We start from the raw sequence: 288358 nt of genomic DNA on the forward strand, positions 1-288358 counted from the left end.
GAGAAACAATCATGTCATGATTTTAATATAATACATCCTGTGTTAAGCACAATTTGCTGGACGGATTTTTAAAAAGGGATCCCCAAATGAAAATACATCAAACAAAAGTGTAATGTCTAAATTAAGCATAATATATTTATAATTTTCAAGTCTTTGTGCTTCACTGGGTAGCTACAGAAGTGATGATTTTTGGCCATAATTGTGCTATGATAGCACATTAACAAGTATGCCAGCTGGCTGTTCACTTAAATGTATGGTATGAACATAATGGGGGGATGGCCAGGATAGATAGATCAAGAATAAAAGGGTAAAGACAGCCCTTTGAGTTCTACAGTTTTTTTCATGTCTTAGCATGATACCGATTAAAAGAATTTGACATATCTTTAGATATTCTTTCAACTTGTTTTTTTTCAACGTGTTTTTAATTGCTTAAACTGTCAAAGCCCATACTTTTTTCCCCCTTTACCTCAAAACAGATTTATCCCCTCCCTAGGGTTGAATGCTACTACTAAAAACAAAATTCAAAAAAAAAAAAAAACCCAAACCGAACCACAAAATTCAGCTGAGTAAATCTGAAGATCTACCAGGCTTTATTCAATGATTCATAAATTAGGCAGCATCTCATCTATCAAATAGAAAGGAGCTCTAAGATGCCGTAAAAACGGAAAGCTTTAAAAGGCAGAGAGGAGGGGTGCCTGGGTGGCTCAATGGGTTGAGCATCTGCTTCCAGCTCTGGTCTCGATCCTGGGGTCTTTGGATCGAACCCCCAGCCCCACGTAGAGCTCTCTCCTCAGTGGGGAATCTGCTTCTCCAGCTCCCTATGTGATCTTCTCTCTCTCTCTTAGATAAATAAATAAGATCTTTAAAAATATATAAGTAAAAGACAGAGAGGGGGTGGGACAAGGGTCATAAACAAATGAAAGGATTATTTAATACAATGTCACCTATCTTTGGGGAAGAAAGAAGTCTATCAACCAGATTCCTTCACTAGTTTTCACCCAGAAATTCCCAGCTGAACTATTAAGATTATATTCCCGAGAAAGGCTGAAACTAAATTAGGTTAGGTATTAAGTATTTTGGACCTGTTGTTTCTTGGGGTTTGTTTTGTTTTTTAACACTGCTAAGATCAGTAAATTATGAGATCTTCTACTTGAAAAGGCCCATATGGGAGGTCCTCTATACTGGGTCCAACCTGTGGATCTTAGCCACCTGGGAACCTTATTAAATTCTCCTTCCAAAGAAACTTTTCTCAAAAGAGCGTGATTGTGAGCCCTCAAGGATTAGCTATTGTATTTGTATCCTAAGACTGCTGTAACAAATGACCACAAATTTGAAAGAACAGAATTTTATTTTCTCACAGTTCTGGAAAACCAGAAAATCTGCCAGGGTCATGTTCCTACTAGAAGCACTATAAAGGAGAATTGTTTTTCTTCCTCTTCCACCTTCTGGTGGCTCCAGGTGTCTTCTTGGCTTCTTTGACTTATGACCATATCACTTCACTCTCTGCCCATATCTTCACATTGCTGTCTACTCTGTCTCTGATGATGAGATTTAGTCCACACCTGGATAATCCAGGACACGCTCATCTCAAGGTCATTTTTAAAATGTATTTATTTATTCACAAATAAAGAGACACAAAGAGGCAGAGACATAGGCAGAGGGAGAAACAGGCTCCCTGTGGAGAGCCTGATGTGGGCCTGGATCCCAGGACCCCCAGATCCTGACCACTGACACTCAACCGCTGAGCCACCCAGGGGTCCCTTATCTCAAGGTCCTTAACTAAATTGTATCCGCAAAGAGTGAGTTTTCCAAATAAGGTCACATTCACAAGTTCTAGGGATTTGACCTAGATATTTTGGGGGAAAGACCATTTTTTGCCTATCACAATGACAATACTTAAAACAGCCTGGAGAAAGCCTGATATTTCATTAAAGTCTCAGGTATTTTGTTAAAATTCTGTGAATTTTGTGTTATCTCATTTTCTGTTTTTGTTTTACAATATTATTACTTCAATCATCCTATACTATGTCAGTCACTGGTCAGGTACAGGATACAGACAAGGTCCTACTTATAATAGATAAAACTCTATCTTTTCTCCAATTTTTTGAACATGGTATAAAATTCATGGTCCATAAAGATCTATAATATTTTTACTTTACATCACTCTTAAATACTCCCCTTCTGAGGGGCACCTGAGTGGCTCAGCCATTCAAGCATCTGCCTTCAGCTCAGGTCATGATCCCAGGAGCCGGGAATCCAGCCCCGAGTTGGACTCCTGATACTCGTTCCTCTCCCTCTATACTCATGCTCTCTCTCATTCTTTCTCTTTCTCTCTCTCAAATAAATAAATAAATCCTTTAAAAAAAAAAAAAAAAGCCCAATCTGAAAAGGTAAAAACAAATTTCTGTGTGCCCATGCATTTTAGACCAAACTTATGTCTGCTTCCCAAATACACTGCAGTTATAATTAAAATCACATTAATTTAAAAACCATTACTGAAGGGGCACCTGGGTGATTCAACTGATTGGTTTCAGCTCAGATCAATCTATGATCTCATGGATTGTGGTATCAACCCCCAACCTGCATTGTGCTCCCTGCTTAGCGGGGAGTCTGCTTGTGATTCTCTCCCTCACCCCTTCCCCCAAATTAAATTAATAAATCTTTCAAGAAACCATTACTGAAATTTATTAGAAGCCTTTTAGCATTATAGTTTCTCATTCTACAAGTACAAAAATGACAATGTATTATCATTTCCCAGGAAGGCTTAAGAAGGACTGTTTGCTTTTCCAAACAACCACCAATTTTCCAATGCTCTCATATCAGCTGGGTGTTCTATAATTCAATTCAATTCTAACACAAACTATCTGGAGTTAGTACAGACCCCACAGGTTAAGGGCTCAGTCCTGTAAGACTCCCTCCACTTCAGACACCAGCTACAAATAGGGTGTCCAGACTATCTGTACTTCTTCCTGGCCAACTACAAATTGTGGTGTTATCATGGCCTTCCCTCATTGCTAGAAAAACTCACTTAACTCAGGAAACTACTAAATAATTACAGCACTGTTACAAAGGATACAACTCAGATATAGGCAAATAGAAGAGATGTATGGGGCGAGGTTGGGACAAGGTTTGGGGCAGAGCTTCCATACTCTCTTCAGGTGTACCACTAGCCCCGTGCAAATCAATGTGTTTACCACTCAGAAGATCCCCCAAAACCCTGTCATTCAAGAGTTTTCATTAAAGTGTCCTTGTTGGCAGGATTGATTAAATCATTTGCCATTGGTGCTTGAAGTCAATTGCCAGTGCCTTCCCCTCCCCTGATGAGTGGAGGGTAGGGGATGGGGGGAGAACTGAAAGTTCCTTAAGCATAGCCAGCTCCTCCCTGAAACTAAGGGCCACCAAGAATCACTTCATTAACATAAATGGGGGTAGAGGGACAGAGACTTGTTATGAATAACAAAAGACTCTCCAATCCCTAAGAAAATTCCAAAGGTTGTGGGGAGGAGGAGCCAAAGATAGTGGTACCTGGCTGGCTCAGTTGGTGGAGCCTGCAGGTCTTGATCTCAGGGTTGGGAGTTTTAAGGTCCACACTAGGTGTAGAGATTACTTAAAAATTAAACCTAAAAACAAAACAAAACAAAAACCATTTAAAAAAATTTTAATTCAAATATATATATTATACCATAAGAACTTATCTGGTCTCTTTATAGAAACCAAGGGATAAAAAAAATGGAGGTGTCAGATATTATTTGAAGTTCTTCTACTCTGAAGGTATATAGTTCAGGTTCCTAATTCAAGAATGAAATGAATAAAAAGTACCTTTGTTGGGTAGAATATCCATCAGAATAGTAAGAATGAAAAGGATTATTTAAGGATTTATTCAGAACTTCTAAGTGTCCGACTGAAAGATATTTAAATTCTCTAAGCCCAGTGAACAGGGGAAGGAAAATCTGATACTGAGTATTACACACTCGTATGGAAGAATTGGGAGCAGGATATTCCTGAACTAAATATGTCCTGGATGTATTTTTGAAGGAAATGAAAGGTACATCATAGAACTTCTGTTTAAAAATGTGGTAAGTTTACCACCTCAGTTTGCTGAAGAATTAGCATTCAGTATGTTTTAATGAAAATTATTTCTCTAAAAAGCTTATTTTTTGCCAAGCACTATTTCCTTCCTTCTATATCATTTCTATATCCATAAAATGTGTGTTCTTAAGTCTCTGGGTCAGAAGACTTGGAATAAGAACAGAAAATACGTTTTCTTTTGAAGTGTGAGCAAATTACTCTTTTAAAGATCCGGTGGTTGTTAAAGATCTCGGGTGGTCAGTCTGTAAGCCTTGCACTAGATGAATTTATAACTAACTCAGAGTGCCATCTGGTGTTCAACAAATAGCATTTTGTGATAGATGTTTCCTAACCTTTGCATTCTGAAGTTTTGTGTTTTCTCTCCCAACAGAGAAGTCAATGTTGCCTTGCCCATTCTTATTTTCTTTTTGTCTAGGGAAGGCTAAACTTGTATTTTTATTCTTATTTTTCTTATAAATTGAAAGAGAATGAATGAGGGAACTATGCTTTCAACTTTACTAGTGAATATAATCATATTTGAGACTAAAAATTTACCTAATGGATGGAAAGTTTTAACTATTGATACAGATGAATAAAAAATGGGTCTTGCAAAATTTCATAGAGGCATATAGCGAGTAGGTAAATTCATGTTCATAATTTAGTAACATTATTTGGTTCAGACTACAGACTTAGAAATTTCAGGGGTGTTTAAAAAAAAAAGCTGTAGTGGTAGTTGTGTCCCACCTAATATCTAAGTCTTTATGATATAATGATTGATAATACAAAAGCATGAGGGAAAATACAATAGGATTGCATCTAATCAAATTCTCTTAAACCTAATCAAATCCCCCTTTCATCTTAGAGGCCTTTTTCTGATCAATTTACCTAAAATAATACTTTTATTCTGCTTTATTTTTCTCCAAGACATTTATCACCAACTGATTTTGTACATAGGTATATATATATTTATTGTCTCCTTCTCTGTGGAAATGAAAGAAGCAAAGGGCAGAAAATGTTTTGTTCGGGCACTTGGGCGGCTCAGTGGTTAAGCATCTGCCTTTGGCTCAGGGCATGATCCCAGAGTCCTGGGATCAAGTCCTGCGTCAGGCTCCCCTCAGGGATTCTGCTTATGCCTGTGTTTCTACCTCTCTCCTGTGTCTCTCATGAATAAATAAATAAATTTAAAAAAAAAAGAAAATTTGCTTTGTTCAATGCTATATCCTACAAAAATTTACTTAGGAAACTGTAGAGGGACCCCTGGGTGGCTCAGCAGTTGAGCGTCTGCCTTTGGCCCAGGGCGTCATCCTGGAGTCCTGGGATGGAGTCCCACATCAGACTCCCTTCAGGGAGTCTGTTTCTCCCACTGCCTGTGTCTCTACCTCTTCTCTTTTTGTGTCTCTCACGAAAAAATAAAATAAAATAAATAATAAAATAAAATAAAATAAAATAAAATAAAATAAAATAAAATAAAATACTGTAGAGGTTTCAGAGCTCCTGGCTGGTTCAGCCTGAAAAGTATGCAACTCTTGATCCCGAGGTCATGAGTTTGAGCTCCGTGATGGATACAGAGACTACAAAAAAAAAAAAAAAAAAAAAAAAGAAAAGCTTAAAAAGAAACTGTAGAGTTTTACTATAGTTGCAGAATGAACAAAAAATGTGTACATTTTAAAACTAATAAATGCCATAAAACATAGTATAAATATATTTAATTGGAAATGTAATAACATTTGGTTAGAACAGTAGACTGATAATTTTCAGAGGAAAAAATACTATGATGATCTTATTACTCATACCGAAGTAGCTAACTTAAAATTTAGTGGTTTTAACAATATAAATATGGGAAAGAAGAGGACAATCATTTAGGAAGACATCTAATCAAACTCCTTTCAATCCATTCTAGCTCTTTTATTATATAATGAAGCAGCTTATCAGAGAGGTCTTTTCTGATATTATTTGAAATAGCTAACACATCCTGTACGCCCTATAGCTCTTACTGCTTTATTTTCCTTCAGAGCATTTATCATCTTCTGACATTTTATGTGTTTGTATTTATTATTTGTGTTCCCTCAAAGAATATCAGCTCCATGAAGGCAGGGGCCTCAATTATTTGGATCACACCAGATTCCCAGGTTTTAGAACTGGGTCTAGCATGCTGTATATATTCAATAAATAATTAATAAATGCATGAATTATTTCATTATATTTGAGTACAGAATATATTTTAATTTAGCAGTCATTAAAACAAATTCATAGCAGTCTTTTGAAAAATAATATAATTTTTATTATAATACCTCATATAGTATAATTATCTCATTACAATTAACCTAATATTTCTACTCTAATTTACAAGTCATAGAAAAGAAGGTATTTGACTCTACCATTTTAGAAAAGAAAATACTTTTATCATTTGCTTATTTATTTATTTACTTATTTATTTTTTAAAGATTTTATTTATTCATGAGAGACACAGAGAGAGAGAGAGAGGCAGAGAGACAGGCAGAGGGAGAAGCAGGCTCCATGCAGGGAGCCCGACGTGGGACTCGAACCTGGGTCTCCAGGATCAGGCCCTGGGCCGAAGGCAGTGCTAAACCACTGAGCCACCCGAGCTGCCCTCATTTGCTCCTTTAAAATAGATCCTCTAGTAATTCCTATTTCAGAATGTGCAAAGTGTTTTATTTTTTAAACTTTTAAAAAAGATTTTATTTATTCATGAGAGAAACAGAGAGAGAGGCAGAGACACAGGCAGAGGGAGAAGCAGGCTCCACGCAGGGAGCCCGATGTGGGACTCAATCCCGGGTCTCCAGGATCACGCCCTGGGCTGAAGGCAGCGCTAAACCTGACACACCCAGGGATCCCATGCAAAGTGTTTTAGCCATTAGTATTTTGTCTGATCTCTTTTTGAATTGCAAAAAAATAATGTTAAGAATACACATTGTTGCGATATATACATATATCAAATTACTACATTGTACAACTTAAAACAGTTATATGTCAATTATATCTCAAATAGATGTACACACACTGCTTATTACATTTCACCATTCTTATCATTTAGTGTCGGAATTAAAATGTGGTGTTTTAGAGATTATGATTTTGTTATGAACCTAAAGTTATCTATACTCAAGTGGAAAGGTATTAAGCATATGTGAGGTGGGTGCCAGAAGTAAGGAACTGCATAATCAAGCTAAAAATCTGCTATTATGAATAAAACTTCAAGATGCAAATTCTTTAGTGATATAGCAAAAACATTTCATTGTGATGTTCTCCTTTCCTTTTATAATTCTTGTCATCATGTATATTTTATGCCTTTGTACTTACTTGCCTTAATACAAATTCATTTTAGTATGGACTCTTCATGTATTTCATTGCATTTTCTATGTTTCCCCGAGCCATTTTTTTCCCCCAAATAATTTAATTTTTAAAAAGTAACCCTGAGATGCCAGGCTGGCTCAGTCAGAAAAGCATGTGACTCTTAATCTTGGGTCATGAGTCTGAGCCCCAAATTGGGTGTAGAGATTACTAAAAACTGAATAAACTTTAAAAGTAACCCCAGGGGCACCTGGGTGGCTCAGTGGTTGAGCATCTGCCTTTGACTCAGGACCCCTGGGGTCCTGGGATGGAGTCCTGTATCGTCGGGCTCCCTCTGAGGAGCCTGCTTCTCCCTCTGCCTATGTCTCTGCCTCTCTCTCTATGTCTCTCATGAATAAATAAATACATAAATCTTTAAAAATAAAATAAAATAAAAGTAACCCCAGAAATAGAATAAAATGAAAATACTATTTTAAAAAAAAAGAGTATAATTATACTGAAAAACAGTCTGTGCTCAGAAAATAATTTCCCACTGTAAAAATAAATGAAAACTATCCAAATGAGAACAAAGAGGTATTTTTAAAAAATTGTTTTAAGAGATTTTTTATTTATTTGAGAGAGAGAGTGAGAGAGAGAGAGAGAGAGAGGGAGGGAGAAAGATCATGAATAGGGGGGAAGGGCAGAGGGAGAAACAGACTCCCCGGTGAGTAGGGAGCCTGATGCAGGACTTGATCCCATGTCCTAGGATCATGACCTAAACTGACCTGATGCCCAACCGACTGAACCACCCAGCCACCCTCAAACAGGGGCTATTTATTAACAGTTTGCTATAGTAAGGAAGTCAGCACTTACCACTGTAGCAGAAACTCAGAGGCAAATGGGAGTGGAAGACCTTTGTCATGGGGAAAAAAAAGAAAAGAAACATCAGGTGTGCTCTGATGGGAGGCTGTTGCCATGGGGAAGCTGGAGGCAGGCTAAATGGAAGCAGGACATCTTATGTGATGGGGTTGGGGAGCATATTTGGCTTTCTCTGGTTAATCCGAAATCATACGTGGGGGCAAAAATAGGGAAGCTGGCAGTCATTAACCAAATCCCCATTGTTTTGAGCTGTTTGTTTGCTAAATTGTAGTTTGGCTTTCTGGATTTGGTGCAGCAGAAGGCGTGGAATCAGAGTTCTGTTGTCATATACAGTCTGGCCATTGTCCACTTGTCTGTTCAGTCTCTCATCACTAAATGATGAGAGCTAAACTCTTCTTCTGGCACTCAATACATTTTATGTGCCTATCATATGCCAGCACCACAGTGATTAACACAGAAATGGTATTAGCATTCATGAAATCTAGGAGAACACGTAAGAGAGCAACCTAGATTGAATTTGAGGATTAGGGAAGGTATACCAGAGGAAGTAAATTCCAACTCAAGGTTTTAACAAGAATAGGAATTAGCTAGATGAGGTGGATGTGGGAGGAGGATGAGGAAGAAAGGGGAAGAGGTTTCTAAGTGGTAGGGAAGAAGACAAAAGATATTACATACTTCCTATTAAAATACTTCTGGGGGATCCCTGGGTGGCGCAGCGGTTTGGCACCTGCCTTTGGCCCAGGGCGCGGTCCTGGAGACCCGGGATCGAATCCCACATCGGGCTCCCGGTGCATGGAGCCTGCTTCTCCCTCTGCCTGTGTCTCTGCGCCTCTCTCTCTCTGTGACTATCATAAATAAATACAAATTTTTAAAAAAAATTAAAATACTTCTGATATAATTTGATTTGGAATTTAGCTACGTTCTTTATTTTAATGTGCTGGTTAATAAACAAGCCAGAGTAGTTTCTCTGTTTCTATATTGCAAACTCTGCATTGAAGGAGCAATCAAACCAACAAATCCTCTTTTGTCATGTGCCTTGTTCTAACCCCCCATCCTTAATTTTCTTTGCTTGGCAAAGGCTATAAGGCTATTCATTAGATATTCTTGCTGTTGTGAAAGTTTTGATTGAATTGGCTTTGCTGCTTCTTCCTGTTGGAAATGCAGTATTTCTTTTTTTTTAATTCATTAAAAAAATTCATTCACCAGTAACCAACCAAATAGAGATCAGACCATCTTCTTTCACCCTTATTTCCATCAGATCTCTGATATTTCTTAGAGAATCTTGAAACAATAATCAGTAGAGGTACAATTTGTGCTAGGAGACACATATTGTGTGCATTTCATAGCTTAAGTCAATTCTGAAAAAAGTTGTGATGGTTTATTTTATGTGTCACCTTGGGCTAGAGCATGAGATGCCCAGATATTCATTCAAACATCATTCTGAGTGTTTCTGTGAGGGTGTTTCTGGATGAGAGCAACAATTATATTGGTAGGGATGCCTGGGTAGCTCAGCTGGCTAAGCATCTGCCTTCAGCTCAGGTCATGATCCCAGGGTCCTGGGATTGAGGCCCACATTGGACTCTCTGCACAGTAGCAAGCCTGCTTCTTCCTTTCGCTCTACTTGCTGCTCCACCTGCTTATTCTCTCTCTCTTTCTCTCAATGTCTGTCAAATAAATAAATAAATAAATAAAGTCTTTTAAAAATTTTATATTGGTAGATTGAGTAAAGCAGATTGCCCTCCATAATGTGGGTGGGCCTCATCCAATTAGTTGAAGGCCTGAATAGAGCAAAAGGCTGACTGTAAGAGAATTCCCCTGCTTGATGGCTTTCATACTGGAACACTGGATCTTCCTGCATGACAGCATTTGATCTGGGACATCAGCTGTATATATTTTGGACTTGTCAGCCTCCATAATCCCATCAGCAGATTCCTTATAAGATAACATATATTTCCTATTTCTTTGGAGAATGCTAATACAATATCCAACTGTTTTTATCAAAGATAAGAACATTGTTCAACTTTTCACTAGCTCTTTGTTCAAAATTACTCATGTCTTTATGGTTCCTCCAAAATAAAGGTTTACATTCAAGAGCATTCAATTACTTTTCTCTAGAAAATTTCTGAACATTGCCAATCACCAATTATAGAAATCAATGAATCAACTCAGAATCCATTTTACAGCATTCAGTCCTTTCATTTTAAATTTTTAAAAATATTTATGTATTATTTTAAAGAGAGAGAGAGCATGAGCAGGAGGGACAGAGGGAGAGACAATCTGAAGCAGACTCCATGCTGAACACAGAGCCCAATGCAGGGCTCAATCCCAGGACCCTGAGATCTCAATCTGAGCCAAAGCCAAGAGTCAGACACTTAACCAACTGTGCCACCCAGGCACCCCATTCTTTCATTTTTTAAAAATTTTATTTATTTATTTATTTATTTATTTATTTATTTATTCATTCATTCATTCATGAGAGACACACAGAGAGAGGCAGAGACATAAGCAGAGGGAGAAGCAGGCTCCCCAAAGGGAGCCCTATGTGGGACTCCTATCCCAGGATCACTACCTGAGCTGAAGGCAGATGAGCCACCCAGATGCCCCAGCCTTTCATTTTAAAAGATGAGAACAGTATGGCTTGGAGAAGTTGTCTGACCTCCTAAATATCACACTATCTGGAAGCACAAAGCAGATTAAAACATCCATGTTCTAATTTCCAGTACAATTTCAAGTGAAACACTTTTCTTTCCTTTGAAATATATTTTTTTTCCTTTCTGGGAATCATCATAAGAGAATATTGATAGATTTATGGAAGGCAGAAGTTTTCTAAAGAAAGGGCAGAGTCAGGGCACCTGGCTGGCTCTGTTGGTTGAGTGTCTGACTCATGGTTTCAGCTCAGGTCATGATCTCCTTTATTATTATTATTATTAGGGCTTCTTACGTATGTATTTATTTATTTATTAAAAACTTTTTGATTGATTGATTGATTCATGAGAGACACAGAGAGAGAGGCAGAGACACAGGCAGAGGGAGAAGCAGGCTCCATGCAGGGAGCCCCATATGGGCTCGATCCCCGGTCTCTAGGATCACACCCTGGGCTGAAGGCGGCGCTAAACCCCTGAGCCACCTGGGCTGCCCAGGTGAATCTCCTGATTGTAGGATGGAGCCTCACAGCCTCTGAGCTCAGTGGGGAGTCTGTTTGAGATTCTCTCTCTCTGCCTCCCTCTCTGCCCCTCCCTGCTCCTTTCTCTCTCTCTCTCTCAAATGAATAATTTTTTTAAACTCTTTTTTAAAAGAGTTAATAGAGAGTGAATAATATCGAGAGGACATATGTGAGCAAATGGGAACTCATACAGATTTTTAGATTCACAAGAAGAAAGATATTGCTAACTTTTAAGGGACCAAGTTGCTATGAATGGTCATGGTGATAGTAGAAGTAGGATTATAAACGCCTGACAAAGGGATTAATTGTGAAGTTGTGATGTAGCAGGCCCAATTAACATGGTCAACTGTGGCGAAAGGAAGGAAAAATGAAAAAAAGATAAAGGAGAAAGTCCCAAGGATCATTGAGAATTTCTCAGCAGTGCTGTAGGTCTGACTCAGAATGAAGGCAACTGGAGCCTAAAAAAGATACCATTTTCTTCCTTTCTCTCCATTAAAGGAAAATGAAGTCAATATACTTCACACTTTGCCAGGTACCAAGGAGGTCATCAAAAAGCACTTTGAAAAAGGGAAAGAATTCATATTTATTAATTTGTCAGATACTGCATTTGAATAATTCATATATAAAAACTCATTTAGCAAACAACAGCTTACTTGGGAACTACTTTAGATATTTTTTCATTTAACTTCCTTAGCAACCCTATGAAGCAGGTGCATTCTTACCTCCATTTTACATATGAAAAATCCAGAGCAAAAGATTAAGTAACTTGTCTAAAGTGATACAGTTGATAGATGGGGCTTTTAATCCAAGTAGTCTGATTCCAAAACCCAGGCTCTCGATAACCACGCTACACTGCCTAGCACCACAAAATACTTCTATCTGTAATTAGTGATGAAAATAGAAAGGCAAAATAAAATAAAATAAAATAAAATAAAATTAGAGGTAAATAACACAAACAAGGCTACACCTATAGTGATAGAATGGGGATTTGACCACGACTCTAATTCCAACTTTTCACTGTGCAATGAAGGCTAAACATAGAATGAAGACTTGTACTGTTTGCTGTAAAGCATGTATCTAAGAGGGCATCTGAGGAGGGCAGTCAGAACAATAACAGTGAGGGAAGTCAGTTCAGCCCTCTACCCATTCACAGACAAAGAGAAAAGCTCTTTTTTTTTTTTTTTAGAAATTTTTTAAAAATTTTATTTATTTATTCATAAGAGACACACAGAGAGAGAGGCAGAGACATAGATAGACAGAGAAGCAGGCTCCATACAGGGAGCCTGATAAGGGACTCGATCCCAGGACTCCAGGATCACGTCCTGAGCCAAAGGCAGGCACTTAACCACTGAGCCACCCAGATGTCTCTCTCTTTTTTTCTTTCTTTCTTTTTTTTTTTAAAGATTATTTATTTGAGAGAGAGCGGTAGAGCATGTGCACATGAGCAGGGGGAAGGAGCAGAGGAAGAGGGAGAAGCAGACTCCCCGCTGAGCTGCGAGCCCAATGTGGGGCTCAGTCTCAGGACCCTAAGAACATGACCTGAGTCAATGGCAGAAGCTTAACCAACTGAGCCACCCAGGCACCCTGGGAAAAGCTGCCTTTGGTATCCAAGACCTGGACTGACACCAGCAGCTGGGCCGGTATGTTCTTCTGTCCAATATAAATAATTTGACAGAGCATCAACATTAAATGCATCTGACTGTGATGAGTTAAGACAGAATAAGACCACTCAGTAATCACATTTGAACACATACACCATATGACCACTATAAGTGACTGCTGCTCTTTTGCAATTACAGCTTTAACTTCACTTCCTTCTTCCCACCTTCAAGATAAGGCAAACTACAGACCTGCAGTCAAATCTGGGCCTTGGCTGTTCTTTTACATACTTATACTAAGAATGGTTTTAACATTGTTAAAAGGTTTTTTTTTTTTTTTTTTTTTTTAAAGGAAAACAAAGAAGAATATGTGAGAGAAACCATATGTAGACTGCAAAGCCTAAAATATTTTCCATCTGGCCATTTACAGAAAAAGTTTGTCCATCTCTATTCTAGAGAAAATTAGGATACCCAATCATAAAATTATCTTTGCTTCTTGATAGGCTCCAATACAGGGCAAAGCTCCACATCCTTAAATGCTTCCCCAAATTACCTAACACGAACTCCAAATCCTAAAATAAGTCCTATTTAACACCCTGTTACAGAGAAACTGCACAGATAAAAATAATGTAGGATCTTTCTTATAGCAAACAGTCAAGATGTCCAACTTTGACTAATAAATATGTCAAGAACAATGGACAGCAAACCCAGAGTCAGCCAAATCCCATCTATCACCTGCTTTCCTATGACAGTAAGAATAGTTTTTGCAAATTAAAGGGTTGTTTCAAAACAAACAAATGAAGAAGAATATGTGACAGAGACCATATGTGGACCATAAACCCTAAGATATTTACTATTCAGTCCTTTACAGAAAAATTTGCCCAGTCCTAGTCAAGAATTGTGAAGGGTCATACACTTTTTAAAGATTTTATTTAAAAAAATAAAATAAAGATTTTATTTATTTGACAGAGAGAACAAGCAGGGGAAGCAGCAGGCAGAGGGAGAGGGACAAGCAGACTCCCTGCTCGATCCCCACTCTGAGAATATGACCTGAGCTGAAGGCAGATGCTTAACCGACTGAGACACCCAGGCACCCAGAAGAGTCATATTTTATTGTACTTGCAAACTGATGAGTTAATTTGTAAGTTTCACGGAAAATGACAACATTATACATGAAATTTATGGATCAGAGATGAAGGGCTATATTACTGAAAGCAGTAGCCAGAATATCAGCATATTCGCACTGGTTTCCTGAGCCTCAGTTCCCAAATGGAGATGTGGAGGGCCAATGACACCAGCATGCATCTTCCGTGGGTGGCTTTACAGGAGAAGAACCCACGGCTAAGGTCCGGCACTCTGCGAGCAAGCAGCAAACATTATAGCATGATACAATTAAACTGGTTCCCCTCACCTACTGCAACGTGAGCAGTAGTCATGTTGCAGTTACCTTGACATATTTAGTCGCCTATATGACTTTCTACTGCAACTGTTCAGGATCAAGAGATGGATAGATAAACCTTATAGTCTGCCATACTTAGGAGAAACACCCAGGGCTGCTCAGGACCCATAGTGGACTGCCTCTTCCTATACTGTGCTCCTGGTAGTCTCTGTTTGAAGGTCACGATGGAGGTCAAATTTCCACCAAGATTCAGCTGAGACTTTCACTGCCGCAGTTTGGCACTCTTGCCTCTCTAGTTTGGACATCCAAAATCTCTTATGTCTCCTACTGATTAAGGCTCTCATGCCTGGAGCGGGTAGGTAAGCTTATGCTTAATTGAATTCTGTTGAAGTCCTTCACATTGGGGTTTCTTTTCTTTTTGTTTCATTTTGTTTCTTTCCTTAGGAATAAAGACTCCTGGAATCCTTCTGTTATCTGACAGATTGGTGTTGCTCCTTAGTGAAACTGTTTGCTAGTCTTCTAACATTTTCTCCTGTGGTCTGTTTGTCTAGTTGTCTATTAGGGGACAAATCTATAGAAAAGGACAGGCAAAGATCTGTCTATTCTTGAGCCAGTCTCAAGGGCAGAGAAGTTCAGGTCCTTAAACCAATTTTGCCATGAGTCTCCGTTTTTTAAATTATATATGAAGACTTCTTTCTTAGTCTTGTCTTTGTGCCCCTGCTTTGTTTAATTTCATCTGCTTGGAAGCAGAAGGTTTGTTGAACCTGTGTTTAGTGAAAGTTAGCGTTTGGCCAACTTCCAGAGATATGAGGTTGCACGAGTACCATCTTTAGGGAACACTGCAGTTCTCACAGGGTCTTCTCAATTGAAAATTGCCACTTCCGTGCCAAAACACTGCTTCCTTAATGTTTTCACACTATAACAATAAACTCGTATGCTTCTCTAACTGGCACAACTGTACCAGAAAAATTTGGAATTATACTAGCCACTTTAGCTACTTTTGACAAGAACAAGATTGTTCATTTAGGAGGTGCTTTGGAAAAAAAAGAAAAGGAAGAAAACCTGATGAGGAAATTGTCTTGTTTGTGTACCAAAAAAAAAAAAAAAAAAAAAAAAGAATATTTTATTTAAGGTTGGAAACACCACCCTCCTTCATATCCATACTTGGAAGATTAATAAAGTCTGGCTTTTTAAAAAATATTTTATTTATTTATTCATGAGAGACACACACAGAGAGAGAGGGAGAGACACAAGCAGAGGGAGAAGGAGTCTCACTGTGCAGAGCCTGATGTGGGACTGGATCTCAGGACCCCCGGAGCATGACTTGAACCAAAGGCAGACACTCAACCATTGAGCCATCCAGGTGCCCAAGGCTGGCTTTTCAACTGTATGGCTAAATAAAACTGTCAAGGGCCCAAGTTATCCTTAAATTAACTATAATAAACTTCTTTTGTGTGTGTACATGTTAAAATGGGTATTTCTGTATCAAATTCTCTCCTCCCTCTTTGCATAGAAAATATAAATTGGCTTATATTTTACAGTAGCAACTTAATATTTGTCTGAAGCTGGCTCCTTAACATTTTGTTCTGTTTTCCTGTCTCTTGGAAAATGTAAAGATTAACTGATGGATCAAACAAATAAACAAACAGAAACATTTAGTTATAATGTGCTCATTCTAGAAATAGCTAGTCCAGATAAAGTAAAACATCTAAAAGAAAAAAGTTGTCAAATTCTTAGTGCTTATTTTGTGAACCCTGAAAAGCATATTTACTGAATAGCCCTTGTTACATAGTTACAATATAAAATGACAAAGCTTTAGTTAGTTTCAAAATAAGAGCTTTTGATATAATTCAGAGTTTTTACATTTAATTACTGTATAAAAATAATGTCAGGGCAGCCCCGGTGGCTTAGCTGTTTAGCGCCGCCGTCAGCCTGGGGTGTGATCCTGGAGACCTGGGATCGAGTTCCACGTCGGGCTCCCTGGATGGAGCCTGCTTCTCCCTCTGCCTATGTCTTTGCCTCTAACTCTCTGTGTCTCTCATGAATAAATAAATAAAATCTTAAAACAATAATAATGTCAACACAATATTTTATACAGGAAGATGGTTAAATTTTTTATGATTTAAACTTCCTAAATTTCTTATGTTGGTTTTATAAGTTAAATAAATTATCATTATTTCTATAGCATGACTAAAATTACATATATAGTTGTGTACATATATGTAAATATATAAAATAAATGAATATATATATTTAAATAAAATATATATTACCTGGAAGCCCCGGTGGCTTAGCAGTTTAGCACCGTCTTCGGCCCAGGGTGCGATCCTGGGGACCCGGGATCGAGTCCCGCGTCAGGCTCCCTGCGTGGAGCCTGCTTCTCCCTCTGCCTGTCTCTCTCTCTCTCTCTCTCTCTCTCTCTCTGTCTCTCATGAATAAATAAAATCTTTAAAAAAATATATATGTATATATATATATATCCTAAATGAAATGACAATAACCGATACCTTTTTAAAGGTAAAATTTTATGAAATTTTTATAATACTACAAATAATAAGGATTTAATGTGTTAGCTAAAATTGTAAATTCCAGATCCTTAACTAATTTTAAGAATTTAGACAAATTGTTAACTAATCTTTTGATGCCTGGGCAATTTCTAAGTAAAAATTAGATTTAAAAAATTGGCTACTAAACATAATCTTTTATTCTTATTTCTTAGAATGGCAATAGATTAACAAAATACACAAATGTTTCTGGGTTATATTACATATGTCTCTGTGCTTATTTTTACTACCTTAAAATTGTGATATAAAATGCACACTTATGGAGAAAAAAATAGCTAAGCCATTATTGATTTTCTTTTTGGTCTTCTGAAAAACATCAGAAGACCAAAAAAAGATGGTTACTTTCCTGAAACTAATGTAGCCTTGTGCATCAACTGTACTCAAATTTAGGAAAAATTTTTATAATTTATATAATCATATAAAGATTATTTCTATGTATGTACTGTATGTGTATATGTGTGCACAAGCTGGGGGTAAGATCAGAAGCAGAGAGAGAATCTTAAGCAGGCTCCATGCTCAGTACAAAGCCCAATGTAGGGCTCAATCATTGGGCTTAATCTCATGATCCTGAGATCATGACCTGAGCCAAAATCAAGAGTTGGATGCTTAACCAACTGAGCCATTCATGCACCCCATCCCCATATAATCATATAAAAGTTTTTAAAATGCCATAAATCCTTGTGCATTTTTTTAAGTGCCTGTTGTTTTCTCTCTCAGGTTACTATGGACTTAATTTAGAACTACAAAATTATTAGAAGACTGGCTTTAAAAATAAAAAGAAGATGGTTACTCTGGTTAAGAATGATAATATGATTGGTTGACTACACTGGATGACAATAATTACACAGAAATACAAGAACGTATGGCAAACAATAGATAATTTTCTGTTTACTAAAAGAGGTATTATTAGGGGCACCTGGGTGGCTCACTCAGTTAAGCTGCCAATTCTTGATTTTGGCTCAGGTTATCATCTTAGGGTCCTGGGATAAAGCCCTGCATTGCATCGGGGCTCTGCAGGGAGTCTGCTTCAGGATTCTCTCTCCCTCTACCCCTCCCTCCATTTGCTCAAACTCTTGCTCTCTCTAAAAAATAAATAAATCTTTTAAAAAAGAGGTATTACTGCTTATCAAGATGTTAAATTTAATATTATGTATACATCTTGATCTCTGTCAGGGTAGTGTTCTCATGTGGTAAAGATGGAAACTCAAGGTCTCTTGAGGTCTGAACTTCAAAACTTGCACGGCACCACTTCTGTCACAATCTACTGGTCAGACAACCTAGGGGAGAAGAGGTTCTGCTGGAATAAGCTGGTGCAGATGCAAGTGAAAGTGTTGAAGATGTAGGCCACTGCTTTGATGCCAGAGAAATGCCCAAGCCGTACTGTATTGGTGATGTGCATCCAAATGACCTCAAACCTGAAAGTGGTAGCAAGGACCCTTCCAAAGATGCCACATACAAATGTTGCTGGTCACACTGGATTTTGCTCATCACAGGTGTCTTAGGCTTCCTGTATTGTTACTACACATCTGAAAGTGAATCCTCCTGGGACTGTGTGGATTTGGAAAGCATATCCATTGGGAGGGCAAGCTAGAGATTTGTTTGGAGTCCTAGGGAGGCCCTCTTCTCAAATCCTGCCTCCCCTCGGACACCAGATGGTTGGCCAGACATCCACCCCAGAATTGAGACCTTCATCTCCTACAGCCTTACTCCCAAAGCACCTGCTCATTGTTCTGTGCCCCTGCCAGTGGCCCTTCTCTCTCTCTCTTCTGGCTTCCACCAGCCCCTCTGTTTCCTAATTTTGTTTTACAATTACAATCAGTATGTCCTAGTGAAATAAAAAGCCGGTAAAAATGCCGGCTTTCCAATACTTTAAATATACATTAGACATTTTCAACAGGGCAACACAGTCTGGTTTTGAAGCTTTTCTTTTTCCATTTTTCTTTGAAGTAAATATCTATATATATCTTAGAATATATATACATATACATATTACTATACACAATAACATACATATTTTAAGGCTACTGTTAAAAATTTCAAATATTGGGGCACCTGGGTGGCTCAGTCAGTTAAGGGTCCAACTCTTGATTTTGGCTCAGGTCATGGTCTCAGGGTCGTTGGATCGAGCCTCACATCAGGCTGTCCCTCTTCCTCTGCTCCTCCCCTCTTTAGCTCTCTCTTAAATAAATAAATAAAATCTTTTAAAAATCCTTCAAATATGTTAATTATTTGTATATTTATATATTCATTTGTGCCTAAATACACACATACATAAAGATATATTTATTTATTTGTTATTATTTTTTAAGATTTTATTTATTTATTTGAGAGAGAATGAGAGAGACAGAGATAGGAGAGAGAGCATGAGAGGAGAGGAGAGAGAGAAGCAGGCTCCCTGCTGAGCAGTGAGCCCGATTTGGGGCTCAATCTCAGGACCTCAGGATCACAACCTGAGCTGAAGGCAGACACTTAACTGACTAAACCACCCAGGCACCCCTAAAGGTATATTTATAAATCTTATATTGATAAGTTATGTGAATAATGTACAAAAAGAGTAAAGTTAGAATATAAATTTGAATATAATCTGTTAGAATATAATCTGTAAGAAGATTCAGTTAATCTGTGCTCAAATTACAAGATGTTCCTTTTTATCACCAAAATATTGTTAATTCTTAGTGCTTTATCATCTATTCTTAAACCATTCTGCAAAGACTCCTCTTTACTTTTGAAAAAATTCAGCTCCTAACACCATAGTTGTCTATTGGTGTGTTTTTACAATGTTGCCTATAGATATTTCCTGTCTTTAATTACTTAGAAAATTCTTGGATACCTGGGTGGCTCAGTCCATTAAGTGTCTGCCTTCCACTCAGGTCATGATCCCAGGGTCCTGGGATCTAGTACAGCAATGGGTTCCCTGCTCAGAGGGAGTCAGCTTCTCCCTCTTCCTCTCCTTCTCCCGCTCCTGCCCCTGTTTGTGCTCTCTCTCTCTCTCTCTCAAATAAGTAAATCAAAACTTAAAAAAAAGGTACATTAAAAAAATACTTAGAGAATTCTTGTTTGCTTTAATAACTATTTTTAATTTTTCTTTTTCTCAATTTAGGCCCCAGATTCAGAATAATGCCTAAACTCTTATCAAGGCTCCCCAAATGGCCATTAGGAAACAAAAAGAATTGCTCCTTTACACATGAAAGGACAATAAACATAATTAGGTTTTTCCAGAATTCTTCAAGTTTTAAAAAATTATTATGAGAAATTATTGTTTGTAAAGGTTAGGGAAAAGGGATCCCTGGGTGGCGCAGCAGTTTAGCGCCTGCCTTTGGCCCAGGGCGCGATCCTGGAGACACGGGATCGAATCCCACGTCGGGCTCCTGGTGCATGGAGCCTGCTTCTCCCTCTGCCTGTGTCTCTGCCTCTCTCTCTGTGTGTGACTATCATAAAAAAAAAAAAAAAAAGGGAAAGATTGACAATGCAAAATGAGGTTCATCTACTTAGGTTAATTATATATAAACAAAATGTGTTAACAAAAATATTTTTCTGGGGCGCCTGGGTAGCTCAGTTGGTTGTGTCCAGGTCATGATCCCAGGGTCCTGGGATGGAGCCCCACATCAATCTCCCTGCTCAGCAGGCAGCCTGCTTCTCCCTCTCCTGCTTCTCTTGCCTGTGCTATCTTTCTGGTAAATAAATAAATAAAATCTTTAAAAAAATAAAAATATTTTTCTATGATTGTATACTTTTCAAGTAGAAAGAAGTCTCTCAGAATATTTGTACCCAGGATCCTAGATTCAAAATTTCTTTCTCTTTTTGTTCATGAAAAGTCTGAATAAGCACTAAAAGTACAGACTCTTTGGAAATTTATTACTTATTTCAGTCTTTTATTAGGTGCAGTTGCCAAAGTGTACCTGTCCTAAGAGCTGTAACAAACCACAGCAAAACATGGGAAAGCTTCCGTTACCTGCTCTAGGGTCTCCACTAAACCAAACTGTTCCCTAATCTACTCAGACTGCTTCATTGACAAAAATCACCCATCACTTCTCAGGCAGTTGCCTAATCTCCAATAAAATACTCTCATTTCCCTGACACAGTGCTACCCATGACTATAACAATAAATCCAGTGATGTCTTTCCTTTACCAAAAGAAGGAAAATCTAATCATTGCTTATCTCAGTTAGGAAATGAACCATAACACACACCCCTGAAACTCTCCTGGATGTGTCTGATTTAATTCTGTTTGTTGATGGTTCCTGAATAAAAATAATTAAAAACTGTCAAGAGGGCTATGCTATCAAATATTCAAATTTACCCTTAAAATATAAGGCTCTCCCAGAGTTAAATTAGTTCAGATACCTAATTTCTGTTACCTAAATCTACCAGCTGATAAAAGGTATACATACATGCATATATGTATAACAGAAATTTGTATATATGTATATGCATATATATAGTGTTTTCTGTATTTCAAAAATGATAAGCTTAAATAATATGTGCTCTTCATCATAAAATCCTAATCTTCAAGCATTAATGTGTATGTGTATGTGTGTGTGTGTGTGTGTATAAGGTGTGATAATATGTAAATTATCCCATGACCTTGGAATCTTTTGAAAACAGAATCCCTAAACCTCTACAGTAACCTCTAAAATGGACAAATTAAAAAAAACACCTAAAAAGGTGTTTGGTTTTATTTAAGGAAAAGGGAATTTTAAAGGTGGATTATCAGAATGCCTCATGATATTAAACAAAATAGCAGAGATAAATTGATGATGATATGGAACCAACATTAGTGGGGTAATTACACAGGTATCGCTGAGAATATTTCCAGTGTGCATCTTATCAGCCCAAGACATAATCCAGCAAGACTGTAAACATGGGAAATGGTACAGAAGCCAAAGCCTTGATGCCCCTCTGAACACTGCCAAATTCCTTTAGTAATAAGCTATGAATATGTTCAGGTTGCATGTTTATTCTCAGGATTGAGCAGAAGTGTTTCATGGCTCCGCATCCTTATCTTCCACAAACTTTAGGGAAAAAATAGAATTAATGGAATCCTAAATTCAAAATTAGCAAAGCTCTCAGAAAATTTTGAACTTTCATGGCTTATTACTCTTGCCATTGGACTTGGTGGCAATAAGAGTGATACTCTGAAGCCCATAGATTACCTGTTCGTGAGTTAACAATTAGCCCCCATCCTTTGCATTTGTAACATTTACTTCTAATCCTAGATTCTACCCATTACAAACTAAGATGGATAAATACTGTAAGTGATTTATGGTACCTCCAAAATTATCATTAAAAAGTTCAAGCTGCATTTCCAAAATACCTATTTAAACATGCCCTTCTTAGTTTAAAACCTGGAGATTTACTCATCTGGAAAAGGTATCAGAATATAACTGTACTTGGACATTAATGGAAAGGATCTTATCAGGCAGGTATAGTTAACAGTGGGCATAGTGGCAAAACTCTAAGGTAATGATCTCTCATCCATGGTTTTCAACCAAAAAGATATACCATTAGGGAGCCTGAGTGGCTCAGTTGGTTAAGTGTCTGCCTTTGGCTCAGGTCATGATCCTGGGGTCCTGGGATCGAGCCCATGTCCGGCTCCCTGCTCAACAGGGAGCCTGCTTCTCCCTCTCCCTCTGTCCCTCCTTCCTGCTGTGCTTTCTCTCTCAAATAAACAAAATCTTTAAAAAAGATAAAAAGATGTACCACTTTCTCCTGATTGCTAGACATTTACTCTATCAGGAGAGTTCAAACTAAGAATTGTTATGAATTCTTCAGGCACTGATGACTGGCAACGTGGTCAGCTTTCACCCAAGACAAAGAAGACTGATCTTCCAATTTTTTTCTAGTTAAGTTTCTAGATTTTCAGCTCTAGTACTAATCTCACCTTTTATTGTGTTTTGGCACCAACATTACTGAATTAATACTAAGGTAAGGTAATTGCATAAGATTTAAATAAAAAATAAATGATCTACACATTTCTTTGTTATAACAAAGCAACAAATTACTAATGTCATATCTCATTACACTGAGTTTAAGAATCACTACCTTCAAATCACTACCTTCAAATTTATCCTAAGAGACTATCTGGTCATTGTAATAGACTGAATATTTTGTGGTCACCCTACCTCCCCTTCATATGTTGAAATCCTGACCCCAACATGATGGTATTCGGAACAAGGCCTCTAGAAGGTGATAGAACCTTATAAAAAAAAGGACTCCAGAGAGCTCCCTTTTTCTTCCATTATGTGAGTATGCAATATGAAGACAGGTCTATGAACCAGAAAGCAGCCTCTTACCAGACAACGAATCTGCTGGCATCCTGACCTTGGATTTCCTTGCCTCTGCAACTACGAGAAAGAAGTTTCTGTTATTTATAAGCCCCCCACCCCTCAGTCTATGGTATTCTCTTATAGCAGCCTGATTGGACTAAAACAATCATTGTTTGTGTGTGAAATGAAATTAAGTATCACGTGAGGGAACTATTATTGACTCTCTCATCCATCAAATCTTGAGTTTGCTGAACTCATCTATCCATTTATTAATTTAACATTTCCTAGGAGCCAATAATGTGCCTAACAACATGGTAGACACTAGGATATGACAACACTGGTCTACTGCCTTTTAGTTTTGCAGAAAGAGGCTGGCAAGTAAATAAGGGCTGTCAAGTGGTACTGGGTGCTCTGACAGAATTATGAATAGACAGTGTGGGAGATTAGAGAGTAGTAACTTCTTTATAGTATTTGTTTATGCAGTGAGATCCAGGAAAATACCACAGAGATAGGATCACTTGCAGAATAGACACAATTTTTCAGATTCATTTGCAAAATGGTTATAGATAGTGTAAGAAGTGAACCACACCCTTCTATATTCCTCTATAGTGCACATAATAAAAATGGATCCCTTTGAAAGCATGTCAAGATTTTGGTTATGACAATAAAGAAGTTGCCTTCTCCCTCCCCCCCCCTTCTGCTCTAGTAAAGGGAATAAAAAAAAAAAAAAATACAGGCCCCGTATGTTTAGTGTTTAAGGTTTTAAGGTGTAAAGGGCTCTATATGTTGAATTTATTTCATTGATTCCAGCATGGCCATTTGAGTGCCAATAAAAAAAAAAAAAATCAAGTAATTCGAAAGTGTTCAAATTCTGACAGGTTGGAGTCTGTTTTCTAAGTTTTTCCTTAGGCTCTCTGAACAGAGCCATTTAAACATACCGCTTTGAGGCTGGCAGGGAGAATGGGCCAGGTCGGAAAAAAGTCATCATCTAAGGAAATGAAGTGGAAGATCCAACATTTATGTTATTTTGATGATTTGCTAGACGCTTCCTTTCATCTTACTCGCGTGCTAACCCCTTTTCTCCAGTAGCCAATTAATGCTGTGACAACGTTATCTTGGCCAAGGTCAAACAGCAGGTAAGAGATACAGGTGACTGGGGCTGGTCTCCCGGGGGCTCGGTCTTCCCCACTCTGCGAAGGGACACCCTGAGGCCCAACCAACGCTCCCCCCAGCATCCTCACCCTGCTAAAGGGGCTCGTCTGATCACTGAGACCTGGAGGCCACTTAATGGGTCTCACTTGGTCGGTAAGGTGACCCTAGGGCTCTGCAAGTCCGCGAAGCTCCATCGCTTCCAAGGAAGCGAGCCGAGAGCCCAGGTGCGTCGGCGGCCGCCCAGCGCGCGCCCAGGCACAGCAGCCGCACGCGGCTTCCTTGCAGGTGCGCGCGCACCTGTCGCGAGGCGGGGGGAGGGGCGCGTTCGTGCGCGTGCGCGTGCGCGTGCGCGTGCGCGGGCAGCCTTCGCCGTACGTGCGCCGTACGTGGGCGCGGTGTCCCCGCGCTCGGAGTTTCGGGCCGGGATTCGGCCCGGTGCCGAGTGGGAGTCTGGGAGGGAGGGGCGTGTGCCTGGCGGTGGCGGCTCCCCCTGGCGGCGGCCGTGCGGCGCTGGCGGCGCTGGCGGCGCGCAGTCAGGCGTTCTCCGCGGGCAGCCGGCGGCGGGGCCTTGCCTTCCAGCGCGGGGTCCTCGGCGGCCTGGGTGTCTGCTGCCCCAGCCGCTGTCGTAGGCGAGGACGGCTGCTTCTGCGGCTGCTGTTGGTGCGCGGCGGCGGCGGCGGCGGCGGCGGCGGCGGAGGAGGAGGGCGAGGCGACTGAGGAAGAAGGCGGCAGGCGCGGCGGCGGCGGCGGCGGCTTGGCCCGGGGCCGGCGGCGGCGAGGGGGGGGAAGATGGCGGACGTGCTCAGCGTCCTGCGACAGTACAACATCCAGAAGAAGGAGATTGTGGTCAAGGGAGACGAAGTGATCTTCGGCGAGTTCTCGTGGCCCAAGAACGTGAAGACCAACTATGTGGTTTGGGGGTAGGTCCGGCACGGCTGTGGCCTGAGGAGGGCCGGCAGAGGGGGGCGCCCCCAGGCGACCTCTTTCCTAACCCCTCCCCCCGGTTCCCTTTGGGGGATGGAGGGGAAAACAAAAAACAAAAAACAAAAAAACCCAAAAGAACCGGGGCTCTGAGTAAAAGTTTCTCACTGGAAAAGAAGTTGTACTTTTAGGTGAGGAGGGAACAGGAGGAGGTGCGCCTGGACGGGGCCGTTTGTGTCAGTGTTTGGGGCGCCACAGGGAGAGGGAGCTGGGGAGTTCCTGACTTTTCTGGTTCATTTTTGCCGGTAAGTGGTCGAGTGTCAGCAACGTGTGTAGGTGCAGAAAGGGGCACACCGTCCGGTCCTGGGGACGCCTTGCTGTGTTGTGTTCTTCAGTTTGGGTGTTTTTTTTGTTGTTGTTTTTTCCTCTCTCTTGGAGGCTGCCCTGTGTGGTTGTAAGTATCCCTGCTGCCCCTTGCAGCTCCTGGTCTGTTGCTTTCCCTTCCGTAATTCCTTCCCTCAGGAAGAGCAAAGAGAAGTCAGAACGGGAAAAAGATGGGGTCACTCGGGAAGAGTCCTCACAGCCCCTCTTGGCGGGGGGCGGAAGGCAGGAGTTTCCTCAGGGAGAAAGTTGCCGGGCGAAATGGGGACGGGGGGGGGGGGGGCGGGGAGAGCCCGAGGGTGGTGTGGGGTTTTAGGAAACGTGCTCTGAAGAGCGAGGTTTTAAGAATGTTGATCCCGTGCCGGGTTTCCTGAATATCAAGTCGTGAGGCAACATTATCCAGAAATAGGTCCGATGATCGTGCGGGACCTTTGTAGTGATGTTTCTGTGTCGTTGGTACTTCCCTCGAATGCTTAGAACCTTGGGCCAGAACCTCCATACCCGTTTGGCTCGATTGAATGGGGGGAACCTTGGGCTTTTATGAAGGAAGAGTGGATGAAAAGCTAGGGAAGATGTAGTTTGTTGGTTGCTACTTTTTTTTTTTTTTTGGCCTCGAGGGCTTATGGTTTGATTAGCTTTATGACATGTTGATGCAGTGACATCATTCTGAGTTCCCTGCGTTTTGTCCTTTGAATTTACGCAGACAATCGCATTTGATTGGAATTTTAACTTTTTTTTTTTTTTTTTTTTTTCCTCCCTTGTGGTTAAGAAGTAGTAATGGTGTAGGGCAGGCAGTTCGATCTGAGAAATAGAGAAAATTCTTAGCACCTTGATTCCCGACTCAAAGGAGGTTAACTTAATCAAGAGGAGATGAGAGAAAACAGAGAAGTTGGTGAGAAATGCGCTCTGGTCCTTAAGAGAGGAACCACTTCTAGCTTGGGGTGTTAGGAAAGGTTTCATGGAAGTGTGTTTGGGATGTAGACGTGCTACACATTTTTCATGCACAGATGAGTAAGCTTTAAAGAATGGGTGAAGAACTTGAGGATGACATGATGGGGTAGGTCTTGAAGAACTGTGCGCTCAACAGCCTGTGAGCTGGGAGGGAAATGTTTCTTGATAGTCCAACGAAGCCAGTAGTGAAAAAGAACTACTTAGAGCGACTTCAAGCTTTGACAACAGTGAATCACCCCAATAAATATATTTTCGTTTCATTTAAGTTCATCTCTGTATGCGTGTGTACATACATCCAACCTCATAACTGTAAACAATAGTTAGTCCCTTCTTGCAAGCAGTACATTGTGACTTTGCTCTTGTATATCATTAAGATAAACTGGTTACCTGTATGTTATATTTCATCGTACAGTAATTGGTAGTGATAATATGGTTTGAAAGATGTCAGTTTAAAGAAGTGGCAATGCAGGCTAGAATTGTAGTTTGGGGCTGATTATTTTGGGCTGCATTCAGATGACTTTAAATGATGATGTTTTTAGGTGAGGAGAATTTAAGTAGGAAGGGTGAGATTGGACATGAATACTGTTGAACAGATAGCATTATGTGATTTCATTAAAAAAGCTTGCCCCTATAAACTGCATTGTTTTATCACAATTCATTGTGATTTTACACTATTGGTTAAATTTTTGAGGGATGTCATAAGAATCACACCTCTGAAATTCATAGTTGTGTTTACTGTAAGAGTGTTGTTAAGGATGTTGTTTATAGCAGTACTTACTTAGGAGACATAGGATAAATTTCTTGTAAGTTTAGCACTGGTAATAGTTGTCCTTCTCCTCATCAGTTTGTTTTCTCTTGTGGCTCCTTTCCAGTCTATAACTGATAAGGTTTCTCTCTCTGTTGACAAAGGCCAGATAGAACCAAATTTGGGCCAAATTCTAAAAAGTATATAGTACCTTAGAATGTGAATACGGTATGCTTTCCTTCTTGCTTCTTGTTCTGTCTTCTTTGCGTTCTTTTGCTTTAATGACATTTCCACTTATTAAATTTCATACTTTTATGGGTATTTTTGTTAGCCATGTTAAATCCTTTCTTGGGTAACAAAGCAAATATAGATAAATTCATGTGTATAATGAAGTCCAAAGAGTTGAATTAAAATTGAGGGAAAATTTTGTTTTAATTACTTCAGGACTGGAAAAGAAGGCCAACCCAGAGAGTACTACACATTGGATTCTATCTTGTTTCTACTTAATAATGTGCACCTTTCTCATCCTGTTTATGTCCGACGTGCAGCCGTAAGTAAAAATGTATTTTAAAACTTTTTTTGGTTTTTGTTTTTTTGGTGGTAGGTATTATTTGGCATGGATCACTTCCCTCATGGGTTTCAAATCAAAAGAAAAAAGGTTTGTATGAAAGGCTACTGGAGGGTCAAAATTAGATGACTGTGATTTATGCAGATTTTTAAATCTGTGACTTTCATGTAAAAAGTGGACACTGTTTACAAGAACAAATTTTGAAGGCATTTGTAGGAATGTTTTTAGAAATTCATAAGCCTGTGGAAGGACACTTGATATTTAGAACTCTAGTTTAATCTCAAGAAAACTTTTTTGGGGGCATCAAAAATAAGATTAATAGACAACTTTAAAATTAAATTTTTAATTAGTTTAATAAACCCTTTATACGTTATTGATAAACTCATTTGTTTTCAGTTTTGCTTGCTTTCAGCATCTTAGTATTTGACCACTGTTTTTCTGAGTAGGAAGTATTCAGCATCTAATACGTATAGAAAAAATACAGTTTGAAACTACTTGGGATTTGGGAAATAGTGGGATAAAAATAACCGCATCTCTATAAACTTATGTTACCTCATCCTAAATCTTTTAAAAACTGAATTAGGCAGTAGTTAGAATATTTTGTTGGCTATGTTCATTCATTTTGTGGTAATAAAGATGATCCAGATACTTGGTTTAGATTTAGAGATTATATTGGGAGATGATAGTAGCATGCAACTGATGGCTGTAATTGTTACTGTGAAACTTAGGAACCTTCTTCACATGCTACTTAAGTCTTTTGTTTTTCTTAAATACGTCACAGAGTGAAAGGGCAGAATTCTGTAATTCTAGAGTTCTATAAATGTAGTTTTTTTCTCTTTTGTGTTATTTGCTCTTTCTTGTGAGCAGGCCATTTCTGAAATAAGTTTTCCTGACCCATAGCTCCTATTTTAGCGTGCGTAGGACTTCTCTCTTTCTCAATTGGCTTTATTATATAGACATGATTCATTAGTAACCAAATGGTGGAGTATGTTATCAGACTTAGAAACAGTAATTTATTTATTTATTTTTTGAGTTTTTTAATTTATTTATGTTAGAGAGAGAGAGAGAGAGAGAGAGAGAGGCAGAGACATAGGCAGAGGGAGAAGCAGGCTCCATACACTGGGAGCCCGACGTGGGATTCGATCTCAGGTCTCCAGGATCACGCCCTGGGCCGAAGGCAGGCGCTAAACCGCTGCTCCACCCAGGGTTCCCAGAAACAGTAATTTAAAGGAAATTAATTCAAATCTTTTAACTATTTATGATATACTCCAAGTAGACTAGTTTTTAAAAACAAGCACACACAAATCTGTTGGCTCTTAAATTTTATACTCCTAGCAGAAATTAAAAATTAGCCTGCCCTTTAAAAAAAAAAAAAAGGTTAATTTTAAGTGACTAAATATAAATATAGTTTATTTCTAACATCAGGGAGAGTGTGTACAATGTTTGGTGTGGTGAAATCTAATCAGTAGTCAGTATGAGATAATTAGCCAAAGAATACTTGTTGCTTCATTGTTGTTATATAAAATGACAGAGGGATTTTAATTATATAATCTTGGCAGCCACCAGTCATTCCTGTACTCAGTTATTTGTTTACATTATAAAAATGATATGAGAGATTGTGATAATTAGTGGATTCGTTGAATTCATGGCCCCAAGATGACTTGGTGACTAAAGTATACAGTTTTATTTGTGTTGCATACCTCTTTACAAAACTGCTAGTGTAGGAGATTAAAGGAAAATTATCCATTTTACCAAAATAGATATATTTTCCAGATTTAATTTTTTTAATCTTTTCCCCTTCCTTACAGAATTTGTATACATTCAAGGATAAAAAAGAAATGTGTAGTGTGGAAAGTAAAAAACCACCATTAATGTTGTCCTATATTATGTCCTAAGTTTTTTCATGCTTAAATAACACATATCTATTGTTAATTATGAAAACTTAATTTAATGGCTAAGTTAGTATATTTCAGAGTTCAAGTAGAATATTTTGAGGAAGTCTCTTTTGTGTTTGAGGCTAGAAGGTACTTGGAAATCTATAAAATGAGCAGGCAATAGGACTAAAAAGATAATTGCTTAAAATGTGAAAAGTATCATGAGTAAAATTAAAAAATACTTAAGCCAAGGAAACAAAAAAGACTGGAATTGATTTTTTGAAGAAGGATGAGTCATTGTTTCATTTTTGATGGTTATCTTTTATATATCTTATTTGAATTTCAAAATGAAGTTATTAAAAATTAATATTCTTAAAAATTTTTAAGACTTTTGCTAGGTTTTTTTAGCCTAGTTCCCTAAAGATGAAGTCCTAAATAAATGTTACTGAGATATGTTGGAATAAAATTCAGGCAGTATACAATGTTTGTCTTTATTATGTTTCTTATACTTGTTGTTGATTTGATAACTAATTTAAAATTTTGACCTCAGACTGAAAATATTCCTGTGGTTAGAAGACCTGACCGAAAAGATCTACTTGGATATCTCAATGGTGAAGCATGTGAGTAATTTCTAAGTTGCTCTCACTCTTAAATAGCCATTGTTTCTTTCCCTCCTCTGTGAAATAAGAAGCAACCGGAAGAGAATTTGTATTTCCACTAAAAAATTAACCTATTAGAAGCATAGGTGTGCATATGCTCTCCATTCTTTTCTGTTACGGTCAATGCACTATTTTCCCTCCCACGGTCAATTACCACTTCTCTGTCTATATAGATTCCATTTCCTCTCACACTTTCAAAGATTTTGCCTTTGTAAATTGTTGCTTTTCTCTTGCATCATCATCTTTCTCCTTTTCTCTGCATCATTCCCTTTGAAATGCGTACTGTAAGATCTCTCATTTAAAAACAGTTTTTGACCCCACATTCCTAGTATCTACTGTTGAATTTGTCTTCTCCTTTTTATTGCGAAATTCTTTGTTAACAGTTGCTTAATACCACTGCTTCCCTCCTGAATTCACGCCAATCTGGCTTTCCTACTCACCGTCTCACTGAAATTACTGTTGTAAGGTCGACACGGACTTTAGGGTTACCATTTCCTTTGGTGTTTCTTATCCATATCTTGCTTGACCTTTTAACTGCATTTGATACTGTTGACTACTACGCTTTTCTTCACTTGGCATTTGGGGCACCAGACTCTTTTAATTCTATTTGTGTTCACTGTCCATTTCTCATTTTATTTTGCATAACTCCCTTATCTTCAACACTGACCTATTCCTAAGCTCCAAATTATAAATTCACTGTCCACATCTTCCTTTGGATATTTAATAGGTATATGAAATTCAACATATCTGAAATGGAATGTTGATTCCCTCCTTCCATTCTCCCTCAGGCAAAACTAAAATAGCAGATCTGGTCTCCCAGTGTTCCCATCTCAGTAAATGCTATCCCATTCATGTAGTTGTTTAAGCCAAAAACCGTGGAGAAATCTTTGATTATTTTGATTTCATGAACAAATCCTTTTCTTTAGCTTTAAAAGTATGACAATTTCTTAACCACTCTGTTGCCACCCTGTCCCATCCTTTCCCTTTAGACTTGCATAGGTCTTATAGGTCCCTACTTTGTATTTTCTAGTATAATTTTTGCTGACCTATTAGAGTGACCTGTTTTTGAAAACATATATAAACTTGATTGTGTTACTTACCTGCTCCAGCCCATTCTATGGCTTCCCATCACACTTAGAATAAAGCTCACATTCCTTATCCTATTCTGACCTACGTGATCTTGCTTCTGCCTCATCTTCTTCCAACCTTCCTTTGCTCATGGCAGCTCAGTCTTACTGATTCTTTTAATTATCCTAACTTTTTTTTTTTTTTTAAGATTTTATTTATTCATGAGAGAGAGAGAGAGGCGCAGAGACACAGGCAGAGGGAGAAGCAGGCTCCATGTAGGGAGCCTGATGTGGGACTCTATCCCGGGTCTCCAGGATCAGGCCCAGGGCTGAAGCCTTCACTAAACCGCTGAGCATTCTGGGCTACCCTATCCTAACTTTTTGAACCCTCGTACTCGCTGTTTTCTCTGTGTTCAGTTCTATTTCTCTACATTGTCTCATGTCTTATTTCTTAGAATCTCATTCATATTTGTGCTTAAAACTTCTGTCAAAAAGAACTTAGCCCTCTAAAATATAAAATAGCATTGTTTTCCCACATATGCCCATCTGAGTACAGTATCTTCCTGATTTATTTTTTATCAAATCCCTTTTATTGACTTGAAATTACAGATTTGTTTACTTCTATATAGTCTGCCCCGTTAGAGGGTAAACTCTAAGGAAGCAGACAGTTGTTAAATACCCAGCATTTAGAACAGTAATCAATAGTAGGTGCTTACCTGTATAAATGAGTAATTATTAATTTGCTGTCTAAAAAAATATGAATCAATATAATAAATTGATATAAATGATATATAATAGAATTTGATAGATATGAATAAGTTAATGTAATATAAATAAATCAATATAATCTAAGACTGTTTGGTTTTAAACTTCCTTGGGGTAGAATTTACTACCTTTAAGTCATGAATAGCTGTCTTATCACATACTGTGTGCTACGGGTTTAACAGTAAGATTGATTTGCCCAGAGTATCTTGCATAATGGAAAGACCATCATCAAGAGTTGTGTTTCTGGGGGCACTTGGGTGGCTCAGTTTGAGTGGCTGCCTTCAGCTTGAGTCATGCTCTCAGGGTCCTGGTCCCACATGGGGCTCCCTGCTCATTGGAGAGCCTGCTTCTCCCTCTCCTCCCCATTTGTGCTTTCTCTCTTGCTATCTCTCTCAAATAAAAATCGTAATTCAAAAAGAGTTGTCTTTCTGTACTGTCCTCACTAAACATTCAGCAAACAGTTACTGAGTGGTTATTCTTTTTTTAGATTGATTTATTTATTTGAAAGAAAGTGCGTGTGAGTACGAGCGCGCGGAGGGGCAGAGAGAGAATCTTCAGCAAATTCCCTGCTGATTGCGGAGCCCAACATGGGACTCCATTTCATGACCCTGTGATCATGACATGAGCTGAAACTAAGAGTCGGATGCCCAACTGACGGGTTATTCTTAAAGGCATTGTACTTGGTGCTATACAGAATGCAAAATTCCTCTGAACATTTTAACCATTGTGTAAGATAGACTAATACAAGAAGGTTGGAGGAATGAGGAGGCATTCTAATTCTATGAGGAGGATGGAATTGAGGATAGGCAAAGGCTTTTTTTTTTAAATCATGGTGTACTTGGTAGAAATAGATTTTTTTTTTTTTTAAGATTTTATTTATTTATGAGAGAGAGAGAGAGAGAGAGAGAGGCAGAGACACAGGCAGAGGGAGAAGCAGGCTCCATTGCAGGGAGCCTGATTGGGATTCCATCCTGGGACTCCAGGATCATGCCCTGAGGCAAAGGCAGACACTTAACCACAGAGCCACCCAGGTGTCCCAAGGATCCTTTATTTTTAAGCATCTCAAGTAAGCATGACAAATAGGCTGGGTAGTGGGAGAGAGGCAAAAAAATTGTTTTTCTTTTCAGAATCCATAAAAAAAAAGTTGCCATTTATTCATCCACATCATTTCTTGTAGTTTCTATAGGACAAATAAGTTTAGTCATCAAGTATATTACTTTGCTACTTTTATTTTATTTTATTTATTTTTTTAAAAGATTTTATTTATTTATTCACGAGAGACACAGAGAGAGGCAGAGACACAAGCAGAGGGAGAAGCAGGCTCCATGCAGGGAGTCTGATGTGGGGCTCAATCCCAGGTCTCCAGGATCACGCCCTGGGCTGAGGGCAGCCCTAAACCGCTGAGCCACCTGGGCTACCCTACTTTGCTACTTTTAAAACAAATTGTTGATTTCATGGTTTAATGAAAAAGTTGAGCAAATCTTAAGACATTCCGTGCTCTTATACAAGATGTAATAGCTTAAAGATATCAGTTCATAACATAGATTTTATTTTTTTATTTTTATTTTTTTTCATAACATAGATTTTATATTTAACATTATCCCAATTAAAGTCTCTATACAATTTTTCTTGAGGGAGGAGTTGGAACCAAGACATGATGATTCTAAAATCCATTTGGTAGAAGTAAGTGTCATAGAAGTTTAGAGAAGAGCAATGAGAAAATACTAAGTATTCTAGAGTTTAGAACTTAAAGCCACAGTAATTTTTAAAATGTGAATAAACTGATAGAATGATTTTTTTATCTTAAATATTAAATTATGTAAATTTGACACAGGTCAAATCAGTGGGGGAAAAATAGGATTATTCAAGTGATAGGTTGATAAAAATGAAAACGTTCTGTATAAAAAAACCTAACAAGCTGGGGGAAAAATACTTCAACTCATATCACAGTGAAAGGACCAGTCTCACTGATAATATGAAGTGGTCCTAGAAATACATGCATAAAAGACCAACAACCCAATGTATTATAGTCATACAATTCAAAGAAAAGGTGATGAAATCATACGAAAAATGCTTATTTCACTTGTAAGATAATTACAAATTGGAACTATATAGATAGCACTTATTTTGCCTTGATAAAAATTTAGCAGTTTAATAATATACTCTAGTGAGTCTCTGAGGAAATAGATACCTGAATATATTTTTAGGTATAATGTCAACTGATAAAAAACCCACTGAAGACATTTGGCAGTATTTCTTGTTACAAAAATCAACCCAGAAATACTGGATCTGGGACTTTATACCAGAGGTATATTTGAAAATCCATGAAGCATTTTATATATATATATATATATATGTAAATGCATGCACACACACAAAACTATTCATTGTGTCATTGTAGTGGCAAAAACCAATAGAATTGAACTGCCTGTGAGTAGATAGGGAAAACTAGTTAAATACGGTATAATCCAGACAGTAAATACTATATATATTTTATTTTATTTTATTTTATTTTTTTTTTAAATTTTTATTTATTTATGATAGTTACACACACAGAGAGAGAGAGAGGCGCAGAGACACAGGCAGAGGGAGAAGCAGGCTCCATGCACCGGGAGCCTGACGTGGGATTCGATCCCGGGTCTCCAGGATCGCGCCCTGGGCCAAAGGCAGGCGCTAAACCGCTGCGCCACCCAGGGATCCCCTATATATATTTTAAAAAGAAAGTTGAAGAATTCTGTACATACTGATGTGTTAGAGCTCTCTTGTGAGGTTAAAAAAAGATTCAGGATAGTGTGTATAATATGCCATCTTTTATGTTAAAAAGGGAAAAATAAAAGTATAATGTATATCTTGTATCTACAAAAAGAAACTCTAGAAAGATACACAAGAGATCGTTAATCGTTAAATAGTTATGCAGGGTGGTGAGAACTACCTAGATGGGGACTAGTACACCCTTTTGTTAATTTCATTATTTTGAAACATTCAGAAATTAAATGATTTAATTAAAATCAATTTTTTAAACAATTGTAATTAAAAATTGTGATTTTTAAGGTGAACGCTAACTTAAAGCCTTTTCCTTTATAAATATATATTTATGTATTTATGTTTAGATACATTTCATGTGCATGTGTGGTAGGTAAGTAATATTGGAGTTCTTTGAAGTTCTTTGAAGTGACCAGTTGATTTCAATTTATCACAATAATTTGGAAGCTAGATTATTAAAAATATTTTGTTCTTTTACAACTTTTAAATACAGATTGATCTTTATAATAAAATGTTTTTACAAGACTACTTAACAACTTTTTTCCTGGCAAATCACTGTATATAAAGTAAGAAATAACAGATACTGAGTATTTCACTTCTAATAATGTCAAGTATATGTGTTCAAATATTGGTCTTCTCACATAAATCTTTTTAAATCTTCAGCAACATCAGCAAGCATAGATAGAAGTGCCCCTCTAGAAATAGGTCTTCAGCGATCTACCCAAGGTACGTTTTGTCACATATTTATATTGAACTTTTCAAAAACTTATTCCAGTACTATATATTTATTTACTTTTTTTTCTTAAAGTGAAACGAGCTGCAGATGAAGTTTTAGCAGAAGCAAAGAAACCACGCATTGAGGTAATGGGACTTTATTTTAAATGTGATTTGTAGTATTACAAAATTGGGTTTGTGTATAGATAAGAATTCTTTTTCATAGCAATCCTAGGAGCTTTTTTCCTGGAAAACTTGTAGTACAGTGAATGTTTGATTAATAGTAACTTGAACTATAAGATCGCTTACATACAATCTATGTGATAGACAAATCACTTTATTTTCTTTTATACTATTGATGAAAGTGTTAGGCTAGGCCATGAGTTGGAAAACTAGTATAAAAGGTAAGATAGTAAATATTTTAGGCTTTTTGGGCCATTTAGTGTCTGTCCAACTCTTCCACTCTGTTATTGTAGTGCAAAAACAAGCATAGGCAGTACAAAAGTGAACTGGCTGTATTCCAGTAAAATTTTAAAAAACAAACTGATCCCATCTTTGGGTTGTAGTTTGCCTACCCCTGGAATAAGATGGTGTGAGAATTTGCTTCATTCTTTTTTTTTTTTTTTTTTTTTAAGATTTTATTTATTTATTCACGAGAGGCAGAGACATAGGCAGAGACATAGGCAGAGAGAAAGGCAGGCTCCATGGGGGGAGCCTGATAACGGGACTCAATCCTGGGACCCCAGGACCACAACCTGAGCCAAAGGCAAGCGCTCAACCGCTGAGCCACCCAGGGTCCCAATTTGCTTCAGTCTTAAGACGGTGAACATGAAGTGCTTATTATAGTTATTTCTTAAAATACTTAAGTATATTGGGGGGTACCTGGGTGGCTCAGTCAGTTGAGCATCCTCCTCTTGGTTTCATCTCAGGTCATGATCTCAGGGTCCTGCACTCAGCTGGAGTCTGCTTGAGATTTTCTCCTGCCCCTCCCCCTGCTTGCACACATGCCTTCTCTCAGATAAATAAATACAATCTTTAAAAAAAAAAATACTGATGTATTAGGTTGCGTGTTTTTTGTAATGTTTTATAGCCAGCAAGTGGAATGCTAATGTTGGCAAATAAGGATAGTGCACATGAAATAGAAGCTGTATAAGAAATGCAGTTACCTTTAGAAGGAAAAGGCATTGAACAGCTAGGGTGTTGCATAAGAAAGTTGAGCCTTAGAAATTTTAATTATATGATTATGAGACTGTTTATTTAAAAATTTTAATAAGCCCCAGATCAGTTACATATAAAATTCCCTGAAAATGGAAGATTATCTACTAGAGGTACACTTAAAATCTGAGAAATGATTGAATTGGTCCAGGTATCAATTAACAATATAAAAATAACACTTGTAGTCATCACTAATGTTAACATTACTAGAAAACATAAGTCTTTTCCTTTCACACTTCTATAAAAATTAAATAGTTTTACCTTTTGCTTGCTTACATAAATAGTAGAGCATTCTTAAAGATAAAAAGTTAACTGTTAAATGGCAGGGTTGTTAGTATGTTCTGTAGAATCACTGATAGAATTTGATGCTAAAACCATACAATTTTAATTTTAAAACAATGTGATTTTATAAGCATACTCTGAGACATGGACTTGATGTTTTTTAGTTAATGATAATAATGATAGTTAACTCATGCTTTTCCTCTGTTCTGGGTGATGTTTTTGCATACTTTATATTAACTCACGTAATTCTCAACCACAACCTCCTGAAGTTGGCAGTACTATACATGTCCTCAATAAGCAAACCCCTCAGAGAGGCTAAATTACTTGTTGAGGTTCATGGAGCCAGGATTAGAACCTAGACAATCTGGCTTTCAGCCATTCTACTACATATACTGACTACAAATTTTGCAGCAGTAAAGTGGAAGTTTTCACCAGCTCTTTGTATGAAAGAAGGTTGTGACCCACTGTGAACAGAATGTGTGAATTTAGAGATACTATTTGAGAGGAAAAACCAGAATTTATAGTTTAATTATTTGAAATAAATTGAACATGTCAAAAAATACTAATTTGCTAAGATACCATTTACTTGAAAAATCAGCAAGAAATAGTATAATAAAATTCTTTCTGGAGTATTTATAGAGTTAAAATGAGTTACACAGCTGTGTTACATAAACAGTTTTTAGTTCAGCAGATATATATTGGGAACCTGCAAGGCATTATGCTAGGAGAGAGAAATCTTGAGGGCAAAGATTCTGATCTGATTAAAATCTAGGCTGCATTTGTCTTTAAAATCAGTAGTTTCCTAAGGAATTTGAATGATTTGTATTATACCTTCACTACACATGGCTAAAATTTAATGCAATTTGCTAAAATACTGTCTTTGCATTTATGTCAGCAAAATGTCTTTTTAAATGATAGGTTAATATTAGAGCCTGAATTGGATGGAGCACAACATTGAATATACTGATTCTTTTTATACAATATCATATTTTGTTAGTCATAGATACTCTGATTCTTAGTTTTTCTCATTTGTTGAATGTGGCCATTGAACTAGATCAAGTTTTGTTTTTAACCGCTTTTCAGACTGAATTTTATCTGAAATTCTAACATATAGGTTAGAGAAAAGCTGAGCTACCAAAGTTGAATTCAGAGAAGTGGCCCATGGGGCACTTTGTAGGAAATGCCTGATGTTCTAAGGAACATGCTTTGAAAACCATTCAAGTTTCACTTTGGTCATCAAAAATCTGGTAGATTCAGGACCTGGGGCAACAGATGCACAAAACTATCTCCAAAATGAAATTTTTGACTGATGAAAGCTTTTCATAAAATTTAGTAATAAACCTTCCTGAAGAAAAGGAATTTATTTGTGGCGTAATACTTTATGAATGAAAGTAGCTATGATACATTAGGAGAAGAATATTTAATTGTAGAAAAAAGTTGCTGAAGTTCTTTGGTAAGCTTTTTAATCAGTTCTTCTCTTATGTAATCCAACAGGTATGTATTACTGTTGTCTTTAACTAAAAGTAATCTTAAAGGCCAGTGTTGCTTGGAATGTCATAGGAAGGAACTTATGTAAGGAACATGTAATTTGTTCTAAAAGTTAAATAAAAATTTAAAATATTAACTAGTGGTTATTTTCAGGATGAAGAGTGTGTGCGCCTTGATAAAGAGAGATTGGCTGCTCGTTTGGAGGGTCACAAAGAAGGGATTGTACAGACTGAACAGATTAGGTAAGATTTTCTTTAGTAGAAAGTGTTAAGTGTATATGGGAAAGGAGATTTTAATATGTTAACTCCATTTATCTTTATCTTTTACATTCATTATATGCTTCTGTGCCCAAAGTTCAAAAGATGTGTGGGCATGTTTTATGGTAAGAGAGATTCGACGTTAATTATGCTTTCATGAAAGCCTTCTTGGTTCTATTACCATATTGATCTTTGCATTTTATAATTACTCTATTACCAAGCCACTCATTTATTTTGTGATCTCTTGTTGATTTATAGCAGAGGTCAGCAAACTTTTTTTGTACAGTGACACATACTAAATACTTTTTGCTTTAAGGTCATGTGGGGTCTTTTTGTAACTAATGCTTGTGGTAGGGAAAGTAGTCTATGATTTCTTAATTCCTAAAAGAAATGGCATGGCTGGATTTGGCCTGTGGTCTTATTTTGTTGATCTCTGATTTTTACTATAATTAGAATCATTTCTTAATTTTTCCTTGGCACAATATAGTGCTTTGGAAGTTTTATCCAAACTTAAAAATTCAATGCTGATTTTTAAAAGCTTTATCGAAGACGACTGACATAATAATAAGCTGTACATATTTAACATATGTTGATAAGCTTTTACATATGTATACATCTGTGAAACCATTATAATAAGATAATGAATATAACATCCCTCTATAAATTTCTTGTGTACCTTTTAGGTAGAAAGGTAGAAGATTCCACACTTCTTATCCCCACATCCTTCCCTCTCCAAGCAACCAGTGATCTGCCGTTACTATTAATTAGTGTTTTGTAGAGTTAAATATAAATGGAATTATGTAGTATGTACTTTTGTGGGAGTCTGGCCTCTTAGCATAATTATTTTGAGATTCATCCATATTGTTGGATGTGTCAATAGTTCTTTATTGCTGATTAGTCCATTTGTGTATCATATGGATGTAACACAGCTTGTTTTCCAGGCACCTATTTGTGGACATTTTACTTGTTGCTGTTTTTTGGCTCTTACAGCTAAAACTATGGGCATTTGTGTACAAGTTTTTTATGGACTTAGTTTTCATTTCCACTGAGTAAATACCTAGGAGAGGGGTGAGTGAATTGTGTAGTGGTATAGTCTTTCTTCTTAAGAAATCAAGCTGTTCAAAGTGTACTATTTCATATTTGTAACATGAATACATACGAGTTCTAGTTTCTTCACAGCCTTGCCAACACTTGGTGTGGTCAGGCTTTTTAATTTTAGCCATGCTAATAGGTATGAGATGGTATCTCATTGTGAGTTTACCTTGCACTTACCTCATGATTAGTGATGTCATGAGCATTTTTTTGTGCTTATTTGCCATTTTACCATGTTTGATGAAGTGTGTTCAGATTTTTGTACATTTTTTAAATTGGATTGTTACTATTGAGTTTTGAAGGTTTGTTGAAGTCCTTTTTCATACAGAGGCTTTGCAGATACTTCTCCCATTCTGATTTGTCTTTACATTCTCCTGGCTACCTTTTGAAGAGCAGCTTGTTTAAATTTTTATGACATAGCCTGAGCAAAGCCAACAAAGATTATTTCATATTCTCTTGTAGGAATTTTTTAGTTTTAGGTTCTACATTTAAGGTGACCTACTTTCAGTTAGTTTTTCATGTAGGATATACAGTATGGATCAAAATCATATATTTTTTTATGATCTAGATACTGAAGTTCAGTTTTGTGCATTTCAGCACTATTGGTACCCAATGAATTGTTTTTGCACTTGTGTGAAAAATCAGTTCATGTGTAGGTCTGTTTCCGGACCCATTCTGTACTGTTGATCTGTTGGTCTTTTTGACTGTATCAAACTGTAATTATTGTTTCTTTATAAGTTTTAAAAACAGGGCAGCTAGGGTAGCTCAGCGGTTTAGTGCTGCCTTCAGCCCAGGGCTTGATCCTGGAATCCAGGAATTGAGTCCCATGCCAGGCTCCCTGCATGGAGCCTGCTTCTCCCTCTGCCTGTGTCTCTGCCTCTCTCTCTCTCTCTCTCTCTCTCACTGTCTCTCTCTCTCTGTCTCATGAATAAATAAATAAAATCTTTAAAAAAAACAGTGTTAGCTTTCCAACTTTTGCTCTTCACTTTGAAGGATGTTTTTGCCGTTTCAGGGTCTTTGCATTTCCACAAGAGTTTTGGAATTAACATGTCAGTTCTTCCAAAATGCTTACTGGGATTTTGATTGGGATTGCACTGAATCTGTAGACAGACCAATTTGGGGAGAATTGACATCTTAGAAATATTGAGTCTTCTGATTTATATATTTATTTCTTTGTTTATTAATGGAGGTATTTAGATCTTTAGTTTCTTTTAACATTTCATAATTTTCAGTGTATAGGTCTTACACATCCTTTTTTTTGTATTTCATACTTTTTGATGTTATTTTAAGTGATTGTTTAAAAAATATTTCAATTCTTCATTTATTGTTAGGATAGAAATACAGTCGATCTTTGGGGATGGATCTTGTATCCTAGAATCATGTTTAAAATCATCGATCAGTTCTTGTAATTTTTTTGGTAGCCCTTATTAGCTTTTCTACATAGATAATCATGTGGTCTACACATAAAATACATGTTTCTTTTTTATCTCTTTTCTTTCTAAACTGGATACCTTTCATTTCTTGCCTAATTGCACTGGCTAGACTTGCTGATTCCTCACTAATCCAATGTTGAAGAAGCAGTGAGATTAGACATTCTTGTTTTTTTTGTGTGTGTTTTTTTTTTACATTCTTGTTTTGTTCCTCATCTTAGGAGAAAGCACTCTTTCACCAGTAAGCATGTTAGCTTAGGTTTCTTTGTTTCAACAAGTTGAGGAAATAATCTTTTTGTTCCTTGTTTGCTGAGAATTTATAAGAAAGGAATGTTGGCTACTGTCACAGTGAGCTTTTCTGATTCTGCTGAAATGATCATATGGTTTTTTGTTAATATAGTTATTTAAATTAATTTTTGATGTTTGCATTTCATGGATAAACTATATTTCATTATTTTATTAGTTATTTTGCTGAATATAAATTAACCTGAAACATAGTGGCTTAACCAACATATATTTATTATCTCATGGTTTCTGTGGGCCAAGAGTCATGGGATGATTTAGTTAGCTTCTCTGCTTTCGTGCCTCTCATGGCATTGCAGGATGGCCAGGACTGTGTTCTCATGTGTAGACTTGATAGGAGAAGGATCTGCATCTAAGCTCACTCATGTGGTTGTTGGTAGAATTTAGTTCCTGATGGATTGGTTGTTAGACTAAAACTTCAGTTCCTCAGGTGTTACTTAGAGGAGTTCCTTGGTTCTTTGCCCAGTTGATCTCTCCATAGAATATTTCACAGTATTACAGCATGCTTCATCAGAGTGAGCAAGCAGGAGGACAAGAGAGCTATCAATCAAGATAGAAGTAATTTTTTTATAGCCAAATCTTCAGAGTGACATCCTCACACTTGTACAGCATTCTATTTGTTAGAAGCAAGTTTGAAGCAAGGTTAAGCACCCCCTGCCACAAGAAGGGGATTACACATCGGTGTGAATGCCAAGAGGTGGATATTATTAATCATTTCAGTAGTTGCCTACCACGATCTTGATAGTATTCTTTTATGTATTGTTGAATTAGATGTTTACAAATTTATATAGAATTTTTGTACCTTATGTTTATGAGGTCTATAGTTTTCTTGAAATGTTTTTGTCTTGTTTCCTTTCAAGATAATTTTGGTCTCAGAATGAGTTGGAAAATATTTCCTTTTCTTCTATTTTCTGGAAAAGTTTGTTTAGAATTGGTATTATTTCCTCCTGCATTTGGGAAAATTTATTGATGAAGCCGTCTGTACTATATGTACTATAACTAAATAAATAGTTTTATTTATTTTCATATATTTCAGGCAAAGTTTTCAACTACGTATTTAATTTGTTTAATAATTATAGGTCTATTCTGGTTCTCATTCTCTCTCTTAAAGAAAATTTTTTTTTTAATTTAAATTCAGCTTGCCAACATATAGTATAACACCCAGTACTCATCCCATCTCATTCTTTCTTTGAAAGAATTTGTCCATTTCATCTACATTGTCGAATTTATTTGCATAATGTTCATAAGGCCCTTTTATGATGTCTAGAAATTGTAGCAGTGTCCCTTCTTTCCTTCTTTGATATTAGCAATTGTGTGTTTTCTGTTAGTTTCCTTAATGCCTGGCCAAAATGGGCAGATTTTATTGATCGTCTCAGAGAATCAGATTGGGATTTTCCTTTATTTTTTCCCTCTTTTTTGATTCTTCAATTTCTGTTCTGATCTTTATGATTTACTCCTTCTGCCTACCCTGGATTTACTTATTTCTTTGTTTGTTTATCCTTTCATTTATTCATGAGAGACACAGAGAGGCAGACACAGGCAGAGGGGGAGAGGCAGGTTCCCTGTGGGGAGCCTAATGTGGGACTAGATGCTAGGACCCTGGGATCATTACCTGAGCCAAAGGCAGATGCTCAACCACTGAGCCACTCAGGTGCCCTGCTTACTTTGGATTTAATATGCTGTGTTTTGTTATGATTTCTTAGAGGGAAATCAATATTCAGCTTACACTCTACTGCTTTAATGGCATCTCATATTTTAGTGTGTTGTGTTTTCATTTTCATTCAGTTGAAAATTACTAATTTCCCTTTTAATGTTTTCTTTTACTCATGGATTGTTTGCAAGTGAGTTATTTAGTTTCCAAATATTTGGAATTTTCTAAAGATCTTTGCTACTGATTTCCAATCTATTCCAAAGTATGATTATATTTTATAGAATATAAATATTCTATATCAATAGATATATCAATATATCTATATATTCTTTGAATCCTTGATAAGTATTGAAACTTGGTTTAGGGTCTTATTGTCTTGATGAATATAACTTTTTATCATTATGGAGTGACCTTTATCTCTGGCAATATTTTTTGTTAAAAAAAAATCTACTTTTATTTATATTCACCTAGGCCTCCCTCCGGCTTTCTTTTTGGCTTTTTAACCTTTCACTTTTTAAAAAAGTTGTGGTAAGGGATCCCTGGGTGGCGCAGTGGTTTAGTGCCTGCCTTTGGCCCAGGGTGCGATCCTGGAGACCCGGGATCGAATCCCACGTCGGGCTCCCGGTGCATGGAGCCTGCTTCTCCCTCTGCCTATGTCTCTGCCTCTCTCTCTCTCTCTGTGTGACTATCATAAATAAATAAAAATTAAAAAAAAAAAACTTTTAAAAAAGTTGTAAAAAAACATTACATAAAGTTTCTCATCTCGTAGTATTTTAAAGTGTGTGGTTCATAGTCTTTTTGTACTGTTGTGCAACCATGTCCAGAATACTTTTCATTTGAAAACTGGAATCCTTTTGCTTTTAATCTATGTGTCTTTTTAAAAATTATTTTTAAAGATTCTATTCATTTATTCATGAGAAACAGAGAGAGGGAGAGGCAGAGACACAGGCAGAGGGAGAAGCAGGCCCCATGCAGGGAGCCCAAGGTGGGACTCCATCCTGGGTTCTTCAGGATCAGGCCCTGGACTGAAGGTGGCGCTAAACCGCTGAGCCACCCAGGCTGCTGATCTATGTGTCTTTATAGTTTGCTCTTCTTGTGTGTCTAGATCTTTTATACTTAATATAATTATTGATGTGGTTAGTTTTAGTCCATTTTGCTTATTTATTGTTTGTCCTGTTTTTGGACTTCTTATTTAGAATAAATGGATATTGGCTGTAATTCTGTTTTTTCTTATTGTTGTTGACTTACTAGTTATAACTGTTTTGTTATTAGTATTTGCTTTAGGACTTTTAGTATGCATGGTTTATGCTATCATAGTCTACTTGCAAGTGTTACACTACTTCGTGCGTAGTATGGGAACCTTAAAATGGTATATGTATGTATGTGTTGTAAGCTCCAGTATTTATTGTTGTTCTTTAGTTATCTTTTAAAGAGTTTTAAATAATATTTAAAAAACTTACGTATTTAGATACCATTTCTTTTTTATTTATTTATTTTAAGATTTTATTTATTTCTTCATAAGAGACACACAGAGAGAGAGAGAGAGGCAGAGACGCAGGCAGAGGGAGAAGCAGGCTCCTTGCAGGAATCCCGATATGGGACTTGATCCCGGGACTCCGGGATCACACCCTGAGCCAAAGGCTCAACCACTGAGCCCTGAGGAATCCCTAGATACCATTTCCATTGTTCTTCATTTCTTTGTTCAAATCTATTTACGTGTTTCTTTCCTCCTTGCTGAAAGATTTCTTTTAACATTTCTTTTTGTGCTGTGATTGATTCTAAATAAACCTGTTGGTGATGAATTCTTTCAACTTTTTTATTAAAAAGTCTTTATTTTGACTTTAAAAAATTTTTATTTTATTTTTATTATTACTTTTTTTTTAAAGATTTATTTATTCATGAGAGACACAGAGAGAGAGGGGCAGAGACATAGGCAGAGAGAGAAGTAGGCTCCCTCCAGGAAGCCCAATATGGGATTTGATCCTGGGATTCTGGGATCACACCCCGAGCCAAAGGCAGACACTCAGCCACTGAGCCCCCCAGGTGCCCCATAACATCATTTTTGTTTGTTTTAGATTGTATGTATTTATTAGAGAGAGAGAGAGCAGGAGAGAGAGAGAGCGAGCATGAGTGTGGGCTGGGCAGAGAAAACGGGAGAACCAGGTTCCCTGCTGAGCTGGGAGTCTGATATGGGACTCGATCTCAGGACCCTGGGATCATGATCTGAACCAAAGGCAGATGCCTAACCAAGTGAGCCACCCAAGTGCCCCTTAAGTTATATCTTTTTAAGTGCAGGTCTTCCTTAACTTAAGATGAGTTACATCCTGATAAACCCATCCTAAGGTTAAAATACTGTAAGCTGAAAATGTAATGAATATACCTAACCTACCAAACATCATAACTTAGCCTCAGGTACTCTACATATGCTTAGAAGAACACTTTCATTAGCCTATGGTTGTACAAAATTATCTAATATAAAGCCTATTTTATAATAAAAGTGTTATGAATATTCTATGTAATTTATTGAATACTGTACTGAAGTATATATAAAATAGGATGGTTGGGTACAGAATAATTTTAAATGTATCAATTTATCATCCTGGTGATTACACAGCTGACTGATTGCTGTGGCTTACTACCCCTGTCATGCATCATGAGAGAGCATCGTACCACATACTTACCACTAGCCTGAGAAAAGATCATAATTTGAAGTACAAAGTATTCTACAGAATGCATTATCACTTTCATACCATTGTGAAGTTGAAAAATTCTGAGACTGTTACAAGTTAGGACCATCTGTACTTTAAAGATGTTAATTATATCACTGTCTTCTCAGTTGCATTGTTGCTGTCATCCTTATTTTCTTAATTTTTAAAATTTTGTAATGATATGTGTCCTTTTTTTCCTCTGAGTACTTTAAAAGTTTTCTCTATTATAGTTTTTGAGCTGTTTAATTGTCACATAATGTGGCCTTTTCTTCTTGGTTCTTGTGCTTGAAGTCCATTGAGCTTTTTGAGGGAATTTTTGTGTTCATAATTTTTATTGAACTTAGAAGGTTTTTAGCTTTGTTTCTTAAAATCTTTTTTCTTTCCTTTTGGGGGGGGGGGGTGGTTTCCCCTATTCATTTGGATACTTTCCAAAATAGCCCGTTTGCTATTTTGCCTAGTGTCATTCACTAATATTCTCTAATTATGTTTGTGATGTATTTATAGTCACCAGCATTATATATTTTTTTAATCTGTGCAAGTTGGTTAAATATATAATCCATGTCACTATTTAATTTGTTGAGCATGTGGAATAGAGTTATAATTATTTTAATTTCTTTGTTTGCTAATCCTGCATCTTTATCCGTTTATAATTGGTTTTGATTTAGATTTCTCCTCTTTCCCACTCATTTTCCTGTGTCTTTACATACATACCTATGATCTTGAGGTACTAGATATTTTGCATTTTACCATACTGAGTGCTAGGTATTTTTATAGTTTTCTAAATTTTCTTTAGTTTTGTTTCTGGAATGTAGTAACATCACTTGGAAATAGTTTATTCCTTTTGTGTCTCGACTTAAGGTTTGTTATTTGAGCAGCACTAAGTTTGGATAATTATTCTTTGTCCATTGCCTACACAAAACCATTCGGAGTACTCTACTTACTGCCCCATGGATGTGAGGTTTTCAGTTTGGCTGGTGGGAACAAGAACTTTTCTTCATCCTCTGTGAGCCCTAGGCATTGTTCCCTCTAATCCTGTTGGATAGTTTCTATCCCCAGCTCTTGTTTCCTCATACTCCTGTGCTAATCTGTATTCTCCTTGAATACTCAATGGGCACCTTCATTGCAGCTCTTGTCAGGTACTTGGGCCTATCAATTTCAGCCACCTTGGTTTGCTGGACTCTCAGCTCCATTTCTCAAATTAGGTAGTTTTGCCTGGATTCTCCTCCCTATACCATTTTGAAAACTTAAAAAGTAGCAAACTGCAGCATTCATAGGGCTCACTTTATCTGGTTTTCCATTGTCAGTGATTATGGTCTTTCATTGCTTGATACCAGGTATTTAGTAAGCTGCTGTTTTATGTATTTTAACTGGTTGGTTTAAAGCAGGAGGGTTAATCCAGTCCTGGCTACTTCATTTAAGCTGGAAGTAAAACTCCCATGATTGAAAGTCCAATTCATGTTTGATTATAATTTAGAAAAGTATTTGAGTTTAAGTTATGCTGGTATGCTTTAGATCTTAAGGAAAAATTGCATAGCCTTATATAAAATGAGTCAAATACTAGATGCATATTGAGCATCTGCTATAAAGTACTTTCATACCTTATTAATAAATTAGTATACTAATACTACCATATTTAAATCTGCAGGAATTCCTGTCCTTTTTCCAGGTGTTGTTTAAACGTATTTCAAGATTATCCTCTTGTGATTAGAGTAATAGTTTTGTCAACTGTTAAGGTACCCAGACCCTGTCTCTTATTCTCATTTTGTGAAAAATGACACTAAACTAACCATCTTAATGGAATGTATACTTTGCGTTGTCTTTTTTTTATAGTTCTCAAAGCATAGCCCCTGTTTGCTATTTTGCCTGGTATTTGAAAATCAAGAAAAGAAAAAGAAAACTGCAAAATATAGCTTAATCTTTCAGATAGTAAATAGAATATATGTTGATGTGGCATATAAAACTCTCTGTCACCTATAGAATGGGTATTATATATAATGACATACGGGTTTGAAACCTTGAAATAAATTTCAAGGCAAAGCTAAATTTTAAATTCTTACAGAATGAGTTTTTCACATACACAGGTGGTGTGTGCTTTTGTATTTACAATTTGTATGTATAGAGAGGCATTGGCAAATTAAAGTCTGAGAAAATGTTAAGGAAAACAGCTATATTAATAGGTTCTGCCTTTTGCGGGGGAAGTGATGAACACAAGTGAGGATTTTTGTTGTATTGATCCTTCTAAGAAGTTACTGATTTGCTCATGGAGTAATATTTCTACATGGACTCTTGATAGATCTTAGATGATTATTAAATGCCAAGTATGTAAGTTTTAGATAAGAAGAAATCTTAATTATTGCCATGTAAAGCATATTTACCAAGAACTTATAAACGTAACAAAATATGATGTGCTCAAGAGATCCTTGCTATAAAAATTTTAAAAAAAGAATTTGCTTTCAGGTCTTTGTCTGAAGCTATGTCAGTGGAAAAAATTGCTGCAATCAAAGCCAAAATTATGGCTAAGAAAAGATCCACCATCAAGACTGACTTAGATGATGATATAACTGCCCTTAAACAGAGAAGTTTTGTGGATGCTGAGGTAGATGTGACACGGGATATTGTCAGCAGAGAGAGAGTGTGGAGGACACGAACAACTATCTTACAGAGCACAGGAAAGGTAATTGAAGTATTTCATTCATCAGAGTGATCATGTGTATCTAATCTGTGGTTGGTTATAGAATTGGCTAAAATTTACTATTAGTAGCAATTTTCAAGTTTTATCTCGGAAAGATCAATAATAACGTAGATTTTTAAGTGGCCATATTTACCATTCTATTCTAGTATTTAGGGCTCTTGGTCACCAAAAAAGCTGATGAAAATGACTGAATTACAGTGCAAGCCCCTTGATTGATATCTCATTTGTAAATCCAACAAATAGCCCAGTTTTCTTGTTGATTAGATTTCTGCTTTAACCTAATGAGCAGGGACTATTGATGGCCAGCTGTGTGGTAATTAATACTGTTATTAGTTTTTTCCCCACAAAGTAGAAACTTATGAAAATTAGCAGTCATTTATTTCTGTATTTTTATACATTATATCCTGTTGTGTGGATATAACAGTATTCATTTATTTTTTATTAATGGCATTTGGTAGTTTTTTTTTTATTTTGTAGGAGTGTGGGATTTTTTTTTCTCTACCTTTTTTCCTCCTTTCCTCCCTCTGTGTGTCCTTCCCTTTCTATTTACAGTTAGAAATAATGCATTAAAAAACATCTTTGTACATGTACCTTTGTGCATTTATGTGTATACAAGAAAAGAAGATTAACTCCTAGAAGCAAATTTCTGGTTAAAGGAGATGTATACTTTAAATTTTTAAGGACAGAAAATTGAAAGATACTGGATGTTTGGTATCTTAATGCATCTCCAAAAAGATTGCTTTGATTGTTTGATTGACATATTTTCATCTTTCTCTCCCTCACCTCCCAATTTTCTCTTAAATGTTAATTCTCCATTGATGCACATTTGTCAATATGTTTTCGTAAAAGAGTTTGTAGAAGTGTGTGAGGTTACCAATGAAAGCAAAATTTGATGTTGGTCATTTGGCAAGTCAAGGTAAATTTACTATGCTGCATTAGTAGGAATTAGGTTACTCTAAAAGAGTGTATGAAGGAAAGAATTTTCGTCCTTTTGTACTTTGACATATTTTATAAAGTCGAGATTAGGAATCATTCCCCAGAGCTTAGAATAATAGGGAAATCTGAGAATATAAATAAATTTCAGGTTTCTTATTTACAGTAATATGTTGATATTCATTTTCACTGTATAATATGGGTAATAGTTGAATATTGCAACCTGCCTATGTTCTACTAATGTTCATGATAATAGCCAAAAAAATTGAATGTTATAGTGAAGGAATAATAAAACATAGGTGCTGTGCTCCATCTTACTTTTAGACCAAACATTAAATTTTCCAAAAACTGCAATGAACAATTTTCTTTGAGCTCTAGGTGGCAGGGTTTTACCATCATTTCAAAACTTAGTGCTCTAATTTAATTTAGTGTTGTTGCCATCACGTTACAATTTAAGGAATAAACTAATAGTTTAAAAATTGTTTGGTAGCTAGGTTTGCTTCTTTGAGCATTAACATTTTTAAAAATCAGAAGCAACTATTTTGATAGTCTTTCTGTATACCATTTTCACCCTCTGAACACTAAAAAACCTCTTGGTGGGCACCTGGGTGGCTCAGTGGTTGAGCTTCTGCCTTTGGCTCAGGTTGGGATCCCAGAGTCCCAGGATTGAGTCCTGCATCAGGCTCCCTTCATGAGCCTGCTTCTCCCTCTGCCTATGTCTCTGCCTCTCTCTCTGTGTCTCTCATGAATAAAGAAATAAAGTCTTTATTAAAAAAAAGAAAAGTGACTTTGCATTTGTCACTGTGTTGATGTTTATTTAAAAAGAATTATTTTTTACTGTGTTGACTTTTGCACTGCTGGTGCAGAAGCAGTGTTTGGTTAACTGCTGGTATCTTGGCATGAATCAAGTTTTTAAAAATACTTCACAATTTCAAAATCTTTTAAAAGTGTACATTGACTCCTAACAAGAAGTATTTCAAAGCTTTGCACATCTCTCATAAATTTTAGCAGTCTGAGATTAGCACTGGAGTTTATTATACCTAGAAGATATAGTAATTGATTTCTTTAAGAATTAAGCCTCTCTTGACAACAAATCTATTTAATTTTTATATCAGACTTAATTCCCATTCTGCATTTGAATAGATCAGAATATGAATATATTTATAGCCAATTAAACAGTTTAAGTAAAATGAATAATAGTGTGTTTATAATATTTACTTTAGAGATCAAGTTTTTAGTAGTAGTTCGATTTTTATTTTGGTGTATAGTAAAAAAAAAAAACACCTCAATGATGTAGTAGGGAAGAAGTTATAGGAAGAAAACAGTCTGAAATGGTTTAGTAAGTAAACCTAATTGCCTTGAATATTTAATTTTAAGTGGGCTAATTAAAATCCGTTTATATTTTAGAATTTTTCCAAGAATATTTTTGCAATTCTTCAGTCTGTAAAAGCTAGAGAAGAAGGGCGTGCACCTGAACAGCGACCAGCACCAAATGCAGCACCTGTGGTAAGAATGTTTCACTGCTTGTATATTAATTTTAATGAAAATGACTCTTATTTTTCAGTATTGTAATTTTGAAAACATCTTAAAGTTTTCAGATTGGTAGCTTTTAAACCTTTTGCTGCTGCTTCAGTATTCTTGAACTATGTGAGAATTTTCCACACCATTAAAATTGATTCCATGAGATCTCACCGCACACAAGTTAGAATGGCTGTTATCAAAGACAGAAAGTAAGTGTTGGCAGGAATGTGGAACAAAAGGAACCCTTGTGCACTCTTGGTGGGAATGTAAATTGGCATAGCCACTAGGAAAAACACCCTGTAAGTTCCTCAAAAAATTAAAAATAGAACTGCTGCATGAACCAGCAATTCTGCTTCTGGGTATTTATTTGAAGAAAATGCAAACACTAACTTGAAAAGATATATGCACCTTCATGTTCATTGCAGCATTATTTACAGTAGCCAAGATATGGAAACAAGTTTCCATTGAGCAATGAATGGATAAAGAAACTGTGGTATATACACACAAATGTTCAGCCATAAAAATAGAATGTAATCATGACTTTTGTGACAACATAGATGGACCTTGAGGGCATTATGCTAAGTGAGGTAAGTTAGAGAAAGACATACCTTGTGATGCCATTTATATGTGGAATCTAAAAACAAAATAATCTTACAGTTACAGAGGACTGATTGATTGGTGGTTGCTAGGGGTGGGAGTGGGTAGGAAGTGTGAGAAATAGATGAAGCGGGTCAAAAGACAAACCAACATCAATAATTTTAAAAACCTCAAGCAGCCAAAACAAAAAGTTACTTCAGCAATAATTCTTACTGGAGACATACTTGGGTTAGAATCTGAAAGGAGTAAATTAGGAAAAGCCCTCTGGATAGTTGTAAAGTAACAGGCCTATTTATTGTTGCTTGGGAGAATCATTACCATTGTTAGAGATATAAATCCCTATTACAGTCCACTTTGGGGCTTTTTTTGAAGTCATTGGTATCTGTGACTTCCTGGTGTATGTATTGTGTTTCTCCTGGTCACAGATCATTTGGTTCTTTTGTCGTTCCTTAGATTAAGCCATTTGGAGAGTTGACTGCCTCACTCATTGATTTGCCACTTAGGACCCCTTCAAAGTAAATTTCATGTATGGCATATGCCCTATGTTTAAATTCAAGCATGTCCTCCAGTTTTGTTGAAAATCCTAGCTAGTTTCATGATTCTACAAAGGAAAAAAATGCAAATAAAATTTTTTTTATGTTACATAAAATTTTCTGTAAGTATATTAAAATTTGAAAGAGCACTAATTCAGTCTTTGTAAGATCTAGTAGTATTTAATTTTTTAGAGGTAATGGACTTTTATTGGTATTCAGATTAATACTTGAGTTGACTTTCCAGCAAGTACTTAAGTGCCTATGATTTTCAGGCAGTGTGCTGACAAAAATGCAAGCGATACCTGCCCTCTGTAAGCTTAAGGTCTAGTAGGACATAGAGATGAGTAAAAAACAAAAAATGTAGTGAAACAAATGCTGTGATGGTAAAACACAGAGTGCTTATAATGATGAATTGGTTGATGTTTTGAATAGCAATTGGTAGGAAACTTACGTATGACCTTAAACAGTTAAACCACTGTCCTTGTGATTGAGTTTTCTCTGTATTTTCATAATCATTAATATACATAAAAATTTTAATTTTGGCATTTAACTATAGAAGTGTATACCTAGTGACAGTCTTGAATTAACTGTCTTTTATCTGGGTTAATACTTAACGGTAGCATGCTGTTATAACACAATGAAAAGTATTTTAATCTTTTTTAATACTGTGAATTTCCCAAGCAATTTTGGGAATATTCTTTAAATATGCTGTTTTAGATTACTATAGACTGAATTTTAGATAAAGCATTTGTGAATTAAGTTTATATCTATGGATTGACAACTTACTCTAAGTATTTTAACAAATAACACCTTTATTAACTTTAGTCTTATCTCGTACATTTATAGTGAGTTTGTTATATTTATTTAAGGATTAATAACAATTTGGAGAATAATTTAGTTAAAAGGCTCTAAAATGTCAATTCAGTAAGCCTTGAATTAGGGTTTTTTTTGTTAAAAACAGTTCATAATTGGGGTTTACTATTTCATGAAGACATTTAAATAATAATAAAATTATTAAGCACACCTATTTTATTTCTGCAGTTTGTAAGAGCCTTGCATTTTGCCATGATACAAGTTTACCTTGGAGTCCTTTGCCTTTTTCCTTGATAGCAATGGTAATTTTCTACCAGTAAACAATGTCTTGAAAATAAGTATCAAATGACTCCCCACTATGTCTTACTGGCTATTGTAAGAAAAAAGCTTAGAAAATATTACACTTATATTGATTTTTATTCTGAGTTTTATATAACAATTTAAAATATTAACATTTAGCTCATAATTAATTTTTCTACAGGATCCCACGTTGCGTACCAAACAGCCTATCCCAGCTGCCTACAACAGATATGACCAGGAGAGATTCAAAGGAAAAGAAGGCAGGTTACTTAATTTTTATATTCCCCTTACTATAGTGCTGCTGAATGTGAGAGGTAATGGGACCTAATATTTATGAGCAGGTGTTGGCAAACATCTGCAGGCCAAATCTGGCCCATTACATATTATAAATAAACTTTTGCTAGAACACAGTGGCATTCATTTGTGTATTATCTATGGTTCTTGGTGCTGTGACAGCAGTGTTGAATTGTGACAGAGATCGTGCAGCCTGTAGAGCCTTAAAATATTATCTGGACTTTCACAGGATAAGTTTGCCATCCCCTGTGGATGCCTGGGAAGGCTCATTCAGTTCAGTGTCTGATTCTTGATTTCGGCTTAGGGCACACATGATCTCAGAGTTGTGAGATTGAGCCCCACGTTGGGCTCTCAGTGGGTGCGGATCTACTTGGAATTCTCTCTTCCTCTTCCTCTCTTCCCCACCATGTGCGAATATGAGAGCACACTCCCTCCCCGCCCCTGTCGCCTTATTGCCAGCCCCTGGTTAACTGCATGGGTTCTGTATCCAGATTGCCTATGTCACAGTTACTTGTGTGAATTTTAGTAAATTACTTCTACTGCATTCTGTTTGAATTTCCTCTTGTGTTATATTGCAATACTAGTAATAGTAATAGTATCTATCTTTTAGCTTCCTTGTGAGGATTAAGCCAGTAAGTGTCTAGGGATACCTAGATGGCTCAGGGCATGATCCTGGAGTTCAGAGATGGAGTCCCACATCGGGCTCCCTGAGGGGAGCCTGCTTCTCCCTCTGCCTATGTCTCTGCCTCACTCTCTCTGTCTCTCATGAATAAATAAATAAAATCTTTAAAAAACAAAACTAGTATGTGTCTAGAATAGTGACTGGTATATAATAAGCTATCTATAAATATTTTGTTATTGATATTCTGCTCAGAAGTTTAGACTGGAGATTCTGTATATCAAATCATGTTTCTGTAATTGTTAATGTATACATTGAGAACTTGGGAAGCATAGATTTTAGTTAACTATGAGGGCTTATTTTGCAATAGCCTACTTGGTGTATTGCCTAATGCAATAGTGAACCATTTCCATGGTAGTGTGGTAGTTAGTGAAGTGGCACTAATTGTAATTTCTCTTGGGATCTTCATTTATCTTGATTTGTGAGAAAAATGAGGTAGAAGCAACTGGAACTTTACCTTTTCTGTTTTTTTCCTGCATAATCTGAAATCTCCATTTAAATATTATTAAAGGATATATTGCTTCTATACAGTGAATTTTGTGTGCTGACTTCATTTACTGCTTAACGGCATGTACTGTGAATACATGCTGTAGAAATATAGTGGTTCATTCTTTTATTCACTGCAGTGTTTTTCCTGTGGAATGAATTTTGTTAAGTAGGGTTGGTATATTACAGCCCATGGACCAAATCTGATCCTCTGTGGGCCAAATCAGGCCATGCCCAGTTGTTTACATATTTTGTTTATCTTTTGCAATGTACCTGCAAAATTCAGTAGTTGTGATAGAGACATAGAGCTTGCAATGTGAAAACTACTTAATGTAAGTCCCTTTACAGAAAGGCATTTTGAGACTGTTCTGGAACCTTTATCATTATTTACAGCATTGCTTTTCTACAAATTATGTAACTTATGCCTATGATTGTAATTTTGAAACATATTTTAAGGCCTTCTCATAACACTGGAAGCTTTTAGTGCTACTGTAATTGAGCATTAAAAGTAAATAATTGAGAGAGGTTATAAAGTGTTTATTCCCAAAATATTAAAACTTTTGAACACAATTGTAGAATTAGTATTTTTTTAAAAGATTTTATTTATTTATTCATGAGAGACACAGAGAAGACAGACAGAGAGAGAGAGAGAGAGAGAGGTAGAGACATAGGCAGAGGGAGAAGCAGGCTCCGTGCAGGGAGCCCGATGTGGGACTCAATCCCGGGACTCTGGGGTCACACCCTGAGCCGAAGGCAGACACTCAACCCCTGAGTCACCCAGGCATCCCTGTAGAACTAGTATTAATCAACTTCTACACAAAGGCCTTCCTGGCATATACTGAATATATTTTGGGACTAGTATCCCTTTTAAAATTTTTATCTTCATAGGTATGTCATTTAACGTTATATGTATAGCATATTTGATTGTTTTTTTATACTACTAAACTGTCAGATTATAACACAGATTATTACTTTAGGTTTACCATTGATTGCAAAATACATAAAATCTAATATCAGATCCCCTTTCTTTGTAGAAACGGAAGGTTTCAAAATCGACACTATGGGCACCTACCATGGTATGACACTGAAATCTGTAACGGTAAGTCACTTCGACTACAGAGATTCTTTTGTTCCAGACATTTTATGTGAGTAGCAGATGTTGAAGAAAATTTTTATTCTCCATTATTTTCTCTTTCAAATGTTTATCTTTAAGGACTAATTGTGCTGATAGATCTGTACGGTGATTATTTGATTTGTGGATATCCTTTTTTTTTTTTTTTTGGCTTACCTGTGTTGAGTGTGTGTAAATAAAAGCTGTTTTGATTAACTTCCAAGTAGGATGGTTGTTACCTGGGTAGGGTATTTAATGCCAGTGAGGAGTTACAGAGGTCCAAATGGGGAGAATTGTTTTCCACAGTATTTTATGTTCTTTAAAATGTAATGCCTTATGCTCTTTAAAAAACAAACAGGTTGTAATGGTTGATGTGATACTTAACAAAGTGCATGCTTGCCAGAATCAACTACTTAGATGTCCACAATTTTAAACCTTTATCTCACTTTTAGCAGACTTACTTTGTATTTTTTTTTAACGCCCTAAAAGTGGTAATTTCTGGATGTTCTGACGAGGCTGTATTTAACACTTAATTTTTGTTTTGTCAGTAATAGATAGGACTTGGTGATGTAGGGAAGGAATTCTGTTAACCTTGTTTTGAGTATTTATATTACAGATTATTAGTGTACTTTAAAATACTACGTATATGTATTAGAGTACCTATATTAAAGCTAATACCAAACTTACTTTGTCTTTGTTTATAAATCATCAGATCTTTGAGGACTCAGTATGACATGGAATCATCATATATTTGCTGTGATTTCTCAGAATTAAGATATATCTTGTCATGCTTTCCAGAGCAGATAGCAAATAAATATGGAGAATCTGATATTAAAAGTTGATCTTTTTTTTCTTTTCCTGGACTTCAAATTGGAATTATTAGATATTTTGCTAATGCACTTGTTTTTAAGTTGTCATCAGATTTGTTTTTGTATGATTGAATTGTATCATCAATTCACATAACAAGTACTTATTGAGCATTTGTGTCAGCCCCTGTTCTAGTCACTGGGACTATAGCTATGAATAAGACAAACAGGGCTTTTTGTAGAGAGAGTAGTCAGAGAGGCATCTCTGAGCAGGTGACTGTTGAGCACAGACCTTGTAGAAAAGCATTCTATGAAAGACTGCTCAAGGGGCAAGATTGAGTCCCAGTGGAGTAACAGTATGAAGGCATATGTCTCCATAGCATAGTGAATGAGGGGAGGGTGGTAAAAGAGTAGATACACTCATCTTATGAGATCTGCCCAGTTCTTCCTGACTTCAAAATGTAGCTCATGGCTATAAGATTTAACTTTAATTTTTAAAAGATTCATTTACTGACATTTTCTTGGGAATAGAACTTGCCTCCTGGCCATTCCCTAAGTGAATTATTTTGAAACTGCTATCTTTGTTGTTATCTTTATCTTTATCTTATTGTTGTTATCTTTAGGTGTAACCATCAGGGTAAGTTTTTTTTTTGTCTTTGTGGTCATTGTTCTTTTAACTTTTGTCTCATCTGAAATGCAGTGAAATGGGTTTCATTACTGAGCTTCTATGCAAATAGTAAAATCAGTGATAGTTTTTATAGTGATGCTTTTTTAAAATCCAAGGACAGCTTCTTAGTTAAACTGTAAGAGAATGATACGGCTCTGCTTCCTCCTTAGATTTTGCTTCTAAATATACTTAAAGGCGAATTTAAACAAATTTATGGTGTTTGTTTTTACAGAAATAATCACATAAAGACATTGTGTAGAAATGGAGCAGAAAGACTAAAAATGGGTTAATTGTTGGTTCTTTCCATATTTTAATATCTTTTTTGAATATCTGTACTGTTTGTGACCTGATTCATTTTAGCAGTTGTTAGAGAATACATGCAGAGTTTTGAACTTGAAAGCTTTGAAGTTGCTCTGATAATTGTTTATTTTTACTTGAATCTCAAGCTTATGCTTCCAGTGCAGTGTTTTTCTTTGCCTTTTTTTCGTTTAGAATTATTACCTAATATTTATGAGTCTATGAGTTTCACCAACTTTCTTTCTGTCTTACTCTCCAATGAAGAAAATTTCTCTTGTGATATCCACTCAGACGCACACTAGGCTTTTATATGTTAAAGGCTTTGTTGCACAGATCTGACTTCCTTTCTAGTTTACATATGAGCTCATTTTAGCTACCACTGTTTTTCAGGGGTTTGACATGTTTGGTTGATCTACATAATTACTAAAATTAGTACCAGCCTGTAATAGGATTGGTTTATATATCTTTTAAGTTCAAGACACCAGAGTCTTGTTAGATATCAGACTAAATCAATATGTGCAGATGGCTAGAAAATTTTTATGTAATTGATTTTTTTGTCTTCATTTGTTAGAAAGGAGTATGTGTTTTGATGGTATTTCATAAGAATCACAAGTTATTGAAATTTATAAAAAAGGCTCTGGCAAGGTATTAAATAATATTTGTCGATATTTTATGAAGACAATAATTTATAGAAATTCATGATAAGAATAGAAGCCCAGGTATCTTTAAAGTTACAAGTTTGTATACTTGAGTCTGGTTAACTTTTGAATTAGGCCAAGAAATATAGTGGCATAAGACATGGATGTTGGAGTTACTAAAGGGCTTTTCTGAGTTCGTAACTTTCACCAAAATGTGTTAGTTGGGTTGTATAATGTTTAAGAAATTTTGTGGTATAGGAATTTATTTTTAATATCTGAATGTCTAAATTGGAAGACAAGAGTATGCACTTCCCAGGCTTGTTTGCCCCCTAGTGTTTACTCCTTTCTTTCCTCCTTTTGAGAACATGGGAAAGAACTATAATTGTGTAGAATCAGTTTAAGTGAAACTATCCTAGCAGTTACGGGTTGGGAGTAGAAACCATTTCGTTTGGGGATACTAGAATGTATTTGCATGGATTCCTTCTGTGAAAGGTGCCATCGTAAACTAAGAAAGTGCCACTTGACAGTGCTTTTCATTATATAGAAAATAAGAGGAGATGATGAAGACTATTCTTTGTTGGCAAAAAACTTATCTGTGGTTCCACTGGAGAAGGAATAAAAAGATATGATCACAGTTCACTCTTCTTGTTTGTGAAGATTCGGTAATTGAATTGAGAACTAATTCATTTTAACCTCCCAGTCTAGCTTATTAATGTTCAGGTAGGAGGGTCATATACTTTAACCCCTATTTATTCTTTTCTTTGTTCTTACTAATATCACTGATTCTCAATTACCTTGCTGTCTTCATTTTTGAGGAAACATTTTACACTCTGTGCAGATCAAAAGCTTATTTGAGTTGACTCCAGAAGACATTGTAATTTTCATAATAAGCCTTTTTTTTTTGGAACTGTTTTCCTGATAGTAAGTGCACTTGGGTGGGCATTCAGTATATACATTCAAGGTGTAATCACATCAACTTCCACTATTTACAAAAATCCAGAATCTTAGTCTCTCAGTATAAAGTTGTATTCTTAAGTCAGGAATGCATATATTAGTAACCTTTCAGATCCCCTGTTTTATAAAGTTCCTTCATTCTCATTTGATTGTTAATTAACTGTTCATCTTTGCTTGGAGTGTTACGGGAGTGCTGTGGTAGCAGTAATGCTCTAGAGTTGTGTCTAGAGTCTAGGCCACCGGATGACAGAGACTGTTGATGAAGACTTTCTTACTGAATGCTCTTCTTTCCTTCCTTCTTTTCCTTCAGCAAATATTTTTTTAAGTGCTTATGTAAATGTTGTTGTGTAGATTTTAAGGGTGCGTATGGGAAAATTTCTTCCCAGGGTTAAATGCATCCTGTTTATAGTGCCTGCTGGTACACTGACATCATATGCCTCTCTTAGCATACTTCTGGGATCATTCATTGTGCCAATCTAAATGTGGTTCTACTTATGTTTTATGAGGCATTCAGTGTCATTTAAAATTTTATTTTATGCACTAAGATTAAAAAATAAAAGTATGTCACAAAAGCAGTTTGGATTTTCAGCTTCTTTTGAAAAGCTATCTGGCATAACTATGTACTGGGTCTATAGTCTATGTAATAAGAGCCACACTGATCCAAATAATGACTACCTTTAGATGGGGTATTTTCTTTAGGTTGCCCAAAGGCCTCATTGCTGTGTTATCTTTAATCTAGTCTTCTTCACTTATTTATACAGTTGGCCCCTAAACAACACTGAGGGTACGGGTACTGACACCCTCCACCCACTGCATTCAGTTGAAAATCTGCGTATAACTTTTGACTTGCCCAAACTTAACTACTAAAAGCCTACAGTTGACTGGAAGCCTTAGATAACTCTAACACATATTTTGTATGTTAGATGTATTATATACTGTATCTTACAATAAAGTAAGCTAAAGAAAAGAAAATGTTTAAAAATAAGGAACAGAAATACATTATGATACTGTACCATTAAAAAAATCCACACAGAAGTGCATTTGTGCAGCTCAGACCTGTGTTCAAGGGTCAACAGTACTACCTTCTTAGACCCTACTGGCCTTTCAGTTTGAAATTCTTGATCTAAATAAAGGCAGTGTTATCTTGTTAAAGAGAAAGGGTAATCAGTTGAAAGCACTATATATTTAAGGATTTGAAGTCAGTCCTGGCTTTGAATCACAATTCTTCCACATTATGCCACTAATGATGGTGAGATTATTTAACCTTTCTTTTAAGTGGTGTTGTTTTTATTTTGTAATAAAGATAGTAGAACTTATGTCATAATCTTTTTGAGGACTAAAAGAGACACTATGTAAAAATGCTTAGCACAGAGGACTCAGTAAATAAATGATGGTTACTTTTATTATGAGTTTATAATTTTGAATATAATCTTACTTTGATTTAGGCATCAATGTAGACAACTTTCACTGATGTATTTAATATTACATTTAATGATAACATGTTTATTCAAAGTTACAAAGACTAGCTTATTTAAATATGATGATAACTCTTTTCCTCTCTAGTAATTGGTACATTTTTACTGTGGCTGTGTATATTTATCTTTGTGTTCTTTGTTCTGTGAGAGAAAATTCCTACAAACAAGTTATATAGTGAGGGATAACTTAGGTAGGTTAGGCATTTCTAATCTACCTGTTAGGGCTCATATATGAAAAGAAATGAGGGACGCCTCTTTATTCATGTGATGGAGCATGCAACTCTTGATATCAGGGTCATGAGTTCAAGCTCCACATTTTTGGTGTAGAGTTTACTTAAATTTTTTTTTTTAAAGAAATGACGTTTATTTAGATTTAAATTGTTTAATTCAATCAAAAAAGTATGTGGGGGGATGGGTAAAATGGGTGAAGTGGATTAAGAGATACAAACTTCCAGTTATAAAATAAGTCACAGGGATGAAAAGTACAGCATAGGGAATATAGTCAGTATTGTAATACTTTTTTCATGATGAACATTTCATAATATATATAATTATTGAATCACTGTTTTTTCTATTGAAACTACTTCAGTATATGTGAACTATACTTTAGTTAAAAATCTTAAAAAATTAAAGAGCATTGGGATTTTATTTTATTTTTTTTAAAGATTTTATTTGTTTATTCATGGAAGACACAGAGAGAGAGAGGCAGAGACACAGGCAGAGGGAGAAGCAGGCTCCCCACAAGGAGCCTGACGTGGGACTCGATCCTGGGTCTCCAGGATCACATCTGGGCCGAAGGCGGCGCTAAACTGCTGACTGCCCAGCATTGGGATTTTAATATGTGGTCATAGAATTATAAATAAGACTGTTACTTTTATAATTCTATAATTGTCTGCATCTATATTTAGATTGGCATATTCTGCTTGAATATTATATTGCACTTGAAATAATTTTCAAAACTTGTTGACTATCTTGATATTTCAGGGAACAGGGTGTTTCCTCTGTCAGCCTGAGCAATATAAAGTTCTAGCCCCTAAACAAAACAAAACATCATTTGGTTTCTGTCAGTAACTTGTTCTGTGTCTTGAAAGTTAATTTTATATGTTAACTACCTGTTAAATGAAGTAATACTTAAGTGTTAACATATTAATATTTTGTATAGTTTATTTCTAATATTTGCATTTTTATAGACTGTTCTTTTTTTTTTTAATTTATTTTTTATTGGTGTTCAATTTACTAACATACAGAATAACCCCCAGTGCCCGTCACCCATTCACTCCCACCCCCCGCCCTCCTTCCCTTCTACCACCCCTAGTTCGTTTCCCAGAGTTAGCAGTCTTTACGTTCTGTCTCCCTTTCTGATATTTCCCACACATTTCTTCTCCCTTCCCTTATATTACCTTTCACTATTATTTATATTCCCCAAAAGAATGAGAACATCTAATGTTTGTCCTTCTCCGACTGACTTACTTCACTCAGCATAATACCCTCCAGTTCCATCCACGTTGAAGCAAATGGTGGGTATTTGTCATTTCTAATAGCTGAGTAATATTCCATTGTATACATAAACCACATCTTCTTTATCCATTCATCTTTCGTTGGACACCGAGGCTCCTTCCACAGTTTGGCTATCGTGGCCATTGCTGCTATAAACATCGGGGTGCAGGTGTCCCGGCGTTTCATTGCATTTGTATCTTTGGGGTAAATCCCCAACAGTGCAATTGCTGGGTCGTAGGGCAGGTATATTTTTAACTGTTTGAGGAACCTCCACCCATTTTTCCAGAGTGGCTGCACCAGTTCACATTCCCACCAACAGTGTATGAGGGTTCCCTTTTCTCCGCATCCTCTCCAACATTTGTTGTTTCCTGCCTTGTTAATTTTCCCCATTCTCACTGGTGTGAGGTGGTATCTCATTGTGGTTTTGATTTGTATTTCCCTGATGGCAAGTGATGCAGAGCATTTTCTCATATGCATGTTGGCCATGTCTGTGTCTTCCTCTGTGAGATTTCTGTTCATGTCTTTTGCCCATTTCATGATTGGATTGTTTGTTTCTTTGGTGTTGAGTTTAAGAAGTTCTTTATAGATCTTGGAAACTAGCCCTTTATCTGATATGTCATTTGCAAATATCTTCTCCCATTCTGTAGGTTGTCTTTGAGTTTTGTTGACTGTATCCTTTGCTGTGCAAAAGCTTCTTATCTTGATGAAGTCCCAATAGTTCATTTTTGCTTTTGTGTCTTTTGCCTTCGTGGATGTATCTTGCAAGAAGTTACTATGGCCGAGTTCAAAAAGGGTGTTGCCTGTGTTCTTCTCTAGGATTTTGATGGAATCTTGTCTCACATTTAGATCTTTCATCCATTTTGAGTTTATCTTTGTGTATGGTGAAAGAGAGTGGTCTAGTTTCATTCTTCTGCATGTGGATGTCCAATTTTCCCAGCACCATTTATTGAAGACACTGTCTTTCTTCCAATGGATAGTCTTTCCTCCTTTATCGAATATTAGTTGCCCATAAAGTTCAGGGTCCACTTCTGGATTCTCTATTCTGTTCCACTGATCTATGTGTCTGTTTTTGTGCCAGTACCACACTGTCTTGATGACCACAGCTTTGTAGTACAACCTGAAATCTGGCATTGTGATACCCCCAGATATGGTTTTCTTTTTTAAAATTCCCCTGGCTATTTGGGGTCTTTTCTGATTCCACACAAATCTTAAAATAATTTGTTCCAACTCTCTGAAGAAAGTCCATGGTATTTTGATAGGGATTGCATTAAACGTGTATATTGCCCTGGGTAACATTGACATTTTCACAATATTAATTCTGCCAATCCATGAGCATGGAATATTTTTCCATCTCTTTGTGTCTTCCTCAATTTCTTTTAGAAGTGTTCTATAGTTTTGAGGGTATAGATCCTTTACATCTTTGGTTAGGTTTATTCCTAGGTATCTTATGCTTTTGGGTGCAATTGTAAATGGGATTGACTCCTTAATTTCTCTTTCTTCAGTCTCATTGTTAGTGTATAGAAATGCCACTGACTTCTGGGCATTGATTTTGTATCCTGCCACGCTACCGAATTGCTGTATGAGTTCTAGCAGTCTTGGGGTGGAGACTTTTGGGTTTTCTATGTAGAGTATCATGTCATCAGCGAAGAGGGAGAGTTTGACTTCTTCTTTGCCAATTTGAATGCCTTTAATGTCTTTTTGTTGTCTGATTGCTGAGGCTAGGACTTCCAGTACTATGTTGAACAGCAGTGGTGAGAGTGGACATCCCTGTCTTGTTCCTGATCTTAGGGGAAAGGCTCCCAGTGCTTCCCCATTGAGAATGATATTTGCTGTGGGCTTTTCATAGATGGCATTTAAGATGTTGAGGAATGTTCCCTCTATCCCTACACTCTGAAGAGCTTTGATCAGGAATGGATGCTGTATTTTGTCAAATGCTTTCTCTGCATCCAATGAGAGGATCATATGGTTCTTGGTTTTTCTCTTGCTGATATGATGAATCACATTGATTGTTTTACGGGTGTTGAACCAGCCTTGTGTCCAGAGATAAATCCTACTTGGTCATGGTGAATAATTTTCTTAATGTACTGTTGGATCCTATTGGCCAGTATCTTGTTGAGAATTTTTGCATCCATGTTCATCAGGGATATTGGTCTGTAATTCTCCTTTTTGGTGGGGTCTTTGTCTGGTTTTGGAATTAAGGTTATGCTGGCCTCATAGAACGAATTTGGAAGTACTCCATCTCTTTCTATCTTTCCAAACAGCTTTAGGAGAATAGGTATGGTTTCTTCTTTAAACGTTTGATAAAATTCCCCTGGGAAGCCATCTGGCCCTGGACTCTTGTGTCTTGGGAGGTTTTTGATGACTGCTTCAATTTCCTCCCTGGTTATTGGCCTGTTCAGGTTTTCTATTTCTTCCTGTTCCAGTTTTGGTAGTTTGTGGCTTTCCAGGAATGCGTCCATTTCTTCTAGATTGCCTAATTTATTGGCGTATAGCTGTTCATAATATGTTTTTAAAATCGTTTTTATTTCCTTGGTGTTGGTAGTGATCTCTCCTTTCTCATTCATGATTTTATTAATTTGAGTCTTCTCTCTCTTCTTTTTAATAAGGCTGGCTAATGGTTTATCTATCTTATTAATTCTTTCAAAGAACCAACTCCTGGTTCTGTTGATCTGTTCCACAGTTCTTCTGGTCTCGATTTCATTGAGTTCTGCTCGAATCTTTATTAACTCCCTTCTTCTCTTGGGTGTAGGATCTATTTGCTGTTTTTTCTCTAGCTCCTTTATGTGTAAGGTTAGCTTTTGTATTTGAGTTCTTTCCAGTTTTTGAATGGATGCTTGTATTGCGATGTATTTCCCCCTTAGGACTGCTTTTGCTGCATCCCAAAGATTTTGAACGGTTGTATCTTCATTCTCATTAGTTTCCATGAATCTTTTTAATTCTTCCTTAATTTCCTGGTTGACCCTTTTATCTTTTAGCAGGATGGTCCTTAACCTCCCCGTGTTTGAGGTCCTTCCAAACTTCTTGTTGTGATTTAGTTCTAATTTCAAGGCATTATAGTCTGAGAATATGCAGGGGACAATCCCAATCTTTTGGTATCGGTTCAGACCCGATTTGTGACCCAATATGTGGTCTATTCTGGAGAAAGTTCTATGTGCGCTTGAGAAGAATGTGTATTCAGTTGAGTTTGGATGTAAAGTTCTGTAGATATCTGTGAAATCCATCTGGTCCAGTGTATCATTTAAAGCTCTTGTTTCTTTGGAGATGTGCTTAGAAGACCTATCGAGTATAGAAAGAGCTAGATTGAAGTCACCAAGTATAAGTGTATTATTATCTAAGTATTTCTTCACTTTGGTTAATAATTGATTTATATATTTGGCAGCTCCCACATTCGGGGCATATATATTGAGGATTGTTAAGTTCTCTTGTTGAATAGATCCTTTAAGTATCATATAGTGTCCCTCTTCATCTCTCACTACAGTCTTTGGGGTAAATTTTAGTTTATCTGATATAAGGATGGCTACCCCTGCTTTCTTTTGAGGACCATTCGAATGGTAAATGGTTCTCCAACCTTTTATTTTCAGGCTGTAGGTGTCCTTCTGTCTAAAATGAGTCTCTTGTAGACAGCAAATAGATGGGTCCTGCTTTTTTATCCAGTCTGAAACCCTGCGCCTTTTGATGGGGTCATTAAGCCCGTTCACATTCAGAGTTACTATTGAGAGATACGAGTTTAGTGTCATCATGATATCTATTCAGTCCTTGTTTTTGTGGACTGTTCCACTGAACTTCTTCTTATAGGGGAATTTTAAGAGTCCCCCTTAAAATTTCTTGCAAAGCTGGTTTGGAGGTCACATATTCTTTTAGTTGCTGCCTGTCTTGGAAGCTCTTTATCTCTTCTTCCATTTTGAGTGAGAGCCTTGCTGGATAAAGTATTCTTGGTTGCATGTTCTTCTCACTTAGGACCCTGAATATATCCTGCCAGCCCTTTCTGGCCTGCCAGGTCTCTGTGGAGAGGTCTGCTGTTACCCTAATACTCCTCCCCATAAAAGTCAGGGATTTCTTGTCTCTTGCTGCTTTAAGGATCTTCTCTTTATCTTTGGAATTTGCAAGCTTCACTATTAAATGTCGAGGTGTTGAACGGTTTTTATTGATTTTAGGGGGGGATCTCTCTATTTCCTGGATCTGAATGCCTGTTTCCCTTCCCAGATTAGGAAAGTTTTCAGCTAGAATTTGTTCAAATACATATTCTGGCCCTCTGTCCCTTTCGGCGCCCTCGGGAACCCCAATTAAACGTAGGTTTTTCTTCCTCAGGCTGTCGTTTATTTCCCTTAATCTATCCTCATGCTCTTTTAATTGTTTGTCTCTTTTTTCCTCAGTTTCCCTCTTTGCTATCAACTTGTCTTCTATGTCACTCACTCGTTCTTCCACCTCGTTAACCCTCGTCGTTAGGACTTCTAGTTTGGATTGCATCTCATTCAATTGATTTTTAATTTCTGCCTGATTAGCTCTAAATTCTGCAGTCATGAAGTCTCTTGAGTCCTTTATACTTTTTTCTAGAGCCACCAGTAGCTTCTGAATTGGCTATATTCAATAGTGCTTCTGAATTGGCTTTCTGACATTGAATTGTAATCCAGATTTTGTAACTCTGTGGGAGAGAGGACTGTTTCTGATTCTTTCTTTTGAGGTGAGGTTTTCCTTCTAGTCATTTTGCTCAGTGCAGAGTGGCCAAAAGCAAGTTGTATTGGGAAAAAGAGAAAAAGAGAGGAGAGAAAGAAGGAAAGAAAAGAGAAAGAGAAAAAAAAGGGAAGAAAAAAAGGGAAGAAAAAGAAAGAGAAAAAAAAAAAGAAAAAGAGAAAGAAAAAGAAAGGAGAAAAAAAAGGGGGTGGGGGAAGGAAACAAATCAAAAAGCAAAACAAAACAAAAGAAAAAAAAAAAAAAGGACCACCGGGGAGTATCTTCTGATTCTGTATACTTTAAGTCCCTTGGCTTCTCCTGGAAGTTGTCAGTCTAGCTGGTGTTCTGGGGGTGGGGCCTGTTGTGCTGATTTTCAGGTGTCAGCAGTTGGGGGAGCTGCTGTGCCCCTGCCTGGTGCAGGGCTCAGTGGGGGTCGTTTACCCCGTGAGGCCGCAGGAGGAACAGCCCCAGTGGCGGGGCCAGCTCTGGAAACCTGGATTCACCTCCGGCAGGAACTCCGGAGCTCTCCGTCTGCAGGGCCTGGAGGCTCCGGGGCGGGGCCGCTGATCTGCTCAGCTCGGGGCAGGAGCTTCCTTGCTGTCCTGGGCCCTCCGGGCCTCTGCCTGTCCCGGGGGGAGGCGGGATCCTGGGCTGTGTCCCGGCGCCCTGTGCTCCGGAGCCTGCGCTGGTGGATTCGCGCTCCCGGGCCGCGCAGCCCCCTCCGCGGAGCTGCCGCCCGAGCCCCCCCGAAGCTGCTCCTGGAACCGCGCAGCCCCCTCCGCACGGAGCCTCTTCCTCTGCCCGAGCCCCTCCGAGCTGCTCCCAGGGCCGCGCAGCCCCCTCCGCGGAGCTGCCGCCCGAGCCCCCCCGAGCTGCTCCGGGTCCCATCGGGTCCCGCGGTGCGCGCTGCAGCCCTTAGGGAGCTCGGCGCACTCTCCTGGGCGCGCAGTTGCTCTGTTACTGTCCCGGGGAGCCGGAAGGCACCCCCCGCCCTCCTGGGTCCTGCTCCAACTCCCCGCGAGCCCCTTTCCGCCCGGGAAGGTCGGTGCAGCTCCTGCTCCTCCTGGACGGGGCTCTCCTGTCCTGGGGACACTCGCCCCGGCCTCAGCCCGGCTCCTCGCAGGGCCCCTCCCCCTTGGAGGCTTTTGTTTCTTTATTTCTTTTTCCCCCGTCTTCCTACCTTGATAGAAGCGCGAACTCTTCTCACTGTAGCGTTCCAGCTGGTCTCTCTTTAAATCTCAGGCCGAATTGATAGATTTTCAGGATAATTTGAAGGTTTTCTAGGTAATTTGGTGGAGACAGGTGATTTGGGGACCCTACTCTTCCGCCATCTTGCTCCTCCCCTCCCCCGCATTTTTATAGACTGTTCTAAGAGTTCATCACTTAGACAATATTTTTTTTTTCTATACTCAAAACATCTCTCAAATCCTTTTTATATAGTAGTTTTGCCCAAGTGATTTTTTTTTTTTTTTTAATGAGCTCATTATAGATCTGGACTGTGTCTAAAAAGAGAGAGCTTTCTGTTGTGATTTGTTGGCTGTTGCAGCAAATTAGGCATCTGTTTTGTCATGTGAAAAATGGTATTATAATAACTTCCTCTGACATTCATTTCAAGGTTTGCAACTGTATAGGTATACCTTGTTCACATTGTTCTTTTCAGTGCTGTTTGCTTGTAGCACTGAATTAATTAGTTATTGAGGAATATTTTTATATTAAACATATGTAACATTTTGTGAACTTTTATACTGAATAATACAGAAAATACCCTCCTCTCCTTTTTTTAGTTGGGTAGTACTTAGATTGAACACTTATTTAGAGGAGTGTGTATTAATCTCCTTACACTAATGCTCCTTTTGTGGTGGAGAGATACTAAAATCTGATTTTACCTTATTATTTGTTAGCATAATCAACATTTGATGCTGATCTGATTCAAGAAAAAATAATTTCAAAAACATGGTAACAGGTGGCAGGAAATTTTAATGCATATAAAGTACGTTATTTTTATAATAATGCCTTTTGTTTCTTTTAGTTTATGTATTTTATTGAGCTTTACTGAAAAATCCATTGCACAGTAGATGCTACTTTTGGTGTTTATACAATTAAATTCCATTAATTTACCTTTGCATTTCTTTAAAGAATAATTATTCATTTATCCAAGGTGTCTTAGAGATTTTTTTTTTGAGATTTTTAATAATATATAAGATGTCTTTAAAATACTCATGACCATGTAGTTAATAATAACATGGTCCCAAAACTTCTGAGACTTATTTTTGAAAGAAACATAGACACTGTTGGCAGTAATCTAGAAACTTTTGTATAATTTTTAATAACAATGTTAATGTCACATTTTTCAGTGTTTTAATATTGATCACTGTAAGAACAGAAGAAAATAGAAACTAGCTTGGAAATATAATATTTTGTTAACAGCATGATGAAAGTTAATACTGTCAGATTTCAGTTGGATTATAATTCCATTGTGTAATGCTATAGCTATTTATGACCCAGATGTGCACAAAAGCAAAGTTTTTAAAAAAACCTCTCTTGGACATAGTACAGTATAGTGTTTTATTCCCATTTCTGTTTACCTTCATCAGTACAATTTCAATTCATTGAACATATTTCATCATTTTTAAATTCTAACTCCTTCTCAAGTATGTTTTTAGACTAGCCACCATTGTTAGTTAACACAGACATGACTTTATTTTGTTATATATTTCTCTTCATTATTTTGAGGAAAAAAGTTAATATTACCTTAATTCATGACTAAATGATTTTGAATCAGTTTGTTCATATGAAAAAGACCTAGTATATTTAATAATATTCTATGGTTGGATGTTTAAATATTTCCTTGATAGGTATTTTTCTGTTGGTTGTTGGCTGAGCTTTAGTTTGCTGTATCAATTTCCGGGTCTTCATAAACTGATTCAAATCCTTGAGGAATTTCAATCTTTTATATAAACCCTACATTCAAATTTTATTTTCTATGTTGTCTTAATTATATTTGTCTTAATACTCATTGCATTTCTAGTTAGTTCATCCCCTTCCCTTCCTTCTCCCCAACCTGCCAAACCTCATTTGATCTTTAATTCTAAGTTTTGGTTTCTTTTCCAGGTCTTTTTCTTGATGGATGTTTCTTTTAGTGTTGTTCTTCTTGTCTTTCCTGCTTCTCATGTTCCTCTGTGAGTGACTGTTCTGCGTTTATTTTAAGTATCTGTTTTTAAACTCTTCTGGTCTGGACAAGCCTTAGTATTTAGAAACTAAGTTCTTATTTGAAATTTCAGAATGTTGCTTTGCTGTGAATAAATTGAAGAAATTCATTTGAAATGCTAAGGAATTAAAGCTTTATTAAGATTTTTATTTTTTACTTCATTGGAGATAAAAGGCATACCATAGGCATCAGATAATTATCTCACTATTGAAGTTGTCATATTTTATGTTGTCACTGAAAAAGTTTGTTCTTTACATTTAGATTTTTACATAAAAGAACAAACAGTTGTTTTGAAATCAAGTCAATTTAATATTTTACAAATTTTTAAGTCAGAAATAATCTGATATGATTTAGAAACAGTGAATTCTGGACACTATCCATTTAATGATTGACCATCTTAAATTTGGTAGCTGCTTCAGTCTTTCAGTGTCTTGTTGTCATTTCTGTCTTATATACATTGCTATAAACATTCTGAATTGAATTCCTTATATATTTTAATATATCAAATTTGAGAACTAAAACAGTTCTTTGACCTTTCAGAAGAATTTGAACTTCTGTTATATGGAAGGCTTTTAGTTGTCTTAGTAAAGAAAATTCAGCTTCTGATATGTTTAAAATATAATTTTATCTTAAATATTTAAGTGTCCTTAGGAATCATTGAGTTTTAAAAAGAACTACATTGTGATAACCAACCATTCTGATAGTAAATTTGTGGCTACACCATAATTTGTCAAGAACTTTCGTACATTGTCACATTTTTTTCCCCTACAAAAGTTACTTTAATAGGAAAAATAAACAGTAAAAGCTTAACTTAGTTAATTAAATTTATTTTGGTAACATTTTTTTCTTTATCTCTATTATATGTAATGGATGTAATTACTATTTTCCAATAAATTGGTAGATAACCAAATTTTGGGAGACCTGTGTTTACACATTTATTTCTAAACATTCGGAGTCATTATTAGTATTTTTGAAAGTTTGTATGATATATTTTTTAAAACTTTATAAATATCAACATAAAGGTCAGAGTATAGTAGATTTTGCCAAAATATGCATCATTATGGGATACTGGTGGGATTACATTTGTATTTTACACTGGAACCCTCCTTGGATTACTGAAGGACCAGTCCATAATCATATAGTCTGGTTCTAATTCACTTAAGAATTTTCACCAACATTTTTGTTATATAACAGATCTGCGGATGATGAACAGTGATACAGAACGTTATATACCCTGGGGATGATTAGTTGCATGGGTCCCAGGTTGCCTAATAGGTTGGCATTTCCTTATTAATTTGCTAGGGAAAGGCTAAAAAAACCTAGGTAGTAATACCATGAGAGATTTATTATTCAAGCTTATAAGAGGAGCATTCGAAATGCTAAATGCTGATTTATTAATTTACACTGTAATTGCCAAGAACACTGGATATTCAACTCCCTATATCTGGCATATCCATGTTCTTTCTGTAAAGAAGCTCATGGGAGATCATATGCCCAGTGACATATTAACTTATATCCTTCAAACATTTAATGGTATTAGAGTAAGAGAGGTTGATATTTGCATCTCTTCAATAAAGACAGACAGACCTCTTGCAAGGCCAGGAAACATTTTTCCTTGGTCACTGCTTAGAGGGGCTTTGTCATCATTTGCCATTGTAACTTACCTTCTTAAAGAAGTGTCTATTTCCAAGTCCATATGATGTATTTCTTTAGATGTATAGATTACGGATTCAGGTTTTAGGACTAACATCTCATTCGGTTCTATTTGATTTATTAAAAAATGTTGATTAGGGGCTAGGTCTTTTGAATTGAAAGTTCATGATGTCGATATCCAAAGGTTCTGATTTGTCAATAGAGAAAGTAGGCAACAGTAGATGGCCTGGCTAGAAGTCTGAACTGTAGATCTAAGATTAGTCCTATTTAGTTTTGTTGATTTGGAAGGGGACACAGGAGCAAGGATTTCCTACAGGATTCTGAAAATCATTTATTTTTATCTTTCACTTAAGCTCAGAGGCATAAATTAATGAAGTTACTTAAATCCCACTCTACTGATTAATTCCATAATTTCAGTGCTACAAAGACATTATAATTTAAGGGGTTTCTTGGCATTGTATAAAAGTATTTAGGATTTAGAATACAGTCAGAACAAAAACAAATATAATTTAAGTACAAATGGAGAAGTACTAATATGAGTACTGTTGTAGAAGACTGTATAAAAAGATACGTAATCATGCTGTCTTAGGATAAATCTTTTATCCAGCTTAATGCTTCTTTGGCATATTTATTTGAAAGATGTGCATATATACATAATATAATGCTAAGTAGTAAGGATTTTTAAAATAAGGATAACTGATCCTATAGAAAATTTTCCTGAGTTTAGTTCACAATTTACTTAGTTGATTATACTACTTATATAAAATTCAGTTAGACAAATTACTAGAACTATTTTCAGAAATAGAAGGGGAAGGTATTTTTCTCTTACATAAATGAGTACTCCCCCGTATGGCCCAACCCCCAATAAATGTATAAATAATTCTGATATTCTGATAAAACTGTGCTTGACATCTTCATTGATACATGTAAATTAAGTGTGGTAACATTTGTATTTGGTCTGCAATGAAAGACTGCTATTTTTATTGAGACTTTTATTTCTCTATGCTGACTTGATTTTTGGTGCTTACATATAAAAAAAATAAGCCATCTTTTACTACAGTATGAGTTTTACATTTAAGCTCTGTTTTGCCTTGTAATTTTAGGTTGACTTCACTAAACAATTATCAAGTCTGTAGGGAAAGCTAATTTCCAAAACCACAGTGTTTGTTATCTATCTATCTTAGAAACTTGACTGTGAAATTGTTTTTAATGAGTGCAAAGAAATGTAGAGTTGGGTATGAACAAAAGTAATTAATGTAAAGGAATTTGTATGGTTTAAGAGCGTTTTCATTATTGCCTTATTTTCTAGTTTGTAATGATTTAAAAAGTTTAAATTTAATGATTGAAATCGGGAGCTGACAGACTTTTTTTATAAAGGACTAGATAGTGTATATTTTAGACTTAATGTAAAGGAATTTGTATGGTTTAAGAGCGTTTTCATTATTGCCTTATTTTCTAGTTTGCAATGATTTAAAAGGTTTAAATTTAATTGAAATCGGGAGCTGACAGACTTTTTTTTATAAAGGACTAGATAGTGTATATTTTAGACTTGTAGGCTAATAGGCAAAATCATGGATTTTCGGTAGGTACTTACAGAACAGGAGTAAAATCTGCACAAATTTTCAATGACAATTATAATAATAAATGAATAAAATTTTGGGTAATAATGACCTGCTAGAGAGAAGTATTAGAATTTCTTTTGGTGGCAAGATAACGTTTTGTGGTTCAAAGTTAGTTTCTGTATCACCAAAATTGATTGTAAATGTTCTGTAAATCTATTAAAGTTGGTCTGTAATGAAATTTTACGTATTTTGTCTCTGAAAAAGTATCTTTTCTCACAGACAGTGGCAGATGCTTATATCAGTCCATGAGTACATGTGATATCGACTGGGCATATTTGTCACTTGGAAGGTGTTTCTAGAATTTTGTTTCTAGAATTTTCTAGATTTTTAAAAATATTTGCCTTTTTATCACATTATTACATTTCGGATTTATTACTGTCAAGTGAAGATTAGGTGGAAGTTCCAAACCTGCAGTTAAATGTTGCTGTTATGGACAAATGTGGGACACACAGTGGTGTCTTTTGCATTCATTCGACCAGTATTTATTCCATGCCTCCCATATGCTAGGTTGTGGTATAGGTTCTGGGGATGCAGTGCAGTGGTAAATAGAGGAGGGACAAACAAAATATCAGTGATCTATGCTTTTTAGAAAATTAAAATGGATGAAATGATATAACTGCATTCTTGCTGTGTGCCAGTCAGCATTGCTAAATCATGAGAGGTATTTGGCTCAAGTACATAACTACTGTTGTGGCGTAAAGGCAGTCATAGACTTATTTAACAAGTGGTTTGTTCCAATAAATGTAAAACTTCCTTTGTGGATACTGAAATTGGAATTTCATGATTTTTACATGTTAAGAAATAGTAATTACTATCATTTTGATTTTTTTTCTCCACCTTAAAAATGTAAAATCCAGTTATGGTTCACGGGACACACAAAAATAGGCAGGGATCTGGATTTGGTCTGTAGCTGTAGGTTGCTCGATTTAGGCTTAATTTTGTTTTTCTTTTGCTCATAACAACTAATTGATTGTCTCGCTCTGGAGGCCAGAAGTCTGAAATCAAGGTGTCAGCAGGGCCATGTTTCCTCTGAACCTTGTAGGAGAATCCTTCCTTAAGTTAAATTTTTATGAACTGATGTAGAAGGTAGTAATTTTTTATAATGAATCAAGCAGTCAATACTTGAGTTGAATTTTATGACCTTAAAAATTGATATTTAAGTGAATTTTAGGAAGTATGCTACTTACACATCTAGCATAGTCATTAAGTAGGCACATTAACTTTTAACATTAAATGTATAAGAGTGGAGGCATTTACGTAATGGCTATTTCCGGTGTACTGTAGTTTAAAACTATTATTTCTATTTGTCTTAGGAAATGCAAGAATATTAAATGAAAATTGCTAATGATGGACTCGGGTTTTAGACTAACAGCATTGAGAAACGTGTAAGATATATTTCCTTGTACTGAAGAATTAAAATTTTATCAATCTTTATAATGAGGATTATAAATCCTTCATAATGAGGATTTTTTTATTGCTTAAAGCCAAATAAAAATGAATTTTTGTGTTTTTTTTTTAAACATCTCATAATGGAAAAAAATGTGTCAAGTTTTGTTAAGACGTTCTCCTGATGTATGAGAATGTGATATTTGGGGAACAAAGCTATAAGTATAAGGCCTTTTGATCTGTCAGCTAGACTGCGAAAACACTTCTGTAGAAACAGAGGAGCAATTGAGGAGTCTGTTGAGGAGTGGGAAAAGCACGACAAAATATTAGGCATGGACAAAAAGAGGGTATTAGCAAGTCTACCTTCCTGCAGATTTCCAGAGCCTCCTTAAGTGTTCCTAACTTAAATAGACTAAGCTGGAGAGATGTATGCAGCCTGTTCCAGTTACACAAGTGGAAAGAGTTCCTTTTCAGTTAGTCATTAATTAACATCCTGGGAACCGTCTAATTGGTCCAGTTGTCTAACTCCAACATTCCCTTGTCCATACAGATTTTTTGCTTTCCAGCGGTCATAAAGATTCCAGTGATCTGGCACTGCATTGTTTGGTACATTACATTAGTAAAGAAGCACAGATTACCTAGCTACTCTCCTCCTCCTCCTCCCCTGTCCTTTCAGATGTCAGGTTTTTCTAAGTATGAAGCCTAAACTTAATCAATACTTGTTAGTTTAAGGCTGTAACGTATTTTTTCTTAAACCATCACTATTTCTAATGCTAGTTTCTAATATGCTAGTTAGATCAAAGACTAATTTTCTAGGCCCAGGCAGCTGATAATAATGGGAAATTGTTTTTTTTTTTCTTTGAAATGATAGCTATTAGACAAAGGAGTAAATACTTATAAATATGAATAATGCCAAAGCAGTTTTTAATAATGCTGCTGTCTTCCCTGAATATCATGGGGGAAAATCCTAGTTAGCTTGTAGTACCCTCATCATATCAGATGACCTAGTCCAGGATATCATCAGGCTGGAGAAAGGGGCATCTTTCTTAATTTGTCCTTCCAAAGACAGTGCTTCTTTGTAAATTTTTTTTTTCCTTCTGGGGACTTCTTTTTGCAAAGCAATTGGTGAAACCTTCCCCCCCCTTAATTATGAAAAATTATAAACATAAATATAATTAGAGAAAATAGCCTATGGTTTTCTCTCTGTCCATCACACAGATTTCTATAATTATTTTTAAACCATTCTTCATCTGTTCCGTATCTCCTTTTTTCCCTTAAGTATTATAAAGCAAAATCTAGACATTGTTCCTACATACTTTGCACTTCTAAAAAAATACTGTTTACTTTGCTGTAGAGACATTATTGTGCATTGCCAAAAAATAATTTATCCTCTTATAACCATTTCATTTTCCATTTTCTTTGATTTTCTTGAAAAATGATTTTTGTAGTTCATTCGTTGGAAATAGGATCCAAACAAGCACCAAAAGTTCCATTTAGTTGTTAGGAATTGTGAGTTGTTGGGGTTCCCCCTACCCCCGGACATTAGAGGTCATTGTCTTTTATGCATGGACTCATTTGGTAGACTAGTGAATAGTAGGAGTTCTCTCTGTGAATAATATTTTTAACGTATAAAATAAAATACATAAGATAAAGAAGACTGGTTGTACTGAAAGAAGATAATCAAGAGACTTTAAAAATACAAATTTATGGCATGGTAATTTGTGCTTCTCTAATGGATTATATAATAAAATCTAGTGATAAAATCTAATAAATGCCAGAGTTTTAAAGTGTGAGCATACATAATATTTCAAGATATCTGTAACAGGTGTAATGTGATAGCAAAGCATGAGATTTCTTTTGGTGATAAAGTCATGCCCGTGTTAATAGTACTGTGGTTTAAGGAAATGTTAATTTCTTTTAGACGTTGGTAAAAATAAAATTGCAATTTTATTTTTTCCCCCATCCAGATAAGGATCCACACTCCCCTACTCTATAAAAGGTTTTAAGGTCCTGGCTACAATTCTGTTTTACTGTTTATTTTCTGTTTTTCTGCAAACTTGGCGAATTTTTCTCAACCTCCTGGCTTTTGTGTTTGCAGTTCTTTTTTCCTTAATCATTCTTTTGCTCTTAATAAGATTGGCTACTCATAATTCACATCTTAGTTCACTGGTCACGTTCTCAGGAAGGCTTCCAGGTTTTTTCCTAATAATCTTGTTTTGTTTATTTTGATGACTTTCTTTGAATATGAGGATCTGAAGGTAGGAACCATATCTTTCTTGCTTTCTAGTAGTTCTTGCTCTTTCTGGCTCTATCCCTAATTCTGAGAACAGAGTACCTGACACAGAGATGTTGTTTGAAAAGTCTTTATTAAATTAATGAATGTTTTCTAAGCTCATACTATACACTGTATTTTTAGTAACTTTCCATTCTTATGCAGAGTAGTAGTTAAAAATTATTATTGTCATTGATGCTTTAGAAATATATTGACCCTCAGTTCTACTTCACAGTTCTCTTATATATTTCTTTTTTTTTCTTATAGATTTCTTGATTACCCTTTACTATGTCTTCCTATGTTAATCAGGATCTCATACAGTGTTTTTTCTCTCTATAAACATGGCATCATTATCTCCTCAGTGCTCAGACCAGGATTTTAGGCAGCATCCTTGCCACCTTTTTCCCTCTTCCTCACTCCCAATTTCTAGACATCATGAAGGCCTGTTGACTTACTTCCCAGCATCTCTGAAATTTTTTATCTCATGTCACTATCATACTTCTGCTCCAAACTATTTTTATATCTTTCCAGGACTATGCAGTAGTCTCATAATGGCTCTTCTCTTATCACTCATATGTCTCTTCAATATGTTCTTCATATGTGGACACACATTCAAGGTAGCATTACTATGTCAGGGCAAAAGAACGTTTTGGAATATCCAAAGTCTCAGAGAGTACACGTACTTACTCAGGTATCCTGAGGATAATTTATGACAGAAGAATGCAAACCAGTGCAAATCAGGTGAGATCCAAGAGCTGCAGAGAACTTCACGTTGTAGCCAAAACAGTGAACAGTATGTTAACGTTCGAAAACAGATAACATACAGGTCATTAGACATGAACTAGCCTCAGCTTTTCTTTTTTCCCAAATATTGCTGTGTTTGCAATGGATTTCCTTTATTGTAAGGATGCAACCATAATTTTTAATATGTGCTACAAGTCTTCTTGTGGTTTTACCTGTCCCCCCCTTGCACCGCCCCCTTTTTAAGCATCAGCTCTAATCAATCTTTGTCTTTATTTTTGTGTCTTTGTTTTTTCCCTCCTTAGGGATTGATTTGGTATTCAAAAGATTTCCTTTCAAATAAGATAGAAATGCTTTAAGCCAAAAAAGGGGGGTTTTATTGAGTCAGATTTCAACTCACTTTCTAGTCTAGGATTTTTTGTTGTTGTTTATTGCCTTTAAAATTAATCTTGAGGAAGAAGGAGGTAATTTCAGAATAAAGTGGAAGGCACAATGGAAGGCACAAATGGAATCAGAAGATTAGGCAGAAAGATTATTAGCAAGGAAGAGACCCATTTATGGATCTTGTAGCTGGCCAAGGATTTGGGGGATTTTGGTCTTACCTTAAGAACATTGGGAAGCCTTTGAAGCACTGGAATGATGTGAATAACTTCTAGGGTTTGTTTTGTTTTTAAAGATTTTATTTATTCATGAGAGAGACAGAGAGGCAGAGACATAGGCAGAGGGAAAAGTAGGCTCCCTGAGGAGCTTGATATGGGACTCAATCCCAGGACCCTGGGATCATGACCTGAGCCAAAGGCAGACACTCAACCACTCAGCCACCCAGGTGCCCCTACTGTTTTGTTTTTAAAGTTCCATTCTGGCTGTAGTATGGGAAACATAGCATGAATACAAGGAAACCAATTGTGAAGGTATTGCAGGGCCAAGTGAGAGATACTCATTTTAAGTACCAGAGGAGTAAGATGAAGAAAAGTAGATGGATTCCATTAGGAATCTAGGTTTTGAGGTTAGATAGATATGGTGATAACAGAAGGAAGTGGCAAGAATGACACGGTATGCTTCATGTGGCCACTGACTGGGGATAGCCTTTCACTGAGACATGAAATGATGAAAAGGTATTAAGTTACATTTAGAGAGGAGAGAAGATAACTTCAGTTTAAACATACTGTTAAATGTGGGTGTACTTATAGACACTTAGATATATAAATAGTTTAAATTTGGAATTACTACTTACGAAGTTTGATTTAAAAATTCATTTTATTTTTGTAAAAATTAGTTTTGCTCAGATACCAGTTTTTTTTCTCTTCAGTGTAGAGGAGTCATTTATTCTCTTCTCTCTCTTAAATAAACCTACCAGGATGTAGCTGTTTTTTGTTTTTGTTTGTTTTTTACCTTGTCAAGAGACAGATCTTTGATAAAGGAATGCAATTTTAATTTTTTTTTTTTTTTTTTTTTATGATAGTCACAGAGAGAGAGAGAGAGAGAGAGGCAGAGACACAGGCAGAGGGAGAAGCAGGCTCCATGCACCGGGAGCCTGACGTGGGATTCGATCCCGGGTCTCCAGGATCGCGCCCTGGGCCAAAGACAGGCGCTAAACCGCTGCGCCACCCAGGGATCCCAGGAATGCAATTTTAAATAGCATCTGTGAAATGGGATAGTCCTATCCTCCCTCGTCATTAGTTTGTGAACTCAGACAGCATTTTACAGTGTATCAGGTTCAGGCAGTCAGTTTTTGTTATTTTCCAGATGTATTGGCTCGCTCTCATCGTGCTATAATTTTAGGAAACCATGTCCTAAAAGCCCTTAGTAATAAGGTATTTATAGCAACATAGTCTCAGTTATATTGTTATATGCAGAAAACTACTTTGTTGCTCTTTTGAGGCTTGATCATGGATATGGATGATGAACAGGTATAAACAATTCACTTGTTTTCTTTTTTAAAAGATTTATTAATTTTAGGGAGGCAGCGGGAGAGAGAATACTAAAGCAGAGTCCCTGCTGAGTGCAATGCAGGGCTCAGTCCCAGGACCCTGATATCATAACCTGAGCTGAAATCAAGAGTCACACATTTAACTGACAGCCATCCAGCCACCCCTTAGCCTGTTTTCTTTAACAGAGAAGTTGTTCTGGGATCCCTTTGCATTCCTGATTTGTTCAGGTGGCAGAACCCACAGAGGGCATGGTCTTACAGAGAGCATTATGGAATCATCATAGGAGCTAGGAGCTACTTCAGAATTTGTTAGTGGTAGGATTGCTGTCAGGATTCTTTGTTACAAGCAAAAATTGAGTCATACTGAAGCAAAGAAAAAAGTATTGGAAAATTATGGGCAAGCTTATAAAATCAGAGAACCAAGTGATAGAAGGGATAGGAACCATAGCAGCTCTGTGTATCTGAGTAGCAAGAGTTAATGAATAATTCCTTCAGGGTACTGAAGTTCCAGTGAGTTAGCTCCAGTCATTTTTTCTGTGTGCATATGCATGCCTGAGTGTGTGTCTGTATGTTTGTTTCCCTTAGGACTCAAATTACTAGAAGAGAGGGTCTTTGATAGCTTGACCAGTGCAAGGCAGGCTACCTTGATTGAAAGTCTTCCTAAACTTTCTAAATTGAGGGTCGAAGTAGGTTTCCAGAGGAAATTTACCGCAGAATTTTTTAAAGATCATGATTTTTTTTTTTTTTTAAAGGAGTATACCATCTTCGGTGGATGGAACTCCAGTTTTCTAAAGGAGTAGAGTTTAAGAATAACTATATATGGTAGCACTCAAATTTGATAATTCTGTTATAACCTTTTTCTTTTTAATGCTTAATAAGCAGCTCCTCTTTAGTCTATGTTCTGTGTTTTTACATCCATCCTAAGCCAGAGCTTTTGCAGGCTTGATTTTTAAAGATGGTTTTCTACTTTCCCCTTGTAGAGGCATAATGGTTATCCAGATCTGAATCTCTTGTTTTTCTTTTCTAATGTTCAGGATTACCCATAATTCTCGCTCATCCTTTTATCTACCCTCCTCCTACCAAATGTGTATGCATGCGCTTGTGTGTCTGTGTGGAAAACCAATCAACCCTTTTTATGGTGATATCCTTGAGAATAAATAATAATTGATAGGCGAGTAAGGGATTCTTACTGGTTTTTGTATGCATTCCCAATAAGGTTGATGATGATTAAGGATCATATCATTTCTTTCTCTGTAAACTAATATTTTTTCCCATTTTTCTATCAGAATGTTGGTCTCTCTTTTTTGATCTCTGTATCTTTTCAATATATTGGGGTTATTAAACTTTTAAAGGTTACAGCTATCTTTTCTCAGATTGTTGTCTTCTGTATTTGCTAATGTTTTTATTGCCATGAAAGGATTTCTTTCAAAATCTTTTGTAATCACACTTATAAATCTCTTACCACTTCAAGATTTTGTTATATTTAGAAACGTTGAATGTTGAACTTTTTTCCCAAGTTACAAAGGAATTCACTTTTTCCCCCTATAGAACTAATTTGTTTCATTATTTACATTTAGATCTTTGATCTGATTGGAAATTATTTTAATATATGTTTGAAGAACAGATTAATTTTTTTCTTATGACTGTCTAGTACCCAGGTATCATTTATTAAAGATGGACCATATCTTACAGGTTATCGTCATAGTGTCTATACCTTGCAGATTGTAGGCTCTCAAAAAATGTTTAAATAATTGAGAAAAGTATCCCAGAGGTCTTCTAGTCTGGTTATTTTATTTAAAATTTTTATTTTCATGTATAATTCTAGAATGTTCTTTAAAAATGTTTAAAATTTATTAGAGTAGCTTTAGTGAACATGTGCTAATGCAAGATATAGTATAAACTTTGATATGATGCTCATTAGCATGTTAATGACTTCATTTTTCATTAATTTTAAACCTGGAAAAGATGAAAAAATACAGAAAAAATAGGAAGAAGAAAATACCCATTTTGCCGTTTTCCAGGAATCACATTTATTTTTTAACAGTCATTTTCTGGGGGTTTTTTTGGGGGGTAGTGGTGGAATGTGTATTGTTTCGGAATATGAACCATACTACATTGTGTTTTGTTTTGTTTTTGTCTTTGCTTAATAGAGTATGAGTGTTTTCCTATTAAATAGTCTTTCAATCCTAATTTTGAATGACAGTAATATTCCATTATATAACTAGCAGTTTGTTTAATCTCTTTTGGAAATTCAAAACTTTTTTTCATGATCGATTATGTCCTTATAATAGATTTTTAATTGTGGACTGATGGCTCAAAAGGTCTTGTTACCCTTTTGTTGTTAAAAATTTTTAAGTTGCTTTTCAGAAACTGTACCAATTTACATACTGCTTTTGGTGACGGACTTTCTCATTTTCATTACCTGCATAGACTATTATTTTAAAAAATATCTTCCATTTTAATAAAGATGGGACCTAGTTTCTAAGTGTGTTTATATGACTACTGGTGAGGCTGAATATATTTTACCTTAATGGATGATTTCTTTGTGATTTACTTCTGGCTTATGGTCAGAAATCTTTTGAAATAAATTGGTATTTTCTTACTTGTAAGAGTTCCTTATATATCAAGCCTATTTTCTTACTTGTAAGAATTCTTTTTGTATAAGGACTCTTACCCTACTATCAGTTGTTATACATATTTTCTCAATTTATAGTTTACCTTTTGTCTTAATTTTGTTTATGGCAAATGCTGGTTTTATGTAGAGTGAATATCGTTTACCTTTTTCTGCCTTGATTTTGTTCCCTCTATTTGATTTCTTTTTTATTCTTTGATCAATAAAGCTGTCCCCATAGTCCCTCATTAAAATGCTTGACAATATTTGGCATGTAGTAGGTTTGATAAGTATTAGTACAGTGTGTATTGTACTTATTTTGCTCCACCTGGAGTTTATTTCTGTAATGGTATAGGATGTGACTTGAATCTTAAACATTAAATTCTAGACATCAGCCAGTTTCTCTATTTAGTAATGGAATATTCTAATGTGCTTGTAAGGTTACTATAAATGTTAGGCCCTCTTTCAAGTCTTTTTTTTTCTTTCTTGATTTAACTACCTAACCATTATGCTAATATAAACTAAAATCATTGTTGCTTTATTTTATTTTTTTATTGTTGCTTTATAGTAAATTCTTTAAGATCATTTTCAATATTTTCTTAGGTACTGATACCTTTTTTCCATACTAACTTTATATTATGAATACCACTCACACACACTAAAAACTTTTAAAAATATTTTTTAAGATTTGATTGGGATTACACTGACTCTGTATATTACAACAGTTTTTTCCCTAGAATATTTAGAAAGTACAGCTGAAGAAAACATGTTAATTGGGGAAGAATGGCCATTTTTAAAAGTAGGTATTCTTGTTAATTAAAAAAAATGATCTATTCTTACACTGTCAGAATTTTTATACCTCCCAGTAAGTTTAGTTTTCTCCATAGAATTCCTTACTTGTGATATTCCGTATTTTTAAATTGTTAACCTTTGTGAATATACTACCATGTGTATTGTATACTAGTTTGTGTATTATATATATATATAATATATATATGTTTATATGTATTGTGTGTAAAACTCTTGTTTTACTATTTTAATCTTGGTTTTGACTGCTTATATGAATTCCTTTTATTCTTTGCGTTGATCTGTTGGGTGCTGTATAATGAGCAAATATATATATTTTTCTTTTTTCTGTAGTTACATTTCAGTTCAAGAATCATTGAGGTAGTTCTCAATGAAAAAAAAAAAAACATTAGCCACTCTTTTCAAATGAATTGACATGGAATCTTTTCGTATTAAACATGAGAGTGTAGTTGTATTAAAGTGAGGGCAGGACTCTAGAACACCAGTCTCCTGGTGTTACTAATTATTACTGAGACACCTGAGCAAATTAGTTTGAAAACTATTGTTAAACCATAAAACATGTCTAGTTATGGGCTTACTGAGCATTTTTATTTCTATTCTTAATTTTGTCTGATAATTAGATTTTGGCTATGGCTTCTGGTAATTTCTTCTAGTATAAATTTTAAGTTAGTATTTATTTTTTAAATCATAAGTGGAAACGGTTTTATCAAATGCCTTTAAATAATTTTTTGTTGTAATATGTTTTTATTAACTTGTTTCAAACTTTCAGTATGTTTGAAAATTCTCATTGCTAAAAAAATATTCTCATTGCTATCAAAATCTCATGTTCTCTGTTATCTAATATGTTGTTAATACATTTTAATTATGAAAAACACCTTTAAGTAGTTTTATTCTGCTTATAAATTTGTGTGTTTTATTTACTTAAAAACTCCTAAAAGCATGAGTTCAGGCTGTTACATATGATGTTAACGGTTTTCTGTTATTTAATATTTTTTTATGATGCCCTTGACCTATTGTTTTTCAGTATTTAGGATACTGATGAAAGTGAGATACATTTTAGAATTTGTAGAATCCATTTAGAAGTTGGAATAATTAGATTAATAAACAAACTGAAGCGATTAATTCAGCTCCAGTTGTCCTTTAGCTCCGACATTTGCTTTGGTAAAGGGAGAGAAAACAATTCCTCCTAAAGATACAGAAATATTTTCTTTCTCTTCTGACACATTGTATTTGAAAGTAGTAAGATTTAGAGCTACATCATGCTTAGAGGAGGGTGTGTTTGTGTGTTTTGTGACAAATGCAGGACAGGTTTCTTCCTAAAACTCAAACGGTCACTTTTTGGTGTCTGTGTGCATTACTTGTCTTCTGGGAGTAATGTTTAAGTGATAAACTGATACTCTTGTGTGAGGTATATATTAGAAATGTATGCATAGTAGCGATATTCTTTTGTCTTCTTAAACCTATGTTAATTTAATAGTCAAAATTTATAGTTGAACAGTAAAAACCAGAGGGAGGGGGGGGAAGCAAAACCCCAAACCTAAAATCAACTTGGTAAAAGGATTTTACCACCTCATTCCAAAACAGTAGGTGACTAACAGTAGACTGAATAAATACAGTGCTACTTTTGTCTATTAGAAATGACCCAGTTGTGCTTCAGATAGGCATCTTTTAGAATTTCTCACTGAACATGCCTGTTGTTTACAGATGTATGAGTGCCCAAAGAAGCAAGAGATAAGCTGTAATGCTTAAGATTTCCTAAGGTTTTAGGAAAATTGTGGGCAATTGAAATGGAAAAGAAAAATAACGGAGGGATCAGATTTCTTCTCTTTTCCCTTCTCTTTATTTGTACCTAATATCAGGTAGCCCCCCAGTGTAAGAAAATGGTTATGAAGCTTTACTTGGCAAAAGATGAAGAATAATCAGAGAATAGTAGAATAGAGGACAGGCCATAGCTCTTTAGACCTTATAGCAGGTGTCATATGTAAAATATATAGTAGATAACATAGTGGTTGAGAACATGGTCTTAAAGATGGAACCCTGCTGCATTTTTATTAGCTGTGTGATCTTAGTTATTTAACTTCTTACATGAATCTTCCTTTCCTGTCTCTTAGTGTTATTTGTCAGGATTCTATGAGGTCATGTATGTAAAGTGGTTTAACATAGTACCAGGCATATAGTGTATGCTCTATCAGTAAATAGTTCCTGCTGCTGTTGTTTGTATTATTTTCATAGGGCTTTTGGTTAATAGATATCAGTAAGATTCCAGTTGAAGTTATATGATTCTGCTGTATACAAAGAGATGAAAAATTTAAATTGCTCAAATTAGAATTTAATCACCTGTAATCTTGATGAAAATGAACTAGTGTAACTATTGAAAGTTTTGATATTTTTATCCCCTAAAATATTTTTATCCCCTAACATAACACTTTGAGCATAAAGATTATATAGTTCCTGAATTTTTTCTTTGATCAAATGCAGTACATATATTTAAAATTATATTTTCATGTGTAATTATAAAATCACATAGTACTGGGCATTAATAAGGCACAGTTAATACTTGAGTGAGATGTTGAGATACCATAATAACAATTCATATTTTCTGAAGAATTAATCTTGCACATTGAGAGTGAAGGGTCAAAAATAAATTAATGGAATGTTTATTTTAAAATAAAGATTTTTAGCAGTAGTAGGAAACTTTATTATTTGATCTAGTGTTCTTTGAGAACTCAATGTTAGCAGCTTACTATCAGTTCTCAAGATAGTATTCTCAGGGATATTGAAATGATTTGAAATTGATGTCTAAGCTGGGTGGAATTTAGTTGTGTTGTTTTTCATAAGTCAACTTTTTAAACTTGAATTTTTCCAGAAGGAAAAAATCTATATTTAAAGATCCTGCACTGTAATCATAATTTAGGTAAATAGTGAGAGAACAAATAAATAAATAAATAATAATTAAATAAATGAGAATTATTTTACATTGAAGAAAGGATTATATTTGTCTTTCATCAGACTTATCTAATTTGGTATTATCCTTTTACGTGTGACCTTTATTTAGTAAGTTTCCCATTTAGTAATTTTAGTCTTTTTATAATTCTATTGAATAAGTTAAGTGAAAAATGGACTTAACCAAGAGTTGGGGATGTTACATAGCTTGGCTTTCAAAATTACTTGATGTAAAATAGAATACTTCGATTACTGAATAGAAAATGGGAGATAAATTCCATGTAAATAGAATTCCAACATATTAAGTAATAAGTACATAAACAGTTTCTGTGATTCTGAATGTTAATAAGAATCATAACAGTTCTGTTTTGATGTAATATCTCTTCAGAATAGAATCAAGGATAAAAATGTCATTAGAAATAAGATAAGTAAAATCTTCATTAGATTAAGTTTTACATACTTTTATGAAATAAAAAAACTTTTATACTTAGTGGGTTACTATTTCTTGATATTTAAAATTTGTAATGGAGCCAAACAAAATTACTGTGAAAATATTTGTACTGTAACACTCAGTAAAGTTTTTTTTTTACTTTTTTTTTATTAAAAACTTGGTAAAAGTGCATTGTATACATTGTCATCCTAGAATCAAGTGTTTGTCAAACATTTGTAGTTTTCCCCCACCCCTCCCAAAAAAGGTTTGAAGTTGGTGACACAGAATAGTTGTCATCTACCGAATTAAAAACTGCCGGTTTGTAAACTTGGCACTCCGAGAAAGAAGTAGACGCCATAAAATGATTAAGTATTGGCATGTGTACACCTGCTGTCAGGAAATAAACTTCCCATATGTTGCAGTTTGGCAGACATGCATCTTAAAAATGTATTGAATGAAACTGCTGCTGCACTCTTTGTCCTGTATCTTTTTTCAACAGTACATTCTCTATTTGCCTTTAAGTAATTACTTCTGCTTCTGTTAGAGGAACATGATATATTTTTACGATACCCTTGAAGTTAAGTGGTAGTACTCCTTAAGAGTGCATAACTGATCTAATAGAATAACTCATTGAAATACTAGCGTGGCCCTTAACACCAACTAGGAAACAGACTGTCTATTTTGAAACATTTACTTTTTGTTTTCTTATAAAAACTTGAGCCTGAGACACATTGATTTTTCACATTTTATCACATGTCAAAATAATTTCCCTCGATATATGTACTAATAAAAGAAACTGAATATCTCAGTTTTTAAAAGGTGTGAATACTTAGATGAGAATTGCATTGATGAAACATCTGAACTTTATAAATTGTAGAGTAATTTAACTAAATCTTATTGCATGGAATATAGTTTTAGAACCCTAGAATAGTCAGGTCAGAAAGTTTGTCCTTTGCACAATTACAAAGTTTCCTTAAGATTGACAGTAATGTTTTATTTACATTTAATTATATGTTAAAATGAAAAACTGAATCTAAAATGGTCTTTTGACTGTCTCCATTTCTTAAATTAAAATTTATGAGGAAAATATATGCAGAATACATCTTATTGGCCCCTAACAAAAGCCTTGAACCATTGATGTTTGCATGCTTGTTATTGCATGTTAATACACAGAATCCCCTTACACAGTTTTTTTTTTTTAATAGATTCTTTTGGGATACGTTTTGTTATATAATGTTGTATTTTTAAGAATTACCTTCAGAAATTAAAAAAATAATTTTTGAATTCCTTTATGTGATGAGTTTTAACTAAAGCTTGTCCTATGGATGTAATCAGTTTTAACTATACATGCTTTTAGCAATATTTTACAGATTGCACATTTGAAAAAAAATTGTCTTCTCTAGTGTAATTTACGGTGGCGATACCTGCCTGCCTTTTCTTTTGCTGCATTGGCACAAGCATTGTGCTTATTTTGTTGTAAATGGTTCCAGTATTTTATCAGTTCACTAGGCTGGAACTGATGAGAGGTAATTAGGTGGCTGTATTTACAGCTTGAATAAGAAACTCGCCAGTGATTGAACACAAACTCATTGGGAGGGGGCACAGGATCAATTCTCAACTTGGCAAGACAGATCCCTACATATACATCTTCCAAGTGCAAACGACGGATACTTAAAGAAACTTTAAATATCTTCTCTGCCAGATCTCCAGAAAAAACATAACCAGTCCCAGAACAAAAGACAGGGTAGCGTTCACTTGGGTAGAGGTCTGGTGGCATGTACCATTTGCTATCTTTGTTCCGATTAGGTGCATATCCTCTCATTAGGTAACCAGTAAAGTAGTTATGTCTGGGAGGCAGATCTGGCTTCAATAACTTATGTATTAAATATTCAGTGTTGACAAACATGTCACTGTCAGTTTTCATAACATATGGAATATGTGGACAATATGTTGCTACCCAGTTCATGCCCATGAGTGTTTTAATTGTCAAGTTGTAGTATGTATCTAAATATTCCTGTTGAATTATATCATGATATTGCCTGCTTTCTTCCAGTATTGCACGTTGAAGGTAGCCATTTAACTTAATACTTACGCCCAACAAAAAAATTCGTGTGATTTGGATACCAGGTGCTAGACTTTCATTGCCCCATGTTTGCCGAATAGCTCTTCTGGCTTCCGTTTGTCCAGGTTCTGCAGCTATTAGCAGTATTAAAAAAGGACTTTTCTCCTGGCATTTTTCAGGTTCATTGATAATATATTTGAAATGGTAAGAATTTGGATGTCCAGTGCCTTTTTCATTGTAAATACTTCCATTGGCACTAAGTGTATTCTCCAGCCCTGTAACTCCTTGTGGCGATAGGTCTGTGTTATTGGAGTTAGTTGCTGTTTGAGGCCTCAGAGTTTGAGGGACTGTTTCTTTCCAAATGTTCCGGAGAGAGCTGTGGTTTGTCTCACTTTTTGTAGAACGAAATCCTCGGAAAGTATATGTCACAGGGTTTTCTTTAAATCCAGCTCTGCCTGGCAGCCAGTCATGATGGTTGAAAAACAGAAACATAGCAAAAAGAAACACTAGAGAAAGTACACCAATAAGATGTGTACGGAACAGAGACCTCTTGGCATTCCAGCTCATCTTTGCAAAGCAGCAATGTCTTCTCCTCCACTGAAGCATGTTGTAAATATCCAGAAATGGGATATGAGATACTACTGGTGGCTGAAAATGTTTCCTTTTTAATCAATACTATTCTTTGGTAATCATATTTTAATTCGGCCAGGTTGTCTCCCATGCAGTCATTCTATAAAGATGAAACATAAAAATTTACAAAATGCTAAATATTACATAACTGCCTGAAAAGAGAGTTTGGATGTTAATTATTAGGACAAATACGAATTTTTTAAGTTGTGAAAATATGATAACCCAGGAATGAAGTTTAAAATTTGTATATCCTTGGTAACAAAGCATCACTGAGAACCGGATAAGCACTGTAAGGAGAGAAGTGATGGATTAATTTTCTTCCAGTTATTTCATTGTCTAAGTAGCTAGCTCTAGTCGTTTGCACTTTTGACCTGAGTTAAAGATTTAAAAGTTGTATGCATGTGGAAGAGAAGAATGTTACTAGATTCCTGAGAAAGGCCATGTAAGAAGGCCTGAGAGCAGATGGAAAATTTATTGACATTAATTAAAATTGATTTGACATACCATTGGTGGTATGGTGCACAGTCAGCGGCCTTTTTTGTAAAATGGTCATGTATCAGTTGTGGGACAGACGGTGCAAGGTTGATTATGGCAGAGTTCTGTTAGTCACAGTACACTGCTTGGCATGTTTCCATTGGCCCCTACTGTGTTGAGAAAGTCAATGAGAAGATGCACCTGTCAAAATTAATTTTCAGGGTCCAGTAACTTCAGTGCAGGATTTTAAGACAGTAATAAATGATGAACATTTTCAAATACTCTTTCTAATTTTAAGATGTATTCAGAAGATCAGTGGCCTGAGTTAGGCTTAAGGTTGATTTTTAAAGTATAGCAACTAATTATCCTTAATTATCTTTGGCCTTGACGGAAAACTATCACATATCTCCATGTTAGAATTAAACAAAGAACTACTTTGAATAGTCCTTTCAGGTTTCTTACAAAGTATAGGCACTAGGTATTTAAAATTAAAAGTTTACAAAATGCATTTTAAAAGATTCTTGAGTTTTGCTGTGTTCTACATTTGTTTGTAGAGACAATTTGTTACATTTTTAGGACTTCTGGTAGCATGACACTTAGAAACTTAGATTTTTAAGAGATTATGAAATGTAAGTATGGGAGGTTCATGATGCTACATATTAAAAACTGGTGGTGTTATCCTTGAACAAGGTTTTTCAGTGCATAGCACAAATTGTTCATGTTTTCATGTTTTTCAGTTCTTAGTTTTTCTGGATCAGGATGTAAGGGTTGAGGTGGGTGATAAGAGCTGTAACTTGTTCTATTAATAGAAAAAAAACTTGTTAAGAAGGGGACTCATAAATTTTAATTTTTTCAAATTTGTTTTGTGGAAATTATTTCTTTAAGCAAAATAAAACTAGTCAATTAAAATATTTAATGTAGGAGTGTTTATTAAAAATTCTGTGCATGTATACCTATACCTGTGTGTTTGTGTAGCCTCTGATTTAAGATATTCATGCTTAATGCCAAATTTGCTTAACTTTGACATGAAACTTAATGTTTTGGAAAAATAATTGTATTTACATGGAGGCTGTCATGTAATTGAATAATTATAGAACTTATATATAGTATGAAGAACTTTGAAAATTGATTGAAAGGGTTAGACATATATGAAGAATTTTGAAAATTGAAAGGGTTAGACATATATGAATGAAAGTACTATTCTAGCAGGAGCCACTAGGAGGAGCAAGTAGGTGGGAATTTGAACAAATGTCCACTGTATGATAGTAAAGGCGCCAGCTTTTGATAATTTCTAGTATCTGAAATTATGTAGTACTTTTAGAAGTTATGGTTCTCAAATATAAAAAATTGTTCAATCATTGTGTGAGATACAAACTGTGATTTTTTTTTTAAATAGGGGTTTTAAAAACATAGAACCTAGTTTGCTATTTATTAGGCTCTATTTACATGAATTTTAATTTCACATTACTATAATAAAGACCAAGGCTGTTCACTGTACCAGCAAAACAGTTCTGCTGTGAGCTGAACTGCAAGTAAGCTGAGCATTCTGATTTAGAAACTCAATCTTTCCCTTCCTGTACTTACAAATAGTTGTCCATTCTGTTTAGACCTGGAAACTCTTTCTAAGCTTATATTTTCAAATGAAATATTGGATAAATAGTAACAATTCTTTTTCCTCTCCATGGAGAGGCCATAGATATAAGGGTTATGTGTATAAATTTAAAAGAAACAGAAGTTACTTTTTACATTTATTTGGTAATCTATTTGAAACATTCAAAGCTAAGTTAAATTTGTTACCTTTTTTTGTAGATATATGTTTGGTATCTGGTTGGAATCCAATCAGTTACATCTTTTAAAAGTACACATTCAATAGTTTAAGAAGCAATAAATATAAGGTCATATTTTTGAGTGAAATGACTGAAGAATGAAGGTAAATATCGTACTAATAAATTGTGATATTTTTATGAAAGCAGTATACCTGAAATATCTCTGAAATATTTCCATGTTACAGAAAACAGCATATTATTATATATTGTAATCTAGCATAGATACATAGCTTATGGTCCTGTATGATTTGTAGCAATAGGTGATGGAAAAGCATCTTAATTTAAATTTTATTTGTATATTTGTAAGTATTAAGCTTCCCAGACTTTAAATTCATGTATACTCATTTGGTAATCTCCCATTGATAAATGAAGTGCATGTGTCTAGCTTTAAAATTTTCTTTATTAAAAAGGTTCTCAGGTATTCATCATAGTTTTTCTGTTAAAAAGAAAGTAAAATTAAAGTTACTGTTTTTCCTTTTATTAAATGTTAAAATTATTCTCTAGTCACTGCCTGTTGTGTTTTAATTCTTAAAAAGTAGGAACATGACAAAGTTAAAATATTGTAGCAGTCTAAACAATTTGCACTTCTACATTTTCAGCATAGAAATACCTTTGATTTAGCTCTTAGGGTTTTTTGTGATAATTTTTTCAAGTTACTAATGTGTATTTACATCTTACGAATTGAAGTTCATGAAGAGACTGTTATTGTGAAATGTTTAGTTACTTCTCACATACTCATTCTCTATCTCTGACACAAACTGTTTTTATAATTTGGCTTTTAAAAGTGTTGATATCTTAAGTCTGTTGGAACAGTCCTAGATTTTAGTGGTGCTTGAATAAAACAAAATTCTGTGCTTTTGAGATACTTAGCTTATAAAAATGCTTAATTGGTGCTATTAACATTAAGAGAAAGGGCTCTAAGAGAGACTTGAGATTTTTCACAACTGTATTTTTAATGGTATTTTTTAATTTAATACCATCTGACTTCATTCTATAGTGGAATAAAAATTCATGGTATGGTAGTGAGACTTGATGTTGAGATGTAATAATAATAAGGCCTGATAAACTTGTTTAATCTTAATTTCAGAATGGAATACTTACGTATGCCTTTAAAATGTTTGCCTTTTGTGATTATTAAATAATAGGTTATTGAGTTGTGTTGTGAGATTGAGCAAATATCAGGATCTGTGATAGATCTGTAAAAAAATTTTGAATATATTTGAGTTCCTGAGCCATGAGTTGCTATTCTGTGATTGCTGTTTAAATAGTTTATTCGATTTATTTCTGCCCTGCACACACATACCATGATGGTAGTTTGTTAGTACATATTAATATAGCCTAGAAGCGCAGTAGCTACATTTATATTTAATTTTTTGTCCTTGTTTTTCTGTTCATGAATATTTTTATATCTTTTTTTATTCTATTTTGAATTTCACTTTAAAAATTATCACTAAGAATAATCTTATGTTTGATCATTTAGAATCAGTCAGTTGCTTAAAATGAAAGCTCACTTTTTCAAGTGGGGAATTTTTACCAAGTATTGATATTTCTTTGTTTAAAGTTGTATTCACGGACACTGTAATAACATACAAATCTACTGTGTGGTGTGCTGTGTACAAAACTCATACCACCTTATATGATCCTATGCAAATGCTTTCCTTTTTATAGCTCAATAATAATATTTGTTGAAACTCTTAGATTGTGTTTGTTATATTTATTTGGGGAGATGGGTCTTGGAAGGAAGATTTGTTAGTGAAAGCTGTTATGTATTAGTAATTTGTTTTAAAAGGACTTTTAAAAAACCTCTTAATATTAAGATAATCTTTGATACTATTTAATGTAATTTCACTGCATTGTCTCTTTTGATAGCCATTTTTAAGAGATCACTTTAATTTACTAGATAAGAATTCATTTTGACCTAATTTGATAAGAGCCTTGCTGTGTTTTCTTTAGAGGGCTACAGTTTTTTTAAGTTTAATTTCTCAGAGAATCCTTTAAGCAAATCTTATTGCTATTTGCCTTTTCTCTCCTTTATACATCCACAACCCATATTTACTCCAACCTACATACTTACTTGAATAAAGCAATGACAGCTTTAACAATGACAGATTTTAAAATCATTTATCTAGAAACCCTTTCATAGTTTCAAGGACAGTGAACTAGATGAACTTGTTTATCAGATATTAGTGCCTCCGGGGGCTATGAAAAGGTAACAGACATTTAAATGAATATTACACACAAAATATTGACATACCTTCCTTGGTCAGGCCATTTATGTGGAGAGGATTATACCCACTGAAAATACTTTTGGCACGCCATCACTTCAGCAAAAAAGATGCTATCGAACATGCGCACATCCCCCAATAGTCTGCCTCCTGCGATTGCTTTTCACAGTATCCAAAGTGTCCATCTGTCTGCTTGTCTTCGAGTTACCCTTCTTGTTCATATGGGTCCTGGTCGTCTGAGATTTTTCCTTTCTTTTATTTTCTTTCTTGTTCTTTAAACAAAAGAGCTGTAGTTGTCCGCTCTATTCGGAGCACTGTTGACTCTTGCCGACAGTTGATGCATTGAAGCTTTTTACATCTGCTGTTTTCCTGGCCGGACAATGCAGTGCTGTATTCTCTTCTCAGTATCCATATTTCTAGTAATAACACTGAGCTGCAATGTAAAGCAGCCAGAGCTAGAATGTAGTGCTGCGATTGTATTGGAATAGAATAGGATTTGATTCTTTTTCGTTGTTGCCTGTCAGCTGCAGGAAGGATTTTGAGCAGTTTTACTGGGGTTTTAGTTTATAATATGAAATCCACGGTTCCTCAGCTGCTGCACAGGCAGGCAGCAGTTTAAATGTGGGCTTGACAGATGCTCTCTCTGACAGAGCAGAATTTAACGTCACTGCTTGGCTGAATCCCACGTGATTGTTTGCATTCATTTTGACTAAAAACCTAAGGTAGGGAGAACCTTAAGAGATTTTGCTTCGTGTGATAAATTATATCTATTCAATGTAAGTGTAAGTGCATAATATAAAAATGGGATGATTATGAAATAGTTATAATTTTATTTTATCCTTATTTTCCTTTTTCCTTTTGTTTTTTTTGTTTTGTTTTTTTGTTTTTTTGGTTTTTTTTTTTGGTTTTTTTGCTTAAGAACAGGCTTTCTAAATGTTTCAGGGTTAGATGTTGATTTCATGTTTCTAACATGATTTTATAGGACCTAAGCAATACAAGCTTTTGTATGTAATTTGGTGCAATTTAACCCCTTCAGTGCATGCCTTCCTTTGAAGTTCATTTTCTCAAATTGCTCCAATTTACTAGTATCAAGATAAGACTCAGACCTTTTTTTTAATATATATATACCCCCACCCCTAATTTTCTGGAGTTTATAAATCAGCTGGAGTGGATCATTTAATGGCACATGGTGAGATACAGCCCACTTATTTTTTGCTTTTATGTGTTTTCTAGTCTTCTTGAAGACAGCAAAACTATTTTTAATCACTTTTTAATGTCAGCTTTTATTTTTTATTTTCCTTTTCTTTAAGATTACATGTATGATAGAAGTCAACAAAATGAGATAGTGGATATAGCACACTTGTACAGAATCTTCTTGGTGAATAGTAAGGTTTTACTAATCATATTTACTTGTCCTAATATTTCAGGATTGTTTACTAACTTGCCTCCAAGCACATTTTTCGGTAAGCAACTAGATACTCTGAATAATTTCATTGTATGGTTAGTCTCCTGGGCACCTTGCTTTTTTCCTGCAGAATACTGGGACGTTGTCTTTTTTTTTTTTTTTTTTTTAATTGCCTGAATTATCCGTTTTTCCTGTGAGACTTCAGGGATATTAATGCCTAAAAATTTATGGTTTTAGAACTTGAGCTATATATTTGTAGTCAGATATACAATTCATACATCCTATCTTTTCCAGTTAAATATGTTACATCAAATATGGGTTTACACTTTCCCTAATACATCAAAACTTTTTGTCCTCATGTATTTTAGTGTAGCTGATACAATATTTTTTGTACTTTAAGGAATCCTGTGATTTTTTTTCTTTTTTTAAGGAATGAATGTAATTTTCCCAGAAATGTTAGAAGGAATATTAAGAGTTTTATAAATGGGAAACTTAAGATGTAGAACTTTGGCTTTTCCTAGTTCAGTGTGAAGGACAAAATTGAAAGCCAGTTTTTAATTTAGTACCTATATCTACTCATACTTCATGCTCACTACTTTTTTTTTATATTAAAGGTAGGTAGAAATCAGTGCTAAAGTGCTAACTTAAAACAATGTATGTTACAAAAGTAGAAGTGGATTTTCGGAGATCATATTTATCAGTAATTATCAGTAATTCCTTACATAGGATTTGTCTACACAGCTAGCAGCAGTGATTGTTATTTACCCAAAATCAGATTGCATGCTAAACCTACCTAAGCTAGTTAAGTGGCTTTTTTTCCTCCTAGTAGTTTCATTATCATAATACCCATTTTATTTTATTTTTTTAATTTTTATTTATTTATGGTAGTCACACAGAGAGAGAGAGAGAGGCAGAGACATAGGCAGAGGGAGAAGCAGGCTCCATGCACCGGGAGTCCAACGTGGGATTTGATCCCAGGTCTCTAGGATCGCGCCCTGGGCCAAAGGCAGGCGCTAAACCACTGCGCCACCCAGGGATCCCCATAATACCCATTTTAAAGATGAGGAACCAGTGCTTAGAGTTGTAAATAATTATCCCAGATACCAGCTAATTATAGTAAGAGTCTATCTGGGAATTAAAGCAAGATTATCTAATTCTTTATGCTCTGTTCTTAACCAGTTTACTAGGTAACACTGTTGGAGAAATTGTGGGAATTTTTTTATAGGACTGACACAGTGTACCAAGAAATCATTCATAGAATTATGAATGGATATTTATATTTTCATTATATTCACTTGTCAAACATGCATATTGATCCACTACTGTGTGCTGATATTTGTAGTTCGGCACCGTTTATTATGTGTTAGACAAAGATAATTTAGACACATTCCATACCTTTTCTCTAGGAAGGGTAAAACTATTATTTTTGCTGTTCTTTTGATTTGACTCTTTTTTAGTGTCTCACTGGATTTTATCATAGATCTTGGTTATTAAGAGAGCTCCATCACATAACCTGCTAGTTAATGGTTCCCTCGGTATTGGTTTGAGCCCCTGAATTCCCAGTGACTATTGTCTCAACTATGCTTGCTATGGGGCAAGGGTTAATATAGCAAAAGAAACTCCTAGAAGCTAAAAAAGTGCCTATCTACTTAATCAGAATTTACTTTAAATTCTTAGGTACACCTTCCATTGCTTTCTTAAATTTAAGTTAAACTGGCTAAGAACTTTACATAAAGTACAGAAAAACAGAGCAGACACAAGATAAAAGTTTCTTTAGTGACTTTTTCTAGCAACCTACATGTTTCTAGCCAAGAGAAACTGTAAAAATCTTATGACAGGCAAGCTTGTAGAAAGTTCTTCCTTTAGTCTAGTTTCTTTTAACATCTGAATTCTATGGTTAAACTTTCTCAGTAAATGTGACAGGTTTCTTTATCAAACTCAGGAAACTGGCAGCTATTTTGTTAAGTTTTATAGTTAAAAATGTCTTACAATTTTTAGTTGCATAGGTCTGCTTTTTAATCTTATAACACGCCCCTGATGGGAAAAACAGGGTATTACAGTATTCTGTGTGTTTTGGCCAGAACTGTCCAGGTTGGCTTTAGGGTTTTCCTGGGCATGTCTACAATAGTCCTCAGGAGGCAGAATTTAAAGACAAAATTTGTAGTGCCTCCTAATTCAGTTTCTATTGAGTATAGAAGTAATTACTACTTTATTCTTATGGCTTGTAGTTTTTGAGTCATTATGACATGATGAATCATGTATAGATTTGCTCACTAATAATAAAGATAATTCATTTTATGGAATTATACTACTTATATAAATTCAACTAAATATCCTTGGTGAGAAGAATAAGGAGAAAAAGAGTCTGGGGGATAACACTTCAGCCATGGCAGGTGATTCACTGAGAATGAGCAAATATCCTTGAATAATTTGAGAAGAGGAGATATGAATCTGGTTTTCCCTGCATTGGTCTTCATTCCTGTTTGTGCTTTAGTATGAGTAATTGGCCCCTAAATGCAAGCAATTTTTTTTCCAGCCAGCGCTCACCTGAAGAACTAGTTATTTTTTCCAGTGCTGGAGAAAAATCTTAATGTTTTGAATCAGGTATTGTTTCCAACATAGTGCTCTGAAAAATGCCATTTGGCATAGTTATTTAGAGACGAGCTTTAGTTTTAATTTAATCAGTCAAGAATTTTGCATAGAGTGATGTTTGCTTAGAGTTTAAATCTTATGACTTAAGATCAGATGAAATCTTTTTCATTTGTATAAAAGATGTGGACAAATGGCATATTTTTGGCTGTTTAATATTAGTTTTCTTTTTTTGAAGAAAAATTACTGTGTTCATTAAGAATTTACAGTTTTTCTTTGAAGTCAATAGATGATTTATGAACCAGTTTCACTTTTCCTTGAACTTACAAAGCAGAATTAGCCTGATTTCAAATTAGCAATCTCAGAATGACCACAAGTGTCAGTGTTTGCCTGCCTTATTTTTCTTCTTCAGTTTTCACCAACTTAAGCAGCAGATACTCAAATTGTTTAAGAGTTTCTTTTGACTGGAAAGCAGAGCTAAATTTAAGTGTCTCTTTCAGAACTAATTTTTAACACCCTTATTAGTTTTAGTTCATATAAACTATTAATGATCCTAAGGTAAAATATAAGCATTAAAATCAGCAGTAGTTTGTGTTATGCTTGTATATTCTTTTTTTTAAAGGATTTTATTTATTTATTCATGAGAGACACAGAGAGAGAAGCAGAGACCTAGACAGAGGGAGAAGCAGGCTGCATGCAGGGAGCCCAATGTAGGACTTGATTCTGGGACCTCAGGATCACACCCTGAACTGAATGCAGACGCTCAACCACTGAGCCACCCAAGTGTCCAATGCTTTTTTTTTTCGTGAGTTTCTTACATTGTAGCTAGCTGTTCAGTGTAACATAAATCAGCTAGACTCTTTCATTTATTATTTGGCACAGGGTGTGTGTGAGTACCAATATTATTTGGTACTCTTGTTGAGAGCTTTGGTTCTCATTAGGGTAAATGCTGTTTTCTAGGAAGTGTTCTAGAAGTTTATGAGGGTATGTTTGGTTGACAAAATAATTGAAGGGCATTTAGTGAGTGAGGCCAGGAAAAGAGGTTTGTAGCCGGTGGGACAATTTTAAATGAAACATAATTAGAATACAAAGTGTATTTTGTAAAATTTTAACATATACTGACTTTTCTAGGTATATAACCCCAGTGTATATATATTGAAGAAGGTTGTGCTCAGCTTTGTTCTGAACTTGGCCAGTACTTCACCATTTTGAAAAATCCTGTTGCCTGTGGCAGTCAGGTTTGTAGTAGTTGGCTTACCAGTAGAGTATACAAGTCTGTGAACAAGTGTAATTGTTACATTCACTGTGATTTTATGACTAGGTAGTAGCATTTGATTACTTCATTATGTCCTCTGGTGTAATTTCTGAGACTTAAAATATTTGTGCTTAGCATAAATTTCTTTTAAAATTTCATTTTTGTATTTATTAGGATACTAATTTTCATTTAAAAAATTGCATACATAGGAGACTATTAAAAGAGGTCAACGTAAAATACTTTTTTTTAAAATACTTCTTAACACACAGGAGACATACTGAGTTTGATAAGTGTGAAGCTCACTAAGTCAGTATCTTTGAATAAGTTCTTAAGTACCATACTCCCTACTCCTCAAAATATTGTTAGTATTTAAAAATTTAAACACTATTAATTCATTACAGAGCACAACAAACATTTTGTTAATTCAAGTAGATGTAATGTGTTGAAACTTAAAATTCTGCTAAGTCAGTTAATTGGACATTAACTTCACAAAGAAGCATTATTACTCAAATATAAATTATTAGTATCAGAGAAAATGCTTTTTATTTAATAGCTTTACTAGATAAAGAAAACGTTGAAAATAAATAGAATGTTTTCCCCAAAGGGCTTTTTTGAAAAGAGTTGGGAGCATAAATATACTTGATTTTAAAATTCCTGGGACCTTTCTTCAGAATGATTATTTATGCTCTGATTGGAAATAGAAACTTTAGTATAAAGAAACTTTGCAAGGCAGAAAAGAGATAGATAAAGGTTATAGGATTAGGAAGGAGAAATTTGTGACTTTGAGGTTTGATTTTCTTCCCTTTCCACAACTTAGAGGATGCCTAAGGGATTTACTTATATTGTACAATGTACAACAAATACATTGAACATTTTTTATATGCAAGCTACAGAAAGATAGATTTGCCATTTGGTTCCTTTTATTCAAGGTATTGATAGGGTTTGGATACCTAGATCATTATATAGATAGCAAAATAACTGGAAGGAAATGTTACAGACTTATTTAAGCTTTTTCCCTTCAGTTTCAAATTGTTTTCTGTAGTTCATTATGGTGTCACTCAGTTTCACTCTTTTGATTTCTGTTGTACTCTCCATTATTTTTTTCATCTCCCTGATTGTTTACTAACATATTGAGTCTGTTTCTTTTCCATGTCCTCAGAGTTGACCTTTATTTTTTTCTGTATTTCCTCTGTTAACTTTTCATAGATTTTATATTTATTAATATCTCTGGTAGGCACCTGGGTGGCTCATTTGGTTAAGCATCTACCTTAGGCTCAGGTCATGATTCTGGGGTCCTGGGATCCAGTCCATTGTCAGGCTCCCTACTCAGCCAGGAGCCTGCCTCTCCCTCTCCCATTCTTACTTGTACACGTGTGCACTCTTTCTCTCTCTCTCTTACATTCTCTCTCTCCCTCTGTGTGTGTGTGTGTGTGTGTGTGTGTGTGTGTGTGTGTGTATGTTACGGGTAAGGGTCGATAGTTAAATATATACAGGTCTGTGTTTATTTTAGCTTCCTCAATTAGTTTATTGAATTATATTAAATACCAAAATATTGAATGTTTTCTTTTAAAGTTTACGATATTATTTTTCCTTTCTGCCACTATTACCAGCAGCTATAATTATGTGATTCTCAAAACAATCAAATTTAGCTAATTCCAAACATGTACCCTTTGATAGAGGGAGATGGGCAGAAGAATATTGTTTATATTCACATGGAACAGAAGAAGAGCAATTTTTTTTATAATTTATTTTTTATTGGTGTTCAATTTACCAACATACAGAATAACACCCAGTGCTCATCCCGTCAAATGCCCCCCTCCGTGCCCGTCACCCATTCACCTCCACCCCCCGCCCTCTTCCCCTTCCACCACCCCTAGTTCGTTTCCCAGAGTTAGGAGTCTTTATGTTCTGTCTCCCTTTCTGATGTTTCCCACACATTTCAAGAAGAGCAATTTTATATGGCTATACCATCTTTGATGAAACCCATATTGAATTATGTCTTCAGTCAGTTAATTGGACATTGAAGGTTATACTGCAATGGCATTGTTCCAAGTGACAAGGTATTACTTACATTAGAATAATAGAATTTTAGAACAGAATTAGATCTTTCTAATCATCTAAAAATCTAATTGTCTCATTGTGGAGTCAAGATAATCAAGACCTGAGAGGTGGTTTTCTCACAGCTCTACTCTTTAATATGTCAGAGCTGAAGCTAGAACCTGGGGTTCAAGATTTCTAAATCAACTGTTTTTTTCCCCACTGATTTACACTGCCTCTGGTTACATGAGTGTATTTGTTTTTAGTCCATAGACCCATAAGGTACACAAATGATCCCTTACCCCTGGCCCTCTCCACTATAAGGAAAATCCTGCCAGTTTTAAGTGAGAAAGATTGTGCTTTTATTAAACCTCAGTGGCACATATAAAAGAATTGCTCATTTGTGCCAGAAAAGGTATGTGGCCATTATAGACTTTGGTATTAAAGGAGATCAGTTTCTATGTTTTGGTTTGTTTCTAATTGCAGTTTTGTAATTACACATTTCATCTACATTTATGTGGATGTAATTTTTAAATCTGTAGATAAATAAATGAAAAAAATTTCCCCCATTTTCTCATTATGCAAGAATACCCCTTTAAAGGTTTTGTATTCTTTCTCACTCTCTTTTCCTCTCTTTTGATCCAAATTTCATTTGCTGTATTTGTATTACTTGGTACCTCCAGAGAAGCAGCCGGATGGATGGATGGATGGATGGATGGATGGATGGATGGATGGATGGATGGATGGATAAATGGATGGATGTGTGGGTGGATGGGGAGGAATTGGCACATGTGATTGTGGAAATTAAAAAGTCCCAGGATTTGCAGTCAACAAGCTGGAGACCCAGGAGAGTTGAGGTTACAGCTCCAGTCTAAGGGTTGGTTCACAGGCAAAAGAACACTGATGTCTCAACTTGACAACAGCCAGGCAGAGAGCGAATTCTTTTTTACTTTGCCTTTTTGTTCTGTTCATTTTTTTAGTGGATTCAGTGAGGTCCACCCACATTGGGGAGGGCAATCTGCTTTACTCAGTATGTTGATTCAAATGTTAATCTTACCCAGAAACATTCTCACAGACACATCCAGAAGGATTTTTTTTAAAAGATATTATTTATTTATTAAGAGAGACATAGGTAGAGGAGAAGCAGGCTCCCCAGGGAGCCTGATATGGGACTGGATCCCACAACTCCAGGATCATGCCCTGAGCCAAGGGCAGATGCTCAACGACTGAGCCACCCGGGTGTCTCCAGAATGATGTTTTAACCAAATTATCTGGGTACCCCATTGCTCACTTGACACAAAATTAAACCTTCACAGTTACCTTCTGAAAAGCATTCTAGAGAATGATAAATGGAAAACTGGTATTTAGATTTTTAATCAGTGAATATCTTCTTATGTTATTCATAAGCACTTGTATTCTAGTTTGGTCTGTGACTGTGAAGAAAGTGAATATTTATTCTCAGGTCAGAGTTTTAATTCTCTGAGTAGATTTGGGTAGGAATAGAATTTTTGTTTTATCTTGAGATTAAAATACTTACTTTAGTCTATGCTCCTTAGATATCAAGTAGCAGAAACTTGCTCAGCTTAAGGAAGAAAAGGAAATATATTATAACGGTATAGGAATATTCTGCAGAACTCAAGACTGGGAAATATAAATTGGCCTTTAAAAGAACATAGACATTGAAAAACTGTCAGGAATCAAGGAAGCTTTTCCGTTTCTGTCTGGTGCCATATGAATACTTGTCACTTTTTTTGGTACCAGCTGTACGTACACCAGCTCTCTGGTCTTTTGTATACATAGTCCTCCTTAAAACCAGCCTGGTACAGATAACTGTAGCTCATATTGCTGAGCGTATCTCTCACTGTTGATTTCCACCTCCAAAGGAGAGAGATGGAGGAGATATGATTGAGTCAGCTTGTTCATGAGTTTATCCCTTGTGGGTATAGTCCAGAGCTAAAAAGGGAGAAATAGAGTTTTCTCTTGAAAAGTCTGCCATCATTTGTAATTAGACTGTGTTTATTCTTTTAGCATACCTTGTGCTTTTTAAAAATTTTTTATTTATATTTATGATTTACCATTTTAAGTGTATAATTCAGTGCCATTAAGTATATCTATAATGTTATACAGCCATCACCACTCTGTAGCTTCATTCCAAATTAAAACTCTGTACACATTAAACAATTTCCTGTTGCCTTCTCCCCAGCCTCTGGTAACCACTGTTCTATTTCTATGAATTTGGCTCTTCCAGGTACTTCATAGAAGTGCAATTATTCTTTTTTTTTTTTTTTTTAAGTTGAATGATACTCCATTGGATGCATAAACTGTAATTTGTTTATCCATCTGTTTGTCAGTGGACATTTGGGTTGTTTTCATCTTTTGGCTATTGTGAATAATAATATGCACATCAACATACATTTAAATACATGGTCAGTGGGACGCCTGGGTGGCTCAGTGGTTGAGTGTCTGCGTCAGTGTTTGACTCAGGACGTGATCCCAGAGTTCCCAGACCGAGTCCTGCATCGGGTTCCTACATGGAGCTTGCTTCTCCTCCCTCTGCCTGTGTCTCTGCTTCTCTGTGTGTCTCTCATGAGTAAATAAATAAAATCTTTAAAAATACATACATACATACATACCTGGTCAAGTCCCTACTTTCTGTTCTGTTGGTTATATACCAAGAGTTGGAATTGCTGGATTATATGGTAATTCTATATTTCATTTTTTGAGATACCACCATACTGTTTTTCATAGCAGCTACACATTTTACATTCCCACCAGCCATCACAGGGATTCTAATTTTTCAACATCGTTGTCAGTACTTGTTAATTTCAGTTGTGTGTTTGCTAATAGCTATCCTAATGGGTATGAAGTGATATTTCATTGTGGTTTGATGTGCATTTCCCAAATGATTAGTGATGGTTGAGTGTATTTTCATGTGCTTATTAACTATCTGGAGAATGGTCAGTTTCTTGGGAGAAATGTTTATTCAATGTTTTTTGCCCATTTTTGGATTGGGTTGTTTTTTGGTTTTCACTTGTAGGAGTTTTTTTGTTTTTGTTTTTGTTTTAAAGCTTATTTATGAGAGAGGGAGAGAGAGAGCTGTATTCGTGAGCAGAGAGAGGGACAAGCAGACTCAGTGTTAAGTGAGGAACCATAGGTGGCACTGGATCTCAAGACTGAGATCACGACCTGAGCTAAAACCAAGAGTTGGACACTTAGGTGTGCTTTTTTATCCCCTTTCCTTTCCCTTTCCTTTTCTTTCCCTTTTCCTTTCCCTTTCTTTTCCCTTTCCTCTCCCTTCTTCTCCCTTCCTTTCCCTTCCTTTCCATTCTTTTGTTCTTTCTTTTCTTTCTTTCATTCTCCTAATTGTCCTGGCTAGAATTTCAGATGATATGTTGAATCAAGGTGGTGAAACTGGACATATTGTTCCAGATCTTAAGGGAAAGGCTTTCAGTCTTTCACCAATGAGGATGTTAGCTGTTGTGAGTTTTTCATATTTAATTTTTATCATATTGAAGAAGTTTCCTTTCATTCCTAGTTTGATAAAGTGTATGTGATACTGTTTTTAAATCATGAAAGGATGTTAAATTGTCAGGTACTTTTTCTGTATCAGTTGACATATCATGTATTTTCCCTTCAATCTGTTAATATATATCCATATCTATTGATTTTCATATGTCGAACCATCTTTGCATTCCAGTAATAAATGCCACTGGGTCATGGTGTGTAATCTTTTTAGTATACTGCTGAATTTGATTTGCCAGTTCTTTTCCTAAGAGAATGTTCCCTTATGGAAAGAAGTTGGTTTAATAATTAAGTCTTCTTTATTTTGGACACTGAAATGAACATACACATACACATTTTAGAAAATACACATATGCACGTTACAAATAAGAATACATATGTAATTATAATTTTAAAACCTGCATTCTCTGATCATTAAATTGCAAAACTTGGTGAAGGCAGGGACCACCTTGCTTTTGCCAGTTTATTTAGCATGCAGTGCTTTGGTGAATGTGTGTAGAATAAATAAATGTTGTTTAATTCTCTCAGTAATCATATATATTTTCACCATTTTTATTTGACAGATTAAAACAGCTTAACAGTAGTGAATTAGTAATATTAAGGCAAATGGATTTGTTTTCATTAACGTGTATTTTTTAAGGACCTACCATGCATCAGGCACACCATGGTAGTAATAGGCATTGGAGGCGTAATAGACAGTACCTGTCCTAAGTTAGCTTACAGTCTGAGAAAAACAGACAAGTAAATAGAGAATTCTATAGCAAAATGGGGGATTTGATAGAGGTTTCAAATCTATATAGTTTATAGAGATTCTCCAGTATATTTTAGAAACATGTTAGCTGTTTTCTGTGTTGGCAGATACTGTATGCATAATTATTCTGGTTATGGCAAATGTAAAAAAAAATATGCTTATAACTTGTGTTTTGCTCTTGAAATCTCTTGTTTTCAGCCTCATTGTCATTTGTCTACAGAGTTGCAATTGTCTTTTTCTACATCGTTTTTCCAAAATACCTTTTTTTTTTTTTTTTTTAAGATTCACTCTGTACTTAAAATTCAGATGTTTTTTTAAAAGAGCATTCTAATATTTGGGAGTTCTAAATATCAAATCCAAATTTCAGGGATGTGTGTTACTTTAGAAAGACAAAAACATACAAGGGTATAATGAGTATTTCATTTTTAAAACATGTTACTTTTGATGTCATAAATATAGTAGTCAAAAAGGTAGATTATAAACATGTAGAGTCTGCATATATATTCTGTGTGTTTTATTCATTTAGAATTTTCAGTATTTTGTGAAGTTTCATATAAATAGCATTTTTCCAAATTAAGTACATATAATGCATTCCTTTTCATACTGATACTTGTCACAGATATTTTTCCTTATGGTATTACATATCAGGGTATTATTTTCTGCTTGTTTAAAGCAGCAAATACCAATATTGTCTTTCCTAGTACTGGAAGATTTTTAGATTTTCTCATTTGCTAAAATAAGGCAAGTAAGGATTATAAACAGCATACTTTGTTTTGCCTTGTTATGTTTTACAAAAGGATTCTATCACTTCTCCCATTCTTATCTGTTATTCTTTTTCAGAGTGCCTCAAGTCTCAGTGGAAATTATAATTGTTCTGACTTTTCAAGAGAAAGCAGGTTTTCCTCTCCAGTTAGCACAACTTGTCAGCTCCTTTAGTTTTTTTTTTTTTTTTTTTTTTTTTGGTGGTGGTGGTTGTTTTTTGCTGATACTTTATTTTCCCAGATGGGTATTATTTTTCCCTCAATCCAGGTATCTTTAAAAATGTAGGACTGTCAGTCTCTTCCCCATATTACTGCCAAATTATTATTCCTGATTTTTAACATATGCCACTTTGTAGCCTTTGAAAAACTTCACCTCTGTTTCTTCATCTTTAAAAAGTGGTGTGGTTGGATTATATAGTGTCCGAGGTTCTTTATGCAATGACTTTTTATAATTTTATTTCAAAATAGTATGGATCGGAGTCGAATGAACTTTTAGCTCTTAGGGTTGGCTAGGTAGTCCTAAAATGGCTACGGCTGTAAACTAATGACATGATTAGCAAAGATCTTCCCAGTTTTCTTTCAAGCAACCCACAGTCTCCAATTTAGTATCTGTATAGCTGTGTATGTGTGTGTGTGTGTGTGTGAGAGAGAGAGAGAGAGAGAGAGAGAATGTGTGAATATGTGCTTGCAATTAAACTTATTTGTGTTTACTAATTCCAAAATTAAGCAAAGTTATACTACAATGACTTTGGCAACCCAGAATTTTCAGTACATCTGAGAAGACAAAATTAAATAAAACTCGGTTACAACTAACAGTAACTCTGCTCAACTAAGTGAGATGAAAATGTGTATGGGAGTATATAGGTTGGTGAGATGAGGGCTTTTAAAGGTTCATATAATCAAGAATAAATTGGAGGGAGAATAGTCTTTCAGGGTATTATAACTAGATAGGTGTTATAAGGGATGTTGTATTTCACCTCTTTTTTGTGCATACTAGTATTCTGTCCTGCAGATGGGCTTTCCCCGTGAGTCAAGAGATATATGATCATCTGTAATGTTTGGTTTGCCACCTTTGCAGCCTTGTAGCTAGAGGTGTAACTTACTAGTTCCAATATATACTATTGGAGAGGGGAGAACTCTTAACTGACCTAGGCTAGGACACATGCCTCCTCCAGTAACCAAGGGCCAAGGCTTATTCCCAAAAAGAAATAATTTGGAGTAGAAGGTCATCAAGCAATGACAGCTTACTTTGCAAACAGAAAATACCCATTTTTTGATATTTAAAGAGGTCCCAGTATTGAGTTTACTCAAAAGTAGATAAAAACACTTGAGTTGTGATTTGTTATGGAAAAGACTTTTTTCATATTACTTCTGTGTGCTTGTACCTTTTGCTGACCTGTGTTATAAGAGCTGTCGTCTGTTCATTTAGTATAGGTTTATTTTAACAGTAAGCTGAATCAGTTTGGTTCGGATAGTTCTCAATATGCACAGAGTGCTGTTGTGTTCTTGTGATTTTGAACTTCGTCTACTCTTTTCAAAAGAAGGCTTTGATTTGGATCCAACCAGCCTTCTAGTCCAATGTAGACAGAAAGATGTGTGCATATGTGTGTACTCACTGTTCTTCCTGTCTCATTTCTTTTATTTTTTCTGTTTCTGTGTATACTTAAGCCACACTCCATGACTTAGTATTTACATATAAGGATTTCTAAGTAATAAAGATAATGTTTATTTTATTTTCATGTTTATTATATAATATTGAGTAGATTCCTCTTTATGCAGGAACATGAGATGGAAAGCTGATATCTTTTTAATTGGTGTAGTTATTTAAAAACAACCATGGTATAGCCTACCATCTCAAATTATTTTACTATGCAAAATCTCAAGCTTTGAATGGTTAAAATTAAAGTTATTTAACAGTTATTTCTTTAGAAATGTTTCTGTGGTTCTTTTTTTTTTTAATTTATTTATTTATGATAGAGAGAGAGAGAGAGAGAGAGAGAGAGAGAGGCAGAGACATAGGCAGAGGGAGAAGCAGGCTCCATGCACCGGGAGCCCGACGTGGGATTCGATCGTGGGTCTCCAGGATCGCGCCCTGGGCCTAAAAGCAGGCGCCAAACCGCTGCGCCACCCAGGGATCCCTGTTTCTGTGGTTCTAATACTGATTTTTATTATTATGGATTTATGGAACTTCCCTGGTAGTTACCAAATTTCATTTCAGTTTGAGTACAACTAGAGTAAGATCTCCATGAATTACTAGTTGTTTTGAAAAGTACATTTGTAGCTTCCTATTAAGTGTGAACATGATTGAAACTGTTATACTAAAGACAACTTTTAAGTATCTTAAGCATTTCAGAGGCATCTAGTCCTGAGTGAATAATTGATACATTTCAATACTTAGCATAGTTTTTCTGTATATTACATACTTAGTAATTAGTTGAGATTAGTTATTTAGTTAAAATTTTCAACCACTCTTAAATGTAACAAATCTCATCTTTATAAATGTGATTAATTTCCCTGAATATTTTAAAGGAATTTAATTTGATATGTTCTTGGGGTTTTTAAATGCACTCCAGAAGTAACATCATTTACATCTTTCTAATGTGAGATTATGTATCATTTATTCATTTTGAGATTGTTTAATGGAATAAAGATTGACTTGATTTTAAAATGAGTAATAACATTGCTGCAAATATTGTCAACAATTAAGCAAATCATTGAATATTTGAATATTGTCAACAGTTGTCAACAATTAAGCAAATCATTGAATATTTGAAAAATATTACATGCTTACTATAACTACTGTATGGTAACAGTTTAAATTTATTTTCTACTAAAGACTCCTGTTATTACTTCATGATCAATAGAATAAAAGATAAGAGAGGGGTTTTTTGTTTGTTTTTAATGCTTAGGATCATAACATGTTCAGGGGAAGGACTGATTGAGAAATATGGAGATGCGGAATTTCGTTGCAGTAATTAAATATAAGTGTTTATTATGTAAAGGAACTCTTACATCATGTGTCAATATTTATTCTTTTAAAGGAGGGTGCATCGGCTCGTAAGACTCAGACTCCTGCAGCACAGCCAGTACCAAGACCAGGTAAAAATACTAAACTTGGTGGTGGGGGTAGGGTGGGAGGTGTCTTGTTTTTTAATGGTCACAATGAAATTTTTTTGATACATACAATGATTTAAAGGAGTTGAAATATTACTTAAAGTACTTCTAAAGTAATATAAGAACATTTGCTTGAAAAAATAGAGTTGAAGAGTTAAAGATTTTTTAGAAAATGATTTTAAGGTCTTAGAAAAATGTTTTTAGAAAACTATTTATATGTACATATTCCCTCACCAATTCCTTATTCGAGAGTTTATATGGATGTAATCTCCTCCTCCCCTCCGCCCCCCATTGGAAGCACACCACCATAATTTTAGTAGACTGATAAGCATTTTGATGCCTAGAATTTCAGAGGTCTGTGTTCTTGAGCATGTAAGATTTCTGCAATCAGTTTTGTAAAAGGTATGGTAAGCAAAGACGTTATTGAAGTTATTTTGGAAATATTTTTCTTCCCTCTTCCTATTTCCTAAAAAGATCTTTATAAATGCATGTAGATATACCAACAATATTATACTCATTTTAGGTGTCCTGGGTTTGATTTTGGTGTTTTATTTTTACATTTAGTGTAATTACAGTGTTAGCTATACCACATGTCTTTTTTACCTCATTAGTGCTATTGAAAATAACTGTCAAGAAAATGGAAAAGTCTTGGACAGGCAGAGGCAAGAATAATAAATTGAGTGGTCTTCCTCTTAAATTTGGCAGTATCAGTAGTATAGATCTAAAGGTATTTTTATTCATAGTATGTTTATAGGCTAACTCTAAAATTATGTAGATTATAGATACTAAATATTTCTGGAAGCACTTTACAAGTACAATATTAAGGTTATATGTGGCTTACATTGGAATGCTTTTTATCTCACTGTGTCCTGGATTCATACATCTGAATTTTGACATGACTAGTATTTACTTTTTTTTTTTTTTTTTTTTTTGAATGACAGTGGATTTGTTTGGAATTTCTGTGATTCCTGTTTCTGGGGATCAGTGGAGGAGTGCTTCATTAGCCATGTATTAAATTTGAAGCACATTGGATACATTTGTTTCAGATGACAGGACTGTGGGACTATTTTTAAGTAGAGAGGATCTTACCAAAAGCCATTATAACAGTATAAGGAAGAGCAATTAAATTCAATAAATATGAGTTGAATGCTTTCTATATATGTACTCAGTGCCAAAAACTAGGAAAAGCTAAGAAGGAGTTCTTTCAGAAAGTAAGAAAAAGTAAAGACAGTAAGAATTGGGCCCTAAAAATACAACCCGTGTAGTAGAGGGATACTATAGAAGCAGTTGAATGATCGATACAGAATTGTTTTTCTTTGGAAGGAAGAGATGGGAGGCTATTGTTGGTCAAGTCTAAAGATGATGACATTAGAAATCCAGAAATGGTATAAAAGGGGAGAAATCACCATCTGACATATCTAACCCAGTTTTCGGTCATTTGGCCGACAAAGGTAAGGGGTAGGGAGAAGCACTAATATCTGAATAAACGAGGTTGTTCAAATGTATCATGTGATAAAAGAAGTTAAGGGAGCTGAATTTTAACAGCCAGTTTTGTGACCTTGGCAAAGATCATATGTAAACTAAGGAGCACTCCCATCTTTTCAACTCTTAATATTCTGTCATTCTTCTTCAGTTGTTCTTGAGAGGGGTACTGGTGATTAAACTGATTGAGATTAATGTGGACTAATATCTCATGTGAGATCTCTTCTTTTTCCACAATTTTTTAGCATTTATTTATCAATAAAACCTGATTTGAGTGGATGTGTTAGGCAGTTTGTCATCTTTGTCTGATTAGTGAAATTTTCTTTTGCCGTAGAAATGTTTATTTGTTTATGGAATGCTGCCCAATTTTGAATGAATATTGGATAGTGTATGACATACTCACTTATGTTATCTTTTCAAAATTGAAAAATATATGTATGATTGCTCAAAATCTATCTGGCAGTGTAATATAGATGACAGATTATACATTTATAACTGTTATTTGTACATACAATTTAAATCATTTGGAAATGGGGTTTTGAACCACCATTTTGTTTTCCTCTTCTGTGGGACAACTCAGATATAGAGTTCCATTATTGATTGTTTTTTCCTTTTTGTTATTCTTTCACCACATGTTTATTTATCATCAATTGTGCCAGGCAAGTCCCCAGGTAAATTTGATATTTGAAAGTGTCTGCAGTTACTCCCAACTTCTTAACACTTATTTAGAGAATGTAACTAACAAAAAGCACATGTTTTTCAGTGGATTAGGAAGGATAAGCCTTTGATAAACTGTAGGCTTATACCTTACTGTCACTTTCTTTTTAGAGTGTAAGTCTCTTGTACGGAACCCTGCTTCCTGCCTCTTTTTCTTGCATATACAATGCATACTTCACTTCTCCAGCTTTAATTTTTTATTTTTATTTCACAGATTCCCTGAAATGAGTATAAATGAGCCTATAGCTCTAATTTATCTGCTTAAATATGAGATTGAGAGAATTAGCCCCTTGTGTATTTTAAACAGATAGTTCTGGTTCTAGTATCTTATTCCATAGGTTTATATCTGTGTGCTGATGATTTTCAGATTTGTATGTCCAAATCAGACAGCTTTTCTTACATCTGGTATCTTATATAAACTATTTAACATTTGGATATGCCATAGGCATCTTAAAACTGATGTATAACCTCTGTTCCCTGATGTTTTCTCCCAGGTGTCTTCTTCATGAATAAATAGCACCACTGTCAACTCTGCTTCTTAAGCAAAAAATTCAGCAGTTATTCTTCATTATTCACTTTTTGCATTTACGTCAGTGAGTTCTGTCAAATTTACCTTTTCTGTGTTCAGATTTGTCTTTTCATCTCTACTACCACAACTTAAATCCAAACCATTATCATTCTCTAGACCAGTGCTGCTTGAAGTGTTAGTCCATGACCTATTTCTGGCTTCCAATAAGCTACATATGGAAATTGAGAGTACAATACTGTCACGACATCCAAGTGTGTGATCATTTTCTAGTAATTCATTGTTACTGAATTTTACTCACTTGACCTTGGATTGGAAATTTTTAAAATTTAAAAAAATACTCTTAAAAAAATACTCTTATCTTTACACCTCATTTGAGTAGTACCACTGTGGACTGTTAATAGTTCTGAGCTTTCTGCTTTCATGCTTGTCCCCTTTTGATCACTTATCTAAATCTTTTTTTTTTTTTTTTTTTACTTATCTAAATCTATTGTTTTTCCTTTACAGAAGATGTGACATGAAAATCAAGTTATGTCATTTTCTGGCTTAAAAGTTACAGGGTTTTCAGTGGCACTTAAATACAAACCTAACATCACCTAGAAAGCTTTTTATATATATTGATTTCTGCATATATTTTAAACCTCTTCTCCTGCCACTCTTTCTTTTGTCCCTATAGTCTATACATTTGCAGTTCCCAAAGCACAGCAGTTTCTTCCTGTCTTTAGCATTTGCTCACATTCCTCCCTCTAATCTGGGCTATTCGTCCACTTATTCTTTGCAAGTTGGCTCCTTGTCATCCTTGAACTCTCAGTTTAAATGCTACTTTTTTCGAGGGGTTCTCTAAAGCCAAAGCACACTTTTCTGTCAGTGTACACACCTTTTGTTCCTTAATATTGCATGTTCACATATGTTTATATGTTTTTGTGTGCTTACTTATTTATGGTCTGGCTCCCCTACTTTGACTGAAGGGTCTTTGAGGACAGGGACTGTTTCTGTTTTATTTATAATAATAAGAGGGCCTTGAATATTTAAATGAAGGCTCTGAATATTTAAGCGAAGACTGTTGTTATATTAGAAATCAAACATAGCAATCAATAATAATTATTCTCAGCTTGTAAATTTTCAGTCATGGCATTTGCTGAAGGCAGTGTTAGTGGCACTAGAAGCAGTAGCATTTAAGATCAGCTATAGCCACAGAGTTCGCTAAATATTAAATATTTAGTCCTGATTAAGGACTTAACATGCATTGTTGTTTTTAAGATTCTCACAGCAGTTTTAAAATGTAGAAACTATTATTACTGTTTTATATTTGAGGACAACTGATAGAGAGCAGTCTATCAGTTCGACTTCCTAGGGTAATTTGCCTAGGAAGTGGCAAAATGGGGATAGGAATTGAGATCACTAATATATAGATTCTTGCTCTTAATCATTTTGCCATGTGGACTGGTGTTACTCTGCCCTTTCTTCTCCCCTCCCACTCTAAATCAAGCTTAACATAGTGCGTTTGTCATAGTGTCTATACCTTGGTCTTTACTTAACCAGGGAACCTGTTCATATATTCTTTTGTAGCTATTTCTTACTAAGTCTCTAAACTTTATTTTTAATATGGTTTTATATTTTGTCTTTTTCTATTATGGGGTCTTCTCACTCTTGCATTTTTAGTAAGTGTTTTCCTAAATTCCTGAGTCCATTGTCTACTTCTTCACCAAACCATGGTGTTTCAGTCAAATCTTTTTTGTTGCTCCTCTTAGTCTTTTTTTTTTTTTTTAAGATTTTATTTATTTATTCATGAGAGACAGAGAGAGAGAGAGAGAGAGAGGCAGAGACACAGGCAGAGGGAAAAGCAAGCTTCATATAGAGAGTCTAACATGGAACTTGATTCCGAGTCTCCAGGATCACACCCTGGGCTGCAGACGGCGCTAAACCGCTGTGCCACCAGGGCTGCCCTTCTTAGTCATTTTCATAGCAAGTCCCATCTCCTGTTATTCATGTATCTCTCCGACCTGTCATTATCTTATCCCTCCAACAACTACCAGATATTTACTGAGACTATATTGTGTTTAAGATGATGCTATCTCGCTAATCAGGTGTTTCTATGAGTCCTGTTTCTAAAAATGATTTAAGAAAGCTTTACTGTTTTTTTCTCAGCAAGAAGAAAGGTATGAGAACACTATAATAAATATACATATATGTGAACTTTTATTTACATGTATCTTTCACTACCTAATGTGGCTAGAAAAATCATACTACTGGACTGATAAAATTTTATCACAATAAGTAACTATACAAAAGAATAAAAAGTATTAAGTGAAAATGTAGCATTTTACTGCTTTTAAAATAGAACACATTCCAAAAATGCATGTATCCCTTTAAAAGTGGTAATCTCTTTTTAACTGATGTTGAGTTAGAATTTTAAGTCTCCTAAATTTTTATTTATTTTCGTGATTTAAGAAAATGGAAATTCTGGGCCACCTGGGTGGCTCACTGATTGAGCATCTGCCTTTGCCTCAGGTCATGATCCCCAGATCCTGGGATTGAGTCCCACATCAGGCTCCCTGCAGGGAATCTGCGTCTCCCTCTGTCTATGTCTCTGCCTCTCTCTGCATCTCTCATGAGTAAATAAATAAAATCCTTAAAAAGGGCGGGGGGGGATAAAAATTCTAACACAGTACACACATTTCACATAGAAAGCAGTCAGTAAATTTTTATTGTAAATTCTGAAACTTGAATGTACAGCATTTTTAAGTTCTAAAATACATTAATCTTCAACCAGGCTGATATTGCTGTTATTATACCAACAAATGTTTCTGTGTGTTATAAAGTCTATTATATAGACAGATAGTGAGAAGATGAATATTTGTGTTTTTATAACATACATTCACAATTTTAATAATATGGGCAACTTGGGGTGCCTGGGTGGCTTAGTTGATTGAGTGTCTGACTCTCGATTTTAGCTCAGGTCATGGTCTTGTGGCCTGGGATTGAGCCCCACATCAGGCTCTGCACTCAGCTTGGAGTCTGTTTCAGATTCTCTCTCCTTCGCCTTCTGCTCATTCATATTCTGTCTCTCTCTCTCAAATAAAATCCTTAAAAATAATAATAATATGGGCAATTCAAGATAATATAGACCTTTACATGACTCATTGCCTGTAATGTTGTCTTCTAAAGAACAAAAAGCAAATAGGAAGAGAGAAAAATGGTAAAAAATATTTTAGGTCTTAGTTCCCAATAATGCCTTTCTTTTCCCTCCTAAATAGTTCAGCACATTTCTTTCTCCCAGCCCTTCCCCTAGTGTTACATGTTTTTGCATTTACTACATTGGTTATCAGTTAATTAAGAAACTATTTGATTCCTTTGCTAGGCTTTAACATCCATTGATATAGATACACAGTGTCTACCAATGTAGTATATCTGCTTTGTTATAACAGATTGTTAAATAATGGTAAGGCATATTCATGTTTTGTGAAATAGAAAAATAAATTATTTGAAAAGATTGATGTTATTTTAGAAGATTGCAACATATTTTAAAATGTTATAGCTAGTCATGTAATTTAAATTTTTAGGCCTTAGTTGCTTTGTAAATTTGAAAATAAGAATGTGATTTTTGTGACACTCATTTTTTTTTCACTCTCTTATTAACAGTTTCTCAAGCAAGACCTCCTCCAAATCAGAAGAAAGGTGAGGTGTTGTGCATATGAATCTAAACTTATTTTAAAAAGTAAAAGTAGGGGCGTGTGGCTGGTTTAGGCTGAAGAACATGTGACTCTTGATCCTGGCATCAGGAATTCGAGCCCCATATTGGGTGTAGAGATCACTTAAATAAAAAACAAAAATTTAAAAAAAAAAGAAAGTAAAAGTAAATAATATTACAAAATTAAGGCTGATTCTATGCTTGTGCAGTTATATAAAACGTGTGTGGTATCCGTTCTGACTAGTCAGTGTTCAGGTCATACTGATTATTAAATATTTTGAATTTTGAATATCACTGTTGATGTAAAATATTTTTTTAGCTCAAAGGGGTTAAGATTACAAATTTACCAACTTTTAAGTTTTAATTGGGAGTGTAACTATATTTCATTTAATAATAATAACATATTTGTTATCTTTATAATTTTATCTTTATAGGATCTCGAACACCCATCATCATAATTCCTGCAGCTACCACCTCTTTAATAACCATGCTTAATGCAAAAGACCTCCTACAGGACCTAAAGTAAGTAATTTGTTAAACTGTTGTTTTCATTGAATATGGAGGTATCTTTGAGAATTAGTTACAGATTTGGTATTCCTTATTTAGAGAAAATAATTTCAGTTTCTGTGCTGTAGGCTTTACAGATAGTCTGAAATATAATTTTCAAAACAGTACAGAGTACTTGAACAATGCAGGGGTTTGAGGTGCCCATCCCCTGATTAATAAAAAAAATTTACGTACAACTTTTGACTCCTGCAAAAACTCAATACCTAATAGCCTAATACTGACTGGATACCCTACTGATAACATAATTAATATATAACGTAACAGTCAATTAACACATATTTTGTATCTCATATGTATTATATATTGTATCTGTACAATAAAGTAAACTAGGGAAAAAATGTAAAAAAACCCCACAAGATAGAGAGTATATACGTTTACATTATTGTACTTTTTATTTATTTATTTATTTTTAAAGATTTTATTTATTTGTTCATGAGAGATACAGAGAGAGGCAGAGACACAGGCGGAGGGAGAAGCAGGCTCCATGCAGGGAGCCCGACGCCGGACTCGATCCTGGGTCTCGAAGATCACACCCTGGGCTTAAGGAGGCGGCACTAAACTGCTGAGCCACCCAGGCTGCCCTACATTATTGTACTTTTTAAAAGAGATTTTATTTATTTATTTGAGAGAGAACATGAGTGGGGTGAGCAGTGAGGGCAGAGAAAGAGGGAGAAGCAGACTCCCCACTGAGCAGGGAGCCAGACTCGGGGTTCAGTCCCAGGACCCCAGAACCATAACTTTAGCTGAAGGCAGATGCTTAACTGACTGAGTCACCCAGGTGACTATATTACATTTGTAGGGAAAAAGCCCACAAAAAACCCAGGTATAAGTGGACCCATGCAGTTTAAACCAATGTTGTTCAGGGATCCTCCATATATTCTTTTCTCTCTGGATCCCTTAGGGATAATTACAGAAATTTTTAGCTAAAATTCTAATGAAAAGAATACTATTATATTAATTTCTAATATGAATTTTTTAAACTTTTTCCTGAAGAGCTTGAGGAAGTTCAAAAACAAATTCCTGTTCTCTTCCTCTCCCCTTCTCCAATTTCTAGTTGAAGAATGGAAAAAATAGTAACTTCTCCATAAATTAGATACATATACTGTGTGTAGGGGGTGGTGGAGGTTGGGAATATAGTTTTTTAACCTAGATATTAGTAAAATTTAGTTGAAGTTAAAACCTACATCCTATGTTAAAATTTCCAGGTACTTAGCGTCTGAAAATTTTTTATTGAGGTATAATTGACATAACATTATTAAGTTCCAGGTATCTAGTGTAAGGACTTAATATTTTTATATATATTGCAGAATGATCACTACAGAAGTCCAATTAACATCCATTATCATACATAGTTACAAAGATTTTTTTTCTTGTGGTAACTTTAAATCTCCATTCTCCTTTCAGATATGCAATACGATGTTAACTATAGTCAGTATGTTTACTTTATATCCCTCTGACGTATTTATTTGATAACTAGAAATGTGTACCATTTTCCTTTGTCACTCAAATTTTGTACATGAAAGTTTTTTTCTCCTTCCTCATTTCCTGTTTAGAATCAGTATAGTCACAGTTATAACTCAAATTGCTCCTATAAACACACATCATGAGAATGTGTACAAAATTAATTTCTCCCCAGCCCAACTGGCTTCAGACTTAAAATTTAAGTATTTTTCAGAAGTATTTATCTTTATGTTATTAATATGAGTAGGTGTGCCACTTTTAGAGATCATGATTATTATTTTTTTAATCTTTATACTTCTTGTATTGGCTGTCATTTCCAGAAGAAAAATGGCAATGTTAAAATTGTTTTAAATAACTTTCAATGCTGTGTACATTAGTAAGGCTTAAAATGAACCATGGGTAAGTGATTTTTTCAGAATGCTGTCAAGTTTATGAACACTATTAATTAGCATGGCAAATAATGAGTGGTTTTGCTAGTGATTTCTGGATGTCTGCCTTTGCTCATGACAGAAGGATATCCACCATGCTTTCCTCTCATTTTAAATTTCATATGCCAGATTCTCGTGATTTATTTGTACTGCTGATATTGTGTTGTTTGCATCTGTGAATTGTGAGTGGACTTTGTTCTCAGGGTCATCACACTTTTATGTAGTATACATTATCTTAAATTAACTATCCTTCATTAAAAATGCGCTGTGTGCATTTATGTCTGTATGGAGGTGCAATTGTTCTCAGCCCCCTTGCTCTGGTAGGCTCTGCTTGTGTCCTTTTTAACAAGTTCCTTTTCTCTTTTCCTGTGCAGTACTAGACTTAAATATAGTCATTTTAATAACATATTTTCAAGGGGAAAATTTGTTTTCTCTCTTCCTCATACAGGGTCATGAGTTAAGACAGAATATCTAAAAACATTTATTGCAGAATTCACATAGTTTAAAAACATGTAGTAAAATGTTGTTTTGAAGAAACAGTGGTCACCCTATCCTATAGTGATTCTCAGGTTTTTTTCAGTCATGCTGGTTATTAAAATGGGTAAATTGTTTACAGACTCACTTAAACACTGCTGGGTATTTTAGCATTTTAAAGATCGTTCATTCTGCTTTTCATCAAGTAGGTGAAAGCAAATGGAAGGACCCAACATTATATACACTGTATAATGTTTTAGAGGCTGAGTGGTATCATGGTCATTAGTTGGAGAGAAGGGGGTTAAATGTATTCTATGATACCTTTCTCTAGTGTTTGATACTCTGTCATGGTACTTGTTAAATAGAGGTTGTCAGATTGTCCAGTTACCTTATGTAATTAGTGACTAAATCTTGGCATTTGTTATGAATTTAGACTTTTGCTCACTATGCTTTCATTTTAATTATTTGAAGAAATTCTGGATTGAAGATATTATAAATTTGCTTTTGTCAGGTGCTATAGTAATATAACAAGTCTAAAGTTGATTTTTACTTTTTTATTATTACTTTTTTTTAAAAGATTTTATTTATTAAAGACAGCAGGAGTGGGGATGTGAGGGTCAGAGGGAGAGGGAGAAGTAGGCTCCCTACTGAGCAGGGATCCCAAAGCATGGCTCCACCCCAGGATCCCAGGGATCCTGACGTGAGTGGAAGGCATTTAACCCACTGAACTACCCAGACAACCTGGGTGATTTTTACGTTAAATTCTCAGTTCAAGGATTTCTGGTCCACAAGCATAGCATAAATTCAAATTCAGAACAGACCAGAGTGACATTGGGGTAGGCCCTGGGCTGACCGATTATCTAGAACTCCTTTTTCCTCCCCTCCTCTAGAGCCAGATCAAGATGGGTACACTTCCTTAAAGCTTATTTGGAATGTTTTCCTCCTAGTTCATCCTTCTGTTGATTGTTTATCTCTTGTAAAGTTCTAGTTCTGGTTCCTTTTTGTCCTTCCTTTGTGTGGGTGGTAAAAACCAAGTCTCAAGAAAGTGTTTCTATCTTCCATTTTCATTCACTGCAGTACCAGTAATTTCTGGCCCATGACTATTTCCTTTCCAGCTCAACTGTGCACTTCAGGTGCATGTTACATTTTATCTGACATTTCTTGGAAGGGTTTTTATAATTACTGGAACTAGAATTTTATAAGGTATTTAATCTGTCTATACTGAGTTTGTTCATTCAACACTATAGAGCAATAACTAAAAATCAAAGTGCTATGTAGATAAACTACAAGCTCAACCTTCTCAGAGCTCACATGATAGTGGTGTTAGTATGTTAGGAGTCATTTATTGCAACTGATGGGATATAAAATATGTTCTAGCATTTAGTATAAAACATCTCAGGAGCACCTGAGTGGCTCAGTGGTTGAGCCTCTGCCTTTGACTCAGGTTGTGATCGCAGGGTCCTAGGGTTGAGGCGCACATCATCTCACATCAGACTCCCACAGGAAGCCTGCTTCTCCCTCTGCCTATGTCCCTGCCTCTTTATCTGTATCTCTCATGAATAAATAAATAAATTCTTAAAAAAAAAGTCTTAATGCTTTATTATTTGAAAGTACAGTGAAAAGTATAATTTTTCTTTGATACTAATTTACAAACTTAAATCACATCTTGAAGATAAGTTCAAAATCAAATTAGACCTCAGCAATAATTAAATCCACCATTAAAAACTTCGCCTAGCTCCTCTCACAAAGTATGTGGTGTTAGTGAGAACATACATAACTGTAGTGATGTGTTTTTTTGTTTTTTTTTGTTTTTTTTTTTACTAATCTAAAGAAATACTTGAAATTTATTATTTTCTAGGTTTTGAGACCTAAAAAGGATTGTCAGAATACATTCTTACCCTAAATGAAAATGCCAAGAGATAGCCTTAAAGCCCACTGTGGTAGTTAGTTGCAGAGCAGGAAATGCAACGAGGTTTCTCAAACACCAGTCTAGTTACTTTAACCTTTAGTAAGGGAGATTCTTAACAAACATTCAGATTAAGAAATTGGGTTTTAGGGGCGCCTGGGTGGCTTATTCAGTTAAGTGACTCTTGATTTTGGTTCAGATCATGATCAGGGATCATGATCTCACATTTGTGAGATGGATCCCCACATGAGATGAAGCCTCGCTTCACTTGAGGCTCTGGGCTCCGTGGTGACTCAGCTTTGAGGATTTTCTCTCTCCCTTTACCCTTCTCCCTGCTCATGTGTGTGCACACTCGCTATGCTCTCTCTCTCTCTCTCTAAAATTTTTTTTTTTTTAAATGGGGTTTTATTCTGGAACAGAATACTTTCCCGCAACATATTTAGGGCCTTATATTCACTGTTAATTGCAATAACAATATTTTGTAATTTGGCCTAACATTGAAAATTCTTGTTAAATATTTTTAGTGGTAACTAGGAAAATATTTTCAGTCAGTAACCTAATTAGTATCCAAAAAAAGAATGTGAATGCTCTGCCTTCTTTCTCAGTAAAATAACAGTGACAATTCTTAGTGAAAGAAAACAAAAGCAACCTGACCTCCAAAAAAGAAAATTCATACTGATTCTAAATAACTTATGACTAATTAAAAATGAGATACAAAATAAGTTGTGAAACTAGCTGATTCCAGGTTTTACCAAATGTGGAATTGAATTTAAGTACCTTATGACTTAAATAGCTGTATAAAAAAAAAATCTATGTAATGTGGCACAAATATATCTCTACAGTATTTTTTCTTCAGTACTTTTGAATGAAATTTTCACTGAGTTTTTTTCCATTAACAGTAGGGAAAGAAGGAGTTTTTTATGTTTTATATTTCGTTAGACTTTTATTGTTTATAGTGTTCTTACAGTGGTATAGATTACTCAAGTAATTCCTCAAGTCATCTACAGTTGAGTGAAATAGAAATATAGTTATTTTGATCCTCTTTGAAATCAATTTGATTATGCAACAAACTGTCAGACTCATGCAGAAGTGGGTTTCATTAACCACTTTCAATTTTTTCTTAGTTTTTGTTTGAGCATTCATGTGTCTTTCCATCTTCTAGTGAGTGTACAAGAATAGTGTTTTCATTGTTTATATTCTCTGAAATATGATAGACATCTATGTTTTTGTTTTGTGATGGCTTCTGTGTTTTATAATCTGGCACCCAGTTGGAATTTACAATTCCAAGTAAATTGTGAATTCTTTAGAGAAGAGGGCCTGTTCCTCCGTTGTTATTTCTACATCCATTCTTGAAAATGGATTTGCCCAATAATGGATATTAAATAAATGTCTAGGAAACAGAATAGGTGGGAGGAACACATTGAGAAAATTGGAGAATGTACTTGTATTACCTGAAATTCAGAGTTTGGTTTTTGTATGTGTTTGTACAAGCTGTAAATTCATTTAGTGTATTTATGTCTAATTTTAAGTTCCTTCTTTGATATATGATAGTTATATCTGTATCTGGGATTTGATTTTAGTTCCTATGAAGTGTCATTGTACTTGGTCTTGGATTTTTGGCACTTGCTGTTACTATCAGGTGATTTTTTTTTAAGGCCCTTTCTAGCTAGTTCTTTGATTCTATGATTTGTGAATTTGGTATTTCCAACTCACAATTTTTAGTAATTGACAGCTATTTATGTTTTTTATAAATATACCTTAATGGTTACAGAAAATTCATGGTAAGTTTTCGGAATGTTAAACAAGAAATTCTGCCTTCAGCTTTTCACTGTCCAGAACCTTTGCGATGCTCATCTGAATGTATTACAAATCTAAATGTTAATTGTTTATAACAGAAGATGGTAAACAGTGCAAAGAAATCACAAAGTAAACTTTAGTGTTTTTCTCCCTAGATTTATAACAGAGAAACCAAACAATTAAATAGACCACATTCTTAGGATAGACTGAGCCTAATTTTTCTTCTAAGTATAAAACACTCCCTTCATTGTTTAACACCTCATTGCAACTGACATCTCCCCTACAGTTTGAGTCAGCTGGAGGCTTTGCTATGTAATTAATGCATAATTGAAACCTCCTCCACACAATTATGGTACTGGCTGTACCCCATAGCTCATTTTGGCATAGATTCTATTTGGTTTCATTTAAAATTAAGGATTTTTCAGTTTTTTAGCTCTTCAATAAGTAAATGAAACAAGACAAAACCCAACTTCACTTTTGACATCCCTAAATAACAAAATTAAGGTTATATTATGAAGTATTAAAAAGTACATTTTATATAGAATTATAAATGTGATCTTGAGTGAAGTTTTAGTAAGACTCTTAAGTTTATTTAAAATAAAATGATTGGATGGCACTTGTGAAACTGGCCATGATAGCATCCTCACAGGACAGAGTTCTAAAGGGAGAGATTGCACATCGAGGGTGCTTCAGAGATATGTAGAGGGTTCTTCCTTGTATCAGTCAAATACTCTTGAGCACATTCATAGGAGAAAACTACTTGAGGCCTGGGGAGGAAACAGGCAGAACAATTACTGGAGTTCATGCAGGACCATGAATAGTTTATTCTCAGCAGTCACAGGTAATGCAAAAAGATTCAACCACTTTGGAAAACAAACATAGGAGTTTCTTTCTTTCTTTCTTTCTTTCTTTTTTTTTTTTTTCTCATTATGTTGAAGATACCATTGCACTATATTCTATCTTCTTGTCTTGGTTCATAGGTCACCTGTTAGTGTGATAATCAGTCCTTTGAAGGAAATCTGCTTTACCTGGTCATTTTAAAGACTAATTTAAACTTGCTTATCTGTTCTACCTAGATGTAGTTTTCTTATATATTCCATTTTGGGATTCATTTAGAATTAAGTGTATGGATTTGTGTTTTGTGTCAGTTCTGAGTCCTGGCCCCTTAGCTCTGTGTAATCCCCATCCCCTTTCCTCTCCTCTTTCTAGGACTTTTTCAGTTTTAGTGGCTCTGATTCGTTATTTTTCAAATCTTTGGTCTTCTTTAAAATATTTTTTTCTCCTATCTATTTTGCAGGCTTGTTTTATGAGCTTTGATCTTTGCTAATTCCATTATTAGTTACCTTTTTCTTTTGACAGTTGTTTGTTTCATGAAACCTGTTTGCTTCATGAAATCTCTTGTTTGTGTGTTTAGTTTTTTAGTACATTTCATGTTTTTCATTGTCTTCATTTACTGTTCATTTTCCTTGGAATTGTTTTCTGTGGAAATTCTTTGAGTTCCAAAATGAAGGTGGGGCTCGGCTCACATGGGGGTGGAAGGGTACTCCAGGAAAGGTTTGCATTTGTATTCGCTAAGTACCTGGGAACATTGCCAGTTTTACATCACTTTGAATTAAATTTTCAGTTTGAGGTTTTTTTCTAACATCCAGACATTGTCTTGTCTTGTCTTTTTCTTTTCTTTTCTTTTCTTTTCTTTTCTTTTCTTTTCTTTTCTTTCCTTTTTCTCTACTTTACAAATTTCAATTTCTTTAATTTAGGAAAAAGGAAATATTTTTAACCGGAAAATATTCATAAACTTGCTCTGTTTTTAAAATAACATAAATTCTGGAACTTATTTAGCTATATCATTTATTTGAATTGTATTCTTGGACAGTACTAGTACAGTTATTTAAGTAGAACTGTATTTGTTTAAATAGTAATAACTTTAGTCATATCAAAATATGCCTTTACTCATGTAATATAAAGTGGAATAAATAAATTGCAATTATTGGATGTCAATGAACATCATAATCTTTCTCCAAATCACATATATTCACCCATCACATTAGTTGTGTAATTCTGGTTATGTTTGTTAGAACACTTTTAGTTATAAATGATAAATACCAACTCAAAGTAGCTTTATCAAAAAATAACTTACTGATTCAACATAACGGAACAGTCCTGGCTTCTGACATAGCTAGACTCAGTGCTGAAATGATGTAATAAGGAGCTGGTCTCTCCATCTCTCATCTCCCCACTCAGGGTCAAGGCTACTAATCACAGTAGAAAGAGAGTGTCTGTTTCCCAATAATTCCAGCAAAAATTCCAGGATTAAGACTCTTTGGCTTACCTTGGATAATGTGTTGATTTCTCAGTCAGTCATTGTGATCAGGGTGGTTAATTCTTCCTTCAAATTTGCAATTCTGAATTTGATCTTCTTTGCTGTTGCCAGGGTATTGATAAGGCCTGGGGTGGGGGTATAAGAAAAAGAGTGGGCAGTGGATTTATTTCTAGTTTACCGTTACACTGTGCTTAATCCCTGAGAATCCAACCTTTATGAAAGAAGGAACTTCTGTTAGGTTCCCTCCCTTGAGCAGAATTTGAGCTTTATTTCTTACTCTAGGAGTAAGTGAAATCTAGTAAAAAAAGCTTAAGTTAAATTAGTTTGCTAGTGTCTTCCGTGGGTAGAGAAGTCTACATTGTTATTCTAACTTTAAGTTTGTGAGAGTAGGATAAAAGATCTGTCCTTATGTTACCACATGAGATCAGGGCTGAAAAACATTTTGAAATACAGCTGTATTTACTATAGTGAAGGCTACTATTCTAAAGACCAAGGTGTATTCAGAAATTAAAATACTAGAGCATGTAAAAATTATAGGATGGTAGTTAAATAAAGAACCATGTTAATGACTCTGAACTTCAGTAAAACTTATATCAACAAACACTTGAACATGCAAATGGTATGTAACTCATTTTTTCCTAATGCATTAGAAGTTGCATTAGATATTTAATAGATTTTTTAAAGATATTATAGATCACTCATTTGTACATGTATATCATGTACATTTGTATTTGTACATCATTAAAGATTATAAGTAATTTTGCATAAGTAATTTTATACTTTTACATTAAAATTTCAAAAGATAGAGAAGAGTGAGATACATTATTATATTTCAGAATGTAAACATTTTAATCCCATCTAGATAATAGAATGGTTGAGATAAATTAAAGCATCTTTCTCTTGTGAGACCACTTTGTATCTTGAACATATACTTCAAGAGGGCAGGAACTATGTTTTGAACAACTATGTATATTGTGTAACAGCATGATGTATTACTGTTTACTTAATACATTTTTGTTGTAATTTTATATTAAAACTTTTTAACAATGCGTGTATGTTAATTTTAAAGTGTTTAATTATTCAGTGTTAGTATTATATTTGGCATTTTCTAAGTGGGCTTGATTAATAAATCACCAAAATCCAAAATAGGGAGTAAAGTGATTATCTGAAGGACATTTTTAAATGATATGGAAATCTTAACTTTTCCACCAGATTCTGACGTGGATATGTAAAACAGCTCAGAAATGAAGTTCCAATAATCACAATCACCATCTACTAAAAACTTGGATAAATACAAGACTAGTATTACTAATGATGAATCCAGCATGTGATACTGAAATTTTTCAAAAGACTACCAAGTGCAAGCTCTCGTGTATATCCTATTTATCTGTCTTAAACTTTTTTTTTTTTTAATTTTTATTTATTTATGATAGAGAGAGAGAGAGATGCAGAGACATAGGCAGAGGGAGAAGCAGGCTCCATGCACCAGGAGCCCAACGTGGGATTTGATCCCGGGTCTCTAGGATCGCACCCTGGGCCAAAGGCAGGCGCTAAACCGCTGAGCCACCCAGGGATCCCCTGTCTTAAACTTCAGAAGCCGAATTACTCTCAATGTAAAATATGCTAATAGAGTGTATTAGGAGTATGCTTTAAAAAAAAAAAAAAAAAAAAAGACTGTTTTGAAATGCTTTGTGAACACCAACATTCTAGAACTGGCAACAGCTCTGCAGATTCTTAAATTATTTTTGAGAATATGTTGATGATAGAGAATTGAATCACATGGTAGAGTTGATAATTTACTAAATTACTACCAGTATTTATACTAAGACAATTGGCATACATTTATTTAATTTCCTCCTTTAAAATTTGCGAAGCAACCGTGAAATGAGATAGCATTTCTTAATTATGCTAAGTCATAATCCATGAAATAGGAGAGTTTTGTGAAACTCTTGGACAGACTAAGTCACCTCTCTGGGAGGAAGCCACATCATCTTCATTTCAGGTGATTTTTGGTTTATCATAGAATTTCCTTTTCCTAGCATTTGAAAAATCAAGGAATAGTTTGGTCTTTTATGTAACTTTGGAAAATGCTAAGTGATAAATGAATGAATATAAATTGTGTCTGTGTGTGAGAGATACACATACAGACATACACACCAATTTACGGCCTATGTGAGCTGAATACTGTTGGTTATTAGAGGTATTATACTCTCCACTCATTGTGATCTATACATGCAGAGGAGTTTATTTTTTATTTTTTTTTTAATTTTTATTTATTTATGATAGAGAGAGAGAGAGAGAGAGGCAGAGACATAGGCAGAGGGAGAAGCAGGCTCCATGCACCAGGAGCCCGACGTGGGATTCGATCCCGGGTCTCCAGGATCGTGCCCTGGGCCAAAGGCAGGTGCCAAACCGCTGCGCCACCCAGGGATCCCTGCAGAGGAGTTTATTAAAAAAAAAAGTTTGATCTAACTATCAATATAATTTTTTTTTACCATTTGTATCACTAAAACATTTGACCTTTTCTCATCTTTTTTCAAAGATTTGTCCCATCAGATGAAAAGAAGAAACAAGGCTGCCAACGAGAAAATGAAACTTTAATACAGAGAAGAAAAGATCAGATGCAACCAGGGGGCACGGCAATCAGTGTCACAGTTCCTTATAGAGTAGTAGACCAGCCTCTTAAACTTATGCCTCAAGACTGGTAAGATGATCTATTCTTTTATGTAGTCACTAATTTTTTTTGTATAATTAAAAAGTATCACATTTTGTCATGAGTTCTTTGTGTGTGTGTGTCATGAGTTCTAAATAGAAACTATCACTGAAAACCATGTTAATGTCTAAGTTGGTCATTAATAATGTCCACAGTTTAGTAAAGCCGAAATAAATTTGTATTTTGGGTAGCTAAGCTTTATTTTACTTATAAGAAACACTAATTTCAGGGGTGCCTGCGTGGCTCAGTCGGTTAAGCGTCTGACTTGGGCTTAGGTCATGATCTCAGGGTCCTGGGATTGGGTCTTCTACTGTCTCCCCCCACTCAGTGGGGAGTCTGCTTGTCCCTCTGCCCCTCCCCCAACTCATGTACGCACTTGTTCTCTCTCTTTCAAATAAATAAAATCTTAAAAAAAAAGAAACACTAGCTTCTGGAAAACTTAGTAAAAAATTATTTACACTGTTTATTTGTTCTGGATCAGCCTTTAGAGCAAAACTTCAAATAGACTAATGTTTTGAAAGACTATAGTTCTGGATTTTTTATTTGGAGAATTCACATTTTTGACTAAGAAATGATAAATGAGAGGATTGTTACTTTTATTGTAGAGAATAATTTAATAAAAAGAATAAGCACTCTGGTTAAGCCCTTTGATTGCATTAAAATGTCCTTTAATAAAATATAAAGCCTTTTATAACATAGTGCCTATAAACTCAGATACATGAATTATTTTATTAATCTAAGCTGGAATAAAAATACAGAGTCTGAGAGTGCATCTCTGTCACATAACACAACACATTGATGCATTAGCTGAAATTTACCTTTGAAGTACTCATTAGTCTTCACACATTAAAAAGTCAAGGCATTGAGAATATAAGTATGTTAAAAATTTATTATATGAAGGAAGATGAGAATTTCAGATATCAAGTTTAAAAATTGTAGGAAGTAGGAAAATTACAACATTTGTATCATATTTTTGCAGTTATTTGCAGAAAAAATTACAAACACCATACAGGTGCTGTCACCTTTCTACAAAATATTGCTTGTATATATTAGCTAGATAACCTAGTCATTGGTGTCCTAACCTAGGAATAATATTTTTCTTATCTTCTTTCCTTTCCTTTCCCTTTCCTTTTCTCTTTTCTTTCTCTGTTAATTGTCCCTTCAAGAATTCACTGAGTAGTATTTATATTATCCTGCTTACCTGTTAATAACCCTGTGAGACCAAGTAGGATCTAGGTGATGTCTCTCCAACAAATTTCCTTTAGTTTGGCAGGTACCTTGGGCTTTTAACTATTGTATGGCACAAGTTACATCATGAAATTAAGAGGCCATTTAATAATGTGCTCCATTACCAAAGATAGTTTTGGCACTATAGGGCACATATCCTATGCAGGGAGGAAATTTTTTATTTAAGATTTAATTTTAGCCTTAGAGATTTTGAGCAGATTAAGATTTTTAAGCTGTGGTTTTTCACAATAACTTGAATTCTTGCAGTAGGTCTTTTACTTGAATAGAAGATAACCTGGTTTAATGCTTTGTTGGCTGTATAGAGTTTTCATCTAATGCAGTGGTTATCAAAGTGTGTGATCTGTGGACCTCTGGGCATTCCTAAAACCATTTCAAGGAGTTGTAAGGTTAAAACTATTTCCGTAATAGTACTGAGATGGCTGTTGTCATGATCTATCAGTCCTCACACAGGAACAGTAGCATAACCAGTGCACAAGAGTAATCATTCCCTCCATTTCTCCTCCTCATTCTTTTCTCTCCATCTCTCTTCTGACTCATGGATTGTCCGTGTGCTTCTGTTTCCTCATCTGTAAAATGGGGGCAATAATAGTACCCACTTCATTAGATTGTTTGGAAGATTCAATGTGTTAACATATGTACAAGATAAGGTGCTTAGAACAATACTGGCCCATAGTGAATGCTCATAGTATGTCTTAATGTTAACTATTACTGTTTATATTATGGTTTTGTTCCCACTTCTTTAGTTCTATGCTTAAACTGCTTATGGCCTTTGTATTTATAATGATTTCTCAATATAATTAAATAATTTGTGAACTAATGAAATATGAAGGCCTAGAGAAAGATTTGTTCTTTTTATGAAAACAAAATTGAACGGTTAGAAAGACAAATTGCTTTAAAAACCCCAGATAGGGGTGCCTCGGTGGCTCAGTTAGTTTAAGCATCTGACTCTTGATCTCAGCTCAGGTCTTGATCTGAGTCATGAGTTCAAGCCCCATGTTGGGCTTAAAAAATAAAGAGAATGCTAGTAGAATTTAGGGTGAGTGAAACAATTGTAAACAATTGGAAAAATTGAAGTCTAATGACTTTTATACTCAGATTACTTTCTAAATAATAGAAGAACTCAAAAATAAGACTTTGAGGTTCCAGAAAATGGTTGGTGAGTTACTATAATTTATAATGTTTTTAGTTAAAGTAAAGCGTTTAAGATGTATTTGAATTTTAGATGATTTCCTTTTAAAACCAACTTTTTCAATTAATAGATCAAGTCATGTTCCCTAAAAAATGGGCCCTTATTCTAGAAGAAGGGCAGATTAAAAGGTTAAAAAAGATTGCATATAAGGATTGTGTTGTGTAATTATGTTTAAAAGACTTAGGTGCAAAAACAGATGCATAAGAAGTATAACAATCATTAATACACCCTAATGATAACATTGTAACAAAGAGTTACTCTAATGTACTCTGTCTCACAGATTTGTTGACAGGAGACTATGCCACATGAATAATTGAAACCTTTCCTTAAGGATTTACAGTAATCAGAGTTCATGTTTGAGATATTGTCTCAACCCTTGAGCTCTAACTCTGTCCCTTTTCTATTTATAGGGATCGGGTTGTAGCAGTTTTTGTGCAAGGTCCTGCATGGCAGTTCAAAGGTTGGCCATGGCTTTTGCCTGATGGATCACCAGTTGACATATTTGCTAAAAGTAAGATTCTCTTTATTTTTACTGCCTATCCAATATAGAAATGCTTTTGCATTATGTACAAGAAAGCCACATATGGCTCTGCATATATGATATATACATTAAGACATGCTCATTTTTAAGCACCTGAGAAATATTTTTAAAGTATTTTTTCAGACATTAATATTTGTTTAATGTACTTATGTCTAAAAGTAAATTACCGTATCCTATTCCCACATTGGGTCACTTAAAAAAGGATTCATTTGTTGCACATCCATACATTTTTATTAAAATTGATGGCTAGTTTTTAAAGGGGTTGACTTTTGCTGAATAGTAATGTATAGCTAGAACTTAAAGAGCCATATGACTTTTTACTGGCTATTTCCATTGTCCGGAATGATTATAGTATGCATGATGTTTTTTGTTTTTTGTTTTTTGTTTTTGTTTTTTTTTTTCATTCAAGCCTAAATTCAAGTATTGTCTCCTTTAGAGAATCCTTCTCTGGCCAACCAGTAAATAACCATTACTTTCTCCCAGTTACTCTTTAAGCTCCTTTTTATGATAGTACTTACTGTTGTTTGATATTATCTTATTTATATCTTTATTTTAAGTCTTCCTTGGCTATAAGGCTAAGTTCTTGGTGGGAAGAGCCCTTTTCTGCCTTGTTTACCCTTGAATTATCACAGAAGAGTGCGTGTCATAGAGGAAGCATTCAGTAGATAATCTGTTAAATGAATATTTCATTTGCTTATATAAATGAATATTTCAGTGGCTTATATCTTTTGGTATATTGGAGATTAATTTATTAATTTAGTCTGGTTTTTGCAGTAGAGATATTCCAATTATTATTTAATTCGAGTACCCAATTAAGTTAGTAACCATAGTAAATTTTTTTTTTCAAAAGCATTCTCATGAAACAAGTATGTTTATTAGAAATGACAACTTCGATTATTATGAATGTGAAGTGTGCTACTGTAAAATCCAGCCATTTTAAAAGCAACTTCAGATTTTGTTGGCAGTTACTAAACCATTCTCCAAGATAGAAACTACTGCCCAAGCTTGAAAGTTTTAATCATTTGTTCTGCTCTACTTTCACTCATTTTAGACAATGATTCTAATATTACTAATATTATGATAGATTTTTATGTTATTTCTGAAACTTGAATAATACACAGTTGATAAATAGAAAGTTAAAGGTGGAGCGAGAACGGGAATTTAAATAAAATGTGAACACAAATGTTTTACCTACTTGCTTGCCTTTTTGAATAGTGTTGTAACAATAACAAAAAAATGATTAAAAGGTCTTCAAGATGTAAATGCTGTCTAAATTTCATTCAGAATGTGACGATGTTAGTAATTGTTTTTTTCAGATTGTTAGTCTTCTGAAACTTAGATAAGAACTTGAGACTTTTTTAATAGTTAGCAATTAGCGATTTTATTCCATGAATTATTCTTTCTTTTCAATCTTCCTTCCTTAATGAACATTTAAAATGAAAGTCCCTTCCATCTTAAAACCCTTTCTCTTGACCTTAACTCTAGCTCCTCTTTTTTCTTTTACTTGAATTATCTCTACTAACTTATTTTCTCTTTGGTTCTCAATTCACTGTTTGGCTCCTTTGCTCTCTACTAAACTATTCTCACCAAACTTATCAGTGATTCAAATACTATATACTTTTGAGCTCCTTAAGGGAATTTGATTCTCTTGACTTGGTTCTTTCTTTTTAAAACGTTCTTTTCCAAAGACTCGTATACTCTTTCTCAGATTCTCTAGCTTCCTTTGGCTTTCAGCTAGCTACCTGTTTATGTTTTGTTTCTCTTCTCCTTTATTATTGATACTCTCTCAAGGAGATCTGATAGCTTTCAATTACCATGTTTAATCTTCCCTTTATTCTAAGTTTGGTCTCTAGTTTTATATTCTGGGCCTATGTATCTCACTTAATTAGCAGATAACGCCTATGTGAGACCCTATTGGTACATCAGACTCAACCTGTTCTAAATGGAGTTGATTATCTTATATTCTCCCTCATTCCCATACTGTTTCTTTTCCGCAATTAGTTGGTTTCCTTGCTTTTTACTTGCCTTTTCTAGGTTTTTACCCTTTCCCCCATCACACACATAGAAAATGATAACATCTATATAGCATGGGGAAAAACTGAGGGTATTTAGGACCATCTATATGGGCCCTGGTAGAAAACTTATATTTTCTTCATATTGCATAATATAGTAGACTACAAAATTTTAGAGAAGATATTAAGTATAAATTTTATAAATTGTATAAAATTGATAGTTACCATTGAGAAAATTTTTTCATTAGTAATCTATATTGTGTTACTTCTTTGTCATCTGACATGCCATTATTGTACCTACAAAATACTATTCAAGACCATTGTCTTTTTTTTTTTTGCTTCTTTGTTCCTGTAAAATAATGTTGACAAGTGTCTTGCAGTTTGCACAAAATGAACAATTCTGAATTATGTGAAGTATTTTGCTTTAGTACTGATTGTGCTACCAGAGAGATGACTGACTTTCTTATAAAAGAACTTCATTTGTTCTATTTTTTGCTGAGGATTAAAAAGCTAAAAGTCTTTTTCTGAATAAGAAAGAGGTTTTATAGTAATGTCTTGATGTAAATTTGCCACCATTCCTTTAATGCTAGTAAAATATTCTGTATGGTGAGAGAAACTTTGTGCTTCTCATTTGTGATTTAAACTTTTTGGACTGTCATGTTTCACCTTAAATTATAAAAGTTGTCTATTCTGGTGGAAAAATAAATACTGTATAAACTAAATCTATTGAAATTAAGGAGTGGGGGACTGTAGGCCTTTATAGCTTTAGAGAAATCTTTTTTTTTAATCTTTTTTTTTTAAGATTTTATTTATTTATTCATGAGAGACACACGAAAGAGGTGGAGACACAGGTAGGGGGAGAAGCAGGCTCGCCGCAGGGAGCCCGATGTGGGACTCAATCCCAGGACTCTAGGATCACGCTCTGAGCCAAAGGCAGACGCTCAACCACTGAGCCACCCAGGGATCCCTAGATAAATCATTTTTTAATTTAATTTTTTCCTCATTTTATCTGTTTCATTTTTTCCCCCAGATATACCTAATATATTTTTAAGAGTGAGGGGTACCTGGGGAGCTTGGTCGGTTAAACATCTTGTCTTTGACTCATGTCATCCTCCCCAAGTTTCAGGATCAAGCCCTGCATTGAGTTCCTTGCTCAGTGAGGAGTCTGCTTGTCGCTCTCCCTCTGCCTCGTTCCCAGCTCCTGCTCTTACTCTCTGTCAAATAAATAAACAAAATCTTCCACAAAAAAAAAAAAAAAAAGATTTAGGGGTGCCTGGCTGGCTGGCTCACTTGGTTGGTCACCTCAGTCTTGATTTTGGCTCAGGTCATGATCTTAGGGTCATGAGATTGAGCCCTGTGTTGGGCTCCATGCTCAGCAGTGTCTGCTTGAGATTCTCTCTCTCTCTCTCTCTCTCTCTCCCTTTGACCTTCTACCTCCCCCCTCTTTCTCTAAATAGATAAATAGATATTTTTTAAAAGGATGATTTAAAGGAAATATTGAGAGAATTAGAAAAGTGAAATGTAGTAAGGAAAATAGGAAGTATTGAAATGTTGGCCTTAATTTCAAACTTTTAAAAATTAAAATTTTTTATGCATATAAATATTTTGAAAATGGGTTTTCTGAAGCTATGATATATAGCCCTTTTAATGATTCTGTGTATTAAATTTAAATTTAATTAAATTTAAATTTATTGAATTGAATTAAATTCAATTTATTGAATTGAATTAAATTCAAAATGAGTAATGTGCTGATGATGGGATCTTTAATTATATAAAAGCATAATAATTTAGAAGTAATGTTTATGTTTCTTTTTGTGGGCACTAATGATTCATTTTGGATTTCCATCAAGAATTACACCTTGATTCATTGTTAACATTGAAAGTGCATAGGCTATCAGCAGTGTGGAACAAGCAATCCATAAAGTAGTTTTCAGAAAAAATTAACAAAGTCAATCATTTTTCTCCTTAAAGACCTCAAATACTGGATGAGAATGATGATAGTAATAATTATATGTTAGGAGAAAAGTAAATTGAAAGAAAAGCTAAACATCTTGCATGTGTAATGTAAAATAAACTTCACTGGTGGTAAACTGTTTACAAAATAAACTAGCCAGGATGAGGATGATTCAACTGGATAATCAGGGACAGTGAAAGATTGAAAATAATACTTAATGGTACATTTGTTAACCTTTTGCAATATATGCCACTTGGGAGGTTTTGCCTTTTGAGTCTTTTATTTGCCCAACACCCAAAACCAACTGTTAAAAATGGAAACCAGATAATTTCACCTTCTTACTCTAAACTTTCTAGTGACTTACTATCACATTTGGAATAAATTCAGATTTTTTACCATAGCTGAATTCTATATATAGGACATTGCCTATAAAAGAAGTTATACTTGTTTATAGAATGTGCCACGGTGGCTTTCATTTCAGAGCCTTTTTACCAGCTATTCCCTCTGCCTGAAATCTTCTAGATCTTTTTGCTCGACTCAGCTTTTTTTTTTTTTTTTAAAGATTTTATTTATTTATTCATGAGAGACATGGAGACAGAGAGAGAGGCAGAGACACAGGCAGAGGGAGAAGCAGGCCCCATGCAGGGAGCCTGATGTGGGACTCGATACGGGGTCCCCAGGATCACACCCTGGGCTGCAGGCGGCACTAAACCACTGAGCCACTGGGGCTGCCCTAGACTCAACTTTTTATATCAATTATCTACTTCTAGGTAACCTCTCAAGAGGCCTTCCAAATTTTTCTCTTTTCATCATTTACCAAGTTCTGTTAGTTCTTACTCCCTGATTATTTCTTGAATCTTTTTCTTGCCAGGCGTCTATCTTCTCCCAAGTTTAGCAAATGTCTCTTCTGGATTACTAAATTGTATCAGTAGTCACAGCTGAACGCTTTACAGTGGTTCTCCAAACCCCTTAATATATAAGGGGCCTACAAGGCTATAACATTATTCTCAATCTGTGGTCTTACCTTTTAAACATTCTTTACGTTACTTTGTATGATGCAATTCCATTAAATTTCTTTAGTTTCTAAGTGAAACCATTTCTCTTTGAGCATGTTCTTGGCTAACTGGGTCACTTTTGTTCTGTGTTTGCCTAATTCTTACTCAAACTTTTAGGTCTTAGCATTTTCTGAATTTCATGGTCTGGGTAAGGTACTTTTATGTTACTGTGATATACTGCACCTTTATCATACTTTATTTGAATAGATTTTTTTTATCCTTCACCAGACCATATGTGTTTTATCTCCCTTATTCCGCATTTCACTCCCAGTAGCTGGTATGTATAAACCTTCAGTAGATATTTGTTGAATTGAATGTTTTTGAGGATGCCACAGTGCTTATTAGCGTCTATTTCAAAGATCACTTTGGTTATAATGTTTCATTTGGTTGAAGAAAGATTCATCTTTTAAAGTTTTTTGTTTTGTTTAGTTTTTTGGTTAATGTCTGTATTGGATATTTTTATTCTTTCAGAAAATATTTCTATAATTCTGATTGCAGTTTGAATTAAAAATATTATTTCCCCCCATATAGTTAAAGCCTTCCATCTCAAATATGATGAAGTTCGTCTAGATCCAAACGTTCAGAAATGGGATGTAACAGTATTAGAACTCAGCTATCACAAACGTCATTTGGATAGACCAGTTTTCTTACGATTCTGGGAAACATTGGATAGGTAATTCTGATCCTAAAATGCACTTACTTCTGCTTTATTATAGTAATTTTCCTTTCTCCTCAGTTAGACATTAAGTTCATTAAAGTTGTGAACATATCCCCTTTTTCGAACACTGTCTGATTTGTTGCTGATCTCCAGTAGATAATTAACAAATATCTTTGTTGTATTGATTTTAGAAACAGATGGAGAAAGGGTGCATAGCTGGATAGAAAGAACAGTAAATTCTGAGTCAGAAGACCTAGATTTTCATTCTGATTTTGTGATCTGACTCTAATGAACTGTGTGACCTTTCTGAACCTTGTTTTCTGTCTATCCAAGGGGCTTGGATTAAGTGATCCCTACAGGGTTTTTTTGTGGGTTTTTTTGCCAGTATTAAAAGGTCACTGATTGGATGTGAGTTAAGGGTAGCTTGTGAAAGGAATAGAGTTTTTGAATTTAATTACTATTATAAATAGTATTCTTAAAGCCCCTTTACATTAACATCAGTTTTATAATTGGAAAATTTAAGAACAGCATATGATCACAATACCACTAAATTTATTTTTGTTTGGGTGTTCTTTAAAATGTATCACTTTCTTGGTGTAAATCTCTTGCTGAAAATTAAGGGTTTTCCAAAGTCAGAGGTAACCCAGTGATTATAACTGATGATAATATTAAAGAGAAACATTTATTATTCTAGCCAGAAGCTCTGAGATTATAGAATTTAATAGGAGGAATGTTTCTTCTGGCTTCAAAAGTTTTTATTCTGTATTTCCAAAGTACAATATCATGTTTTCACTTTTCTAGAAAACAAAAAATCCTGTTCACTTTTGAATTTTACGTTTAAAAAAATGTTAACCTATTTTTACATATAATATTCTAAAAATTCTACAATTCATGTAATCATTATAACATATTATTATTTTTCAGGTACATGGTAAAGCATAAATCCCACTTGAGATTCTGAATTTACTTGGTTTCCCCTTTTTCTGGAGATCTGGATTAAGAAGCATGGATGTACTTTGATCTAAAGACTGAAACTCAAGCTTTATGAATTTATCAAGAACTTACAAATGAAGAAGGTCACAGATCGATCTTTTATAAGACCTTATTTGATGCTTTATGCTTCAAAGGGATGATGCTTGTCATCCATATAAGCAAACTTTTTGGCTTACAACTATTTTTTTAATATTAGCCTTCTAGTCTGTAATGGAAATTGTATATTTTGATAGAAGTTTTTTCTCCATTGGTTAAATTAGCATTACTTAAAATTTGTTTCTTTAGAAAATAAATACAGGTTATAAATGTGTGTATATTTAGAGGTTATAAGGCTCTCTAAGCCACCTTGCTTCAGATTTTTCATTGCTCTATAATTCCTTTTATTGAAAATACTATGTTATGAATGGTATTAAATTTTAGTCTCTGGAACTTCCAAAACTAGCAAAGGGATATGACTATTTTGAATGAATCAGAATGTCAACCTGTATGTATACTATACCTATACTTATTCTTTATTTAAAAAAGAATGATGAAAAATCAAGAACAATTCTTCAGCTTTGGTTGACCTGTTCAGCCTTTTCAAGACTTCTTTACTTATAATGAATACATTTAATGAATGTACATTCTTCTCACTGACTTTGGTGATTTTAAAACTTAAGAATGATATATTTCTATCTGTGCTATCTTTCCACTTGAAAAATCTCAAAACACAGATTAAAAACCTGATAGGCTATAGTGCTTTTTATTTTGGGAGCCAGAATATGTTTGGGGGAAGGAAATGTATTAGTCCTACTGCAATGTAACTTTAACTTTCCTACCTTTTCTCATAAGTTTACCTTTGATTCTTACTTTATATGTATGGCATAGGATTTTGAGTCTTCTATTTCTAGGCATGTTGCTCTTGGAGTTCTTATCCCTAAATATTGATAAACTCCCCCAGACACCAAAGAACACATTTGCTTAAGTGTCTGAACAGAAACAAGATAAAAACACTGGTATTTTTATGTGCGTATTCAATATCGTATAAAATATAAAACCTATATTTTAACTTAGTAAAATATTTTACTACTTCTCTACTTCAGAGTGTTGCATCCAAGGTACAAATGAATGAGCATTTTCCTTCAGTCTTTATTTCACCTTTTATTACTTAAAAACAACTTGGAACCTCTACTCCCCTAAAGAGATTTTTGCCATGAGAACGTTGCTGATCATTGATCTTGTGTCATTTTTTTTTTCCTCCATTCCCTCCCCCCCCCCCCCCGCCATGATCTCTGAGGTTAACATTTTTGGGGGGTAAACATTTAGCTGCTTCTTACGTTATGCTGACATTAGCTAGCCCCATTTTGAAATTTAATGCTAAATGAGAAGCACTTATTATTTATTTTTAAAGTAATCAGAAAAGTCCATACCAATAGTGAATAGAAAAAGTATTTATTCATATGAAATTCACTAGGTTCTTACAAAAAGCAGTCAGCATTTAAATTATTAGATTGTAGGTTATTTATAAGGTTTGAGCAGATTCTACCCCCTTCTTTTTCTGCATCCTCTCTTCTTGAAAACAAAAAAGAACTCAAATTTGTTCACTTTAGGATTTCTCAGCATATAAACTGTTTTCAAAATAAATTATGTATTGTATAAACTTTCTCCATGATGAAATCGTCGAGGACTAGAATCTGTGATATTTTAATGTAAGATTACTTGTTAAGACTACTACAAGTGGACAAGAACTACCTTTCTATAAAGATTTTTAGTATTTATACTTATGTCATATATGAAATTTACTTGATTACAGAGTATGGTTAAAATTGGGAACATCTACTTTAAACAGGGTTTATTTTTCTATCTTGAATTTGCCTTATGTATATTCAGAGGCTTCTGGAAATACTGTAAAGGAACATTAGGAAAAGTACAAATATGCTATGCTATGTATTTTAAAATCAGACCCTTAGTATGTGCTTATTTTTTTTTTCTTTTTTCAGCAGTTCAGTCCCTTATTTAGGCCCATAGAATTAATTTAATAGCCATTAATTCCAAAAACCATTTTTTTCAGGAATCGTATTATCTCATGACTCCCACGCCCTACAGCAGCACCTATCACTGTGCCTTGCATATATAGGCATTCAGTAAATCATTTATATTCACGAATTACTAATCTTTTCATTGTGACTGGTTTATTACAAAAAGTACTTTGACTAGATTTTGGAGTTTGAGAATACAGAATTACAAGGAATGAAGAGGTATACACAGATATTTTAGTGGAAATGAGGTGTACATTAATAAACTTGACTTATCCATAAGTTACTGTTAATTGGAGATACCCTTGTCTTGTCCCACTGGTAAAAGAAAACTCCATTTCTTATTCATAGGACACTTTCTGAGTTGGGTAACATTAAGAAGCTTGTAGGTTTCAGTCAGTAACTCTTAACCCTGACTGCACATTAGAGTCATTTGGGGGACCATTTAAATATACTATTGCCTGATTCCTGATTCTGATTTAATTTGGGCTGAGACCTGATCAGTATTTTTAAAAAGTTCTCTAGGTAATTTAATATTCAGAAAGGATTGAGAATCCCTGATTTAATTTGTTATTGAAAACAATGCCAGTATTAAATGTTGTTTCCTCATCTCCTTTCCTTCCTTCCTTCTCTCCCCTCTTCCTCTTAATGTCTCTCTCTCTCTTTCTTCTCTTCTCCGATTTTTTTTTTCTTTTGGTGGCCACCCTTTGCACTAGACCGTCCCCCTTACTGATGGTATTGGCCTATAGTTCCACATGACAAATTCAAGTCTTATTTATTTAATATAGGAGTATTTTGCTGTTTAATATTTAAACAATGTTTAATATATTTCATTATAAACTAGTATTATAGTTTATGATTTGTTTCCCATGTGTCCATATCTTTAACTAACTTTTTTTTTTAACAGCCGCATCACAACAATCCATACAGAAATAACTAGTTCATAATGAGGAAAATTTCATAATTAATTTTTAAGGTAGAAGAAAGTAAAGTATTAATTTCTTATCTGCCATGCAGAATTAGACAGTGTGCTTATGAAAGGAAAGAGGCATACTTTTTAATTGGTCTGCACAGAAAAGTAAAAGTAAATTATTCATTTAAATAAAATTCATTATCAAACACTGAAGGAAATATTTTTCCTAAATAAAAATTTTTGTGACTCCTAACAAAGTTAAAGCGATACATTGTTCTTTTTTGGAGGGTGGGAAGGGGGTATTTAGTTGCCATATTTCTTACTATATAACAGTTCCATTTTATTGGTATTAACAATAGAAATGACGATAGGATATACATATGTGGCCAGAAATGAAGTGCCACTCTGTCAGATAACAGTTACCTGAGTCTTAGTTGTTGAACTAATTAGTTTATAAAACTTTCTGAGACCAACAGTGCATTTTATAAATATTACAAAAGCTAATCAAAATTAAAACATGAAAAATAAATTTAATTACATGAGCCTTAATATTACTTGACTATATTTTTATTCACTTGGATTTGATATTCAGCTGGTTACCCTCACCATAGTAAATTAACTTCAGAAAGAAAAAAGGACAAATGACTGAATTTGACTTAAATTAAGAATTGGATTAGGAATTTTGAAATGCCGTGTCCTATATATTCTGGCCTATCCATTGCTGCATTTGGCTGCGTAGTGGTGCCAGCATGTTTTCTATATTAATATGTTGGAATAATAACTAAGAAAAAATTGAAAATGTATAATAAGTGTATAAAGAATTATATTTAGTAAATGCATAATAGGCAATACTTTCAGGTCATTGATCTGTTTGGGTTTCTATGTTTTATCTTAGGTAGTGTTTATTGAGTATCTTGGGAGTTATATGTATGCCATTTAAATGAGTAAAGCTAATGAAATTTTACTGCCAAAATTTAAAAAGTGGGGTGATACTATGTCAAATTTAAGTAAATGATGTATCTGAGAATTTTCTTTGCTACTGAATTCCCTTTCTATCTAGTTAAAGCTTACTAAAAGCTACTTACCCTTCAAGTTTGATTATAGTGCTTTATATATAATATAGTTTTTTACATGGTGTAGGCACTATAAATGATTGTTTAGCCACCAATTTGTATTATTTCTCAAGCAAAGTGGTTCTTGAATGGAGCTTAAATTTGGGCCATGTGATCTGATAAAATGTTCCAGTCATTCTTCATTTCAGTGGATTTTTAAATTTCAAGTTTAATTGTAAATAAAACATTTTTTACTACTTTAACAGTCTTGGGGACATTCCTATCCCCACTTCTAACATATGCTTCATCATCCCTCCAACCGAAAAAATCACTTTCAACCAAGAATATAGAAACTATATTAACGAGTAGGATATGGAAGATGACAGTCTTTCCATAAATGGATTTATGAGATTTTTCAGGCTTAATATTTCTCTTTTGAAAATAAATACAATGTGAGTTTTCACTTTGAAAACTAATGAATTAAAGTACATTTACAGTCTGCTCTTGATAAGTTAAATAATGTAAAGAATCATAGTTCTTCCTAAAAGTAATAAGCCACATGCTCTACTGAGCTTAGTTTGTTTATGGTCCAATATATTGTGTCCTTATTGTTGGAATAGAATTAAGAAGGTATCTGGTAAATTACATTATCTTTAAAGTTTGTGCACCTTGATTTTAACATTTTATAGTTTGAAAACAAACTGTACTCTGCATATAATCAAATCATTAACAGCATCATCATATTGGTTGTGCCAGTGATAATGTGTGACTCTTTTGCAACAAAATTTATTTAATGAAGAGTTTAATGGGCCCTACTCAAACTTAATTTCCATTTATAGTTCATAAGTGCCCACTAAATATGTGTTTTATCACGCTCTTCTGTTCATTTGATCATCTGTGCTTAGATGAGCGTTCACATAACTAAAGTAGATATAGCATAAGCTATAAATGCTGTTGGATTTTTTTAAGGCTCAAAGGTGCTAGTAATAGCATACTGCCAAATAAGCTTTTTCTCCTCCCATTTTCTAAAAACATTTTCCATTTCTATTTAATCGTGTAATTATCAAGTGTTTATGGCGGGTTGGAAGACTTCCTCTTAATGTTCTTCAGTGGCCATAAAAAAAAGAAACCTAAAAAGTAGTTCTAGAGAAGGCTACATTGTGTCTCTCATAATTATTTTGTAGATACTTTGTCACAGAATTAGAGATTCATCATCTTTCAGAGAATGTTGATTTATATTACATAACTAATGTAAATAGGACTCAGGCCATGTAAGAAAGAAAAAATCAGAAATTTTGTTAATCACACATGAATATTTTTTTGCACTGTGCTTCATTTACCAAAAATTTCCAAAAGGAAACACATTGGGTTACACAGCATTCACTGTGATAAAATATGGTAATTTACACTCACAGAACAGCTACATTCATGGAGTTTACCATGTTAAAAATGTAAATATGATAATGGCATCAATTTCTCTTTTAAAATTATTAAATAATATAATTTTTTAATGGAATACTTTGAAATTTTATCAAGTTGGTGTATGTAATGATTGGGAAAGATCAAATGAGCTTACTCATGGCTTTTTCTATTATTTTAGCCTACTTGGGCATCACTAATATTTATGGTCATTTTGACTGTAAAACAATTTTAAAGTATTTATATTCTTAATTATGTTTTTATTTCATAGTACACCGTTGAGTACAAAAAGGAAGTGTAAGGGTTACTGATGATGAAATAAACTGGGAGACGTTAATGTAGTTGAGGTAGGAATTTGAGGAGAAAGAAGAAATTATATGGGAACTCCAACTCAGTGGGAAAAAAAATGTAGTAGATTTTGGGCAGTGATGTATCTTTTGGGGGTTTAGACATAAATTTAAGTGAAACTAGGCAAACCTGTGGTATGGTTTTTCTCCAGCCGCATTTAGTGGCTTGATTTGCAGGTGTAGAGGAAGCAAATAGGTTTTAAATTTTTGATGGAAGTAGAAGCAGGCCAGGGAGGTGAACATATTCACAGAAGTGATGACTATAGTACCAGGATGCAGAATCTAAGCTTTTCAAGGAATAATATAAAGGAGGTGGCAGATTATATGAAGTTGGGGCTGACCCATGAACTGAAAACTTCAGTGAAATGAAACTAAAAAAAGAAGGTGAGAGGATGGGATACGTGAAATCAAGATTTCAGAGGCGATAAGATACTGATGAGGAAAAGTCAAGACCTTGGAAGTTCCAGAAGAGCTCTTCGGACTCAAAGATCTGAGGCCATGGTACTCATATGAGTGTTGAAATAACAGAACAATAAGAATAGGGGTTGCAGGGAAGATAGCAATGACAAGAAAACCCTAAATGGGGTAGCATAAGCTTTAAAGGATCCATACTCAAAAATCTTTGGCTTTGGATCAAGAGACCAGTGAACATACATTTAGATATTTTAAGATTATTTTAAAGGTATAGATCATTTCAATGCCCCCCCCCCAACGTGTGTCTTAATTATGTGCTTGTTTTATTAGCACAGATTAAGAAGACTTTTATTATACTAAGTGTAAATCCTCTCTGACAGCCTTTTTTACCTTCTCTGAGTCTTGTTTTCCCCAGTTTGCTCACACATCAGGCTAGTTCTTGTATTCTTCACCTCTTCTGCAGCCCAATGATAACTGGAAATGGGTAAAAGTCTTTGGTAGAAGACCTGAACACCACTCTGTTCTGAGGTTTCACAACTTGCCCAAACTGAGGTCACTATATATACATCTCATTACTAAGGGAGAACACCATGAGTGGTTCCCAAAGTGGGTACAGAGTGATAGAAAAAAGGAAAACCTGGAAGTACTAGGGGTTAGAAGGGGTTTTTCATTGACTTTTCTATGGGCATCTTCCTCAGTTTGCTTTGTTCTAGATTTTTGCATGTGAATTTTTGGAATGTTGTCAGCTTTCTTTTCCTATGGTGAGGTGGGTTAGATGTTATTTTGAACCTAATCTAAATCTCCAACCTGAATCTGGTTTCTTTGATTTCCTTGTTAACATGAGATGGTGTGTATCTTTTCTTCTTTGGTGGCTGGTGGTTTTACAGTTTTCCTTTTTTCTCACTCCCCTACCAATTTCTTTATTGTGAAGTGTGATCGAGCTGTGATCTCACTTTACTTCATTGTCTTCACCAGGAAGTGACCTTACCTATTCTTGATGGGAGAAAGAGAAACCATGGACTTCTCAGTACTATATCTCAAAAACATGTGCATATAAGCCTCCTTTCACTTTTTCCTGTTTTAAATGTCCTGTCACCCATCAAGGACTTGTCTATTCGTATGTTGTTCTCCTACAACCTCCCCTACTGTCATGAATTTGCCCTGCTCTCTTTCCTCTCTAGCTTGTGTCTTCATTTTGTCACCCTGTACTCTTATCCCTTCCACCCACATTTAAACTGGGTTGCACCTTTCATCTTAAACAGAGTTCTAGGGAAATGGCTTGAATATGTGAGCACCTCACTGTCAAAGATCCATGGACTTAGAGGAAAAGAGTGCAGTCTACAGTTGTGGTACTAAATAAGACTAGCTTTAGAGTACCTGCTGGGCTGCTGCATGGTGGGATCTCGGTTCATGTTTGTATGGATACTGGCAGCTTGCTGCTTCATATATCCTCATCCCACAGAAACAGAGGGAACTGCTTGCTTGTTTTGTTCCCGGGTTTATTGCCACTCGGACTGACCCAAAGTTTGCCAAAGGGTGAATGAGTAGACAAAGGAAAATAGTCTAAAGAAGCCTAATGAAAAACAGACCATTCAGAAGTGGGTGGTGGTGAAAAAGAATTGCTGGTGGAGATGAATGACAACTTTAATTTTGAAAAAGCACATGAAGAAATTCACAGTGTGAAATAAACTTTCTATAATTTAAAAACCCAACACATTAAAATGTAGAAAAAGAGGGAAATAGCCACTCTTGAGAACCAAATTAGTGGCCTAGAATATGTGCAGTAGTAGTTCTCTCTAGAAAAGCAAAATCCAAAGGCATGGAGATTGTAGTAAAAATGAAAACACCTTGAAGAAAAGTTTAGGATATTTAATGTGAATAAATGAAGAACCATAAGGAAGAAAAAAGGAAACAGACTTATGAAAACGACTCATAAATACTAGAAGAAAGTTTCCCTGGTTTGAAAGGCCTCTTGATATATAGGTTCCATGTAATATGGTTGGGGGAAGACACCTAGGCAGACATTTCATTCAAATACTGTCTATTTTGGGGCAGTGATAAGCACTGTTGTAGTCCCTGGAATTCAAGGTGAACAAAGCATTGAACCATGCCTTCATTGAGTAGAAGAGGTAGATAATAAAATGAATAAATGTGTCAGATGTGAATAAGTGATACAGAAAAAGAGTGACTAAAAATGTCAGGATAAGGAGAGGCAAGATTTAACTATAATTGTGGTCAGAGACTGTTCAGCTGACATTTGAGCAGGAGGTGAGGGAACCAACCTCATGCATATCTGGAGAGGAAAATACTCCAGAAGGTGAACAGGAGGTTTAAAAATAGTCCTAAAATGGTATCATATCAGCAACTTAAAGACTGGCAAGGAGGCCACTTGGGTAGAGCTGAGGGAGCAAGGACAGAAGATGTGAGTGCAAAGTGGCAGCAGGAAACAAGATTATGTGGGACTTTCTAGACCATTGTAAAGCCCTTGGCTTTGGTACATAGGGGAAGCCATTGGAGAGGTTTTGAGCAGAGGAGAGACCTCATGTGACTTTAGGAGTCATAAGGCTGTTGAAAAATAACTGGGTAGTAAAGGCAGGTGCTGGGAGACCAGCTCATTAGATATTTCAGTAATTTAAATCATTAGGGCTGAGGCCAATATGGTTATTGGTGGAGTGACTAATGATCAGATTCTGGAAATATTTTGAAAATAGATGGAGTGGGTGTGGTGTGATAATAGAATCAACGGGTTTTATTGTTTTTGGCTTTTGCCTAAATAACTGGAAGGATGGGGTTTTTGCTTACTATGCTAGGAAAGAATTGTGTAAGGGCCAGATTTTGGGATGGTAACAGCTGAAGGAATCAGTTTGGGGGGAATGTTGAGTTTAAGACGCTTATTAGACATGCAGGAGAAGATTCTCAAATTTTTAATTTCAGGGTAAAGAGAGGAATTCATAAAGGAAAACAAAAATCACACCTCTAAGCTTTCTAGAATGACAACTAAATCTGTTTCCCGGGTGAGATCATTTATCTTGAGGCTATGCAAGGATCCAAAGAGTGTGTCTCCCAAGTGACCTCAGTTGAAGAAAATGCACATTAGAATTTTCAAGAACTTCAAACAAATAAACACCTGTGTTCTGTGATAGAGTGGAAATTTGTAATGTTAAGTGATAAGTGTTCTTCAGGTAGGAAAGACACACTACCTGGAAAATCTCCCATCATTAACTTTAAGTACTAAGCTATCTCAGCAAAACCCAGAAGTGAGGCCTGAGCAGGGAGTGAAGAAGGAAAACATCTAAATTTCTTCTCCCTGGTGAGAAAAATGATTTCATGGAAGATGAACAACACTTGTTCTTGCAACTAAGCAGAAGTTCTATATTTTTGACAGATAGCTTTCTAAAACCCACTGAAGCACTTTGGAATATTTAAAAAACAAAACAAACATTGTATTAAGGTTTTGGAGATTTTTAAATAGGTCAGGAAATTATTTCCAAGTTGTTAAATTGTGAAGATACAGACATTTTGATAGATACTATATGTAACATTTTCAGCTGCAAAAGCACAAAATAAAAAAATATTCCCAATAACCATTTAAAAAAATTTTTTTCCATAGCACAATTTTTTCCCAACAGTAATTACCTTCTTGTTCATTCACAGACTTCTGATCGTCTGACTTCGTAGTAATTTCTAACCTTGTTATTTGGCAAAGAGCTAATTTAGGTTTAAGAGAAAGGTCAACTCTCTCATTTTCTTGTTCCCACTTGCTTCCATTATTACTGTTATCTTTAAGGGTTGTTTTTTTTTTAATCTTTTTCTCAGAGATCTCTCTATGCCACTTTTCCATTTTGTAAAGTATAAAGTGTTGTCTGTCACAGTACGCTGGATGACGGAATGAAAACTTTGCTGTCAGGTTTTTTCCTTAGTTCACCTTGTACTGTATACAGATCAAGTGAAGGCATCTGTGTCAATTCATATATTAACTATTAATAAAGCTTAATTTAAATGCAAATATATATTTTAGTGTCTTCTTCCCGCACCTGACTAAATCATCTGAGATGCTCCCTGGAGTGTATGCCCTACTTTGGAGACCAATAGCATTAAGTAAAAATGTTTTTATACAGTATTTATCAAATACTGGTGTGTGGACCAGGAGTGTTAGCATTCCACAGTGGTGGTGAATTGTGTGATTGTTCAAGTACAGATTCCTTGACCTTTGTTTCTAATTTACTGAGCAGGTTTTTGTGGGATAAAGCCGAAGAATCCACATATTTAACAAGATTCTCAAGTGATTGATGGATGCACTATTTTAAGAGTCAATGGCTTTGAAAAACCTGAAGCCAGATTGCATTTTCAATCTCATCAAAGGCTTCCCTCCCAAAAATTTAGGTCCAGATAATACTGCTTTGCAGTCTTTCAATATGCCATCCATTTTTGCAGCTCCATGCCTTAGTAAATGTTCCTTTTCCTGACTAGAAGATGTGTTCTTAACTTTTAAGACAGTTCAAATTCACCCCTGTGAGGTTCACATCTGTACTTATCAAATAACACATTTGTGTTTTTGTGATTTCTTCTGCCCATTATGAGCAACCTAAGGTATTTGCCAATATTAGTATTACCCCATGTGAGAAAAAAAAAATCAGACCATGCTTAATGCTCTTAAAACTAATTGAATAGAGATGTGTTTGCATTAATATCATCCATGTTCGTGGAATTAAGAACGGACAACTAAATCTTCATTTCCCACATATATGATACTACAACTCACTTTAAAACCTTAAAGAAATCTACCTATGTGAGGATTATCACAGAGATTGTCTCAGAAAAAATGAAAACAATAACACGAAATATATGTGAAAGACTAAGTAAAGGTATACCAGTATCTAGTTAGGAGTAAGTGTTCTCATTTTTCTTTTATATGTTTATAGCACCAGTGCCCTGTAATTAATCATATTTCAAGATGGTAAGGTGGAGCAGTTATCAAGGTACTGTCTCCCAGCTCCAAATCCACCCTTCTTCCCCCTATTTTGTAATGTTGAAACTGGACTTCGTACAGGTTTCTCCTGTACAAGCTCGATGTTAGGCTGTCACTGGAGGAACCGTATAAGGCCACAACAGAGGAGTTTCTTTTTCTGGTCCTGGTGTGCTGTGTTTGACTTGGCTGCCAGAGCAGTAGATTATAATGCAGAAGGTCTGAGAACACCCATTCAACAGCCTTCATAGATCTTCTGCAGCCTCCGCCTTCCTGAAAGTCTGCTCACAGGAACAGTTCCCAAAGACCAACTGTGGCCCACCCGCAACCCCCAGGGACTCCACCACCTGATGAGGTGCTCCGACTAGGCCATCCACTTTCCCACAACAGATAGTCTTGTGTTCCTTTTTTATTTTTTTTATTTTTTAAAGATTTTATTTATTTATTCATGAGAGACACAGAGAGAGATAGGCAGAGACACAGGCAGAGAGAGAAGCAGGCTCCATGCAGGGAGCCCGATGTGGGACTCGATCCTGGGACTCCAGGATCATTCCCTGAGCCAAAGGCAGGCGCTAAACCGCTGAGCCACCCAGGTGTCCCCTAGTCTTGTGTTCCTGTGTGAGACATGCCCTCTCCAATGAGTTCTTACTCTCTCACCGGGGTAAGAGTGGGAAGTGGGGTGGCTCTTACATGTTCTTTCTTTTTTATTCTCCCACCACTAGAGAAGGAATAGCTTCTTTCTAATTTCTATACCCATTAGAATCTCCTTTATTAACCATTCTATATATTTAATTTTTTCTCTATCAAAATTTCTGATGTGGTTCCTGTCTCCTGAGGTTTCTTTGAGTGTAAACTAAACTATACACTATACTAAACTATAAACTAGTTCCTAGAAGCTGGTTGCATCAGGAAGGACCATATGTTAGAATTAATGGTTTACATAAATATTTGAAGTCTCAGAAGGAGAAAATAAGAAAAACAATACTGTGGTGAATGTGTGGAAATCAGAGAACGATTTGATATAGTTCTGGTGGCTGACCTGACTGAAACCATGGTGGTGGTCATGGGAATCTTTGGATCAATAAATATTCACATGCTACAAAAAAAAGAAAAAAAAAAAACAAAGAAAAGAAAAGAAACGGTGGTGATTACTGTATCCAGATTCCTGGGAACCTTTCAGGGCTATATTGAAGATAAATGGTCCAATATAAAAACACGCCTCTCTCTTTCTCTCAACCTCTCTTTCTCTCTCTTTTTTACATATTTAGCATTCTTCTGCATTTTGCTTTGTTCACCTAATAGTATATCTTGGAAATTGTATGTTGTTTTTTTTTTTCTGTCTTGTTCTTAAGTTGTTTTTTTTTTAATTGAAGTAAACATCACATAGTAAATATCTTTTTCCTTTGAACTGACTACATACTATTTTACACTATGGCTGTGCCGGCACTGTGGAGGGATATCTGGGTTGAATACAATTCTGTACCATTATAAACAGTGTTGCGGTAAACATCTATGTACATATGTATTTGTACATGTATATTAGTGTATCTTAGATAAATTCCTGAAAGTGGCATCACTAATTCAGAGATTATGTATTTTTTGTTTTACTTTTTATTTTGAAATAATTAGATTCATAGAAATATACAAAACTACTAGACAGGTCCCAGGTGTCCCTCATCCAATTTCTCCCAACGATGTTATTTTATATAACCATAGTGCAATATTAAAACTAGGATATTGATAACAATCTACACAATCTTATTTAGATTTCAGCAAACTGCCCTCATTTGACTGTGTGTGTATGGTTCTATGCAATTTTATCACATGTAGATTTGTGTAACCAGCCCCGAAGACAAGATGCAAAACTGTTCCATCAGTGTGAAGATCCTTTGTGCTACACCTTTATAGCCACACCCACACTCCCCCCTTCTCCATCTCTTTATTCCTATTCCTGGCAAGCAACTAATCTGCTCTCCAGCTCTGTAATTTTGTCATTTTGAGAGTACAGTAGACCCTTCTTACCTGTGGTTTCCCTTTCTGCAGGTTTGTTACCCATGGTCAAACCCATGCCTGGAGGGAGGTGATCCCCTTTCTGACTGTGTCGTCAAAGGGGCAGTAGTAGCCTAACACTACGTTTTAGTGCCTGTGTCATTCCCCTCACTTCATCTCATTACGTAGGCATTTTATCATCTCACCTCATCACAAGAAAAAGAAAGGTGAGTACATTGCAGTAAGATAATTTGAGAGAGACTACATTCATTTAACTTTTATTACAGTATTTTGTTATAATGGTTCTATTTTATTAAATGAAATAATAGTTATCTATTTTTAGTTGTTAATCTTTAACTGTGCCTAATTTACAAATTAGATTTGACCATAGATATGTGTGTATAGGAAAAAATATATATGAGGTTGAGTACTATCCCTGGTTTCCAGCATCCACTGGGGGTGTCGGAACTATCCTTCTCAGATAAGGGGCAGCTACTGTCTTATGTAAAAGAAATCATACAACGGGATCCCTGGGTGGCGCAGCGGTTTGGCGCCTGCCATTGGCCTAGGGCACGATCCTGGAGACCCGGGATCGAATCCCACATCGGGCTCCCGGTGCATGGAGCCTGCTTCTCCCTCTGACTATGTCTCTGCCTCTCTCTGTCTGTGACTATCATTAAAAAAAAAAAAAAAAAAAAAAAGCTTAAAAAAAATTTAGAAATCATACAACAGGTGACCTTTGGATTTTGGCTTTCTTCATGCAGCATAATTCCCTTGAGATCCATCCAACAGTTGGATGTGTCAATAGTTTTTCTTTTCTTTTCTTTTTTTTCTGAGTAGTATTTAATGATGTGGCTGTACTACCATTTGGTTAACCACTTGCCAGTTGAAGAGTGTTAGGTTGTTTCCATTATTTGGCTATTATTAATAAATCTGTGAACATTGTTGTACACATTTTTGTGTGTTTCTTTTCTGGGATAAATGTCCAAGAATATGGTCGCTGGGTTGTATGGTAAGTATATGTTAGCTTTTTAAAGAAATTGTCAAACTATTTTCCAGAACGATGGTATTTTCCAGAATGATCCAGTTTCTCCACATCCTTGCCTGTATTTTATATTGTCATGATTTTTTAGGAGTTTAGCTGTTTTAATAGATATATAGTAATGTATCTTAATGGTTTTAATTAGAATGTTCCCAGTGGCTAATGGTATTGAACATATCTTCAGGTTCTAGTTTGCTATCTGTATATTCTCTTTGGTGAAATGTGTGCTCATATCTTGCCTGTTTTCTAATTTGTTTTTTTTTTTAAGATTTTATTTATTTAATCATGGGAGAGACAGAGAGAGAGGGGCAGAGACATAGGCAGAGGGAGAAGCAGGCTCTATGCAGGAAGCCCGATGTGGGACTTGATCCAGGCATTCCGGGATCACGTCCTGAGCTGAAGGCAGATGCCCAACCACTGAGCCACCTGGGCATCCCTGATTTTGTTTCTTTTTACTGTTGAGTTCTTTATACAGAAGTTCTCAAGTTCCATGGTTCTAATATGCATGACTTATTTTTTCTTTTTTGTTTGGAACAGTTCCTTTTATTTCCCCATTTGCTTTATTGATATATAACTGACATATAACATTGGGTAAGGCTAAAGTGTACAATATAATTTGATACATGTGTATATTGTGAAATGTTTACTACAATAAGATTAGTTAACGCATCCTTTACCTCACATAATCACCCTTTTTGTTATTGTTATGGTAACAACGTTTAAGATCCAAGCAACTTTCAAGTATACAATACAGTATCCTTAGCTAGAGAAAGAACTTACTCCTCTGGAAGTTTGTATGCTTTGACCAACATCTCATAATTTCTTTCACTGCCCAGTGCCTGGTAACCACCATGCTACTCTCTGCTTCTATGAATTTGGCTTTTTTAGATTCCTCATTTAACTGAGATTGGACAGTATTTCTTTCTGTCTCACTTATTTCACTTACCATAATGCCCTCAAGGCCTAGCTGTGTCACAAATGATAGAATTCCCTTTTATTTGATGGATGAATAATATTCATAAACCACATTTTTATTCATTCATCCATTGCTGGACATTTCAGTTGTTTCTATGTCTTGGCTATTGTGAATAATGCTGCAATGGACATAGGAGTACAGCTATCTCTTAGGGTTAGTGATTTTTTTTTTTTAATTTTTATTTATTTATGATAGTCACACAGAGAGAGAGAGGCAGAGACACAGGCAGAGGGAGAAGCAGGCTCCATGCACCGGGAGCCCGACGTGGGACTCGATCCCGGGTCTCCAGGATCGCGCCCTGGGCCAAAGGCAGGCGCTAAACCGCTGCGCCACCCAAGGATCCCGGGTTAGTGATTTATTACCCTTTGCGTATGTAACCAGAAGTGGAATTCCTGGATCATATGACAGCTCTATTTTTAATTTTTTGAGGAATCCCCATAGTATATTTATAGTAGCTGCACCAATTTACTCTTTTCCCACCAGTAGCATGCTACGGTTCCCTTTTCTCCAAATTCTTACCCATGCTTGTTATCTCTTGTCTTTTCAGTAACAGTCATTCTAACAGGTGTGAGGTGACATTTTATTGTGGTTTTGGTTTGAATTTTCCTGATGATGAGTAATGTTGAGCACCTGTTCATGTATCTGTTGGCCATTAGTATGTTTTTCTTTGGAAAAGTGTTATTTAAGTCTTTTCCCCATTTTTTTATTGGATTATTATTAATTTATTTTTTGCTACTGGGTTGTATGAATTCCTTATATATTTCAGATATTAGTACCCCTTAACACATTTGGCTTGGATGTAGTTTCTCCCAATTGGTAGGTTGCCTTTTCTTTTTTCTTCTTTAGGATTTTATTTATTTTAATTGAGAGAGAGGGAGAGAGCACAAGCAGAGGGAAAGGGTAGAGGGAGAGGGAGAAGCAGACTCCCTGCTGAGCAGGGAACCCACTGGCTGTGAGGCGCAATCCCAAGACCCCAGGAGCCGAAGGCAGACACTTAACCAACTAAGCTACCAGGTGCCCCTGCCTTTTCATTTTGTTGTATGTTTCATTTGCTCTGTAGAAGTTTTTTCAGTTTGATGTTGCATTTGTTGATTTTTGCTTTGTTCCTTGTGCTTTTGGTATCATATCTAAACAATCATATATGAAATCAATGTCAAGGAGCTTTTTCCTATGTTTTCACTTAGGAATTTTAAAGTTCCAGGTCTTAAAGTTAAGTACTTAACCCACTTTGAGTTAATTTTTGTGAGTGGTCAAAGATAGGGGTCTATTTTCATTCTTTTGCATATGAATATCGTTTTTCTAGCACCACTTATTTTTTTTTTTTTATAAATTTTTATTTATTTATGATAGTCACAGAGAGAGAGAGAGAGAGAGGCAGAGACACAGGCAGAGGGAGAAGCAGGCTCCATGCACCAGGAGCCCGACGTGGGATTCGATCCCGGGTCTCCAGGATCGCGCCCTGGGCCAAAGGCAGGCGCCAAACCGCTGCGCCACCCAGGGATCCCTCTAGCACCACTTATTAAAGAGACCATTTTTTTCCCTATTGAGTATTCTTGTCTTCCTCATCATATGTTAGTTACTTTATACATGTGAGCTTATTTGTGGGCTCCTGATTCTGTTTCATTGGCCTATGTGTCTGTTTTTATGCCAGTGCCACTGTTCTGGTTACTATAACTTGGTAATATAGTTTGATATCAGCAAGTGTGATGCCTCCTCAAGGTTACTTTGGGTATTTTGGGTTTTTTTTCAGTTCCATACAAATTTCAGCATTTTTTTTTCTATTTCTGTGAAATATGCCATTGGAATTTTGATAGAGATGCATCGAATCTATAGATGGCTTTGGGTAGTATGAACATTTTAACAATATAAATTTTTCTGATCCATAAACATGAAATATCTTTCCATTTATTTGTGTCTTCTTTAATTATTTTCATCTATATCTTAAAGTTTTCAGTGTATAGATCTTTTTTGGTTAAAATTATCTCTTTTATTGTATTTTATGCTATTGTAAATGGGATGGTTTTCTTTTTCAGATAATTCGTTGTTAGTATATAGAAAAACTGAATTTTTAAAAATGCCACTTAACATACAGTTTAATATTAGTTTCAGGTATACAATATAGTGATTCAGCACTTCTATACAACACTCAGTGCTCATCACAATGAATGCACTCCTTCATCTCCATCCCTTATTTAAGCCATCTGCCCACCCACTTCCCCTCTGGTAACCATCAGTTTCTTCTCAATAGTTAAGAATCTGTTTCTTGGTTTACCTCACTCTTTCCCTTTGCTCATTTGTTTTGTTTCTTAAATTCCACATATAAGTGAAATCATGTGGTTTTTGTCTTTCTCAAACTTATTTTGCTTAACATAATATTCTCTAGCTCCATCTATGCCATTGCAAATGGCAAGTTTATTCTTTTTTGTGGCTGAGTAATATTCCAGCGTGTATATGTGTGTGTGTGTGTGTGTGTGTGTGTGTTTGTACACACATTGAATCTTATATATATATACCACATCTTCTTTATCCATTCATCAATCAATACACACTTGAGCTGTTTCCATAATTTGGCTTTTAGAGATAACGCTGCTATAAACATCAGGGTGTGTGTATCCCTTTGAATTAGCATTTTTGTGTCTTTTGGATAAATACCCAGTCATGCAATTGCTAAACTATAGGGTAGCTCTATTTTTAACTTTTTGAGGCTATTTTCCAGAGTGATTGCACCAGTTTGCATTCCCACCAATAGTGTAAGAAGTTTCCTTTTTCTCTATACCCTCACCAATACCTGTTGTTTCTTTTGTTTAGCCATTCTGATAGGTGTGAGGTGATTTCTCACTATAATTTTGATTTGTATTTCCCTGATGATGAGTGATGTAGAGCATCTTTTCATGTATCTATGGCAATCTGTATGTCTTCTTTGAAAAAATGTCTATTCTTCTGCCCATTTTTTAATTGGATTATTCATTTTTGGGGGTATTGAGTTTTGTAAATTCTTTATATATTTTGGATACTAACCCTTTAGAGGATATGTCATTGGTAAACATCTGTCCCATTCCATAGGTTGCCTTTTAGTTTTGCTAAATGTTTCCTTCATTGTAATGAAAGCTTTTTTATTTTGATGAAGTCCCAGTAGTTTATTTTTGCTTATGTTTTACTTGCCTCAGAAGACATCTTGAAAGAAGTTGCTACAGCCAATGTCAAATAAGTTACTGCCTGTGCTCTCTCCTAGCATTTTTATGGTTGCAGGTCTCAAATTTAGATCTTTAGTCCATTCTGTATTTAATTTTGTATATGATGTGAGAAAGCAGTCCAGTTTCATTCCTTTGTATGTTGCTGTCCACACAACTGATTTTTGTATGTAAATTTTGTGTCTTGAAACTTTACTGAGTTTATTTGTTCTAAAAGACTTTGGGATAATAAGATGTAGATAACATCTTGTTATCTACAGAGAATTTTGTTCATTTGTTCTAGTAGGCCTTTAGGATTTCTATATATAAGAGCATGTTATCTACAGAGACTACTTTACTTCTTCCTTTCCGATTTGGATACAGTTTATTTCTTTTTCTTGCCTAATTGTTCTGGCTAGGACTTCCAGTACTGTGTTGAATAAGAGTGGTGATAGTTGTCTTATTCCTAATCTTAGAAAGGAGCTTTCAGCCTTCACTATTAAATATAATGTTAGGGCCTCTGGGTGACTCAGTCAGTAAGCATCTAACTTCGGCTCATGTCTTGATCTCGGGGTTTGGGGATTGGACCCCATATAGGGTTCTGTGTTCAGCAGGCAGTCTGCTTGAAGTTCTCTCTCTCCCTCTCCTGCCCATCCTCCTGCTCATTCTCTTTCTCTGTCTCTCTGTCTCTCTCAAATAATAAATAGAATCTTTTTAAAAATATGTTAGCCGTAGGCTTTTCATATATGGCCTTTATTATGTTTCTTCTGTATATACTTTGTGAGAGCTTTTAACATGAAAAGATGTTGAATTCTGTTAAATGATTTTTCTGCATCTAATGAGATGATAATGTGAGTTTTATTTTTTATCTTTTACTCTATTAATCACATTTATTGATTTATATATGTTGAGTCATCCTTACACCATAAGAATAAAATCCACATGATTTTGGTGCATGATTCTTTTAATATGCAGTTAAATTCAATTTCCTAGTATTTTTGTTGAGAAATTATGCATCTGCATTCATCAAGGATATTGGCCTATGTTTTTCTTTTCTTATAGTATCCTTATCTTGTTTTGGTATCCGGGTAATGCTGGCCTTATGATACGAGTTTGGGAGCGTTTCCTCCTCTTAAATTTTGTTGGAAGGGTTTGACAAGATTTTACATTTAATTCCTCTTTAAATATTTTGTAGAATTCATGAGCAAAGCCACTTGGTCCTGGGCTTTTCTTTGTTGGGAGATTGATTACTGATTCAATCTACTTACTAGTAATTGGTCTGTTTGGGTTTCCTATTTCTGTATGATTCAGTCTAGGCAGGTTGTATGTGTCTGGAAATTTATCCATTTCTTCTAGGTTGTGTAATTATTAGCATATAATTGTTCATACTAGTCTCATGATTTTTTGTATTTCCATATCTGTTTCTGTTTTGTTTGTTTTTTAGAGAGAGAGTGCATGTGTGCATGCGTGGGAGTTGGGGGGAACGAGCAGAAGAAGAGGGAGAGAGAAAATCTTAAGCAGGCTTCTAAGCCTTATGCAGGGCTCCCTCTCATGATGCTGATGAGATCATGACCTGAGCCAAAATCAAGAGTCAGACACTTAAGTGACTGAGCCATCCAGGTGCCCCTGTGGTATCTGTTTTTATTTTTATTTATTTAATTTATTTATTTTTCACAGGCGCCCAGGGGGTTCCCACCTGCCCCGCGCCCCACACCACACCATGGAAGGGGGGCGCACACTCACGTGGACATGGCCCAACAGCCACCGGGCAGCGCCCTGCAACCTCCAAGGGCTCTGTCAACCTCCGCGCCGGGGCGCGCCCAGGTACCTGGGTATCTGTTTTTAACATCTTATTTTTCATTTATAATTTTATTTTCTTTTTGTCCTCTCTTTTCTTGGTAAGCCTAGCTAAAAGTTTGTTAATTTTATCTTTTGAAGGAAACAACTCTTTGTTTTGATGAAGTCTTCTATTGTTTTCCTACTCCCTATTTCATATGTTTCTGCTCTGATCTTTGTTATTTCCTTCCATCTACTAACTTTGGGCTTAGTTTGTTCTTTTTAGAATAATTCACTGAGGTATAAAGTTAGTTGTTTACTTGAGGTTTTTATTTATTTTTTAAATGTGGTCACTTACTTGTTATGAATGCCACTCCTAGAATTGCTTTTGCTGCATCCCTAAGTTGTAGTATGTTGCATTTCCATTTTCATTTGTTTGAAAATATTGGTTTATTTCCCTTTTGATTTCTTCTCTGACCCATTGATTGTTCAGATGTGTGTTGTTTAATCTCCACATATTCTTGAATTTACCACTTTTCCTTCTTTTATCAATTTTTAGTTTCATATCATGATCAGAAAAGATGCCTAGTATGATTTAAATATTTTTAAATTTGCTGAGAATTATGACCTAACATACCCTGGACTGTCCTGTAAGCTGATGAAAAGAATGTGTATTTGTTTGTTAGTCGATGGAATGTTCTGTATGTTTGGTTCATTTGGTCAGAAGTACAGTTTAAGTCCAATGTTTCCTTATTGATTTTCCTTCTTTCTCCTTTTTTCTTTTCTTTTCTTTTCTTTTCTTTTCTTTTCTTTTCTTTTCTTTTTCTTTTCTTTCTTTTCTTTTCTTTTCTTTTTTCTTTTCTTTTCTTTCTTTTCTTTTCTTTTCTTTTCTTTTTTTCTTTTCTTCTCTTTCTTTACTCTTTTCTTTCTTTCTTTCTTTCTTTCTTTCTTTCTTTCTTTCTTTCTTTCTTTCTTTCTTTCTTTCTTTCTTTCTTTCTTGATTTTATTTATTTATTCATGAGAGACATAGAAAGACAGGCAGAGACACAGGCAGAGGGAGAAGCAGACTCCTCACAGGGAGCCCAATTTGGGACTTGATCCTAGGACCCAAGGATCACTAGTGAGCCAAAGGCAGATGCTCAATCACTGTGTCACCCAGGTGCCCTCCTTATTGATTTTCTGTTTGGATAATCTATCCATTGTTGAATGTGTGGTATTGAAGTCCCTTACTCTTATTGTTTTGTCTATTTTTCCTTCAGATTTGTAAGTATTTGCTGTATATATTTAAGTATTCCAGTGTTGGGTACATAAATATTTACAGCTGTCATATCCTTTTGATGAGTTAACCCTTTTATCCTTATATAATGGCTTATATAATCCTTCTTTGTCTATCGTTACAGTTTTCTTTAAAGATTTTTATTTATTTATTCATGAGAGATAGAGGCAGAGACATAGGCAGAAAGAGCAGCAAGTTCCCTGCAGGAAGCCTGATGCAGGACTCAATCCCAGAACTCTGGGATCATAACTGAGCCAAAGGCCGACTCAGGCAACCACTGAGCCACCCAGCTGCCCCATCATTACAGTTTTTTACTTAAAGTCTATTTTGTCTGCTATAAGTTTGGGTACCCTTCCTTTCTTTAAGTTTCCCTTAGTGTGGAATATCTCTTCACTTTGAACCTTTGTATGTCCCTAGAGCTCACAAATCTCTTGTAGGCAGCATAAACTTGGGTCTCTCTCTTTTTATTCATTCGGCCACTCTGTCTTTCAGTTGAAGAATTACTCCATTTACATTTAAAGAAATTATTGATAAGGACTTACTAATGCCATATTGTTCATTATTTTCTGTTTTGCAGTTTCTTTGTTTCTTTCTTCCTCTCTTGCTATCTTCCTTTGTGAATTGAGGGTTTTCTGTAGTGATATACTTTGATTCCCTTCTCATTATCTGTGTCTATCCACTGTAGGCTTTTGCTTTGTAGTCACCCTGAAGCTCACACAAAACATTTTTTAGATATAACAATCAATTTTGAGCTGATAGCAACTATAGCAACTTGACTTCAATTACATTAAAAAAACTCTACCCTTTTTACACATACCCTTATATTTTATGTTTTTGATGTCACAATTTAAATCTTTTTGTATTATGTACCCATTAAGTTATTGTAGCTATATTTATTTTTATACTTCTTTCCTTTTATATTAGAGTTAAGTGATTAAAACATTACCATATTACAATATTGGAGTATTTAGAATTTAACTCTGTACTTATCTTTACTAGTATGTTTTATATTTTCATATTTTCATGTTAGTAGTTCCTTTCATTTCAGCTTGACCATTTCCTTTCAGCATCTTTTTTTCAGTAAGGCAGGCCTAGTGGTGATGAACTTCCTCAGTTTTGTTCCTCTGAGAACTTTATCTATTTTTCATTTTTTAAATCTCTTTTTCATTTCCAAAGGATAGTTATCAAATAGAGTATTCTTTGTTGGCAGTTTTTTTCTTTTAGCATTCTGAATATGCATCATTCCACCTCTCCCAGCCTTAAGGTTCTGCTGAGGAATCCATTGACAGCGTTATGGGTGTTCCATGTAAATGACAAGCTTCTTTTCCCTTGATGCTTTCAAGATTATGTCTTTGTTTTTTGAGTTTTGTTATACTGTGTTTTGGAGAAGATCTCTTTTAGTTGAATTTGTTTGGGCATCTATTAGCTTCCTGAATTTGGATGTGCAAATTTTAACTAATTTTTGGAAGTTCTAAACCATTATTTCTTCAAATATGTTTTATGCCCCCTTTCCCTCTCTTCTTCTAGGATTCCAGTAATGTATAGATTGTTCCTTTTATTGATTTTTCATTAATCCTGTATCTCTCTTCCTGTCTTCTTCTTTTTTGTGTTTTTTGTTTTTTTGGGTTTTTTTGTTTGTTTTGTTTTGTTTTGTTTTTTGCTCTTCTGGTTTGGTAATTTCAAATTACCTGTTTTCAGGCTCATTGATTTGTTCTTCCTCTTGGTCCGGTCTGCTTTTGAAGCTCTCTAGTGAATTCTTTATTATAGTCACTGTATTCTTCAGCCTCAAAATTTGTTTTTTTGGTTTTCCTTTTTTTATCTTTTCTCTGTGTTGAATTTCTCATTTTGTTCTTTTGTTGTTTACCTGGTTTCATTGAATTGTTTGTGCATGTTCTTTTATAGCTTTCTGAGCATCTTTAGAACAATTATTTTGAATTCTTTGTCAGACAACTCATGTATTTCCATTTCTTTGTATTCAGTTAATGGGAGTTTACTGTGTTCCTTTGCTGGTGTCATGTTTCCTTGATTCTTCTTGCCTGCTTTCCATGGTCATATAGCTAAGAATCACATTTTCCATGTGTTGTCCATAATTATTGTCATACCTAATGAGTATTATAATATTATTGATAATAATTGTTATTTTCCATTTCCATCTCCAAATAGATGCCATGTGACTTGAAGGAGTTACCATTCTGTTGTGAAAATGTAAGGGTTTAACTTGACCATTTGCTAGCTGTAGATTTATATGTTTGCATGGAAGTGTCAACAAAGATGCCACCAAGCATAGCATATATTTTCTCACCATAAATATAACTGTGAATCTGCTTAAATACTGGTATAATTGGCATCTTTAATATGTTGAATCTTCTAATCCATGAAAACAGTATGTATTCTACTTACTTGGATTTTATTTGATGTTTTTATCAGCATTTTGTAGTTCTCAGCATATAAGTTCTGTTAGATTTTATCTAAATATTACTCCTTTTTTGAGTGATTATAAATGACATTGTATTTTTAATTTCAGCCTCTTCATGTTTATTGGTAGTATATGGAAATACAAGTGATGTTTTTATGCTGATTTTGTATCCTACAACCTTGCTAAACTCGCTGAGAAGGGTTTTTATTTGTTTTTGTTTTTGTTTTGGTAGATTTCTTGGTACTTTCTATGCTAATGTCATTTACAAATGGAGCCAGTTTTATTTTTTCCTTTTCAATCTGTGTGCCTTTTATTTCTTGCCTTATTGCAATGGTTAGAGTTTCCATTAGTATGTTAAATCAGAGATGTACTGATTAAAAAAAAAAACAAACAAACAACCATACAGTCAAAATGTACATGAGGGACTGTAATCTAAAATATCCAGGCAGCCCAGGTGGCTCAGTGGTTTAGTGCCGCCTTCAGCCCAGGGTGTGATCCTGGAGACCCGGGATCGAGTCCCAAGTCGGGCTCCCTGCATAGAGCCTACTTCTCCCTCTCCCTGTGTCTCTGCCTCTCTCTCTGCATCTCTCTGTGTCTGTTATGGATAAATAAATAAAATCTTTAAAAAATAAAATAAAATAAAATAAAATACCCTAGGACCAGGCCAATAATGTATATAAATTGTGTAAGTAGTAGAATTGATGGGAAAGTACTCTACTACAGAATATAAATGTGTATATATATATATAGATAGATAGATATAGATATAGATATGTAGATAGATAGATGTATAGATCTCCTAAAGATAAAGAAAAAAGACAACCAAATCCAAAGACTTAAAAACTACTGTGTATTTTTTGTTGTTATTTTTCTTGCCAAATAAAATGTATTTTCAGGAAGGATTTGGCTGAAGATAGTCATTGGTCTCCAGCCTCTGCATGGAATTGCATTCAAAGAAAATAAAATTGAACTCCACAAGCCTTGAATAATAATTTAGATTCTGCATGTGCCAAATAAGAGCCCTACTTCTGGAGGATTGCAATCAGGTCATATTGAGATAAGGATTAAGACTCAGTTGACAACAGATGTTACATTGGTTAGCTATTCATGTATTATGTACCACCCCTAAACCATTTGTTATTGCATTTATTATTAGTCTGTGGGTCATTTGGTCTTTTCTGGGCTTGGTCTTAATCTTGCTTTTAACCCATGTTGGGCTGTTCTTGGCTGGGCTTGCTCAGGCATCTACATTCAGCTGGCTGGTTGACTGCAGTATGGCTTTAGTCTAGGATGGACTGGTTCTTATGTGTGAAGCTGGTTGGCTGACAACTAGAGCAACAGTGAGTTAGCAGGCTGTCTGTCTCTCATTACCCAGTGTAAGATTCTAGGCATGTTCTCATGGCAAAGACTTAGGAACCAGAGAGAACAGAAGCATGTAAAACCCCTTGAGGCCTAGACTCAGAATTGCCACACTTTCACTTCCACTACTTTCTGTTGGCCATAACAGGTCACAAGTCAAGCCTGGATTGAAGGAATGAGGAAACAGATTCCACCTCTTGATAGAAAAACCTTCAAGGGCACATTACAAGGGGTATGGATACAGGGAAGCCATTAATTGGGGCATCTATGCAAACAGTATACTATGAGTATGTAGGGTCTCTTTAAGGTTAGAGATTATTGCTCATTTTTTCAACATATCTGGCAAAATTTGTATATATATGCTTCCTTTTTTTAAATTTTTATTTTATGATAGTCACGGAGAGAGAGAAAGAGGCAGAGACACAGGCAGAGGGAGAAGCAGGCTCCATGCACCGGGAACCCGATGTGGGATTCGATCCCGGGTCTCCAGGATCGCGCCCTGGGCCAAAGGCAGGCGCCAAACAGCTGCGCCACCCAAGGATCCCTATATATGCTTCCAATTCACCAACTGTTCTGAATTGTTTGTCGAAACACTAGAAACAAGTAGAAGATAGATTATAAATTAAAATATAACCTAACCTTGTATGATACCAAACAATTCTGATAACAGGCAGGCATGAAATGTCCAACCTGGACCTAACAGTATGTATTGATGTTGATTCCAAAGAAACCCCGTTTGTATCTACACGTGATTGATTAGTATAGATGGTTCCTCATTATAGAATCAAAGGGTGATAATGAAAAGTTGATAAAAGCTCTAAAGAGCCTTAAATATTTTCTCAGAACAAAGCCTGCTACAGCACTGATGGATACTAGGACTCTTGTCCTTGAGTATGTATGTATTTTATACTTGAGAAGGAAAGACAGAGGTTACAATTGGTCAAGGCAAAATTTCAAAAATGCAATTCAACCTTATACAGATTTTCTGCAAATTACTAAATCCTTCTCTCCCTATATATGGAAAGTATTGTGTTAATTTTCTAGGGTTACCATGACGAAATACTACAGACTTGGTGGCTTAAAGAACAGAAATTGATTTTTCACAATTCTGGAGGTTAGAAGCCTAAGATCAAAGTGTCAGCAGGGTCAGTTTCTCCTGAGTCCTTTCTCCTTTACTTGTAGATAGCTGTCTTCTTCTGTCTTCATGTGGTTTTCCCTATGTGTATGTCTGTGTTCTAAGGTTCTCTTCTTATAAGAACACTGGTCATGTTGGATTAGGAGTCACTCTAATGACTTCATTTTAACCTAATGACTTTTTAAAAGTTCTGTCTCTAAATACAGTCACATTATATATATATTTTTTGTGTGTAATCCTTTTATTTTCCTCCATATGAAATTTTCCACAGGCCCTTTACTTTTATGCTTCCTCTTTTTTTTTTTTTTTCTGCTTCTTCTTACATGACAGTACTATAGTTACTTAAGTCCTAAACACAGGATTAATTCAGAAATTAAAATGTATAGTTAACCAAAACTCAAATTTGATTTAATGCCACATCCTCACAGTGGGGAGGAGTCAGGGTTTGGCAGCTTCTCTATTTCTCCATTTCTTCCTCCCTAGTTCTCTCCTCTCCCAAAGCCGACCTGCCCCTCCACTTCAACTGCAACACTGGAGCTAGGAGAGAGGAATGGCTAGACATGGAAAATTCCTATAGGGACTGGTACCCTTGGGAGCTGGCTTCATATTCTGAGCCCAGCATAGGCTCAGAGCAGACTTCGGCTCTTGTGTATGTATTTTGTGGATTCACAGAGGTTTCATGCTGGGTGCCTCTCTCCTGTAGTTTACAGGACCTGGGAAACTTCCTGTCTTTTTTCCTGGTGGCTTCTTGAAATAACTTCCTCTTCACCTCCAGCTTTTTGTTTTCTAAGGTCACTCTGCTTCTCCAGGAGACAACCCATGCCACTCCCTTCTCCTTATGTTCCACATCTAGTCCATGGAGAGCATCTGCCCAGGTGTAGCTCAGGCTACCATCTGTGTTAGCTCTGACATGAGTTAGCACAAATTTTCTAAGACCTCCAACTGCAAGAAACATTGTTCAGTTCTCCCTGGAGTCCTTGGGAAACTTCTTTATTATTCTTGCAGTGAGATGTAGTGCCTACCCTATACCTCCAATCTCTGTTGTCCTCTCACTCCTTCCCCAATCACAATGTAGCCACCAACTCTCTCTAAAGGTGATCATCTCAAAGATATATCTCCTTATCTCAGCAGGTCCTTTTATATTCTTATTGGATGAGGCATTTCAAAACTCTAAGAACAATTCTCTGCCTTTGTGAATTATGTAGATGATGATTGGGTTTTAGGATTTCAAATCTGTTGTATCTTCTATCTTAGTCAAAACTTTAATTTTAATATCCTTTATCTGTCTTTATTACCTGTCTTCTTCAGGTGAAAGTCATTAGGATTTCTAAAGTTACCAGTATGGAAAATAGGAGCTTACCCAAAGTCTCCTAGGCTACAGTAAGAGGAGTGTATGTTACAGTCTTTTCTGGGCTATAAATGAGAGAAGAATGTTCTTTTATTGAAAAGCCTGGAAAGTATTATTGGTGATCTGTATCAGCTTACATTGTACATGGTCATACTCTTATTCCATACTGAAACATTGGAAAATTACTCTAAATTTATTATTTAGCCTGCCCAATAGGGCAATGGAAAAAATGTATCCTTTACTTAATCATGCCACTCTTTTAGAACCATTTCTAAGAGAACAATCTGGTATCTTGGTCACTTGAGAAAACAAATCCTGCTTATAATCACAAAATGGTATCAGTGTAAAAATATGGAAGTTAGCAATCAGCTTGGTGAAATTATCAATAATATTGGTCTTTTATGTGCAACAGATTTTTTTCCACAAAGATGTAATTTCTTTTTTTTTTTTAAAAAAAGGATATTTTGATTAGTCCCTTAAAGAAAGTAAAACCCTTGAATTTAAAATTAAACTTAAAAGAGTTGTCTTATAAAGTCCACTTCAATATGTTACACTTTTCCAGTTATTTTATTTATAACTTCATCTTAAAAGATGTCTCAGTATTGTGACAGTTTTAGCTCTCTTATTATCAACAGCCACTATTTCAGAGGGAAAGTAGCTTTAGTATATAACAAACCACAGAAAAACTTAATGGTTAAAACAGTCAACATTTATTATTTTTCATGATTCTGTTAGTTGGCTGGATTGGCCAGAGCTGGATAGTCTATGAAAGCATCACTCTCATAACTATCCATTGTTTGATTAGTTTTGGTCAAAAGCTTCTGTAGCTTCATTGGTTGGGAGCTTGGTCTGGATGGGGCTGAGCTGGGACAACTTATCTCTGTCCCATGCAATGTCTCATCATCCCATTGGCTATCAGATGCTTCTTCATCACATGGTGGTCTCAGGGTTCTAAAAATACCAAGAAAGTGAGAAAGCCCTAATGAATAAGCAGTTTAATACCATTTCCCCCTTCCAGTACAGGATCCAGTCTAGGATTACATATCAATATAACTGGCATGGCTCTTTAATCTTCTCCAATTTGGAGGAATTCCCCAGTCTTTCTTGATAATGCCATACTTGAACACAATCACCTTCTTTTAAATAAGATGCTTCTCATTTTGGGTTTGTCAGATATTTCCTCATGACTATCCTCAGTTGGAATCCTACTTAATTGATGCTGAGACCTTCTCAAGATACACTGTCTCGAGGCACACAATATGCTTTTGCTCTTTGGTGGTGATAACTAATCACCTGGTCAAGCTTCCATCCAATTTCCTCACTATATATTTATATTTAGTAGCTTTTCCTTGCATATTTAATAAGCAACTTGTGGGAAGATGCTTTAAGACTGTACAAATATACTGCTTCTCATCCAAAATTTCCTCTTCAGTTCAACTTCCATTGATACTTCTTGCTTGAACTAGTCATTCCTGCTTTCCTGTGATGATTGCCAAATGGTAGCTCTGCAACTTGAGCTCTCTCTCCTCCATGTCAACCAGTTGGTGCTCAGCCAACTGAATGCTGAAACAATGCCCTTCCTTCTCCCATTTTCTATTTGTATCTTTATCTGTTTATTATCAGTTCAGACTCATGGATTCCTATTTTTTTAATGGCTTACAAATTTGTTACTGTCCCAAATTTGTCCTGTGGGACTCTTTCAAGCTATCTCCTATATGCTTGTGGCACCCCCTCCCCCATCGTATTTTCGAAATTTTCTAACTTTATGGCATAATAAGACTCACAAGATTTAGATTTGATCATCTGAATCAGGTGAAGTCATAAATCTAATGTAAAATTGGATCATTTTGTTCACATATGGAATCTTCATCCTGATGAAAATTATTAAAAGAGCTGTCTACATCTAGGACCCAAAGACAGACAATCATCTCACAAATCTATCATTGTTACATCAAACTGACAGCAATCGACAGAGAAATCAGCTATATATCAAAAGATATCGAGGAATTTTAATAAATCTTTGTAAATGTTAAAAATTTTTATTTGGTGGCCTAGTTTAAATGGCATATTACCTATTTAAAATCTTCATAGAGGGGATCCCTGGGTGGCTTAGCGGTTCAGTGCCTGCCTTTGGCCCAGGGTGTGATCCTGGAGACCTTGGATCAAGTCCCGCGTCGGGCTCCCGGCATGGAGCCTGCTTTTCCCTCTGCCTGTGTCTCTGCCTCTCTTTCTCTCTCTCTCTCTTTGTCTATCATGAATAAAATCTTTTTAAAAATAAAATAAAATCTTCATAGAAATATCATTAAAAACAAAACTTTGAAGATAGAATCTCTCTGGAAAAGAGTACTTAGCTAGTGGGTCTCAACACAAAAATTTTCACTTTGGTTACTATTCTTTTGTGTTAAGATACTTTAAGCAAGGCATGTGAGATTTCTTGAGAAATTTTACTCTAGATATTTCTTTTTTTTTTTTTAAGATTTTATTTATTTATTAATGAGAGACACAGAGAGAGGCAGAGACAGAGGCAGAGAGAAGCAGGTGCCTTGCAGGGAGCCTGACATGGGACTCGATCCCAGGTCTCCAGGATCACATCTTGGGCCAAAGACAGGCGCCAAACTACTGAGCCACCCAGGCGTCCCTAGATATTTCTTTTTACATTTCTATATCTTTCAACATCATATCACTATTTCATGTTAATTGTCAGATTCTTTCATTTGTGCCTTTTTATTTCATGCTCATGCCCCTCCTCTCCTAACACGTTTTCCTGTCAACGTTGAGTACAAGAAAGAGAAATCAAAGTTATAGAAATCAGAGATCCTTGTCAGAGGTCTTATTTAATAAAAATATCCCTTGTGCCAAATTATTTGAATGCTGTTTATAATCAGTTCTTCAGAGAGAAGTATTTTCTTTGTGTGTTTTATTATTTTAACTTAGTGCATAGTACCTTGACTACTTTTCTAACAGCATTAAGGTAAAACAACATGCAATAGTATACTCTATTGAAACATTGTTTAAAAAATTAATTCAGCAAGTATTATATGTTTACTTGATTGCTTTGATTGCTAACCATGCACTTGGCATTGTCCTGTTTTAGAGGCATCAAAAAAGTTCTGTAATATTCATTCCAGTGAAGAGCCTAAGACTTTTGGGAAATACAAAAAAATTACAAGAAACATTAGATAATAGTACAGCAAGAATTACTAGATTAGATATTAATGTAGGGCTACTACTTTGATAGAGCTGTGCTTGAAAATCATTCTCGGAGTGTACTATTTATCCAGTGGTGTGTCACAAAGTATCCCGAAACTTGGCGGCTTAACACAAAACAAACAGTTATTATCTCACAGGGTTTAAGAAGGTCAGAAATCCAGGAGTGGCTTGGCCGGGTGGCTCTGGCTCAGCATCTCTCTTGAGATTCCAGCCAAGTTGCTGGTGAGGGCTGTTGACATCTTAAGGCTTAACTTGGGCTAGAGAATCTGCCTCCAGGCTGATTCATATCAGAATCAGCAAGTCTCTGTTCTTTAGTGGTTGTTGGAGGAGGCTTTAGTTCCTTACCACGTGAACCTCCCCTTATGACTGCTCACAACATGGCATCTTGCTTCCCCCGGAGTAAGCAATCTGAGAGGGAGAGAGAGTGAGTGCCCAAGGTGGAAATCACAGTCTTTTTATAACCTAACCTCAAGAGTAACATAAGCTATTGGTCACACAGACTAATGTCTGGTAAACTGTGTTGAGGACTACCCAAGAGTAGTGCCTGGGTATCAGGTATGGTTTGTTGGGAGCCATTATTGAGGCTGGTCTACCACCCAGAGACAGGTCAGCTGTGCAGAGGAGGAACTGCTAGTTTCTAAGGCAGCTGCTGGAGTCTGTAGCATGTACTCACTTTTGCCAAGACTTTACCTGCTGGCAGCTGGACCACTTATAATGGTCTGCTTGGGACCCAGATGGCTGGTTGGCTGAGATACCCTTAATTTCAAGAATCTTGAGGAGGTGTGGACAGTTTACAGTATTAAGAAGTCAGAAATGTAAGATTTGAACCATCCCTTTGATCTTGGCTCCGTCTAGCTACTTAGCCATTAATAAGCCTATTTCATCCCAGTATATTTGTTGAACCCTGGAGATACAGTGGTGAACACATAGAAATTATTTTGGCCCTTACAAAACTTTTACTATGATAGATGAGATATGTACTAAACGACTAATTTCACAGATAATCATTTAATTACAATTATGAAAATGGCAGCAGTTTTGTTTTGTTCTGAAGTCCATGGGAAGTGTCAGCGCCCCTTCTGGCAGGGACACAAAGTCAACTTTGACCTGATCTTCAGAGGCCTAATAGTTATGCAGTTGTAAAATGGATGGGCAACCTTTACCTTGGGTTTAGAAGAAGGCCTTTTTTGCTGGAGGAGGCAGATTGCTTGCAAACTGCTTCTCTTGTTGATGTGATGAGTTTGCAGAAGGCACACAGAGGAGATCTGTGAACAGAACACAAGTCATCCCCTATAGCCTGATCTGTAGGTTCACACTATAACTTCAGCATGTTGAGCAATAGTGTTTCTGGGAAGACTTAAAACTACAGAAATTTGTTTCTGTTCAGGATACATAATCTCTGCTGCAGTCGTTAGGCACATTAAAAAAATACATTAATAATCCATTAAAGGTATTGATGTCTTGGCGATTAGTTTATTTAACGTTTGATGTGCCTTATAGCCTCTAGTTTGTTTTCTTTCTTTCTTTCTCTTTCTTTCTTTCTTTCTTTTCTTTCTTTTCTTTCTCTTTCTTTCTTTCTTTCTTTCTTTCTTTTCTTTCTTTCTTTCTTTCTTTCTTTCTTTCTTTCTTTCTTTCTTTCTTTCTTTTCTTTTCTTTTCTTTCTTTCTTCTTTCTTCTTTCTTTCTTATAGCTGACATATATATATATATATATATATATATATATATATATATATATATATATATATAAACCTCAGTTGAAATTTTAGTCTTCTTTTAGTGCATTCATTTTCATCAAGCCTTTTAGGGTAATTGGTCCCAGTGCATGCTTTGTTTCTGTGATTGTGTCATGATGGTATCTTAAGTTGTCTTCTTTTGATAGAGACACACTTTTTGTATAATAAATATATAGGAATATTTTCATAGGTAGAAATGAAAAGGTTTTCCCATTTTTCTTGAAACATGAAAATGCGTGGTCTACCTTTCATTCCCCCACATCTAAGACAAACATATGTAAAGAAATAGTTCATTTTTCTCTAAACTCTTCAGAAGAAAAAATAGTACATCCACACTGATAAATGCCAACTGACATTTGGCCTCAAGTTAGGGAGGCAGCAGGGAAAAGCAAGGACTGTGATGAACAGGAGGGTGAATGCTGTGTTCAAGGGAATAGCTGTTGCTTAGGCTAAGCCCATGTTGCCATTTTGGAATATGGGCCTATTGTTGGAAGAGCTTCCAAATTTTCAAGAGAAGCTGTCACTCCAAATTTTCATGTGAAATCTCCTGGCATTCGAAGGTCAGTCTTATCAGATATGTCATTGGCAGATATCTTCTTCCATTCCATAGGTTGTCTTTAGTTTTGTTGGTTGTTTCCTTCACTGTTCAGAAAATTTTTATTCTAATGAAGTCACAATAGTTTATTTTTGCTTGTGTTTCTCTTGCCTTGGGAGACATAGCTAGAAAGAAGTTGCTATGGCCAATGTCAAGAAGTTACTGCCTGTGCTCTCTTCTAGAATTTTTATGGTTGCAGGTCTCACATTTAAGTCTTTAATCCATTTTGAATTTCTTTGTGTGTATGATGTGAGAAAGCATTCCAGTTTCATCCTTCTGCCTGTCAATGCCAGATTTCCCAACACCATTTACTGAAGACACTTTTTCCTATGGGATATTCTTCCCTGCTTTGTCAAAGATTAATTGGCGGTATAGTTTTGAGTTTATTTCTGGATTTTTCTATTCTGTTCTATTGATCTATGTGTCTATTTTTGTGCCAGTACCATACTGTCTTGATCACTACAGCTTTGTAATATAACTGTAAGTCCAGAATTGTGATGTCTCTGGCTTTGCTTCTTTTTCAAGGTTGGTTTGACTATTTGGAGTCTTTTGTGGTTCCAGACAAATTTTAGAATTGTTTGCTCTAGTTCTGTGAAAAATGCTGTTGACATTATAATAAAAACTTTTTTTAAAGTCTCTTATTTAAAAAAAAAAAAAGAGTACCTTCTCTAATAAAAAATGAATACATAAAGGTCAATCTTAAACAGACAAACAAAACAGAACACCATTTGGGCCAAGAAGAATTATGTGCAGGCTGAGTTTGAATTGTGAGCTGCCACACATGGGGGTTTGGTAGGTAGGAGAGATGGGCGCAGGTATCTGAGGCTCCAGCCCAGTGTGTGCTGGAGAATGAGAGGCATGCTGGCAAAACAGAACCATGCCTGGGGTGCTGCTGCCATCTGCCAGACAGCAGGGCCACACGGTGAGGCAGCCAACTCTTTGGACCCAGTGCTCTGTTGACACTGAGAGAGAAGTGGTGCTGTAATGGGCTATGCAGACTCCAGTGTGTTCCGCACTTAGAAGCAAATGCATTATTGGACTCCAGAGTGCCTGGACCATACAGGGGAAACTTCAAGAAGGAGATGGTAGATTTTCTTCTTCCAAGTGGTGCTGATGGGTTCTTGGGCAGCTAATTGGAGAGAGAGAAAGAGAGAGAGACAGAGAGAGAGAGAACTGTGTTTAGATTTGAGATTGGTGAAGCAGGCCACAAATGTTACAAGTGCTGAGAAGAAGAGGGAAGAAGGCATAATGGAAGGAGGTGACCTAGTCTAGAAGTCAGGGAAGCCTCCCTGTGGAAGTCCGTTTAAGCTAAGATCTGAAAGGTGAGTGGTAGTTCACCAGGCAAAGCTCAGGAAAACAGACCTTCAGGTAGAGGAACTAGCATATGAATTGGCCCCAAGGTGGGAAAGATCACTGTGCATTTGAGGAAATAAAAAAAATATGCAGAAAAGGAGAATGATTCTTCCGACGCTGGAGCTGTGTTGTCAAGGTAAAGTTGTAATGTTGTAGCATGGCAATGGTGCTGACCGTTAGTCCTAAGACTTATTAAATAGGAGAATGATATGATCAGATTAGTGGGTCTTTTTAAGTAGACTTGTTGAAGTATAACATGTAGAAAAAAGAGTGCAAATCGTAAACATGTAGTTAAATGAATTTTTACAAAGTGAACACTCATGAAACTAGTACCCACGTCAAAAAACAGAAGTCCTAGCACCCTAGAATTCCCTCTTCCAGTCATTATCTACTCCCAGGGTTACCAGTATCTTGACTTCCAACATCAAAAATTGGGTTTGCCTAAACCACCTAAATACACACCTTTTCCCAAAGAAGACATACAGATGGCCAAAGGGTACATGACAGTGTGTTCAACATCACTCCTCATCAGGGAAATGCAACTCTGAACCCCAATGAACTATCACTTCACACCTGTTAGAATGGCTTTTACCAAAAATATAAGAGATTACAAGTGTTTGCAAGGATGTAGGTTAAAGGAAACCCTGCGTACTGCTTATGCGAATGCAAATTGGCTTAGTCATTATAGAAACAATAGCATGGTTAAAAATTAAAAATAGAACTACCATGTGATCCAGCAATTTCATTCTTTTTTTTTTTTTTTTTTTTTTTTTTATGATAGTCACACAGAGAGAGAGAGAGAAGCAGAGAAACAGGCAGAGGGAGAAGCAGGCTCCATGCACCGGGAGCCTGACGTGGGACTCGATCCCGGGTCTCCAGGATCGCGCCCTGGGCCAAAGGCAGGCGCTAAACCGCTGCGCCACCCAGGGATCCCCAGCAATTTCATTCTTAGATATAGACCCAAAGGAAATGAATAGGATATCGAAGAGATGCATACACTTCTATTTTCACTGCAGCATTATTCAAAATAGCCAAGTTATGGAATGGGTAAAGAAAAAATGCTATATATAGAAATCCTGCCATTTGTGACAACATGGATGGACCTTGAGGGTGCTATGCTAAGTGAAATAAGTCACAGAAAGATGCATCTGTATGACCTAACTTATATGTGGAATCTTAAAAAAAAAAAAAGTCAAGTTTATAGAAATGGAGCCTAGAATGGTGATTATCAGAGGCTTAGGAGTAGGAGAATTGGAGTGATGCTGGTCAAAGAGGGCAAGCCTTCAATTCTAAGGTGAATAAGTTCTGGAGATGTAATGCTCAACATGGTGACTCGAGTTAACAATACCTTAGTGTATACTGGAAATTTGCTAAGAGAGCAGATCTTAAGCATTCTCACCCCCACACACACACATACACACACAAAACACACACACACAAACTCTGTGAGGTATAGGTGTGTTAATTTAATGGATTGTGATAATCATTTCAGAAAGTATATGTATATTAAATTGTCATATTGTATACCTTAAATATGTATAATTTTATCTATCAATTATACCTCAATAAAGCTGGAGAAAAAGAACCAATTGGTTTTGTGTAATTTTGAACTTTACATATGTACTTCTTTGTGTCTGATTTACTTCATTCAACATCAGTTTCTGAGATTCATCCATATGGCTTTGCCTAGATGTAGCTCATTCTACTTTCTTTGCTGTGTAGAATTCTAGTGTACCCTTCTTTCTTTTATGGACATTTGGGTTGTATATGGCATGATGCTGCTACAAATAATGCTGCAAGGAGTGCTTTTGTACATGTTTTTTGGTGAAAATAGTGTGTATATATGGATTTCTGTTGATTAGTTTTAAAAAGAACACTGGGGCTTCTGTGTAGAATGAATTGGAGGGAAGGCAAGAGTAGATGTGGAGAAAAATGGAGAATCTCTTGCAATAGTCCAAGTCCTGAAGTGGTGGTATCTTGGACTAAGGTATTGGCAGTGAAGATGACAAATTGATGGATCCTGAAGCTTTTAGGTGCATTGTCACAATTTATTTACTATCAGCTGTAGAGGATGAAAGAAGGGCACATATTATTCATACCTCCAAATGTTTTTTTTTTTATTTTTTTATTTATTTATGATAGTCACACACAGAGAGAGAGAGAGAGGCAGAGACACAGGCGGAGGGAGAAGCAGGCTCCATGCACCGGGAGCCTGACGTGGGATTCGATCCCGGGTCTCCAGGATCGCGCCCTGGGCCAAAGGCAGGCGCTAAACCGCTGCGCCACCCAGGGATCCCTATTCATACCTCCAATATTTCTCAGGTGTTTAATGTGGAAATTGGTATTTAATTCATCAAGGCATTCTGGGTTTACTAATTTGGAAGCCATTTGTGGAAGTGTGTGAGTTATCATGGGTTGAGTACTTCGAATTTAAAAAAGTAATGATTTTAGAAAGTCATCTAAAACAAAGTATAATAATTTGCATGCAATTTTTACAAAAAACTGATTACTATAATCTTAAGCTTGCAGAATACATACTTATATATTCTCCCTAAAGTGGTTTTAAATGTGTTTGTTTGCAATATTCCAATTAAAAAATGTTCACATTTAAAAATATGTAGATGGGTAGGGAGTAAATTTCTATTCCTAAGGGAATTCAAGCCTTTTTTGCTTTTGTCATGGCTTGATAGAGATTGAATTGTATCACTTGATGGCTGGATATTGTGTAAAATGAATTGTTCTCAATTCTATTTCTTATAGGCCAATGCCTTCATCCCTAAATTGCTACTGCAGTAGCTACTTTATTGGCAGTCTTAGCATCAGAGGCTACAGCAGAATGAGCAGAACCTCAGCCATTGATTTATCCCTGAGCATGGATTTGGATACAGGCTGAAAACTTTAGTAGGAAGTGATGTGGGAACTTCCACTACCTCAATTTTTGAAACAAGGATTTTGTATACACAGTATCAAACTATATCTGGTACCTCACTAAAAGTCAGGTTAATAAGAAATGATTATGTGTTTCAAATTAATTATGATTAGTTTTTTCTCTTTCCCTTTTCTTTTTAAATTATAGTACATTGTATATGGAAAAAGGAAAGAGTTAAATTTAAAGACAATTGTAACCTTGTTTTAGGCATCAGTGATTTTATTCCTTTAGCATAGCACTGTCATTGAACAGAATTCTGATTTTCCTCAACTTCAAGTTCTGCTGCTGGTTGTGGCTTAATTTCATGGCATGTTTTGTATTTATTCTTTTTCATTCGCATTGTGTTATTGTTGTTGTTTTTTTGATCTGTGACACATCACTTCTGATCTTACCTTGCCCCTGAGATCTCTCTCTACTGTTTCCTGTGTTTCCTTTCACTGATAGGACTCAATGGGCAGAGTACTGGGTGCCAAGGAGGATATGAGTTACGGAAAACATGATCTTTGCCTTCATGTTCTCCAGTTTAAAATATGACTCACATAGAAAGTCAAACATTTATTGTCTTCATTTATAGAAGGCCTAACCAAATGTGCAATATGCTATTTTCATGCGTGTGACCCAGGGTTCAGTCCACTGCAGGGCAGCCCAGTGGAAAGAGCATTACAGTGTGAGCCAGAAACCTAAGCAGTCCTTCCTGGTGTGTGGCCTTCTAGCCATCTAATCTTCTGAGAGGTCTCAAAGACTCTGTCAGCCTTGGTTTCCCCATCTATAAAATCAGAATAGTAATATCCATTCTAGTGACTAGATGAAGCTGTGAACATCAAATGAGACACAGAGAAATATTTGAAAAATTGAAAAATGCTATATGAATGTACCATAAAGTTGATATTTATAATGATCAGTTGTGTTTGTTAAATTGTCATTTTGACTGCCTGAAACAGAGATCCAAATTAACAGTGCCTTGAAAAAGAATTTTGTCTCTCTCATGAAACAGCGTGATGCGCATAGTCATCAGGGGATCAATCTTTTTTAATCTTGTTGTTCTGCCATCTGTAGACTTTTGTTCTCATTTGCAAGGTCCAAGGTGGTTCATCACTTTGTCTAAATTCCAGCAAGTAGCGGGAATGAGGCAAAAGGAATGGAAGAGGACATCCATTCTCTTTAAAAGTCACACATTGCTTTTTCTCATATACCACCCACAGTACACAGTCAGTCCCCCACCCCTCTACTGGTGCAGGGGAGGCTGAGGACTGCGGTCTTCATTCTGGCAATCACTTGCCAGTTGAAAATTACAGGCACTATCACCAAAAAAGAAGGTGGAGTAAGAAGACATTGGGATACATTTCTAGATCTCTGCCACATGAATTGAAAAGAACAATAATGGAGTGAACTTTAAAAGATTATTAAAGAAATCCTATCACATGTATAATTTCTAGTAGCCCCATTACAAGGTGGGAGAGAAACAGAAGTTAAGTTTTTTAAAGATTTTATTTATTTATTCATGAGAGACACACAGAGAGAGGCAGAGGGAGAAGCAGGCTCCCTGTGGGGAGCCTGATGTGGGACTCGATCCCAGGACCCCCGGATCACAACCTGAGCCAAAGGCAGACACTCAACCGCTGAGCCACCCAGGCATCCCGAGAAGTTAATGTTAATAATATGCTATATTGAATGTCCACAATAGCCAAACTGTGGAAGGAGCCTCAGTGTCCATCGAAAGATGAATGGATAAAGAAGATGTGGTCTATGTATACAATGGGATATTCCTCAGCCATTAGAAATGACAAATACCCACCATTTGCTTTGACATGGATGAACTAGAGGGTATTATGCTGAGTGAAATAAGTCAATCAGAAAGGAATGGTCTCATTCATTTGGGGAATATAAAAGTTAGTGAAAGGGAATAAAGGGAAAGGAGAGAAAATGAGTGAAAATATCAGAGAGGGAGACAAAACATGAGAGACACCTAACTCTGGGAAACGGACAAGGGCTAGTGGAAGGGGAGGTGGGCGGGGGGTTGGGGTGACTGGGTGATGGGCACTGAGGGGGACACTTGGCGGGATGAGCACTGGGTGTTATGCTAAATGTTGGCAAATTGAACTTCAATAAAAATTTTTTTAAAAATATGCTGTATTGTATATATTTTCCACTCCACTTCCTACCAGAAGTAACTCTTAGAAAAAGAATATGAGAAGAGTAGATATAAGAATACAGGCAGGTTCATAGAATCATAGAAGAACTTTGTATTCACACACAAAATCAAGTAAATCAGGCACAGGTTATTTGGGAGGGAGACATATGGAGATGTGTTTTCAAATGTAGATCCAAAAAATAGACAGGATGGGTGTGTGCCCTTTATTTATTTAAAGGTTGAGAGCATTGGTTCAGCCATTGAGAATTGTCCATCTAAGTATAGATAAAGGCCGCATTGGCAGGTGCTTGGTTTCATGGCATTCAGCTAAAGGGTGGTGGTTCAAAAGTTAGAAAGTCCAGCTGCGAGGAGTGCTGGGCTACTTGTACTCAAGACTCATTTAGAAGAGAACAAAACAAAAGCCCAGTTACTAGGTCTCATAATTCAGGGTGGGGACGTAGGACCTAACCAGGGCCAGACCTCAACCAGACACAAGACAAGTTCTACTTGCCATATGATATTTCCAAACATAAGGGCAGTAATAGTACCAGGGTTTGCCGTGGGGCAGAAATCTGTTGATATGGATTAAGGAGCTTCATTTGGTCAAGTTTGAGGGCATACTAGGGCAAAGACCTATAATTCTTGCACAAAATTTCAATGCAAGTAATAAGGACAGAGTGGTAATATTAAAGAGCAAGTAGCACTAACACATTATTAAAATGCCAAAAACTGTGTCCTCATAAGATTCTTCTCCCCCATCCCTGCCAAAATAGGCATAGGCATCAAGGTTCTTCAAGATGCCATGTGCAATTAGGTGGGAGTCCTGGGTTCTTGTTAAGGATTTGCTTGACATAAACAGAATTGATGTAAATAAAGCATGATCTAGGGTAGTGGTTCTCAACGCTGGCTATGCATTAGAATCACCTGTGAAGCTTTTTTTTAAATTCCCGATGTACCAGCCTCATTGAAGACAAATTGATATCAAAATCTCTGGGGAGTTGGTCCAAGGAGCAGTTGTTTTTTAAATTCCCAGGTGATTCCAGATGTAGAGCCAAAGTTGTAAACCACAGTTCTGGGAGAATTCAGCAAGAAGGCAAGGAGTGTTGAGAGAAATGGCCAAATGGATTTAGAGCTAGAATGAGGGATAAGGTGGTAGCTGATTAAGAATTTGTTATATCACTAAAAGATATAATAGGAAAGTCAATTTTTAGCCAAAAATAGGTAGATGCCATGCTTCCCTATTATTCTGGCTTCTTGGAATTTCTTAATGACATTTCTAGGTGCTTTTCCTATAATATTTGCTTGTGGTAATGTTTGCCAGAAAGACCAACTATATTTGTTGACCACACTGGGGAAAAGGTTTTTTTCTGATTAGCTTGTTTTATGAAGTACTCTTCTTTGAGTAAAGGAAGATTTCAGTGGAATTTAAAGATAGGTAAAATGAGGCAGTTTGAACGAATTTATTGCTGATCGTGTACAATTCCTTGAATTCTAAATGCGCTTTCAGTTATTTCAAAACATTTTCAAGTGGGATATGCCATGCATGTGAAATGAGACCAACACGGTGAGAAATTGTCGATTTTATGCCTTAATATGACCTTGATTTGCTTCATTCAGTCAGTCAGTCAGTTCTTGTTTAACTCATCCTGTATCCCTTATCCCATCTTAGAGTGCTGTACTGAGCATTATAAGAATCATTAAGAAGACAAAAATGAATAAAGTTCTCCTTGTCCTCAGGAAGTGGGAAAGGGAGATATAGAGAATTATTAAAAAGTATAAGAGAATAGTAGTAGAGATTACACATTAAAGGTGGGAAAGAGAATCTATGAAGGCTTCTTGGGAGATATGTCAGCTTTAGTCTAAAAGGATGGTTAAGATTAACCTTGAAGCTACAAAAGAGAAGGCCATTTCAGGGACAGAGGCAGAATTACCTTTTGAGTCATTTTATTTTAGATTCAGGGAAAAATTGCTGAGGATTGGGTATATGCACGGAGGAGTAATTTATGACTTTCATCACTATTGGAATCACATATGAATTTATAATGCCAGAGAAAAAGTGGAGTCGAAAAAAAAGAAAAAAAGAAAAAAATGGAGTCAAGAGAGTTACTGTTCAGGGTTATATGTTCTGAGATGTGTTCTTTATTAGTATATATATTATATATATATATATATTTTAGTGCTTTATGTACAGAATAGGGCTTTCTAGGCAGTTTCAGAGACATTTTCATAATAATAAACATTTGTTGAGTGTTTACTATATGCAGGTTCTATTCTGAGTACCTTAGAATCATTAATTAATTTAATCTTCATACCCAGCCCATGATATACATCAAACACTAAGAACACAGGGCAGTAATACAGCTCATTTCAAGGTCAACTATTAATGAGAAAATCCAGACTTTGAACCAAGGCAGAATTTTACTGCTGACTCTCATTGACAGTCTTAAAGCTTCCATGAAGAACAATAGAACACGAATCAGAAAGTATTAAAACATTGAGTTTTAATATTCCTCTGGGTGATAATATTGCCATTCATCTTTCCTGACAATGATAAATGCATGAATAAAGCTTGATTGGGAAGGAAGTCTTTTATTGGAAGAAAAACTGAAGAGAGAGTACATTCAAACCAATTTTAAAGTAGCATTTGGGGAGCTGAGAGGAGAGCTGTCTCTTAACAATGCTCCTTAAACTGCCTGTCACAGGAAACCTCCAAAAGGAATGCGTGGGGGAGGAGCAGAGGGACACACGAAACCTGTGGTCACTCTAACTTCTTTACCAAATAAAAAACGGATTTTGAGAGCTATGGCATATCAGACGCTTGTCAAAATATCAGCCCAGGAGAGAGCTTGCCAAGAAGGAACTTGACAGACTGCATGCTTGGGGGAGCACAGGAACCAGACGTTGTCACGCACAAGCATGCAGACAATTACAACAGAGACTAAAACAAAGTATTTCGCTTGAAGAAAGTCTAATAATAACAAAATTCAGTGTGTGTCAATACACCACAGTATCTCCCAAAGGGAATGATGCTATCAAGTATTAGACACATTTACCAATCACAATTAATTTTGAGGGAAAAGACATTCTAAGGTCTGTCTTGTTGCAGGTTATTAGGCATAACAGCCTAAATCCTAGTTGTCTGCATCAGTTTCACAGTGGTTTCAATTCATTTTCAAAGACTTCACTTTAGTAAGGAAAAAGCAGGCAGTAAAAATTCATATGCAATATAAAATTGAAAATTCTCAGCAAAGTGAAAGTTTTTAAAAATAAGTTTGGCACCAGAATGCGTTTGGATATAAAACCTGGCCTGAATCAGCATGAGGTTATGTATGTTTTTATTTATCACACTTTGTGTGAATATTCATATATTTTGCAGCAAAATGAGTTTCATTCTGTGGTTCTTTTCTAGACTCTGCTGTGGGTGTTACATAATAAATATTGTTTACACCATATTACTTTTCTAAAATCCAAAAGATTCAAAAAAATAAAATAAAATCCAAAAGATTCTGACTTCTCATCTGGCCTGGTGGCTTTTCAATGAAGTATTGTAGGCACGTACTGGCAAACTGAATGAACTGTGAATTTCCTCGTTTTAATTTAGATTATATTCATGGTATTCTCCGTTGCCTTGAGAAGAAACATTATTTATCATGAGTTAAATCTTTATGGAGCAGTCAATATATAACTTTTATGAATCAAAGGTTTTATATTAACAAAGCCAAAATAAAGTGTTAATTTTTTTTTGAAGTAATTGTTTCAAAAAAAAAAAAAGGAAGTTTCCTTTTCTCTTCTGAAGGTAGTTGAGTTAAAATTGAGACAGGTCTTCAGATCATTGGTGGAATAGATATGAAAAGATTAGATATCTGTTAAAACAAATTTCTCAAACATATGGATTTGCTAGTATACACCAAAGTTTAATTTCATTTGTAAAACGAAAACCATTAGAAAGAAAAAAAGAGCTATTACAAAGAGTAAAGTATTGGCAGATAAGCAACATCCTAGAAGGATAGTTGAATAAAACTCCTAAGTTACATACATGTCTGGTTACTATTTAACAGATCCATTAGGCTATCATGCTTTAAAAGTTAATTTTCTTTAGGGTTATAAAGTTTTACTGAGTGTTCCAGTTAAACAGCTATGACGCATATAACACATATCACACTTAGTAGTATTGGGGCTTGGGTCAAATAGATAATAGAAGGGCTGACTGGTGTCAACTATGAACCCTTACAAGGCACAAAGGACTTGCCCTAATATGGTGCTAAAAGATTTGACCAAATTTAGCCTGCCTTCCACCTGCTCTAGGCTAGGTTCCTCATGGTGACCCCAGCAACCATGCTGAATTTTGCTCAAGAAAACGCAATGCTGCCAAACCACATAGCGTTCATTTACCCAACCCACTTTGCCAAACCATTTCTGGTAATTTTCTACTACCTTCCTTCTTTTTTTTTTTTTTTTTTAGATTTTATTTATTTACTCATGAGAAACACAGTGAAAGAGGCAGAGACACAGGCAGAGGGAGAAGCAGGCTCCCTGTGTGGAGCTCGACGTGGGACTCGATCCCAGGACCCCGGGATCAGGACTTGAGCCAAAGGCAGGCACTCAACCACTGAGACACCCAGGTGCCCCTCACCCTCTTTCTGTAATCCCCCATTTACTCTTTGTCCTTCAAGCCCTCTTTTGTTCTCCCCTTTTCATTTCCCTGTTGTCAGTCCCTTTTTTGTTCTCTCAGTCACCTTTGCCCTAGCATTGAGCTCATTGAGCTTTATACTGGGTGGAGTCTCCTCTACTGCAGTAGTCTGAATACAATCTGTCCTGCTGCCTCGAACAAGTGTCCAGCACTTTCTTTGACTCTGGTTTCTGGTCTGGTGTGTAAGGAGTTTGGAAATCATTATCTTTACAACTCTGAATAAACTGAAAAATCAACACATCTTCTTGTATCTGTCAGAGAATTGAGGTCACAGAGCAAAGCACTGCTGCCAAAATTGGAGAGGCAGACAGGTAGATGAGACAGTCACAGTTATTGAAGCAGAAACCCATGAACGGAAACTTCCATGGGAACCAGTACTGGAGTAGGAAAATCTGAACTGTGATGAATTCCTGGAGGCTCAGTGTGGACAAGTCTGAGAATTAAAAACTCCAGTCTTAGGAAGGCCCATATTTTTGTAAATTTTATTTCCAGGAGCCTGACCAGGTTCTTTCAGTGAAGATTGGAGAAAAATCCCATTCTGCTTCAGAGGGAAGGGGAAAGTAATTATTTTGAAATATGTATTATTTTCTTCTTAATAAATCTTGCTGTCAAGAGAGACTCTTTTACTGGAGCCTAACATACTGGTGGGGATGCAAAATAGTACATCCACTTTGGAAAAGAGTTTGGTGGTTTCTTAAGAAACAACATACCCTTATCAGCGATCCAGCAATCATGCTTCTTGTTATTTACCCAGAGAAGTCGACAGCATTTTCACATGAAAATCTGCACATGGATGTTTATAGCAATTTATTCATAATCACTTAAACTTGAAAGCAATCTTCACTTATTTCTTCTCTAAAACACTTTTTTTCTTTATGGAGATTTGAGTTTCTGACCTACATCCTTTACTTTTTCTCTGAAGAATTTCTTTTTTTTTTTTTAAAGGTTTTATTTATTTATTCATGAGAGACACACAGTGAAAGAGGCAGAGACATAGCCAGAGGGAGAAGCAGGCTCCCAATAGGGAGCCTGATACAGGACTTGATTCCAGGACCCCAGGATCACTCACTTGAGCCAAAGGTAGATGCTTAACCACTGAGCCACCCAGGCGTCCCTCTCTGAAGAATTTCTTTTACCGTTTCTTTCAGGGCATGTCTATTGGCAACAAGTTCAGTTTTTGTTATTCGGATATAGCCTCATTATCATTCACTTTTTTTCCCCCTTGCTAACATCCATTGCAATACTTGGTTAACAGAACTTTTTTCTCTAAAGATGAAAACATTTTTTTTACAATGAAAATTTTTAATTTTTAAGATTTTAGTTTCCTCATAACTTTTAAATATGCAATGCAGCATTATTAACCATAGTTTCTATACTATACATTTTACCTCCATTACTTACTTGTTTTATAACTGGAAGTTTGTACCTATTGATCACTTTCACCCATGTTATGCACCCCTCACCTCCCACCTCAGCAAAGCATGAGTCTGTTCTCTATATCTATGAACTTGTTTTTTTAAATCCACATATAAGTATGATCATATGGTATTTGTCTTTCTCGTCTGACTTCTTTCACTTAACATAATAGCCTCAAGCTCTGTCCATGTTGTTGCAAATCACAAGATTTCTTTTTTTTTTTAAATGGCTAAATAATACACCATTGTATGTATCTCTGCTATTATAAATAATGCTGCGATGAACATGGGAGTGCAGAAATCTTTTTGAGTTAGTGTTTTTGTTTTCTTTGGAAAGTGGAATTGCTGGATCATATTGAAGTTCTATTTTTAATTTTTTAAGGAACCTCCACACTGATTTCCATCATGGCTACACCAGTTTATATTCCCACCAACACAGCACAAAAGTTCTCTTCTCCATATCCTCACCAACACTTGTTATTTCTTGTCTTTTTTGATGATAGCCATTCTAACTATTGTGAGGTGATATCTCATTGTGGTTTTGATTTATATTATCATTGACTTTTTGCTGATAAAATTCTACTTTGGTGGTATTTTTCTTTTATCACTTTATTTTATTCTATTCATTTCTTGTTCACATGATTTCTAAGGAGAAATCTGATGTAATTCCTATTTGTATACCTCCATAGATATGGAGTTTTATTTTACTGGCTTCTTTCAAGATTTTGTCTTTGCTTTGATTTTCTGCAGTTTGAATATTATATGCATACATGTAGAGTTTTTGTCGTTTATCCTGCTTACTATTTTCTAAACTTCCCGAATCTGTGGTTTAGTGTCTGTCATTAATTTTGGAAAAATACCAGCCATTACTACTTTAAATATTTCTTCTAATCCATTTTCTTTTTCTTTTCCTTATGGGGTTCCCATTACACATATGTTGTAACTTTTGTAATTATCCCACACAATTTTAATATTCTAGTCTTAAAAAATTTTTTTCCTTATCTTTGTGTTTCAGTTCTACTGGAACTGAATAGAAAGTTTCTATTAGGGCAGCCTGGGTGGCTCAGTGGTTTGGCGCTGCCTTCGGCCCAGGGCCTGATACTGGAGACCCAGGATCGAGTCCCGCGTCGGGCTCCCTGCGTGGAGCCTGTTTCTCCCTCTGCCTGTGTCTCTGCCTCTCTCTCTGTGTCTCTCATGAATGAATAAATAAAATCTTAAAAAAAAAAGTTTCTATTAAAGGAAGTTTCTATAGACATATCTTCAAGTTTACTTATTCTTCCCTTGGAAATGTCCAGTTTCTCACGAGCCCATTAAAGACATTCTTCATTTCCAGTGCAGTGTTTGTGACTGCTAGCATTTGCTTTGGATTCTTTCTTAAAGTTTCTATCTCTAGGCTACATCCCCATCTGTTCTTGCATCTTGTTTACTTTTTTTCCATTTGAGCCTTAACATATCAGTCACTGGAAGTGACATTGTGGATTATTCTAAAATCTGTGCCATATTCAAATCTTGTTCTGATGCTTGCTTTGTCTCTTCAGACTGTTTATTTTTTCTAGACTTTTAACATGTTTTGTAGTTTTTTGATGAAAGCCAGACTTGATGTGTCAGGTAACAGCAACTGAGGTAAACAGGACTTGCGCATGGAGTTTATGTTATTCTGGCTAGGAGCTGGAGTATGTTTAAGGTTTGCTATAGCTGTAGTTTCTGATAGTGTCCTATGGTTTTCCTCCCCTCTTGTCTTTGAGTTTCTCTAAGAACTCCTTCTCAGATAGCATCTGTCTTGTAGCCTGATCAGTTGAACTTCACTATTATAATACTGGAGCCCTGCTGATGTGGTGATAAGATGGGTAGGAGGAGGAATGTTTTGTAATTTGTGATTAAATCACAATCTTTTAGTGCACCCAAATCCGTGGGCTGTGACCTTCACAGGGGTTTCTTGGCATTTTTTTCTGCCTTTAGGTAAAAGGAAAATAAGGCTCCCAGATAGGTAAGGCTTGATAAAGTAGTTTCTCTTGAACAGCAAGCCTTTGCTATGTAGAATGTTCTGGATGGTTATTTTCCCCCTGCCCCTCCCTGAAATTTTCCCCTCAGATTATCACCGTGAGAACCTGTGGAGCTCCTGGGAGTAAAACCCACAAAACTCTGGGCTAATCCACACTAATCCACACTCTGCCTCCAGCAATTGGCCAAAATTACCAATTAAGTGTTCCTGTCAGTTTGTGGCTCCAGTGGCTTTTGCTCCAGGTAAGCTGATGTTGATTGTTATTCTCTACATTTGCCCGTCTCTTCAGGTTTCAGGATGATCATTTCCCTGTGTTCTCATTGTGGAAATGATGGATTTAAGAGAAGTCATCGATCTGCGGTTTGGTTAGCTTTTTTCTAGTTGTAAAGACAGAAGTGATGGTCTCCAAACTCTACATGTTGGAGCTGAGATTGTAATTCCTTTATTGCATTTTAAAATGCACCACGCAAGACTTGTTTTTCTCCCTCATAGAACTAATTTAGTTAAAGTGTACAGTAATGGGAATTATTAAAAGATCCAATGAGAAAGTGATCTTGAGGAATTGTTGCTATTTGTTGAATAGAGTTTACTTAAAAATAAAGCTGGAATTCTTTATTTTCATGAAAAATATTTTTTGGCCTTAACTATATAGCTGTATTTTTTAATAAAATAGTGTCAATGAAGATAAAAATGTCAATACAGACAGCTGATAATATATCTCCTTGGTATTCTTTGTAAATTACCAAGGAGATATGCATATATGTATAATATAGTGTTCTATTTTTTTTTTAATCAGTTGACCTGAGTTTTGAAGTTCATTTGCCTGGCACTGATTTAAGTACTGTGGATAAACCTGCCCTCAAGTACATTACAATCTAATTGGGAAGCTAAACTGAATATGAAACAATGAGCCACTAAATGCAACAAACTGAACTGAAGAAATGATAAGATCTGTGACTGATTAGAGGTAGGAGTTGAATATTCAAACATGGTTCCAATTTGAAGAGGTATGTGATTCTGTGAGATGTATTTTATTTGTACCATTGCCCCATGGCAGCTCAAAATAATCAGATTTGCAGGTAATGTGCAGTTGGCATACGCTTATCATAGTGAAATATTAGTGAAGAGCTGCTCCCCTGAGTCCCCATCCCCTACAAATCCTGCCCATTCTCACGCCTCCCCCAGGGTCTCCTGGACTTCGACGTGACCAGGCAACTAAAGGGTTAACGGCTGGTACAACAGGAAGACTCTAGGACTCTGCTCTGGCACCCAAGACCTTTTGGTTGATTTTGGTTGATTATTGTTAAATATTTTGAATAGATTTTGAATATATATATATATTTTATATATATATTTTATATATATATATTAAAACATATTTTATATGTTTTATATATATATATATATGAAACACTTATCTAGAATATGGCAATATATTCATACAAAAAAAGAAATATTGTGTTTATCATAGGGATGCCAAAGAAACTCAATCAGGCGGTTTGAAATTTCCAGTGCCATAGCATAGACAAAGTCTTAAGCAACAGTGACTGCTAAATTCTCCTTGGAAAGGCAGGTCACAGAACTTGCTTTGTATTAAGATCTTAGAATGACCAGAGGTGTGATGATAAAAGGATAATATAAAATCATCTCCCTCAGATGATGTATAGTTGAATCTTGTTTATCAGTAAGAAGTTGTACAATGCTGAAGTCTAGAGAATTTGTTCCAAAGTGTAGGAAAAAAATCCTATTGGATTTTATTTTTCTTGTATTGTGTAAATCAGGGGTCAGTCTATACACCAAATCAGCCTGCTGCCTGTTTTTGTACGTTAAGTTTTACTGACACACAGCCCCACCCATTTATTTGCATATTATCTGTAACTGCTCTTGAGCTGTATAGCAGTTGTGTATTTGCAACAGAGACCATATGGCCTGCAAAGCAAAAGCTATTACTGTCTGGTCCTTTGCAGAAAAAGTTTGGAAACCCCTGGTTTGAATGATGAAAACAAACTTTTTAAGGCATCAGACCAAGCACATACCTTCCCCAAGCAACCTTAAATAAACAAGTCTTTTCAATTTTTTAAAACATTTTTGTGAAAACAATTACCAAAGATTTAGTTGTCTATGTTTTGCATTTTTCTCTTATCAAGAAAAGTTTCTATGTATTGCTTTTTAAATTTTTTTTTCTTTTTTTTTTCCTTTTTCTATCTTTGCTACTTGAAAATTCTTCTCCTAGACTAGTTAAATAAAATGCAGGAATTCAATGTCATGTCCCCAGTTCCTTTTAAATTTCCACTGACAATAAAAAGCATTTTGTGTTATGACATTTCTCGTAAGAGCTAAGTGTTGGAATAGAAGATAAAATATCAGAAGACATCTAATAACCAGCTTTATCTAGCAGAATCCTGAAGTATTCTGAGTTCAAGAGGTGAATGGATATTCTAGATAATGGAGCAACATTTTAGAGATTTTATTTTTTTCTTCTTCATTCTAAAATAAGTACTTACTTTATGAGTTTTGAGTTTAAGTAATCCTATAAGATTCCCTTGAAAGAAATATTTTATTTTTAAAGCTAGAAGCTTTCAGTCAATTATACATTAATTTTATTGTTGTCATTTAATACAATGCCTGGTGATTTAAAATTAAGAATATTAATACAACTATATCCTAGGAAATAATTGAGTTGTAATACAACAACCTTTTCAAAAAATTAAATTTCCTATCAAATGAGGGTCAGTTGGAACAACCAAATGCTTAAGTACCCTTGATTAATGTTAAGGATATTTATGAATATATTTGCATTCATATGTATTAGGAAAACACTATGTGGAATTAGTTTTGATTTGAAATAAAGATTTGAGGAAGAACACTTATCTGTTTCCACTTTAACCTCATATTGCAACAAATGATAAGTTTTCAATCAAATGAGAAACTCAGATTATTAGAACTATGTGATAAAATTTAAATCCACTGATTATTTTGCATATCTACTAAATCTAATTTCATTACAATTTCCTTGTATTTTTATACATTATTATAAACATACATCAGATATTTGTTCAATTATCTTATGCAGGGATTTCTGGATATTAAAGAAACAAAAAAACACGATTTCTGCCATCATGGAGTTTATAGTCTTAAGAAAAAGATTAAAAAATACATTAAAAAATCATTTATTCATTTAACAAATCTTTAATCTGTACTTACTGTATGAGTAGCATTGACTATGAGCTAGGCCTGTGGGATGCAACAATGTACAGTGTAATCTTGCTTTCATAAAGCATAAAATAGAAAAAGCTGGGTGAAAAAGGCCCTAAGAGAAGTAGCAAAACATATTAAGAGAGATTAGAGAAAAATGAATTTGAGTTGTTTAGAATAAGAGTTGAAGTAGAAAAATTTCATGGAAGAAGACCAATGAATTGCACCCAACAGGATGGTGGAATTCAACACACAGCACTAAAAGAACATTCTGGGAATTGAGAGGAGAATAGATCAGGCTGCAGAACTGAGAAAGCTGGATGTGGTATGTTTAAAGAATAGCAATTATACTAATCACTTTGACAACCATTTTCCAGTTTCTAATAAAGTTAAACAAATATCTCCTTCATCACCCAACAATTCTACTTCTAGGTATTTACCCAAGAAAAATGAATGCATATGTTCACAGAAAGATCCACAAGAATATTCATGTTAGCTTTATTAATAAGAGCTCAAATTCTCATCAAAAGGAGAATAGAGAATGTTATATATGTATAATAAAAATAAATGGGCTGCTGATACATGCAGCATGAACATGTGGACTGTTTATGGATGAATCTCATTAACATGTTAACTAAATAAGTCAGACAAAAGAGTACACACTGAATTATTTTATTCAAATTGAAGTTCTAGCACAGACAAATCTATGATGATAGAAATTAGAGTCGTTTTTGCCTCAAGGTATGGGAGTAAATTGGGAGGGGGGCATGAGAGAGCTTCCTAGGGTGATAGAATTGTTCTAGATCTTTATCTGGATGATGGTTATAGAAGTGTACACATTCATCAAAATTCATGGAACATTTGTGCATTTCACTGCATGTAAATTTTATCTCAATAAAATACTGCCAGTATAAAAACAGAAGACCAGCCAGTGGTCCATTTGACTAGAGTATTGAACACATGGCAACCTGCTGATTTTCATATAATAACAAAATTTTAATAAAGAGCATGAAAATAGTTGTTTATTCCAACTGGTCTTGTTTAATACAAAGTAAAGTAAGAGGCAAGAGCATCTACTGAAAGGACCAGAAACTGAGGGTTTAAGGAGTGAGAAAAGTTAGGAAATGCTGAATATGGAAGGGAATTATGACAAACTGATAAGATCACCTGGTTTATTTCTTGTGGAGTTTTAATGTCATTCCTGACAGTCTAAACAAACTGGGTAGACTAATACACTCAGTTGATTAGATCATGGAGAAAATGAGCCCCATCTCTCCAAAGAATAAAGAAAAACGAATTGAGCAGATTAACAAATAAATCATGGGCTGTTTGACACCAACCTCTCCTGTCCACTCTTAATGTTCTATTTAAATATAAATTAAGTTTCATTGCATTTGGTGTCTTTTCAATTATGGTGTGGAGTGTGTCTTCTATTTATTGTATTTCACTGTTTTATTTTTCAACTGGTTTCAAAGAAAAGACTGGAGCAGAAATGACTCTATTCCTCCATTTTTAATCAGAAGTCTCCAGAAGTACTTTTTTATATTAGCATTTTCTCAGTGCAGGGTGCAGAAGCATGTAGGAGATATTTGTGATGTCAATTCATTCTTAGCTCTTCTTATAAAAGATCTTCCTGGTAAGTTCTTTAAAATTCAGACTTTGGAGCTGTGCAGTCTGTGTGGCCTTCAGAAAGATCTCTTGGTTTCAACTTCCTTATATGTAAAATGGATATATATCCAATAGTTACGTGGAGGATTGTTTTGAAAACTAGAAATGAGGTATGGAAGGTGGCTCCCAGAGTATCTGGAACAATGATAGGAACACGGTAAAAGTCAATGATAATTATTATTTGGTGAGTTTATTGAGGTCTTTTTACAACCGTAAAGCTTGACTATTATGCCTACACTCTACAGTCCTTCAATTTGACTGGGCTTTAAAGATAACCAGAAAATTTATTTATATTTTATTATTTTATTTTATAAACAGTACTAAATACATGTCCTCTTTATTGACCAGAGCAAGTTATATAATCTAAATCAAGGGTCGGCAAGTTTTTTTCTGTAAAGGGCCACATAGCAAATACTTTTGGCTTTGATTATCATATAATCTCTGTCGCATCTGCTCATCTCTGCCACTGTAGTGAGAAAGCAGCCATAGACAGTACACAAGGGGGTGGCCACATTCAATGGAATTTCATTTACCAAAGCAGAAGACAGGCCAGATTTGGGCTACAAGTTGTATTTTGGTGTTTTGGGTGCTAGTAGATTCAGTATTATATGACATTTGTTACATTTTTTCCATTTGGGGATCCCTGGGTGATTCAGCAGCTTGGTGCCTGCCTTTGGCCCAGGGCGCGATCCTGGAGTCCCGGGATCGAGTCCCACATCGGGCTCCCGGTGCATGGAGCCTGCTTCTCCCTCTGCCTGTGTCTCTGCCTCTCTCTCTCTCTCTCTCTCTCTCTCTGTGTGTGTGTCTATCATAAATAAATAAATAAATAAATAAATAAATAAATAAATAAATAAATCTTAAAAAAAATAAATAAATAAAAAACATTTTTGCCATTCACCTGCATAATAACGGTTACTTCCAATGATTTTATGTTATAGATGAAGTTGCTTATATTTTTGGGTGGTATTTCAAGCATGGAATTTTTTTAATGGTCCTGTATATGTTCTATATGTTTCCCCCCCAGTTTTATGGAGATGTAGTTGATATAATTATAAGATTTTTAAATTATACAAGTATACATGGAATTTTTAACATATTGAAGATGTTTACAAGATCTCTCTTACAGATAATTGACCTAAGTAACTCAAAGGAATAATTTACGGAAAAAATTCAGTCATGACGTAATAGAGGTTAGCTCCTACTATCCTAATCTAAAAACCAATGGTTTATAAATCATATCTACAGAAAACAGTTGTGGATCTGTGTGAAATATTTTTTAAAATTTTAATATACATAGGCCTTTAGGATTTTTCTCTCTTTAAAGACTAATAAAGGAAGTTACTTTTTAAAGTGGACTTTGGATTCCTCAATGTAGTTGGGTTAACCTGAGTCTTGAGAACAGAGGAAAACTGGTGCCAGGAGAGACCACACACAGAGCCCCCTGAACAGTCCTGGCATCTCTGTGCTTGGACTTGAGGAATTCTAGCAGGAATTCAGCAGGGTGGGATGCCTGGGTGGCTCAGCAGTTGAGTGTCTGCCTTTGGTCCAGGGCGTGATCCTCAGTACTGGGATCAAGTCTCATATTGGACTCCCTGCGGGGATCCTGCTTCTCCCTCTGCCTGTGTCTCTGCCTCCCTCTCTCTCTGTGTCTCTCATGCATAAATAAATAAAATATTTTTTTAAAAAAGGAATTCATCAGGGAAGGCATACAGAACATGTATCATATCATAGGATAGGCAGTCACCAGGAGATACGTTTAGATGATGAGGGAGAAAACTGACACATAGATACATAAATTCTTAAATTTGTTCCCCTGTTCCCAGCTGTGATTCTATTATTAGTTTATCCCTCAGATAGTGATGCTTGCAATATTGCTTCTACAGAAATGGCCTTGTGTGTTTACTTTTCATCACAGGAAAATGGGAATAAACCAAGGAGATCTATCTTTGGGTTGGACTGTGCAGACTGTAGGTTTTTACAGAATCTGCAACTTGTTACGCTACCTTAGAAGAGATTGCCCAAGACAGTGGTATGAAACTGTAATACAAGAATAGAGGAAGCCCTGGGTTCCTCATGTTTCTTTAGTTCAAGTGTCATTTGTATGCTTTAACATAGATTTTTACCCTTTGAATAGATATGTTTTTGACATTATCATAGTGACTAGTACAGTGCTGTCCACACAATAGATTCTCCCTAAATACTTATGAACTCCTCAGCCTTCTAATTTATAGAGTTACACTGTTAATATTTATAGTTGGCCTATGTGGCCTCATGCTTACTCAGATTACTATCACTGTTAGATTTTTAGCAGGTCAGGCAGAGATCAAAACTACTGTACATAAAATGGTCCCTTATTTTTGTGTTCAAACATATCTGTGTCAACAACCATTACAGTCTATTGCAGATGTAACATAACAACCACAAGAACAGTTTGAGTTTGTGTTAAGCTTTCAGGAACACTGTAGTTTATTTCTATGTCTAATAAGATGACAGTGCCATCACTCAAAATGCAAAGCATCAATGAGGAGAATTTTCATCACTTAATTCTGACAGACAAGAAAATGTGGCTAGTGATTTATAATTGATGGGAATTGAGACAGTGCCTTGTCATCCTTGAGTTAGTGGAGTAAGGGAGAGCAGGAACAGGCACGCATTTCCTAAATTGAGTCAGTTCTTTCAAATAATATTTGCATACCTTTTTATGTGCTAGAACAATACTAGTTTCAGACAAAATAGAAAACCAAGGCCCTGGTCCTCATGGAGCCCACAATCTTATAGGTGAGACAGTGGATATTTGGGTTATAGGAATCCTGGAATAAGTGACGTTTAAGCTAGAATACAGATTTAAAATTTCAGAAAGAGATCTGAAGACATTGTCAGAAACTCAGAAAGAGAGCATAAATCAAGAACATTAGGCCTTGGGTATGTACATGCTGAAGGTTTCCTATGTGCCAGGCACTTTGCTGAGTGTTTTATATTCGTTAGCTCATTTAGTGTTTAAAACAGTGCTCTGCAGTATGCCTGATTATTCATATTTTGTGGATGGGAAAAAACTGTGAGAGGCTGAGTAATTTGCCCAAGTAACAGCCAATAAGCAGAGGAGCCAGGACTAGAGGTGAATTTGTCTGTTTCCAGCTGTGGTCAGGAGCAGTGTATAGACAGGGAGGCACCTAAAGAAATAAATCCTCCATCTCAGACACAGTCTTGCTGAGCTCAGAATTTTAAGAGGGCGTGTATAAAACTAGAAGGGGTAAGAAATTAAGGACCATACCTAGAAGAGGCATAAACCTTAAAGGGTATCCTGATCTGAAAATCCTCTAGGAAAGCCTAATAAATAGAATAACTTGAAGTTTATGGAAAAGATTAGAATGTTCAGGTACCATTAGAATGTCATTTCCCTGGAAAGTAGGCTCAATGAGGACAAGGATTTTTGTCACTTTTAATCAGTGCCGTATCCATCTTGAATGGGGCCTGGCTTGCAGCAGGCATGTGGAGTTGGTACTACACTCAGCTTCAACACGGTCCCCAGAATCAATGAATTCTTTCCTAATAGCCTATGGACCAAATGGAGAAATGTAATTTGACAATTAAAATGATGGGATTAGATTAATGCATTCATATAAAAAATGGATGAAGTTCTCTAGCTTTGTCCCATAGGAAACTCTTAGCCCTGTAATGAATGGTCAACTTTTTCACAAATAAAGAAATACAAAAATTCCCGGCAGCCTCTTCCTTGCACTGGAATTTATAGTGTATAGAAAGAACATAGCTTGATATGAGAGGTGAAGGGTTTTGAAAATCCATCCACTCTCTGGCTGCTTGTAAAGAATCATTTGCTGTAATGCGATAAAATATAGAAGGCTTACTTATACAATCCGTGGGTGACACACATCCTGGAGAGACAGATGAGCCTGATATTATATTAAATGAATGAGGAACCAAAAGGATCACAATAGCCAAGCCAGATCAGTTTGAAACCAACAAAGATTTTTGAGAATAGATGGGGAACATGTATTTTGACAATATTATGTGAAATATCTTTGGGATTTAGTTGACTATAAACTGCTTAAAAGCCTATTATTAAAGGAACTGGCTGTTCAAATTAATATAATCTTTTTTTTTTAATTAATAGAAAGCAAGAGATAGATCAATGCAGGTAACAGACTCATTATACTAGATGCCAGAGGGATTACATTCATGGTATTATGTCCCTGTCAAGGTGTTCTGCTTGAAAGGGACATTTATACACCAAGAGGACATAAATCCTAGCCTGTATGGGTGTTTACTCTAGCCATAGGTTAGGCCTTTGTCATATCTTGCCTCGATTATGCCAGTCTTATTCCTTTGTCCTGTCTTAAGTTTTGCTTTCTTCAATCCATTAAAAAAAAAAACAAAAACAAAAGCCCAAACTTCATTTTGTAGAGTGGTTTTAGGTTCACAGCAAAACTGAGCAGAAAGTGGAGAGATTTCCCATATACTCCCTGTCCCCACACATGCACACCCTCCCCCACTATTAATATCCCCACCAGAGTGGTACATTTATTACAATTGATGAACCAACATTGGCACATCTTATCATCCAGAGCCATGTTAGGGTTCATTCTTGGTGTTGTACATTATGATTTTTGACAAATGGATAATGACAATGTATCCACCAATATAGTATCATGCAGAAAGTTTATCATACTAAAAATCCTCTGTGCTCCATCTATTCATCTCTCCCTCCCTCTAACTGCTGGCAATCACTAATCTTTTTTACTGTCTCTCCATAATTTTGCCTTTTCCAGAGCCAATCCATTTTTCACACTGTGGCCAGAATGTTCTTTCTTTGAGGATAACCTTCTCATTCACTCTCCTGGCTCTCCATTGTTTTCAGAGTCAGGTATAAACACTATGTGCTGATGTGGCAGTGAACTAGGTATTCAGCTTCTCTCTTTTTTTGAAGATTGTTCTGTGTGTGTGTGTGTGTGTGTGTGTGTGTGTGGACTGATCAATAAATTATGAAACTAACAAATAATAAAATTAGGTCATGTAGCAGTATGTATCACAAAGATGATGGGATAGAGAGCGTTTACAACATGGGAAACATCTCTGAGGTGGCAAGATTTGGGCTGAAAGTGAATAATGGGGAGTTAGTCATGAAAAGATCTTGGAGATGAGCCTTCCGGGCACAGAAAACAGCCAAGTGCAAAGGTCCTGGGGAGGCACCAATCTGGGCCGTATTCTGGAGAGTGATCAGTAAGGGTGGTGGTTTGATAAGAATTTTAAATACCATCTATGTTAGAGGGAAAAGGAACTAGTATTTATCAAGGCTTTTTATCTATATTATTCCTTTTAATTTTGAAGATATTGAAAATTATCCCTTCTTACCAGATGAGAAGAAAAGAAAGTCCTAGAAGGTTAAATAACTTGCCCATATTTTCCCAGCCAGAAGTAGTAGAATTGGAATCTGAACCGTTATGTCTGATTTTAAACACACTTCCCACTTTAGGTAATTTTCTTGATAAAAGATTTCAGGATGTTTATCTCTACTGAAGAGCTTATCCATGAATGTCCTTTATTCATTTTTATTTGCATAGTAGTTATCTCTTTTCATAAGTGTGATATCATTCTGCATAAGAAAGTAAACTATGAGGAGTCAGGAACCATTTCAATCTTACATTCCCCACTGTACTTAGTCATGTTTAAATATAAACCCACCAGGACTGAGTTTCAGTGATAAATAAAGGAGTTAATGTGCCTCTCAGCAGAACTTCCCTTATGATAAAGGAACAATTTAGGACTTGAGAGATAATGGCTCATTATATGTAATCCTGGAGTTTATATTCTAGTTTTCCTTGTTGATGATGCCAAGAAGTCTAGCAGTATATGTCAAACAGAACAGAGCATTTACATTTGAAAGAGATTTCTAGGTTCCTTAAGGAAAATGACCCCATTTACATTTTTTAAATAAAAAAAAATTCATAGGAAATACTGAGTTATGGTGGTTTAACTGTAAGATAGACAGACATGGTGGTCTGTCAAGATCTCTCAGTGGAAAAGCGCACAAAAGAGGATATGGTGAAGACTATCTCACCTCATAAACATCTGATATTGCAATTGTATCTTGGCTAGGAAAAAGTAAAAATCAAGATTGAACCTCCCCGCTTGAAATTGCCCATGTTTCTCTTTTCTCAAGAAAATCCTCTACAGAGCTCCCTCATTTGGCAATAATAATTAATATTGCAGTTCAGATACTGTGGCTAGAAAACGCACTTGGCTCTTGTCTGAGAGCTCCATGTCTTCATTTCTTTAAATAAAGACTACAACATCTCTTTCTGGTGGGCAGGAATAATTTAGAGTTGTTCTGTATTATGTTTAATTATGGATGATGAGTCTCTGCCTGAGTGGAGGTAGCCTGGCTTCCTGCAGAAGGTGGCAAGGTGGACTGTGCACTGATGAGGCCAGCTTTCTGCATTGAAAGTTTGGGAGCTACCTTGCAGATATTCTAAGAACATACAATTAAAGGAGCCACAGTAAAAGTACTGTAGGAAAAAGAGTAATAAGGATTTAAAAAGTAGTGAAGACAATAGGAAGTCTACAAGGCAAAAGAGCAAGACAGGAAATAGCTCAGGCCACTTCGTGGGGGGTGGGGGTCGGGTGTAGCAGGAAGGGGGAGGGTAATATATGTGAGCCCGGTGCAAGGAAGACAATCCAGGGGTCAGATAGCTAGGGAAATGGGTTAGAATCCATATAGGAATCCCAAGAACGAAGCCAAGAGCAATGGAGAGGAGAGCTGAGGGATAGACTGAAGTCCTGTCGACAGGTAGGAAGTAGTGGAAGCACAGGTCAGAGCAGCCTCCATCGTGGAATCGCAGGGGGTGCAATCAGAATAAAATAGGAGTGGGGTGTGTGACCAATTTGTGATTTCTCATCTCTGAACTGGTTTTGTTCTCACTAACGGATCTAGCAACAGAAGCAAAAAATTTCAACTTCTATGTAAAACTGTGGTTTCAAAGGACCAAGTCTCAAAAAACAAATGGAAGCTTGGCTGTTTCCAAATAGGTCACCCCGTGTATGGTCAGTTTAGCTGTAGCTTATAACCTATCCTGAATTTTCTGCATTGTTTTGTTCCTCCCCCCCCGCCCGCCCCCCCAGTCTTTAGCAAGGCCTTTTGCATTTTGTCAGATGGTGTATTGTCAGGCTGCAAAGTGCAGCAGAGAACAGACTGACTTTTGATTTGAGTGCTGGAGCTTTTGTTACTTAAAGTACCGAGGCATTATTAGTTAGTCAGATTGATAGACTGACTGAATGTTCCAAGAATTGGGAGAAGGGCTGAGGTGGGAAGTGGTTCATGCTTTGGAGCTGATTGCTCTCAAATAGTTATTTCTTTTCTAGAGGGTTTTTCTCCCCCCTCTGTGGTAATAACCACAAAACATGCAATCTGTTGGTATCTCATTTCATTACATTGCAGATTTTAAGTGCTCCTGTGCTCTCATATATAAATCACTTATGTTTTTGTATGACATTTACTGTTTTCAAATTCAACATAAGTTGCCGCCTGACAACATAATTGACAAGCCTACATTATCCTGGCAAACGACTGCAATAGATACTGGCATACTCTGCTCTGCCATCCTCACGCCTGCGTATTGCCAATCACTCAGCTGCTTTGACAAGGGAGGCTCCACAAACAACAACAGTAATCACCATTGTTCATATCCAGAAACAAACTTAGGGAGATTCTCGTGTTTGTTCTTGAATAGGCCAAATGCCAATCTGATAAAAGTAACTTGGCATCTTATTTAATAAGGGGAAAATGATTGTGTGGGACAGATGGGGTTTTATTTCAGCAAGAATGGGTTTCATGCTGTTTTGTAGCTTTGGATTCATATATTTTGTGGTGTCCAGGTGTGCTTTCCTTCTTGTTTTTCTACGTTTCCTTACACGTGGCACCACACACAGAAGTGTGCCTCCCTCCATCCTCCCCCTCCAGAGCTGGGTTCTCCACCGCCATGATGGCTTAAGGGTCATTCATTGTGCAGGAGGGGCCGGGATGGAAGGGCAATAGAGAAATAGTTTATCTTCCAAAGAATACAATCTTAGGTTTATAGATTTTCTAAACGTTCTCTTCTTCCCCAGCTGAAGTAGGGCAACAAAATGTTCTTTCAATAAGCGGCTCTAGAGTTGCTCTTAAAGAGGTGCTTGTTATGTTAAGGATAATACCAAAGTGGCTACTCTAGAGGAGGAAGGTGAAGTCTTAGGGTTATGATCTGGGAAGTGTGTAACAATGAGATAGTGGACAATGAGATGGCTCTGCCCAAAGGAGTAAGAGGAATTTGAGGAAGGGGAGGAGGTCAGAGGAGAGCAGGAGGGAGATCACAACATGATGGACTTTTCTCAGGAAGGAGGCCTGAGAGAAAACTGGGGGAAAGGCAGTTAAAACACCCCCAAAATAGGGGCAGCCTCAGTGGCCCAGAGGTTTAGCGCCACCTTCAGCCAGCGGTGTGATCTTGGAGACCTGGGATCAAGCCCACGTCAGGCTCCCTGCATGGAGCTTCTCCCTCTGCCTGTGTGTCTCTGCCTCTCTCTCTCTCTCTGTGTGTGTCTGTCATGAATAAATAAAATCTTAAAAACCCCAAAAATAAAATGTACTATTTGACTTTAAATTGTTGGCAACGGTGTGATCTAAACTCTTTCCTTTACTTGAAATTTTTATTAAAATCTGCTCCATATGCAACCTTCTGCTGTGGCATTTGGGGAAGTGAGCTGGGAGGTGGTGTCCAACACGAGGTGATGTAGTGTGCAGAAAGGACGCCTTGTACCGCATGGCAAAATGTTCCAAAAATGGAATGAGTGGCAGGGACACAGAAAGTTTGAGCCAGGTGTGACTGCAAGAGAAATAAGCATCTCCTCAGAGAGCCTGCAGGGCCACTGGCTTTCCTGAAGCAAGAGAAATGGTTATTCCGGTTGATTCATTTGAACTCAAAGTCAAGGTGGTCTTGATTGACATCTACGCTTTTCGGTGATACTCCCTGACCCATCGTCATCTATTGTTGTTCAGTTCACATAATAATCCAATTGCTATTTAATCTTCATTATGGTTCAAAGGCATGTGGGGTACAGGATACATCAGGGGCATGAGAGTTGCTAGCAGGGAGGCAGGGGTGAGTATAAATCTGGGTGTGCCTGGTAAACTGGGCCTGGCAAATTCCGTTTATATGAAGGTCTGAGTGGTCTCCTCATAGAAAAGACTCAGGCAAAATGAATCCAGCCACAGATCCTCAGAGTTGAGGTGAGAGGGGTATATCAGGGTGCAGTCACACATCGTCCTTGCTGGGAAAAGAGAGACACTTGTGAGTAAATACATACCTTCTGAAAAGTATTGGGGAGCAATGCCAGCATGCTCGGGTAAGTCAGAAGAGAATGTGGCATTCAAAGGCAGAGAAAGATAGTCTTACTGCCTTCACCTGAGAACCCCACCTGTGAGGCCCTGTGAGGCCCTCCGGGCATTGCCTTTCACACACGTAATGTTCTTGTGTCCCTCTTCCTGTTTCTCCCTGACCAGCCTGAGCACCTGTAAGGTAGAGCTTACAGCTCATACAAAGCTTTGCTAAATGCCAGAAGGCCTAGTATCCTTTCTAGGCTGACCCTCCTGCGACAGCCACCAGTAAAATTTTCCCTCTTCTCCTCCATGTTCTCAGGAGTCTCACTGGTGGAATGGGGGCACGTGGCTAAAGAGTTCAGCACTGTCTTTGAGGGATGTAGTACCCTATGCCTCTTGTGGGCTGCAGGTCCTCCCTTTTCCAAGACCCAGGCATTGTTATTTTCCTATTGTACCCACATCTATTGCCGGAGTCTACACTGAGCCTTCTCTTGTTGGTCCTGCCAGGACAGCAAGTTTCCCCAATTTAAGCCCTCTGTGACTTAAGTGGAAGCTATTTACTCTGTGTCACTTGGTTCCCTGGGATCTGCCCGCCTATCATCCCTCTGATGAGTCTTTCTTTTGGTTTGGGGCTCTGGACAACCAACTTTATTTTTATACTTCCTGGGTGCTCCTACTCTTCCCAACCCCTCTTTCTTGTTCTCCCTCGAATGTCCTTTTTATCTTGCTCTCAATCTTAGCATGATTCTAGTAGGATGAATTCTATTTTAATCAATAAGCACTTTGAGTCTTGGTTGCCTATTCTAGGTGGACGCATTCTATGTTTTACTGAGCTTCACCCTGGAACCCCTTAACAAAACTAAAGTTAAGTTTTAGTTCTCCAAAATCTTAATCTTCTTGCTCTTCTGCATTCCGAAACAACTGATCTGAAGTTTCCATTTCTCCATGAGGGAGGTGCAGTAAAATGCTTGACCTCAGAGAACCCCACCTGTTTTCCTCAAGGACAATAATTCATTAAAGCTCAATAGATGTTTGTTGACAAAGTAATTAAAATCAAGCTGTGGAAGAATGATTAATGACATAAAAATATTCATTATATATTGTTAGATTAAAATAAAGCAGCTTACAAAGGTAGATGCAGAGTAAGAGCTAAATTTTGTTTTAATGGTTTACACATACACAAAGAGAAAACAAGACTATACAAATACAATACCAAAATTTTAACAGTGGCTCCCTGATTGAGGGAATTATGACCAATTTTTATTTTCTTCTTTCAACTAATATATTGTTTAGAGTTCCCATATGGAAGTACTATTTTTATAAAAGGAAGTAAAGCTTTATATAAGCAGTAACATTGGAACATGCCTAAAACCCCACATATATATTGTTTCTCATCTTGCTTTATCTCTCCCTGCTTAATTCACAGTCACTTCTTGGAGAAAGGCAGTTCTTATGATGTTAGAATTCAGACATACCACGGTAAAGGGGCATTGGCCATTTCTCAAATGACTTGTGCAGTGACCTACATTAGTAGGGTTGAGGGAGTGAAATAAAGGGCTTGATGGGGTTTTAGAGGATTGGAACCCAATCTAGGGAGTAGTAAATGGACCTAAAAGGGAGATAAATTTGCAGAAACCACCAGACTTATTTTTTTTTCTGTTGAAATGGCACTCATTTTAAGCACTTAACACAGATTAATTAAGCATGCACTGAGTACTAGGAACTATTCTGGTGTCTGGTCCCTCCCTGTTCTTCTGAAACCTGTATTTCAGCAGAAGAGACAGGGTGTGCAAGTACATACTAATAAGTGCTATGCAAAAAGAGAGGGGTGTTCTCTGCGCTAGGGAGGGAGGAAGAACCTCAGTTAGCAGGTGAAATTTGAGTAGTGGCCCAAATGCTATTAAAGAATAAGGCATGTGAGGATCTCAGGAAAGACTGTTTTAAGAAGAAGGAACATTGCAAGTGCAGAGGTCCAGAGGCATGAATGAGTTTGGCGTGTTGGAAGAAAGTGGAGAGGTTGGTGTGAGAAGGGCCATGGACCAGATGGAAGAATGGTAGGAGGGCCTGACAGGTGGTGCCGGGGAGTTTGAATTTTTTTTCCCTAAATGTGATGGGTAGCAATGCATTGGCTTTCCGTAAGGGAGTGACAAACTGACTCACACCTAAGGAAAGAAAGGTTTGCCTGACTGCCATGATTACTATCCTATTTTTCCTCTGACTTGCCAAAACTCTCTAGACTTAGGGAAAAGGAAAGAGCCAAAGAAAACCTCTACCATTCTTTGAAAATTCCTCCCAAACTCAGCTATGGGAAATTTAAACTTTTAATCAGTCCTGTTGAGGGGTTTTCTTACACCGAGGTAAGGTGGTTTGCGGTGAGAGCTAGACTCTGCTTGAGCAACTTCAGAGGTGAAATCTTTTTCTCCTCCCTGAGTGGTATGTGACAGTGTATACATAAGTGCCTCCTAGGACAATCTGTGGCTCCCCCCCGCCCCCCGAACATAGTTCAAGACTTGGTATATAACAGTTTCATTTTAAGTAGAAAAACAGACCTACTAAAAATTTTTGTTTATTTTTAAATACAAATGGGAGGGCAGTTATTATTTAAAAACTATACTACAGACCTGGGTAGTAAAACCTTCTCTATTTTCACAAATTCATTAGTAGGGTTCAGGCTCCTCAGAGAGGAGGTACACAGATTTAAAGAGAACTGCATTCTAGGAACTATATTGCTGCTATCTTTACTTTAGAATCCTTCAATTAGAAAACATTTTAGTTTTCCAATTTGGTTTTCCAATTAGTTTGAGAAATAAAATATTTGCCTAAATTTTTCAATTTGTTTTCCTTATGAATTAAAGCAAGTGCTCGTAATTGAGCTGTTAGCATCTTGTATTATCTAGTTACCTGAACAAACTCGTCTCGCAATACCTTTACCCTGGTGTCTACTCCTCAGACATTAAGGAAAAAGGGTCAAAATATGTATAAAAGAGGCTAGCTTAAGCAGGCGATGCTGCAAATTTGGGGTTGCTCTTTTTTGCATAAAGAATAAAATGAATCTTGGGAATATATTCCATTGTCCTTAGAGGTTTACTAAATACTAATTTATTTTTTATTTTTTTTTTTAATTTTTTTTTTAAATTTATTTATGATAGTCATACAGAGAGAAAGAGAGAGAGAGAGGCAGAGACACAGGCAGAGGGAGAAGCAGGCTCCATGCACCGGGAGCCCGACGTGGGATTCGATCCCGGGTCTCCAGGATTGCGCCCTGGGCCAAAGGCAGGCGCCAAACCGCTGCGCCACCCAGGGATCCCTAAATACTAATTTAAAGGTCTGTGGGCATCTTTAGGAAATTGAGTCTGGCTGTAAAACTTCCCATTTCCATTTTGCTGTGTGTGGTTTAGAACAAAAGAAGCTGACTCTTCTCGTTTCTTCATTTATCAGGTTTTAATCCCTTAGATCAGGATTGGCAAGTAGATTTCATTTCATGTGTCAACCCTCATCCACAGGTTGTCGTTGCTGCAAGTGATGTATCGGGAAAGACTCTGCGTCTTTGTCCCTGATCCATGGGAGAGAGTACAGTGCTGTGTGGATAACATCCCCATGGGCCGAGGAGTCAAGTGGGAAGCACCGTGCCATGCATCTGTGAGCCCTGATTTCAATCTTACTGAAAATTGTGTACTCAGGTTGGGTGCGACTGTGAGTAGATTGTGTTATTAAGACCATGGCTTGCATTTTAGAAACTAGCCATGGCAATGTGTGTAGTCTGAGGAGCATGGCAGTGACAAATCGAAACCCTTTATTCTGATCTTAAACTGAAGCAGTGATCATGGGCATTCTCAGTCCTGCTTTTCAAACAAAAGTTTCTGACATTTGCTGTAGGCTTTGCAAGGTGCTGTGCTATGCAGAATAATGCCCAACCCTGCCTTCCTTCCTCTTTCCCGCAGGATGTCCACCTCCTAACTCCTGGAACCTATGGATTACCTAGGTTATATGGTGACGGGAAGTTAAGGTTGATAATCAGTTGATCTTGAGATGAGATTATCCTGCATTATCTGGATGGGCTCACTAGAATCACAGGGTCCTCATAAGAGGAAGAGGGAGGCAGAAGACGTAACAAGAGAGAAAGCAGCATGAGAATGACTTGGGCTCTCTTGCTGGTTTTGAAAATGGAGGAATGGGCCATGAGCAAAGAATGTGGATGGCCTCTAAAAGCTAAAAAGGCAAGGAAATGGTCTCCCCCAGAGCATCCAGAAGGAACAGCCCCGAAGACATCATCAGTGAAGCGGTGAGAGACCCATAGCAGATTTTCAACTGTAAGGTAACACATACATTTCTCACCTCTAGACTTGTGGTAATTTGTTACAATGGCAAAAGGAATGAATACAGGTACCCTTTTACAGATTAGGGAAATTACTTTCAAGTCTTAGTTCATTAATTTAAAACATGGATTGTTAGTGACTTTTGTTGGAAGTATTTTTTTCTGCATGTATTTTATATCTTCTAGTCTAATATGAAAGACATGTCCTGGTGCTATCAGCTGGGTCTTTGTGTTTCCATGAGCTGCTCAAGCATTCAAAGCTTGACCTTGGTGTTCTCTTGGTCTATTTCAAAATTTCACAGAATATCAAAATTAGAGTTGTTCTGTGACCATGATGGATCGAGGCACAAAAAAGCCCACTCTAATTCTGTCTGAACAAAAAACAGGAACATCCAAACCACAAGAAAAGCCATAGAGCCTTCTATCTTGGCTAAGTGAGTGACCACAGCCTTTTCTTTTCTTTTTCTTTTTTTTCTTTTCTTGCTTCTCCCACCCTCCTTTTTCTTTCTCTCCCTTTCTTTCTTTCTTTCTTTCTTTCTTTCTTTCTTTCTTTCTTTCTTTCTTTCTTTTCTTTCTTTCTTTCTTCTTTCCTTCTTTTCTTTCTTTCTTTCTTTTTTTTTAATTTTTTTAAATACCAGTTACATCTTTAGCCTCAGGATAGTCTTCCCTCATACTACATAAAATTTAAGGTATAGACTCATAGGATTACCACTGCTTGTTGACAGAATCCAATCTAAAACATAGCCAAGGGCAGCCTGGGTGACTCAGTGGTTTAGCGTCGCCTTCAGCCCAGGGCATGATTGGGGATCCAGGATCCAGTCCCACGTCGGGCTCCCTGCATGGAGTCTGCTTCTCCCTCTGTCTGTGTCTGTGCCTCTCTCTCTCTCTCTCTCTCATGAATAAATAAATGAAATCTTAAAAAAAAAAAAAAAAAAACCATAGCCAAGCTTCCTTAACTCTTTTCAAAATCATCTGATATAAACTTGAGACCTGTAGGTCTTTTCTGATACCTTCTTACTGAGATGCTCATCAATTTTCCATTGGTGGTTTTATTTATTGCTAAAATGAGTAATAAACCCAGTCTGTCCAACTGAATGTGTGTTCTGGTAGTCTTTAGCTGGAGGGCATTGACAAAGTTTAAGTTTTTTATTACATAGATATTTGATCATTTTTAAAAAATTGAGATGCATTTCAGGGGCACCTCAGTGGTTAAGCATCTGCCTTTGGCTCAAGTCATGATTGCAGAGTCCTGGGATTGAGCCCAGCATCAGGCTCCTGCTCTGTGGAGAGCCTGCTTCTCCCTCTCCCTCTGCTTGCCACTCTGCCTGCTTGTGCTCTCTCTTTGTCAAATAAATAAATTGTGTAGGCCGAGAAAAATCAAGGCCATCCCACCTAAAGTTTAGCATTAGCACAAGTACAGCCATCTTAGATCCCTTAGATCCCTGTGAATAAGAGCTGAACTTTACGGGAAAAACTGCAGAATGTCCTCAATGTCCTCGGCAGGGAATTCCATATCAGAAAGACAACAGAGCCCACACCTGTGGTAGAAAGTCCCATCTTAGAATGAGAACAGGGCTCAATGCCCTTGAAAGCCCCATATCAAAATGTAAACAGAACTTGAGAAATTCTTCCACCCCTTCTGAAAATCCCCTAGACCAGCCTATAAAAAACCCAGCTGTAACCCACTTCGGGGTCCAAGTCTCTGCTCTGCTGTGTCGGGTATACTTGGACCCAAGCCAACCCTTGTGTGCTTGCATGGGTGTTGGCTCCTTGGTGGTTTCTCGGATTTGCAATCTTGGGCACAACAAAATACATACATACATACATACAATCTTAAACAAAATCAAGATGCATTTCAGATAACATAAAATTCACCCTTAAAAATTGTGCAGTTTGGGGATTCACGGGTGGCTCAGCGGTTTAGCACCTGCCTTTGGCCCAGGGCGCGATCCTGGAGTCCCGGGGTTGAGTCCCACGTCGGGCTCCCGGCATGGAGCCTGCTTCTCCCTCCACCTGTGTCTCTGCCTCTCTCTCTCTCTGTCTATCATAAATAAAAAAAAAAAAAGTAAATCTTTAAAAATAAAAAATTGTGTAATTCAGTGGATTAGTATAGTCACAATGTTGTGCAACTGTTATTGCTATCTAAATCCAGAACATTCTCATCATCCCATCATACTCATTAGATGTCACACCCCAGTCCCTCCCCTCTCCAACCCTTGGTAACCACTGATCTACTTTCTATCTCTATGGATTTGCATACTTTGGATTTTTCATATAAATGGAACGATGGAATATGTGGCTTTTTGTGTCAGACTTCTTTCACTCGGCATAATATTTTCAAGGCTCATCCATGCTGTAGGGTGAATCAGTACTTCATTCCTTTTATGGGTGCTTAATATTCCATAATATACATTTTGCTTATTCACTCATCATTTGACGAACATTTAGATTGTTTTCCTCACTTCCTGATTTATGAATAATGCAGGTATGAACATTTTGTATAAGTTCTTGCGTGGTCCCATGTTTTCAATTCTCTTAGGTATATACCTAGGAGTGGGCTTACTGGGTCATATGGTATCTCTTATCTTTAATCATTTTAGGAACTGCCAAACTGTTTTCCAAAGCTATTGTGCCATTTTCCATTCTCACTGGCAATGTATGAGGGTTTCTATTTCTCCATATTGTTACCAACACTTGTTATTGTCTGTTTTCTTGATTATAGCCAACCTGCCAGGAGTGAGATGGTACTTCATTGTGGTTTTGAATTTTATTTCCCTGATGCTTAATAATAATGAGGAGCTCTTCAATGTGTTTTGTTGGCCACTTTTATATCTTATTTATTTATTTATTTATTTATTTATTTATTTATTTATTTTTTAATGTTTCCTTTTTTTATTTTTAAAGATTTATTTATTTATTTATTTATTTATTTATTTATTTATTTATTTATTTATTTATGATAGACATAGAGAGAGAGAGAGAGAGAGAGGCAGAGACACAGGAGGAGGGAGAAGCAGGCTCCATGCCGGGAGCCTGACATGGGACTCGATCCCGGGACTCCAGGATTGTGCCCTCGGCCAAAGGCAGTTGCTAAACTGCTGAGCCACCCAGCAGGGTGGATCAGCCACTCCTGATCCCCTAATGTTTCCTTTTAAAAAATATTTTATTTATTTATTTCAGAGAGAGTGAGAGAGCAGCGAGAGGGGCAGAAGGAGAGGGAGAAGCAGGTTTCCCACTGAGCAGGGAGCCCAATGTAGGACTCGGTCCCAGGACCCTGGCATCATGGCTTGAACCAAAGGTAGATGCTTAAACACCTGAGCCATCCAGGCACTCCTTCTGTATCTTTTTAAATTTTATTTGTTAAAAGTGTCTAATGAGGGGTGCCTGGATGGCTCAGTTGGTTAAGTATTTGACTATTGAACTCAGCTTGGGTCTTGATCTCACGGCTATGAGTTCAAGCCCTACGTTGGGCTCCATGCTGGGCATAAAGCCTACTTTAAAAAAAAAAAAAAGAAAAGAAATATCTAATGAGATCCTTTGCCCATTTTTCAAATTAGTGTATTTGTTCTTTTGTTGAATGGTTTTTTTAAATATATTCTGGAGGGCAGCCCCGGTGGCGCAGTGGTTTAGCACTGCCTGTAGCCCTGGGTTTGATCCTGGGGACCCTGGATTGAGTCCCACGTCGGGCTCCCTGCATGGAGCCTGCTTCTCCCTCTGCCTGTGCCTCTGCCCCTCTCTCTCTGTGTGTCTCTATGAATAAATAAATAAAATCTTCAGTAATAAATAAATAAATAAAATAAATAAATAAATTCTGGATACTAAATTATTATTAGATATGTGATTTGCAGATAGTTTCATTCTGTGGGTTGTCCTTTCACATTCTTTGCAGCACAAACATCTTTAGTTTTGTTAAAGTCCAATTTAGCTTTTCCTTTTGTTTCTTGTGCTTTTGTTGTCATAAATTCATTGCCAAATCTAAGATCATGAAGATTTTCACCTATATATTTTAAAAGTGTTCTATAGTTAGATCTTATAGTTAGGTGTTTGATCTTTTTTGTTACTTTTTGTATATGGTATGAGTTAGGGGTCCAATTTCATTTTTTTGCATATAGATATCTAGTTCTAGCCCCATTTTTTAAAAAAAATACTAATCTTTCCTCATTTAGTGGTCTTGGCACCCTTGTCAAAAATCAACTGATCATAGATACATAGGTATATTTCTGTACACTCAGGTCTATTCCACTGATCTACATATTCATCCTTATTTCAGTATCATGCAACAGATTACTGCCGCTTTGTAGTAAGATCTAAAGTCAGGAAGGGTGAGCCTTCCTATTTTCTTCCTTTACAAGATTGTTTTTTGCTATTCTGGGTACTTTTAATTTTCATATGAATTTTAGGGTAAGTTTATCAATTTCTGCAAAGCAGCATCTTGGATTCTAATAGGAATTCTCCTGAATTTGTAGGTCAATTTGGGGAGCATTGCCATTTTAACAATATTAAGTCTTCCTATCCATGAATATGGATGTCTTTCCTTTTATTTAGATCCCTTTTATTCTTTCAAAAATATTGTGCAGTGTTTATAGAATAGGTATAGCACTTTAAAAAATTTATTCGTGAATAATTTCCTCTTGGTGTTGCTATTATAAATTAAATTGTTTTCTTATATGTTTGATTTTTTAAATATTGATTTTGTATCTTGCAATCTACTAAAGTCTTTTATTAGCCTCTTTTCCACTTGGAACAAAAATCTCAAAGTTCAATTTTTTGATGAATTTCCTAGGATTTTCTACATATGAGATCATACTATATGGAAATAAGGATAATTTTATTTCTACTTTTCCAATCTGGATGTCTTTTATTTCACCTCTTTTGCCTAATATCCCTGACTAGAACCTCTACTACGATGTTATAAAAAGTTTGTGAGATGATATCCTTCTTCCTGAACTTGGTTAAAAAGTTTTAGTTTTTCACTATTAAGTATGATGTTAACTTGATTTTTGTAGATACTTTATATTAGGTTGGGGTGGTTTCCTTCTATTCCTAATTTGTTGAACATTTTTTATCATGCAGGGGTGTGGATTGTGTCAAATGTTTTGAGATCATTGAGATCATTATGTGATTTTTGTTCTTTATTCTATTAGTATGGTTTAATATAATTTTTCTGAGATAAGTCTTATTTGGATACAGTATATAAACTAGTCAGCTCCATTTTTTTTTATAGTACTTGGTTGAAGATTTTGGCATCTATAAGAGATATTAGTCTGTAGTGTTTTTTAAAATTTCTTTAGATATTTTTGTCTGATTTTGGTATCAGAAAACTGGCTTCATAGAATAAATGAGGAACTGTTCCCTTCTACACTTTTGGAAAAATTTATGAAGGATTGATATTAATTCTTCCTTAAATGTTTAATAGAATCCACCAGTGAAATCATCTCATCCTTGGCTTTTCTTTGTGGGAAGTTTTTGTTTATTAATTCAATCTCCTTGCCTTTTTTTTTTTTTTTTTTTTTAAGATCTATTAAGGTTTTCTATATCTTCTTCTATTTTGGTAATTTGTCTATTTCTAGAAATTCGTCCATTTCATCTGTTATCTAAATTGTTGTTGTAAAACTGCTCATAGTATTTTCTTACAATTCTTTTATTTCTGTAAAATTAGTAAAATATCTTCTCTTTCATTCTTGATTTTAGTAATAAGACTCTTCTTTTTTCTTGGTCAATCTAGCTAAGTATTTGTCAATTTTATCTTTTCAAATCACTAAATTTTGGCTTTATTAACTCTCTGTATTGTTTCCTAATCTTTTTTATTTGTTTCTGCTTTAATCATTATTATCTCCTTCTTTCTGCTTGCTTTGGGCCTAGTTTGTTTTTCATTTTCTAGTTTTGTATAGTGGAAATTTAGGTTATTTTATGATATTATTTAATAGGACTTTACAGCTATAAAATCCTTCCAAAACTGCTTTAGCTCCATCCTTTTATGTTTTAGGATGTTGTATTTTTGTTTGCATCTGGCTCAAAGTATTTTCTATTTTTTTTCTAATTTCTTCTTTGTTTCATTTTTTAAAGAAGTGCATTTTAATACTTACATAATTGTGAATTTTCCAACTGTTCTTATTGAGTCCTAATTTTATTCACTGTGGTCAGAGAACATACTTGTATGATTTCAATGCCCATACATTTATTGAGGCTTGTCTTATAACCTAACGTGATTAGGTCTTATAACCTAACGTGATTTATCTTGGAGAATGATTTATATGTACTTGAGAAGAATGTGTATTCTGCTATTGTTCAGTGCTGCTATATAGATGCCTGTTAGATTTTCTTGGTATATATGTTGTTTAAGTCTTCAACTTCCTTATTGGTCTTCTATTCAGTTGTATATTATCTTTTATAAGCACCTATGGATTTAGTTTGCTAAACCTTGTTTAGAATTTTTGTATTTATTTGTGTCTGGAAATATGTGGTCCTATGAATTTAAGTTGGCGACTATATATGCTATGCTTCAAAGAGAAATTACTCATTATTCATGCTGTAAGTTCAGGAGATGCCACTGACCTAGAACTATTTCATTCTCTCTTGAAAGTCTGCTCAGTATGTGATTCTTATAATTTACCATTCTACCCCTGACCCAAGAATTATTTTTTTTAGTAGCAGTGGTGAAAGAGGCATCGACTTCAGGCAACTTTGCAGCTTGGTCTATGACTCAGCCTCTTCTACTTCCTCCTCTAGACTTTCTCTGGACTGCAATGTAGGTTTTTGTTTTTATAAAATGACATCCTTTGACACATTTCCCAGTGATGTCTCAAAAACAGTGTGCCCTTTCCAAGGTTTAGTTACTCTTCTATGAGGGTTTTCCAGAACACTTAGTCTTCTTAGGCCAAAAGTAGAAGATCTCATTTATTCTTTATCTGACTGAAATATAGATTCTGCCCTTCCTATTGAGAGGGTGGCTTTCTCTAGTATCTACTCTAAATTTTTTTTCTTTCTTTCTTTCTTTCTTTCTTTCTTTCTTTCTTTCTTTCTTTCTTTCTTTTTCTTTCTTTCTTTCTTTCTTCCTTCCTTCCTTCCTTCCTTCCTTCCTTCCTTCCTTCCTTCCTTTCTTTCTTTCTTTCTTTCTTTCTTTCTTTCTTTCTTTCTTTCTTTCTTTTTCTTTCTTTCTTTCTTTCTTTCTTTTTCTTGCTTTTTCTTTCTTTTTGTGAGAAGGATAGAGAAAGAGCAAGAGAGAGGGAAAAAGAGAGAGGAGAGGCAGAGGGAGAGAGAAAGAGAGAATCCCAAGCAGGCCCCATGCTCAGTGCAGAGTCCAGAGTGGGGCTCAATCCCACAACCCTGAGATGATGACTTGAGCCAAAAGAGTTGGACACTCAACTAACTGAGCCACCCAGGTGCCCCTACTCTTAATTCCTCATATGGAAGATTAACTCTCTTACTTATATTATTGAGTCTCTTCTCTGCTTTTTTCCAGTTGTTATCTTTTCTCTTTAGTGTCTTCAATTTCTCCCCTACTGGTGGCTCCTTCCCCTCAGTTTATGAACATTCTCAAAGACTATCAATACAAGAAAACCAGATAACACATCTCTCTTGATGTGTCTTTTTGTACCACACCCTCTTTTCATTCTTCTGAACCAATATGCTCCTTAACCACTATGCTATTACTCTGTCTTTATGTCTCACTTGAATTTAAACTTCTTAAAAACAGTCAACACTAAGAGCCTTCACTTCTCCACCTCCTATTTACTTCTTAACTAACGGCAGTTTGGCATCTGTTCCTAACTGCCTAACTGGTAACTGATGTTACCAAGGGCTTTCTAGTTTCTATAGTCAGAAATTTCCAGTTTTTCTCTCACTTGATCTTTCTGTAGCACCATTGCTAATCACTCCTTCTTGGAAGCTTAGACTTCTCTTGGATTTGAAATACCACTGGTTTTCCTGGATTTTCTCTGATCTCTTCTACTTGACAGCTTCTCTTCTTTTGCCCACCTCTTGAAATATTGATTTGTCTCAAGTTTCTGACCTTTGTGCTCTTTCATCCACAAACTTATACGTTGATGATCCTAAATCTATTTTGTCATATTATCTTCCTTTCCTAAACTCTAAGACAAGCATATCCAACTCTGCCAACCATATCCACTCAGTTATTCTGAGTATTTCTTTCCAAACTTGCCCCACACTACACTTATTTGTCCAATAAGTAGTATCCACTATGTGCCTGAGATAATAGCTATTTCTACATTCATGGAGCTTATGGTCATCACCTTATTTTTTTTTTTAAGATTTTATTTATTTATTCATGAGAGAGAGAGAGAGAAAGTCAGAGACATAGGCAGAGGGAGACTCAGGCTCCATGCAGGCAGCCCAATGTGGGGTCTCCAGGATCATACCCTGAGCTGAAGGCAGACGCTTAACTACTAAGCCACTCTGGTGGCCCTGGTCATCACTTTATTACACAAAGAAGCATTCTCTTTGGTCTGTATTACTTTTGTCAGAGAGATGAATCACTATTATCTCTCCACTCAACCAAGCCAAAATCTAGACATTTCTTTAGACACATATTCTCTCTAAACTCCTAATTCTAACTTGTTCTGAAGTCCTGTTATTTCTACCACCTCTTGATTTTTCCCCCTGTTTGCTATGTCATTGCTGTGGTTTATGTCCTTAGTACTTACTAAAATGAAAATAGAACCTCCTAAGTGCTTTTCTTTTTTTTTCTCCCATCCTTTGCAATGCTTTACATACTATAATTCAAACCTTTCAGAGGCTTGCTGTTGCCTTGGATTGGTACACAATTTTCATCCATTTCTTGGTTGCTGTTATCTTCCTCCAGTTTATCTCTCACTTTCCCAGCACATTCCCCCTTGTGCAGGAAACAGGCTTACTGAGGAATTATATCTTGTTGAAGTATGTATATTAATTCTTGGATTTTTTTCTTACAGATGTGGTCTGGCTGTGGGACATCTTCTTTCTATCTCTCTTCTAAACACTAGCTACTTCAATGTTTGGAGTAGGGAAGATGGTTGGAGAAGCAGAGTTAATCTGATTTAGTTTGCTTTTGGTGGCCTTTGCTGATATGGTTTCCATGTGGGTTTTACCTGGCTCCTCTGTCTCCAAGGAACTCCCCTAGAAGAGCAGACATGTCTTATTTATTCTAAACCTTCCAATAGTACCTTCTCTAGGTTGAGGATACTATTGCTTGGTCTTATGGCTGCTTGAGTGGTTTTATGGGTCTGTCACTCCGTTAACCTCTACATTTCTTCATGTGGAGCTACCAAAGTCCCAAGGTCCTCTTTTATACCCTCTCAATTTTATAATATTTTGCTCCCCAAATCCTCAGAGACATTCTATAGTTTAGTTCCTTCAGGCTCTCCCAACATGGACTACTCCTAACAGACCTACTGCCTCAGAAAAATCTAAACCAGAAGTCAGGGACGCCTGGATGGCTCAGTGATTGAGCGTCTGTCTTTGGCTCAGGTCGTGATTCCCAGATCCTGGGATGGAGTCCCACATGAGGCTCACTGCAGGGAGACTGCTTCTCCCTCTGCCTATGTCTCTACCTCTCTCTGTGTCCCTCATGAATAAATAAATGAAATCTTAAAAAAAAACACACTGAAGTCAGCATTCACTTTTTTTTTTTTATTCAAGTATACTGCCAAATTTGAGAGAACTTATTGGCTAGCTCACTTTCTTCCTTTCAGTGGGATATGGGGGACAGTACCTAGGCTTATAGGATCCTCTCCCAGGATCGGGTCTCACAATGTGAGTGATACTATCTGGGTGATCCAGATGTCAATGGATACATTTGAAAATAACTGGAGATTGATGATGGTAATGGTTGGAGAACAATATGAGTGTACTTAATGCCACAGAACTGTACTTACACGTGGTTAGAATGTAATTTCTATATCATGTGTATTTTGCCACATAAAAGAAAAAGCATTTATATATGAAACACCAAAGGGATTGGTGGGAGAGGGGGTTCTGCAGTTCGGCAGGCTTCTATTTGATAAAGGAATGCCAGTTTTCATTTTTTACAGGTGTCTTGATTGTGTTCTCTTGGCGCTCTCTTAGTGTGGGGTAAGAGAATGCATCTTCCTTCCCCACTAGAGAAGGGAGGAACTAGTAGCGTTTCTCAATAGGCACTGCATGCCCTACAAGGCTGATGATTTATTTCTGCCCTGGTTCCTCATTGCTGGGAATTAGAGTGTTGGGGTTCTGGTTATGTATATTTGTTTCCCTTTCATGGCTGCCTGCATTTGATATGTAATTGGCCTAAGATCCCAGGCTGAAATTTGGAGGCAGAATAAGGATCCAACCCCCTGAGTGAAGCTCAGTTTCAGCTGAGCTATTGGAAGTGGGGCAGAGATTCTACTATGACAATTTTTTTGGGAGGCCTCCCACCTTCCATTGTGCCTTAATGCCTTGCTCCTGTAAATACAGGGTTCTAAGAGAAACCACTTAGACTGAAATCAAAATAATTCTTTACTGATTGGTTACAGCACATAAGGTTCTAGAATAACTAACTTGAGTACCCATGGATATTCAGTTGACTCAGTCTTTCTCAATCAATTTAGGGAAGTGGCCAGGATCCCATTTGAATCTTAGTAGTTCTAATAGCACATGGATGCTCTCTTCCACAACTTCAGATAAGGGATGTTCTTGATTGTGGAAAATGAAGAGACAGGCAACGGACGTGAAGAATTCTCTGTAAGGGAATCCATTGCCTTAAAGCACCATGAACTTCTTAAGACTCACTGTGTTTCATTCTGTTGCCACCCAGCATGACTCAAGTTTGACCATTTGGAAAAAGCAGCTATTAAGAATCTTGCATGTGCTATGCCAGCTGTATGTCATTTTTAGAATATGGCTTTGGTTCTCTATTTTGAGAAGGCATTTTATTCAGTTTCCAGTTGGTCAGCATTACTAAGAGACACTCAATTCATCAGAGGTTACTTACAGAGCAAGCTCAATTGGGAGAGGGAGATGCAATGATTCTAAAGCATTATGAATGCAGTCCTTTCAAAGAGATCCAGCTTAGTTTCAACTTGAGATGCTACCATGTTCTGCTAGACAGCAGCTGCCATCCCATAGTTCAGTTTTTTTTTTTTTATCATATTACTAAGGAATTCTCAGAGTCTTGAGAGTTATTTCAGAGATGTTTGAAATGATATTCTTTGTTATTCTAGGAACTTGTTTGATAGAAACTGTTGTGTATTCTAATGAAAGATACTAGGTCCAGAGTGGATAAACCCTTTCAGCAAGGAGTAACTTACAGCAAAAGCAACATTTTCTCCTCTTATCTCAGATGCTGGTTTTAATACTGAGAATGGTCAATACTCACAGTCTTAGCCTAGAGCTAAATTTGATAAAAACGAGTTTCTTTTTTTAATGTTCCTTTTTTTTTTTTTAATTGACATATGCTTTTCCTAGAGTTAAATGCACAGATCTTAAGCATATGTAAAACTTAATGAGTTCTGGGCAACCTGGGTGGCTCAGCGGTTTAGCGCCGCCTTCAGTCCAGGACGTGATCCTGGAGTCCCAGGATCCAGTCCCATGTCAGGCTCCCTGCATGGAGCCTGCTTCTCCCTCTGCCTATGTCTCTGCCTCTCTCTCTCTCTCTGTGTGACTATCATAAATAAATAAATAAAAAAAAATTAAAAAAAGATGTATCAGTAGTTCTCTGAGCTTGTGTATCTGTAAGTTAATTATTTCACAAAAGTGGGAAATTTCAGCCATTTGTTTTGAATTTTTTTTTTTTTTTTCCATCTCATTCTCTCTTTTCTCCATTTGGGACTCTGATTCTGTACTTAGACTGTTTAATATTTCCATTTATGTCACTGAAGTTTTGCTCACTTTTCCCAATTCTTGTTTCCTTTTTTCCTCAGAATAGATTTTTATTGATATTTCTTCAAGTTCACTAATTTTTATTCTCTAATCTGATTTTACATTCATTCAGTAAAATTCTTGTTTCTGGTGTTCTAATTTTCAGTTCTGGAATTTTCATTTGGCTTTTTTTCATGGTTTCTATTTCTCCTTTGAGATTATTATGATTTAGCTTGTACTTTAAGTCCTTAAACATATTATCATAACTTCTCTAGAGTATTACTCTGCTAATTTTAATACGTGAGCTACCTCAGGGACTGTTTCTATTACTGAGGTTTTGTGGGGGTTTTTTCCTCTTGATTATGGGTCACCTTAACCCATTGTTTTAATTGTATGTTAATTTTTGATTATATACACAGTAACTTTTTTTTTGTAATTCTTTATAGAGACTCTAAACTCTATGATCTTCCTTTTATGAGTGTTGGTTGTTTCGTCTAGTAGGTCAGTTACTGGTTTGTCACCTTGACCTTAGGTATGCTTGGTCTTATGCCTTGTTATAAACACATCTCTGGTGTTATAAACCAAAATCAACTGACCAAATTTAAAAATCTAATTGGTTTTATTTAAGAATTCATGTGTTGGGGAGCATCCCATCTGGCAAATACAGGGGAGTTCCAAGAAGTTGTACAAAATGAAAGGCTTTTATAGGCAAAAACAAGGCAGGACAAGCAACTTATTAGGAAAAGAAAAGAAAGGATCTTTATGGGCAAGATCCCTTAGGAGGAAAAGCAGGGGATCTTAATATGCAGATTACCTCACAAGTGCTGGTCAGAAAATCCCTGACTGGTTTAAAATTACATTTCTAGGAGAAGCTGAAAGAAAATTTAGGTGGTATTAAGGCTTGGTGGGCTTAACATAAGTGACTCCATTTTGAACCTCTTGTTTCTTTTTAATACTGGAAAGCCTTAATGTCCCTTAAGCCCTTCTAATTTTGTAAGACTCAACTCTAAACTTTTATCTTTTCACTTGAATCTTCTCTACCTTTCATTAAATGTGGACTGGAAGTGTCCCCAGGGAAAATGGAAAGGTGGACCTCATCCAGTGAATGTGGTTTTGTTGCTTTAAAGGATCTAATCCTGGGCAGCCCGGGTGGCTCAGCGGTTTAGTGCTGCCTTCAGCCCAGGGCCTGAGCCTGGAGATCCAGGTTCGAGTCCCATGTTGGGCTCCCCGCATCGAGCCTGCTTCTCCCTCTGCCTGTGTCTCTGCCTCACTCTCTCTCTCTGTGTCTCATGAATAAGTAAATAAAATCTTTAAAAAAATAAATAAATAAAGGATCTGATCCTCTACAGTTTCTGCCTTCTTATGGTTGCTCTCTGGTACCTTCAATAGGTAGTTGTTTTCTTTTTTTTTTGTTTGTTTGCTTAATTTGTTTTGTTAAGAGATATATGATTGCTATCTTTCAGGGGCTTAGTTAAAATAAAGTACTTCTCCATTACATATATATATGTTCAATAAATATATAAACATAAATATATGCATGTTCAATAAATATATGTATGTTCAATAAATATATTGATAAATGAATAAATAAATGGAATAAACATATGTAAATATTTGAAATGGAAATTTGAAACTGAGATTTTCGTGAAACTTCCATCTTTACAAAGGTCTTTAAATAGTGATTTTCCTACCAAATTTTGTTGTAAGATACCAGTATTTGGGTTGAGTCATTTTAACACTAATAAAACATTTACATTGAGAAAAATATATAATCTTATACAATTGAAAGGCAAAGGGAGGCTCTAGGTCACTGCTTCTAGCAGCTGGAAGGTCAGAGGCAGGTTAACAGGGAAGGGGAAGATTAAATCCTGAAGTCATCTGCTCTAATTTCTCTTAAGCCATAACTGAGGACTGGAAAAATATGAATGCACTAATGCATTCCAGAAGAGTGGGTGACAGTGGTTTTATGTCACTTTCTGTTACAGAGGTTAAATTTTAATGTACAATGAAACTCCATTTTGCCAAGTAAGAGAACCTGGACCAATTTACAGAAAATTCTAGTAAAATAACATAACAGGCTAATGTTCATAAATGGTCAGCTTTTTCTTTTTGAAATAAAGGTGGCTGAAATAAAGAAAAATTTTAGGACAAGGTCTGGACCTTTCTGCTTATCCATAAAAGGAATGAATTTAATTGTTTTGCATTCTTAAATTTTCCTATAACATTAACTAATAAACCTACTTATTCCTTCTTTGTTCCACTACGCACAATCATTTTTATATGCATATTTCAGGCTAAGGGTAGTGCTAGGCCTTGGTTACATATAGATAAAAAGACATAGTCCCTCCCCACAAGACCTCACTGGAAACTATAAAATGTGTAAATATTGACATATAAACCAGAAGAATCCTTGGGAAGAGTGTTTAAGTTTGCTCGAAAAGAAATAGGGAATGTGACTCATAAATTAGAACTTGAAAACAAATTCAAAGATTTTTTGATAAATTAGATGGTGAAGTTGTAGATGTAAACAGGAAATGGAGAGAACAGTAGAAGAAAAGCATACAGCTATTGTCTCAGAAGAAAAAATGATGATAAGGCAAACGTAAATATGAATCAACCTGCTGCAATTAAGGTCCTTCGGTGATTGTTATTGTCTACTGCAATGTATGGGTTCGGGCAATTGTGTATCATTTTATGGTAGTGCTATTTAGCTCTTCCTTGTTACCAATGGCCTAAAGACTAGTATTAACCAACTTATGCTATGCAGCTATGCTTGAGGGTACAGCTGCAAATTTAAAGAATTTGGTCTGTGAACAGGTTTTATTTGGCCAGCACAATCATTTAAACAATTTTTTTTTTTGAGTCTGAATGTGCTTACCAGTTTGCAACGACTTCCACACGTCTTTAATTCTCTATATATGGTACTTCAGACACAGGTTTTCTTGCTGATCCCTACAGGTATTTTAGTGTGCAATCCTTAATCCAGAGGCTGGTTTTATGATCATTTGAAAAATCTTTCCAACATAAGACGCAGTATGAATAAACAATTGGATTGAAGTTGATTTTAGAAGTTGTGCTGTTTTGTGTTATTATGTTTGAGTCTGAGAAAATTCTGTTACTTTGGACAGTATAATAAACAGTGTTGGTTTTTATGGATGAATTATTGGACATTAGTCCAATTATCCAGCCAGAAGGGTTTAAATTACAAGGGCCTAGAAATTAGCTTGGACACATGCCTCAGCAGTGACTTTAGGAATGCAGTTACTGAAGCTGACAAAATAATTGTTGTGTTGCACAGTATCATGCTTGAAGGAGGGAAAAATAGTGAAAATAAAGCAACAATAGCACAACAGAGTTGTTTCAAGGGAAGTGTTATCCTCGATAGAGGCAGAACACAAAATCCTCTGAGATCTGAGTAAGGGAGATCTTGGAACAGAATCTCCAGAGGGGCAGTGGTTGTGATTCCAATCGGCCCCAGTGCTTTTCCCAGAATTGTACCATTCCCTTTATTTCTGTCATTTTGTATCTTGCCCTGATTACCTAGCTCAGCTCCAAGGGCCGTGCTTCTCTCCCTAGAAAACTCTAGCCCCTATTTAGATGGAACTCCTTTGTGTTTTCTACTTCAGCACACCAGAGACACAAAGGAGTATTAGCAAGTAACTCTCCTACATACTAAGAAAGATCAATATGTATATAAAATTTAAACAGGGAAGACTTGTTTAAAATTGTTCAGCATATTCCTGATTCTCCAATAGCTATACTGTTGCCTCCTCTCCTCACCTATACCTTTATCAGACACCTGTCTCTGCCCTCCTAGGGCATCTTCTGAGGACCAACCACTTTGCTGTAGTGACTCTCAAGAGCTTTTCTAATGATCCGTCTGCTTGGGATCTAGACTACTATAAAAGACTTCCTTTTAAATCAGTAAGTCTAGGGACGCCTGGGTGGCTCAGTAGGTGAGCGTCTGCCTTTGGCTCAGGTCGTGATCCCAGGGTCTGGGAATCGAGTTCCTCATCTAGCTCCCTGCAGGGAGTCTTCTCCCTCTACGTTTGTGTCTCTGCCTTTCTCTGTGTGCCTTTCATGAATAAATAAATAAAATCTTAAAAAAAAATAGTAAGTCTATTTCCTTATAATTTTGGGAACATTTGCTCTGTTTGGACATATGAGAGACAGTCTTCTTTTTCAGTGGATTTGCAGCCCTGTTGATAATTGAAATTTCCATCTGTTAATGATGAAGGCTTAGATGCTTAGCTGCACCTACTTTTGAAGCTTTCTAAGATTTATTCATAGAATAGGAGAGGGATAGGATTTTACTTATTTTAGTCTTGTGGCTCCTAATCATACAGTATAACAAGTATTCATGGAATAAATCTCAGAAGTCTCAGCCTTTGCCCAAGGTCACCATTTTATCAGCATCTGGCACAGTTGCCATATTGTGTTGTCATTATTGTAGTCCAGTTGATAGTGCTTGGTGAGCCAATACAATAGTGCTCATATGCTAGCACAAAGATCTGGGGTTAGTTGGTCCTATGAAATTACCACCAAAGCAATGGAGGGGAAGGATTTCACCTAAACCATTACTGAAGCTGTTAGCACCTGATGGACTCTCTTGTTCCTCCAGAGGCTGCTGGTGACTCCCAAGCATTGATATGTTAATGACATGTGTGGGTTATAGCTACTGTGTGTATTCAGGGGAATACTAATAGCTAAATTAATTGTTATTCTGAAAATTGATGAACAGTATTTGTTAGTATCCTTGTTTACCACAATGTCCCATTATCAGTATGGCCAATAAAATACATAAAATGTGTTTCTGATGAGACTTATTTTTAGTAAATATAACATGAATTTTATATTCAAATAAATATTGTATTCACTGAAAAAGTAAAGAATTCTGATGTTGCTGCCTTTAATTAAAATGTTTTAAAATCTGCTTTGTAGAAATTGCCTTTAGAGGTTTTAGCAAATTCTTTTGCATATTCTCAATAGTGACAATTTTTTAAATCATTTCTGGGTGACTTTGATTTTTGGAAATAGCCAAGAGTTATTTGGTGTGGACTCTGGTAAATAAAGTGGCTGATCATGCTAGGTATTATAATTTTGCAAAGGGAAATAAAGTTGAATGTGATGATAATAATGAGGTTTTTGTTTTGTTTTTTACATCAAGCTGGCTGCCTCAGATCTTCCTCTTCTCATCTATGCAGCAGAAGAAATTATGTTGCGTGAATATCAGCATGATATCAGTAAATGCCTCTAAAGCCTCTGACAATGTTTTCCAACCAAAAGGTTTTAACTTGAAACTTTCTCATAAAAAGTGAGTAAAACCTCTTTTCTCTCCAAGTTGCTTTACTGAAACTGCTACCATGAGACATGTTGTGAAAGGAAGGACAACTTTCATTTTTTTGCTCACTTTTGTATTTCCCATATTCATATTCTGCATGGCACGTAGTAGTGCATTCAACAAGTATTTGTTGAATGAACAAAATGTAAACATGTTGACTTTTCTTTCCAATAAACATTGGCTCTATGATTGGATGTGTTAAAAAGATAACTTTTACCTAATTATAATTATAAATTGTAAGGGACTAAGTTTATACTATTAAAATAGATTATTTTTGTTTATATTAATATATTTTAAAAGATAATAAAAGTTATTTCATAATGATCACCTAAGCTTATTTAGATTTTGTTATGATCTGACAATATTGGGCAAATATTCATAGAAATTATGATGGTTTCTTGTTTTTCTATTGAGTAAGCAGAAGGATCCTGCTAAAAAGTCATTCAGAGCTGGTCATTCTTTACCCAAAATCTTCTGTTTTTATTTTTTAATTTTTTAAAAAAATTTATATATGATAGTCACAGAGAGAGAGAGAAAGAGGCAGAGACACAGGCAGAGGGAGAAGCAGGCTCCATGCACCGGGAGCCTGATGTGGGATTCGATCCCGGGTCTCCAGGATCGCGCCCTGGGCCAAAGGCAGGTGCCAAACCGCTGTGCCACCCAGGGATCCCTACCCAAAATCTTCTACTGGCTCCACATATACTAAAATGGTCTAGGGACCATTGGACGTTGGACTGGGTAATTCCCATTGCTCAGAATCCACTTTTGCAGATATCTGCATGGTCAAATTGTTTGTCTGTAAGTTCGAGCTATAAATTATAAGCTTCTGGAAGGTAATTTTTCTAATTGTCTCATTGATATTAGGAGTTCTTCAGAAAAAATTAGGTTCAATTTGAAGTAACATTATCTGAAATAAAATTAAGGTAGATGAAAAAGCAAAAACTCAGAAATGGTATTAATAGGCAGATAATTCTATTTGAAGTCATCAGAGGTAGATTGAAAAGCCTGTCTTCACTTTGCAGGATTTCGTCTTTTCAAGAGAAGGAGAGTAGAGGTGGAAATATGATTTTTTTTAAAGATTTATTTATTATTTATTTATGATAGACACCGAGAGAGACAGAGAGGCGCAGAGACACAGGAGGAGGGAGAAGCAGGCTCCATGCCGGGAGCCCGACTCAGGACTCGATCCCGGGACTCCAGGATCGCACCCTGGGCCAAAGGCAGGTGCCAAACCAAAGACAGGAGCCACCCAGGGATCCCATCTTTTCTATTTTCTAAAGATTTTACTTACTTACTTGAGAGAGTGCATGAGAGAGAGCACGAGAGGTGGGGAGAGCCAGAGAGAGAGGGAGAAGCAGGCTCTCCACTGAGTGGAAAGCCTGATACAGGGCTCAATCCCAGGACCCCAGGATCATGACCCAAGCTGAAGGCAGATGCCTAAGGGACTGAGCTGCCCAGGTGCCCCAGAAACATGATTTTCTAATTTACTTAGGTTGGGTTAGTTAGTGAATGTGTTGGTCTTTACCTATGTTAATACTATGAAGTGACATATTAATGGTCCTTCAAATTTATTGTCACTTCTCTTTATTTTCTTATCAATTAGGTATGTATTTTATTTAATATTCCTATAGCCACATTTGATTAATAAAATATCTTCTAAGAGCAATGCTTTGGTGTTCTTTTAAGGCTGGTATACTTAGCCCAGAAGTAAATAAAAGAACATTGCCATTTTAGGAGGTACAGCTGAGAAATGAGAAATACTGAGATGTTTGCCAAGGGACAAATATTTGGTAGAAAGAATACTTCTTATTTTCTCATTGAGTCTGAGAGTGTTAGGAAAATGGAGAAAATTTGTGGAGATCTTGTAGAGAAAATATCTAGTTGACTTTTAATAGAATATAATCTTGGAAGTGAAAATACTGATATATACCCGTGAGTGTAAATTTTATTTTACAGAGACATGATCTTAATTAAGTGGAGTATTATTAGAGTTTTATAAACTCTTTCGTTATCACTTCATTTCCATCAAGTTATGAGAACAGTTTCTGTTATAATGTTCCAGATCTTATTTTTTTTAAATAAATGTGTCTATTTGGATTATCTATGGGAAATCATCCCAAGAGGGGATGTACTGCATTATAGTTTTATAAGGAAAGATTTAGTGCTAGAAATTAGAAGAGAAGCTGTGTCACTGCACTTTAATTTTTGACCAGAAAGATCATTTTCAGTAACTTTGTTTTGAGAGTTAAACTGTATTTTGTATTTTTAGGCAGACTGGGGATTTGTTGCTAGTGTTTTACCAGGAGGGAGAATCGTAGAGGATTAGTAAGGTCAGAGGAGTTTTATTTCTTAATTCATTGCATAGAATCCATAGGGCTGAGATAAAGGGTGGTTTGCAAATGCACTTTGGAAGAGAATAGTCATTTATTAGGCTTTTTTTGATATGAAAATTTTTTATTTGTTGTAACAGCATTATTGCCACAAATCAGATAGGAAATATCACAGTAAAGCTTTCTTTGTTATAGTCTTTAGAATATTACTCTTCTATATTAAGCTTATTCTAAAACTGTGATTTCAGAGTCCCAGTATTCCAATACCTGGTTATTTAGTTCTTCCTGAGGTAGATAAAATGTTAGGATCAGATTTGTATCAGCTTCCATATTATTAGTTTTCCTCTCACTTTCTTCGTTGACTTTGGAAAAACAGCTGCAAAGGTTGGCTTGAGACCTTTTATGACTTCTCTCACTCACAGATTCAACTATTTTAGTGTTGACCTTTGTCCCTTCTCTCAGGGATAGAGATAACTTGATACCACTAGTCACGGAGAAGGAAATTGAACATCAAGGATCAAGAGAAGTAAACTAGAGAGAAGCAATATCAGTGAATTTTAAGGCAAAAAAGAATAGAAATACCCTCTGGGTATTTTCACATAGAATCAGGTTTAGAAGCAGATAAAAATGTTTTATTGTTTTAGTTTTTTCCTCTAGAAGCATAAAAGGAGCTGAAGAGATGGAAAGCCATAAAGTCTTACTTGAAAAAGAACTCTGATAATCTTGTTAGGCTGAATTTAGATTGTTACCAAATGTCTTTTTTCTTTTTACCTCTTTTACTTGTAAATACATTTCTAAGTTCTTTCTGAATTTTGAGCATCTGTGTTTCACCTGAAATGCTTCTCCAGATAACTTAACAGATTGCCTGATTCTTTTATTGCCAACATATTAATCTTTCTTCCACACACCCCCTCAAACATATATGCCAATAATTAAGGTTTATTCACATAAAGGAACATGCTTATAAAGTCATCATCATGTGTGTTGCCACAGATTTATTTTAATTACGACATTTATCACTATCTAGTACTTTCTTGTTTGTTAATTGTGTCCTCCCATTAGATGGTAATTTTTATGAGAAGGAATATTCATTTTATCAACCCAGAGAGTGTTAAGTACACAGCAGATGTTAAATGTTGGTTGAATAAATGGATAAACGAATCACCCAAGGCAGATACCTTCCACAGTGAAATACTACCCTATTTTGACTTTGCAGAAAATACTAACCGTTGTTGGGAAATCCACACCTGAGTGTTCACCTGTCTACTTAACTCTTCCACTTGACTGTCTGTGATAGGACTCTCGTATTTACCATGTCCATGATATACCTCCTAATTTCTCAAACCAAATCTGTTTGAAGTCAAATCCATATTTTAATCATTTCAAGTAAATGGCTACTTGATTTCTTTTTTTCCTTCCCTTTATGTGGAAAATCTAGCAGTAAGTTCAGATAGCTATCCCTTAAAAAAATGCTTTTAAAAAATGTTTTTTTTTTTTTCAAATCTGTCTCCTTTTTTTCACCTTTCCATTTTTCACTTGGACCAGCTATCATTGTCTCTCATGTGGACGTCTGCAATTGCCTCCAAATCAATTGTTTCTCTGTTTCCATTCTTGCCCTCTATCATCTGTTCTCCACACAGCAGCAAAAGTGCTACTTAAAAAATCCTAAACCACTTGAGAATGCCTTCCCTCTACCATTAGAATACAATCTGAACTCTTTATTGTGGTTTTAAGGGCTTCTAGAAGTTCTGCTCCTTTCCCACCTGACCTTGTTCTGCAATTCTCACTAACCTCCAGCCACAATGATGTTCTTCCTTTTCAATAACTAGGCCGTGGTCACACCTGAACTTGGGGCCCGTTGAACTTGCTGTACCATCTGTGCAAGTTTTCTCCCAATCTTTTTTTTAAAGATTTTATTTATTTACTCATGATAGACAGAGAGAGAGAGAGGTAGAGACACAGGCAGAAAGAGAAGCAGGCTCCATGCAGGGAGCCTGATGTGGGACTCGATCCCAGGACTCAAAGATCACGCCCTGAGCTGAAGACAGATGTTCAACCCTGAGCCACCCAGACGTCCCAGTTTTCTCCCAATCTTGTCATTTCTAGCTCATTTTGTCATTCTGATATCAACTCTTAATCTACAAAACTGGCCCCCAGTCATGCTCCATCACATTCCCTAATTTATTTTCTTTCTAGAACTTAAACTACACAAAGTGACTGTGAACTTTCCTTCTGGAACAGAAACTTCGTCAGAGCAGAGAACAAGGACCTTGTCTTTCTTCTTCCAAATGATATCCCAGGGCCTAGAACAGTGCCTGACGTATGGTGTGCAGGTGCTCAGTAAAGGACAATGAGTGAATATGCAGATGAACATGTAGAGATATAGCTTCATAAAAGTTAAAAAGATAGCTGAAATATCCTTACCTCTCTTCTTAGTCATGGAAAAGCTTCAGACTTGCAAAAACTACCAAGTGACACAGAGATAATGTAGGAAGCAAAAGACAAATAGTTTTGTGAGCTTCAAGCTTCTGAGGAGAAAGGGAGAGGTGGGGAAAAGCCCATGTGTTCAAGTGACTAGGGAAGAAGCAAGTGCCAGTGTGAGTGGCTCTGCTACTAGTATGCACGTGCAAGGGTCCACATTATTATGCCTTCCTGCCAGCTGCCATTTGTCTGAGACATTAGGGGGGCAATGTCTGGAATCATTGGAAAAGGGTACTGTCTGTAAATCCTACATAAGCAGCAATCAGTGCTTTTTCTTTAAAAAACATGAAAAGTTTCAATTAAGTTTTCAAAAGAAAGGTTATCTTTGAGATGTAAATAATACGTTAACACCGTACTCATCTCTAAAACGCGAGTTACCGTTAACGTGGAATGTGCTGAGCCAGTAGTAAATTGATATCCAGCCTGTAGTTGCCAGAAGATTTTCGTCTTGTTTCCTGGCACAGGAGGGAAAATGCAAGGGAGCCCTCGTCAGTGAATTGCCTGCCGGGGCACTGCCCTATCTATTTCGGGCAAGGAGAGATGGAGAGGGCGGACTGGTTTACGCTATCAGTAGCTTCTTGCTGAGGGAGCTCAGTTTCAAAATCCTAGAAACCATATGTGTTGGTTTAATCAGAGTTTGGCCCTGAGGAGAATTAAAATGAGAGGAAATTCCACAATTAGAAGGTGTGGAAGTGGAAAGCCGACGAAATCAAGCCCTTAGAGAGGCAGTGTGGGTTGACGAGATTACATTCTTTGGGTGTATAATAGGCCAAGGTTTTAATTTCCAGATTCTTTCACTTAAGAGCTTCTGTGTCTGAATTCTAGTGGAATGGAGGCCTGTCCAGGCTTTTCTTCCCTCCATTATAAGGGCCTCACCTTTGTAGTTCTTACCTACAACTGAAAAAGGGGAGACTCCCAAGTTTGCAAGAGGTCTGAATAGAGGTTTGTACCAAAGGCCTAGACAAAAAGCCTAGCTTTAAAATGGGCTTTGTTCTCCTTCTTTCCCAGGATTTATTTCCTATTCTATCAGGTTGGCTTTTTTTTTTCTAAAAAAAAAAAGTCTGAATAACGAAGAGAAGAAAGTTTCATGGAGGATCGTTGGAGCCACTGTTTGTATTTATTTGGGATCCCTGGGGGGAACCTCTGCTAAAATAATGTGGCCACAGGTTATGGATTGTGCATTGGTAATTAACATCGACATGAAGCTGTGCATGGGGAAGTGGCCCAATCAGATAGGACGGGACTGGGACAAAACCTGGTGGCATTCCCAGTACTGATGGCTAGATTGAAACTGAGTTTAGAAGTTTTGAGGGATAAGTGGATGCCTAGTCTTAAACCCACTACTAACATAGAATTGTTTTATTTTTAATTTTTTGAGGAATGTTCATATTGTTTTCCATACACCAGTTTACATTCTCATCAGGTATGGAGGTACTCTCTTTTTTCCACATGCTTGACAATACTTTTTATCTGTTGCCTTTTTGATAAAAGCAACTCTGACAGGTGTGAGGTGATACCACATTGTGGTTTTGATTTGCATTTCTCTGGTGGTAAGTGATGTTGAGCATCTTTTCATGTGTCTGTTGGTCATTTGTATGTTTTCTTTAGAGAAATGTCTATTTGGATCTTTTGCTTATTTGTTTTAATCAGGTCATTTGTTTTTCTGTTGCTGAGTTGTTTGAGTTCCTTATATATCTTGATATTAAACCCTTATCAGATATATGGTTTGCAAATATTTTCTCCCATTCCATAGGTTGCTTTTTCAGTCTATCGATTGTTTCTTTTGCTGAATAGAGGCATTTGGCTTGGTGTAATCCTACTCGTCTGTTTTTGCTTTTGTTGCCTGTGGTTTTGGTGTCATATCCAAAAATTCATTGCCATGACCAATGTCCAGAAGCTTTTTCTCTATTTTCTTCTAGTAGTTTTATGGCTTAAGGTTTTCTTCTAGTAAACCTTATGGCTTACATTTAAGGGTTTTTTGCTTTGTTTTGTTTTTACATTTAAGTTTTTAATCCATTTTGAGTTGATTTTTGTATACGTATAAGAGTCCACTTTCATTCTTCTGCATGTGGTTATCCAGTTTTCCCAACATTGACTGAAGGGATCATCCTTTCCCTATTGTTTGCTCTTGAAACCCTTATCAAAGTTTGGTGACTGTAAATGGTTGAATTCATTTTTTATTTTCTTAGTCTGTTCTTTTGGTCTATATGTCTGTTTTTATGTCAGTACCATATTATTTTGATCCCACTTCTGAATATATATTCAAAAGAAATGAAAACAGGATCTTGAAGTGATATCGGTACTCCCATGTTCATTGCAGCCTTATTTACAATAGCCAAGATATGGAAACAACCTAAATGTCCATCAACAAATAAATGGATAAAGAAGATGGCATATGTCTGTATATATACACACCACGTGTTAGCTTTTGGAAAACTAGCTTTTGTTAATAGTGAATTGTTGTGATCATTTCACAATATATACATACATTAAAACATCAAGTTGTATACCTTCAACATATACAATTTTCATCTGTCAGTTATACCTAAATAAAGTTGGGGGATAAACCAATTAAAAAAAAAGAAACCCAGCATTAACCTTAGTGTGTAAGGAGTACACAATAAAAAACAAAAACAAAAACAAAAACAAAAAAAAAAACAGTACAAAGACAACCACTAACAACTAGTAGAGGTTTAGAAATGATTTTTTTATTATTCACATGTACATTGGCTACCTCTACCTTCCTCAGGAACTTTATTCCAGTTCTCATTTCCTTTACTATCCCTTCCCTATCCTTCAAATATAGGAATAGCCCTTCACAAATGATTTTGAGTCTACAATCTGCTATGTACTAGGGAGAAAGTGATAAAATAATCTGTACTTCAAGGTTTAAATAATCTAGGTAGGTAAATATACATGCACACAAATTAATTTTATATGGTATCTTATGTATAATAATATAAATATGTTTGATGGGTACAGATAGCACTGATGCAAAACAAAATGCTTAAACCCATGTGAGGTGTGTGAGGTGTTAAGCATGAGATACTTAAATGCATTTAGCAATAGGGCTGTGGAAGTACTAAACAGCTGACTAATTATTGTATTATTTGGGACATGATTCTTTTTTTTTTTTTTTATCAGAGAGTAGAAAGGCTACTTTATTTAGTCCAGCTCTGTTTTATTTATTTCTGAGACATAGGCCTGTTAGTAGAAAATTTGAAATCAACAATAATGTATTTATGTAACTCCAGTATAGTTAATTAGAATATAAACTTTTAAATAAGAATGTAAGTGACTTAAAACAGGTTCTTTTTAACACACACACACACAAAATGATAGTCTCCTGGCTTTTTGCATGGTTTGTCAGGTTTAGGTCTTGTTTGTAATTAAGTCTTTCTCGTTTTCTTTAAAATCTGGAATCTGAATGTGTTTTAGAAAAAAACGCACCAAGGTGCCTGGATGGCTCAGTTGGTTGTATCTGACTCTCGGTTTCGGCTCAGGCCATGATCTCATGGTTGTGGCGTCTAGCCCCTCATGTGGCTCTGCACTTAGTATGGAGTCTGCTTGAGATTCTCTCTCTTCCTCTATCTCTGCTCCCCGCCGCCACTTGCGCGTGCGTGCACACACACACACTCTCAAAATAAATAAATAAAATCTTAAAAAAAAAATAGAAGAAAAGCACCAATGTATAATAAAACTAATTTTATAAACCAGGATTTAAACCAGGACTTGGCTTAGATTAGTTTGTTGAAGCTACGTGCCTATGAATTCTAACTTCTTTTCAGTACTTTGGCTGTTGCATAAGCAGGGATTTATCTGAGGCTGGTGCAATAAACTAAAATGGTTATTATATTATCTTAAATCAAAACTATGTGATAATCCATGTTGAAATTAAAGGAATTTGAAGTGAGTTCCTCTTTTACCTTTTATTCAGTAACAACTTTAGTTTAAATTATGTTATTCAAAGGCTACTGGAGCTTTCATAAATTATTCATTTGCAAAGATCTAGCTATTTCAAGCCACATCCCCTGAAACAGAATGGGTTGAGTAAGATGGTTTCATTTTGCCGAAGCATTCATAAATATCCTTTGCCTTACTTCCGAAACTAATTTGGATATCTCTTAGCTTAAGGGACACTTATTTTCCACTATCAAGTTATCTCATCTACTAGTTCCCCTTTCTTGAACAACCTGAGGATGAGTTTTTCTCATTTTGATTACCTTACTCAGTTCTAAACTGAGAGAAAATTAACAGTATCTCTGGAAATTTCAGCAATTCTTGAATCTTCCTATGTAAGCCAGCCTTTTCCTTAACATTTGTGATCTCATGTCTATCAGAAAAGCAAGAGCTGTTTTCTTTTTCTGTTTTCCAATATTTACAGATTTCAGTAGTAATATGCTTATTCACCAAGATACTGTTGTTCATGTATTTCTGTTATGGTTAGGATGATAACACATTAGTTAGGAATACTTCTCTTTTTTTAAGGTTTTATTTTTAAGTAAACTCTGCACCCAACATGGAGCTCAAACTCACTGCCCCGAAATCAAGAGTCACATGCTCCTCTGAGCCAGAAAGGTGCCCCAAGAATATTTCTAAGCAAGGTGTTTTCTGGGTAGATTTCCATTAGTCTGAATCAACTCTCTCCATTATCAGATACAGATGCTCAGCTGGTAATCAATCATCTATAATTATGCTTTGGAGAAACTTCATATGCAGAGATACTCAACTTGTCATAGCTACAATTTGTAAGTAATTCTAAAAAATTTATATTCTGTAATCTCTTTGAAAGTTTAACTCAGTGACTGAAAGATTGCTTCTCTTCCTGAACTCAAGTATTATTTAGTAAAAATGGTGCTACTTAGTGCAATATTATCAAGCTTTGTTGGGTTTCAAGTTCTGAGTCATTTATCTGTTTCCTATTCTTCCCCTTCCATGCAGAAAGTCCCCTGATTGACCTTGTGGTGAGACTTGGAGACAGGTTGAGGTGGAGAATCAGGACATAGAATTGCATTTCTGAAAAAAAAAAAAAAAAAAATGGCTTGAAAGCAGCCTAATGGGAAGAGGTAGCAGATTCCAAAAGTCATGGGAATGGAAGTCAGAGAGCTTCAAGTAAGGAGGACTGAATGAGTGATAAGTAAAAGCAACAAATGCAGATTGAGTAATTCTACAAGAAATTTAATCATGTTAAGAAGACCAAAGAATGGGTCAGAATGAGGAAAGATTCTTGAAAGCTAGAGTAGATTTGAGCATGTTTACCTAGAAGAAGAGCCAGTGAAGATGGAGAGATTGATGATAGAAAAGAGCAGGAATAATTGTTAAAAATTCTTGGAGGAAGGTTGAAGGAGAAAATTCAGGAGCTCATGTGGAGGGGTTAGCAATAGCAGAGCAGCAGAATACCTCTTGAGAAACTAAAATGAGCTAAGAAAGAATTATAAATATACAGAATGTGATGGTTAATTTTATGTGTCAACTTGGATAGTCAATGATACATGATTGTTTGGTTAAACACCAGTCTAGGTTTTGCTATGCAAGTATTGTTTTAGATGTGATTTACATTTAAATTAGTGGATTCTGGGTAAAACATGATTTTCCATGAAGTGTGTGGGCCTCATCCAATCAGTTGCAGGCCCTAAGAACAAAATCTGAGATTCTTGAGGAAAAAAGGAATTCTGCCTACAGATGGCTTTTGAACTTGGACTGCAACATTAACTCTTCCCCCAGCCTCCACCCTATTGAATTTTCCAGTCCCACAATTGTGTGAACCAATTCCCTAAAATAAATCTTTTTTTCTCTATATATGTTGGTTTGCAATCTCAGAAGTCCCCTGGATGAAATCTGAAACTAGCTCCTGCACACAGAGGGCAAGGAGAGACTTAAGAAAGAGACCACTCCAGATTGGCATTTTATTAAGCAAGGGGACTTAGATATGAGACTTATCTCAGGAGGCCATAAAACAAGTAGATCTCACCCACCTGCTAGAATCTTAAGAATGTATACAGAAGGCTTATCAGGTTCAGTCATGTATTGAGTGCAGATGGTCTCAATAACACATTGTTCTCTCAAGACTGCATTCTTGATATGGCTCCTAGTGCAGGAACACTGAGTGGAAAGTACATTCCCAGAATGAAAAGGGTAGATAAGGAGCCTCGGATTGCTCAGGTTCAGCTTGTGGGTCAACTGACAATCATGCCCTCTAAATGACCTCCTCTAACAATGTATATACATCCTACTAGTTCTGTTTCTCTGAAGAACCCTGACCAATACATAAATTCAGGATGAAATGGAAAGGTTTTGAAGATATTCAGGTTAATAATGTCATTCTTTTGGGTATAATGAGAACTAAGATATGTAATGGAAGTGAGGAGGAGGCTTGAAAGTAGAGAAGTTTTCAAATAATTTTTAGGTAAGTCCATGAAACTATGAAGTCTTCCAGAACAGGGAGTTTATTAATTTTGTATCATAAAATCACAGCATGATAGTTGGCATCATGAAAATACTCAACAAATGTTTATTGTTTTGTCAAATAAGCCAAACGAAGAGTATGAAGGCCCCAGCTAAGATTAGATACTACAAACTCATAGTGAATAAATTGTCACAGCTTTGTAACTTTTTACAATAACATTGGTCCTCTGAAAGTTGGATCACAAAAAGTGAACCATGGGAATTAGCAGATGGAGACCTACTGAGGGTCATGAGATCAAAGACAACCAGTGGGGCAGTAAATTAACTATGTACTATGAAAATAACACCGTTAGACCCAGGCTGGGTAGAAAAGTAAGACAGATTGGGATGATTGATCTGAGAGAACTGGAAGGAGCCAAAGGAAGTAATGACTTAAATGAAGATATGGAGGATGTTTAATAGGAGAAGTAGTATAGAGAGATGGGAAGAAAGGAAGTATTTGTCTATGAGCATCATAATTCTCAGGATCATGGCAGTAAGATAGTTCCAAGTGGCCAAAATAGGGGTGAAATAAAGCTTGGTATTATTAAAAGAAAATATGGTTATTTTGCTATTTATACATATTATAAGTTCTGATATAATTTATATTTTTATTCTTGCTATTTATATATATATATATATTTTTTTAATTCCTTAGTATATAATTTAAGAAGATTTTGACAAATAGAAAATATAGTCAGGAATTGCATAGCATTACCTACTTTAATTTATGAAAAATTATCTACATTAGCAAGGTGCTGGGTCTTTCTAGACACCAGTCAGGGTGTTGAGTATTAAGAGCACTGAACTTGGAATTACATCTTGGAATAAGGCCAGGTTTTCTATTTGCTAGATGGGTGGAACTTGGGTGATCCATGTAACCTCCTTAAGCTTTTATCTTACAAAAGATGAATGATCTTAGTTAGGATTATTGTAAAGATTTGATAAAAAACACAAGGGGCCCTTTTCAACTGTGAAGTTTAAATATGTGGTAATATTTAACAAATATTAATTAAACATGATACTTTCCTTGAGGAACATTTTCCTTGAAAAAGATACCTAAGGGTTCATTTTTAGTTTGATGATTGCATAATTAAATTAAAATACCATAATTATGTTTATGAATTTTATTATATTTAATAATTACAAATATTTGAGAGAACATTACATATAGTTTAATCTAATGTAAACTAAAACCAAAATACAGATTTAAAAAGCCCCTGAATGTACCTTAAACGTTGTGATTTTCCTTGTATTCAAAGGGAAAATTCTTATGGTTCTCCTCCCTTAACAGCAGGGATGGAGTAGATTTATTTGTGTGTTTAATTTACTTCTTTTTTTTTTTTAATTTATTTATTTACTTTGGAGAGAGGAGGGGGCACAGTGAGAGAGAGAAGCAAACTTCCTGCTGAGTGGGGAGCCCAACATGGGGCTGACCTGAGTCGAAACCAAGAGTTGGATGCTTAACCAACTGAGCCACCCAGGCGCCCCTAATTTACTTACTTTCAATAAAATAAAATCCTAGACATAGACAGATAACTATAAAGTGTATATACTCTGAATACAGCTAAAGTTAACCAAAAGGATTCATTTCATGTTAGACTTTAAGCCAGGAATATAGAAAAAATAAATGCAGTATACAAGTGTAAAAAATAATACAATTTGTATAATTTTTTTCATTAGGTGTAATTAGTTTTTTATAGTTCATTTTGTAAGTTCTGAGATGCAGGATCTTAACAAAATTCTTAGGTGTATGTTAAATATCTATGTCTAATTGACAGATCTTAGCTTGAATGTTAAGCCCTTGTGTAATCAACACAATATTTAGTATAAAATATTTGAGCAGTCAACACCTATAATCTTCTGCACCCGAGGTGATATTTAATGCCCTGTACAAGGTTCTTGCAGCCATTTCATAGGGCATTAGAATATAAGCAGGGCTACTGTAACTACACCTCGAAAGTGTGGAGGTTTAAGTGAGGTAGAATCTTAACTTCTCTCTCACACACTTTATTATTTACAGAATAAAGTAAGCAGGCAGTCCAGGGCAGGTAGCACAACCTGATCAATGAGACCGTCCAAGTATGCTGGATGGTAGGACGGCTCTGCCATCATCATGTGACTTTTTTCTCTAGGTCAAAGGCAGCTCCTTTAGTGTCCCATTTCCTAGCCATCTAGAGGAATGAAAGAGTAAATGAAAGGCAAACTCTCTTTTTGCAGATATAACTCAGAGGTTACTCCCTTCTCTTCCATTCTATAAGTCCAGAACTTACATGATCATAGTGAAGTCCAAGAAAGGCTGGTGATCTCTTTTCTAGTTGGGAGAATGTATGCCCTGTCATTGGTGTCATCGTTTCCTCTTCTGTCTTCTATCACCAGGATGTAATCTGGAAGTGAGTTCTGATAGTCTGACTTCTATTATTTTCCATATTCCTAACAATACACCCCTTGCCTGACCTTCTAGAATAACCTAACTGGTCTACTTGCTTCCACTCTTACCTCAATAAGTCATTTCTCACATAGTACTCACTGAATTCTAAATATGTAAACCAAATCTCATCACTCTTCTTTTTAAGCCCTTGGTGGCCCTTGTTTATTTCCTTCATAGCACTTATTAATGTATATAACAATCCTATTTATTTGCTTATTGATTGGTCTGTTGTCTCCTCATCAGAAAATATTCCGTAGGATTTTTTGATTTACCTCTGACTCTTGGACACTGACACATAAAAGGAGTTTAACAAATGGTCTATTGAATGAGTGGCTGAATGAATTGGTGAATTTCATAGGCTTCTTCCAAATAAAAATTTGGTGCTCACAATGGGAAATTAGGTAAAAAGAGCCTTATACAGATTTACCTCTATTGGTTTCATTTCTGACTTGGGTTTACTGTATGTTACACCTGAGCCATGGATTTATCAACCTCAGATGGTGTTTGGAGTTTTAGCCATTCTCCTCTGTGGCAAATTGACTGGTGGGCCTCCAGAAGTTATGTTCGTCTTAATACCTGGATCCTGTGAATGCTACCTTCTTTGAAAAAGGGACTTCGCAGATGTAATTAAGGATCTCGAGATGAGATCATCTTAGCTTAACTGAATAAGCCCTAAATCCAATGACTAATGTCCTGGTAAAGCTAGAGAGAGATCTGAAAAACCAGAGAATGTGATGTGGAAAAAGAGGTAGAGATTGGAGTTATGCCATGCAGCCATAAGGCAAGGAACATCTGAGCCACTAGAAGCTGGAAAAGAGGCAAGGAAGGATTCTCTCCTGAAGACTTTGCAGTGATTGTGGCCCCACAGTCAATTTGATTCAGACTTTTGTCCTTCAGAACTGTGAGAGAAGATTTCTGTTGTTTCAAGTCACCTGAATGATTTTTTAGTATAACCCAAAAATTGCATGGAACATACTTACCACCAAAAAATTATTTACTTATCTGAAATTCTAATTTAACTGGGCATTCTGCATTTTTATTTGCTAAATCTGGCAATTTTACTCTAATCCCAAGAATATGTGAAAATGTAGAATTGGCTGGGAATGATAGGGAGAGTCTGCCAACTAAGAATTGGCATCAATTTTTTTTTAAGTCTATTAAGTAACTAAAAGAAAATGAAATTGGTATCATGGGAGTTTTAAATATGCTACAAGATCCTGAAATTTTGCCCAGAAAAGTAACTAAGCAAAATGCTTGGAAATATAAAAGATTTTTGGTGTTCTAAATCTAATCTGAAACTATCTCAGGAGTGGCTCATTTGTTTCTCGTGACCGTAAAAAGTAAGAACTAAATTCCATCTGATCCTGACTTATTTTTTTTTTTTACATCTCTGGGGAATTAAGATTGAATTAAGGACTGCCTCTTATTTCTACTACCAAACGGTTTATTAGATTCAACTTGAAAATAGGTAGATTAAAGCACAGGAATTTTTAAAAATTAGACTGAAAATAGCATTCAGTGAAGCGCATGGAGAGGCGGTCTTCCCTGAGGGCCTGCAGGTATTTCTTAGCAATGAGTGAGGAACCTTTGTGAGCTCATTTTTTTTTTCACATGCCTCAGAAACAATAAAACCACCCATAAGGCAAAATTCTGGTTTACTCTGTTTAAATTTTCCATTCCTAATGTTTATAATCACCTTCTTTTTCTCTCCCTTGTGAATTTTTAAGCACAAATATCATGAAAGCTATTAACTAAGTAATTAAACCCCATTTCGGGATCAGTTGAATAGGCATATAAGGTGGGGACAGCAGTAGAGGGAGACAGAAAGAATAAAGAGAGCTCTGAAATCCCCCAAATTTCTGCTTTACTTAATGGAAGACTAAGCAAATTAGATGGATTTCATGTCTCTTACAAATAAGAAGCAGGTACCCACGGTGAGCAAACCAGGTAAAAGGAACCCTATATAGAGATTTTCTTCTATTAGCTTTATTTCTGACTAGACTGTGCTGAATGATATACCTGAGCAAAAGATGGCCTCAGCTCCCCCTTGCAATTGAAGAATTAAGACTCTTTAGGAAGGAAAGAGCAATAAAGAGGGAGAGAAGGAAAACTGAGAAAACACCAAATGGTGGATGATGCTAGGGCTGCAGGAGGTCCCAGAGTCTCTAGGGGACCCTGGTGGGAGGCTGTGGTGGCTTCTAGAGGCTTCAGCAGTAGCATCTGGAGCTAAGGCAGAGGCCCCAGAGCTCTCAGAGTTAAGGCTGAGGGCAAGGAGTGGATCCCTATCACCAAACTGGGCTGCCTGGTCAAGGACGGGAAGATCAAGTCTGCAGAGGAGATTTATCTCTTCTTCCTGCCCATTAAGGAATTTGAGATCATTGACTTTTTCCTGGGGTGTCCCTCTAGGATGAGACTTTAAGGATTATGCCTGTGTAAAAGCAGACCTGTGCTGGCCAGTGGACTAGGATCAAGGCATTTGTCACCGTCAGGGATTTCAATGGCCATGTTGTTCTGAGTGTTAAGTGTTCCCAGGAGGTAGCCATTGCCATCTGTGATGCCAACATCTGGCTACACTCTCCATAATCCTGTGCAGCAATGCTACTTAGGGAAGCTGCTATGCTATGTTGGGGAACAAGATCAGCAAGTTCCATATGTTTGCTTTCAAGGAGACCTGCCTCTGTGGCTCTGTGCTGGTGGTGCCCTGCACTCCTCCCTGCCAGGGCACTGTTATCATCTAGGCAACTGTGCCTGAGATGGCCAGCATCAGTGATTGCTATTCCTTGGCCAGGGGCTGTTCTACCACCCTGTGTGACTTCACCAAGTCCACCTTTAATGCCATATCTGACACCTACAGCATTCTCACCCATGATCTCTGGAAAGATACGTGTTCACCAAATCTCCCTATCAAGAGTTCATTGACTATGTCTAAAGACCCATACTAGTCCCTGTACAGAGAACCCAGGCAGTATCCATGGCCATCAAATAGTTTTCTCACAAGAAAAAATAAAATGAATTAAGTCTCTCTCTTTTTTAAAGGAAAACTAGAAAAAGAAGAACAAACAAAACCCCATGTTAGTAGAAAGAAGGAAATAATAAAGATAAAAGCAGAAATAAATGAAATAAAGAAAAAAAAAGACCAATTAAACAAAGAGCCAGTTCTTTGAAAACCTAAATGAAAATTGACAAACCTCTAGCCTGGCTCATCAAGAAAAACGAAGGCTCAAAATCAGAAATCAAAGAGGAGATGTTATAATTAATACAATAAAATAGAAAGGATCATAATAAGTAACTACTATGAATAATTATATACCAGCAGATTTGACAACCTAGAAGAAATGGGTAAATTCCTAGAAATGGGCAACCGTCTAACACTGAATCATGAAGAAATGCAAAATCTGAAAAGACCAATTATTAGTAAAAAAGATTGAATTAGTCATTAAGAACTCCCTACAAACCAAAGTCCAGGGCCAGACTGCTTCAATGGTGAATTCTAGCAAACATTCAAAGAAGAATTAATACCAATCCATCTTAAACTCTTTCAAAAAGTAGCAGAGGGAATATTTACAAACTCATTTTACAAGGCCAGGTTTATCCTGATTCTAAAGCCAGACAAGGACCCCACAGTAGGTTAAGCGTCATGATCTCAGGGTCCTGGGATCCAGCCCTGTGTTGGGCTCCCTACACATGAGGGAATCTGCTTCTCCCTCTGCCTCTGCCCTTCCCCATCCTCATGCTCTCTCACTTTCTCTCTCATAAATAAATAAATAAATAAATAAATAAATAAATAAATAATTACAAGAAATTATAAATGTTGGCAAGGATGTACAGAAAAGGGAACCCTCATGCCCTGCTGGTAGTAATGTAAACTGGTGTGATGACTTTGGAAATCAGTATGAATGTTCCTCAAAAAACTAAAAAATGAACTACTATATGATTCAGCATATTTATCTGAAGAAAAAAACCTAACCTTGAAAATGTATCTGCACCCCCATGTTCATTGCAGCATTATTTACGATAGCCAAGATATGGAAACAATCTAAGTGTCCATCAACAGATAAATGGAGAAAATATATATGTATATATTTACAATGGAATATTACTCAGCCATAAAGAAATGAAATATTGCCATTTGCAACAACATGTATGGACTATGAAGGCCTTATGCTAACTATAATTAATACTGTATTGCATACTTGAAAGTTGCTGAGAGAATGAATCTTAAAAATTCCCATTAAAGAAAAAAAAAATTCTGTAACTATGTATGGTGACAGATGTTTAATTACATTTACTGCAGTGATCATTTCACAAAATATACAAATATTGAATTGTTATATTTTATACCTGAAACTAATATAATGTATGTCAATCATACCTCAATTAGAAGAAAGGGACTAAGTGTGTGGAGGGTGGGGTGAGGCTGAGAAAAGAGGTGGAGAGGGTAGATGAAGAAGGTAGAGACTTTCCAAAGAGGTCGTCTCAGGAGAAAAGCTGAGAGCTTGGTAATGATTTTCTACCAAAGACAGAGCAATAGGGAGCTATTGATCATTGGCAAAGGAAGTTTCTGGAGGGTTTGATGTTTATTCATTAACTTATTCTTCAATCATTTATTGACTACTCAGTATGTGTCAGGAATTGGTTGGATGTGGAGGTTCCTCCAGAGAAAAAGTGTTAAGCCCCTGATTTGAGAGAGTGGGCTGTATATAGGGAGGAGAAAGATATGCTACAAAAAAATAAGCACAATAACAACTCAGTGCTATCACAATGGAAATGTTTATAGGATGTAGTAAACAGACCAAGGAAAAGAGCATGAAAGGGAGGGAAGAGGATGTGGGTATCAAAATCTTTACAGTGTTGGCACCCAGGTTAAACTTCTGTGTTTTATTAATCTGTTCTCTGAGGCTAGGCACATGTTTTGAAGGAGCTAGTGAAGATTCTGAGAATATTAAGTACAATAATCATATTTTTGAGCAATTACCCTTTGTCAAGTGCGTCTTGTGTGCCAGGCACTAAATCTTCATAATGACCTTATGAAGTAGAGAGTCTTATTCTCATTTTACAGGTGAGAATATTTTAGGTCAGAGGGTTGGAAAAATCATCTAGGTTAGCACAGTGATGGAACCAAAAACAAACTTTTGATTGCCATATTTTCTATCTTGCCTCACTGCCTGCATATTAGAAAACACGTATATTAATAGTTGCTTTGCTCTGAAGCATGTCCTACCTAATGTGTTGATTATTTAATAGTTAACTTTCTAGTGTTTTAATGGAAAGAAGCCACTTTCCTTGATGTAAGCAAAAGTTGACAGTCTCTGATTTAAGTGGCTCTACTTTCTACTAGAGCCACATAGTCTCTGTGATGGTCAAGGTCAGGTTTCACTGAAAATCCCCAAATTGAAGTACAGTTATCAGAGGATATGATCGCACACAAACCAAAAACATTGTGTTTAGTATCCACTAAGATAAACTAATCCAATCAACATGATTTTTGATATTTGGATATTCTTTCACTATATCTGCCTATGTCACTAGGAGATGGCTTCTATTGGTGTCTTTTAGGTAGAATGACTGTGGGTGAGTAGGGCAGCTGCTCAGAAGTGTGCTTTAGGGGAGTGCTCCTCAAACTTAAATGTACTTTCTGGTACCCTTGGGATCTTGTGAATCTCTAGGTCTGATTGAGGGCTGACATTCTGCGTTTCTCAATGTAGTCGCTTCCGGGTGATGCTCAGACTGATTCACAGACCACACTTTGAATAACAGGGGCATAGACTGGATGCATATCATCCATCTGATTTAGAATGCCTTCATCCTGTAATGCTATGTGACTTAACCAATTTATTAAATGACAACTATTCAGTGCCTACAATGTATGGATGCCTGCATGACATAGAAGATATCTATCTATCGATTGATCGATAGATATGAAAAAGTGCAATTTCTATGTATTCTAAATGTGAACTTCTATAGTAGTGGGGAAAGAGAGCATCTATTATTCTTTTTATTCTTGCTTGCACTGTGTCAAAGGCTAAAATACATTTTTTTTGTAATTTAAAATAAAAGTTATTTTGGGGAGTAGTTAATATTGTAGTAGGGAAGAGAAACAATACATTACATGTTAAGGCAACAGTAAGTGTCGCTATGAAAGCATATGGGGGAGGTTATAAAAAGTCACTCTGGGACTTTTAAATTTATCTTAAAACAACTGCAGGTACATTAAAGGTTATTTTTAGGGGGAGGGGAGACATGATTATATTTAGTTTTAAAATGGTTTAGGATGCAGACTGATCAGCAGGTAATGAGTCTGGAGTCAGACAGAGCAGTTAGAAGGCTACTGCTATAAACGAGGAAAGTTGGGATTTTAAGAAGGGGTGGATTTTGAGAATCAGTTGGTAATAGATTGTATGCAAAGAATGAAGAAAAGAGAAAGTCAGGGATGACTCCTTGTCTTCTGGTGTGGGCAGCAGAATGGGTGGTGATTCTATTCATTGAATAGAGGAGACAAGAGGAGGAAATTTTGGAATTTGAAGTGAGATCTAAGTTAAGATGTCCAGTGGGTCATTGGAGATAGAGTCGTAGGACTTAGGACAGGTACCTGGGCTGGAAATATAGGCTTGGATGATGATCGAAGCTATGACACTGGGTTAAGCTCATCGAAGGACAATCTATATTGTTGAAGCTTTTTAGCTAGAGAGTACACATATGGGCTTCAGTGAGTCTTGAATCTTCACGATTTGTATGAAAAAATTAACTTAAAAAATTTTTGATTCTTTTTTGTTTTTTTTTTTAATTTTTTAAAAAATTTCAGTATAGTTAACATACAGTGTTATATTAGTTGCAGGTGTATAGTACAGTGATTCAGCAATTCTATACATTGCTCAGTGCTCAGCACGGTAAGTGCCCTCCTTCATCCCCATCACCTGTTTCACCCATTGCCCCACCTACCTTCCCTCTGGTCACCATCAGTTCTCTATAGTTGAGTCTGTTTCTTGGTTGTCTCTCTCTTAAAAAAAATTGACTTTTATGTGCATTTTTCTGGGGACAGTGATTCTGAGGTTTTATGAAATCTTACCCTGAAAAACTTAAGAACCATTGGGTTGGAGTGCGGAGAGAGAGCAGGATGGAACCTAAGACACCAAGAAAAAGCTTTGTGAAAGAGAAGAATCAAAATCTCAGAACAGAATCCTGGGGGAATGCCAACATGAGGAAAGCCTCATCTGGTGTTTGAGGTCCTGAAGCTTCAACTGCTTTTTATTTTGCCACATTTTTTTTCTGGTCTATATTCTAGGAAAAGAAAGGCCTGGCATCTGGAAGACTGAGCCACAAACACTTTGATAAGCTTTGGGGGTAAAGATAAATTGAAAAGGAGAGGGCTAATGAGCATTTAGTTGGACTTCAGGCCTAGGGGTTTTTGGAGATGCTATTCTTAGACTTTTCTGAAACCTAGAAATGTCCAATTACACCTTCAGCAAAGAAAATTAATAAATATAATCCCTTTAGTATAAGAATTTTTGTTCATGGAACATGTAATTGCTTTTTATTCATCAGGCTATATGGGTTAAGATGAAAGCAGAGTCCAGCATTGGCTTCACCTGGTGAAGTTAAGATAAAGGATCAAATATCTTTTGAAATACAATATAATATTCATTTTTAATTCATCTTCTTTGCAAATAAATTATTTTTTGAAAGGTTTTCACACCAATTGGACTAAGAACAATTCAACCTTGATCCTGTATCTTTCTTTCTTTCTTTTTTTAATTAACACTTAACACTAGCGACACTTTAACGTTGTCCTCACAACTCAATTTGCTACTTACCTTTATAGGTTTAGGGCAGAAAATCAGAAACTTTGTTACAGAGTGCTAAAAAAGAGACGATACCAGTAATCAGGAAAGAGAAGGCATAGGGCTCTCTACCACCAATAATTTTCTGACTGGAGTATTTACTCGTTGGTCAAATATTGTGTTTCCACCCTGGTCAATCATCTTTGTGTTGGTAACTGTATTAGTTTCTGACTGATGCATAACAAATTAACCCCAAACCCAGTGTTTTAAAACAAATAGTTATTTAATAGTTTCCTTGGGTCGGGAGTGGCTTAGTTGGGTGATTCTGACTTGAGGTTTCTTGTGAGGTTGCAGTTAAGTTGGAGTTTGGGGCTGCAGTCATCCTAAGGCTTTGTGTGACCGAAAGATCTGATTCCAAGATGGCTGATTTGCATGGCTGTTGGCAGGAGGCCTTAGTTTCTTGCCATGTGAATTTCTCTGTAGGATTTCTTGAATATCTTCATGGCAGGGCAGCTAGTGTCCTCCAAACTGAGGGATCAAGGAAAGTAAGATGGAAGTCCTAATGTCTTTTATGACCTAGCTTGGAGGTTACAAGGTTTTATGAAATCTTACCCTGAAAAACTTAAGAACCATTAGGTTGGAGTGCGGAGAGAGAGCAGGATGGAACCTAAGACACCAAGAAAAATCAATATTTCTGCAATATTCTATTGGTTACTAATGTCTGTTTTATACAATGTGTGAGACTGTATCAGTGTGTGAATACCAGGAAGCAGAGACTGCTGGGAACCCTCATGGAGGCTGGCTGTCACAGTAACAAAAACTATTTTTTTTTAAATACTTGTCTTCCTGGAGGTTATAAATTCAGTTAAAACAATCATCACCACTGCTACCACCACTGAGCATGCTGCTTTATTTTTCCCCCATTTTTATTGAGATATAATTGCCATGTTACATTGTATAATTTAAAGGTATACAACATGATGTTTTAAAATATGCACACATTGTGAAATGATTACCACACTAAATTTACTTAACATCTGTCACCCTAGCTTGCTGCTTTAGAGGTATGTCAAAGATCTATTCAATCACCAATTAAGACTGAGACACAGTTAGGTCTTGGAATAAAGCTATTGTCAATAACATCACTTTAGCCATGAAGAGGAATAATATCTATGAGTTTTTACTTCCATTTTTAACATAGTGACCTCTGAATTGGGAGCCCAAGGTCTCATTGTAAGTCAGCTTTGATGGATGGTAGGACCAGGTAAAGTTGGGGTTCAGCAGAATAGTTAATGGAAATATTTTCAGTAGATTGAATTTGGCAAGGATCAGTTGCTTGTAGTCAAGAATTTCTTCCCATGAGGATTAAGCCTTTATTTCACAGAAAAGAATTACTCCATCTCTTCCTAATCCATACAATCTATAAAAGGCTAGTCTTGAAAAGTATTTATGTACAAAGAGTTTTATAACCCTTTAGAAAGTCTTCCATTTTTCTTCCTCTTTTTGAGGACTTCCAAAAAATGCCATTCCTTATTCAAACATAACTAAATTCTAAGACAAGTTGTACCAAATTGTATACTTAGAATTAATGTGGATTGTGAAATCAAAACCACAATGAGATACCATCTCACACAGGTCAGAATGGCTAAAATTAAAACTTAGGAAATGACAGATGTTGATGAGGATGTAGAGAAAGGAGAATCCTAGTTGGTGGGAATGCAAACTGGTGCAGCCATTCTGGAAAACGATATGGAAGTTCCTCAAAAAGTTGAAAATAGAGCTACCGTATATCCAGCAATTGTATTACTGGGTATTTATGCCAGAGATACAAGTGTAGTGATCTGAAGGGGCACCTGCACCCCAATGTTTATAGCAGCAATGTCCATAGTAGCCAAACTATGGAAGGAGCCCATATGTCCATCGACCGAAGAATGGATAAAGAAGATGTGGTATATAAATATAATGGAATACTACTCAGCCATCAAAAAAAGAAATCTTGACATTTGCAATGATGTGGATAGAACTAGAGGATATTATGCTAAGTGAAATAAGTGAATCAGAGAAAGACAATTATATGATTTCACTCATATGTGGAATTTAAGAAAGAAAACAGAGGATCATAGGGGAAGGGAGGGAAATATAAAACAAGATGAAATCAGAGAGGGAGACAAACCATAAGAGACTCTTTATCATAGGAAATAAATTGGGGGTCGCTGGAGAAGAAGGAGGGGGATGGGGTAACTGAGTGATGGGTATTGAGGATAGGTGATGTAACGAGCACTGGGTGTTATTGAAGACTGATGAATCACTGACTTCTACCTGAAACCAATAATACATTATATGTTAATTAATTGAATTTAAATAAATAAATATTTGAACTTAAAAAATATAAATAAATAAAAAATTTTAAACTATAGGTTGTGAACTTAACAAAATGCCTTCTGAATATCCCATTAGTGGTTACTGAGGACATGAAATTCATAGGGAAAAGTCAAAATAGAAGGTGGTACAGATCAGTGTTAGACCTCATTCTATATCTCTATTTAGCAGCTATTCCCTGCAGTTCTTTTGGGCCACATTCTGTAAACATGGGAGTCACTGCCATGAACTGTGGGCATATATGATATTTCCAACAGGAAATATCCTGGATATCCATCCTTCTGGATACAGAGAGATGTTGTTTAACCTGAGAGTATAGGGAGATGTTTTCTGAGGTCGTTGATAGCCTTTATATTACTAAAGATGAAGGATTACTCTTCTGTAATTTAAAAGAAATCTAGGTTAGGGTCTTATTGTAGCTTTTTGTTCTGTCAGAGGACTTAAGTGCTAGTTATATTTGAGAACTGTTTGATTTTACCACCTGAGGAATAAATCAAGAAGGGAAATTTAAAATGGGCTATCTAGGGGGGATAGTGGGCATAACTAAATCACTAACACACCAGTGACTCTGCCTGTATTGATTCTCAAAGCAGAACTGCAACTAAATTTCCTTTAACTTCAAATCATTATACAGAAATTCATACCTGTTTTTATCCCTTTATTGATAAAATAATGCAAATATGCCTCTTAAATTCTAATGGCAAACTGACTCCCTCTTTGAAGAATTTACTGCCCATTTTGTGAGTAGGATATTTGTACAATTCTCAGAAAACGTTACCTTAGTGATTTTTAGAGCATATTGATAAAGTAGAAAAGTGACAAGCAGGTGCTCTCCCATCTGTACCCGCAGGCAATTTAATCAAGGTCATATATACTAACAGGCAAGGAACTGCATGAGTTAAATATTTGTTGAAGGAGTGGATAAGAGTTTTACGGAAACTGTTGTCTAAAAAAGGCAAATAAGATATGTGCAAAAATACTTCTAAATGCTAAAAGATAATTATAAAGCTTTATGATAATTTCCCAGAAGAAATAATTTCTTTCAGTTGGAGAAACCTGGGAATGATTCCGACAGCTTGGGCACGTGGAACCTTCCCCCAGCAATGTTCCATAGCTAAAAAACATTTATACATCCCTGCCCTTTGGAACTCATGATATTTCCTAAGGTTGGATAAAGTCAATACGTTGAAGTTTGAGGGCTGCAGATTCCAGAGGGCTAATGAGGACATCACTGAAAAGGTCAAGATCTGGGGAGCCCCAGTGGCTCAGTGGCTTAGCGCTGCTTTTGGCCCAGAGTGTGATCCTGGAGACCTGGGATTGAGTCCTGTGTCAGGCTCCCTGCATGGAGCCTGCTTCTCCCTCTGCCTGTATCTCTACCTCTCTTTCTCTGTGTCTCTATGAATAAACAAATAAAATCTTTTTTTTTTTTTTGTAAAGGTCAAGATCCACAGTGGATAGAGATAGAGGATGTTAGAGGGTGTGATAGATGGGAAACGAGAGGATACAAATTCAGGTAGCTACTGAGTTCTCACCCATGGCCTCATTTGTCAAAGGTGTCTGATGAAGGTGATGGATGTCAAAGAACCTGGCATAATGCTGGTCAAGGCTATTTAAATATAATATAAATTGATGAAATATAAATGCAAAAAGATGAGAATATTATTTTCATTAAACTTTAAGTTGAATGAGTGGAGATGCGATAAAATTTAATTACTAAAAAAGATTGTTCTCCAGGTAGATGTGGGTGAGAGAAACAAAGGATTGAAAAAAATTTTGAAACATTCTGCACTTGGGTTTGTTTTGTTTTGTTTGTTTTTGGATGAGGCAGTATCATGGCGAGCATAAAACTGGAACCAGACCCATCTGAGTTGAAACCTGCTTCACCCACAAGGAAGTTGGGTGACTCTCAGTGCCTGTTTCCTCATCTGTAAAATAGGAATATTAAATAGCCCCAATTTCGTTAGGTTGCTTTGTGGCTGCAATGATTTTTTTTTAAAACTAACTACTGGAGTTAAGCCAAACTTCACAGGTTAATGGTATAGTTTTTCATAAGACTCCTCCTCTCACCTCAGACACCAGCCACAAGTTAGGGGTCCCAGGCCATCCTCACTTTTTAGCAGCTGGTTATGAATTGAGGATTTCTGCTCAAGTTTCTCTCAAGTTTGATAACTCGCCAGAATGAATCATAGAACTCATGGAAGTACCATATTATGACAGTGCTTTTATTAGAGCAAAAGGATACAAATCAGAACCAACTGAAGGGAGGGATGCATAGGGTGAGGTCTGGGAGGAGCCCAAATACAACTCCAATTCCAGTCATCTCCCTGTGGAGTTCCAGGCATTGTTACCTCCACCAAGCACAATGATGTGGATGTGTGACAACACTCAAAAGTATGGCCAACCAGGGAAGCTCACCTGAGCTGCTGTGTTGTCCACAGTTTTAAATGGGGTTTCATGACAGAGGCATGATTGATTAAGTAACTGCCTGTACAGTTGCACTCAATTGTCCAGCCCGTCTCTACTACTTGAAGTTTGGACTAATATCACCTGGCTCAAAGCCCCAACCCTCTAATCACATTGTTGATCTTTGTGACATGGCCAGCCCCTGTTCTGAGTCATTTCCTTAGCAGAAACTTTTCTGGAGCCCACCATGAATCATCTCATTATCATAAACTAGTAAGGCCCCCTTTTAGTAATTAGGACACTCCTCTCACTTGGGATATTCCAAGGATTTGGAGGGTGTTTCCCAGTAACCAGAGACAGAGGCCAGCTGAATGGCTCTATTATGCAGTGGCTAAAAGAGTTAATGTCTGAAAAGCACCTAGAACAGTGCTGACATATGGGAAACACCATAAAAATGTTTGCTAAATAAGTAATACGTTCTTGCTCCACTTTGAAGATGCCAAACAAAAAGTCATATATTTACTGAATATTGATATCTTTTAAAAATAATTATTGAGGGCAGCCCTGGTGGTGCAGCGGTTTAGCGCCACCTGCAGCCTGGGGTGTGATCCTGGAGACCCGGGATTGAGTCCCACATCGGGCTTCCTGCATGGAGCCTGCTTCTCCCTCTGCCTGTGTCTCTGCCTCTCTCTCGCTCTCTCTGACTGAATAAATAAATAAATCTTAAAAAAAAAATTATTGAGTTTAATAGCATCAGACAAAAGGTCTTTATTTTTTTTCCCCTTTAGGTCCTTTTTTAAAATCTAGAAAACATAAGAAGATGGAATTTTATGCTAATAAACTATCTTGGAAACTATGTAGAGTGAAACCTACACCAACATATAGGCTGCCAGGAGATTTGGATTCTTGTCCTAGCCTTGTTTTTGATTAGTTGTTTGACTTTAGGAAATTTCTAACCTCCTTGGATCTCAATTGTCTTTATCTGGCATTGGTCTACTTGTTTAGGGATTGTTTGGCACCAAAATCTTTCTTGGATGAAAAATACATTTTTTTTTTTATTATCTCTACACTCCTTCTCCCTTCTGCTTCCTGTCCACTATGTTTTCTAATTTGAATTAAAAAGAGATGAACTTCATCTAGATGAGATCTAAAATATTGTCTTCTGGGAAAGTCAATATTCTGATTCATCTGGTATTATTACTCATTAGTAGTATTATGATTATTTAGGTCATTGAAGCCTACAAGTAATAGGAATCACAGAATCATTATGATAATGATAAATATTGAATGAGATAGAGAAAATGCCATAGATTGGTAAGATTTGATGACTAGAACATGTTTTTTTATCCTGTTTTCACTGTTTCTTTTTTTTTAAATGGTTTGTCTAAATGTTATTCAATGCTGACTTAATATAAATTTATACTAATATTTATTGACAGTAGGAAACATGTAAGACTCTATTCCCATGATAGAGTAAGACAGAAATGTAATATTTATAACTAGATCTACATTTGCATCTGTATTTATCTATTCAGCTATCAATACCTAGCTAGTTATAAACAACTATATATAGAAAGATCAGTAGGATGAACAGGGTATGAAAAAAATCGTGTAAAACTCATTGATGATAATAATGAAAAGATGTTACTTGAGTGAAAGACATTTTTATGTTCTTTATTCTTTAAAATTTTTCATTTAAATTCAATGTAGTTAACATCGTGTATTATTAGTTTGGGGGGAGAATTTAGTGATTCATTAGTTACATTTAACACCCAGTGCTCTTTATATCAAGTGCCCTTCTTAATAACCATCATCCATTTAGCCCATTCCCCTACCCACGTCCCCTCTAGCAACCCTCAGTTTGTTCCCTATACTTGAGTTTCCTATGGTTTGCATCCCTCTCTGTTTTCATTTTTCCTTCAGAAAGAACATAACATTCAAAATATTAATGAGATGTCTGGGTAGCTCAGTCTGTTGAACACCAAACTCTTGATTTCAGCTTGGGTCATGATTTTAGGGTCCTTGGATCGAGACCTGTGTCGCACTCCCTGCTCAGTGGGGATGCTGCTTAAGGATTCTCTCTCTCTGGCCCTCTGCCCCCATTCCTTGCTCATGCTATCACAAACAAACAAACAAACAAACAAACAAATCTTTAAAAAAATACTTGTTGCTACTTGAATTTTGATATCCTTTGTATCTAGAGGTTGGTCTTGCAACAACTTCATATTTGTAGAAGAGCATTTTCAACATGATTCTTGTGATATAGGAAAGGGTCCTGCAGTCTAGTATATTTAGGAAATACTGGGCTACTTATCATAGTCAAAGAAAAAAGAAGCTAGAATGTATTCAGAATACCCAAGGTTAAGGAATTTGCAGCATTTTCTAAATGTATTTAACCATGCAATTCTTTCTTAGTGAAATACTCATTAATGCCACAGGAAACACTAAACAAGACAAAAAAAAAAAATCACAACAAACAAGCAAACAACTCCCTCCCCCACAACATATCTCAAAGCACCTCTAACCAAGGGCAAACACTGCCCTCTCGATCTCACACATAAAGAATTTCACTTATATTTTCCAAGTAGTTCCTAATATATTGGCTATTTTATTACTTAGTAAGTTTTTAAGAAGATATTTGTTTATTTATTTGAGAGAGAGAGAGAGCACTTGTCCAAGCAGAGGGGAGGGGCAGAGGAAGAGACAGAAGCAGACTGAGCAGGGAGCTGGTGAGGGGCTCATGACCTGAGCCAAAGGCAGATGCTTAACCGACTGAGCCACCCTGGTGCCCACTTAGTAGTTTTTAAAAGAGCGATGTAGAATAAATAGTTTGAAATAATTATACGAAGCCAGACTATCAGCAAATCTTAACAAGATTAATGCTGAATAAGGAAACAGAAATACAAAAAAATGCATATAAAACTTAATTTTTGCACAGAATGTAACAGATGTTCATAGTATGACTGTGGCATTAAGGAGAAGTTAAATTATGTTTATGATCTTGTAGAAGAACACATTTTTGGCAAGGTATCTGTAAAAAAAGTTATTTAAAAACCTTTGTTTAAAATTTTTGTTTTATTGGTAAACTTCTGTTATCTAGAATATCAATTTATATAAACCTTCTCATTCTCTAACAGTGCCAGGTCATGGAAGGAAGATGTAGCTACGATGTGAAGGAAACTGGAGCCACTTAAGCAACTTTGTTACATTGGATATGGCTTTTAAATTTCCCTGAATCGAGCTTTTTTTTTTACTGTTTTACTTATTTATTTATTTATTTATTAAAATTTTTATTTTATTTTATTTATGATAGGCACACAGTGAGAGAGAGAGGCAGAGACACAGGCAGAGGGAGAAGCAGGCTCCATGCACCGAAAGCCAGACGTGGGATTTGATCCCAGGTCTCCAGGATCGCACCCTGGGCCAAAGGCAGGCACTAAACCACTGCGCCACCCAGGGATCCCTGAATCCAGCTTCTCTCAGAGATGGTAAGGTCTGCTTCCCAGGATTATTGTGAAAATAAAATGAGACCCAATATATGAAATCATCTAGGACTTGCTTGTAATAAAGGTTCTTTAAAAATAATTTACTATTTTTTTTAAGATTTTATTTATTTATTTGACAGAGAGGGAGAGAGAGAGAAGGCATGAACAGAGGGAGAAGCAGAAGGAGAGGAGAAGCAGGCTCCTTGCTCAGCCTACATGGGCCCATCCCAGGACTCTGAGATGGTGGCCTGAGCTGAAGGCAGATGCTTAATCGGCTGAGCCACCCAAGGGTCCCCTTTACTACTGTTACCTGAAGTCTAAAAAGCCTTGGAATCTTTTAATTTTCATCTTAAACCTTTCTGTGCTGGTGATCCAGCAGGTTTGGGGTTTTTAGAAAAAGCAAACTATCATTAACATGGCCAAATGCGGAAGGAAGGAGGGAGGATTTAGCAATTGTTGGTGATTTTTAAGAGGGCCATTTCATGAATGGTGAGGATGGAGGCCAGATTGCAGGCATGTGAATGTCAACAAGGAATTCCATCAGGAAGCTGGGCACAGAAGGAGAAGAGAAATACGGTAGAAGCCTGAAGGGTTTAGGCAAGGGACTTTTTTTTTTTTTTTTTTTTCCCGGATTAGGAGGAGATGACATCCTTAAATTTTTTTGAAGGTCAGCAAGAATAAGGAGGAAGACAGTGGAAAGAATACAGATGTAAGAATCAGATCTGTTTCTAGGTCAGGCTCGATCACTAATTCACGGTGTTACCTTGGGCACCATCCTTAGCCTCTCAGAGTCGTGTGAAATGGAGGTGCTAATACCATCCTTTTCTCCTCCATGATTTCGGGGTGAAGATCATTTGAAATAAAGCCTGTAAGAGTACTTTGAAAGCTATAGGGTATGTTATCATACAAAATAAGCGTGAATCTTTTCAGAAGATGGTCCATGTCCAAGATGCTTACCTTTATGGCAGGTGCTATGAAGATGTTGTTTGGCTGCTTATGAAGGGCCCTCTCTCGAAGTGTTTATTGAGCTGAATTGCACGAATATGGCAAATACACTTTTAGATTACAAAGCAAATCGCTCCTCCCCATTTATAAGCTAAGAGCCCTTCCCCGGCTCTCTTTGGACATTCTACCTTAGTTCTCATTTTCATTACTTACCAACTGCTGTGCGGCCTGTCAGTTCCGCATTCTTCATCTCACACACTTTAACCATATCTCTCAGCAATTTTCTGTCTGGAAAAATTGCCTGCTCTTTGTTTTCATCGAGGTAAAACGGTAACCACTTAAGGCCCATTTATACAAGGAGGAAAAAAGACTGTTTAGAAACCTAGTGTCAAACCTGGTTTTTTCAAACCATGTTGTGTTTTGAACACTGTAGTATCAACAGAGTCAGAAGTTAAATTCTTCTTGAGTACGCAGAGCGGGAAAGATCTTCTGGAGCCTGAGCTTTAAATATAACCTCTTAAATTCTGATTGAGTTTATTCTTTAGCTTTTGAATTTATTTTTGGCACCATATGTACTATGTGGGGCCAAGGGAAAAAGACGTTTTCCAAGAATTGTTGATCCCCAACAAGAATGTAAGCACCTTAGAAGGAAAAACTTCACAAAGATTTTTAACAGTCTGTTGTCTGATTTAAAGATTATCCCTCAACTAGGCGTCATTCTAGACCTGGGGAGATAAAGATGAACAAGGCATATGCTGCTGCTGCTGCTGCTGCTGCTGCTGTAGTTGTTCTTGTTGCTGTTGCTGTTCTTGTCTGCTTGTTGCTGTTGTTCTTCTTTTTCTTTTTTTTAAGGTTTTATTTATTTATTTGAGAGAGGGAGAGAGAGCACATGGGCAAGAGAGCATGCATGAGAGAGCATGGGGGAGGGGCAGAGGGAGCTGAAGAAGTAGACTCTCTGCTGAGCGGGGAACCCAACACAGGGCTCGATCCCAGGACCTCAAGATCATGACCCGAGTTGAAAGCAGATGCTTAACTGACTGAGCCACCCTGGCGCCCTGGCATTATATTGTTCTTCATGAACTTCGGCAAATAGGAAAATAATTGCAACTCAGAATGAGGAGTGCTGTGATGGAGCTGGGCATACAATCTAGTGGTCACAGAAACCTTGCAGGGAAGCAGAGGTGGCCAGTGGTCAGCTGTGAAAAATAAATGGTGGCATCTCACACACTGCTTGCCAGATCAGAGGCTTTAAACAAGTTGGCAGCTACTGCTACCAGTGTGAGGAAGCCCAGAAGGACGGTGTGACTCGAATGACTTTTTATTTTGTTTTGGGGCTTTAATTTCTATTCATTCCACAGCTTGGTTGGAGTAAAAGTGTCATATAATAAACTGCACATATCGAGGCACATTTTGATCTATCTATGCACCTGTCAGACAAACACCACAGTCAAGGTAGTGAACATGCCCAATACCCTACACATTTCCTTATTTCCCTTTGTAAGCCTTCCCTTTCATCCCTTTTTTCCTCCCCTTCTCAAGGAACCACAGATCTGCTTTCTGTCACTTAGGATTTGTTTGCATTTTCTAGAATATCAAATAGAATCATACGATAAGCACTCATTTTTCATCTGACTTCTTTCATTCCCCATAATGATTTTGATATTCACTCATGTGAATGCGTATCAATATTTCATTTCTTTACTTTCTTTTTCTTCCTTTATTTCTCCCCCCCCCCCTTTTTTTTTGCTTGGTAGTGTTTCACTATATGGATAGAACACACTTTTGTTTTTTCATTTACCTGCTGACAGACATTTGGGTTATTTCCTGTTTTTGGCTAGTGAATCTAAAGTTGTGAATATTCCTATACAAGCTTTTATAAGGGTGAGCACTTTCATTTCTCTTGGATAAATACCTGGAAGTGGATTGACAAGATCAAAATATATATATATATATATATATATATATATATATAGGCTCAGTTTTTAAAGAAACTGCAACATTGTTTTTCAAAGTGGTTTTACCTTTTTAAAGATTTTATTTATTTATTCATGAGACACATAGAGAGAGGCAGAGACATAGGTAGAGGGAGAAGCAGGCTCCCTAGGGGGAGCCCCATGTGGGATTTGATCCCAGGACTCTGAGACCATGACCTGAGTCACCCAGGTGTCCCAAGGTTGTATCTTTTTATAGTCCCACTAGTATTGTATGAGACTTTTAGCTCCTCCATATCCTTGCCAACAATTGTTGTCTTTTTAAAAATTTCAGCTATTCTAATAGATGTGTTAGGATATCTCATTGTGCTTCTATTTTGCATTTTCTTAATGACTAGTGATATTGAACATCTCTTCGTGTACTAATAGCCATTCATATATCTTTGTTGAAGTGTCTGTTCAGATCTTTTGCCCATTAAAAAAAATCAGGTTATTTCTTATTATTGGGCTTTAAAGAGGACTTTATACACTCTGGGTATAAGTCTTTTATCAGACATATGATTTGCAAATAGTTCGTCCTGGTTTGTATCTTAACAGTATCTTTCAAGAGCAGAAATTTGTGATTTTGACCACATTGAATGTATCAATTTGTTCTTTTTAAAAATAGCTTTATTAATGTATAATTGACCCCCAAAGTGGCATATATTTAATATGTACAATTGATGAGTTTGGACACATGCAAACATCTGTGATACCATCACTACAATCCAAGTGATAAACATATTTAACACCTCCTGGAGTTTCTTTGGGTCCCTTTGTTTTATGTTGTTTTATGTTTGTGGTAAGAACACTTAACGTGAGATCTATCCTTTTATTAAATTTTTAAGTTCACCATCCTGTATTGTTGAGTATAGGCGCTGTGTTATACGGCAGATCTCCATAACTTATTCCTGTAGCATGATTGAAACTTTTTACCATTGAATAACAGCTTCTCATTTCTTCCTCTTTTCAGCCCCTGGCAACCCTATTATATTCTCTGCTTCCATGAGTTTGATTATTTTAGATTCTTCATATAAATGGAATCATGCAGATATCTTCTGTGACTGGCTTATTTCACTTAGTCTATGTCCTTCAGGTTCATCCATGTTGGCACAACTGGCAGGATTTCCTTCTTTCTTAAGCCTGAATGATATACCAATTTATGGTATACATTGTATTTTCTCTATCCATGCATCCATTGATGGACATTTAGGTTACTTTTCCATATCTTGGCTATTGTGAATAATTTTGTAGTGAACATGGGAATGCAGATATCTCTTCAAGATACTGATTTCAGTTATTTTGGATGTATACCCAGAAGTGGAATTACTGATAAGGACATTTTTGAGGAATATTCATACTATTTTCCATAGATGCTTCAAGTTTGTTTTTCTAGGGATTATGCTTCTTAAGTATGTAAAAAAGCTTTGCCTAAGCCAAGATCACAGGAGTTTTCTCTTATATTGTCTTCTAAAAGTTCATAGGTTTAGGTTTTAAATTTAGGTTTATAACCCATTTTGAATTAATTTTTATACTTGTTGAGGTATGGATTATTTTTTTTTCATTAGATATCCAATTGTTTTTAGCCCTAATTATTGGAAAAGGCAATCCTTTCTCCAAGGTAGAAGGTAGAGGAGGAGAGGGATGATAAAGTATCCTCCAGACTGAGAAGGCAGCTTCATACAGTTTACAGAGTTTTATTCAGGGTAATTTACTGGCAGGGAGATTTCAGGCAGAAGACAATCCAGACATGTGCAGCTATTTTCCACAAAGTCCAGACCTCAGTCTACAGATTTTATAGAGCAAAGGGATGCCAGGAGGGCACTGTAGTGAGATCAAAGGGTTTGTATGCACTTAATTGACAGCTAACATTCAGTTAGATCTTGTGGTGTCCTGCCTGTGCATCAGGAAGGGGAAAGACTATGTTATCTCTAACAGATTCATGGGAGACCAAAGCAAGCCTCCCTGCATTCTAGACCTGGTGGGTGTTTCTAAGGTGTGTATATTAATCTCCAAGAGGCTTGAAACATGCAACCACAAGAGAGGTCACTGGGTGGACAAGAACAAGATGGAAGGGCAAGGATGGAGCCGCTATTGTTAGCACACCTATGCTCCACCCCTGACATCTTTGTGGCCAGTACAATATTTTACATGCCATTCTTCTGCCATGAACCTACAGCCAGATATCAGAAAGTGACTTGCATCCCTATGTCACAGCAATAATATAGACAGCAGTGTATGATTAATATACCCATAAGAGAAAACACTTGGAACTCTACTTCTCTAGCAATCTTGTAAAGAAGTGAACCATCTAGTGAAGGCATTAGCAAAAGAGATCTTTACATGGTCAATAACTTTTTGCATATGAGACACAAAGTTCAGCATTTTGTAGACCCTAGCAGTCAGAGTGATTATGAATTTCGACATAAGTGGTGGCCCATGACAGGGAGATGTTACCTGAGGCAACAGGGAGGGACATCATCAGTGTGAGGCTAAGGGTGATGAGACAAATGTTTTAAAGGCAATAGATATGGTAAATCTTCATTTAGTAACAACCCAGTAACTATTTGGTGCCAATGAACCAATACCATCCCTGGCTTTTCACCATTACTCATTCTGAAGGATGGGGTGACAACCACTCTATCTACTTCCTGATGAAAAGGGGCATAGATTAGGATTTGTGGAATGAAATTGCCTTGCATCCAATTACAGATAATCCCTAGTACTGGATTGAGCCCCCGTCTTTCACAGGGCCATTGTTTCAGAACTCTGATGTATAGTCTTAGCTAACATTTGGTAATGTTAGCTCATTTCACATTTGGTAATGAGGTCACTTCAGCTGAACAGTTGTCTCACTTCAGGAGCCCCACAGTCCCACAGGTAGGCTTCCAAAGTTAGGCCTATGAGTAGAAAATTAGCCAGATATGCAAGGAAACCAGAAGTATTCAGGATCCAGCCCAGGTTTATAGGTAAACAGGAACAATTAATCAGAACTAGAATCTTAACACCCATAGAGGTGTGTTACTGAAACACATTTTTTTTTCCTCTCTAAAGTTACCCTCCTTTCCATCAAAGATAGCCAAACTAAGACTACTGTTTGTGAAACAAGTCCAGTTTTAGCAAACTTGGCCTAATTATTTACATAAGTACAGCAAGAATAGTGGCTGGCCAGATAGGTTCTTTTAAATCAGCTTTGCTGGAACTTTTCATAAGGAATTTCAGAGTAAACATTTAATAGCATTTTGAGGCTAAGAACCTACTGAAATACTTGCCATCAGACTTGCCTGCACTGCTATATATTTGGGTTACTTTCTTCTCCAGGTCCCCAAAATATTCTGAGGTTCCTGAGCCTGTAAGGTTACTTCTTTACTTACTCACCCTGTAAGGCCCTAGGAACCCTGTAAGCTAGGTATCAGGCCAATTTTCCAAGAGACTTCATTAGCTGCATAGAGTCAACCTTACCTCCTTAATGCTATCTGGTCATATCTGAGTCTATGCGTGTCTCTCTCAAATATGGCACTCTAGCCAAAGCCTTGGTAATATGATCAATGTTTCCAATACAGGAATACAGATTCTTATTGAACCTATGCAAGTAACTAATTGCAAGTAAGAATACCCCCTCAAGTAAGTAAGTGAATAAATAAATAAATAAATCTTTTAAAAAGGACAAGGTGGGGGCACCTGGGTGGCTCAGTCAGTTAAGTGTCCAACTCTTGGTTTTGGCTCAGGTCATGATCTCAGGATCATGAGATCAAGCCCCATGTTAGGCTCCATGCTCAGAGCAGAGTATGCTTATGACTCTCTCTCCTTTAGCCCCTTTCCAGCCCTCCAAATAAATAAATCTTAAAAAAAAAAAATAAAAGAGAGTAGGAATGCTCACTGGAATTTCCAAATTTTAGAGAGACCAGGTAGGGAAAAAAAGAATGGTTTCCTTAAATCTGGAAGAGTAAACATTAGAGAACCAGCAATGTTTTAAACAAGTCATAAAAACTATAATCATTTTCCTCGATTCATTCTGTCTCATGTTAATAATAATTGTTCTACTTGAATGCAGTTTTCCCATTAATTCCAGAAATTCCTACTCAGCTTGGTTTTATGATCCAAAGGGTATAAGAAATCTGTATTTGTCAAAAGTTCTCTCCATGAATCTTCTTGAAGACAAAACACATGTAGCAAAAGCATCAGAACAATAACTGTAAATGACAAAAGACTCAGAAATGGCCATGGTTAAAGATCTGATGAAAGTTCATTATAATGCAATTGACAAGAAAATTTGTTTTTTTTTTTTTCCTGTGACATACAACACTTAAATAATTAGAATTATAGGTGATGGCATTATACTAGGACATATCAAAATCTTAGGAATTTTTATGATTTCTAAAATAGTTATGGCATTCTTCCAGGTAATATGACCTAAAAAGGTTTATCAGCACTTATTTTACATTACTTCCTGTGTAACTTAACATACCAAGCCTAATTAGTTAAGAACTTCATTTAGAATTTGAATTTGGGGAATTTTGTTAAAAATATCAGAAGGTTTTAAAGCACATGCCCAAGTAGGAGCAGAGATCATTATAAAACTTAATTACCTAATTAAACAAGATGGCAATAAGAGATTCTTAAGGCAAATACAGAAGTGACATAGTTAGCAAAATTTACTTCTTTTAATATTGATAAGATTCAGTTTTCTTAAGTAATTGAAGACCTGATAAAGATAAAATATAGAAACTGTCTTATTTTGTTTTGTTTTCTTGGCAAAGGAAAAAAACTCTCCATTTATGATTTCTTATCAAGAATAGACCAATAACCTACAAAAACTTTAAACAGAGAAAGACCAAATTCCAATCTTATACCAGTTTACTTTTAAATCTCTTTCATTCCAATCTTAGTCCTGACCATGCATAAAATTCTTTTCTAAAGATTCCTATTTGACAAACTTTCTACAACTTTCTTTTTTCTTTATATTTTGTCCTAAGTTTTCCCTCCAAACAACCAGTCTCATTTTAGAACAAAATTACTTTCTATTCCTCAACAAAAATCTATTCCCACCTTTTCTGCCTTTCTTAACAAAATCACATCTGTATCTTTGGGGTAAATCCCCAACAGTGCAATTGCTGGGTCGTAGGGCAGGTCTATTTTTAACTCTTTGAGGAACCTCCACACAGTTTTCCAGAGTGGCTGCACCAGTTCACATTCCCACCAACAGTGCAAGAGGGTTCCCTTTCTCCACATCCTCTCCAACATTTGTGGTTATAGCAGCAATGTCCACAATAGCCAAACTGTGGAAGGAGCCTCGGTGTCCAACGAAAGATGAATGGATAAAGAAGATGTGGTTTATGTATACAAAGGAATATTCCTCAGCCATTAGAAACGACAAATACCCACCATTTGCTTCAACGTGGATGGAACTGGAGGGTATTATGCTGAGTGAAGTAAGTCAGTCGGAGAAGGACAAACATTGTATGTTCTCATTCATTTGGGGAATATAAATAATAGTGAAAGGGAATAGAAGGGAAGGGAGAAGAAATGGGTAGGAAATATCAGAAAGGGAGACAGAACATAAAGACTCCTAACTCTGGGAAACGAACTAAGGGTGGTGGTGGAGGGGAGGAGGGCGGGGGGTGGGGGTGAGTGGGTGACGGGCACTGAGGGGGGCACTTGACGGGATGAGCACTGGGTGTTATTCTGTATGTTGGCAAATTGAACACCAATAAAAAATATATTTATTATTAAAAAAACAAAACAACAACAACAACAAAAAACAAAATCACAAACCTTACTTCTGTTTTTTTTTTTTTACCCCTCTTGGGGCTTGAGCTTGCAACCCTGAACTTAAGATTTGAGCTGAGATCAAGCCACCAACCATGCCACCCGGATATCCCACATGCCTCACTTTGTTTGCATACAGAGTTGTTTCCCTTATTATTTCTAGTAGTCTTGATTGCATTTATTAGAATTCTTAATGCTTAGAAATCTTACTTTCCATTGAAAACTAAATAGTAAGCAATTCTGAACTGTTATACCAGAATTCTTTGGATTGGCAAATTTATTAATATATGTCATAATTTCCAGAAACATGCTCTTTATAAAATTTTAATGTTGATAACTCTAAAGAAATGTCTATTTAAACAACTTTAAATTTGCTTTAACATTAAATATTTTTCCAGATCACATGAACTTAAAAAACATCTGGGTTAGTTTCCTTCTTTCTGAGTTTTAGAAGGCCTATAAACCAATTACACAGAGCTCTTTTACCAAGTAATTTTAGCAATACCATTCAGAGGTAGAAAAATATCTCACATTTACAACCTACACATGTGGATACACACAGAGATAGATGTAAAGATCCTATAGGTACTAATATTTGTAGAGAAGATTTTAAGATTTGTATTTGTCCCTGGAATTAATCTGGAGGTGACTGTGCTAGAGTTTGAACACAAGACCCAGTTTAGCAGTTTGTATTTTAAAAAGTCTTCTTCCCACCCCCACCCCACCTTTTTTTTTTCCTTCAGTGTCAGTTGATTGTGGGTTATGTTTACATTTCAAGCACAGGACAAGTCGTATAACATCATGAGATGGAAAAAGAACACAAGTTTTCCCAGAAAGGACTTTGGGTTCCTGAAGCCAATGATTAACAAGCCTTTAAGGTAAATAGGGGAAGATTCAGGATCAGTAAAGGAATAGGTGAATTTTGGATTGCCTCTAGAGAAGCATTTCTAGCTTCGTAAATTTTGTAAGATAAGGAAAGCTGCTTTCAAATCCTCACAGAACTGGGTTGCAAGTCAAATAACTTTATAGGTTGATCTACTCATCTGATTCCATTTTCCTCAATTTGCTTTTCCCCCTCTGGGTACATTTTATTAGTTTCCTGCATGGATAGTATCCTGTCAGGGTTTTTAGAAGCTTTGAAATACCAATCAAAATACGCATCCCACTTAGATTGTCTAATTCAATGGCCAGCTTTCTCAAGTTGGGTCCGCACATAGTAATTAGGTATTTTAAAGGATCCTCATTTAGGCTATTTGAGAGTTAAAACCATCCGAAGTATAATCCTTAAAAAACCTTCTGACCTCCTTCACCCAGAGATTTCTAGGCTCAAACTTCAATAAGGATTTAATCCCACAGGGTATTGACCAAGGAAATTTTTCTTTTAAAACATTTCCCCTGAGCGTTCCTTTAGGCTTTGCAATTAACAAAACAGAGAGCACTAATTATTGTGGCAGAGCCAAGCTCACTTTTTGCCCAGTCCTTTCAGGTGCGGAACAAAGGATGTTCAGGTGGATGTTCCCTTAACCTCTAAGGTCATGGGATAGGTGAGTTCAGTTACCAGGGACCAAGTGGGATGGTCCTAGTGGAGAACCCAAGGTGACCAATTGCCAGAGTTAAGTGAGCACTAGATGAGCGGCTGCTGCCAACAGCTTTGCTCTCAGACCACCCAGGCACACAAACCACCAACATGCCCCATCTGGGTGGCCCAGATTTATAACCCAACTTAAAGGGATCATCGTTTGGGGTACTTTAAATTCAACATAACCCAAAGGGGTGTTGAAAGCAAAGAACTTTTTATCACTTGTTACAAGCAGGGAGACAGGGAGACAGCTCTCAAAGCACTGTCTCTTTACTCATAATTCCTTTTCTGTGGAGTCTTGTAATGCACAGAGCATGAGGGTAGCTGGTCAGCTTGGGGTTTCCCCCACGGACAGTGGGCTTTCCCTTCTTGGCCCTTTTATCCATGCTTGCTCCCTTTTCTGCCTCCTGCCTGGTTTGACAAGTGCTAGAAGGTGGAAGACGGGGAGGGACTTCAGACTGAGAAGGCACTTTGAGACAGAAAAAACAAAGCAGGCAACTCCACACAGTTTACATAGCAGCTATGGTCTGCAAAGTCCAGACCTTGGTCTACAGATTTTATAGGGCAAGGGGATGCCAGGAGGGCACTGTAGTGATTTATATGCACTTTAAACGATTTGTATGCTCTTAATTGACAGCTAACATTTAACTAGATCTCAAGGTGTCACCTGTGCATCAGGGAAGGGAAAGACTTACCTCTAACAGATTCATGGGAGGCCAAAGCAAGCCTCTCTATATTCCAGCCTTGGTAAGCATTTCTAAGGTACATATATAAGTGTCCTTGGTCCTGGAACATATAGCCCCAGAGAGGTCATCCAGTGGGTATGAACAAGATGGAGGGCCAAGGATGGGGTTAGTACTGTCAGCACTCCCACACTCGACCTTCGCCTTTGCTCCTCTGTCAAAATCCGGTTGTCCATATACATTTGGACCTATTTCTGGATTTATAATTACATCTTTTTATTTATTTGTCTGCATTTATGTCATCACCAGACCAATTTGATCACTGTAGCTTAAAATAGGTCTTAAAATCAGATACTGTTAATCCTGCAATTTGGTCTTTTTTATTTATTTATTTATTTATCTATTTATTTATTTTTTTTATTTTTTTAATTCATGATAGACAGAGAGAGAGAGAGAGAGAGAGGCAGAGACACAGGCAGAGGGAGAAGCAGGCTCCATGCAGGGAGCCTGACGTGGGTCTCGATCCCGGGACTCCAGGATCAAGTCCTGGGCTGAAGGCAGGCGCTAAACTGCTGAGCCACCCAGGGATCCCCAATTTGGTCTTTTTAGAGACTATTTTGGCTATTGTAGGTCCTTTGTATTTTCATGTGAATTCTGGAAACAGTTTGTTACTATCTACAAAAATTTATGGTGAGACTTTGTTTTTTTTTTTTTTTTAAGATTTTATTTATTTATTCATGATAGACATAAAGAGAGAGGCAGAGACACAGGCAGAGGGAGAAGCAGGCTCCATGCAGGGAGCCGGACATGGGACTCCATCCCGGGACTCCAGGATCGTGCCCTGGGCCAAAGGCAGGTGCCAAACCGCTGAGCCACCCAGGGATCCCTGAGATTTTGGTTTTGATGGTGATGGGCTATACATCCATTTGGGAGAACTGAAATATTAACAATGCTGAATGTTCCATTTTATTATTATATGGCATAGCTCTCTGTTTACTTAGATCTTTAATTCCTCTCAGTGGTGTTTTGTGCAGGTCTTTTCCATGTTTTGGCAGGTTGGTTTCATGTTTTTTTTGATTCATCATTTCATGTTTTTTGGTTCCATCTTTAAAAGGAAGAAGAGTGTAGGGTTTTTTGTTTGTTTTGTTTTGTTTTTATGAGCAATTTTAGGTTCACAGCAGAACAGAGGAGAAAGTACAGGAGTACCTATATACTCTCTATCCTCATATACACACAATCTTCCTCACTATCAACATCTCACACCAGAGTGGTACATTTCTTACAACTGACGAGCCTACACTGACACATCATAATCACTTACATAGTTTATACTAGAGTTCATTATTGATGTTGTACATTCTATGGGTTTTAGCAAATATATAATGATATTTATTTACCATTATAGTATCATACAAAAAGTTTCACTCCCCTACAAATTCTCCATTCTTCACGATTCATCTTTCCTTTCCCATTAACCCCTGGCAAACATTGTTCTTTTTACTGTCTATAAGTTTTGCCTTTTCTAGAATATCATATGTATCGGACTCAATAGTATGTGGCCTCTCAGGTTAGCTTCTTTCAGTTAGTAATACACAGTTAAGGTTCCCTCATATCTTTTCATGCCTTGATAGCTCATTTCTCTTTAGTGCTAACTAATACTTTATAGTCTGGATGTACCACAGTTTATTTATCCATTCACTTACCAAATGATATCTTGGTTGCTTCTAAGTTTTGACAATTATGAATAAAGCAGCTATAAACATCCTGATGAAGGTTTTGGTGAAGGCATAAGTTCTCAGGTTCTTTGGGCAAATATGATGGAACATGATTACTGACTGGGTCATGTGGTAAGAGTATGTTTAGTTTTATAAGAAACTACAAACTGTCTTCCAACAGGGCCATACCATTTCAGATTCCCACTAGCAGTGAATAAGAGTTCCTCTTGCTCCACATGTTCTCCAGCATTTGGTGTTATAAGTGTTTGGGATTTTTGCCATTAAATAGATGTGCAATGTTATCCTATTGTTTTAATTTGCAATTTTCTAAAAATGTATCATTTGGAACATCTTTTTATATGTTAATTTCCCATCTGCTTATCTTCTTTGGTGAAGTGTCTGTTCAGATCTTTTGCCCATTTTTTAATTGGATTGTTAATTTTCTATTGTTGAGTTTTAAGAGTTCTTTGTATATATTGTATAACAGTCCTTTATTAGATGTGTGTTTTTGTAGACATTTCCCCCAGTCTATGGCTTGTCTTATTCTCCTGACAGTATTTTTTGCAAAGGATAAGTTTTTAATTTTAATAAAGTCCAGCTTATTAATTCTTTCTTTCACCGAAGATACCTTTAGTGATTATCTAAAGAAGTCATCACCAAACCCAAGGTTCATTAGATTTTCTCCTACTTTTTCTTCTAGGAGCTTTAGAGTTTTGTATTTTGCATTTAGATCTATGAATCATTTTGAATTAATTGTTGAGGGTGGAAGTTCTATTATCTATATTTATTTTGTGCAAATGGATATCCAGTTGTTCTAGTAGCATTTGTTGCAAAGACTATCTTTTTTCCACTGAATGGCTTTTGCTCCTTTTCAAAAATCAGTTGACTATATTTGTTTCAATGATCTATTTGTCTGTTCTTTTGCCAATACCACATTGTTTTGATTACCATAGTTTTATAGTTAGTCTTGAAATAGGTGGTGTCAGTCTTCTGACTTTGTTTTTTCCTTCAGTGTTGTGGTGGTTATTCTGCATCTTTTAATTCTCCATATAAACTTTAGAATCAGCTTGTCAATATCCACAATAACTTGCTGGGATTTTGATTTGGGTTGCAGTAAATCCATGGATCAAGTTAGGAAGAACTGACATCTGACAATATTGAGTCCCCCTACCCATGAACATTATTCAGTTCTTTAATTTCCTTCATCATAGTTTTTCTAGTTTTCTTTATGTAGATTTTGTTCATATTTGTTAGATTTATACCAATGCAGTTCATTTTGGAGGGTGCCAATGTAAATGGTATTACATTTTAAATTTCTAACTCCATTTGGTCATTGCTAGTATATAAGAAAGTAATTGACTTTTGTATGTTAACTTTGTAACCTGAAACTTTAAATCACTAATTAGTTCCAGGAATTTTCTGTGTGAGTCAATTCTTTGGATTTTCTTTTTTTTTAATGTTTTATTATTATTATTTTTAAAGATTTTATTTATTTATTCATAGAGACAGAGAGAGAGAGAGGCAGAGGGAGAAGCAGGCATCATACAGAGAGCCTGATGTGGGACTCGATCCAGGGTCTCCAGGATCACGCCCTGGGCTGCAGGCGGGGCCTGCCCTTCTTTGGATTTTCTACATAGATAATGGTGTCATCTGCAAACAAAGACTTTTATTTCTTCCTTCCCAAACTGTGTATCTTTTATTTCTTTTTCTTGTCTTATTGCATTAGCCAGGACTTCCACTGTGATGTTGAAGAGGAACAGTGAGAGAAGAAATCCTTGCTTTGTTCCTGATCTTAGTGGGAAAGCTTCTAGGTTCTCAACATTAAGTCTGCTGTTAGCTATAGTTTTTTGTAGATGTTCTTTAACAAATTGAGGAGGTTCCTTTCTATTCATAGTTTGATGAGGGTTGGTTTGTTAAGTAGATATTGATTTTGTCAATTTTTTTCTGCATCTATTGATATGATCGTGTAATCGTTCTTTAGTCTGTTGATGTGATAAATTATATTAATTGATTTTTTTCTTTCTTTCTCTCAGCTTTATTGAGGTATGATTGACAAAAACATATTTAGGTTGTACAAAAGTTTTAAAAGCATAAAATGTGATGATTTAATATACATGAGCATTTTAGAATGATTACCACAGTCAAGTTAGTTAACATATTTATCACTCACAGTTACGTGTGTGTGTGTGTGTGTGTGTGTGTGTGTGTGTGTGTGTGGTGAGAATATTTACCATCTACTCATTTGGAAGATTTCAAGTATATAATACAATATTACTAACTGTGGTCACTACACTGTATGTTATATCTCTGGGATATCTCCATCTTGCATAACTGTGTAACTTGCATAACTACATAAACTTTGTATCTTTTGATCAACACATTCCCATTTCCCTCATCTGCAAGTCCTAATAACCACTGTTCTGCTCTTTGTTGTTTGCTTTTGTTTTAGATTCCAAATATAAGTGAGATCATTTGGCATTTGTCTTTCTGTATCTGGCTTATTTCACTTAGCATAATGTTCTACATGTTTATTCATGTTTTCACAAATGGAAGAGTTTCTTTCTTTTTTATGGTTAAATCATAATATTTTAGTGTGTGTGTGTGTGTGAGAGAAAGAATTTATTTATTTATTATTTATTTATTTATTTATTTATTTATTTATTTTTTAAAGATTCTTGATTTATTTATTTATTCATGAGAGATACAGAGAGAGAGAGAGAAGCAGAGACACAGGCAGAGGTAGAAGCAGGCTCCATGCAGGAAGCCCGATGTGGGACTCGATCCCGGGACTCCAGGATCACGCCCTGGGCCAAAGGCCAGTGCTCAACCGCTGAGCCACCCAGGGATCCCCGAGAGAGAAACATTTTTAAAATCCATTTTATCTGTGGATGAATACTTAGGTTGTTTCCATTATCTTGGCTATTATGACTAAAGTTGCAGATGAACATGGAGCGCAGATATCTCTTTGAGTTATTGATTTCATTTCCTTTGGATATATTCCCAGAAATGGGTTGTTGTTGGATCATACAGTAGTTCTATTTTAATTTTTTCGAGGACTTTCCATATTGTTTTCCATAATGCCTATATCAATTTACATTGCCACCAACAGCACACAAGGGTTTTTCTTTATCCCTTGCCAACACCTGTTATGTCCTGTCTTTTTTATAATAGTTATCCTAACAGTGTAAAGTGATACTTCATTGCAGTTTTGATTTGCATTTCCCTGATGATTAGTGATCTTGAGCATCTTTTCATGTACCCATCATCATTTGTGTGTCTTCTTTGGAAAAGTGTGTACTCAGGTCTTTTGTCCATTCTTAAATCAGGTTATTTGAATTTTTTTATTTTTTATTTTTGCTATTGAGTTTTATGAGTTCCTTATGTATTTTGGAATTAACTTCTTATCAGATATATGGTGTACAAATATTTTCTCCCATTATGTTGGTTGCCTTTTAATTTTGCTGATTGTTTCCTTTACTGTGCAAAGCTCTTTATTCTGGTATAGTCCCACTCCTTGACTTTTGCATTCATTGTGTATACTTTTGGTATCATATATATTAATTGATTTTTTTGAATGTTGAACTGGCCTTGCCAACCTGGCATAAGTCCCAATTTGTCATGGGGTAGGACACTATTTTTTTCAATGATAAATTTCAGTTTCTAATTCTTTGTTTCTAGTATATAGAAATACATTGTATGTGGATCTTGTATATTGATCCTGTAATTTTGCTAACCTGATCTATTGATTCTGGTAACATTTTTGTAGAATCTGCTGGATTTTCTATGTAGGCAGTCATGTCAATATTGGTGAGAATGTAGCCAAAGATTGAGGGGGGACCCTCTGCAATCTTCGGAGCTCTTTTTCTGTGCATCTATTTTATGGTGTCCTACCCTACAAACTCCGGCCCTTTGGCTTCCTGAGCTTTCAGATCTCTCTTCTTATCTTGAGGGAACTAATGAGTTTTACCTGGGTTCCTTCACTCTGTACCATTGCCTGGAAATGTTTTATGGTGAAGTCATAGGATTTGTTACCTGTCCCTCAGGGACCATTGTCCTTCATTTCCTAATGTTCAATCCCTTGAAAATTATTGTTTCATGTATTTTGTCTGGTTTTTTGAGTTGTGGTCTTTTGGGGGAAGGGCAATATAAATCTTGTTTCACTGCATCTTGGTCAGAAGCTAAAACTTGAAGATACCTTTTCACATAAGAATGTATTAATGTATTTAAATTTTTATTAAAGGAAACACTATATTTTGTATTTATGTGCTGTAGTTTATGCACTATTTCCTTATTGAAGGATTTTTAGATTGTTCCACTTTGGTTTTTTTTATAAATGAGATGTAATGCATGCTCTTCTCAATATTATCCGAATTGCACTGAATTTTGCATGAAATAAATACTGAGATCCTTAAAATTGCATACATATCAACAAAATTAAATGCCTAGTACTTGGCCAGAATTGTATTAAGCAATGTATATAATCATATTGAGAATTCTTATTTAAAGACATGGTACTTAAAAGAATTAAAGCATAAAGTCGGGATCCCTGGGTGGCGCAGCGGTTTAGCGCCTGCCTTTGGCCCAGGGCGCGATCCTGGAGACCCGGGATCGAATCCCACATCGGGCTCCTGGTGCATGGAGCCTGCTTCTCCCTCTGCCTGTGTCTCTGCCTCTCTCTCTCTCTCTGTGACTATCATAAATAAATAAAAATTGAAAAAAAAATTGAAAAAAAAAGAATTAAAGCATAAAGTGGAATAATAAGAATACATAGCTACATTAAATTTATCCAGAGTCCTAGGGGAATTAGGTATTCTGGATAAATGCCAGTTTTGGACAACTGTATGCTTAAAAAATGAGCTAAAAAATGATTTGAACTCAACCTAATTGAAATCCTGAAAACTGTATTACACACTTCCTAACTTTAGTATAAAGAATAAAATTAATTTCACCATATCTTAATGATTCACAATCATTCTTATAAACACAAATACATATATGCTGATGTAGAAGTTGTGGGATGTGGAGATGAATCAGTACTGGCAAATGCCGTTAGGATTAAAGAGGTCGAATGGCCATGCATTTTAGCTAACTTCTGGTAAAATGTCTCTTTTCTTCCAAGTACTTTCATAGTGCACATTTTATCTTAGACTTTGTATACCAGTGGTTAGAGTGGTTTATATCTTTTTATTCTGTTATATTTTTATTTCCTGGAAGGCAGGAACACCCTGTTCTTCGTGTTTTTAAACCCCACAATTTCTAGGTAAGTATTAGATATGATTAATTAAGTGAGGTACACAAAGGACTTAGGAGAATTCTAAGTTCAAACTCTTTTTGGATGAATTGGGGTATAAATAAATACATAAGTTAAAACAACAACATTGAAAAGGCTAGCAGTCCAATATTACAGCAAGACAAATAGTTTGTATCTTAATCTAAAATTTATCTCTGTACATGCTCAAAGTTTAGTAACCTCTCTGTGGACCAGCAAGAATACACAAAGAGAGAGAGAGATGAATAAATTGGAAAAAGGAATCTTTCCAGTAACTCTAAGGATAAAGAAATTTTACCTTTTGGCTTCTCAGGAGGAAGAGGAAAAAACCTTAGTTTGAGTGTTTTGTGTCTTCTTTCCCATCCAATACATCATCATAAGGCCAATGAGAGAGGGAGATTTTTAAGATCAACATAGTAATTAGTTAATTGAGCAAATGTATATATTTAGCACTTACTATTCAGTTGTCACTTTGCTAGCAAAATTCAGAATCTACTTTTTAGGTATTTACTAAAGTAGCCCTGGTTTATTTCTTTTGAAATGGAGTTTTTCCTTAGGATCAAGAAAATAAACCCTAACAAGGATAAATTGGAAATTAAAATATAAGGAACTCCTCAAAGACTTTCCTTTCCACTCTGAATAATTCTTGCTTTGGCCATTTGAAAAGTAAATATGGAAAAAAAATAGCAAGTCCCCAGTTTGAGAAAGAGGATTCCCATAACCTTTAGGAGGATTTTGATATACATTGATGTAATTACAATCTACATTTCACATTTTATTCATAATTTATGATTGCTACCCTGGCCCACTTTTCAAGCAAGGTCTAAACTAAGAGGGAAATATTTTTCTTCCTATTTTATTTTATTTTATTTTATTTTTTTATGTGTATTGAAACAGTTTTATTTTAAAATTTAAAAGTACAGAGCATAGCTGGATCTCTTTTTTTCTATGGGGATTGCTTACACATCCCAGAGAGTGGTGTGAAGTAGGCTACAGGAAACATGCACTGCAGGAAAAAAAAGCATAGTGAGAAACATGTTAATATTGTTTCTAAATTTTTAACCATATACTTTGGAGGAAAAAATTATCTTAGAAAAATGATGAAGAATACAGATGGTCCTGGCTTATAATGGTTCAACTTATGATTTTTAGACTTTACAATGATGCAAAAGCAACACAGAATCCATAGAAACCACACTTTGAATTTTGAATTTTGATCTTTTTGTGGGCTAGTCATATGTGGTAAAATATTCTCTCATGATGTTGGGTAGCTCCCAGTCAGCCACGTGCTCATGAGGATAAACAACCAATACAACTATGACCATTCTGTACACATACAACATTCTGTTTTTCACTTTCACTGTTTTTCACAGTATTCAACAAATTACATGAGATATTCAACATTTCATTATAAAATAGACTTTGTGTTAGACAATTTTGTCCAAGTGTAGGCTAATGTAAGTGTTCTGAGCTCATTTAAGGTAGCCTGGTCTGAGCTATGATCTAGGTAGGTTAGGTGTAATGCATTAAGTGCATTTTTGACTTAAAATGGATATATTGGGATATTGGGATGTAATCCCATCACAAGTTGAGGTAGATCTGTGCTGAATTCAACACTCACACTCTTTTTTTAATCTGCTGACTTCTAAATGTAAAAGATTCTATTTTAGAATAAATCCTTCTCTGACAAATTTTCTTTCCTGATACATTTTGGTATGTGGTTAATTTTATAAATTGCCTAAAATATAACATCTTTCTATTTTGCTAACTCATTGAATCAGTTTTGTAACAATTGAATCAAGGCCTGAATGAAAGGATAATAAAAATAAGGTAGATTAAGAATAAGTACTTCAAACAATGGAAAAGAGTTACTTCAACATGTTCTTTTCTTGCCACAACACACTCAAATGGGCACATCTGGATCTTGACCTTCTGAAAAAGTTATGGAGATGTAAAGCAACAAATACTATTTACAATTATACTATCATATCTTGACCAATGTCTCCCCATTTTTACTCCCCAACCCTCACTCCTGCAAACACCCTTCTATTCTCTGTTTTTGTGAGTTGACTCCTTTACATTCCACATATAGATTAGGTGAGAACATGCTGTATTTGTCTTTTTTGCGTCTGGCTTTACTTATAACGTCTTCCAGTTTCATTCATATTGTTGCACAAAGCAAGACTTCCTTTTTCCAAAAGGCTGAAGAATAGGCTAAATAATATTCCAGCACACGTGCATGTGTGTGTATGTGTATCATTGTATATACACACACACGCACATTGAGTGTACATATATATATCCCATTTTCTTTATCCGTTCTGTTGATGGACATTTAGGTGGTTTCCATATCTTAGCTATTGTGAATAATACTGTAGTGAACATGGGAGTGCAGTTACCTCTTCAAGAAGGCACTATTAATGGGGCATCTGGGTGGCTCAGCCAGTTAGGTATCCAGCTTTTGATCTCAGCTCAGGTCTTGATCTCAGAGTTCTGAGTTCAAGCCCTGTGTTAGGTTCCATGCCCAACACGAAAGAAGGCACTATTATTAAATATATCTTCTTGCTAACTAAGACTATTTATGGATTTTTAACCCATCACATGAAGAACATCATGGCTAATATCACCAGCATCATCACTTGGTCTTCATTTGATTTGGTCATTTGGACTGTCACTCAATGTCAATAGCATCATGGTGGTTCATGTGTCAGGCTAATGGAAACCACTGGTTTTAAAATAATGGTCAGTAGAATCACATCCACATCTGTGGATGTACTTCAAGTCTCAACAAAGGGGAGCAGCTAAAGGCTAAATGGGCAGACTGGTCTCTGGCCCAGGGTTTGAATTAGAGCAATTTCACATTTCTCTGTTTTATATTTTGGAGTTCTATGAAAGTTTCCCTTTGAAAAAAGTTTTCCTTTTCCTGTACAAAGAAGGTACTTGAAAACCTATGCTATAAATGCCTTGCTGTGATCTCCTTATTTCTCTTTTCTTAATAAAAATTTATCCATGGGTAAAACTAAAATGAAAATGGAACCAAATACAAAATCAGTGCCAAAGCATTATAATGATTCATAATTGCTGTAGTTATTAATGGCATATCATTAATGATAGCTCACTAAGGGATGTGGCAGTGGAAAAATAAATTGCAGGTTATGTCTAATTCTCTTTACCTGCAACTTCAACTATTTCTTCCAATTTTAGAAAGCCGATAGGAAAGCAAGTGAGTGAGAGAGTGGTACTATTCAGGGGATAACCCTGAATCCATTCTAATTTAGAAGAGAAAGTAAATCATTTATATGATTGACATTCTAATTATTACTATTAAAATTATTTCAACACCCCTCATTATTAATGACATCATACTGTTTGAGGATTTTCTATAAGGAGCTGAGAACCAGAAGTTACTGAACTGATTTTAAAATATAAAATTTTTGGATTGCAAAGGATACAATCTTTTGAGGACACCTTTGATTTTTGAAGTGTAATAGCTCTTTTTCTATATTTATTATGATTTTTAAAATCATAATCTCAACAGAAGATAGTCTGTGTAGCAAGAGAGAAAACATCCTTGGAGGATGACTATTGATTCTGCATCACAGGATCAGTGTGAGAAACTCACGAGGTCATCTGTGAATGATGCCCATTCATTCCAGGAAACAGTTCTTACTCCCCTGGAGTGAAAAGGAAAAGGCATAGCTCAGATAAGCAGTGTAGCCAGGAACAGTGAGTGAAACCGGATTAATAAGTTACTTGAAATGAAACTAAACAGCTTGTTTGTAGTAATATAATTCTCAAAATACAGTTTTGTGGGAAATTTGGATCTGTAGAAAAGTGGGATTTATGATAGAAATATAATCAGGGGCATAAAAATCTGTACTATTAGTAGAAATCGGTAGGCCAAGGCTGTGCATGTTCTCTTCAGGAATAACTCATAGGTTTACAAGTGATTTATTTAAATTAAAACTGTCACCCACTAACTGTGCTAGTAAGCTATGCCAGCAGTGAATATGAGCGAGGCCTGGCAGCGTAATATATGGAACAATGATACCCGGAGAATACTTTCAATAACCTGATCCACCTTCCTTTGTTTTATTTTATTTTTTTTCAGTAGGCTCTACACTCAGGGTGGAGCCTGGTGCCAGGCTTGAAGGCGTGACCCTGAGATCAAGACTTGAGGTGAGATCAAGAGCCAGACACTTAACTGGCTGAGTCACCCAGGCACCCCACCTTCCTATATTTTAATAATGGGTTGAGTGTGAATGGGTTGGGTGGGAGGTGGGTATGCAGGGACCCCTAAAGGAAACAGGTAGGGGGTGAAAATGTCTAAGAGAGAAAATGCTTCTAGACCTCCTTTCTTCAACCAGGATTTCTGAAAACTTTCTGGGTTGCTGCTTTCAGTGGCACATGTGGAAATCCAAATAACCAATCCAATAAAATTAGATATAGTAACTTTCTTGACTGTATCTTTATAAATTGGTACTTATTTCAGACAAATGAGTAAGAGTTAAGAAACTGGGTGCCACTAACATTACTAACAGAGATCATGAGAATTTGTAGGAATTTTGTAGGGATTTTGGTAGAAATATAATCTTTGTAGGAATTTCACTTCAAAGTCTGAGAAAAAAAATGCCTAAGGCATGTTTTATGGGCCAGGTGTGCTTTGAAGGGCAAATAGCTGATGACAACAGAACTTGAGGGCATTCACGGAACATGCCAAAGAGTGAGGTGAGACTATATTTGCTATACTTGAATCAAGAAGGAATATCCCCAAGTAGATACATCATTGCTTTTTCTCCAATAAGCAATATTGTGGTTGAAGATGTGGCTCTGCAGTCACACAAACCTAGGGTGGAATTCCTGATTGGTCATGCATCTGGTAGCCTTGGATAAATGATCTAACCTTACCAAGACTCACTTTCCCTATTTTTGAAATGGCATGATGATGGTAATTTTCTCATAACATGGGATTAAATTAACTCTTGCAGAATGGCTGATAACACTTTTTGTATAGAGGGAGGAAATTAAGAGACCAGGTGCTTCAGGAGGGCTTTCTATAAATATAAGCTGTTGTCCCCCTCATCAAAAATACATGGCAAACTTGGAAGAAGACGTAGTAACATCAGCTTGAATTTAAGACAGTTTTAGATGATCTGAAAAACTAGTAGAGCCAATTGCCGGAGGTCTGTTTGCATGAAGTGTGAAGAGCTTTTAAAAGAGGAAGAAAGAAGGAGTGAAGTATGGTCTATCTGACCTCATGCAGTGTTTGTCTTTTGTTTGTCAGATTTGGCATTTAACTTGAGAGACTGAAGATAGAAAGAGACAGTTTCCAAAGCATATATGACAATAGGATTCTGACCCATGTAAGAAACCTGATTCCAGACCACAATTTCTTTAGCAACCTGTTCCGGAAACCAAACCACAACCCACCCAACAGCCCAAGATGGTGAAGGCTTAGTCAGTAACTGTCAAGTTTCCTCTTTTTGCCCCAACTTCCAACTCAGGACTGGGCAAATAAGGCCAGATATGCTCTCCAAACCTATTACCTAGGATGGTTCATTTTTAATTAGTCTGCTTCTACCTCTACCATAGCAACAGTTTCCAATCAGAGCATACCTGGAGGCTTCCCTTTTTTCTTGACAAAGCTTTTCCATAGCCATGCCTGCCTTTGAGTTTCCTCTAAACCCAAGTGATGGGGGTGCTGATTACCTTGTTATAGCAAGCTTTGAATAAATATCCTCTGTTCTCATTTGGGTTGTTTTCATTCATTACCAATTTCTACAACATGTATATTTGTTTTCATGAAACAATAATGTTTGACATTAATGTACAAAATTATCATTGAATAAAATGAATGTTTAATCCTGTACCTCTGGGTATTCACAAGCCCTGGTTTGAGGATTTTTTTTAAACAATTTTATTCAACTATAGTTTACATACCATATAATTCAACCTTTGGAAGTATTCTCCCAATCTGAGTTGATATTTCACTTTCTTAATTCTATCTTTTTTTCTTTTAAAATTATATCTTTTGACGTGTTAAGAGTTTTTAATTTTAATAAAGTTCAATTTAAATCAATTTTTTCTTCTATGGATTATGCTTTTTGTGTCATTTCTAAGACATCTTTGTTAAACTCAAGGTCAAAGAAATTTTCTGTTATGTTATTTTCTGGAAATTTTATAGTTTTAGCTCTTACACATAGGTCTTTGATCCATTGTGGGTTGATTTTTATGCATGGTGTGAGGTTAAAGTATAGGTTTATTTTTTTTGCATATGAATATGCAGTTGCCTTAGCACCATTTGTTGAAAATGGTGTCCTTTCTCCCATTGAATTGCCTTGACACCTTGTCAAAAATTAATTGACCATAGTTATGAGATTTTTTTTCCCCCTAGATTTTCTACTCTGTCCCATTGAGCTATATATATTACACTGTCTTGATTACTGTAGCTTTATAGTAAGTTTGCAGTCAGGTAGTATAAGTCCTCCAATGTTGTTCTTTTTCAAAATTGTTTTGGCTATCCTAGATCCTTTGTACTTCCGTATGAATTTTGGAGTCTAATTTGCCATAGACCTCCAGGCAGTTTAGGTGCTGAAATGAGTCAGGGCTTGGTGGTGCAGGCTGGCAGTCTGTTTCATCTCTAACTCATTTTAGCAGATACTATGTTTAAGTGAAATAAATCTGCAATAAAATTCACCAGAAGACCTTGGAAAGCTATTTCTTTTCTTAATTCTACATTCTCTACTAACATCTTTGACTTCTCTAAAGAATCCTTTTTCTTCATTCTCTGAAATGTCCTTTTCTGCTTTTGTTCTTTAACATGGACATTCCTCAATGCCATACAAGCAGTCACATCTGCTAATGTGTATCTCCAAATGTTTCATTGAGAAGAGCAGGAAAAAAAACTAGGATTATACGTTTACTAAATAAGAACTTATTTGTGTAATCTGAAAATGAGGATGTGGAATATAGTAATACATATACACATACATTTATTTTTGCAAAAGAAAGTAGTGGTAGAAATTGTCTTCTCTATAAACATAGGTGGTGCTCAGAGTGAAATGGCTCCCTTTATGAAGAAAAAAATATATGCACAATACACCTATGAATGTGGGAGAATGGCGATTCTGTTATTGCATAACTACCCACTAGCTAGGTAATATTTAAGGCAAGTGGCAAGATATTCTTTTTCAGCTTGCCTATTAGAATTCTCAATGTATAAAAGGCTGAGTTTTGGTTTTCTTATATTGCTGCTATTTAAAATCAACACATGAATTTATTTGTATTGAAGTTTCTAACAAACTGCAGAACTTTTAAAAGTGGAAAAATTTGAAGCACATTTTAGCATTAGTAAAGCACCTTAAGTGTAGTAGATATTCAATTAAATTTAGATCTGATGACATAGCATTTATTTTACTTTTTTAAGTTTAAAAAGACACTACATACATATTAGGGTATATTTTATATAATATTAATATAAATTTTGTATCAGAAAAAACAAAAACAATTCAAACATTCTACCAGAATCTGTCTATGTATTATTGTTGAGGGAACAAAACCAAATAACTCGGGATTAAAAAAATAATGCTAGGAATTTAAAAATAATTTTCTCAGCAGCAATAAAGTAACCAGCTCTCCAAGCATACTATTTTATTCACTCAGAAGAAGTAAATTCGAAATGTGTGTAAACCTGTCTAGTTGAGTACAAAGTAAGCAGAATCACTTTATATTTATTATGTAATTGTCTTGACATCTTTGATACTTAGTGGGTCTCAGTGCTGATTGAAGGGGATTGGCAGAAACTCTAGGCTTTGAAAGTTGAGTAATTTTCATCTAATTGCACTGTAAGTATCTCAGGAATATTAATAGCCATCAATTAATAGAGACTTCTTGAATTTACATGTAGATATCCATATATTAATAAGTATATATGTAAATGAATGTGTATTAGTAGGTAAGTGCTTTAGAGCAGTGCATGGCTGACAATAAGGAGTGATTATGAATTAGTCATCATGTGGACATATTAGTGTTATCTATATATTATTTCACTGTATGTTATTAAATAAGTGAAGGAAAATCCTGCTCTTTTGACTGTAAATGGAAGTAGGTGCCTCTCAGTATGAACTTTTGACTCTGATGCTGCCCATTTCAATAGTGAGCCTGTGGTAACCATATAATACTGAAGGATTACCAATTCTCTCAGCACTAGGTATTAATTTTGGCATCATCTTGCCAAGGAAAGGAAGAAATGTGACATGGATGACTGAAGTAAAGAGCCAAAAAGAATGATCCTGCAAAAATGATACGTATTTTACATTAGGATCTGACTTTACTTTCTCCTTTGAGGTTTAGACTTTTTGCTGCTGAAATCAGTAGGTTTTTTTGTAAAACAGATCACTTTCTTTTCATGTGTGATTCTCTAACAAGGAGTCATGATTTAATATATGTTAATTAAATGAATAAAAATATTTTTCAGACTATTCATTTTTATAACAACAGTGTGAGTGAAGGGTAGGTAGCTTCTGACATGCCTCTCAATGAATGAACTCTACTTCCTGGTATTCATGTTTTCATGGAATCCCGTTGAGCGTGAGCTGGACCTAATGACTTGCTTCTAATGAACAGCAAATGGCTAAATTGATGGAATATTACTTCTGTGTTTGAGCTGCTATCATTCTCTTACACTCTCTCTTGCTATGGCCATTTTATGAGCTATTCTTTGGAGAGCCTACCTGACAAGGAAGGAATTGAGGGAAACATCCAGCCAATAGCTCATGAGAAATAAGGCATGAATGAGTACAACAGCCTTTTAAGATCTGAATCCTGCCAACCACCACATAAACGACCTTGGAAGTGAATCCTGGGTCTTGAGTGATGTTCAGGGCTGGAATACTCACCTAAGTTATACCTGGATTCTTGATCTAGAGAAACTGTGAGATAATAAATGTTGTTTTAAGCCCCTAACATTTGAGGTAGTCTGTTCTACAGTAATGGATAATGAAAACAATAGGTAAATTGAAGAGCTGAATATTTACTCAGTGAATTTGGGTTGTGGAGACAGGCAATTTGGTTAATTTTGATGTCAGTTATCTGTGATAGTTATAAAATGTTTCTCAAGTTAAAAAGAATTATACAATATTATGAATCTAATATTGTATAACACGATTTTCCTAAGAATTTTCCCTGCTCTCACTCCACATCCAGCCTGAGCTTTATGATCTACTTATTTTATACATATGATATAACTATGATATTAGAATATTTCTTTATACATAATTATACATAATTACTAAATAGCCAAATGACAAAAATAAAATAATTTGACAAAAATGCTTTGTATGTCATCGCTGTAGGCCATATCATGTCAGGGAACATAAAATATAGGATTTATCTGTTATACATTCATTACCCATGAAGAAAGTTACTTCCCATGGGGTGTTCTTGGCAGAGTGCTCCTTTGAGATGATCTGCCTGGATTATACCAGTCATGATACATTACATCATACAAGAGAATGAGGGTTGCCACTGTCAAATGCAATGTGCCAGATGGAAATTGTCAAAGAAAATTTTCTTGGAGCTTACATGATATAAATTTTTCAGTGCTTCTCCTCACCCTAAGTAATTTGTAATTCAAACAGTGAGTTGTAGGCAGGTAGAATTCTGAAAAAAATGTGATTAAAGATATTATGTCAGTTATATATGCCCTATTAGGAGTTAGCCGTATTTTCTTCCTACAACTTTGGGCTAATGTATCCAGGTGAGGAGGTATGTAAGGCTGAAGTTTATTGAGTCAACTCACTTTGCCAGACAAACTAAATGAAATTTAGTGATGTTTCTACTTTCACTTTATTCCAGGTCTAACAATGGTTTTGTGCAAGTTTGACAGCTCCGGTTTGAAGTTTTTCTGTTAACATGTTGTGGTTTTCATCTTCTGATGAGTATAGCAGATTCTAAATAATTTAGCTGTTAGCTTAAGGGCAGTTTTTGTGATGATACAGATTCTTTTCTTCTGGGTCTATATTTAGGGCACTCTAATTAAGCACTTCAACCAGAAGCAAAAGGCAAGCTCTGGTTATCTTGCAGTTTGGCTTATTGGCTGTTTTGATAAAGAGAGTCAGTGGAGGAGGAAGTTGGATTTAAGAAAAAACATCCACTAATTTCAGTGATCCATATTAGTTTGGGTCCTGTTAACAAAGGTCTCAAATTGATTGGTTTTAAATTTCAACTCTTGCTGGATCAGTACAACTGGTCAAGATACGATAGGAAAAAAATTATTCACGAGGATGGGAATTTATCCTAATGCTTTGTCGTTCTGTAATTGACGGTTATAAATACTCTTAACATTATTGCTATGGATAATTGGATAAACTTAGCCTTTTAAACCATGAGTCAAATTTACTAACTTTGTGGTTATCTGCTGGTCTGCTTAGAGAGAAATTGATCCTGATTATCTGTTATTTGCTCGGATTACTTGTAATCAGTCAGATGTAGCAAGTTTTTCTGCATACTAACAAAGTCTGCTTTTCTTGCAGAGGCTTCTACTGGTTGTTGCTTTCAGGTACCTTGAAGAAATCATTCTTTCCAACATCACATAAAAGATGAAATTCATGTTCCAATTTGACAGTGATGGAAGAGAATGGTTAATTATTTTTATGTATTTAACTTTAGAGTTATTACTCTATTATAAAATCACCTAAATAAAAATTCTTTATTCTTTCAAGAAGAAAAATCTATGGTGTTTTTTGTTGTTGTTGTTTTATAAATTAAAGTGTGGTTTGAAAAATAAAGCTCTACGAAAAAATTGTGCCTAGTCTGCATTGTCTTTCAGCTTTTTAGAGAGAAAGGAAAAGCATGTCAGCCAGTCCAGAAAGATTGTTCTGAAGATATTTGCAAAGTTTGTCATAGATATGACTGGTTGGATCAGGAAAAATGCTTCTTTCTTAACTTTTATGTGAACTGGGTCAGTATCCTTTTATATATATTAATTTTTATAAAAAATGTATTCATCACTACAAAGCAATACTTATTACAGGACAAAGTACAAAATTAGTTTGTCTAAGGAATCTATAATTTCACCAAGGATGAACTTTAATCTTTTAATTATTTATTACATACCTTCCAGATAAACACACACATGTAATTTTTTAGCCAAGATAGTATCAAGGGTTATGCTACTTTGCCCTGACTTTAACTTGCTTTTTAATTAAACAATATTTTGCTAACACATTTCTTTTCATCAAAGGTCATCATTATTGTTCTTGATGACTACATTAGTATTTCAGTATATGGATATACCATAATTTGTTTAACCAGTTGACATTACATTCTGTTGTTAAGCAATCCTGACATAAACTTCCCTATTCATAACATTTTGGAGCCCTTGTCAGATTCTTTCTTTAGGATACATTCCAAAAAAAAAAAAAGATACATTCCTAAAGATTATATGATTAGTATTGTTATTAATATTAAATATTATTTAATATTATTCCTATGTGATTAATAGTATACGTTTAAGTATTTTTGATATACACTAAATCTATTTTATCAAGTGAAAATTTCTGTTACCTTAAAGAACATTTTCAGGATCCTTCTTGTTATTTGATCATTTGCATAATATAAACAGCTTTTATTTCATATGCCAATGTGTATCTTGGGTGACCATTAGAGGTCCTCTAGGAAACTAAATATCCCACGTGCAACTCAAATTTTTAATTCAGGAGTTGATCTTTATGTAAAGCAGAGAGAAAAATAGTCTGGAGTTTATGCTCTCTACCTCTAATAACATTAGGTATTAAGCTCAAGTCTCTTTCTTTCTTCCACACCACCACCTGCTTTAAGAAAATGACTTCCTATCTGTGGAAGAGTCAAAGGCATTTGATTGTATTTTCTTTGTGTTTGAGAAGTAGCTTATGGCCTTTTGCTTGTCATATGTTTATTTTCGCAGTCTTCTTTTCACATATTTTGCTCTTTTATACTTACTTGAAAGAATCTAAGTCAAATAGTGACCTGGAAATCTTGGAGTCAAAATGTCTGGCGTAAAGTATTTTGATCCTGTTTTATTAAAAGGACAGGTATTTTTACTACGGCATTCTTCCCATCCCTCTATTTTGATGTAGATTATGCATGCATGTGCCAAACTTTGTCTAGCAAATCGGTATTGTTTTGTTAATATATTTTCATCATCATTTTCATTCTTGAAGGCTGCGGTTATTACATATTGCAACCCTTAGCATTAGTCTAAGTATGTGAGAATTATTTCTGTCTATGCTCTACTACTCTCTATACAGGAGAAATAAGGCAGAAAAGATTTTTTAAAACCCATAAAAGACACATAATAAAAGAATTTTGGTAATACAAATTTTCTACGGTTACTTTGCTCAAAAACAGGAGATGACAAGCAGCATCTAAGTATCACAGGTTATCTATAGGGATGTTAATTTGTATGGTGAACATTTAGCTAGCTACCCACCCACGTATTAAGAAAGTTGTCACGCTGTTCAAGCGAACCTCCTATTTTCTTCTCTCACTTAACTAGTTTATTTGTATTATCTATATCTATATCTATCTCATAGTATAAAACACATACTGTGATATATAATATGGCAATTATGTAGAATTTCATTATGGCTACATTTTTATAGCTCACATACATACTTTTTTTTTTTTTTTTTTTTTAAGTGAAAGGCTCATCACAGTTTATGGCAAGCTAAGCACTTCACACCCTTTCAATATACCATGTTGAAGGAATTCCTTGATATCTTTTAAAATTTGAAGTCCTATTAAAACACACACAATAAAATCTCATGATAAAGGCATTCAGCTTCTCACTTCCTAATGCATATTCCACTTTACTCCCATACAATTTTTAAAAATCACATAGTATCACCTGGCAATAATCTCTTGGAAAGTCTTTCATCATAGAAAAAAATGCCCTCAGTTTGGGTGGATGCAGTGATAAAAATGACATTCAATTTCAGGGTGCCCAGATAACAGTCAAGCTAAATTAGGTGCTCATTGAAAACCACTCCTTGCATAATCTTGTTTTCCTCACCTGTGCTTCTGTACTGACAATGTCATAAATGCTATGAGTGTTCTTCCACATTCTGAAACTTTTTGTTCTTAGGATCCCTTTAGACTCGTAAAAATTAAGGCCCCCAATGAGCTTTTGTTTAAGTGCATTATATCTAGAGATTTTTGGTATATTCCAACTTAAAACAACAAATTAAAAAAATATGTATTGGTTATTTAAAAATAACAAACTCATTACATGGTGACATAAATAACATTTTAATGAAAAGATATTTTCTAAATCTAAAAAATGAACGTTAGCAAGAAGTCTGCATTTTTTATATTTTTGCAAGTTTCTCTAATGTCTGGCTTAATAGAAAACAGCTGGATTCTTATATCTGCTTCTGCATTCAATCTGTTGTGACATCACAGGTCATATAGCCTCTGGAAAACTTCACTGTCTGCTCACGAGAGAATGAGAATAAAAAAGGCAAATGATGTTTTCATCTTATTATGAAAATAGTTTTGACCTCACGGTCTCCCTGCAAAGGTCTTGAGGACCCCCAGGACTTCCCAGATCACACTTTGTGAACCACTGTGCTAGATTATAAAAATGTAGGTGTCCTTATATATCTTTATTGCAGAATAAAAACATTTATGGGAACTATTATTGCAGGGTGGTATTGGAGTGTTACAGGCTAAGTTTAAAGAGCAGCTCTGCCATTTAGCTGCTCTGTTATCTTGGGAGCGTTAAACTTCTAAACCTCGTTTCCTCTTGTGACACAGGAGTAAAATGATGTTTACCTCATGGAATTATTTTTAAGGATTGGCATTCTTAGTTACTTACCATCTCTTGCAGTTTTAGTTATTATAAAGTTATTCCTGAGAATGTGGTGGGCTTTGGATTTATTGATAAAGACCCATTTCTGGTCTTGCAAAGTGGACAGCCTGGCTCTATATCATGGTAAAATCAGAGAAGAAAAGGACAGCTGAAAGATATTGTGGCCTCTTTATATAAAATCAGTGCTGCTGCTGCTAGCATTATCCCTGTGTTTGAGTGAGGACGCTGATGCCCACAGAGGTCAAGTCACTGAGGCAAGGCCAACACTAGCAGGAGTGGGATGGGAATCTGCATTTGGCCTGCAGAGTCCACATTCATAACCAGTAAGTACCTACACGACGGCCTCTCCAGGTGGTAATTTGGTTGTCAAACTCCAAATAATTCAAACCTAGAGTTTGAATCTTGTGGTTTGCTGAGTGCATTTCACATTATGGAAAAATTATTAAATTTGCATACATTGTTAAGTTAACCATTGCTATAAAATAACAGGTGCTCAGTGTGGATTTCTTCAGTTGCTCCCTTGTAGTCAGTTACTGCTTCGTGTCCGTATGGTTATTGCCGTATTTACTGTAGTTACAATTGCTCTTCTTTGCCTCTGGTTTGACTCTGTCAGAAATTCATGTTACTCCTCGTGTAGCTGTCTTACGGTGTCCCTTATAGAATTTCTCACCCTCATATAGGGAGTAATTTTCCTCATAATTATTATCCACCTGAAATGTGTTTTGAAAACTTTCAAATGAAGAGAACTTTATTACTTTATATAAAGGGAACTCCCATTTGTTGGATTTCATTAATGAAACATCTCAAACATATTTTCTCTTCATTTATTTTAATTAATTAATTATTATTATTATTTTTTAGATTTTATTTATTCATTCATGAGAGACACAGATAGAGAGAGAGAGGCAGAGACACAGGCAGAGGGAGAAGCAGGCTCCATGCAGGGAGCCCGACGTGGGACTCGAACCCGGATCTCCAGGATCAGGGCCTGGGCTGAAGGCGGCGCTAAACCGGTGAGGCACCTGGGCTACCCGATTTTAATTAATTTTTAACTGTACTGGACCATCCAATTGTATCAGTGACATCATTCCTCAAAGCAATTGAAGTTAGAGTAATAGGTTTAATTTGGTGTTCTCCAACATGTAGTTGTTACAAAAATTATGTTTTTATACTTAGAGAGTAATTACATGGCTGATTCAGATCTCAATGTAAGAGGGTAAGATTCATCTTTTCTGATGAGTGCCCTTTCTTTTATCAGAGAAGAAACTTCTGTGTAAAACTGGGCTGCTAATATTCATTGTTTTTCTTGGATAAAACTACGTGGCACAATTTAGGTGATATGTGCAATTTAATTTGTGTTAATAAGGGTCAGTGTTGCCATCTGGACTATAAAATAAGGCTGCCTCTTGAGAAAAGAAATGATCTAATTTCTAAACTCATTATGAGAATTTCCTCTTAACAACATTTATTTAATTATAATACTGAAGGGAAATTTCATTCTTTGTGAGTCAGTTTAAAAAAAAATATTTCATAAGGCTGGCCCAAATGCTATGAAGTAACATGGTTTCAGCAGTTTGAAGAAAGCTCTGAATGAAGTGTGAGAATTTAGAGACTGATTCTAATTCCTGTGTTTGCTGGTTCCTATTACTCTAAAAATTTCTGGCTCTCTTTGCCACCCCATCTCCTGTAAGCATTTTGTTTTTAATCTCTTTTTAACCCAGAATTGTGTAAGTCTTGCCTCTCCAGGGTTTCTCAGAGATCAAAGGCACCAACATCTTTCTTCCTCTATACTAATTCTCTCTAAAGCAGACATACCCCTACCAGGCTGAGTCTCTAAGGTTTCCAAAACATTTGTCTTGCGTTTCCATTTTTCTCTTCTGCACCCTTTCCTGCCCTACTCCCAGCACATCTCTATGTGAGCTATAAGGAAGCAGACTCCTTTTGTGTTAGATTATGGTAAAATCCCATTTAATAAAGTAGCTTTTTTTTTTTAAATTGCAACTGGAGATATAATTCATTGTTGTTTTAAACAATAATCTTTCTGATGGCTCCCAAATTAATTAGCTGACATAAATTTTTTATATTAGTTTTCATAACTTGGTAGAATGACTATATATCATTTTAATACCTTTGGGGATTGTTAAATGTGTTTTTAAATAATTTCAAACACAAGTAATTTTGAATAGCAGATCTAAATACTCAGCTTAGAGAAACATTAGAAAAATTCCCTCTGACGATTTGATTTACATACCAGTGATTGTTTTTTTTTTTTTTAATTAATTTATTTTTTTTATTTGAGAGAGAGAGAGCGAGACCATAAGCAGGGGCGGGACAAAGGGAGAGGGAGAAGCAGACTCCTCGCTGAGCAGGGAGCCCAACTCGGGGCTCCACTTCAGACCCTGGGGTCCTGACCTGAGCCAAAAGCAGACACTTAACTGACTGAGCCACCCAGGTGCCCCTGGTGATTGGTTTTAATTCTAATAAATTATTTTAGGGATCCCTGGGTGGCGCAGCGGTTTAGCGCCTGCCTTTGGCCCAGGGCGCGATCCTGGAGACCCGGGATCGAATCCCACGTCGGGCTCCCAGTGCATGGAGCCTGCTTCTCCCTCTGCCTGTGTCTCTCTGCCTCTCTCTCTCTGTGACTATCATAAATAAATAAAATCTTTAAAAAAAAAATTATTTTAGTCCCAGACTAGATAATAAGGAAGAGAATACAAATTGCAGTAGACAAGAGACTGTGGGGATGAACAATATTTCTAGCGTCCTGAAAGGATTGCTCAATTACGCCTGGGAAAATGACTAAGATTTTAAAGATCTATTTTCCCAGGGATAGCAAGAAGAGCTGCGTTTAAAAGAGTCATGTCGAAGGCAGGGATTTTAGGATTTCTCCATTGAAATCCCATGAGGCAGAAAGGGCTCTAAGCATTATTCTGTAAAAGGTATAATGCTGTTACAAAAATTATGTGTAACACAGCATCCCAAGTATGAGATTCAATGTCCTGTGTGATTACAATTTCAAACTGTTTTTTTCTTCAAATGTATGCATTTTACCATGATGAGGAGGTATACCACATTTTTCTTTTAGTTGACTTTTGAACTTGTCCTTGATAGTTAAGGTGTATAATAGGAAAGAAATGAGAATTGTCACACGAAGACTGAATGATTCAAGAAGCAAATGCAGTCAGTATATTTCCTGATTCATAAAATCTTTTGAGATATACAGATGTCCCAAGGGGCCCTCTCTTCCTCTCCAATCCAGATTGTATTGGAAGCATCCTTGAAGGAAACACTGGCCCTTTTTATGGGGGTAAGAGGGGATGGGGGGAGTACTTACGGTTTATTCATCAGTTAATCCATTCTTCCAATCAGCATCTACTATCTGCCAGACATTCTTCTAGTGCTGGAAGATAGAATAGTGAATAACACTTGAACAATGTCACTGCCTTCTTTTGGCTTAGTCGAGGGGAATGGCTACATGACAGGAGACGGATGATACGTTGAGGTAATTTCAACAACCAGTAAAGGTAGTGTTGAAAATAAAACAGGGCAACGGGATAGAGAGCGACTGAGACTACTTTATTGAGAGTTCAGGGAAGGTCTTTTGTGAGATGATTTTTGATATAAGACTGACCTAGAAATTGAATTGAACTTTCATGTATGTGGCACTCAATTCCAAGCAGAGACAGCAGCTTGAGCAAAGGCCCTGTGTCAACAGCCAAATGTGTTCAAAGAACAGGCAGTATGGCTCGAGTGCGGAAAGCGGCATTGAGTATAGTAGGAACTGAAGTCACAGAGGAGGGCAGGGGCCATGTAGAGCCTTGCAGACCACGGTAAGGATTTTAGTTTATTCTAAGTAATTGGGGGGCTTTAAGCAAGGGACTAATATAATAAGATGTATATTTTCTTAAGAAGAGATTACTCGGGCTGCTCTGAGTATGAATTCTAGAAATGACACTCTATTGGCACTTTAATATATATTTTTAATCTTTGTTATGTGCTGATGAAGGAGATATTATTGTGATTTTTTAAATTATTTTTTTATTTTTATTTATTTTTATTTTTTATTTTTATTTTTTTTTATTGTGATTTTCATATAAAAAATGAAAAAGTCAAAGCTTAGAGAGGTGATATGGGCCAAGTCATATAGCTTGTACATAGCAGAGCCAGGACCTGAAATCCAGTCGATCTCTAACATCCAAGCTGTTTTCAAAAGATGCACAGCTAAGATAATTAATATAAAGAAGAACCACTGAGGAAAATGAACTTGCATAATTGCTATGTTTGAAAAATTTTCTTTTTTAAGTAAACTTGTTGTGTAACATACATTCAGAAAAAAAGTACACGATCATCAGTTCACAGCCCAAGGAACTTCTTTTTTTGAAGATTTTATTTATTTATTCATGAGAGACACTGAGAGAGAGAGAGGCAGAGACACAGGCAGAGGGAGAAGCAGGCTCCATGCACTGGGAGCCCGATGTGGGACTTGATCCCGGGTCTCCAGGATCACACCCTGGGCTGAAGGCATCACTAAATTGCTGAACCACCTGGGCTGCCCAGCCCGAGGAACTTTTACAGAATGAACAAACCTGTGTTTCCGTGCCCTGCTCAAGAAAATCCTTCATCTCCCTCCTCAGGTGCTACCACTCCGCAAAGGTAACCATTATTCTGATTTCTAGCACCACCGGGTAGTCTTAGCTGGTTTTAAACTTTATATCTGTGAAATCATCATTCTTTGCCGCCTGGCTCTTTTGATCAACACTGTGTTTTGAGAGATTCACCTGTGATGTTGTGTTCAGCAATAGTTGTTCATCGTTGAATATTATTCCATTGCATGCAAATAGCATGACTTATTCATTCCCTTATACACGGACAGTTGGGTTGTTGCCACTTTCTGGCTTTTAAACATTTTGTTGCAATGAACACTCTTGTAGGTAACTTTTGGTGAACATATATATGAGTTTGGAGGGATTGCCATTAGGAGAAAAATCTCAAGGTTATGGGGAAGATTCAACTCCAGTCGAAGGAGAGATGGAGTGACCTGTACCAGTTCACATGAATCTATTTTGCACATGTCTTCCCAAGTTCCTGTTCAGCAATGTCATATTAATACCTGACGCTCGCCATCAGCGGAGTTACCATGGAAATAGGCAAGTGCTACAAATCAGACTTCTGACCCCTTTCTGAGAATCAGTTGTTAAGCATTTGAACATTAAGCACACCACTGGCTTTAATAGTTATAGTTTTCCAAGTTGGTTTTTTTACAGGTTTACAAATTTGTGCGAGCATCAACGATATGAGAGGTCATTCGCTCTATATTTTCACCAATATTTGTTATCTTTGTTTCAATTTTAGTCATTCTGGTGGGTATGCAGTGGAATCTATTTTTTTTTAAATTTTTTTTTTGAATCTAATTTTGAATGTAATTGGTGTTTGGAAAAAGTTTGGAGTTATTCATATTGGCCGGCTACGTGCGTTTGTGAACCGAGACATAATTTTTGTGGGCAGATATTTCTTAATGAAGACAGGAACAGTAAACAAATAAAATTACCTACTTAAAACTCATACTGTAGGAGAAATGCCTTCATTCTGTAGAAGGTTAGAAATGCTTCCAAGGTTTAGATGGCTTTTGTGCAAGTTAGAGATATTTGAAACTTTTTTTGAAACTTTCTCACCACTGCTTTTACTTTTACTTACAAACCTAAGGATTAATTTTGATATCAAGTGAAACTTATCAATGCCCATCAATTAAAAAATGACACAGTGTGACATCAGCATAAAAGATGAATTTCTTCTCATCTCCTGCGTCTGTGGTCCCGTGGGATGACAGATGACATGAACCACTGTAAACTATTAGCTTTCATACCACATCAACTTCTTCATGGGTTTTTTTGGGGGGAGAGCAGGGGACTTTCCAGCCTGTATCACTGCTGCAAACAGCCTTCTAACTGGCAACTTGTGGTGATTTCTCCAGCCTCTCCAGCTTTATCTAAGTTATATGCTCTTCCACGTCAGGCAACTGATTGATGGCACCAAGGCTTAAAATAACTTAGTGCAGCTGGGTTTGAAAAATTAAGAACTCTTTTATACCAAAACAGCATTTGTGATTATATTTGAAAATGACCTACCTATCCAGTTGGACAAAGCAGTAATATGATTTATTTTAAATCTATTATTTCTTTCCTAATTTAGTAATGGAAAGTAAATAAGGGGGATATAGGAATACACAAATACGCACATTGTCAGAGAAGAGACACGTTCTGAAAAGCGATGGGGCTATTATATTCAAGAAATGATTTGAATGCCACACCGATAGGAAAG

At 36.0% G+C, this 288358-nt stretch overlaps 2 protein-coding genes, 1 long non-coding RNA gene and 1 pseudogene across 7 annotated transcripts; 2 read left to right on the forward strand and 2 right to left on the reverse strand.

Annotated features, from left to right (window-relative positions):
• Window positions 1–1262: 1262 nt before the first annotated feature.
• On the reverse strand, window positions 1263–24675 carry LOC140626970 (uncharacterized). 5 transcript variants are annotated; one of them, XR_012025927.1, is made up of 7 exons: window positions 24466–24675; window positions 24163–24212; window positions 23252–23302; window positions 19012–19137; window positions 8230–8269; window positions 3526–3620; window positions 1263–1562 (listed from the first exon to the last, which is right to left on the reverse strand). It is a non-coding gene; the product is annotated as an uncharacterized lncRNA (long non-coding RNA). The 5 variants fall into 5 exon arrangements; XR_012025928.1 differs by lacking the exon at window positions 8230–8269 and having other exon boundaries at window positions 1264–1562; XR_012025930.1 differs by lacking the exons at window positions 1263–1562; window positions 3526–3620 and adding an exon at window positions 3649–5639.
• A 423-nt stretch (window positions 24676–25098) lies between these two features.
• CDC73 (cell division cycle 73) lies at window positions 25099–147326 on the forward strand. The gene is made up of 17 exons (XM_072814901.1): window positions 25099–25296; window positions 27819–27924; window positions 30367–30436; window positions 35734–35796; window positions 35879–35931; window positions 38923–39011; window positions 48668–48884; window positions 51243–51341; window positions 53781–53859; window positions 56093–56157; window positions 109356–109413; window positions 115796–115831; window positions 116279–116366; window positions 127340–127501; window positions 130358–130458; window positions 136041–136182; window positions 137092–147326. The coding sequence occupies exons 1-17, from the start codon at window positions 25166–25168 to the stop codon at window positions 137126–137128; spliced, it is 1596 nt and encodes a 531-aa protein (XP_072671002.1). The 5' UTR covers window positions 25099–25165; the 3' UTR covers window positions 137129–147326.
• Window positions 86921–98555, reverse strand: B3GALT2 (beta-1,3-galactosyltransferase 2). The gene is made up of 2 exons (XM_072814902.1): window positions 94024–98555; window positions 86921–89569 (listed from the first exon to the last, which is right to left on the reverse strand). The coding sequence occupies exon 2, from the start codon at window positions 89443–89445 to the stop codon at window positions 88177–88179; it is 1269 nt and encodes a 422-aa protein (XP_072671003.1). The 5' UTR covers window positions 89446–89569; window positions 94024–98555; the 3' UTR covers window positions 86921–88176.
• An 88417-nt stretch (window positions 147327–235743) lies between the features above and the next one.
• On the forward strand, window positions 235744–237145 carry LOC140626738 (small ribosomal subunit protein uS5 pseudogene; annotated as a pseudogene).
• Window positions 237146–288358: the final 51213 nt, after the last annotated feature.

Source organism: Canis lupus, chromosome 38 (assembly GCF_048164855.1).
Source record: "Canis lupus baileyi chromosome 38, mCanLup2.hap1, whole genome shotgun sequence".
Lineage (NCBI taxonomy): Eukaryota > Metazoa > Chordata > Mammalia > Carnivora > Canidae > Canis > Canis lupus.

Bases quoted from the DNA above. Each gene is read 5' to 3' on its own strand.
- CDC73 (XM_072814901.1), top strand. From the start codon at position 25,166: ATGGCGGACGTGCTCAGCGTCCTGCGACAGTACAACATCCAGAAGAAG. The intron at 25,297-27,818 runs GTAGGTCCGGCA...TAATTACTTCAG, and splicing joins ACCAACTATGTGGTTTGGGG to GACTGGAAAAGAAGGCCAAC. The intron at 27,925-30,366 runs GTAAGTAAAAAT...TTTTGACCTCAG, and splicing joins TTTATGTCCGACGTGCAGCC to ACTGAAAATATTCCTGTGGT.
- B3GALT2 (XM_072814902.1), bottom strand. From the start codon at position 89,445: ATGCTTCAGTGGAGGAGAAGACATTGCTGCTTTGCAAAGATGAGCTGG.